At 38.9% G+C, this 288358-nt stretch overlaps 1 protein-coding gene and 1 non-coding gene across 2 annotated transcripts; both read right to left on the bottom strand.

Moving 5' to 3' along the window:
• Positions 1 to 59086: 59086 nt before the first annotated feature.
• On the bottom strand, positions 59087 to 59159 carry trnav-gac (transfer RNA valine (anticodon GAC)). Its single transcript has one exon. It is a non-coding gene; the product is annotated as a tRNA-Val (tRNA).
• Positions 59160 to 66765: 7606 nt separating this feature from the next.
• Positions 66766 to 203657, bottom strand: khdrbs3 (KH domain containing, RNA binding, signal transduction associated 3). Its single transcript, XM_061256089.1, has 9 exons — positions 203304 to 203657; positions 125762 to 125880; positions 115002 to 115118; positions 108413 to 108559; positions 107448 to 107587; positions 104273 to 104459; positions 86678 to 86760; positions 70708 to 70766; positions 66766 to 67749 (listed from the first exon to the last, which is right to left on the bottom strand). The coding sequence occupies exons 1-9, from the start codon at positions 203392 to 203394 to the stop codon at positions 67658 to 67660; spliced, it is 1035 nt and encodes a 344-aa protein (XP_061112073.1). The 5' UTR covers positions 203395 to 203657; the 3' UTR covers positions 66766 to 67657.
• Between the last annotated feature and the right edge of the window lie 84701 nt (positions 203658 to 288358).

Here is a 288358-nt window from a genome sequence, read left to right as displayed (position 1 = left end):
GAACCGGTGGTTCTGCGGCGTGCTCGTTCCTCGGTAGAGACCCTGGTACCGGCCCGGGACAGGTCCATGGGTTCGGATCCCTCCGACTGCTGCTCCTCATGTCGAGGACTTGGGCCCTGCCTGGGGTACGGGTTGCCGGGAAGGATCGGTCTCTCCGACCGGCGTTGTCTGGCGCGGTTGTCCAGGCGGATTGTGGTGCGCACGAGTTGGTCGAGCTGGGTGATGGGGTCCAGTCGCGCCAACTCGTCCTGGAGCGTCTCGCTCAGGCTGGCCAGGAAGAGATTCGCCAAAGCTGCATCGTTCCAACTAGTAGCTGCTGCGAGGGTGCGGAAGTCGATGGAGTGGTCTGCCGCGGTCTTCCGTCCCTGGCGCAGAGCAATCAGTCTCTGGGATGGCTCCTGGTCGCTGGATGCGTGTTGGAACACCTTTCGAATCTCGTCGGCGAAGGCTGGGTAACGGGGAGGGAAAGAATCCCCGGACCACACCGCCGTAGCCCAATCCAACGCCCTCCCCTTGAGTAGTCCCATCACATAGCCAATCCGACGGTCGTCACTGTTGTAGGTCTGGGGCTGTTGTCTGAATACAAACTCGCACTGGAGTAGGAACGCCTTGCACCTCTCAGGTTCTCCACCGAACCTCTCCGGGGGGGGGGGTTGTTGGGGCTCCCGGAATTGCCAGGCTCCCGAGGGGTTGACCGCCGGGGAAGTGGGTGGGTGGGTGGGTTCCTCCCGTGGTTGTGGCAGGACCGCAACGGCGAGCCTCCTCATCTCTGCACACAGTTCACGAATCTCTAGGTGAAGCTCGGAGATTCCTTGTGAATGCTGCCGGACGATGGCTCCTTGTTCCTGGAGGGCGTGGAACATGGCAGTTGAGTCAGCAGGGTCCATAGTGGCGAAATTGTTCTGAGACGGGTGCGTGGGGGTTGGACCCAAAATGCACGACTCAGAAACAATAGTAAAATAAAGTCCCGTTAGGGCTTTATTCAGGACGAGTCCCAGGAGCGTAGTCAATACAAGCAAAGTCCATACACGAAGATCCAGCCAAACAAATACAAAACAAACAAAAAGCACGGTGCCGAGGGAAGAGGCAATCTCGTAGTCGGTAGGCGTGCAGGGAGGTCCGGTAGCAGGAGAGCTGTCAGCGGGGCAGATGAACAGGCAGACGGCAGGCAGAGGCGTAGTCGTGGGCGAAGCGGGAGTCGAAACCATGAAACAATCAGCGGGGCAAAAGTACAAAAAACGGTAGGCGGAGACGTAGTCGAGAAACAAAACGAAGGTCACAAAACAGAAATCAATAGTCGATGGTCAGTAAACAGGCGTGGATCGTAACGTGTAATCAAACAGTAAATAATGCTCAAGAGTTGCGTGAAAAAACAGAGGCAGACAATTTCGCAGTGAACAGTTGCGCGACTGGGCTATAAATGCAGGTGTAGACAGGTGTAGACAATTAGCTAGAGCGTAGCAAGGAAATGGAAAACAGGTGCGATGGATGACAAGTTTAACAAGGAGATTAGTAATCGTTAGTAATAAACCTATCCTGCCCTAGCATTAGTAAATTAGTAAATGACATGCATGAGAAACGTAAGGTAACATGAACACATGATTAGTCTTGTTAGTTTCTACCCAATCCTGACCTAGCGTTAGTAGTTTTAGTAAATAGACAAACAGAAACATTAGGGGAGTGAAGGACAGAACGAGAGAGAGAGAGAGAGAGAGAGAAAAGGCGGAACGCAAGGTTTGCGGAAAAACATGTAAAAGTGTATGCATAACAACGACCAGTGAACGTAACAATAAACATACATCAAAACATGACACAACGCGAAACTAAGACGATAACCACTAAACATAACCAGGAATATAATCGTACGAAAACATAACTAGACATGACAAGAAAATAAATCGGAATGAAACATAACTAAACAACATGACGAACCTAGACTAACATAATACATGAAGACACTACGTGACTAAGACAACATGAATAAACATAAAACATGGCGAGACAGACCTGAAACGTGACATAATATTTCCCAATATGCATGATAATCTCAATGTTTTCAATCTCAATCTCAATTTTCCAGATTATAATACTTGATTGAGGTACTATAATTGTTATTTTTTAATGTTTTATTTTTTGGGGATGGGGTGTGCAAAAATGCTACAGGTAATGAAAAATGAATGTAGAAAAAAAATAAAAAGATAAAGCACAATTGCCCAGGCCCCCCCGCCTTCCAAAAGGACCATTATTTACTCAGGAGCAAAATGGAAGATGTCAGGATGAATTATTTTTAGCATATTTCATGTAATAGGAAAGGGCCATGGTGAAAAAAGTTTGTCCAGTATTATGTTTAAATATAAAGGGATCAATAACCAATCTACGAAGAAAAGGCATCAGTTTCAACATGGAGAAAGGTTATCATAAAATAGGGTGCTATAATGAAAGATCTTTCATTTCAAGGGGATTGCCCGGGGATGGAGTTCAGGGGCAAGTCTGTGTGGTTATAACTGCAAGATCAGATGGTCAAAACAAATGAGGGCAAATTCGGTGAACCCTTATCAAGAAAATCTAAATGATTTGTCTATGTTTCATTATGAAACACTATGGCAAATTAGCCTCGCAACCAGTTTTTTCACAAATTCCCATACTTATTTGTTTATGTGGCTTGTGATTAGATCACAATAAAATCACTTGCATGCACGATGCACACACACAATCCTTTCTAAATACTGTACAATATTCTGCATGGTACAAATTAGCCAAAGATTGAAATATGAATAAATATTCATACTTTAGTTGTTTTCCAGAAATATTCTCCTGTACATGCAAATTCCATAGAAGTTGGCTTCCTGGGCAGCAGATATATATATATATATATATATATATCTGACAGTACAGTAGGTGTTGAATTCTGTATGCCATATATAAACTATTTTACTTTTAATTACACGTCTAATCTCATTTTTCATTCATTCATTCATTTATTCATTCATTTATTATCCTAACCCGCTTATCCTGAACAGGGTCGTAGGGGGGCTGGAGCCTATCCCAGCATACATTGGGCGAGAGGCAGGAATTACACCCTGGACAGGTCGCTAGTCCATCGCAGGGCAATTTAGACTCTCCAATCAGCCTAACCTGCATGTCTTTGGACTGTGGGAGGAAACTGGAGTACCCAGAGGAAACCCACGCAGGCACGGGGAGAACATGCAAACTCCACACAGAGAGGCCCCTGCCGACAGGGATTCGAACCCAGGACCTCCTTGCTGTGAGGCAGTAGTGCTACCCACTGCACCATCCGTGCTGCCATTAATCTCATTTTTAAACAATACAAAGATATAATTTTGGACGACAGAACCATGATTCCCATTAAATGAAAGAAATCAAACTGAAACTAAACAAAAAATATTATTTTTATTTGGGGATATTTTCATGGGATATACGTAAATGAATGAACAAACACTATAATCTCGCACACAGAAATAGATGAAGGGAAGCAAAGATCATTAGGGCAGTGCTGGTTGAAGAAAGTAATTGAGATCTATCAGTCTGGAAAAGGTTATAAAGCCATTTCTAAAGCTTTGGGACTCCAGCAAACCACAGTGAGAGCCATTATCCACAAATGGCGAAAACATGGAACAGTGGTGAACCTTCCCAGGAGTGGCCGGCCGACCAAAATTACCCCAAGAGCGTAGCGACGACTCATCCAAGAGGTCACAAAAGACCCCACAACAACATCCAAAGAACTGCAGGATTCACTTGCCTCAGTTAAGGTCAGTGTTCATGACTCCACCATAAGAAAGAGACTGGGCAAAAATGGCCTGCATGGCAGAGTTCCAGGACGAAAACCACTGCTGAGCAAAAAGAACATTAAAGCTCGTCTCAATTTTGCCAGAAAACATCTTGATGATCCCCAAGACTTTTGGGAAAATACTCTGTGGTCTGACGAGACAAAAGTTGAACTTTTTGGAAGGTATGTGTCCCATTACATCTGGCGTAAAAGTAACACCGCATTTCAGAAAAAGAACATCATACCAACAGTAAAATACGGTGGTGGTAGTGTGATGGTCTGGGGCTGTTTTGCTGCTTCAGGACCTGGAAGACTTGCTGTGATAAATGGAACCATGAATTCTGCTGTCTACCAAAAAATCCTGATAGAGAATGTCCGGCCATCTGTTCGTGACCTCAAGCTGAAACGAACTTGGGTTCTGCAGCAGGACAATGTCCACCTCTGAATGGCTGAAGAAAAACTAAATGAAGACGTTGGAGTGGCCTAGTCAAAGTCCTGACCTGAATCCTATTGAGATGCTGTGGCTGAATTACAACAATTTTGCAAAGATGAGTGGGCCAAAATTCCTCCACAGCGCTGTAAGAGACTCATTGCAAGTTATCGCAAATGCTTGATTGCAGTTGTTGCTGCTAAGGGTGGCCCAACCAGTTATTAGGTTTAGGGGGCAATCACTTTTTCACACAGGGCCTTGTAGGTTTGGATTTTTTTTTCTCCCTTAATAATAAAAACCTTCAATTAAAAACTGCATTTTGTGTTTACTTGTGTTGTCTTTGAGTAATATTTAAATTAGTTTGATCTGAAACATTTAAGTGTGACAATCATGCAAAAAAATAAGAAAACACTTTTTCACACCACTGTATATTAAAAAAAATTTATCCATGTTAAATAAGCATGCCCTGTATAACATGCTCACTTGGCTTAAATAGATATATTTTCTCCAGTACTGAATGAAACCAAGAAGAAGGGTTTGCGTACAGCCCTTTATTAACAAAAATATAACAAAAGGTTCCTATGACAAAACAAGGCCAATTTGGAAACCCAAAGGTGAGTGTGTGTCAATGGATTAATGAGAGGCATCGATTGTAACCCGAGCATTATACACTCAGTGAGCACTTTATTTGGTATTTATTAGACTTATTGCTCATCTGCTGCTGTAGCCAATACACTTGGAGGATTGAAGCATTATGTGTTCAGACATGCTCTTCTGCAATGCACTGTTGTAATGTATGGTTATTTGCATTACTGTCACCTTCCTCTCAGCTTCGACCAGTCTGTCCCATCTCCTCTGACCTCTCTCATTAACAAGGCATTTTTGCCTGCAGAACTGCTGCTCACTGGATGTTTTTCATTTTTTGCACCATTCTCTGCAAACTCTAGAGACTGTTGTGTGAAAAAATCACAGGAGATCAGTGTCTTTGATACTCAAACTACCCTGTCTGGCACCAACAATCATTCCATGGTACTTTTTGTTTCTGCCACATGATTAGCTGCTATTTGCATTAACAAGCTGGTGTACAGGTGTACCTAATAAATTGCTCACTGAGTGCACAAATTCACATATACAGAAGCTTAAAGATGCATATAGATTCTGCAGAAAATTAATTGACTCATAATGGACTGTTAAAATACACTTTTTATGATTTTTGCAAGAGATTCACTTTAAGGTATTAAGACACAAACAATACATTGAACATATTGTAGGCATTTATGTCTACAGATTGGCCGTTTTGTGTGTCACATTGTATGCATCACTAAACACATATTATTCACTATTAAACCTTAAGTTGTCAATAAAACATAAAGACTTCCAAGTTCAAATTAAAGGTAATGTAATGATAACAAGTGTAAAATGATTATATCTAAAATCATTATTCAGATAATTGCCATGGGTATTCTTTAAATGACACATCTGTTCTCTAGGCCTCTTGTGGTTAGACTATGGGGGTAGAGACCTTCAAAAGAGAATAAAAGTAAAATAAACAATGCGAGCCATTGGGGAGAGATAAGAACAACCTACAGAAAGCCATCAATACCCCCCGGTACACTCGACTCTAACAGCAATTTCAACCAACAGAGGCACACAAAAAATATGAGCAAAATATGGCGTTCTTAACCTTCAAAAGAGTTTGTACCACTTCACTTCAATCAACACAATCATTTTAATGGATTTACTTTCTGAAAAAGATTCCTGAAACAAGCTAATTAAACCAGACAGCAGGATATACAATGGGCTCCAGAATTGATAAATATGCACAAATGCTGTAAACTGAAAAATAAAACAGTTATTGACATTATTGTCCAACATGTGTAAAACAGTGTGCTTTATTAATGATTCAATGGAATCAACCAAAGTCTTACAATTTTTAAAATAAAACAAATATTTCCCCAAATAACAGGTTCCACCACTGGTTTAATACTTTATACAAACACCTCTGGCAAAGATCACAGACATGAGCCTTTTCCAATAATTTGTGATAAGGTTAGAGAACACATTTGGAGGGATTTTTGACCATTCCTCTGTGCTGAGCTTTTCAGAATCCCCAAGACACAACCAATCTCTGCGATTCTTAAACCGCAATCCTTGATTACTTTTGGCCTCCATCACTTCCTTACCATCCATGGGGATAATATGCACTTTTGCTACCATTCAATATGTTTTACACTTTTTTTTATTATTTCCCATAAAGTGGTATGTTTAACCATTTATGGGTTTTTTTGTACCCGTTTCCCGACCTGTGATAGTCACTTACCACAATCAATTAAGTGTTTAATTCAATGCAGTAGGAAAAGGTAAGTTAAAGAGAAGGTTAAGTGCATGAATAATAACGAAGGGGAACTGCAGTATGACAATACATATATTGCTGATGCCTTAAATGGCTACTTTGTTGAGAGTTTTACCAGGGAGGAGGTTACTAATAGATTGGAAGGCATATTCAATATTCAGAATATCTTAGACGATATTGAGATAGCGGATAAAGAAATACAAGATAAATTACATGAACTAAAGACAAATAAAGCAGCAGGCCCTGACTGCATATTCCCAAGGGTACTCAAAGAGCTGGCAGCAGGTGACACAGATTCTACAGTCAGGGATCACTTTATTAGGTAGACCTGTACACCACCTCTTTAATGCAAACATTTAGCCATTATATGATATCAGCCAATCATGTGGAAGCAACAAAATTTATAAAAGCGCGCAGACATGGTCAAGAGGTTCAGCTGTTTTTCAGACAGAATTGAGATAAAATGTGATCTTTGACCTTGGAATGATTGTTGCTGCCAGATCTCCTGGGATTTTCACGCACAGCAGTCTCTAGAGTTTGCAGAGAAAAGTGTGAAAAACAAAAAACATCAGTGAGCTATAGTTCTGCATTCAGAAACACATTGTTAATGAGGGAGGTCAGTGGAAAAGGGCCAGACTATTCAAAGCTGGCAGTAATGCAACTAACCATGCATTACAACAGTGGTATGCAGAAGAACATCTCTGAACATTTAAAACCTCTAAATGGATATGCTACAGCAGCAGAAGACATAATAAGTCTAAAATAAGTCAAATGAATACCTAATAAAATGTGTATGTTCTGTCCGTATGTTCTGGATTACCAGGTTGGAAAACCCATTCCCCATTTCCAGACTAGTAGCAACCAGGATAATTATGTTTTTTCATATTAATTTGAAATGACTCTTTATGTAATGCACCCACAGTATTTTCTAAAACACCAGGGAGACCATCATGAGTAATTAAGATATGAGCGTGAATTCAATAAATCTGTTCTTTTGTATTTCAATGCGAAGTCAATTAAAAATAATTGCTTTGAAAAATAATCTTTTGGTTATTATTACATGAGGCTAAATGAAGATGGTCACATAAAAAATTGAGGCCTTTTTTTGTATTAAAAACTTTATATTTTAAATTCAATAACATTGTATATACATTTCTTCAGTAAGGAGCTGGAAAATGAGATACATGGACAGTATATTAACTATAGTTATGTATTAATTCCTATCCTTATGAAATGGAAGAAATGTTTACTGTAGTTAAATGCAGAATTTCATAGTTATGTTTACCTTCAAGCACATGCTCTGGAAAGATGAACAAGATTTCACTGTTTAAATCTCTGAATCTCTTCAAATATTTCCCAGTTTCCTCCCATAGGGCAGAGTCACTTTGTTCAGACCCATGCCTCGATTTACTGGAATGAAACACTGACCAAGAAGGGGAGTACTGGAGAGCTGCTGGCCCTGCATCAGCACAAAGGCCACGGCCTTGATGTAACCTTGACCAGAATAAACCTAATAAACTGTTCTTGGTTGTACTCTGGGGCAACTTTGTGTCAATGCAAGTCCTCTATGTCCTTTTCCATTAGAGCATACATAGGCCATTTCTGTAAAGAGGCCCCAATGGCAAAAATGAAACGTCAAATTAAAACAGGAAAACACAGCTGGGGAAAAAAACAGAGGTCATTGAAGGGCAATATTTCCTGCATGACATGCACAAAGGGAGACATGGATTAGCAGCATTTTTTTATAGCCAAATTCATCGCCACTGTGCTCCCTTAAAATACACTCTTTTTTGCATTTAGGAACATGTATTAATACCAGTGACACTGGTCAGATGAACACTATAATCCAATGGGTGGATGAAAAGAGTCTACTGCATTTTCATAATCATATTGGGTTATGGGAATGAAACAGTAATTAGAAAAAATGAAAAACACATTTGAAATATACTTTGCCACTTTAATGTCACAGATTAGACCGAACTTAGTGAAAAATACCACTTTCAATGGTGGATGACAACCTTGGCTAGATGTACAGTTTTATAAGAATCAATGAGTTGTTTAATCACAGCAGCTCACATACATTTTACTGAATTAATCTTCCTATGATAAATGTCTTGTTTAATCACATCAATAGTTATTAAATGGAGATGAAAATGGCTAAGTACATTAGATACACTCAGAGAATATATTGTTATAATACATATGCATGAATTGCATTGCCTTCGCAAATCTGAGAAAAGTGTCCTAGTTTAAAACTTACATTAGGCTCCAGAATTATTGGCACCCTTGATAATCGATCCCCGGTGGAGCCAAAATAAGATCCACACAGACGTTGGGCCCTTGAGCAAGGCCCTTAACCCTGCATTGCTCCAGGGGAGGATTGTCTCCTGCTTAGTCTACTCAACTGTATGTCGCCCTGGATAAGCGCGTCTGCCATATTCCATTAATGTAATGGAATGATAAATATCCACAAAAAATCCTGTAAACTAAAGAATACTACTTGACATATACTTTATTTTACAACATGTGTAAAGCAGTGTGCTTTTTTTAATGATTTAATTCAACCAAGTCTTCATTCATTCATTATCCTAACCCACTTATCCTGAACAGGGTTGCAGGGGGGCTGGAGCCTATCCCAGCATACATTGGGCGAAAGGCAGGAATACACCCTGGACAGGTTGCCAGTCCATCGCAGAGCACACACACCATTCACTCACACACTCATACCTATGGGCAATTTAGACTCTCCAATAAGCCTAACCTGCATGTCTTTGGACTGTGGGAGGAAACCGGAGTACCTGGAGGAAACCCACGCAGACACGGGGAGAACATGCAAACTCCGTAGAGAGGCCCTGGCCGACGGGGATTCGAACCCAGGACCTCCTTGCTGTGAGGCAGCAGTGCTACCCACTGCACCATCCGTGCTAAACTATTGACAGTCATGAGTTTCCTATAATTTGTGAAAAGGTTAGAAAACAAATTGAGGGTTTTTTTTTTTTTTAACCAGTCCTCCATGCAGAGCTATTCAGAATCATTGATATCTTTGGCATACCCCTCTTCAGTTCAAACCACATGAGACGGGTGCGTGGGGGTTGGACCCAAAATGCACGACTCAGAAGAAACAATAATGGAATAAAGTCCCATCAGGGCTTTATTTGGGACGAATCCCAGGAGCGTAGTCACAACAAGCCAAGTCCATACACGTAGATCCAGCCAAACAAACGATAAACAAAAAGCACGGTGCCGAAGGAAGAGGCAAACTCGTAGTCGGTAAACGTGGAGGGAGGTCCGGTAGCAGGAGAGCTGTCAGCGGGGCAGATGTACAGGCGGACGGCAGGCAGAGTCGTAGTCGGGGGCGATGCGGAAGTCGAAACCATAAAACAATCAGCGAGGCAAAAGTACAAAGACGGTCGGCGAGGACGTGGTCAAAAACAAAACGATGGTCAACGAAACAGAAATCAATAAACAATAGTCGGTAAACAGGCTTGGATCTAAACGTGAATCAATCAGAAAATAATGCTCAAGAGTTGCGTAGTAAAACTAGAGGCAGACAATTTCGCAGTGAACAGTAGCGTGACTGGGATATAAATGCAGGTGTAGACAATTAGTTAGAGCATAGCAAGGAAATGGAACACAGGTGCGATGGATGACAAGTTTAAAAGGCGATTAGTAATCATTAGTAATAAACCTATCCTGCCCTAGCATTAGTAAATTAGTAAATGACATGCACGAGAAACGTAAGGTAACATGAACACATGATTAGTTTGTTAGTTTCTACCCAATCCTGATCTAGCGTTAGTAGTTTTAGTAAATAGACAAATGGAAACAATTAGGGAGTGAATGACAGCGAGAGAGAGAGAGAGAGAGAAAAAAGGCGGAACGCAAGGTTTGCGGAAAGACATGTAAAAGTGTATGTTTAAACAGTAACCAGTCTACGTAACAATAAACATAAATCAAAACATAACACAAAACGAAACTAAAGACGATAACCATTCAACATAAGGTAATATAATCGTAACGAAACATAACTAGACATGACGAGAAAATAAAACTAGAAATAAACTAAACAACATGACGAACCTAGACTAACATAATACATAAGACAATACAAGACTAAGACAAAATGAATAAACATAAAACATGGTGAGACAGACCTGAAACGTGACACCACAGGTTTTTCCGACGGGTGCAAAGGGGGTTGGACCCAAAATGCACGACTCAGAAACAGGGGTGTAATAAAGTCCCATCAGGGCTTTATTCAGGGAATGTCCAGTGAGTGTAGTAAAAAAAACAAGCAATGGTCATACACGTAAAATCCAGCCAAAACCAAAGTACAGTACTGAGGGAGAAGGCAGTCTCGTAATCGGTACACCATGCAAAAAGTCCGGTAGCCAGGAAAGCTGTCAGTGGGGCAGAAGTACAGGCGGACGGTAGGCAGGCTCAGGGTCAATGACGGCGCAAGAGTCAAGACCGAAGTCTGCTCCGCGGGGCAAAAGCACAAAGTCAGCAGGCAAAGTCCTGGTACAGGCAGGCAATCGTCAACAAAACAGAAGTCAATACTCTTTGGTCAATAAACAGGCTTGGATCGTAACGGGTGGACAATGGCTTGTCAAAACCGCTAAAGCGGTGCACTGACAAACAGGGAGCAACAATTTTGCAAAGACATGATATGAAACTGAGTTTTATATGCAGGTGTAGACAGGTGTAGACAATTAGCTTGAGAGCAGCATGAGAATGGAAATCAGGTGTGGAGGATTGACAAGTTAACGAGGTAATTAGTAATAGTTTGTAATAAACCTATCCTAGGATTAGTAAGTTAGACATGCACAAGAAACGTAAGGTAACATGAACACATGGTTAGAATGTTAGTATTACCCAATCCTGATATAAAGTTAGTAGATTAGTAAGAAGACAAGGGAAATTGAAACAATTAGGGTGTGAGTGACAGAAAGGGAGAGAGAGAAAGCAGGAATGCAAGGTTTGCAGAAAGACACAAAAAAGTGTATGCTAAACAATGAACGGAACAACATAAATTGTGACATAACAAGTTTGCGAAATTAAGACAATAAACTATATAACATGACATGGCAAGACTAAAAAATAAATGGTAACAAGAACAAAACATGAAACATAACATGACAAAAAACATAAAAACGTGGTGAGACTAGACTAACATAATACGTGACATGACAATAACATAACCAAGACAATAACTAAACATGAAACATGACGTGACAAACATGAAACGTGACATTGCAGAACATGGTTGTTGGTTTCACTTAAGCATTTATGTGTGTATTTTGATGTGTGCTTGTAGTCATTGTCCTGCTGAACAATTTACCTTAGACCACGTTTCAGCTTCCTAAGAGAGGCAACCAGATTTTCTGGTACTGTGTTGAATTAATTGTGCCAATTTTTGCCAGAAATTCTGGAGCCCACTGTATGAGTAGGGATTTGAACCAACAAACTGTGGCTAGGTTCCCATGTGTATGACACTTGAAAACTTAAGGGGAAACGCGCTATGACATTTTGCAGATTTTTTTTTGTTGCTATTTTTATTCATGCACTGTGTTGTTACATCTTGCTTGAGCACAAGTAAGTGCATGCATTTTATTTTTAAATGTGCCCAACTGTGACATATTTGGTAAGGGCACCTCTACAAAAAACAACATAAGAGGTCACCATCGCATTGCATACATTATCTACTGACAAATCATAATTGAGCTACATTACCATCGAGAGTCATGTTAAGAGGAATGATTGAGAGGGGTATGTCATGAAAAGTAAGGGCATACAGCTTGGTATTATGCAAAGTTCTGAGTTAATGAGAGGTGAGCAATTCAGCTAGACAGAGATTCATATTTCATTCCACTCAAATTGTAAAAAATTCTTGAATTATAATAGATAAAATAATGACCATCAATGTCTTATAAATCCAGAGTAAAAAGAAGCAGAAAATATTGTTTTCAAAAATATAAATATTTTTGGAAAAGAAAATACAAGAAGAAACAATGTACTCAAAGACTCACAGTTAGTAAGCTTTGCACCTTTCAAAATAATAATGTCATTCGGTGACAGGCCCCACAAACATATTTTACTGTAGTGAAATATTGTGAGTAAAGAACTATTTCTGTCTATATGAAATACTATTTTGGATGACCAAATACTTCAAACAACTCTGTTGTTATTAGTAGAACAGAGGAATTTGAAATGTTAATGCTATTTACAGGGTTCAAATGTTTCATGGGAGAAAATGTTTCATCTGAATTTCAGGCATTCTTTCTGATGTCAAAAAGACCACAATACTTTTCCTGCAAGATGAAAATATGTAATGTAAAATTGGCTTATTCACTGACTTTCTGATTAATAATGCCATTCTGAGTGTAGTTTGAGTTCTGTTTTTAAGGTAAATTTTCACTTTTTATTCTGTGCTTAAGTACATGCAAAAGCAACACAGAAAATGTGTTATAGTTGACGTGGCATAAAAATATTTTGTTATACAAACTCAATGGCCATGAATACAGAATGGGCTTACACTACATTCTCCTCAGTTATTTAATACCAGCATTTACTTTAATTATGTGGGAAAAATTATTAAAGACAATTATTTTGTCACTTGCTGATTCAAAAACACATTCATGAGATAGTATTCACTGATGATACAATTACCTGGTTGAACTTCTTTTTGCAATGAAACCTCAGCATAATTAATTGATGTGGTAATTACTGTTGGTTTTCAAATGGATTATGTGTTTTTAACATTATAAAGATATATTTTGAATAACAGTGATGGCATACGATAGGAAACACAAAACACAATTACACGAAGCACACTCCTGAGACATTTAAACCTTTTTTGTTGGTTTTACACTTGCTGAAATATTAGCCTAATTGCCCTAATTATAACTCTCACTATAAATATGTTTACATAGTTATGGCCGCATACTGTAATTCCAAGTTGAAGTTCTCTGTTTTTAGAGTGTAGGTGTCATTCTTTTAGCTGACCTGGGAACAGGTTGATGTTGCCCCACAGTGATCATCCCAGGCCATTTAGATGAGGTGTGGATAATGGGAAGATTCTTTCACTGAAGGATGAATCAATGTGGCATGAAGAGGAGAATTTCCACCCCATTTCCTCTTCTGATTACCCCACCACATACAGCTTCTTAATAGCTTGTTGTGTCCCATAAATCTCTTTTTACTACTCTTGCATCACAGCCATATTACAGTATATGCCTTACATATTAAAGCAAGGGTGCTTCGTGGCCATGTGCCTAAGCTGTTTATGTGACTTCTCCTGTCACAACAGCACAACTGTATGTGTTGTTGTGCTGCCAAAGAAATGATAAGTCCCAAGGAAACTACTGGCCAAACTGCAAATGGTTCTTCAGATTGTAAAGTTTTGGTGTCCAGTGGGGATAAGGCTATTCTTTCACACATATTCAGATCTGAATACAGTAAATGTTTAAAGCTCTTAGGTCATTTTCTCTTTTTTTCCTGTCAAAAAGTCTAAATTATATAGTATTTGCAATGGAATTGTCCCAGTCCTTCCTCGTTGTGTCTGCGGTCAACAATTCCTGAAATGTCAGTGATTTTAGAAATAAATTCTATCCCGTTACTTCTAATCACAACATCCTTCAATCGACATGCGAGGTCCCTGTGTCACAGAGCAGGTTTATGGAGCTAGCTGGATAACTGCACTGGGCAAAACCCAGAACCCTCACCATTCTGGGCTGAAGTAAAAACAACAATTCCAAACAAGCAAGTTTTACTCCGCACAATTATCCAACTCAATAATCTTGAAATACCAAATACCCCACCCCCTCCTCCCCCGGCCAGATGGATTGTCTGAAAATCTCTACTGAAAGCCTACTAATGTCCACTTTGCAGTCACCCCTGTCTGATTACCTACAGTTCTCCCCTCATCAGGACTTGCTACTGTCCCAGACTTGGCTATAGGTATCCCTCTAGTAATTTGCTTCGACATTCTCCTTGAAGACTATGACTACATTTACAGCTGTTTTTGTATAATGCAAATAACAGAAACTGTACAATAAACTGGACATTTTCCCCTGTATGTGAATCCATGTTATTTTCATTGCCTTTGCGCTCAGATTATTTGGATTTAGCAGACTTTGTGTGGCATGTGCACATTAAATATTCAAACAAAGGTGCACATGATACACAGCCCAAAAAGTTTCAAATGATGTTCAAGTAAAAAAAGCATGTACACACTTTTAGGGCACTATAATTCATTCAGGACTGGGTGCTTGTATTTGCCCCAGCAGTTTTAAAATTGTAGATACAATAGCATTAATGTGACTGCTAAGTGAACCTGACATGTATTGCCATGCCTGTGAGTCTTGACTGGAGATAATAAATGTTCTGTATTAAGCTTAAGTTGGTAATTACATATATCATAATCCAGTGGACCTTTCAAGAAATAAATTGCATTTTTCAGGATAGTCAAGGCAATTTTCATGCAATGTTTTGTAGGCAATAGTGATATAGTGTCACATGTGGATTGCCGATAATACAGTGAACACCAATAAAAGCGTCATATATAGTGCATAAAATGTCTTGATTATTTTCTTAAATAAGCTCACAAGAGTGAAAATGCAGTAGTCAACTTCTAAGTAGAAGTCTAATGCTGTAAATATAAAACATAACAATGACCATGTTGAGTAGGTTTTATATTTACAGGTTCACTCACAAATTAGTAGTTAGCTGTTTGATAATGCTAAATGTTATATATTGTTTAATTTTTATCAGTTGGCCAAAATACCCTGTACCATGATACTGTGGCCGACTATGTCAGAGAGAACCGGCACCATTGTAACATTTTTCATTTCTCACGCAAGCTAGCAAATCTGATTCACTATAATGTGTAGGCTAGCGTATGCTAACACATAGTGAATATCCCCATACGGCACAATTGTAACATGTGTTACAACTGTTACGAAACTTTTTTAGATCGCCAGCTAAAACTCAGTCTCCCATAATGCTTTCCCTCTCATAGTGACGACACTGTGTTTATAGTCGTTAAATTTGGATTTCACAATATACAGTTGACGGCCCGACACTGCACCGAAACATTGTATTACTGTACAATAATTCAAGCTCATTGGTTGAAAATAGGTTCTAACTGCCGCAGCCAATGGCGTTTCAACGTCAGCATGTTTACAGAGAAGGGGGAGGGATGAACAGTGTTGTGGTTTGAAGGTGTTTGTTGCTGCCATTCCTCTCTTGACTGATAGAAGTCTGAAATTACCTATAGTATCTTTAAGTAATTCAGGTTTTTCAATTGCTCCAGTCTTGTTAGTCATGTGTGCAATGTGCATGTGCAATTTCCTGAACCAGAAATTGTAACTAGAGAGCACTAATTAATCCTGTGTCTTCCTCCAACATTCCTGCTAAAAAATCTGTGGATTGCATGGCCTTCAGGCCTGTCAGACATACCATTTAACACTACACTGTAAGACGTTTCACAGGAAATTTACTGTATTTAACTGGCAGCAGCTTCGCCAGCAAAGTACTGTTTTCACAGTTTCTTACTGTATTTTAGAATTACAGTATACTACTGAAATACTGGAAAAATTTACAGCATAATACTGGTCACAGTTTTGTCAGTAAATTACTGTATATTTACAGTATGTGACTTGTATTTGAATGTACAGTAGGTGGTATCCTGTATTTAATGATAATTAAATAATGTTACTGTAATACTACTACTACTACTATTAATAATAGTAATAATAAGGAGAATAATAATAAGAAGATCTGATGATTTTTTGAATGACAGTGCATGGAACATTTGCTAACTCACTGTGACAATTTAGTTTTTGTGAGAAAGGAACAGCAAACGAACTGCTTTTAATTAACCTGCTGCAGAACAGCTGCAGTCTAGTTTGCATGACTGTATTACAGTAAAGTGAACACAAAAACATTATGCAACTGTACAACAATGTAAAACTTGAGCATAAAACACTGGGGCTTTAGTCACTGAGAGTGAGTGAGTGAGTAAATAAGTGAATGCATGTTTGAATGAGTGTTCGAGTGAGATGGTCTGTGTGTGAGAAAGATTAGACAAAGTCCCATTTGAAGTCACTGAGCTTCTTGAAGAGTGTGCAGATGTGTATTCACTGATGTTGCCTTCTTTTTGCCCATCTTCCCGCTCTTCTTGCTTTGCACCTTCTCATGGCTCGTTTTTGTGCCCCTCTCAGGATTAATGTCAATGCAGGCTCTGAAAAACAATATAGAACGACAAAAATATAATTCTTTCAGGTGATATCAATCATGAACGTGACATATCAAGCAAAAGCCTGTACAGTACAAATTAGTGGTGCAGAATATTGAACCAGATATTATGGCATTCACAACTCTTTTTGCCCGGAAATCTCTCATCACAATCACATTCTGTGTGGTTCAAAGATATGTCATATTTAACCATAGAAAAAATTAAATATACTTTGAGAAAAGAAATAAATATACTTTCCATAGAAAGTTTTTACTTAAAATGGCAGTCTTTCCTTTCCCATTTTGCAAACCTAGTAGTAGATACCAGAGGGTGATGAGGAACTAATTTTATCCAAATTATGCTGAATTTATCATTATCCAATTATACCTTTGCGGTTTTGGCTGACTTGCATACTTTTTTGCATGTATTTTATACATTTTCATTGTTTAATGCTCTTGCCTATAAGACTTATTCAATGTCAATCTGTAAACCTACTATGAACCGATGAGATATGATACTTTTGTTTTTCTTGAAAATATGAAATGAGAATATCTGTTGCTTTTGGATCATGCATTTATACCTCCATCTCAGTAATAAAAGTACTTTTGAGAAAAAAAAGAACATTGAGCCATGTGATTTTCACATTTCACAAAGTAGGTATGCGTCAATTCACACTAATGATCATGTTAAAAAGAAGAATGTGATGGAAAGGAAATAGTATTAGCCATAACAATATTAGTCGAGGCAGCAGTAATGTTTATAGTTGCTGTTCTCGAGTCAGTTTGGCACAAACAACAAAAACAGTGAATGTAGAGCAAGGTTCTAGAAAGGTCTGAGAAAGGTCTCTTTTTGCCAATGTGGAAAACAAAAGGACGAGGTTAGACTTCCTCACTACATTAGTATAGTTACATTATCTTCCAGCAAAAGCAACAGTGTTGTTTTAATGTTAATACAGGCTAAATTGAGACAAAATGCTGATGTGCTAATTTTAACTAACTAGAACATTGCAAATATGAAGCTTTTCAGGGCTCTTTTTGCCAATGTGGAAAACACAAAGCAGTAGATTAGACTTACTACATCACTACATTAGTCAGTATAGTTAAATTATCTTCCTGCAAAAGCAACAGTGTTGTTTAAATGTTAATGTAAATTAAGACAAAATGCTGACATGCTATTTTTTTTTGCTAGCTAGAACATTGCAAATATGAAGCTTTTTGTTGTGTCTTGAATTGCATACATTATTATTTTGGGCTATGTGAGTTACCATAGTTGAGATTAAGCTAAACCTTATGGATTATCCAGTTTTGTTTTATGTCAGAGTGACGAGTGATGCCAGTCTGTAATATGCAACTTCTGAGTAAACTCCTCCATTGTTATTTAATGTATTTCTCCGCCTCTGCCTCGGTTCTTTTGGAAGTAGTAGATGTCTAAAAAGTATAGACATGACAAGAGAACTACCGACGAGGATCGACAAACTTATGCAGTGTTTTTTTTCCTGAAAGATGGTGATTAATGTCGCCGTTCTGGATGCAGTGAGGTGCGCGAGCTGTAAATAAAAAAATGAAATAAAAAGTGGCGCATTTTGGAAGAGGGGAGAGGAGTAACAACGGCAAAAGTAGAAATTATCTTTGGAATTACAAAGTTCAACCAGTTCGGGCGGAGGTTCACCTTGCTGACAGACCATCGTCCCCTGACATCCATCTTTGGTTCATATACAGGGATGCCGGCCCTGGCAGCAAGCCGAATGCAGCGCTGGGCACCACTCCTCAGTGCTCACAACTATAACATAAAATACCGGAGATCAGGGGCTCACGCCAACGCAGATGGTTTGTCACGCCTTCCACTTCCTGATCACCCTAACCTTCCTGACCTTCTACTTTGACACGGTGAAGAGCGCCCCAGGGACAGCTCATCAGGTCAGGAAGGAGACAAAGGGGGACCCTGTCCTCTCCAGGGTGTTCGACCGCGTCATGAGAGGCGATATGTCACGTGTCGCTGACGCACCACCTGATCTCCAGCCTTACCTTTCACGGGGGAAGGAGTTGACTGCGACTGCTGGATGCCTGCTCTGGGGCATACGTGTCATAATTCCACCAAAGTTGAGGGAACCAGTCCATAGAGAACTACACTTGGGCCATTGTGGCATTTTCAGGATGAAGGAGCTAGCATGTAGCTATTTCTGGTACATCCCTGGGACTGACCAGCATGTCCCTGGCAGCATGTTCATCTGGATTTTGCAGGTCCGGTTGATAGAGCTATGCTACTGGTGGCTGTGGATGCACACTCAAAGTAGCTTGAGGTGGCTGTCATGTCCACCATCACCTCTGAAAGGACTAACCATTTACTATTTCAATGTCATCAGTTTTTCCTCTCCACAGTTTGCTTGTAGTATTTTATTCATTATATTGGCACAGAATTGTCAGTTTCAAATTCAAGCTGACTCAATGGTTACCTCAGCAGTTTTCTCTGTGCTATTTCCTTTTGTTTTCTTCTTTGTTATCCTGCTCACCATCATTCTCTTTGTTGTCAATGATAACGCAAATGTATCACTCAGAGGTGCCCTTAACTGAAGTGAAAGTAAATTGTTAACTAAATACCAAGGCAATTGGATTATTAGCAATCTAGTTACATTTTCAGAAAAGAGTAGAATATGTGATTAATGTAATCTGTGTTGAATCCAGAACATTAAAGAATAGTTATTGCAGGCATAATTGGCTTGCCACACTAAGGGTGGGGGGAGGACTCAGCAAGGTGGCGTTACTGAGATCGGGCGCCTTGGAATAACAGTCGCGGGCGGGATGATGTGGCTTGGAGTTGTATATAGTTGTGTATCCCTAGCTAACACATGGGCAATTGAAATAGACGAGGTGCAATTGCCTACTAAATAGGGAGAAAACTGAAAAAATCTGCAACAAATTTTTAAAGAATATTTACTGAATAGAAAATGATGTAAGAGTTACACTAACTGCAGAAACACAAAATGCAGGATTTGATTCTGCATGATTTTTGCAACTGATTCTGCAGAATCACATTATGTAATTTTCTTATTTATTTCTTATTTTGAAAAATTTAATTCATAACAAGATCCCAGAAGTTGTGGAAGGCTGACTTGATATTATGTCAGCCTGCATTACATTACTTTAGCAGGCACTCTTTGCCATAATGACAATGAAAGAGGGCATACTGTACTGTATGTGCTTCCAGAGATATGTTTGCAAGGCCAGGCCTGGCTAAAAACATTGCCAAACTAACAAAAGTAAGTGCATCAATAAATCACTAAATGTTATCTGACATGTACTGAAACATAAATACTGTGATACTTCAGCATAACACAATATATAACGATACACCATTCACATGGTGGTCCTCCCTTGATGGTCTCCCTGAGATTGACTCTTGTCTTATTTTGGACAAGGTTGTGGTTCAAAAGACTTACTTATATTGTGCTACCTGTCAGGTTCTGTATTTTCTGTTTCCTGATTTTCTGTCTTCCCCTGCTTTTTTGCCTTTTGTTACCTCTGTGCTTTGCAGTGTTTCCTGCTCCATTCCCTCATTCATTTCCACCTGTGTTTCATTTCATGTCTCCGCCTCCCCACTCCGTATATGTACTTCCTTCCTGTCTTTTGTCATTCAGCTCACCTGCATCTCATTGTCTATCAATCCCCTGCGTATTTAAGCCTGTGTTTGCTTGTTCGTCATACCTTGTATCCTGAGTCTGTCCCTGTAATTTCCTGTCCCCAGTTCTAGCCTCCTGTAACCTGTGCCTTCACCCCTGTATTCTGTTTGGTCTGTTCTGTTTTTGGATTTGGATTTTGGTTTTCTCTCTTGACTTCGGCCTGGCTCTTCTTTGGACTCTGCCCTTGGATTGGGGACTCCGTACCTCTGCCCTGTTTTGAAATCTCGCCTGTTTGTATTATGCTCTGTCTGCCCCTTTATCTACCTTCACAATTAAACCTGCCAGTTTCGTTACCCCTGAGTGTGCACTTGGTTTATCTGTCCCCCGGACCTGACACTACCATTGAATAATACGACTGAAGACACTTCCATTGAGCTGCTGAATTGACTAATTAAATTTACAATTTAGAATGTTTATGATGTTTTAGTCATGACAGAAGAGAAACACACCATACCCATTATGCAATACAGATTATCATGAGTAGCAGTGACATTTCATCATATTGCTCAGTGCCTGTCTCTCTTTGAACAAAACATCTTACTGTGACCGAATCTGGGGTTGGAAACGCTCATCATCTCCACAAAAGTGATTAGACGAATAAAGTAGAAAGATGGGAGGTCATACAGATTAAATGGAAGTGTCAAAAACATGGCCTTGAGGTAGTCCAGCTGATGTAATATAATGACCTCCATTGAAATCAGTAGATTAGAAGTAGAACTACATATAACCAGTACCAAAACTGACAGAATGCATAGGCAACCACCATGTGACTAGATTTTATGGATGTCAATAATGTCCAAAACAATAGGTAATAATGAAATACAAAATTTAAGATTATTCAAGGATTTTGCACTGAAAGCTAAATAAAGAACAATATACATATATATTTTGCAGAAGCAAAACAACCAACTTGAAATATGGGAGAAATGTTTAAATGAAAAAAAAGGAATTAAGGGCACACTAACAGAGGAAATAGCTTGGAAAAGATGAGCTGGTACAGGTCCTTAATGCAGGTGGTGGGTTTATGGCCCTGAACTAAAGAACTGAACGCTGTCAGAATCAGACAGAGCAGTAAAAGAAGGGGAAAGTAAGATTCAAATTTTTACAAAATACTTATAGTCTGCGAATATTTGTGGAATTAGAAAGTTAAACAAAGTTAAAATATGAGTAAAATGGTCACTGGCTTTCAAGGGCATCAGTGGACTGCCTAGGGCTATGGTGTGGTCTTTTTATTCATCATTTTTATTATTTATTATGGGGCCCATTTTCAAGGGGCCTCGGAGACTCACAGACTGGCTCTGGGCATGAGGTGCAGTAGTAAAAAGCAGATTTTCTTTCTGGATATCTAGTTCAACAAGTTTTGATTTGATATTGCTTGTGAGCAATTGTAGGTGATTTAAATAGGCGTGTCCCAGTTTGTTATGTTTCACCCCATCCCAGTCTGCTCTCTCCCTCGAAGACCCCCCCTGCGACTTGGGCCTCCACGGCGTCTGAAACCCTCGAACCTCAGCTACCCCCCGCTGACCCCCTGTGAGGACTTTGCTGTCACAGGGGGACTATGGAACTGCCAGTCTGCCACTCGGAAGGCTGACTTCATCCCTGCATATGCCTCTCTCCAGTCCCTACAATTCCTTGCCCTCACGGAGACCTGGGTCACACCTGACAACACCGCCACTCCCGCTGCCCTCTCATCCTCCTTCTCCCAGTCCTTGGATATCTGACACCCTCCGTACCTCCAGGACCAGCCTCCGCGCAGCGGAGAGGAAATGGGGAAAATCCAGAGACCCTTCAGATCTCACAATTTACCAGTCTCTCCTGGCGGCATTCTGTTCTGCTGTCACAAAGCGAAATACTATCAGACACAAATTCAGAACTCCGCTTCTAACCCCCGGAAACTGTTCTCCATTTTCTCCTCTCTCCTCAACGCACCGCCTCCTCCACCTCAGTCCTCCTTCGCTGCTGATGACTTTGCTGATTTTTTTGATGAGAAGGTCACAGACATCCGCAGATCTTTTACAACCACCACCCCCCTCTCTGTGCCCTTCCCCCCCTCTAGGCCCATCCCTTCCTTTTCCACTTTCTCCCCCCTTACAGACTCTGATGTTTCTCAACTCCTGCTCTCCCACCACCCGACAACCTGTGCCCTTGACCCTATCCCCTCTTCTCTTCTCCAGACTATCACCCCAGACATTCTCCCATTTGTCACCTCCCTTGTCAACTCCTCCCTGTCTTCCGGCTGTTTTCCAGCATCCTTCAAGAGGGCCCACATCACTCCATTGCTAAAAAAGCCTACCCTGGATCCCTCCATCATCCTGAACTACCGCCCGGTATCTCTTCTTCCTTTTCTTTCTAAAACCATAGAACGAGCTGCTTCTTCTCAACTTTCTTCTTTCTTTTCAAACAACAACCTGCTAGACCCCCATCAGTCTGGCTTCAGATCGGGCCACTCGACAGAGACCGCGTTCCTCTCCGTCGCTCCATGCCGCACGAGCAGCCTCCCTCTCCTCTGTCCTCATTCTTCTAGATCTCTCTACTGCCTTCGACACTGTGGATCACTCCGTCCTCCTGTCCGCCCTGTCAGCAACGGGCATCTGAGGCACAGCCCTGGACTGGATTGAGTCCTACCTCTTTGGTCGCTCCTTCCAGGTTGCCTGGGCTGGTACGGTATTGACACCTCGGCCCCTTGCCACAGGAGTTCCCCAGGGCTCAGTCCTAGGCCCGCTTATTTTTTCTCTTTACACTCGTTCCCTTGGCCCTGTGATCACTGCACATGGGCTATCCTACCACTGCTATGCGGATGATACCCAACTCTTCATCTCGTTCCCACCATCTGATACACAGGTTTCTGCCCGTATCTCTGCTTGCCTGAGTGACATCCAGAGCTGGATGGATAACCACTATCTAAAGCTCAACCCAGGCAAGACTGAAATGATATTCATCCCTGCTAATACCTCTCCCCACCTGGATCTCTCCATTTCCCTCGGGGATACCACACTCACGCCATCACCCAGTGCAAGGAACCTCGGCGTGGTGATGGACAGCAGACTGTCCCTTTCCGAGAACATTGCAGCGGTGACCCGGTCATGCAGGTTCTTCCTATACAACATACGGAGAATCCACCCCTTTCTCACCCCCTACTCGACCCAGCTCCTGGTCTAAGCGATGGTTCTGTCCCGCCTGGACTACTGCAATTCCCTCTTGCCTGGCCTCCCAGCGTCCGCCATCAGACCCCTCCAACTTATCCAGAATGCAGCAGCTCATCTGCTCTTCAACCTTCCCAAATACTCAGACGTCACCTCCCTGCTTACTTCCCTCCACTGGCTGCCTGTCATGGCTCGCATCTTCCCCAGCTTACCTACAAAAAATCATCAGACCCTACACCCCTGCCAGACCTCTTTGTTCAGCCTCCACAGGCCGCTTGGCACCTCCCCCTCTCTGAACCTCCACCTCACGCTCACGACTACTGTCTGTTCTGGCTCCACGGTGGTGGAACAAACTCCCCGTTGAGGTCAGAACTGTACAATCTCTCCCCACCTTCAAGCGCAAACTGAAGACGCACCTCTTCAAGCAGCACCTCTCCCCATCCCTCCCTACCTCCCTGTGATCCTTAATTGTTTTCTTTGTGATTTACGTAGTGTTTCGGTATTTTTAGTTGGCTAGGTATTTGGTATTTGGATAGTTAGGTTTGGTCACTTTTGCTTTGTTGTTTGTTTATTTGTTGTTTAAAAAAAAAAAAAAAAAAAAATATATAGGCCCTGGTCCTTATTTTTGTTGTACGGGTAGCAATTGAAATTGTACTACCCTCTAGGGTCTTTCAGCGCACTTAGCCCTGGTTATGAGTATGCACTTTGTTGTACGTCGCTCTGGATAAGAGCGTCTGCCAAATGCCAATAATGTAATGTAATGTAAAGTTCAACTTCATTTTTCAAAGTGAGCTGAACACATTTGACCATAATTGGATGGGAGGATCTGTAAACACAGGTACACAATGGGGAAGCAAATAATAAAGATATGCTTGATCCAATATCAAGCCTAATTTATTGGCAGTGGTAAAACATTTAGCTAGCCTGTTGCAGTTTTTCAGCTAGCTGACTTCTATTAGTACTAGCCTTACAATTAATCATAAGCACTGGTGCAAATGATTAGCAAATGAGTCTCGGAGCAGATGAGCTGAAGCGAATGGCCAAAAAGGGTGCATCGAAGAGAAGAAGCAGAAGAGAGGAAGCAGAAGAAACAGAAGAAAGATCCCAATCCCAGCTCTTATACGGGAAAGTTCATTGCTCCCGCCATTACGGGATTGGCTGAACCAAGTTAGACGTCATTCGTGGTGGACGTCGCAGAATTTTCCTGTGGGAATGTGGAATGAGGAAACCCATATCAGGTGCCAGGGGCTTGGACAGGTAACTGGGCGCTGACCCTGTAATTCTTGAATCAGGGAGGGGTCAAGGATGTTGCGCTCAGGGACCCAACTCCGTTCCTTGGGAACAAACCAAGAATTGCTGTCGATGCCTTGAGTGCTGAATGTTCATGCAAGATCAGAAGCTCAACTGTCTCCTTGGTGGTGGGAAGTTTGGGCAATGCCACAAAGTGCACTACCTTGGAGATCTGTCCACGATAGTAAGGGCCACCATTTTCCCCTCTGAAGCAGGTAACCCTGCCACTAAGTCAAATGCGATATGTGACCAGGCACGATGAAGCATACAGGGGTTGGAGGAGACTACGCGCGCGTACATGTTACAAGCCGCAACATTGAGCTGTGTCATGCTTCATGGTGGTCCACCAGAACCGGGAGGATAGCAGGGCCAAAGTGCGGTTCATTATGGGGTGACAGGCAAGCTGGGAGGCGTGGGCCCAGGCGAGACCTTGGGGGCGCACAACTTCAGGAAAGTAGTGATGGCCCTCAGGGGTGTCGCTAGGCCCCGGGTCAGTCACTAGAGCCTCCTCCACAACCCCAGCAACACCAAGGCTGACCACAGGGAGGAAGCACCTCCCTATTCCAGGTTCCTGTGAATGCTCGAATGCCATTTTAACAGCCAACAATCTCCCAGTCTCCAATACTATAATTCTTCTCAGCAACAGAGACGGTGTGAGAAGGCACAGGGGTGCATCGTCATCCTCAGCTCTCTGCGACAATACAGCTCCCACACTGGCGGGACTGTTTACTTGGGTCACTGAGGAACAGGACAGGTGCAGCGGTGAAGCAGTACTGTGGTTCATTGAAGGCTAAGCTGGCCTCTGGGGACTGGTGAAAGAACACTTTAGTGGAGGTGAGGGTAGTGAGAGGAGCTGCCACAGAACTGTAGTTGCGAATTAAACACTTGTAGTAGTTTGCGAACCCAAGGAAGTTCTGGGGTTCTTTGCGGTGGTTGGACGCCATTCCTGGACCGCCCTCACCTTCTGTATGTCTATCTCTGTATGTCATAGTCTTCCCTTCACTATGATGAAATCCAGGAATTGCACCGGCAGCTGGCTGAATTCACACTTCTCACCTGTAAGTTAACTTGGCATACATGATGAATGCATTCTTCAGGGGTCCGGAAGAACACAAGGATGCTGTCCAGGTAAACATACACAAACTTGGATATCATATCTCAGAGCACATCATTCACCATGGCCTGGAACACAGTGCGTTAGTGAGCCCGAACGCCATTGCCAGGTACTCGTAGTAGCCGGATTGGATATTCAAGGCAGTCTTCCTTTTCCACAGTCCCCCGGATCTGGACCGAGAGATAGGCATTGTGAAGGTCAAATTTTGTGAAGATATTGCAGCCATGTAAGGTGGAGAATGTGGAAGAGATTAGCAGTAAGGGGTAGCTGTTCTTGATGGTAATGTCAATCAATCCTCAATAGTCAATACATGGACATAGTGAACCATCTTTCTTGCCCACAAAGAAGAATCCGCCTTCTGTTGGGGACGAGGATGGGTAAGATTATAATTCCCCGAATCCAGTCGATTTGGGGGTTGTGTTTGGTGAGCCATAGTACCCCTATCCACCACAGGGATTTCATGATGTAGAACGTCACAAGACAAGAATCTTCACTGGTCACCTCACAAATCTCCACCAGCGGAGCACCAGCAAGGGTGTTGATATGGAGGGGCATTGTAGATTCCTAATAGATGAATTAAGGAAGCGTAGATGAAGTTGGGGTCCGTGCCGGTGTAAAACCCCACGCTAACCCAATGACGGAATTTAGCGAGGGCCGAAGGTATCAGCATGCTTGTCCTTCTGGTGTTGCTGAAATAATATTAGTAGGGTTAAATATTAGTGGCCCCTATGTGGAGAGTCTAGATCAGCCAATAAATAAACCATGATACAAAGACAGTAGTACCACTCTGCCTTCCGCTCTTTACTGGTCCAGGCTGACCAAGAATCTCCACAATGGGGCCAATACATTCTCCTTCGTTTATGTGACTCCATTTGAATAATAATTTAGATTAGTTATCCACATTTGGTGGATGTTTTATTTATAATTTGGACTTGATCGCTACAGGAATCCTGTACCGTAACGGGCTCCCTGAACAATCTGGCGGCTGGTTCCGCCGCATGTCACATTGCGCGTTATGTGCACGTCTCACGAGCTGGCTAGGTATCTGCATTCATTCCAGAGGTCGCAGGAATAGCTACTTTTGGGTATATCTGTTTACAGTCTAGGGACCCTAGAAGACCAACAAGCTACGGCTGTTCTCGACATGAATGAACTACCACGAGGAGGCGAGTGATTAACCATCAGAGGTCTACGGGTGCTATACGCTGTGATACATAAGCATAAATTTACATCAAGTTTTTAGATCAAGTTTTAACAATTTATTTTACCAGGCAGGTTACATACGTAATTACACTCTAGTTCCAAATAAAATATACATAAAAGTATTAGAGGAAACCAAATTACGGAGTCTTAAAAGTCATACCTGGTAATAAAAGCTACATACGGGGGGGTCTGGCTACATCCTTGATTTTACCGGATCACATCCATACCAAACAGATCATCCTTATGTTTTATTATGATGTAGTTGTCACGAAAAGTCCACCATTAACCCAGGGGAGAAGTTTAGGGTATAATGACAGAAATGTCCAAAAGGGGGCACTGTGTGTCCTGAGTCTTTCCCATAGGAAGTGACCAGGTGGTGGGTCACGGAGACATTCTTTTCCCATGGTTTTTGCCCAGGGCTGAATGACCTCCTACGACCTAAAAGCCCCCAGAGCACACCCAACCACAATCCATCTTCCCCTTATCTCAGTCTTTCTAGGTGTGGACATTCTTGGGAGCCAATGGTCTGAATCCCCCAAAGGAAGTCCGAATCATAGATTTTATTGGAGATACCTGGAGAGAGATGTATTTGAGAGTTTTCGTGACAACCGTATTATGTAATAAATATGTGCTGTGCCTCTCATGGTAATATACCTTTTGGATAAACCTGATTTGGGTGAATTAAAGGAAAGAAGACAAAACCCCAGATTGCTTGGTTTCTTCTCCTTATCTCCAAAATCCAGGCCTTTGTTCTTTCATCTAGAATTTAGAACCAAAAACCCCCACCAGGCAGTGAGACCTTGGTCAGGGGGCTAAAGCAAATGGCTTCTACAGAGACAGGTTTTCCACAGTTTCCCCTCGGCTACTGTTACGAAAACTAGACCATTGCACCAGTCGCACTGGACGAATCAGAATAACACCAAACATTACTATATTCTGACCTGGGATTATCATGAAACATCTTTATGCCATCTCCAGTATTCCTGTGCTCAAAACCTGTAAGGAATGTCAGAGAAGGGGGGCTCCACAGGGGGCCCAGGAAGACTCCTCCAGGAACCCCACTGTAGTTCTCCCCTACAGGCATGGGTGCCAAAAGGTGGGGGCTAACGATGTACACTGGAATCGATGAGGACTTGGACTGGGAGTTGGACTCCTTTCCAGGTGAGCAGGGCATGTTGAGTAGGCGGGAATGTGGAGGAGGTTGGGGCCAGGGAAGTGACAATCAGGACCCCCTCTCTCACTGACTGGTGTCTGCTTTTACTGGGCAATTGGAGAGGAAGTGACATGGATACCCACAATACATACACAGGTGGCTCGTAAAACAACACTGATGCTCCTGGGGTGTAAGCCGGGCATGATCCAATTGCATCAGTTCTGGAGAAGGAAGCACCGGGAGCAAGGGAGAGTAGGGTTGATAAGGAGCAGAAGGGGGTGAGGATATTTTGTGCTGGGTCCGTCTATTCAACCGTCGTTCCCACAGGTGAGTGTCGATTCTGATGGCTAGGTCCACAAAACATTTAAGTCTGAAGGAAGATCACACATGGTTAGTTTGTTTGTATGTTCTCTGAGAGTCCATGCAGGAAGACATTGTGCAGAGCCTCCTGAATCCAGCAGGCAGGTGCAGCTAACGCCTGGAACTTTATGGATAAAGCAAGAGACGGACTGATGCTGATGGAGGCGCAGGATCTGTAGTGCTGCTAAATGACTGACCGATGCCTGGTCAAATACTTTCTTCAACTCAGCAGTAAACGACTGGAAAGGTATTGATGGCTGGATTCCCAGACTGCAAAAATGCCATTCCCCCATTCCCCAGGCATGAGCCTTCCCAATAGGAAGGGTGAGGACATTGGCAACCTTGGAGCGGTTGGTGAGGAATGAAGAGGGCTAAAGCTCGAAGACCAGAGAGCACTGGGCGAGGAAGGCACGGCAGGGTCCAGGTTCTCCAGAGTACCAGTCCGACAGGGGCAGACGTGGTTCTGGAGCTCCTCGGGGAACTGATAACGACTGGGCTTGTATCACATCAGTACTGGCGGCTTGGGCGGCAGTAGCATAATCTTGGGCCAGGAGAGTCAGAGAGGACATCTGTTCAGAGAAGGGTCTGATTGTTGTAGTGACCGCAACTCTGTTTTATGCCATCCCAAACGGGCGCACTGGTAGCAAAGAACATCAGTAGCCTGTCGTGGATCCACTGGTTCTATAGTGGCCATATCCTTCTGTCATAAAAACTGACTGGAACCACTCACAGACACAGAGATGTAATAAATGGCAGGCTTTAATCAGAGTTCCACAGAAGATGGTCAAAGCATGGCAAACAAGGCAATATACAGGCAAGGCTGTTCTGTAATCAAGTCCAAGCAATAGGTTAGAGACAGGTTCAGAAAGCTGGGGGGCTGGGCATGGATGGAGATGAGACTTGGAAACAGGAACTTGGAAGGCAGATAAAAGGAGAAGGAGGAAAAAGCACTGGACATGATTAAATACATGACTAACAAAGAGACAACAAGAAAGGGATAACACATGAGTGTAGGGGTCCTCGCACGGGGCTCCAGATTATGTAGGGTCCTCGCACGGGGCTCCAAATTATGTGGGGTCCTCGCACGGGCCGCCAAATAACGTAGGGATTTTACTCTCTACGAAACCGGGGCACCAGTTAATGTTATGTAGCAGTATAACTGCTAAAAAGTAATCAGTCTCATAAAATTACTGTTATCAGAAATATCTAACCACAAATTTAGTTTTTTAATTAATAATTAAAATGACCAATATTAATGATTAAACATACCGATAACCTGAAGGTTGGAAGTTCTTCGAAAGACTGCTTTAACTCGGCTCTCATGTCTATGTGATTCCAAAACGGACACCGGGGTTTAATAAAATATATTTATTAAACAACGTAGAAACACAGAACAGATAAACGAACGGAAATTTAGTTGGGTAAATTAGTAGGTTAAGTTAGGGCGTGTATGTGCGTGTGTGGGCGCGCGCGAGCGTTCCGCGTACACCAGTTTCCACTCGCTATAGGCCACAAAGTTACCGCGAGGTAACTGGGTGTGTCCGTAGGCCTGGTAGTGCAGCATTCAGCCTCTGTCCGAGTCTCGGAGCAGATGAGCTGAAGCGAATGGCCAAAAAGGGTGCATCGAAGAGAAGAAGCAGAAGAGAGGAAGCAGAAGAAACAGAAGAAAGATCCCAATCCCAGCTCTTATACGGGAAAGTTCATTGCTCCCGCCATTACGGGATTGGCTGAACCAAGTTAGACGTCATTTGTGGTGGACGTCGCAGAATTTTCCTGTGGGAATGTGGAATGAGGAAACCCATATCCGGTGCCAGGGGCTTGGACAGGTAACTGGGCAAAAGAGAAAGAGATGGTTGTCATTTCCAAACTCTTCTACTCAACAAGCATCAATGACATCTGATAACAAAATAATCTCTTCAATGTGAGAGCGACAGTGGACAGACGACATAGTGAATGTTGTAATGCTCTTCTGTGGTAAAAATGTTTTCTTTTCAATAGTCAGCCTTAGTGTTATGGTGTTACATTTGTATAAAATGTACTGTCATTTCTACATAGTCAAACCAAAATTACTCTTGAATAAAAGCTGAAAATGTGCACTTTAACCTCATGTGAATTGTTTGATTACAAATCTAAAATTGTTAGACTGAGTATTGTATTTAGGTTTAATTTGTATGAACATGCAATTTTAACATGGACATTCAATGTTACTAATGCAAAAAGAGCATAACTGACAGAACTGATTTATTTTTTTGTCTAAAGACATTGCAGCTTCAATATATGCTGAACAAGAGCCATCAGCATGCATAGAGTTTAAATGCAATTATCACTGAATGAAAATATCCTTACCACATCCAATGCAAGCTATTATGAAACCCAAGAGAGCATAAACGTGATTAAATTAGTAGGAGAAGGATGGGAATAATTGCTATAGCTTTTTTAAATGAATAAATGCTAATGCTGTTGAATTTCATTTTGCAGTGAGCTACTGTATGTGATTCTTTACAGGTCAATTATACCAGCCCCACTTGAAAGGATACTGTGCACTGCAAAAGAAAGATTCCTACATAAGAAAACATTGAAAATGTGTACCGTAAATTTATAAACAGTTTATAAACAGTTTCGTGGCATAGTTTAATGCCCTATATATTTAATTGAATGTTTTACTGTCCATATGTCAGATAATACAGTCACATATGAGTCATGACTATCATACAGTTTATATATTATGATAATCTGTAAACAAAATGTATTCCAAGTGCATGTGGCCAAATGTTGAAAAAGGCAAATGATACAACCTTTATGTGGACAGATCATTTGTGGACTTATGTGCTGCTTCGATGTACCTAACAAATATAGCCTGTATTCAAGCTCTCATGACTACACCCAGACAGAAATATAAGCAAATTATTATTTGTGTCCAATTAAGAAAGTGATGATTTCCAGTAAACCATCACACAGTGCTGTCACATAACCTATGGCAGACCTCTGAAAGTGACAGAATTATTTGCATTCCTTTTTAGTGGAGTGACAGTTACAGACGAATAACAGCAGTTAATGTAATATTACTGTCATTGCTCTCAAGAAATATTTTGCTGACCCAAAGCATATTTTTGCATTTCGATCAAAAGGTTATCTGCCACATTTTGACAGCCAGATTTATATGTTTTGTGTTGCCTTATCCAAGAAATAAAATGGCACAGTGGCCTAAATTTTCTGTTTTATAAAAGCTGTGTAGTCATTGAACAGACTCCGTAAATCATATAAATACTCATGTCTCCTAAAGAAAGACACTACAAAGTTGTCAGTCCATAATGGTCGTACTTCATTTGAAAATACAGTGACATAGTATCCAGTCCTCCAGCATAGTAACAGCTGTCTGGATTGAGGAAATGCTGAACACATTGTTGTTATACACCATCCTGAATTAATGGAAAATGCTGCAATGGTGTGATGTTTACTGCACTGATGAAAATAATAATTATAACTTTATTTGTAAACGGAATTACTGTGTTGAAACCCAATAATTTTTGGTTTATTAGTATACTCTTACTTTTAAAATGTGAAATTAAAATGAAGTGTTAAGCATTTACTTTAATCAAATGAGTTCTAGATATTTTTATTGAAATAAATTGGGAGCTATGATTTTGTACATTATGCTATCAGAAAACGTAACTACCAATTGAACTACCAATTGAAATACTAGCCAACGTCGCTACAACTTCACAGTCAACAAAATAAGAACTTCTGCACTTCCGTGATGCTGATTAATTTGTGACACAAACATTATAGTCTGAAACGCATCATTTGGTCAACACAACAGTTTAGCTAACTAACCGTAGATGACAGTGAAAAGCAGTGGCATCAGATCCTGTGCTAGTAAAATGACTGACCTTTACAGATCAGTTTTTAAGTGTCTGATGAAAATTGACAGTTGCTAAAGCAACTTTTATTTCAATGCTGAAAATGTTGCGAGTTGCAATCATTTTGTTTCGCTCAATGAGCCAACTTCTTTCAACCCAAAAGTGACAACATCCGGAACTGTAACGTTAGCTTTGCTGCAAGGAATACAGTGTCGGATTTTTGCAACTGAAAAGCGCATGGTGTGGCGTGTAAAAAACAACATTAGGTGTGTTTTAACAAAGTTTTTTCATATAAATCATTGAAAAATAATGATTGGTTCTGACATTGTTCATGATGACATTTGGCAGACTCCTATTGTTTTCAAGTCATTATTGACGAGTCTCAAGAAGTCTAAAGTCATTTTTGGATGCGTCCGAGTCAAGTCTAGAGTCCGTATATGTGCTGCCTACCTGGTTAATGAGAGGCATCACTATAGTTGGTAATTCTCTTCCTCCCAGCGCAAGCTCTTTGCAGTGGCTACTTGGTCAATGCCCTCACTGTTTACATCACATTATAGGCATTTGGCAGATGTACAACAAAGTGCATAGCCATAACCAGGGACAGTTTCAAGTGCTTAGAATACAGCAAATAAGGATTTGGGCCATGTAGATTAATCTAACAATGGATTACATCTATTCAACAGTTTTTATACAACACAATGCAAAAGAATGATACTCACTTTTATAGAAACAACAATAAACAGCTGAAACAGCCAAACAAAAAAAATAAATAGCAATAAAACCATCCTAGCAGTCAATTAGAGAATACATGGAGGTGATTCTTTAGTCTGCCTCTCTGTCTCTCCCTGCTTAAATTGCTGTGTTAGCATGGTGCCATGGCTTTGGTGTTGCATGGCAATGTTTTGCTGTCCCATTCTCTTATAGGTGTAACAGTATTAATCGTTCAACCATTCAGTAATCTATCATTTGGCTCCAAACGATTGTTCCCCTCACTTCTTGCAGGCATCATCTCATGACTGTTTCTATGCTACGGTCAGTTACCTTTCAATGGAATCACTTGGCACTTCAGTCGTAGGGTCCTGTGATTCAGGGCCTTATTGTTTATGTCCCTTTATGATGGAGAGTATAAAATAACACTTTTATACAAAATACATGAAATTTGTAGTTTGAGTCACCACAATTAAATGATAAGTCAATAAATCACTGAATTCAATGCAATCTCCATTAAGGATACATGGATTGAGATTTTGTAGAAAATGTGGTGGAACAGAGGTGTTGCGATGAAGTTCTGCAATTCATCAATTTTTTGAATGCATTAATGACCAATATGTCATTCTTGCAAGTCAGCTACATGCACAATTATTCATGATAGACACTGAAATCCAAATAATGGACCTCATTTATCAATATTGTAATAAATCCATGTGCAAATATATATGTGATTGGAAAAAAAACAAATAGCCTTCGCCAGAGTCATGAAAAACACGTAGACACCTTGTGTATGTTGATAAATACCACGGCTTTGTAAAAGAAAAAAGCTACTCGGAAGCAGAGATCGAAGTACTATTAATGGAAGTACAACAAGCCAAAAACATACACCGATCAGCCGTAACATTAAAATCACCTGTTTAAACCATTTTTTTCACAATTAAAAATGCTTTAAACTGTATAAACTTAATAGTGCATTTGTTATTTAAATATTCATACTGGTGTTCATAATCATTTCTATCTTAACAAGTGCTCCGGGACCTGTAAAGGTTTTCATATTTTTTTTAAATAATAAAGGCCCACCATATTTAAAAATGCATGGGATCCATGTACCATGCAATTCCAATGGGAAGGAGGGTGAAACTGCTGTACTATTAGATGCCATGCATTTTTAAATATGGCAGGGGACTTTATTTCTTATTAAATATAAAAAATGTTACAGGAGGTGTCACAAGCCTCAAACCAAGACTCGGACTTGTCCAAAAATGACTTGAGACATGACTCAGACTCGGGCAATAAGGACTTGTGAATCATAAGAGTCTACCAAATGAAAATGATGAAGTGAATAATATTTTTCAATTATTTATATGAAAGATATTCCTTAGTTAAAGCACACCTGAAGTCATTTTATGTGCCACACCGTGTGCCTTTTAGTTGCCACTACAGCAACACCCTATGCTGTATTTCTTGCATAGCTCACTAAGATTACAGTTCAGCCTGTTGTTCCGCCTTTGAGTTAAAAAAATTCACACTCATCGAGCCAAACAAAATGATTGCAACCAGCTAAATGTGGATAATTAAAATAAAAGATGCAGGAGCAACCAGTAAAATCTCAACAGACATTTGAAAACTCATATGGAAAGGTAAGTCATTTTACCAGCACCGGAGCTGATCCCACCGCTGTTCACTGTTGACTCCAAGAAGGCCGGATACTCTGAACTGATGCTTGGTGCATAAGCACAAACGACATGCAGAGCTTTCCCCCCAGCAACACGTAGTCACAAAGAGGCGACCCTCTCGTTCCCCGGGTGAAACTCCAACACAGTGGCGCTCAGCCGGTGGCTTGTGAGAATCATATGTTGGTTGTAAATTGCTCTAGAATCACACAGATTGTAGTAGTTTTGAAGGAATGATGTAAAACCACATATTAATCCATCCATCCATTATCTTAACCCGCTTATCCTGAACAGGGTTGCAGGGGGGCTGGAGCCTATCCCAGCATACATTAGGTGCAATGCAGGAACACACCCTGGACAGGTCGCCAGTCCATTGCAGGGCACACACACCATTCACTCACACACTCATACCTATGGGCAATTTAGACTCTCCAATCAGCCTAACCTGCATGTCTTTGGATTGTGGGAGGAAACCAGAGTACCCGGAGGAAACCCACGCAAACACAGGGAGAACATGGAAACTCCACACAGAATATCCAATCAGCATATTAAAATAATTCAGCCACTCTAAATAAAATAAATATTATATATATATTATATATTAATAAAATATTAATTAATGGAATAATATAATAACAAAACATGCTTTACAACAGTGCTTGCATTTCTGTGCACAATACGAACAGCAGAGACCACTTGTGAAGTTTGTTTGGCTCCTATGAATAAACTGACATCAGAAAAACATTGATAAATCCCACATTATTTGTTGTCTGTTGACAAAAGGGTTCAGAAATAGTACCAGTTTATTTTGTGTGTCAAAGACACACAGACAAATATATGTTCATTATTCTGAAAATTGACAGAATATGCTGCCACTTCCTTTATACAGGTCTCCATTTAGAATATGAACTTCCAATCACTGTATTTAGTATGTTTATCCATACTACTGTCTTAAATATTTTATCTAGAGTTGCTCTTTTATCACATGGTAATATTGCAGGATTTTTATTTTCTTCGGCCATAATTTTTAAATAGGCGAATTCAAATGTGCTATTAAGTGCATGTTAATTACTTGTGTGCCATTTATTTACTACTGAAGCTACATAGAGCTCACACTCATCTCCATAAGCCTTGCATTATTTTTTGATCTAGCTGTCACCTTGTGGCTGGCCAGCTGTGCTCCTGCCGAAACCAGCCTCCCCGCCCAACCCTCTCCCCAGAAGGCAAGCCTCTGGCACCAATTAGGAAATAGCACGGCCAACATACATGTATGATTTACTCTGGGGATCACGGCATGACACTAATGTGGGTGTACAGCTGCTGACGGGGAGGGCAGAGGGAAATGCAACCTTTGAGGCCATGCCAATAAGTGTTTTCAAAATGAATGCTGCTCTTGTCAACTTTTATAGCCAGAGCTATGGCGGCATGCTTTGAGGGTTTCACTGAGGGTCACATTTCTCTCGCTCTCTCTCTTGGACACACACACACACACACACACACACATATATATTCATGCCTGAACAGACACACCATGTGCACACATGTATACATACATGAACAGGCGTGTGTGCACACACACACACCTATGCAGACACACACTTTTTCCGCTTCTCCTTTTTTCAATGTATTCTCTGTGCTTTTACTCCGTGCTCCCCATTCCTCGCGTTCCCTGTGTTCGTGTCTCTTGTACTCTCTTTCCGTAGGCCTTTTAGTCTGTTCATTCATTATTATTGACCTGGTTCTTGTTATCTGTTCCCCAGCAATCTGACATTTTCATCATTTAGTCATTTACCTGTGTATTTAACCTGCTTGTTTCTTCTGTTCGTGGCTAGTTCGTCAGCTTTGTCATTGTCTATGCTTACTTTGTTCTGTTCTGGCATCCCATCCTGTTTATCTGTCTATTTTCTGTTCTGTTCTTTTTCGATTCGAACAAAAAAAAAAAAAACAGAAAGAATTTGCTGGATTCCGATCACTGCCTGTCATTATTAAAGCCTGTTATTTTTCACTCACTCCAGTCTGCGCTTGGTCCTTCTGTCGCCCAGTTCTAACAGTATGAACTAGCCACCATTAAAACCAGTGGACTCTAGGGCTCCTGAGTTCACCATGTCATTTCTTCCACCGCCGTTATGAGAAGAGTTTTTGATTGGTCAGCTGTGGGACACTCCGTAGCTCGTCAGCTCCACTAACCTGCGACAAGAGAACAGTTTTGTGTTTTCTTTCAGATTTTGTACTTTGGCTAAGCATTACTCACATTCATGGATGCACCATTTTGTGTTGGTTGGAAATTCCATTCAAAGTAGTACATTTTGAAACTCAATATCTCACCGTTTCAAAGCCAATCACTGTCTGTCTGTTCAAAGCAGAAAGCAAGCACTAAATGTGTGACACAGGCAGCCATAAAGAGTTGTTAACAGGTAAACAGTGTTGACTTTGTTACACATTCGTCACTGATGTACAGCTACTGCATCCATCCATCCATCCATCCATCCATTATCTTGTGAGTTTATCAGCTATGGTAGACGTGTTAGTCAAATTGCTGTGTTAGTTAGATCAGGTGTGTTGCATTTTGTTATGAGTTAGCGAATCTAGTGCGTCCAGCCGCCAGCAGTTTCGCTCGTTTCTGTTATTAGGTTAGGTGATCAGAATCAGTTAGATACTTTGGACGCGGCAATTGTTAGGGTAATTATTAGTTCGCTAGTTTGCATTGGTAATTAGCAGTTTATATAGGTGTGCTCAGACGTTAGCGTTGCTCCCTCCCACTTGGCATGGTATGGTGTGTCAGTACCCCATTACAGTCTGCTCTCTCCCGTCCACGGCGATGGAACCCCACCAACCTCAGCTACCCCTCACTTGACCCCCTGTGAGAACTTCACAGTTGCAGGAGGGCTATGGAACTGCCAATCTGCCACACGGAAGGCTGACTTCATTACTGGTTATGCCTCCCTCCTGTCTCTACAGTTCCTTGCCGTCACTGAGACCTGGATTACACCAGAGAACACCGCCACCCCCGCTGCCCTCTAATCCTCCTTCTCCTTATCACACACCCCCCGGCCATCTGGCCGTGGAGGTGGCACTGGCTTGCTGATCTCCCCCTCCTGGAAATTCTCTGTGTTTTCCCTCACTGACCTATCCCTATCCACCTTTGAATGCCACGCTGTCTCAATTACTCACCCTGTTAAACTTTATATTGTCGTTGTTTATCGTCCTCCAGGTCCCCTGGGAAGTTTCCTGGATGAGCTTGACACTCTACTCAGCTCGTTCCCCGAGGATGGCACCCCACTTATCCTCCTGGGAGATTTCAACATCCACCTGGAAACCTCCCAGTCTGCTGCCACTACTTCACTCCTTTGACCTCTCCCTGCAGTACTCTCCCCCAACTCACAAGGCTGGAAACCTTCTAGACCTGATCTTTCTGAGGAACTGCTCCTCTTCTAACCCCACTGTTACCCCTTTACACATGTCTGATCACCACTTAATTTCCTTCTCCATCCCCCTAGCTCCTCTGCCTCCTTCCCCTTCTCTCACCCCCACTGTTTCTGTCTGCTGTACCCTCTGCTCTCTATCACCCCCCTCACTTGCCCCCAGAGTCACCGCTTCTCTCCCTCCTCTTGAATCCTTCTCCAAACTACCCACCGATTCCGCATCTTCCGCCCTGCTTTCCTCTCTCTCCTCAGGCCTTGACTCTCTCTGTCCTCTTGTCTCCAGGCCTGCTCGATCCTCCCCTCCCAGCCCATGGGTTTCCAACCTTCTACGTTCCTCCAGGCCTAGCCTACGTGCAGCTGAGAGGAAGTGGAGGAAATCAAAAGACCCATTGGACCTGTCCTCCTACCAGTCTCTCCTGGCAGCATTCTCCTCCGCTATCACCACTGCCAAAATAAATTACTACCAAACAAAAATCCAGAATTCCACTTCTAACCCTCGTCAACTGTTCTCAATTTTCTCCTCTCCTCAGCACACCTCCCCCACCATCTCAGTCCTCCCTCACTGCTGATGACTTCGCAGTATTTTTTGACGAGAAGGTCGCAGATATCCGCAGCACCTTCGCGACCACCAGACTCTGTGCCTGCCTCCCTTTCTGTGCCTGCCCCCTGTTTCTCCTCTTTCTGTCCCCTTACAGATGCTGATGTGTCTTACCTCCTGCTCTCCCACCGCCCTACTACTTGTGCCCTGGACCCCATCCCCTCAAACCTCCTCCCATTTGTCACCTCCCTTGTTAACTCCTCTCTGTCCTCTGGCTGCTTTCCCTCATCATTCAAGAGGGCCTACATCACCCCACTCATCAAACCCACTCTAGACTCCTCCTGCATTCAAAACTACTGTCCGGTATCTCTCCTTCCTTTTCTATCCAAATCCATTGAACGAGCTACCTCCAACCAACTCTCTTCCTTCCTCTCACAGAATAACCTGCTGGACCCCTACCAGTCCGGCTTCAGACCAGGCCACTCGACGGAGACTGCACTCCTTGAAGAGTGTCAACCCCTCGCCCCCTTGTTACAGGAGTCCCCCAGGGCTCAGTCCTCGGACCCCTCCTCTTCTCCATTTACACGCCTATACCCTTGGCCCTGTTATCTCTGCTCATGGCATCTTATATCATTGTTATACCAATGATACCCAACTCTGATACCCTCTCCTTCCCCCATCAGACACACAGGTCTCTACCCATATCTCCGCCTGCCTGAAAGACATCCAGAGCTGGATGGGCAACCACCATCTAAAGCTCAACCCAGGTAAGAGGTAATCTTCATCCCTGCTCTAACCTCTCCCTTCTCCCCTAGTGCAAGAAACCTTGGAGTGGTGATGGACAACAGGCTGTCCTTCTCCCCGAAAACATTGCTACGGTGACCCGGGGGTGCAGATTCTTCCTGTACAACATCCGGAGAATCCAACCCTTTCTCACCACCTACTCCACTCAGCTCCTTGTCCAAGCAATGGTCCTGTCCCGTTGGACTATTGCAATTCTCTGCTGGCTGGCCTTCCAGCATCTGCCATCAGACCCCTACAACTGATCCAGAATGCTGCAGCCCATCTGGTTCCCAGACATTCACATGTCACCCTCCTGCTCAGCAACCTCCAATGGCTGCCTGTTATGGCTTGCATCAAATTTAAAACTTTGGTGCTCGCGTACCAGGCAGTTAAGGGATCAGCCCCTGTATATATTCAATCACTTATCAAGACCTACAAACCAGCAAGACCCCTCCGTTATGCCACTTCATGCCGTCTGCCTCCTCCCCCTTGCCACACCTGTACTGTACTTCTCGCTCATGACTGCTGTCTGTCCAGGTCCCATGGTGGTGGAATGACCTCCCGGTGGATGTCAGAACGGCAGAGTTTCTGACCTCTTTCAAGCGCAGACTGAAGACTCATCTCTTCAGGCTACACCTTTCCCTCCCTAACTCACCACCATGATTAGCCTTATATATGCCATAGACTGTAATGGCACTTATATAGTTGTATCGATATTGCTGTTTTTTGTATTAGCTATTGTATTGTTGTACTCAGGGTATTCTAGCTGCCAACTGTGGTATGCTAGTTTGGAAGTTGATGTATTCTTCAAGGGTTCCGATTATATCTGTATGGTTACACTAGGACTCAGAACCGTACTCTCCTCTCAGGTCCTCTTCGCACTTGTACTTGTGTTTGATCTGCACTTCATTGTACGTCGCTCTGGATTAGAGCGTCTGCCTTGTTATGTAATGTAATCCTGAACAGGATCGCAGGGGGCTGGAGCCTATCCCAGCATACATTGGGCAAAAGGCAGGAATACATCCTGGACTGGTCACCAGTCCATCGCAGGGGACACACACCATTCACTCACACACTCATACCCACGGGCAATTTAGACTTTCCAGTCAGCCTAACATGTCTTTGGACAGGAAGGAAACTAGAGTACCCGGAGGAAACCCACACGAACACTGGGAGAACATGCAAACTCCACACAGAGAGGCCCTGACCGATCGGGATTCGAACCCAGGACCTCCTTGCTGTGAGGCAGCAGTGTTTCCCACTGCACCACCTCACAGCTACTGGAGCCAATGTAAATAATAAATAAATAAAGCAGGCCAATTCGAGACCAGGTTTGACACGTTAGGTGAACTTGATTTTAGTTTTTTGAAATGTCATCTGACTTTGATGACAAGAAATTAGGAGTGTACTAGGGGACAGTAGGGGAATACTTGTTTTAGACAAGTACCTGTAACAATTTTAGACTTTTTTTCCGATCACAAGTGTATGAGTAATTGGATCATTATCCATGATCAGAGAATTGGCCTATTTATTTATTTTTACATTGGCTGAAGTAGCTGGACATCAGTAACAAATGCCTAACATAACAATGTTTTGGCCAATTCCTCTCTGGTTCCTCCCCCTTAAATTTGTACAAATTACTGCCTGCTGTAGGGGTGCAACAAATAATCGATGCAGTCAACTAAAATCGATGACCAAATTAGTTGCTAACAAATTTAATTGTCGATTAGTTGGTGACATCATTGCATGTGTTTTTCGTGCTGATTAGGAATACTCTGACTTTGGCATTACCATTTACTGGAGCGAAGTGAACAAAAGTGCGATGGCAACCCCCTGAAGTGGTTTATTTCCTTAAAACTGGAGTGGTTTATCTCGCTTATATGACAGATACTTTATTATTTTGAGAAAAGAGTATTACAGTTATATATGTGCACATCCACAGAATATAGCTAGACCCTTGCTTACTAAATGGAATTTAGCTAATAGCAATTAGCAATGTGTTTAGTGATCACTTTGTGGACAGTCTGGATAAATCATTAAAATAACGTGGTTTTAAAATGTTGCCCATTAGTTCAAAAGGAACGTAGCTATGTAACTATACACATCCACTGCTACAAATTACCCCCCCGTCACTAACTAGAGTTTAGCTGATGTTAACCATACAGTGTCCATCTTAGTTCATATTAATTTACTTAATGTTAACATCCATGTTAGCGACACTGTCCCACTGTCCAGCGTATGTGGAAACTATGACTAGATCAAATCATATTAATTTGAAACAAAACCATTTCTTTAGCTATATGGAGAAAAACAATTATTGTAAACAAGGGATACGGGAGACCGGCCATTTATATTTTTGTTCTCGTTGTGGGGGGCGAGAATTCCTTAAAAGAGAAAAATGTTCTAGTCATAGCGCTTGGTCTTGTCAAGACAGGCATTTTGACAGACGGACCACTTTTTACTGGATTGTCTGGCAGGTTATCTGTCATAATAATTATAGGATCCTTACATGCTAAAATACTTTTTAGATGGCAATATAATTGTGTTGACAAGTAACGCGTTATGTTGTTGTTGCAAGATTATGTTGACCGAATTGGTGCTAAGTTGTGAATGGAATCTTTAATAGTGTTGAATGAGCTTGCGTATTAATTTTGAACGGTGATAAGGCCACTTTCACTGCAACGACTTTATAGCCATGGATTATTACCATGCATTTACTGGGAAATAATGCACATATATATAAAATATATACCTATGTTTTGAAGAAATCATATTTTATTTTTTACGAAGGGTTCGGTGAATGCACTGATGAAGCTTGCAGGGTTCAGTACCTCCAATAAGGTTAAGAACCACTGATCTATGAAGAAGTCACCACCTGTCCCCTGTATAAACCACCCTCGGAGGCCGGCCTCTTCGATGTGGGACCTGAGACGAGGGCGTGGCTGTATGCTACTGAGCTGGACATCTGATGATGACACACGAAAGAGAAGAAGATAATGACTTATTTAGCTTTTGAATCAGCAGGAAAATTCATTAAAAGACGTATTTTTGAAGGAAGTATTAATCTTTATGGCTTTATTTTTAGTTAGCACATGCCTAAAACAGGCATGGTGCAGTGGGTAGCACCCCAGTTCGAATCCCGGTCGGCCGGGGCCTCTCTGTGTGGAGTTTGCATGTTCTCCCTGTGTTTGCGTGGGTTTCCTCCGGGTACTCCGGTTTCCTCCCACAGTCCAAAGACATGCAGGTTAGGCTGATTGGAGAGTCTAAATTGCCCATAGGTATGAATGTATGAGTGAATGGTATGTGTGCCCTGCGATGGACTGGCGACCTGTCCAGGGTGTATTTCTGCCTTTCGCCCAATGTATGCTGGGATAGGCTCCAGCCCCCCTGTGACCCTGTTCAGGATAAGCGGGTTAGGATAATGAATGAATGATGAACATGCCTAAAACAATCTCATGCTAAATGTAAAAGATGATAAAATAAAGAGCCATCTAAAAGGTAGTGTGCCGCAAATAGAAATAGCTGCCAACTGGGAAGACGCAGAGAGAACAAAAGTTGACAATTATTTGGCTGTTATTATGCACTTGTAAATATTATATAAATAAAGCGTTAAAACCTTTAAAAAAGAATCACAAATGACACAGGACAAGTCACCTGGCCAGCTGCTTGCTTTTCTGTTTGAACACGACCTTGAACAGACCATCCCAGAGGCAACAAAATTGTTGAAGCTGGTGTTGACAATACCAGCCACGACTGCATCAGTAGAGAGGACATTTTCTGCCTTAAAAAGGATGAAAATGTCCTGTTGCAATAGGACGGAGCAAGGTGCATGGACATATTCATATACAAATAAAGTAAGGCTGCATTGTTTATTTCACTGCTGATCACGTGCAATGTTAATAGAATATTATTGATGTGCTAAGACCAATTTAACTATCAGCGCCATCTACCAGCTACTGCATAAATGGAAAGGCCACATGAGTAGGACCATATGTTCCATTGCATACCTTTTTTTCTTTGTTAACATTAACTGTAGCTATCTCTCAAGATTTCTGTAAGATTTACAGTAACGTGTCATTATTATGTATTGAATGGAAACGAAGTGGCCCATTTGCATCATGCTGTTTTGAAAGTAAGCATTCTGTAAAAGGCTGAGGCTAACGTTAATGTAGCTCACGTTATTCATTGGTGGTTTTACCACGTCTCTGGCATTGAATTGGTTGGTGGTTGGTGCCTTGCATGGCAGCCAATCGCCGTTGATGTGTGAGTGTGTATGAACGGGTGAATGAGAAACAGCAATTGTACAGCGCTTTTGATAAAGGCGCTATATAAATGCCAACCATTTACCAACCATTTGAATTGGCACTTGCTTTATAATGTTATAAGTAGCCTATATTTGAAGTTGATGAGTGAAAAACATTGTAGCAATCAAAATAATCACTGTACATTTTGGCAATTCAACAAGTTATATTCATTTATTTTTCTGCTTGTTTTAATGTTGACTGATATTAACAAAAAATGTATAAATGCATGGTGATAAATAGAATATGCCGATCAGTATGATTATAATGATTATATCACAATGAATATAATCAACTTAAAGAGTGTCCAAAATGTTTTTCTGATGAGTGTCAGCCTACCCAGTCTGAGACCTCACTGCACATTACTGGAAAAACACTGCCTGCTATTCACATTCCTGAATGTCAGTAGGCAGCAGAGCCGTTATCCACCGAAGAATGGTTGGGTAGACAGAAAGGCTATGGTAACTCAGATAACCACTCCGTTCAATTGGGGTGAGCAGAAAAGCATCTCAGAATGCACAACATGTTGAACCTTGAGGCGGATGGGCTACAACAGCAGAAGACCACATCAGGTTCCACTTTTGTCAGCCAAGAGCAGAAAGCTGAGACTGCAGAAGGCACAGGCTCACCAAAACTGGACAGTTGCAGACTGGAAAAACATAGCCTGATCTGATGAATCTCAATTTTGTGATGGACTCAACTTACTCTGGAACGACCAGGCGATGAGGTTACGGAGGAACCTTAGAAAGGCCGGTAGGTTTCTCGTTACGCAGAGGCAGTAAACTTCCAGAGCTGATCGCGGATTTCAGGCAGGTTGAGTGGCAGTTGAGACTCCACCCCAGAATGATCCCCTTGACCAAATCAATCTGGGCATTGTGTAAAAGCACACCTGTACTTGAGGAGACTTCATAAAATAAAAGACCACCTTCTGTCAGTGGCCAAGGGCGCGCCATTGAGCGTGTTGGCAGCTGGGAAGTCAGGGCACATAAGTGGGGGACACGGGGCGACACGGAAGGTTCAGCCCGACATCCTCATAGGTGGGTGTCGATGCGGATAGCTAGGTCCACTAGCCCATCTAAATCCAAAGGCAGATTGCACATGGTTCGCTCGTCCTGAATGTGGTCAGAAAGTCCATGCAAAAACATGTCATAGAGAGCATCCTTGTGAGAGTATGGCAAACACGAAGCAGGGCACATAACAATTGGGCAGGGAACAGGAGGAAACAGACTATATGCACAGGTAACGAGACAATGGGATTCACATGAGGAAAAGGGTAACAGGTGCGGGGGGGGGGGGGGGGGGGGGGGCTAGAAGGCTCTGGGTAAATGTAAAAACACGAAATGGAACACAGACTCAAGAAATGCATAAGAAGAAGAAAAAAAAGAAGAATAACTGCTACGTACCTGAATGGTGTGGTTGTTACATAATTAAGAATAGCTTCTGATAAATGTCCCATTCCCATGTGTGTCCCAAGCAGACTGAGTGCCTTCAATTTTTTAATTGTTATTTGATTTGTCAATCAAAACCAAATCAAAAACGTTTTGATTTGTCAATCAAAAAGTCTTGGGAATAATACAGATTCTGGTGCATGTGGTTTGGCAATGCTGCATTCAGTCACATCTGAACTTTATGATCCTTTAGGGAAAATCAATTTTTCCTTGTGACAAATGACTAAAATAATAAAATGATAATTTTAGTTTTCCTTGTTAGACGCTGGTCTTCTTGAAAGTTCACAGGAGAATGGAGGCAAAGGTATCTCAGAGAGTTCCCCCAAGTGATTTATTAAATGTGGATCACAATGTTCCTGTAAGCGACAGATAGAAAGGCACAATAATGCTTCCCTCTGGGATCTCCGTGCACTTAGCTATGTGACAAATTAACAGGAAAAAGCACGCTGGCTCAGTCACACCGGATAGACTGCTCTCTTTAATTACTCCCTCTCTCTCTCCATTGCATCTTCTTTCATCACCACCGCAACTAATACAAATCACACTTTTGACTCTGTGCGTGCCATTATGGTATCTATTTTGTATTTTATATTCTTAAATATACTGACATCAGAATTACCGTCATATTTCTTTTTCCATAAGATCAGACCAAACTCTTGATCAGCACAGCATTTTCCTTGCTTGAATCCCAGATATAATGTAATATACAGTATAACCTCCCTTTTAGAAGTAGGGCAGTGAAAGAATGTGAAATAACATCACAGGGAAGGAGTTGAGTTAGAAATGGGATTTTTGTATCTCACACACTGTCAACAATTTACCTTTACCTTATTTAGAATATATTGGGCACGTGCTGTAACTAACACATGACTTATTGCTGATTGGCGTATTAATACATCTCCCAGTCTCTTACATACAAAATGTGCTCTGCTGTGCTACGAGCTAATTACACTGTGGCTACTAGCTGGAAACCAGCCAAGAATAAGATTATACACTTGGCATCCATAATCCCGAATTAACTTGCTCTGCATTAGACATGTCTGGTGATTGACGCGTAACTTAATTAAAAAAATGTCCACAGAGCATGGGCATAAATATCCAAATGGATTTACATTTGTATATAAAAAGTAATTATATCCATTGCATATATCTGGTAGCCTCTCTCTACCAATATGCTTCAGATATGTAATGATCTTGGAAGTGGGAACTGTAGACTGCTATTTTCAACCTTTCTCCCTGACACCCAAGAGTGCATTGCATGCCAGCTTCATTGACCTTAAGGAATTTAAATTGGGATGGATATCCATTCTAAATCCATGCAATTTATAAAATTCTTATTGAGAGAAATTTAAATGAGATTCACTTTGTCCATGTTAAAAAAGTGGACCTGGGGATTCCTCTGACACTGATGTCTTAACTTGTCCCAATTTTCTTTTCTTTTTTTGGGTGGGGGATTGTGGAGGGTAACTTTTCAAATGTCATATTGAGTATATATTTTATGTCAGTGGTAAGGTTAAGACAGTACTTCACCTGAAATGACACGGCCAACTTTTGCAGTGTGTCTGTGTAAGGAAACTTAAACAGAATACTTATTTTACAAATAGTACAATTAAGGAGGAAAGCCTTAAATTAATGTAATTAACTTTGTTGATGACAGCACCTGAATTTGTTGATTTAAACTGCTTTAGTGAAAGCATAATGTACTCCATTTACTGGTTTGCCTCAAAGAAGTGAGGAATGGGTGTGTCTCACCAAAATGCAGTGTAGAATATAGATTTTATTGTAGCTGTAACATTTGAAAGTATTTTCTTATTCAATAATTCATTAATTATCTCAGTATGTGGGAGACAGCCAGTCTGCATGAACCCTAAAAAGGAAAAATACCATTAGAGGTGCTATGGATAAAAAATAAATTACATTCGTTGAAGGCTAGGAAAATGTCCCCAGCTCCAATTCCCCGATGTGAGGGCTTTAAATGCCCTTGCTACAAAAAGTAGGGCTTGATGACAGCAAGCTTTACTTCTGTGTCATTTGAAGGCTTCATTTCTGTCTTCATTTCTGGCAAATACTTCAAGCACAAACTCTTTTCTGAACTCATAATTAGATTTCTTTCATCAGAAACACAAGCAAGTTGTTTATCTTACCTGTAGACTGACCTAGAGATCAAGAAAGACCTTATATACAGTATGTGCCATATGACTATTCTCTGGGCCCTTGTTTTCACTGTCCTTGAAATGGAAGGTGGCAGAAAGTCTTGTAAAGTTCAAACTCGATTATCAAACAGGCTATTGCAGCCTTTTATCAATACTGCTGTCAAAAGCCATCCATTGAAAAGGCCAACTGAGCTACACCGGTACAACACAAATTAATAAGCAGTCACCAAGTTTTGTGGGCTGTCCTTCTGTTTATCTTCTCACCTCTGCTAAAAGCAGAAATAATAACAAGAAATGAATTGATCAACGTGCCCATCATCATGATGTATGAAGCAGCTTCTGTAAAAGAAACAAAACAACCATGTAGAGGTGTTAATGCCATTTTGGTTCATTTATTTTATTATATATGTACAGTACTGTGCAAAGGTCCTAGGCACCTATATAACATTCTGAACAGATATGATTCTTTCAAAAATAATTCAAAGAAAGGTCCTAAATAAACATGCTATACATTTTACATTACATTTGAGTAATTTGGCAGAATAGTTAAAAACTGAATCAAGTCAATATTTTTTGTGACCACCCTTCGGCATTAAAACTGCATCACTTCTCTGAGATAGCCAACGCAGCCCTGCAGTTTTATAAGACAATCAGCAGGGAGGTTGTTCCAAGCATGTTGGAGCACTTGCCACAGTTCTTCTGCAGACTTTGGTTGGCTCCTTGCTTCTGATCTCAGTTTTTATGTAAAAAGTAGTCAATTGCTTACAGTGATATGTTACTTTTTTAAATTAAATACAGATCTTTTGGTAAATTAATATTTGGAAATGTCAAATGTGTTATTTTATACTAACCCACGCAAAAACATAAACATGTATATATATATATATATAGATATATATATATATATATATATATATATATATATATATATATATATAAAGTATAGGGTGCCTAAGACTTCTGCACAGTACTGTATGTCACAGATTCAAAAACTGGGTCAAGGCCCACTTAGGGCTCTTGCACATGTTTTCTGGTAAAAAGTATATAGGATGGGAAGAGCACTGTTGCTATCTTTAGAGTTAGTTTTGATATTGATCTTGCCCATTGAAGAACAGTATTGAGTGCAGGAAAAAGATTTTCACTACTGCTAAATGAAGGATTCAAGGTTCAGATGTTCTTTTTCTAAACGGCAGCGGATAAATGTTGTAGCCACCATCATTTGATCTTTGTTTTGGGGGTTTCTGTCTTCAGTCTCCCTGTCTGCAAGTGTTTTGCATGCTCAATAGGATTTACATCAGGTGAATGACTTGACCAGTCCAAAACTTTCCATTTTTCCCCATTGATAATTGCTTTGGTTGTATGGCAGTCATACATGCCCAAACCATGGCACACATAAGCTCTTCCATATTTCATAGATGAAGGGGGTGCTTTGGACCATGGGCTGTCCCATACTTTTGGCTTTCTACCATTTTAGTGATGGTTTATTTTCGTCTTATCAGTCCATAAAACTTTGGCTTGTTTAAATGTTTTCTTATCTGGCCTTTTGTTTCTTGCACCTTGAGAGGTGAGAGGTTTGCACCTTGCAGGATAGCCTCGGCTCTGCTGTTGAAGTCTTTTGTGCATGGTGGCTTGTGATATTTCCACCCCTGCACTCTGGAGTAAGGGAGCATTGTGCATTTAATAATCAAGGTATTCGACTAAAATCAATGACCAAATTAGTGGTCACATCATTGCATTGCTGACTCAGAATTACCGCTTACTGGAGTGAAGTGATACCTTCACAAGCAGAACCCAGGAAAAAAAAGTGTTGTCATTTTGATTTTTTGGGATAAATTAAGTGTTGGGGTGGTAAAGAACACATTTCAAAGATTTTTTTTTTTTTTTGACTTAACTTTATTAAAATGTTGCAACATGTGCACTGTACCGGACTTCCTTGACGTCGAACATTAACAAAATAAAGCGAGCTATGAAAAGCTCCACTGGAATCTTTTGGAATTGAAATTATGAAAATAAATAGCTCCACTGGAATCTTCCAGTAAAATACAAATACAATATCCGGTAACATACAAATACCTTCCAGTAAAATACAAATAAAAATAATTCCAGTAAAATACAAATGCAATCTCAAAAATGTATTAACAAAATTAACAATTAGGGTGCTCTCAAGTTTCTTCACTTATGGTATTGCATGAAGCAATGTGATTTCTTTGTGACACAAAGGAACATTTGGCACTTCACGCATCTTACATAAGTTTTACCCTTGCACCCAGGCATTCTGCATCTGGAAGGACCATTTGACCATTTCGGGCAAATGGACTGCACCATATTTCCTTATGGTCTCATCCGGCTGGGGTTCCTTTTCTTGATTTCCGCAGAGAATTCTTCATCACTTGTGTCTGACTCTGACCTCTGATCGCGTTGAGCTGTCTGTCCCTGTGTTATCAGTTCCTCAGCCAAGAGGATTTTAAACTCCAGGTACTGGGAGGTCTTCTTTGCAGGTGCACGCATTGGTGTTGCAAGTCATTGCAAGGCCTGTCTGTCTTCTCTGTATTGAAGCCATGAGTTGGTGATGGCTAAATCAGTGAAGTGTAGCATGGTACGAACAGTCCACTTCTTTGTGCGGCCGGACATTCTGTAGAAGCTGAGCATGCGATCGCACATGTCAACCCCTCCCATGTTGCTGTTGTATTCTACAACCACTGCAGGTCTTGTTACTTGGACGTGCTGCTTTTGTTTTTTCGACCATCTGGAACAACTATCCTGGGGCTCAATCCCATGGGCGGCTGATGCCATGACAACAGGCTTGTTGTCCATCCATTTGGTGACTGCAATTTCATCAGGTCTCGGTACAAACATTTCTGATGTCCCTCTTGGTTCTTTGCTCAGGACCTTGTCAGCAGTGAGGTGGCACTCTTTTGGAATACGATTCTTCTGAATTGTTCCTGTAGCAGACAGGCCCCTTTCCTTAAGAGCATCCAGAAGACTGATGGTGGTAAAATACCGGTCAAAGTAGACCAGTGTTCCTCTGGGAAATGTCTCAGTCAAGCACATGACTGAATTACCCCCTATTCCAATCTGTTGGACTTGAGCGAAGGTGTTCTTTCCCATGTAGGTTTCAAAGTCCAACACTAGGCCACCAGGACTTGCAAGAACAAACACCTTTAGTCCTGTCGGATTCTGTTTCCCAGGCACAAACTGATGAACTGGACACCGACCGGTGAATGGAACTATCTGTTCATCAATACAGACCTTTGTTGGCCTGGGTAGGTTGAGGCAACCTGGGAGGACTCTCTTCAGAACTGGTCTGACTTTCCAGAGGAGATCCTTTTTCTTTTCCTCTTCTGGCAAATCCAGATCATTGACTACTTTCAGCGAAGATCTGATCTTGTGGAATCGATCTTGTGTCATGGAGTCAGCTATGATCGGGACGCTTGTTTTAGCAGCCCAGTACATTGCAATTCTCGGATATCCAAGGCATGCCATGTACACTGACATTCCTAAAAAGGTTTTGATTTCTTCTGACATTGTGTTTATGCTGCTGCCTGAATCCAGTACCATGCTTTGGTTGGTGAAGAAGGACAGATCCTCAATTAATTTCTGGTCAATGTACTGCTGGAAGCACTGCTGTGGGCTCCAGTCTCTACGGCTCGTTAGGGTACCATCATCTGCAATTCTGTATTCTTCCAACACAGGTATGAACCTAATAAACACAATATACTCAATGAATTGAATGAATTCATAAACATGTGTTGTTTATTCATTTTAAGAACAGCTTTGATTTAAAAACCTACATTTTGGTTTTGGCCCATAGAGGACGACGTCACACTTCTGCTGGTGCAGCGTCTTGGTCAACTTCCTCTAGCTCTGCATCTTGGTCAGATTCATCTTGCTCCTCATCTGCACTACCCTTTCCTGTCTCGACCATTCTCTCTTCACTCTCATCTTCTGAAAGTTCTATGTCTGAATTTCCATCAATGATTCTGTTAAGAATCCTCTCACACTTTGTCATGGAGCTGTCTGATAAATAAATGTGAAACAAACATACAGTAAGTCCCGATGTGCACTACAGTGTACATGAAGAAATTAGTGTTTTTCCCCTGAAAATACATAAGTTCAGCTCTGAAAACTCACTCAAAATGCTCCTTAGATGTTTACTTACTAAAACAATCAAAATATAACGTTGAAAAACATTTAAAATATGAATATCATGCTTACCTTCACGTTTTCCATAAAATGTGCTTGTTGTGATGGCAGCCATTTTAAAAAGACTGGTAAAAAGCTAGTTGGCATGGTTACACCCCCACAAATGATATATCATTGGAAAGCTATGGTTGTCCTCTGTAAGAAACATCAGGACATAATAGAGTCACATGTATAGTACTAGAGGAATTCAGCAAGAACCAATGTTTACTACAGTGCACAAAAATGAATTGCTGGGTCTCAAGATACCACGGTTACTCACCAAATAAATAATTCTGCGCTTATATTAAATTCCTATTTTATTATTTTGAGGAACGAGTATCACAGTTGTATATGTGCACATGCGCACATCCGCAGAATATAGCTAGACCCCTGTTACTAAATGGGATTTAGCTAAAAAACAATTAGCAATGTGTTTAGCTATCACTATCTGCACAGTCTGGTTAAATTAAAATATAAAAAATTTAAATTTAAATTTAGGTTTTAAAATGTTGCCTATTAGTTTGAATGAAACGTAGCTATGTTTCTATACATATCCACTTATACTGCTACAACTTAACCCCCTGTTGCTAACTAGAGTTTAGTGGATGCTAACCATGCAGTGTCCATCTTAGTTAATGTTAATTTACCTAATGTTAACATCAATGTTAGCAGCACTGTCGGTCGTCTTTAATGTAGCCTATGTATGTGGAAACTATGACTAGACAACATCATATTAATTTGTTGAAACAGTTTCTATAGCGATATGAAAAAAATTGTGTTGTGGCCGAGAATTTCTTTAAAGGGAAAACATTATCCAATCATTCCACCAGACAACTTTTTACTGGACTGCCTGGCAGGTTATCTGTCATAATAATTATAGTATCCATATGCGCTAAAAAGACAAAAGGTTTTGGAGAATCCGTTCTTTTTAGTCCCAATATAATTTTGTTAACAGGTTATGTTTTTGTTGCTAGATAACATTGACTCCATTGATGTTGTTATGTTCAGTTGTTAATGGAATCTTCAATAATGTTGAATGAGCTTGTGTATTCATTTAACAGTGATACGGCCACTTTCACTGCAACTACTTCATAGCAGTGGATTATTACCGTGCATTTACTGGGAAATAATGCACACCCCTTCAGCCAATCAGAAACAAGTATTTAACCAAGCTGTGGTATAATAACCTATAATTCACAATGATCCTGTTCATTTAAAAAATAAATAAAAATTGATATTGGAATTTTTATTTATCTTTTTGTATCAGCGGAAAAAAATCATTAAAAATATTTTTGAATCAAGTATTGACCTTATTGTCTTTATTGTTAATTGGCACATGCCTAAAACAACCTCAAGCTGAATTTAAAGTAAGAGCCATTAAGTGATTGTGCGATTCATAATCAGAATAGTCAATTATTTGTTTCAATAATTGATAGATTTAATTGATAGATTATTTGACTATCAAAATAGTTGTTAGTTGCAGCCCTATTCTGGACCGTTGACGATCTCACTGACTGCTGTTTTAGGGGTTTTCTCCACAGCTCTTATATTCATCTGTCACGAATTGCAGTTGTCTTCCTTGGCCAACCTGGCCAGTGGTTTCTTTCATGATGGTATATGTCTGCTGACTGAAATTAGATTAAATCCAAGACTAGACAGTCACTGCTCATTTATTTGTGAACAGTCCATGCAAAAAGAATCACCCAAGCAAAAGTTAACACCTGTCACTTCTGCGAACTTGCTTTTGCAGAGCGGAAAACTAACACAGAAAGAGCCGTTCCTGTAAAATGGTACATATGTAAATAACATGCAATTAAAGCTGATTGACCTCAAATACAAATGGTGTAAGTCTATAGCAAAAATAACAAATTGTTACCATACTTTTGGCAGGCACTGTATATGAAGTGGTGGCTTTTGAAGAACTGATCTAATGCTCACCAGGAAATGTATTTTCAAAATACAAAATTACTTGTTGTCATGTGTAGTATTTTGTTGCACATTTTTGGCATGCCACGACTTTCTGTGGCCTATCAATATCATTATATATCTTATTTTCAGATTGTCCTAAAGGTGATACTAACACCTGCATTTGAATAGATCTCTATGGGAATTAGGGTGTGGGACTAAATTCAGCCGTAAATTATGCTGATACAGTTTGGAACATCTTTGTTGGCGAAATGGCTTTAAGTTATCAATGGTCCAAGCTATCAAATGAGCTTCAAACCACCATGCCACTGCCAGATATGCAGTCAGACAACAAAAGTCATGACATGCAAAGTATATGCAACAAAATACTAAACATGACTTCTTTCATTTACATATCATATTTGTGTCACAAACATTATTGTGCCCTGAAATGAGGGCATGTATAAACACTATTGTTTTATTTGTTTTCTTCCTGCATGGTGAAACCAACATGTATAAAAATGCTCTTTATTAAAATTTGACAATGTGCACTTTAACCACATGTGATTTTAATTACAAATCTCAAATTGTGGAGTAAAGAGGCAAAAATGTCCCAAACATTGTGGAGGGCACTTTACATTGTCAGTTCATACAATCACAATACATTTGGTTCACTAGCTAAAACTTAGGGAAGTGGTTTACCAGACTAGACAAGACCACCACAATGCATTCAGATGTACAGTGTTTTTGTGTTTCATTTGGCACTGCCCCAGGAGATCTGCCGGGTAGCAGGATATTTTCACACAACCACCGGTGGCATATGTTAGCACACTATCCACAGCGGTCTGACGTATTTGCAGGTTTTGAAACAGCTGGTTAACAGTTAGACTAGCTCCATACTCAACATGGTTTGACCAGCTCAAGTTATGTTTTGAAACAGATGGGTATCTCAAGCTGATCATAGCTGGATTTACACCAGGGACAGCTAATGTCAACTTGTTGTCCAACAAACATTTGTTTATGTCGTGTCTAGGAAACGACAGAGTCCAAATCTTCAATTTGTCGAAAAACATCTTTGCGAGGGAAAGGACGACACCAGGCAGCAAGATCTTCAGGAAAATCAGACTTTATTAGCAGACGTGCATCAAGCCGGATCAGCTCTCCAGAACTGAACCCCGACTGGCATTTGTACACCCATTTTATACACAGTTACTCCACCTACAACTCCTCCTCAAACCGCATTCTGGCAAATCACCCACACTTTTCTTATCGTAACTCCTCCCAACGCTCCTCCCACAACGTCATTGTGGCAAATTGCCAACGGTCCTTATGCTCTGCCAACTCTGTACAAAGTTCAGGGCATTCTGCCAACTACGTGTCCTCACTTCACCCCGCACCTGCTCTTGGCAAACTACCAGACCTCAGAAAGTTCTGGATGCCCTCCCTCTAACACGTCATCCATACACGTCACTCTGTATCTTTCGCTTTTATAAGACGAACTAAGCAGCAGGAATCATTGAAAATATACAGACAAACTAAACATTTCATTAATATTCACTTCTAATATACTTTTCTAATCTACAGACATACTAAACATTTGATTAAATATTTTCTTCTAAGGGAGTAAATGTACGTAGCATTCTTTGCTCTCATTTCAACAGTTTTCACTGTGGTTTCTTGCGTTTTCATAAGCTCAGCTATAATTAATGTTCTAGGTCAAATAGATACACTCCTGGCATAAAACATCGAGAGTCCTGGAGAAATCAGCTGTACAGTCATATCCGTGTCCTTGACAGTTTGGTCTACACAGTTCAAGACGGCCCCCCCCTGCCAGCTGGCTGGGCTCACTGTGTAATCCTAGCACAATTTAGCAGTTAATCAGTTTGAAACTATACAGGGTACATATCATACTTTAATACAGATATATTGATAAACTTTTAGCACACATCGTCGAGAGTTTTGGAGGAACCAGCCTGCTCACTAAGGTGGAGTCTGATTTTGACTTGTGATTGGTTATCATGCTTTTAGGAGGGAGATCTTTCGTTCTGTGAATTTACCCCTACATTTGGTTCCCTGACCGGGAATCGAACCCGGGCCGCGGCGGTGAGAGCGCCGAATCCTAACCACTAGACCACTGAGCATCAGTCAAATCAAAATCATAGAAATTATATGATATACATCAAATGAAAATAAAAGTAAGTCATAGAAAGTATAGGTAAACTGAACAGCAGTGACATCATAGAAGATATACCTTAATCATCAAAGAAATTATGGAATATATATTACTACACATCTACTCACTACAAGAAAATGGTGGCAAAATGGCCGTTTGATAAGAAAAATATGCGGAGGAGAAGGAGAGCGTAATGGCGGCGGGTAGAAACTGAAGCGAAGAGGCGACTCCACCTCCATATGACGTGTGGCCTTGGGAAGGAGGAGTGTGGAGAAGGGGGGTCAAAACAGGTGCAGAGGGACTTGGCTGGGTGATACAAAACTATTTTTTTCTTTTTATTTAATAAAACAAGAACAACACAGAAACCATACGGTTTAGCGATAAGGAGGAGCTCCACAAAATAGTAGGGCCATTATTAATTAGGGCTGCTGTACCTCGATACATTCCCTGGTCCACTCAAGACATGCAACATGTAATAACAAATCTCCCTGAGTTACAGAATGGAGTGAGCCACTGGTTCAAGGTGCTGGAGAAGGAGATGAGCGGCCGAATCTTGGCTGTCGGGGGCCTGAAGGCTCTCCTGGGGAAGGTTGTGGGGATGGAAACAGTGCTGGACATATTCGAGCAGGCTGGCGTTGTCAGAGCCCAGATGCAAACCTACAGCAGTGGACAGTGGGCCATTTAACAATGTACGTGCTGCGCAGGTGGAGGCTGATAACCGAAAGGGACGCACAAACAGATCCCATAATGCCGTAAAGCCATACGGGAGGGGATGTCACCAGGAGTGGGGTGCCGCCTCGATGAGGTGGTGGGACTGAACACCATGACACACAGGGAGTTTGTGGATCATGTGGCGCATGCTGAAGAGAGACAGCGAAAAGATGGAAAAAAGCTGGAAGATCAAGCAAAAGACATTCAAAGAAAACTACTGTGCAGCTGAAGGAGCTGGAAGCCAAAGAACCAAAGCACCCCCCACACCCGAACCATGGAGCAGCCCGATGGCGCCCCGCCAGCGGTGGTCTACAACTTCTCCGGCATCCCTCACCCAGTGGCCATGCAAGGTAATATACAAGGGTGGGAACCAAATGAAGGGAGGGCCAGGGAATGGTGGGCAAACCAATCAGTGGACAGGGCAGCAGAATCAGCGCACTTTTGATGATGCTGGTAGTGGTAGTATTTATGATAGCTGGTATTTATCTGATTCTAATTGGAGTAGATAATCAAAGTAAAAATAAAAGTAAACTTGGTGAACTTAGACAGAGTAGTAACACATAGAGCCAGACGCCTTCCTAAAGGTTCTTTGTCTCTTTTTATTTTCTTCCTCGTGTGAGCTTGTGGGTGAGGGACGTTGTCCCCGGTATTTGTATTTTGGTTTGTGTTTTTTCCTGAGCTGCGTCTCATGGTTCTTTATTTCCGTGCCTAGTGTTTTTTCTGGGTTGTATGTTGTTATTTTGGTTTTGGTTTTTTAGGGTCATTTTATTCCAGCTCACAGCTGGGAGTGCCAGAAGCACCAACAGTGCCCCAGTGGACCCAGTACGAGAATTGCAAGCCGGCTCACCAGTGGAGGGACGTGCAGACAACATCCACTGGTTGAAAGATCAAGCCGGCTCACCAGTGGAGGGACGTGCAGACCACATCCACTGGTTGGATCCAGGAGCCCACCTGTTACTTGGACTATGGCAATTCCTCGTGCTACGAATCAACATGTTAACAAAATTAAAAGAAATGTGTGATAATTTTAATAGTTGAGTCACTTAGGATAATACATACAGCTGTGATACGGCTATGGCCAGTCAAATTACGCGGGATGCACTTGTGCAGAGAGTGTTGGAGGAACCATGGAAACGCCGTTATATTGAGGAGTCTGAGGCAATTGGATGCTGCTATAGCAGCAGGGGATGTGCAGAAACCCAACTTAGTATGGTGCATTGGCCAAGGGAGATATTCGGGGCCATAGGTTTTGACCCCGAAAGGGGGGAATGTAGGGGAAAATTCACAGAACGAAAGATCTCCCTCCTAAAAGCACGATAACCAATCACAAGTCAAAATCAGACTCCACCTTAGTGAGCAGGCTGGTTCCTCCAAAACTCTCGACGATGTGTGCTAAAAGTTTATCAATATATCTGTATTAAAGTATGATATGTACCCTGTATAGTTTCAAACTGATTAACTGCTAAATTGTGCTAGGATTACACAGTGAGCCCAGCCAGCTGGCAGGGGGGGGGCCGTCTTGAACTGTGTAGACCAAACTGTCAAGGACACGGGCAGAGCAAGATATGACTATACAGCTGATTTCTCCGGGACTCTCGATGTTTTATGCCAGGAGTGTATCTATTTGACCTAGAACATTAATTATAGCTGAGCTTATGAAAACGCAAGAAACCACAGTGAAAACTGTTGAAATGAGAGCAAAGAATGCTACGTACATTTATTCCCTTAGAAGAGAATAATTAATCAAATGTTTAGTATGTCTGTATATTAGAAAAGTATATTAGAAGTGAATATTAATGAAATGTTTAGTTTGTCTGTATATTTTCAATGATTACTGCTGCTTAGTTTGTCTTATAAAAGCGAAAGATACAGAGTGACGTGTATGGATGACGTGTTAGAGGGAGGGCATCCAGAACTTTCTGCGGTCTGGTAGTTTGCCAAGAGCATGTGAGGACACATAGTTGGCAGAATGCCCTGAACTTTGTACAGAGTTGGCAGAGCATAAGGACCGTTGGCAATTTGCCACAATGACGTTGTGGGAGGAGCGTTGGGAGGAGTTATGATAAGAAAGGTGTGGGTGATTTGCCAGAATGCGGTTTGAGGAGGAGTTGTAGGTGGAGTAACTGTGTATAAAATGGGTGTACAAATGCCAGTCGGGGTTCAGTTCTGGAGAGCTGATCCGGCTTTATGCACGTGTGCTAATAAAGTCTGATTTTCCTGAAGATCTTGCTGCCTGGTGTCGTCTTTTCCCTCGCGAAGATGTTTTTCGACAAATTGAAGATTTGGACTCTGTCGTTTCCTAGACACGACATTACTTTGTACAGAGTTGGCAGAGCATAAGGACCGTTGGCAATTTGCCACAATGACGTTGTGGGAGGAGCGTTGGGAGGAGTTACGATAAGAAAAGTGTGGGTGATTTGCCAGAATGCGAGTCCAAATTGAAGATTTGGACTCTGTCGTTTCCTAGACACGACATTTGGTGTTTCCGCCCGGTCTCGAACCGGGGACCTTTCGCGTGTCAGGCGAACGTGATAACCACTACACTACGGAAACACCAAATGTCGTGTCTAGGAAACGACAGAGTCCAAATCTTCAATTTGTCGAAAAACATCTTCGCGAGGGAAAAGACGACACCAGGCAGCAAGATCTTCAGGAAAATCAGACTTTATTAGCACACGTGCATAAAGCCGGATCAGCTCTCCAGAACTGAACCCCGACTGGCATTTGTACACCCATTTTATACACAGTTACTCCACCTACAACTCCTCCTCAAACCGCATTCTGGCAAATCACCCACACTTTTCTTATCGTAACTCCTCCCAACGCTCCTCCCACAACGTCATTGTGGCAAATTGCCAACGGTCCTTATGCTCTGGGGGCTGACAATGAGGCGGTGACTAAATTAATACAGGAAACGTTGGAGGAAATTAGGGTAATGCATGTTGAAGAGGAAAGGGAGAAGGATAAGGATTACCATAATAGAGAAACTGAAATTTATGTAATGGCATCCCAAAACACATAATGTTACGTTAATGTTTGTACTGATGAGCTAATGGTAACAACATCCATATCTCTATAACACTAGTTCCAAATATATTTCAGTACAGACCAGGTTGAGCTTAGCTGTAGCCTATCAAGATAGCAAAGTATGCCTTTGAATTAAACACAAGCTTACAGGGTAGATTTATTTGGTAGAAAGGAATGAAGCAACCTAAATGTATACATTAGCTAGACAGAAAAAGCGAATGCCAGATTAGAGCATCAATTCTCCATGGCATGGATTCCACAACATGTTGAAAACATAGGTGTCGATAGTACAAGTGGGAATGCGTTTGACCACGCTATTCAGTAGGAAACTGAACGACAGAGATCGGGAAATCAAACGTTTGTATTGGTAGGCCTACTATGCAAGGTTTAAGTCTTTGATTAGCCTCTCAGTATGGAGAGAGATTAGTCTGAATATTCACAAATGTGTTTTATGTAGGATATCCACACACAACTATCTCACAACTTGTGTCTTGTGTCTTCTGAATATGAAGAGCAAAAATATGTATCACATGTTGCATCGATCCACAAATATGTCAAGCTGTCAAGATTTCTCCATGGTCCCTTTGCTCAGGTGGCTAGCACACTTAAATAAGACCTTAGTACTAGGCTTGCTATTTTAATATATGTGTGTCAATGGCAGTTTGTTAGCTGACCAGCTGGCTAGGTCTGCAAATTTGGGAATAATGTTAACTCTGCAAATTCAATCAGAAGCTCAAAGCTGAACAGGGTATGCATTTATTTTGTTCATAGCTAGCCAGCTAGTTTAGATCACTATGAACAAAATAAATGCATAGCCTACTCAGCTTTGGGCTTCAGTCATTGTGTTGAATTCTTTCCCCCACTGAATCATGTTCCCTTAATGCCCCACCTGTGTTCATTTTACTATGAATTTGTCATGAAAACTACAGATTATTTAACCTGCATCCTCTTCACTTGCACCACTGCACACTCAGCAGTTTAGAATCCTAACAGAGATAGACAACATAGGATACCTGTCCCCCGTAGTCTCTTGCCTATACATTAGTGCAGTCACAAAATGCATAATTGGATCATTGTAGGGTATACAGGCCAGAGGTTATGTCCGTGTCTACACAGAAAGTGATCGTATTGAGCCACACTATTGGCAGACATTTGCAGTTCCTTTTGTTCAACTATAAGAACAGAGGAGCACTTAAACTATATTTTGGAGTCAGATAAACAAGAAAACAATGAATTAACCCTGTTCCAGTAGCGCCTGGTGAGACTACATGTGTTTCCTTTGCCTCTGAAATACTTGATCTGCTTTTTGGTCTATTTGGTGACCTCGACGTGATACGTTTTCATCCATGTCCAATTCAAAGACAGACTTTGCCATCTCGATGCAGCCAAGCCATTTGTCATTTAAAAATGCTCTCTGTACCAGCTAAACGCTTTAGAATGTAGACTGCAGTGTGTGCACGTGAACTCAACAATATGTTTCTCACAGAAAGCATAGTTTATCCACTTTTTTACTTCACAGCAGTGGTAGCGTGTTGTTGGCCTTTACTGGTCCCCATATGAGGTTAGTGTGATGTAGCTAGCATAAGCCAATAGCACTAGACTAACCCATACCATTTGGGTAACAGTAGGCTACTTGGACAGGAGCATGATAAAAACAAAAACATTCGACTTTGATCGAAATTTATTTTGCATCATCCATAAACAGCAAAAGTCCCACAATAGTTGTTTTTAAAAGTTGTATAAGAGATACCAGTGCTAACGAGGTTAAGTGCTGTGGTGGAAGATATATCCTACACCCTCGCATTTGACACCTAGTGGTGGTTGTGTGAAACTATGGATTATGGGCAATCTTGCTACAAATGACTATGACTAATGACTAATGCAACGCGATTGCCTCTACTGTCGGAACCTGAAATTCTTACCGCAGAGGCAAGCCACCAAATGTAATGCAAAACCACAAGTGTTTCGTCTTAACCTCTAGAGAGCAAAATACTTGGATTATACTTGGATTATATTTGTTTAATCCAATTTTGGCTGTGACTGGTTGAAGAAAAAAACAATTCTGCGCTTGAAATAATTTTAATGGAGTTTCTATAATTTCCTGCATGGTATATGAAATTGTGAAATGTTTGGAAAGCTCAGGTTTGGTTACAATTATGTATAAATGATACATAATTATGGATAACAAGACCATATGTTTCATAAGTTTACTTTAGTTTGCTTACGTCCACTTGAAATATAAAAGTTAATTGCCACTAATTACCAACAGTATCCTATAATTCCATTTACCAACATACAAATTAACCTTGATGCATGACTTATACCGCTTAGATTATTGATTTCTAGACGAGATTTCAGAGAAATACTACTATGTGCATACAGTAGGCTCCAGAATTAATCGGGACCCTTACTGAAAACGGAGAAGAAAAGCTGCATATAATGAACATGTATAATGATCTATAATTTATGTTAAAACATTAAAAAAAGTATATACTTTAATTTCAATACATTTACTCTCATGCTTCAATGCACCCCTAACAAGTGTTGTAACTAAAATGTGAAAAAGTGATATTGCCAATACAATTGTACTTTATTTAATATAAGTATAAATTATAGTTATTCCATCACATTTGTCAACCAGCAGCATGGGAAAAGCTAAAGAACTATCAATTCAGAAGACACAGATTGGTTCCTTGTTTCTGTAGCCTGACAATCACAAACTTGAAGTAATTCCAATGAGTCTTTATTATCGAACTGGCAGATTAAACCAGCATTGGTCATACACTGGCAACCAGGAATGTAGAAGGAAATATAGTTCGTAGTGGATAATCCTGGCAAGGGTTCGGTAACGGGGCTAACAGTCACAGTAGAGGTAATCGTAGCAGTTGTCACAGGCAAAAGTTTGTAAACAGAAAGGCAATCAGAAATGGAAATGGTACAGAAATGAAATGACAAACCGAATGTCAAAACACAGTCCATGAACAGCAGGTCAGAATCAAACAGAAGTGTAATCCAGAAATCGGTGGTCAGAACAAAGGCAGGTCAAACAGAGAAACCACTTCAGAGAATGGCAGGAGCCATGGCAGTCTGGGCAGAATGCATCATATGTGCACCTGAACATCATGCCAAAAGGCTTGCTACATATGGCCTCAAGCATCTTGTGTTTGCCAAGCCACATTGGAATTATGACTGGACTATCTGCTATGGTCAGATGAGACCTAAATTGGCAGAAACCAGGGACCAGGGAATCTGGGCAGAAAATCTAGTTGCCTCTGTTAGGAAGTAGTCTTGGTCGTAGGCAGGACAATGATAAGCATACATCAAAAACCACACAGAAATGGTTAAGTAAAAACAACCACCATGTTCTGCAATGGCCATCTCAGTCTCCAGACTTAAATCCCATGAAAAACTTGTGATCTTAAGAGTGGGGTATCCCAAGGATAGCAATGATTCTGAAATGTTCTGCATGGAGGAATGGTCAAAAATCCCTTGAAATGTGTTCTCTAACCTTTTAACAAATTATAGGAAAAGACTCACGGCTGTCATTTTTGCGTGTTTCAACAAAGTTTTAAACCAGGGGTGCCAATAATTGTGGAATATATTTTTTTATTTGAAAAATGTAAGAATTTGATTCCATTCAATTATTAATAAAGCACACCACTTTTCAAAAAAGTAGGAAAATAAAGCATATCTCAATAACTGTATTATACAGCACATATATAATAGTCTGCCAATAATTCTGGAGCCCACTGTCACTATCAATCAATCAGGCTTTATTTATAGAGCACATTTCACACAAATTTGTAACACAATGTGCTGAACACAAAAATAAAAATAAAGAACATACAAATCAGTATGTAAGTCAGATAAGACAAAATGAAAATAAAATAATTAATTAAATAATTTAAATGGATTAAAATGATTACAAAAGAATATGGATGCACTAACTAAAAGCAATGCTTAGTATGTGCACTGTGGTGTTTTCAGTATGCAGTGTTCAAAGTTCAACTTGTAATTTTGACTGACTGTTTATAACACTGTATTTTGTAAATGATAGTCAACGGTTTTATTAAATGAACTGGACACTGAAAAGTATTAAGTTAAAAATGACATTATAGTTATTGCAGTGTATTTAAATTCTTAAGTAAAACATTTTAACTCAATGAAATTGCGGTAGGTAATTATTTTAATTCATTAATTTAATTACATTTTATATGCACAAGTATATTTCATTCTATAACAAAAGTATGTTAATGGGTGTAAGCCAACTAAGAAGCAATAAACTGAAAACAATATTGGTGGACCTTATTTCCATCACAAAAAACATTTAACATTGAAACATTTAAAAATGGAAGAGAACTGTCTTGTCCTGATAGAATGAGATTATTACAATGATACAGTATAGTAGTTATTGTGAAATCCTGTCTTTATCCTGTGTAAGTCGTCTTGATCCCAGACAGCTAAGATAAGTTTCCACTCTGACTAAATATGAGTAAGGTCATTGACTATCTTTTGCATGATGGTAGTTTGGAAACAGCATACAAACTGAGGAGAAAAAAAAAACCCATTGCCAGTTGGAGGACAAAAATATAGAACCCATCGCAATCACTTTTTAACATGTTTCTTTTGGAAATACATTTTGTGGTCCACCCTTTGAAGTAAATGGATTTTGTTGAAAGAAATCAATAAATTGTTATCTCCCGAGTAACAATGGATACCCAATTGCAACATTTCAAATGTTTTCAGCTGGCAGGTCTTGCTGTGGTTCAGATGGCTGAGCCCCTTGTTTCTCTTACAGTAAATCGCTTTAGCATGAAGGTGGCAACATCTCCACTTGGCAGAGGGACTCCGGGGACCAAGTAGACTGGAAAGAGGGAGGATTTCTACAGTGCTTCATGGAGGCACTGCCCTTCCATCTGGAGAGATATATAAAATTATAGCCTTTCTCTAATACTTCCATCTAGTTCTATATAGAAGTCTCAAATGCTTCATCAATTGATTGAAGTTCCTCTGAGCAATGTCCACCTCTTCTTGCAGCCCCCTTAATTTAAAATATATTGTTAATAATTCTCATCAATAATAATTAAGTACATGACATTCAGTGTATGTACTGAATATGTTGCTACATTGGTTACTATTTACTGATTATGTCATTTCTAATATCTAAAATCTTCTCATTGCTATCATCAGCCACTACTGATCGTGGTTCACAGTCATAAACTGTGCTTCTGCAATATATCGCTATTTATGATAACAGTGCTGTTTGATTGCAATGATTTAAATTTTGTTTGTCTTTTTTCTTTGAAACGAGGATGAGTTGAAAACTGGTCATAACCACTGTCAAACGTTATGGCCAATATCGGGAAAGGACAAATGTTGAATGAGAACTGAATTTTGATCATCACCAACCGCAACTGTGTTCTGATTAAATCGTCAAAATGGGGCAGGATCACAATTTTACGTGATGGTGATAATATAGATGAGAATGTTTACTAAATTGACATGCCTGGCTAAAGACTGGTTAAATTATTACAAATAAAAGTAGGTTCTCAATATGTCATAATATGTTTTTTTACACGCAAGACATACCTTTTATCGGTCATGGTGAGCATTGGGGCATTTCAGTTCTACAGTCAGCTCTGCAGATCCTTCAATGAAAGCAACATAATTTAATGTTAACCACAAAAGCAATAACTGCTAGTTTATCACAGCTGACAAAATAAAATTCATAAATACATTCTATTTTCTGTTTCAGCATGGTTGCGGAGACACTTGTATTAAGCCAGTACAATGTTACCAATGAAGTTACAAATATGAGAATATATACAGTACACAGCATCTATTTATGATGATTTTTACAGTTTTAAAGAATTCAACTGACACAAGCATTACCCCACTAACTCCTTTTTATGGTTCATACATATGCATTTTAGCAAACTTTTAGAAAAAAGTAAGAATTTTTAAGAAAGGGAAAGAGAACTTTAAGCTTCTTTGATTTTAATGTTTAAGAACTGGTTTATTTCAAAGTATATTAGGGGTGATTAACATGGTGACATGGTTATTTACCTTGTGGAATGGAAGCCCTCTCTAAACAGCTAGTGGCATCCTCTTTCTGGTGATGTCAACGTCATTTAGATTCTCTTTAGCAAGCACGGAAGGACTTGTTTATGGATTGGGGAAGTCTCACATGACCAAAGTGGGGAGGGGAAAAACAGAAAGAACAAAAACAACAACAAAAACCGAAACTCAATAGTACTATTGGAAAAACCCATTATTAACAAAAAATAATACAGTCGTTACAATTATTGTAATAACATATACTTGTGTATTGTGTATTTTCACAAGCAATGATTTTAGAAATACAAACACCCACGGAAATTATGTTAATAACTATGCCAAGAGTTATCTTTGCATGTCCAAATGTGAACATTATAGATGCAAATGATGCCTATCGAATAGCAATGGAAGCAAATGTGTATTGCTTTAAATGAACAGTGTAGAATAGAATCACAATAAACAATGAACATAATCCTTTTGAATCACATAAAATCTTACACATTCTACATTAGCCAATATAGTATACCATCAGCACTGTATACCAAGAGTATTGGATCAGATTCTTCACATAATACAGTCATCAACTATTGACAACATGCAAAGCTATATCAAATTTGCACTTTTGAAGCCTAAGAAAAAGTTAAGCAAGCCCTGACCATACTTCTATTTTTGAAAAAGTAAAAAAGGAGCTACAAAAAGCTTTATTATTGTATTTAATTCTGTTTTACATTGTCAGAAGATTTTACTTGCTACTTGTTCAGTAAGGTTAGCACGAGTTTCCTTTTTGTTTTGTTTTTTTGTGGGGGGTTCAAATTGGTAGAATGTTTAAGCAAGAGAATGTTTAAGCAATTTTTAAATTGTGCATTTATTTTCCTGAGAATTTAACAAAGACAATGAAAACATGTTTTCATCTTAAATGAGATGTATGTTTTCAGATTTAACATCTTGCAGGATACAACAACTGGATTTAACAATCCTAACTTTATTGGTACTTTTTGTTTGTTAGTTTAGATTATCACAAGTTTAAATATCCACAATGTACAATTATGGTATACAATTATCTCAAACACATTGATTTCTTTCATAATGTTTATTTAGCATCACCCAAGAGGAACATATTAAAGGGCTTACATAAGCGTATGATTTGAATTGTAACAATACATACTACTTCTATCATCGGATATGAACTATTTATGTACTATTTGCCTCCATTTTCCTAGAAATGGTGTAGCAGAGCAATGTGCTAAATGCCCAGTTACAAGATGTAATTACTTCAGCTTTTCAGCACTTGCTACCTTGATCTATGACTAAAATTAAAGAAGGTGAGCATAAAACTTCCATCACTTTCAGCAATCTCTTCAATGTATTTAGAGCCACAGATTACTTACTGGAATGGACATTGTGATTACACATGGATTCAGGTACTGTATATCAAAGCAAGCTCAAACTATGTCAAAGTAAAACTGTATTAAATGTTTACACAACATGCTTCTATAAGCCCTTTAATGCTAAAGAACATTGAGATACAAAAAAGAAGGATATAACAGTATCAGCATTTTCATTTTCTGTGTTTGTTTTGTTATGGTAGATTTACAAGGGACACAGTTATACCAATCACCCTTCAGAAATAGTCTATGTTACCCGACCCCTTAACCCAACAGAATTTAAAATGTGAAACTAAACATTTTAAAGAAATAAACCCCACCAGTTAAAATATCTGGCTCAGTGGTTTTAAATACTAATTCATAAAGAAAAGATAGATTACCTAGTTTACAGACTTTTGGTTCTTCTGTTACTGGTTACTGGTATCTTCCATGAATTCCACCACTATGCCAAACTCAACATTACCATATGCAGGTCTTTGTCCGATTCATCTTTTGCTTCCACTTTGCCTTTTAACTAAAACAGAGGGATTGTCCATAGAAAATCCATTACTCAGAATAACACAGAACATTTGTATAAATAGTTCAGTATCTGGAGTATGGCTGTTCCCTGTACACTCCCTTCGTTGTTCTTGCTGGTGGTGCTTTGTGACGCTTGTTAGTCCACTCTTCCTGGCCTGTTGAGAAAATAACATATGCGTGAATTAATGGAGAAAAATTATTCCTTGTCCTCAGGATTTTTCATTTTTATTTTGAAGCATATACAATAAGCATTCTAGAGAATTTTGGTGCAAGTTTCTGTGACAAAGAATATTCTTGTATGGTTCACTTCCCCCTCCTATATTCCCCCCAACCAAATTATCACAAGTTGAAGTTCAAACAGAAAGTTAACCAAGCAGCTGGGCCTTCACCTGAGAGGACACATTTATATAATTGAAATACAACATCAAACAGTTCTTGAAAAGAGACTGCTTAGTGTCTCCTGGCAAAAGGTCACAATCAGCATTAGCGAAAATCAGCGTTCATTCGACCTCATCACTGTCAATGTGCCAGCGCCTGCATTCATTGCTTCTTTTGTCTGATTGTCTGCCAGAACAGGCTCAACCCAGAAGCTGGAAATCCTAAGTGGTTTTTGGGGGGTTAAAACATCTGTTTTTCTGGACATGTTGGCTGTTGAACCAATACCTTTTTTTAATTAGACGCATCAAGCTTTCACAAACTGTCACCATAAAGAAAGGCTTGAGCAAGGTAATCTTGTGTTTGTGAAACATGGATGTACATCAATATTAATTCGACAATGGGTTGCCTTTGTTTGGAAGGCTTTCTTGACTTTCAGTCTAAAATCTTATCTTGTACTGCTTGTGGTGGTGAATAGCTTTAACGCTATTTGAAGACCCACTGTCCTCCGAAGACACAAAAACAAATGCTCAGAAACTATGTAATACTGTTTATATAGCACTAACATGTCAGTTGCCAGTCATTCAACACACGTCACTTCATGGTTGTAAAATGCTATTATATTGCTGGTTTTGTTATACAGTATGAGCATCATTCATTGGTCTCCAATAGTATTAATTAATTTTGTTTGTTTATACAATTAAACAATTGTTTGGAGTAATAATCAATTTACATTTACATATTGTTTACAGCACATACACAGTCTGTAAGTACAGTACAGTTCACAGAAAACCTGTTTCAGTTCACAGAAAACCCAGTGACAATGGGCTCCAGTTAGTTTCCACTGAAATGCATCACATACACTGATGAGCCAAAACATTGTAACCACTCACAGATGAAGTGAATAATGCTGATTATCTCGTAACAATGGCAGTATGGGATATATTAGATGGTAAGCGAACAGTTTGTTCTCATACTCGATGTGTAATTGGCAGGCGTAAAGACCTGAGCGACTTTGACAAGGGCCAAATCATTATGGCCAGACGACAGATGGGTCGGAGCATCACGGAAACGGCAAGGCTTGTGGGGTGCTCCTGATAGCAGAAGTGAGTATCTACTGACAGTAATCCAAGGAGGGACAAACCACAAACCAGTGGCAGAGTGTTGGGCGCCCAAGGCTCATTGATGCCCGAGGGCAACGGAGGCTATCCCACCTGATCTGAACCTACAGAAGGGCTACTGTGTGTAAAGGGCTGCGTAGCCGCAGACCAGTCAGAGTGCCCATGCTAATCCCTGTCCACCATCAAAAGCGCCTGCAATGGGCATGCAAATGCTGGAACTGGACCTTGGAGCAATGGTACGACGAGTCCTGTTTTATTGCGCATCATGTGGACGACCAGGTACGTATTAGCCGTTTACCTGAGGAAGCGATAACGCCAGGATGCACTCTGGGATGAAGACAAGCCAGTGGAGATGCTCTGGGCAAACCCTGGGTCTGGGCATTCATGTGGACGTCAATTTGACATGTGCCACCAACCTAAACATTGTTGTGGACCAGGCACATCCCTTCATGGCAACAGTATTCCCTGATGGCAGTGGCCTCTTTCAGCAGGATAATGCGCCCTGCCACACTTCACAAATTGTTTGGGAGTGGTTTGAGGAATGTGACAATGAGTTCAAGGTGTCTTGTACTGCTGAGTCCATGCCTCAGCGGGTTAGAGCTGGGTATGCCGGGATGCCGAGGACCAACAGCATATAAGGCATAATGTTTTGGCTCATCTGTGTATTTTACCACACACTTTACAACATTTTCCACTCACAACACTGGTTCACAGATTGAGTTTTGCTGGAATAAGCTTTTGAACATTTTTGAAACAACGTTGCAATTTAGATTTGTTGTCAGTTCTGTGGTCTTCGAATTCAGTGACAAATAGTATCAGATATTTTTACAGTTATTAGCTCAGGATTAATTCAGTCAGGTCACCATAATCATTCATAATAGAATCAATGTGTCACTGAAAAACTGCTTGAGCCTCTACATGAGTAAATTTGACTGTTTTCACAGCAACAAATCAATTATTGCTAGAAAGCAAAGACTAGCAAAAATTGAATCACTGTTTAATGTGGTCATTTTGTCTAATTTAAATTTTTGTATTTTAAGGTTTTATCTGTTTTAGCCAATGCATCCATAACCATTATTAATTCAACAATCATCCTTTTCAAGCTCCTCCTATACCTGCACATCATTTAGAAATTTGATAATATAATACATTGAACTGGAAATAAAATCCAACCAAGACGGAAAACAATAGGGCTGTTGCTACATTACTGAGTCACACCATGGAGAATGACCTTGCTGTCTAAGTCAAGAGCATAAAGGTGAAGAATTGAGGATAGAAAGGATTATATTGCCATGTGAATAAAGAGCATCCATAGATCAGAAAGTAGAAGATGGATCCGGGAGACTAAGCCCTGCAAAGACACCTTCAACATTCCCAACATTCATGAATTATTCAAATAAAACAGTGGTTAGCACGGTAAACACAATGTTACTTGTGTCAGATGACAGGGTACAGACACTGACTGCAATAGCATTATGATTTCAAAGTGACGCTAGCACTGGGCAAAGAGTGGGCAGTATGATACTGCTGAATCAAATCGTGAATCTATGTAAAACAACCTAGTGAGTCCCTTGGCAATATAAATGTATATTTGGTAAAGCTGGTCTTTGAACTCACCGTATGAATCATATGATTCTTCACTTGCGCCATGTCCGTATTCATAATAATCATTTGAGCTGTAAAGGAAAACAAGAAACATACACCATTATTTTATTTGAAATTTAAATAAGTATATTACATAAAATAAGGCTACAAATGTAATAATACATACAACTTTGGCATATGCTTAAAATATTTCTCTACAGTACGTTGACAATTTGTTTACGATAACGTATGCAGGCAGTTCAACACATGCTTTAATGCTGCACATCCATAGATAAACCTCACTTTAACTACAGTTTTACTTTTACATAATTACTTTTTTGTGAATGAAAAAAATAAATATTGTGTATAAACCGACACCCAGAATAATATAACTCCGCCAACCCCATATCCATTCAGTAAATCAGGACCACAGACAAAAGGAGAGGAAGAGGAGTATGTACAATGATTCTATAAATGACATACCATACAGTGAGTATGACAACAATACAATTCTGAGTACTCAACATTGTGCAACTTGTATTATAAATGCTAACTGATGAGCAGATATGAGGCCAGATTTCAGGGGCAATAAAGGTAGACTTGCCCACCTTAATAAAGGAGCCTTCTACACACAATAATAAAGCTGCATTTAACTGGCATTATAATCATAGTAATAAGTGTCTTCTTAATCACCATGTACACAACATTATAAAGTAGCATTTAACTGGCATTATATTAATAATAATAAAGTATCTTATAAATCACAGTATATCCACAATAGTAAAGTAGAAATTGACTTGCATTAGGCCTATAGTAAAGCAGTATTTATATGACTGTGTATCCACAATAAATAAGCCTCCTGAATACCTTCTGATAGATATTTCCTCTCCAAATATGCCAGAAAGCAGTGAGATATGAGGGATGACAGTGTTTATCAGAAACAAAAAGGGGCCTTCCCATATTTTTTGGTTCCCAGGTCTCTGGTGGTTTTCTGACAAAACAATCCAGCGCTGGCATCATTCAGCATTACTGCTATCATTCAAACCAGAGTGGTAATTTATCGTAAGGCTGTCATCAAGCCCACACAGCCTATTGCAGCTGAGACCACTTCCTTTACCTGTCAATCTTTCTTTTGACAGGAATGTGTTTTTCTCTCTCTCTCCCCCTCACTCTCTTTTTCTTTCTCAACCAGAGAAAAAGGAAATGGGCAACAGTGGCCTACAGGTGCAGATTTAGTTACTTCTCATAATGTCATCGTAATAATCAAAAGTGTGGCCGGTAATCAGTGGTCTGAAGGTCTGAATGAGAGTAAGAAAAAAAGACTAGATAAGGCACAAACAAAAAGAATTCCACGAAAAAGAAGTGTAAAAAGGTTGAAGCAAAATATTTATTTCTGACAGTGTCTTTCTCTGATAGGATATTAATCTACTTGGAAACAACAGGACAAAATAGTCCAAGTAATCAGTCAAACATTGCTTAACACCACTGGTTTCCTCTACAAACAGTGCTCTTAATTTGTACATTGACACTGATGTCATGTCCACATGGAGAAGCTGTCATTGTTATTCTGTAAGTGAAGTTTCCAATCAGTCTCACAGAGTATTTTTTCTTGCCTGTCGCTGATCCTAAGAAAGCTGTCTGTGATACGACTTCTCCATGCAGATGATAAAAGATCTGACAACTCACACACAAGATGATCTATGTGTACTTCTCCATGTCAGGGCTGACTAGATAAAACTATTACACTGGAATGCTTTCACTGCTTTTTAACCATAATAATACTAATAAATACATACATAAATTGAAAGCCATCATGAATAATACACATTTAATGTTGCATTACTATTGTGGAAATGTAGTTCTTACAGTCTGCAATTATCAGTAGTGTTGTTGTATCAATCGTCACTTGGCACCATATAATCTCTAATATTTCAGGTAATACAACTTTAATAGATTGTTGCAAGGCCCTAAACACACTTCAGAAAGATGTAATTATGTATCCTTTACTTTTAAAGGCTCACATGTCAGTTGCCTATTTACTGTCATTCTGGCTATTGTGTTCTGCATGTATTGTTCTTCTTGCTTTTCAGATAAGGATTTAATGTGTAACTAGTCATTCTTTTTACATAATTGTCTAAGATGACAAAGCATATTGTAGTGAAAATATTGTCAAAAATATTACTTATTTCCATTGAATATCCTTTGTAGTGTAGGTTTCAGCATTATAGTATATGAATATGTGGTTCTTAAGATTAAGACCAGAGACTCATATCCCCGAAAGGGGAACAAAAATAAAGTGCTGGGTCTTTGGAGGTTACCTGTGAAATAAATAATTACATAAATACATGATCTCAAAAAATAATAAGCATCAACTAATAATCAAAATAATTTACTAGAAATTACTGAGAAGGGGGGAACCAAAGCCAGATTGCAGAGAGACCTATGATTGGCACTTAAGAGAGCTCCTTATTCTTGCACAGTGTGGGAGGAAGATTTCTGACGCTGTTAGAAAGTTCTCCTTTCTGTTGTGACAGTTTGTCAATATGCCCATGTTGCTCCTCACCGCCTGCCCTCTCAGCTAAATTACCTCAGTCAGTGAATCCTTTGGAGCTTCCGGAATACCAAGGCTCCAGGTGGCATTAACCATTAAAAAATGCTCTTTAGTTTCATAAGGACACAGGGCCGCAGTTAGAATGGCTGAATAAAAAGCTACAAGTTTACGGTAAGCACAACCAATGGAAAGTTAAAGTGGCATGAGGCTTCAGATTAAAACATTTGCTTAATTAGTTACCAACATGGTGCCATTGCCTTTCCTCAACAGCTAATTATGATTCTAGAAGAATCAGTGACCAACGTGCTATTAAAAAAACACTTCCTGCTTTTGAAAATAAAATGCATATCATTATATTTATATATATTTTTATAATATATACAGTACTGTGCAAAAGTTTTAGGCAGGTGTGAAAAAATGTAAGAATGCTTTCAAAAATAGAAATGTTAATAGTTTATTTTTATCAATTAACAAAATGCGTGAGTGAAAAGAAGAAAAATCTAAATCAAATATTTGTTGTGACCACCTTTTGCCTTCAAACCAGCATCAATTCTTCTAGGTATACTTGCACAAACATTAAGTGTGTGATTAACCAATTATACCTAACAGGAACTAATGATCATTAGTTTAATATGTAGGTTGAAACACAATCATTAACTGAAACAGAAACAGTTGTGTAGGAGGGTTAAAACTGGATGAGGAACAGCCAAACTCTGCTTCCAAGGTGAGGTTGCTGAAGACAGTTTAATGTCAGAAGTCATACATCATGGCAAGACTGCAATAAGTATTGCACAGCAATAAGGCACATGGTAGTTATACTGCATTAGCAAGGTCTCTCCCAGGCAGAAATTTCAAGGCAGACAGGGATTTCCAGATGTGCTGTCCAAGCTCTGTTGAAGAAGCACGAAGAAACGGGCACCGTTGAGGACTGTAGATGCAGTGGTCGGCCAAGGAAACTTACTGCAGCAGATGAAAGACATATCATGTTTACTTCCCTTCGCAATCAGAATATGTCCAGCAGTGCCATCTGAAACCAGTGGGACCCAGGTGCACCCATCTACTGTGCAAGGAAGTCTGGTCAGAAGTGGTCTTCATGGAAGAATTGCGGTTAAAAAGCCATACCTCCGAAATGGAAACAAGGCCAAGCGACTATACATGAAAACACAACGACTGGGGTGCATAAAAATGGCAGCAAGTTCTCTGGACTGATTTGTCAAAATGTGAAATATTTGGCTGTAGCAGAAGGTGTTCACCGAAGGGCTGGAGAGCAGCACAAGAATGAGTATCTGCAGGCAACAGTGAAGCATGGTGGAGGTTCCTTGCAAGTTTGGGGCTGCATTTCTGCAAATGGAGGTGGATTTTGGTCTCCTCAATGCTGAGAAGTAGAGGCAGATACTTATCTATCATGCAATACCATCAGGGAGGCATCTGATTGGCCCCAAATTTATCCTGCAGCGTAAAGAAGAATGAGAAGTCCTGGAAGTGATGGTATGGCCACCACAGAGCCCTAATCTCAACATCATTGAGTCTGTCTGGGATTACATGAAGAGAAAGAAGCATTTGAGGCTGCCTAAATCCAGAGAAGAACTGTGGCTAGTTCTCCAAGATGTTTTGAACAACCTACCTGTCGAGTTACTTCAATAACTGTGTGCAAGTATACCTAGAAGAATTGATGCTGTTTTGAAGGCAAAGGGTGGTCACACCAAATATTGATTTGATTTCGATTTTTCTTCTTTTGTTCATGTTGTTAATTGATAAAAATAGACTATTAACATTTCTACTTTTGAAAGCATTCTTATTTGACAGCATTTTTTCACACGTGCCTAAAACTTTTGCACAGTACTGTATATTATGGGGTTCTGTGTGGGAATTAAAAGGCAAAAGGAATATTTAGATTGAAACCTGAGAATATACATTGCAAACATGAGAATACTGAATACTCTGGATAAGAGCATCTACTAAATGCCTGTAATATATTGGAAGTAGCCATTAGAAGATGAGTTCATTGGGGTCATGAAGGGATGCACAATATCAGCAACAATACTCAAATAGGCTGTGGCATTCCAGCGATGATTGATTTGCATTAACGGGCCAAAAGTGTGTCAAGAAAACATTCCCCACACCATTACATCACCGCCACCAGCCTAGACTGTTGACACAGGGCAGGTTGGGTCCATGGACTCATGCCGACAAATTCTGACCCTACCAACTGTATGTCTCAGTAGAAATCGAGATTCATCAGACCAGGCTACGTTTTTCCAGTCTTAAACTGTCTAGTTTTGGTGAGCCTGTGCCCACTGCAGCCTCAGCTTTTTTTCCATGGCTGACAGACGTGGAACCCGACGTGATCTTCTGCTGTTGTAGCCCATCCGCCTCAACACTTGTGCATTCTGAGATCCTTTTCTGCTCACCACGATTGAAGAGAGTGGTTATCTGAGCCTTACTGCCAGCTGGAACCAGTCAGGCCATTCTCCATCAACAAAGCATTTCCGTCCACAGAACTGCTACTCACTGGATGTTTTTTGTTTTCTCAACATTCTGAGTAAACTCTAGAGTCTGCTGTGCGGGAAAATCCCAGATTTAAATATATTAAATTCACAGTAAGTTAGCTTCCATTATTTCAGGACAAACACAATAAAAGGAACCTAATAACTTTGCTTACTGCCACAGATGTGCCACAGTTACTTTGCTTACTGCCACAGTTGTGTGCTAATGTGGCATGAAATGGGACAGGCAGTGCTTTTGAAATCCCAATAGAAGCATGTCACACCTGCAGAAGTGCCAAGACTTCTTAAATAGGTCAGCCCCTTGCAGGACGTTCACTACCACTGATTCCCTGTCTCCCCTGTTTCACCAAAGGCAAAGCAAACAACAATCCCTTTTAAACAATTGGCCCAGACCTCGAGAAATAAACACTAGACCCATTTAGATAACCTTGTCTCGGCAATCAGGAATCTGATTTGGAAACCCACTTCCCTAAGCATGTTAACTCTCGGAAGCATCTGTCATCGCTATGAATGGCTGGTCTTAAGTACCTTTGTTGTCGTCCCGGTACTATTAAACAGATGGCAGTGTTAAATCTGAATGATGTACTACATGTCCCTGCTGGACTTTGTTTTCTTATACTGTCATTACTCTTCAAATCCGCTGTGATAAATCTCCTGAAGCTGAGGGAACATTAAGGAAGGTTGCAGAGACTTGGGCACCTAATTTATTGTCAGCGTCCTTACCTTGCTCTATTTCTGAGTGCTGCGAGGACATATCGGCAGCAGTTTAAAGCTCTGACATAGACCCAGTGAGCACTTTATTACGTATTTATTAGACTTATTTTTTAGACTTATTAAGTCTATTGCTGCTGTAGCCTCCCCACTTAGAGGTTTGATGCTTTATGTGTTCAAAGATCCTGTTTTGCGTACACTGTTGTAATGCATGGTTATTTGCATTACTGTCCCAATCCTGACAGCTGCCACCGGTCTGGCCCTTCTCCTCTGACCTCTTATAAACAATGCGTTTCTGCCCGCAGAACTGCTGCTTCCTGGATGTTTTTTGTTTTCCGCACCATTCTCTGCAAACTCTAGAGAATGTTGTGTGTGAAAATCCCAGGAGATCAACAGTTTCTGAGGTACTCAATCTACCCTGTCTGGCATCAACGATCATTTCACGGTCAAAGTCACTTAAAAAACAGCTGAACCTCTTGACCACATCTGCATGCTTTTATGAAATTAGTTGCTGCCACATGATTGGCTGATTAAATATTTGCATTACCAAGCTGGTGTACAGGTCTACCTAATAAAGTGATCACTGAATGTATATCAGCATTACCATATTTCGTCTTATGTTGCATCTATGGGGATTTAACTTTTTACAGTATTTATTGTTTAAAGGTTATTTGTATTTGCTGCACTGAGGTGTATAACTGGGAAATAGTTGAATGTCAGGGGAAGAAAACTAACCTCTACACCTTCTGCTCAAAAATAACTGTGGAGGTGGTTTTTGCATGCCTTCTAAACTGAGGCAAAAAAGCACATGATTGGATGGGCCAGTGTATTATGATTTCACCAGGGAATTAATTCAGAGCAATGTTTTACTCTATATATTGTATATCCAGAGTATATGAGAATTCTAGGAGCGCATATCTCCAAGGATCTAACATCAAAGCTATTGATTAAGATAAATTCACACATTGTATTTTAAGGGAATTTGTGAATTTTATACTAAGTGAGATTATTTTGTGATGAATGTACAGAAATCTATTTAAATGATTTTGACTTCACAGTACAGTGAAGCAACCCTGGTGTGGCAAGTTTTAGTCCAGTGGTCTGTTATAAATATCTTCTCTACAATTTGTACAGCATAGATTTGTATAGATTTTTTGAACAAAGCCGTCACATTTATCCCCAAATCTTATCTGAATGCAATGTGCCCCTTTCTTATTTCAAAGAATATATGTGTATTTTGCCTCAGGCTCGGTGCCACAAGGGGGCAAAAGGGGGCAATACCCTCTCAGTTGTGCCCTCTCAGTTTGTATCCATATTCTGTCACATAATCTGCCCCCTCCGTCATGCTCACCCGATTTGTTGTGTCTGAGTGCTTCATTCACACAACTCTATTGCATGCATCAAAGGTAGATTAAGCTGTACACATTTTACCAGCTGAAAAATCTAATTGTGATTGGCCTTCCCAATAGAAGGACGGGTTCAATTAGACTGTTTAGGTTTACAAAGTTATGTACTGCAAAAATAAAAGAAAAAAAGTTTCACTGAGCAGCTGAATCGGATATCGAGTTAAATGTTTAGCTAGCGAGCTGATGATGGATATTAGAGAGTGGCTTCTCCAGGGCACAACTACAACAGCAGCATCTAATGTAAGCCAGCGACAGAGGCCAAGGCCGCAGAGCCAATGTTGTACATTTTCAAGCCAGTTGTGAATTGTCCATGTTTTTAAAGTGGTGCAGTAGCCTGTATTCTTGCAGCAAGACAGCTGTGCACAGCTTCAAATACATTGCATGTAATTGTACTATAGATTATTATCCCTCCTGTATTATCAACACGCGGAAAATAGTTGTGTCCCCTCAGCCATTTCTGATTCCCCATGCCTAGGTAATTCTGCCACCAGGGCTGTGTTGCATTGTAAAAAGTTAATCACTCATTTAAATTCAGAACTGATAGTTCAAAGTCAGAGGTACATTTTTAGGTTGAAATATGAGTCAGGGCAGTCTGAAGAAATTGATTGCCATCATTTGGAAACATTTGTCTTCGGGAAAAGACCACATTTTAAAATAAGAAATGCCAATAAGACTTTCAACTATTTTTTCAATAACTGACTTTTACTCCAGGTAGAATTTAATTACTCACACTATTCAATGAAAATTCAACAATATTTAAAGTTTAGTCTAAGTTAAGAAAAACTTAAATCTATATGTTTTTTATTTTTTTTATTCCAGTTTGCAAAGTAGTTTTGGAAATATGAATGTAATTTGTAACAAGATATGCTATTAAAACAAATATTCAAAGTGACAATATTGACAATGGCCACCAGTTCACAGTTCAGGAGATGTTAGTTCTTGATTTAAGCTGTTCATTAAACATTGAAAATGAGAGAATTTATATAGAATTTAAACTATATCTAACAAACAAACTATATACACAATATTGGTATACACACAATATACACAGATGAGCAAATACATTATGATCACTCATAGATGAAGCAAATAATGTTGATTATCTCGTAACAGCGGCACTCATAGATGAAGCAAATAATGTTGATTATCTTGTAACAACGGTCTGTCATATATTAGTCGGTAAGTGAATGGTTGGTTTTCGCAGTGGATGAGTTGGCTATGGGAGAAATGGGCAGGTGTAAAGACCGGAACAACTTTGACAGCCAAATTGACGGCCAAATTGTTAAGGGCAGATGACTGGGTCAGAGCATTTCCAAAACAGCAAGGCTTGTGGGGTGCTCCCGGTCAGCAGTGGTGAGTCTACTGACAGTGGTCTGAGGAGGGACAAACCATGAACCGCCAACAGGGTGTTTGGCTCATTGGTGTATACTCCTAAAATGTTCTTCTCTCCTCCATCTGCTTCCTTGACAGAGCCAACGTGGGAGACTATTTGTAGCTGGACTGCCCACATTATTGGTACACACACTTCCATGGGATCAAAAAACCAGACATCTTCAAGACATTTAGATAAAGCTGAAACAATTCTGTTTGCAAGAGTGACTGATCAACAATCAAGTAGGTTTTTACCAGTTTTACCAACAGGGATATATATATACAACTATACAGTTGAAATTGTACTTCCCTCTAGGGTCTTTCAGCGAACTTATCCCTGGTTATGGGTATGCACTTTGTTGTACGTCGCTCTGGATAAGAGCATCTGCCAAATGCCAATAATGTAATGTAATGTAATGTAATATACATAAGCGGCATTACAGGTATGCAACATTGTTTGACCTTGAAATATTCTGCATATGAAGGCACATTACAGCTGTACCTGCAACAGAGGCAAGCTGGGAACTGGTTGTCATGGAGGCAAAGAAGAAAAGGACATGGAGTGGGAGGGGCTAGGTAGGGCTGATGGTCTCATGGCTGTCAAAATGAAATAATACTCTGATCACGACACGCTGTGAGCATCAACCTATGGATGACCTCTCGTGCATCTTGCAGGAGAAAGATTCACCTGTCATCCTCGATACTCCTCCTTTGAGAATGATCTGATCTCATAATGAAAAAAGAGAGCAACTTTACATCCTCTCCAGCATACTCTCAAGTATAAATTCTGACCTCGGCCATTAGTTATATTTGGATAATCATCCGTAAGACAGTTTTTTAGTCTAACTCTTAATGAATTAGCCTGATGTTTTTTTTTTTTCATTCATAGAAAGTACCCTCAGTGAGCACTTTATTTGGTATTTATTAAACTTATTTTTTAGACTTGGTCTTCTGCTGCTGTAGCCTATCCAGTTAGAGGTGTGACGTGTTGTATGTTCAGAGATGCTTTTCTGAATACCGTTGTTGTAATGCATGGCTATTCGCGGTACGCAAACTCTAGATACTGTTGAAAATCATAGGCGATCAGAGATTGGCATCACCAATCATTCCACAGTCAACATCACTTAGATCACATTCATTCTGATATTTGGTGGAACAGCTGGACTTCTTGACCTCTTGAATTTTTGAACCACATGATTGGCTGAGTGTACAGGTCTACCAAATAAATTGCTCACTGAGTGTATATTGTTCTGGGTATGGCTCAATATTTGCAGCAGTGGGACGCAATTGCCTTCTTCTTATGAGCAATGGTGGAATGTGAGCTGGAAAAAAAGTTTGAACTTTTTAAAAGTTTAAAAAAGTTGCAGAGTTTTAAAATGGAAATTATTTTCTGTCTGTTACTGCATAGTTACATTACATTAATGACATTTGGCATACAGTTGACTAGACTAAGCAGGAGACAATCCTCCCCTGGAGCAATGCAGGTTTAAGGGCCTTGCTCAAGGGCCCAACGGCTGTGTGGATCTTATTGTAGCTACACCAGGGATCGAACCACTGACCTTGCGGGTCCCAGTCATGTACCTTAACCACTATGCTACAGGCCGCTATATTACAGTACCAGGATCATCACACAAACAATTAACTGAATAATTAGTGCCAGTAGATATAACCAACTATTCTGTATGTAATGATATCTTTTTTTTTTTTTTTTTTTTACATCACAAAACTGTGAAGCATCTGAAATCGACAAATCCGCAGATTTTAATAAACATCCAAGGAACCTTGATAATGTAAATTTAAAGCCACATGGAAACTGGTTGGAAGTACTTACTGATTTTAAGGCATGTTTGTCAGACTTACATGGTCCACCTCACCTGCAGCCTCTGCTTACAAGGGTAAGGATCCCTGAGTTAAAACTATAAACCTCCCAATAATGCACCAAGCCCCAAGCCGAGTGAGATACTAGCTGTCCTCAGGTGATGTGAGCCATGTAGCATGAAAAATAATTACTAGCTCACAGGGAAAGTGCATTGGAGGGATGTGCTCACTTCAGCTGCACTGCTACGCATGTGGCTGAAGGTGACACTGCTTTGACTCACAAGGAACAATTAGCAATTCCAAGTTGGGAAGGGCAATTATTGTGGAAGTAGACTGTTATGCTGTCGAAAATCATTTCTGTTCTTGAATTGTTTTTGCCTTTTAATACCTGGGTCTTACCCTTCCTGTCTACAGTACCATTCAACACAATTAAACTTTTTTTGATTGTGATCTCTCATTCAAGACTAAAACATATTCCGGTCATGTTCCTTATTATATGACTCTACTAATGCAAGTAATTCCATTCAGTATATGCCTGGGTTGAAAATTCTTTGGTAGTCTTTCCGTGAGACTGGATTAGTACCACAAAATAGTATATTTATTATGACAGCACCTCCATGATTCCTGTGGATGGTTCTTATTCACTATTCATCTGTATTTCCATCAAAGGTCACTGGAGGGTGTTTATTCCAGAAATTGGCATGAATGTAACATGTCATTTCACATTGCCTGGATGTTTATTTAAGTAAAAATGAAAAACAGAAATAGCTACATAGTTCACTGCTGTGTCTGCTAGCTACTTTATGTTCACTAACTTATGTTCACTCACCACCATTATCTAAATGGAAATTGCTGGATTGTGACCCATATCCTTGTCTTTTAATATATTAAGGATCCCCCTCCATTGGTAATCATGAACAAATCACGAGAGTGACTTAAAAAAAAAAAAGGTATTTCTATATTTTGCTTTTAGAATATCGTTTTCCTCATCATGTATGATAATAACTGCATAGATCATATGTTTGCTAAATTTGGTCTTTGTTCTGCCTGCTACAGATGTTATGGCATTGACTACCACTCAGCAATAAATCACAGTCATAGTATTATAAATGCATTTGTTGGTGATATCTTTGACAACAAGTTTTTAATCCTTTGTGAATACATTTATTTATTTGTTTTTTCTATAAGGTGCCCGATAGAAAACTCAGAGAAAGGCCTAGGAATCCCACTGCATTTCAACAGTCAAGTGTCTTAAAAAAACTTTCATAAGATCAAATACAAGTGGAGTCGCATCCATCTGTTTAGGGAGATGTAAGGGGTTAATAGTTTAGTTAACACGAACACGAGTCCTTAATAAATAACTTGCTCATGTTAACAAAGATATTTGTTACTGTTAATTAATTAAGCTTTATTCTAAAGTAGTAACATAAATGTGTTTTACTAAAAATAGTGAAGAGACTGTTGCATGTTTGTACATAGTATCTCTAGCCTAAAACTTGACCTGGGCTCAATGAGGTGATTCTGGTGTCAGTTTAATCTGTGCCACAGCTCATTCTGTCATTTTGTATGGCATGAAAATATTAGATTACTGACATCCTCAAGCGAAACAAATTCCACCAAATCGCACTTTACTTTAGAATCATTAAAATAGATGTACACCAGCTTGTTAATGCAAATATTTAATCAGCCAATCATGTGACAGCAACTAAATGCATAAAATCATGCAGATGCTTTTTTTTTTGTATGGAGATGCAAAGATTGTATTTATATTTACAACCATTTTTTTACAAGCAACCAGTGTCAACCAGTGGCAGATGGGTTCCCCGACTGAGTCAGGTTCTGCTCAAGGTTTCTTCCTGTTAGCCAGGGAGCTTTTCCTTGCCACTGTTGCCCTTGGAGACTGGTCCTCTGCAAATACACTCCAATATGGCACAATCCTGACTTCTTGATTAACAAAACACCACTCTCCTTCACCTCATGGAAACAAAAAGGTATCACACATCTTCAACACATCTTTCAGGATGGCACTTTCATAAACATAACACAATGGATTAATCTGCTCAAAGAACACATATCCATGGAACTAATTTCACACCATCACCAAAGCCACACATGGCAAACATTTGGGGTTCTTTCATAAATTCATTCAATTTGCCTTTGGACTAACCCCCCAACCCCACCCTAACCATATACTCACATACTCTACAAACACTATCCATGCAATGCCATATCCTAATCCAACCCATCCATAATCATGCATATTTTCCTTTTACTGTTGCTTTTTTTTTGTTTTGCTTTTTTATTTGTTAGTTTTATTTTATTTTTATTTATTTTTTGTATATATATATATTTTATTTATTTATTTATTTTGTATTTAAAAATGTGTTATTCATATTCATCATGTTCTTTTGCGGGAATAAAACTAAATAAATGAATAAAACACTTTACCCTTGGCCATGGAGGGATGCCATTTTGACCTGCTTTATTATTTTATTTTCTTTATGCAAAAAAATAAATAAAAATAACTTGTTCTGTCAGTGGATTATCACTCTGACTTCTAAAACTGTCTCAAGTTCCGCTGTTTTATCAACTGCACTTTAACGGCACAAAAGGCATACAATATTTATATTTTAGCAAACACAAAAAATATTAGACCTGCAGGATATTAGATTCCAGTCAACACTGGACAGCAGCACCCAGCATTTACAGAGCTGTTGTGAGTTGATCTATGTTCATTGCTAAAGGGAGTAATTGAAAAATGAACATTATTTTAGTTAGCCACTAACACATTTAATAACAAGATGAAAGTAAATAAATGGATGGTTCTTTTTGAAGTTGCTTCTGATGTAATTGTTTTGGATTCAAATACTTCTCTGTGGAAGACTGATCTTGCCTAGAACAATTGAGCCAGCCAAGAGGACCAGAAGGCAGGGTTGGTACTTTTTCAGAGTATTCCATCGGTTCCAATACACCAGACAAGCTTAGTAAAGCATAGAAAAGAATCCAAAACTATAACCTATTTGACTCAGGTCTGCTATATACAAAGTTGTTGTAGCTAACTTAATGTGTTGCAGTGAACTTGCAGCGAATAGGTTACTAGCTTGTAAATCCAAAAACAAATGAGAATTCAGAAGCTAATTATCTGAAGAACAGTGAGACATTCAAGTATGACACGCAATTGTTTTGTTATTCTCTCCGGCTAGCTGTGCAGATGCAGCTTCCTTGGCAGTCATGTGATTTGGCAGAATCACACACTGCCTTTTCAGGTTGTTAACTAGCATTGGTGAACCTTATGGCAAACATAAGCTTACCGCAAAAAGTTTTAATATGTTGGCAAACGTTCACCTTGTTGAATGCAGCTCTGCAGAATAGATCAATATCTGAGATTGACACCATTCCATCCACTTTCTGAAGTGTTTTTTTTTTATTTAGCAATGGGAACACAATCCGTTCTTGTGGCTTTGGCCTAAACTTTGCATAACATTATATTTTCCTTGTAAAGGAAATTAACGTGTGTCAAGATACTCTGACCATCTTTCCCCGCCAGACCTTTCTCATGAAACATTTCAGAGCATATGCTTTTTCACCAGCTATGCAACAGAACAGAGCAAATGTTACATTGACGTTTGCATCTCAACATTATGTTAATGACCAACTTCAAAGAAAACACAACTCTCAAGGGGAAAATATCCATATGCTAGTTCTTGGGTATTGCCTATTTCAGAGTAAATACTGTACAGCCAGAAATCAGTGCTAGTACATTTGCTTGCAGCACTTGTCATTCTGACAGTGCTACTAACCTGTTTTTTGCCAGTAATAAATGTCCTTAGTCTCATCTCATGTTTTAAATCTGTATAGAACCACACACACACAAACACACACACACACACACACAATCTACAAAAATATGAATGCAACTCAAAAAATATATATCAATATTTTTTTCAATGTGCTGCATCAACCATTCAAGAAGCAGCCATATTGCTCTGGCTGTCTATTCCTCTGCTGGATAACAGACCTGAAATCTTTTTTTGCCTGCGAGGCCTCTGAGCCACGGCTTTAGCATGATGGTCTCCATTTTTCTTAGGCCTTAAGCTGCTGCCATTATTCAGGATGCTGGTTATAAAACAAATAGTAGCACACTCTGGGCATGTTTTCTGCAGAAAGGCTAATGCGTCGAACAGCCTGTCTCCCCAAGACCTCCCCCTTCGGTGTCTTCCGCTGATCCTCTTTTAAAAACGGAGGGCCACAATTGCTCATTTTTGGTTTCTCTTTGGGGGGTTGAGGAGTGGTGAATGCCATCAGTTCCTGACACTGGCACAAAAGAGAATATCAACTGCCACAAAGTGCCATTTTTTGACATCTTAAGTGCAGTAATGTGACCATGACTACAATACAGAAGCAAGATTGATGAAAAAGACGTGAGCAAAAAGCTATGGCTTAACTTGAAGCAGAGGTTTTAACCTTATATGACACAAAAGGGATGATAGCTCCAGGCAAAGAATCAATAACCCGCCTTTAGCTCTGCTAAGATCTTCATTGTCATAAGACAATGTCCCACAAAGCTGGATGCACCTTTGTTTTTGCAATTATACAGTGGTGTTACAAAGCAGTATAACATTTTTACTACAGCAGACTTACTAAATACATCAAGTAAAATCAAGGATTTAAAATCAAGGATCAGTTTATATTTCATTAGAGTGAAAACCTCATCTTTAAAAAAAATTGACGATTTGGGATACATCAAAGACACAAGCCTAAATGAGCATTAAGGTACAAGGAAACAGCAAAATCTAATTTGGCTGCATAAGGATTATGTTTAATTTACAGTAGGCAATGATTCTCCCACAAAGCAAAATATGTGGGAATGACCTGAATCTTGTGGTACAACTTTTCCCCTTAAGAAGGCAACATGTTTGGAAATATTTATCTGCTTTGTGCACAAATAAATTTGATTGTTTCTGAATATCTTTCAAAATTACAACATAGCTACTGAGATGTATGTTTGTGCAGTGATGCCTGTAAGCTGGTGTGGATATGAAGAGGGTCTCCTGAAGTCCTTTTCCTGGCAGTGGTTCTATTCAAATAAGTGCTTTGTAAGTCATAAAAAACTGGTTAAAAACCAAGAGGTAGTCACACTTTTTTATATTAGATTTCTGTGAATCAGAAATTAAAACTACCCCTCAGCAGAGAAGATACCCTCATTACTTACCTTTGTTCATAACTCTATGTCTCTCAAACCTTCCAACACCTACAAACCATATTTTGAAAAAAATAATTGGAAATTTCTATAAATTAAAGCAAGACCATGACTAAACCATGCTTGGCTTACATTTTTCTTTCCCCGATGAAGGTCTCAGTTTCTTTCAAAGACATAATAATGGGTGGATCACTCAAAATAATTACAGGGCCCTTTCATCTCAGTCTACAGCTAAATATATAAGTCCTTTTGACCTGAATATCTCTCCAATTGCAAAACAAAATCTTCCTCATCTGATGCAGTCTCAATATCACTTAGCTTTCTCTGAAAAAGCACAGGTGGGAACCTACATTCTGAAGGGAGAACAGAGAGCTTCAAATGGCGTTCACATGGAGAACAAATGTATTTCCAGCTATTTGAAACTGGATAGTGTACTTACTTTTGTCCTTGACTGTTGTAGTTGGTGTCATAAGAGTTGTATCCTTGGTCATCGTACGCCGTCCCATAGCTGTCATCATATTCCTAGGAGCATGCAGATCAAACATGTTATCTATGCTTTCATATGTATTCCTGAATTTCATACTGAAATATATGAGATTCCAAAAGTATGTCTACCACTCTACCACTACCACTACTACAAAGTGTAATTCAACCGGGCAAAATGACAGTATGCAAGAAGAAACAGGAAATTGTTCTTTCACACTTGATTCCTTGCACGGTATTCTACTCTGGATCCAAATATATTTGAATAAGGTACCCCATATTGATACCCCCAATTCCACATTGAATTGCATGAGTCAGGAGATCTGTCCGACATGTTGTTTCTAATAATGAATAATGTGATTTTCTTATATTGATTTTATTTTTCATAACGGAATCGTATTTTGGCAGTACTCATAACAACAAGTAGCTCTACACTGTATTGTGTACACTCAGGGACCATTTATTAGGTTGACCTATACACCAGCTTGTTAATGCAAATATTTCATCAGCCATCATATGGTAGCAACTTAATGTATAAAAGCATGCATACGTGGTCAGGAGGTTAAGCTGTTTTTCAGACCAAGTGTCAGAATGGGGAAGAAATGTGATCTAAGTGATTTTGACAGTGTAATGATTGATGGTGCCAGTTTGTTTGTTTGGTGTGTTGTTAATGAGAGAAGTCAGAGGAGAAGGGCCAGACTGGTCGAAGCTGACAGGAAGGTGGCAGTAACGCAAATAACCACACATTTAAACAGTGGTATGCAGAAGAGCATCTATGAGTGTATAGGCTACAGCAGAAGAAGACTTAATAATTCTTAAATATAAGTCTAATAAATACCTAATAAAGTTCTCACTGAGTGTATATCTTTAATATGCAAATAGTTTTTGTTTAATTTCTGCATTCAATTACTGCAATAAGATATACTTGCATACAATTACAAGAGGCTACTTTCCCTGTACATGTACAACAGATATTAGAAATCATAACAAACTTATTCACAACAAAAACCAGTATAAATACACTCCCCGAATTTATGGTATATCTAACAAATCTATAATATCATCAAAATGGTATTCCCATAACATAAAACAAAAACACAAACTAATGCTAATGTATCTAGTCAAATTCAAAGTCTGCTCCTATGAGTTTACACAGCATAATACACTCCAAACATAGTTTTGGTCAGCAGGCGCATATCTTGATAATACCCATTTTTAAAATGATACGTTCACATCCACTATTTACATTTAATTATGTAAATAGCCCATTACAATTATTTATTATAAGTATTTATCATGCCATAAGCACTTAAATGTAGAGCAATAAGTAGCTGTCCTTCAGTTGTCTCCTTATTTGAACTCATTGCATTGCATCAATGTTCTGGCAGTGATGGTCACTAGCATACTAAAATATGTGTTCTTCTCCCCGCTCCTGTCAAACATAAACCATCGTGTGCATAAAAACATTGTTTTCTTTTCTGAAACAATTGTAGAGCAATTTGGGAAATGGTGTGAACTGGGGGGCTCCCAGGTCATTCACATCAATCTCTTTCTTTTTGCTGAATGTTAGGCAGTCCTATGGAAAGACGTTTCATGCAATGATGCGGCTTTATGGAAATATTGAACATTTTCTTGGAACATCTGCTTGCCATTCCTCATAACCCCAGTCAGACATCAAAGAGATGCTGCGCTGTGTGCTTCCTAATTTAGGAAAAATTTAACTTATGTTCCAAAAAAATACATCAAGCCCTGAAAAACATCTCTCATCTAGCATTTTTTCATCTTAATGCATTAATTCCACCATGATTTTACTCATGAAATTAATAGCTTTCAGATTTAGCAATGGAAATATTCTCTATATCTATATGCAATCATGGTTTTAATTCCTGATGAGAAATATTTTTTTCCAGATGACACCATTATTAAGTCAAGACGTTCAGTCTTTGATCTGTAGTCCTGCAAAAGCAATAACTGCCAATGAGTGCTTGCATTAAATTAACGTTTATTAAACATAAGTTTCAAACCAAGCAAATGCACGGCTGTGCCAGTTTCTTCTGCAATTATACTACTATTACTACTGCTGCTGCTACTATTGCTATTACTACTAACTACTACTACTATTGTTTGACACATTGCGATTTTAGAGGGCAAACCCTCTTTTAGTGCTGTCGAGTAACTCTCATATTTGTTTGATGGAATAGGACAATATTCCCAATCAATATATTCTTTTTGGCAAAACACCAAGCATCAAAACATTTTGCGAAATGGCATCCACCTTGTTGGGCATTTAGGTAATTATGTTTTATGTTCTAGTTTATGAGGTGGAACTGTTCCAGTTATTCCATTTATCATAGAATATAATCACAGTTTAACAGGGTGCATGGTTATGAAATGGATAAACTTATCTTTTAACCACCTTGATTGAATTCCTGCAAATAACAAAACATGCTATATCAGCAAAGTACAGTCAGGTCCAGAGTTATTGGTACCCTTGATAAATATGCACAAAATATACTGTAAACTAAAAATTAATGTAGGTATTGACATCGGCTTTATTTTCCCAGCATGTGTAAAGCAGTGAGCTTTATTGATGATTCAGTGCAATCAACGAAAGTCTTACATTTTCAAATAAAGAAAGAGACAAAAGATGACAGCCATGAGTCTTTTCCTATAATTTGTGAGGTTAGAGAACATGGGATTTTTGACCATGCAAAACTTTTTATAATCATTGATATCCTTGGGTTTGCACTGATGGATTGCCCTCTTCAGTTCAGATCACTGTAGGGACCACGAAACTACACTTCCCATGATTCCACAGGACACTACCGCAAAGTTTATTACCACCCCGGCATAATGTCTAGTTACCGTGCGGTAACTTAACGTGGCTTATAGTGACTGGAAACTGGTGTGCGCAAATCGCTACATCAGCTCACCACTAGAAACTGCAGTGAACAAACTTCCACATGGAAAAAGGACCAGCAGACATCTTTCAGTGACCGAATGGACCAGTCAACGTCACGCAGCACATGGTTACACCCCAGCTCTGCGTAACTCCCCAGGACATCTCACGCTGCGATGTTCATTGCAGAACTTGGATGTTGTTTTCACTTTCTGTTCGGATTTTTATGTATGTTTGGAGCCATTGTCCAGCTGGATATTATACCTATGACCAAGTCTCAGCTTCTTTCCAGAGACAACCATTTCTGCCAAGCGTTCCTGGTACTTTCTTGTATTAACTGTGCTATTTATCTGAAATATTGCCCCTGGACCACTGGCAGCAAAACATCTCCAAAGACAGCAGTGCCGATGCAAATTAAGCTGGCCTTCATAAGGCTCAGAAATTAATTGGTTAATTAATAACAAGAAAAAAAACAACTGGTGAACTTGATTATGTCAAAAGACCCGGTAGACCAAAGAAGACCACTGTAGTGGATGACCAGAGAATACTCTCTATGATGAAGAAAACCACCCAACAGATCAAAAACACTACTGGATGCAGGTGTAGATGTGTCAAAGTCTACCATACGTAGACTACACCAGCAGGACTACAGATGGTACACTACAAGATTCAAACCACTGATAAGCCTGAAGAACAGAAAGGCAAGATTATTTTGCTAAAAAGTGCCCCAAGTGTTGTGGAACAAAGTCTTGTGGATAGATGAGACAAGGATTAACATGTACCAGAGTGATGTAAAGAGGAATGTGTGGACAAAAAAGGAAATGTCAATGATTCAAAGCAATACCACCTCATCCAAGAAACATGGTGGAAGGGGTTTTATGGCTGTATGGCTGCCACTGGAACGGGCTCACTTGTCTTCATCGATGATGTGACTGCAGACAGAAGTAGAGCGATGCATTCTGAAGTCTCAGGAAATATTTCATCTGCTCAGATAAAACCAAATGCCTCCAATCTTATGCGAATGACGGCTTGCAGTCTGTGATGCACAGACATCACCAGATGCTGGGTATCTTCCCTGGTGATGCACCACCAGGCCTGTACTGCAGCCATCTTCCTGCTTGTTTCAGGGACTTTTTGCCTTAAGTCTGTTCTTCAGCATGTAAAATGCATGTGGATTCGGATCCGGCAAAAATCATTTTGAAAGATTGTGGCTGTTCTCTTAGGCAGTTGCAAATTCAATGTGTTCCAGCCTCTTACGATACTGTTGGCGCAGCAAAGGAAGTCAATATTACAGTGTAGTAAGATGCCAAAGGGTGGTGTAGCAGTGAGGGAGATGTCAGGAGCAGCGACCAGCGCAGCATTTCTTTTCTTTTTCCCCCTCTTTTTTCCCTTTTTCAATAGTGCATATATTTACAGTGGCATAACCACCTAGGACTAACAAATAAACAAACAAACAAAAATGTAATAGTGTACAAATATCAAACATAGGCAGGCTATGTCATTTACGACCCTGTTCCTGTGTGACACTCCTCTCCTGAGTCCGGAAGACATACTGCAAGAAAGCGTATGCTTGATTTACCCTTTAACTGAAATAAATAAATAAACTGCATTTATTTTGTGTCTTGTCGCATCCCTTTAGCAAACACGTTTGCACCTTTACCATTTGCTTATATCCTTATTAGTGAAACTATCACATTTTCACACCGTATTAGGGAGCTTAAAAGGTTCTGAGGTGAGATGGAAATTCCCTTGTTTCCCCCTCCCACAGTCAATGGCAGCACGGCTACACCGCGACATACATAAATAAATGTAATAAAAAATAAAAAAAAAATAAAATAAAAATATATATATATATATATAGAATTTGATTTGACTGCCTTTCTACAACAATACATAACCATCCATATCATCCACGAGTCCACCGAGGCATGACACAATTTGCTTTGTACTGTCAGGTATAAAAAGGGGGAGCGGTTAGGTCCCCATATTTGTGCCAATTCGCACTCCCCCCACCCCCATTTTTCCTCACCAATTTATAATTGCAAATTGTCCCTCATTGTTCTACCATACCTACAATCTTCTTTTCACTCACGTATGATCAGAGTTGGGGCATACCTCGGCCTCCAAAATGGCTGGTGCCCTTACTAATGATGACCATAGAAGGTATACAAAACAAAGGACATTTTATTATTGTTATTGATTGATTCCATATTGCTCAGAGTTTTTTTTTTTTGGAACAAGCAATACATGTGTAAAAAATGTGTATCCTATCCTTATCAGGATAAAATTAGGATTTAAATGAATTACTGATTAAAGTTTTAGCTTCCTTGTTGGGGCGATACATGATTATCATCCAAAATATCTTGGCCCTTTGTTAGTGTTTGTGGTTCCAGGAAGTAAGCTTAAGGTTTTGCGCCACCAAAAACGCAGAGGTATATTCTTTCAGATTCTAAATAGGACGTGCTTGAAGATTGTTTTCAGCCATTCAAGTCATTTTTCTAGAAATGGAGTAACAGTTTGCAAAGTTTCATGATGATAGGATGACTGAGAGAAATGGTTCCTGAGTCCTGTAATATTGTCCAAAATCAGGTTTTGAGAAAATGGACTCCAAAGATAGAAATGGTAAATAATTATACAAATTTCACCATACACATGGCATTATCATTCAAAAGGTGGTATTATCCCGAATCTTGAATAGTTGAGGGATGCTGTGCAGCAGTAAACAGAAAGATGTAAATTTAACTGAAAATTAGATTTTTTCAGTGGAACAGAACCTTTATAGAAGCCACAAGATATGTATATAAAAAAACCCATAACATAAAATATTCTCCACCATTTTTCACAGTAGGTATGGTATCCTATTCTTCTTCCAGGGCCAAACTATATAGATATTTGTGTATGGCCAACAAGCTCGATTTTGGTCTCATCTGACCCTAACACCGAGTTCCAATTGAAGACAATGATAAGATAAGGGAGGAAACCCTTTGTCCACCACTATACTGCATAAGTTTTACAGTCCTGCAGTCATTCAGTGTAATGACTGAACTAATTACCAGGTGCAGTAACTTGATATCACAAATTGTACAGGCCTAAATATATGATTGGGCATTCCAAATTAGGGAATAAAGATGGGGATATGTGATAGGAGGATAGGATAGGGGATAGGATGACATGATGATAAGTGGATTTTTAACATAGCAGAAAATGACACTAAAACATAACCAACCAACATATAAAAATGATTCCGAAATAATGGCAGCTTGTATCGCAAGTAGTCTTTTCTAATCCTTGTCTTTGTTGTGGAAATTACTTTCATAAACAGACGTGCCTATTTACAAAGCACACAAACCACCACACTGCCGTCAGCCACAATCAACACCCACCCACCCTCTGGATTTAGCAGTCAGACGGCGGGAGAACATTATTCACAGCACAAAGTAATGCACTCAGGAAGCATTAACATAAACAGAACTGCTTTCATTACTCTTTACTTAGCCTCTTATCCATGCTGACTTTCAGTGATTAAATTTCACACAAAATGAATAATTTGGGTCTGGCTGAAATTGTTCTGCTGAAGCTCAAAAACCACAACGGGAGGCTGCTGGATTGCACATCCCGTTAAGGCACTGTTCTACTGAAAGGGCTCCATGGTCTCGTGTCAAATCCTGACCGCGGCAGTACCAACTGTGGTCGGCAACTCCTCAGGGTGATGCACAATTGCTACGAGGATTTCCCAGGAATGGGGATGGGGATGGGGATGGGTTGCAGAGTATAACAGTCTTTCGTCATGCACCAGCGACCCTTGCTAGTTGATCCGATGCCTATATGTCTGCTTGTTCAGCTGCACATAACCGGTCTTCCTCTGACTCATGTCAGTGCAAGCTGCAGAGTGATAAGAAGCAGCAGCTGACATTGTATGCCCTGAAGAACAGCAGTGTTGTCTGTTCTTTCCCAAATTGATAGCGGAGATTGCAGCAGTTAGTGCTTATATATGCAATTTAGCAATCAAAATTAGGGTGAAAAAGGGGACATTTATCATGTAATGATATAGATGTAAATAACTTCAAATTGAAGCTGACAGTCTGCACCAAACTCAAATTCAGTACACTATTTCAAATTCAATGTACCGGAGTACATGTGTATCCCAAGCATTTGCATGAAACTATACAGTGCAGTCCATAAGTATTTGGACAGTGGTAACATTTCTGGATATGTACTCCAGAACATTGCATTTGAAATAAAAACCATGAATGAGGTCAACGTGCAGACTGTTCCTGTACTGTCACTGGTGCGACTTTGATAAAAAAATGCAAAGGCATAGAATCAAGACTAGATACTGAAAGCTCTCTTATACCTGCACTAAGGAATTGATTTTATACACCTGACTAATCAGAAACAGCTGAGAAGCCAGCTGTCCAATTACTTTTTGTCTTTGAAAATGGGGGGACTATGTATAAAAAGGGATGAAATTCCAACATCCCGATATGGATTAAAGGTAACAGTCTACACATTTCATTTCTAATACAATGTAATGGAGTACAGAGCCAAAAGAACAAAAATGGTACCACGGTCCATTTTTATAATTAATTATTTAATGATATACATTCATATTTTTTATTATAAAAGGAAAATTCAACATGCTTATTGTATGCTGTTTGGAGGACATTAAATAAGTAGGTTCATTCAATATTTTAAGCAAATTCCTCCCCACTCAAGGGCATATTCAGGGTCAAGAAGATGCAGTGCTGATGTAGTGTATTTTGAGTAGGCTGATGAAAGACAGGAAGTATCACAGCACAGTCTAATTACCAAGGGTGATTCCCGTCGATGCTGCATATTTAAATGGCTAATTTATTCTGATTTGTGATAGAAAAGGATTGCGAGACTAGACATATCTGATCTACATGTATGTAAATATAATTTCCGGGATTACAAAACCAATGTTACACTGTGTCACAGACTGGATGTTAATTCATGCTGATTGTATTCTAGCTTGTTTCAAATCACATTTAATTGTACATTGTGCAGGTTCCATGTTTCCAAAAAAATAATTGAAATTGAAGAGATTAGGGTGACAAATACCACTTATATGAACACTTCAAGTGGGACATAATTGAGCACCTAGAATCTTTAACTTTGATCCTGAATGTCACAATTGATCCGTTTTTTTATTAGCTTTTTCTTTGGCTCTTATGCTCTCAACAGGCCCTGTTGGGAAAATGCCCTTAGCAGTCCTGAGGGGAGGAGAGGTATACCTCCCACTCAAGGAAATGATAACAATGGGACATTTAATTTTGGCTGACGCTTTTATCCAAAGCGACTTACAGTTGATTAGACTAATCGTGACTAAGGCGACAATTCTCCGCTGGAGTAATGCAGAGTTAAGGGCCTTGTTCAAGGGCCCAACGGCAGTGCGGATCTGATTGTGGTTACACCGGGGATCAAACCAACGACCTTGCGTGTCCCAGTCATGTACCTTAACCACTACGCTACAGGCCGCCCTAACGATAACTGCCCTAATGATAACATGACATGCGAAGCCCTGGCTAGCATATGTCTACTCTACCCTGGGAGGAACTAGCCAGATAATAAAATAAAGGAGGCATGCATTCCATAATATAACCACAATATCAAACAATCTCAAACAAACCCCAGCAGCCTGTTGCACCAGAATAACGTAAGTTCAAACATAGGCTACTTTGAATGTAAATTCACAGTTATATGCCATAGCTTCATTTAATCCAGTTGCACCAACTGATTTAGCTCTGACTTTTTTAAGGGTTAAGATACAACTTAAAATGTACAGTTATTGTAATGTTATTCTTAAAACAGCCAGTGTATGCCATCAATTTGAAAGATTGGGAAATTGTTCGAGGACAAATTCAGGGCAGTATGTTTTCTCTGCAAAAGATTATCCCTTTAATTTGTATGATGAGATTGATGTACACCCATACTTTCATTTTTGGCAAACTGAGATAGGCTACAGAAAATAACCAACCTAGTACAGGAATAAATTACTCCATAAATTATAAAGTTATAATAATAATAAAAAATTGTTGGAGAGCAATAACATATCAAGGAAAAAACACAGTTAAGGCCCAGAAACTTTTTTACCCTTCCACTAAAACAAATCACCATCTAGACTAGGTGGTACAGGCTGTAAGCAGCTGTTGAGCCATCATATTACTTCACACTTGACATGAGAAGTGTCTGTATTTCTTTTAGTACATGGATTTTCAAAATGCAGAGAAGGTGAGGTCCCCCAACACTAGTTTTACCACCCACGTTACAAAATAAGGAACTGTTGTAGCTAAAGCAATGGCATCATAAACAGGTTATACAGACAGAACTGTGAGTTATAATGCTTTCAAACGGTGTATCCCGTTACCATAGTGATTGAAAATTGTGCCCTAAAAAAGTAATTAATGCAAATGAATGGGTTAAAGGATTTAGAGCTACAAAATGAGTAGCCAACTATTCATTTTGTGTGAACAAATTATGTAATGCCCTTCACTCACAAATAAACTGCAATATCTGGCTGTTTTTATTGGACTGGTTCCTCATCACAGATGTGCTGTCTTTGGAAATACTAATAAGTAGAGTTACTTTTTGTGTTTGTGTTTGGTGGGGTGGGGGGATGTGGGGTAAATAAAGTAGAAAAGCAGGGGGGTCATCAATCATATAAACATTATAAGCAATATTGTAATTCTTCATGCTATTTCAGTTTACAGTACATGCATGTTTGAAGTTCATAAAGAATACATGAACTGATTCCCCTGCATTGTTTACTATGTCACAGTATCAATAATACTGATTGTCATCAATTTTACTGGAGACTGATTTGAAGTTACTTGTAACAAACTTTCTTCCAGGGTGCACTGTCCTAATGACAATATGTCTAACCATTTTTACTGTCTTGATTTCAATACTTGAACAATAATAAAGGGACTTCTCATTTTGATGACACTAATTCATTGAAACAATTATTTAATTTTGAAACAGTTAAATATTGGCGGCACTGATGGTGCAGTGGGTAGCACTGCCGCCTCACAGCAAGGAGGTCCTGGGTTTGAATCCCCGTCGGCCGGGGCCTCTCTGTGCGGAGTTTGCATGTTCTCCCCGTGTCTGCGTGGGTTTCCTCCGGGTACTCCGGTTTCCTCCCACAGTCCAAAGACATGCACGTTAGGCTGATTGGAGAGTCTAAATTGCCCGTTGGTATGAGTGTGTGAGTGAATGGTGTGTGTGCCCTGCGATGGACTGGCGACCTGTCCAGGGTGTATTCCTGCCTTTCGCCCAATGTATGCTGGGATAGGCTGCAGCCCCCCTGCGATAAGCGGGTTAGGATAATGAATGAATGAAGTTAAACATTTTGAGAAAGGTACGCGCTTTTGGAGGTGAACCATAAAAAAGTGGTATTTGCCGTTCATTGAATGATACATTCTTGGTTAAATTGTGAGTTTTCATCCAAAGGTTTTGCTTTTCTAGCCAGCATACATAAATATGCATTATTTAAAAGTATTGATAGTGTCATTCCATTTCAATGATAATTCTGCTGTCTGAAACTCATTTCTTCAGTCAAATCTTAAGGAAACACCAACTGTATGCCATCAACACGGTATTTGCGGTAAGTTCCATCTTGCTTGTGAGATTGCACGTGTAACTTTCATGTGTAATGCTAAATATTCCATATCAGCCAGTCGGCTAGCTAGCAGGGTATAACTACTTTTAAAAGCCTAACTGTAGGCTTGTTGTGTCCATCAGGTATGGTGATTCTAGGTAGTAAAAGTCACTGGCCTTTTTAGAGTTAAATTGTTTTATACTGACCATTGAAAGTAATTCATGCAAGTGCTTGCCTCCTTTAAATTTCTGCTTTCTCGATCAACTTGAGCTGGTTAATGTATTAGTCCTTACAAAATAATGTTTAGTCATCCAAGATTTGATCAAAGTCATAATGACAGACAAGAGATCTATAGCAGTCCATAGGGAGGCTTACTCTCCAGACCCTCTGCTCAGGTTCAGGCTCAGTCCCCAGCCGTAGGAATCTCACTATGAACTGCCAATGACTTGTTCAGTGTCCCTGCCATGGTACTTACCTTTCAGTTACTCATTCTCTGCTTTCTATCTTTTGTCAAAGAAAGGCTGCTGTTGGAGTCAATATTCTATTTGTTTTGAACACTTGTGTGGGTAAACCTTTTGACTACTTATATTGAAACTCGTGCAGGACTACCTTTAAACTGTATGATCAATGTAAAAGAGCATGTATTTGTTAAAGGGCATTAGTATCCTACTGGTAGCGTATTTATCTCGTAGTGTATTTATCAACACATCATAGTAGCATCATTGTGAAACAACACTGAACTCATGTATCTGGTCTGTTTAATTGTTTGAGCTGTGGAATCCTTTTGTCCTCTCCCTGCCCACACTCACTTGTGGTAAATTCCAGTGGTATTTCGGTACCTGGCTGCTGGTTGAACTCATTTTACTTGACTTGTTTAAATGAGATACTGCACAACTCTCTGGTATTGTTGTAGGCACCATCTGTAAGCTAGCTATAACATGAAATGTGTTGATATGTGACAAGCTTCTTCAATGTTGGCAGAAGTTATATTGTTAGTCCATAGTCCATGCTGTAGTTTCACTGCAGACTATTCTTAGAGACCAGTATTTCTTTGCAGTTTTTGTTATTATGTAAGTTTTACAGTACACACATATGTACATATTATTTCACTCAACATTGTCCTGTATATTAGCGATGGGGTGACCAAATTATTTCCTACAAACTCTGTGATCAATCAGAAGAACATCAAAAGCTATTTTGCTCTTAGTAGCCATGTTTTATATAACCAAAATACAATATATAGCATATGTGATATGTCAGGCATAAAAATAAAAACACACACATATCATACCAACACATCAAAAGGCTACAGAAATGGGTATGACTCTCTCTCCAAATGCAGCATACATGCCAAGCACATGCCCAATGACAGATGATGATTAATAGTCACTGTCCTTGTTGGCTAGAGCTAACAAAATTAGAGTCAGAGACAGGGAGAAGGCACGGAGCCTAGCAGTGATGGTCACACTGAAATCCATTAGCTTTTTGAAGACACAATAGATGACACAATAAATGCCTTAGAAAAATATTTGAAAAAATCAATCTTTGCATTATATGACACAGACATTCCGCCAGTAATAAGCAGTGTCTTCCTCAGATTTGTCTTTGGGCAGATGTTGCAACACTCGCTGATGTACAGGTGCAGGTATCATGGGAGCAGTTTACAACTGTGACAATGATGGGGAACAGCTGGTCCAGAAGGCATTTGCTATGACCTCCCACCTTTGAATTGCTGCCTTCGAATAAATCTGTCAGATGTTGTTAGCTATAGGCTAACAGGTTAATCACCAGGTGAAGTAACCTTTTTTGCCCCTTGTCCATTGAATATGCAGTACTTGTGCCTGTGTCGCTTGGCATTTAACCTGAAGTAAGAATAATAATTTTTTGCCATATGCATGATGAATTCGACGATTGTTACCAAATGCACATTTGGCTATAAAATAGATCTTTATTTTGTACATAATGTCTTGCCCATTTCGTCAATGCAAATCCTCCAGGACTCCTAATAGAGCCTTTTGGCATTTTCTGTGTGCACAGCCCAAACTTGGCCGATATCAGCCAAAAGTAACACCTGCTCATTGTAGCCAACTACAGTCATTTCTAGAGTCAGACTACAACTAATAATGCATGCATATGATACAATTTGACCAATTACAGGTGTAAAAAAAATATAATTGATATTGTACATGCGTAAGTCCTATTGGCTGAAAATAAATGTATTATTATTTAATCCCAGTATTATGTGGCACGGCAGGCCACATTGGACTGAAGAAGTATTGTATGCCTGCCCCTAGATAAAATTGAGGGGCCGTGAATAAAGAACTCATTAAAAAGCGCTGAGCTGAGTGCTATAAGTAAAAAATATATATCTTTTTGAACTAAACAACATAAATCTTTTGAGTGTGGAGAAAGCTTAATGATTTAAATGTTTGTTTATTCTTCCTTTAAGATGTATGTTACTTCACAAAAATGACTTCTAACCTGAAAACAGAGCAAGCCTGCACAGGTTGTATGCTCGGGTTCAACAAAATAACCTTTTGACCTTGTCCTTTGTATGACCTCTTTTGAAGTGCTGAGATATAGAGCAGGGATGTATCACCTACATCTGAGAAGGAGGAGGGGGGTGATAGTGATCCAAGCAGACAAGGAGGGGAAATATAGAGACGGGCCTCCGTCTGAATTTCTGCTTTTGTAAATTAGAATTTGTGTTTTGATAGGCCCTGGTAAAAAAGATTGTTGGAAGAAGTACTGTGTGGACCAGAACCATTGTCGTCAAATGTGAAGCATACGTACATCAAAGGAAGAGATTGTTCTATTATTAAAACTTATGTAACATGTATACCAAATAATAAGAATGTATTAACAACAATGATTTATATTAACAAAGATTTATATTGTGGTATTAATGAATGATAAATATGTATCGCCTAACAGTAACACAAATTAATTGCTTGCCAAAGAATAAATACACCCTGCAAAGATACCTAGCAACTTATCAGCACAACTCAAGAGAACTAGAGAGAGTTGGGAGGGGCCGAGCCAGCATCTGGTGACCTTTTGAGGGGCCACTAGCATTGCGCCAACATTTTATTTATGGCCTCCGACAGAACAAGCCCTCTTCCTGTGAAAAATGTACAAAGATTGAACTGACCAGGAGAAGTTTAGCAATGTGTTAAGCTTCGTCTTGTGCATTGCTCTCCCAGACCAGAATATAATTGTTATGTTCCTGTGTTCTGTGTGTTAGTTTATCATTGTTTATTATCTTTAGTCTTGTAATTTATTATTTTTCATATTCATGTCTGGTGTTCTGTTTACATTCATTAGTCTTTGCACTCGTCTTCCCCTGTGATGTCTGAGTCTGAATATTTACTAGTCCAGTCACTCCCTTGTCTGCGTGCCCCACTATTTGGGTGTTTACGGTAGTTCAGGGGTTCAATCTTCCTTCCAATCTTGCATTCCTTACTTCCTGCTTTCTCTCCATTTCATGTGTGTACATAGCACTAATATATTAATCCCAACTAACAAAGAATTTGTACATTACTAATTATACTAACACACTAATATGTTTGTCAAACTAACAAACTAACATTCACTAGTTTTGGGTATTTGTAATTTAAATCACTTAACTAACTTACTAATGCATCTCCAGTTTCAATTCTGTTCTGTAACTCTGCCTCCCTACTCTATCACTGATTACTTGCTTAGTTTTAGCAAAGTATTCGCACCTGTCTCTCTCTATCTCTGCATCTCCTGATTCTCTGCAATTGTCTACTCTGTAGTCCGGAGCCGTTTGTATTACATGTGTGTCATTGTGAATCCAGTCCGCATTTTCGTTTCCCCCTCGTTATTGTCCTATTACCCTTTCATGTGTCTCACCTGATGTTTATTTGTTAGACCGCCCTCACTCCCATGCCCCGCCTATTTTGTCCTTTTCAGTTGCACGTGGCTTGTTTGTCTTGTCCTGTTTTGAGTCCTGAGCCCTTCATCCCTTCCCCCAGTTCTAGCCTCCTTGTTTCCTTGCCCTTGTTTCCTAGTCCTTGCCTTTGTGTATTTTTGTGGATTTCCTGTTTTGACCCCTGCCTGCTTCCCTGGACTATTCTTTGTGTGTTGTGGATTTCTGTACCTCTGCCTTATTGGATTGACCCCCCGGTTTTTGACCCTGGCCTGCTTTTTGACTACGCTCTGTCTGCCCCTTCACCTGCTAGTAAACCTGCCATTTTCCACACCCCTGTGTCTGCTTCTGGTTCCTCTGTTCCCCCCCGCCGTAACAATAATTGTAATTAAAAACGTATTATTCACCAGCCCTGGACTTTGACTCTTTTCCCGAGAACCGACCTGTCACAAATGATACTGTAGATAACACTCCAAGTGTGGGTGCTTTATTCAAACCTAAAAGGTTACCAATCTGGCTAGCTGCATTAACATGTCTACTGAGGTTTCCATCTCATCAATGCCAAAGGGAAGTATCATGTTAACTTGCTATAAAAATAGCAAGTGTTTATTTTTATATTTAATCAGCAAGCAAGCTGCACCCTCAATCTGTCATATGCACAAATTACACAGCTGACTACTTTTGAAGATAATTTAACCACTTCACCTGTAAAATCATTGGTCACAGTTTTTTGTATTTGCACAAGCTTTTACATTTTTCTTTAAAGGCATACTATTTTTTTTTTTTTTTACCCTTGCTGTGGTCCTGCGTTTACAATCAAAGACATATCCTCCTCTGTCCTCGACCGCATCCGCTCATATATTATATTTCAAATCCATTTTTCTTTATATCTCCTTAGCTGTCGCCAACGAGGAAAAACAATTACAACATTTTTGAATGCCCCTCTTTCGGCTTGTCCTTTCGCTTTACTGTACTTTTGCTTCTTCAGCTCTGCCATTGCAGTTGCTAGCAAGCTTGCTCCGCTGCTGAAACCTGTTCCCCCCCTACAGGCCCTGTATCCACACCCACAACCTCTCACAGAAACGAGCACCATGCCCAGAAACGTTCCCAACACATTTTAGAATAACAAATACAGGAAAAGGTGCCCAAGACAGAGATTGCCAATGCATCATAGTTATGCCTTCATAATATTCTCAAGGTAAAAATCCTGCATAGTATGCCTTTAACCAAGAGCCTGTAAGCTTTGCTGTCAACAAGAGCCATATGTCCTCCATTTCATGAAACTGCATGTACTGTGTGACAATATGGTGAAATGTTATGCAGGGCATTCAATAGCATGGAATCTGTGTATCAGTGGTGTTGGTATATTTAATTTTATGTGAGAGGAGTAATTTAAAGCTTTCCATTTTCCATTCAAATGAGGATGGATTTCCATGAAGCATATTCAGTGTAAGAGAATTCCACTTAATGTGTGACAGTCATTTAATGATGTTGTGAAAAGTCAAATATATTATGATATGTATTTCTGTATTTCTTTCTGTTAATTCTAGTTCTATTAAAGGAAAACTGATCTGGGAACCGATGTGTCATAAACACTTACAGAACAGTTTAGTAGGTAAACATGTGCACCAGCTTCTTAATGCAAATATCTAATCAGCCAATCATGTGGCAGCAAATAAATGCATAAAAGCATGCAGATATTGCTGTTTTTCAGGCCAAATGCCAGAATGGGGAAGAAATGTGATGTACGTGACTTTGACCGTGGATTGATTGTTGGTACCAGACAGGGTAGTTTGAATATCTCAGAAACTGCTAATCTCCTGGGAGATCTCCATCTCATGCACTACACTCTCTAGAATTAGCAGAGAATGGTGCAAAAAACAAAAAACATCCAGTGAGCAGCAGTGAGGGCAAAAATGCCTTGTTAATGAGAGAGGTCAGTGGAGAAGGACCAATACGTCAAAAAAATAAGTCTAATATATACCTGTGCTCACTGAGTGTATATGAACTGCCTGTCAAGTTTATTAGTTACTGTTTATACATGATCAAATCCTCCATAACATTGGGCAAATTCAAAAGACAGTTGAACTCAACTTTTCTATTTTCTTTTGGAAAAGATGTCCTGGAATGTTTCTAACTAACAAAAATGAATGCCTGCCAAAGGTGGCATTGTTTGCACTGGTTTAACATCAGGCTGAAGAGGGATTCAACATGTGAGCTTTATTTTAGATTCCTATTCCGTTGCTGACCTTTTATCGAAAAATAAATAAATAAATTAAGGGCTTAGGTCAAAGTGCTCTCCCTTGCACATATGGCAGCTTCACTGGGGAAATCCATTTTTTTCCACCACGGTATCTAATGTCGCTTGACAGATGCAGTCAACGTCTTTAATGCTACAGCGGTCAAGTCAAACAGTTGAGCTAAATAACATGCTTAGCCTGACAGAACAGTGACAGGGACTAGACAAGCAGCTGGACAAATGATAGGAGAGCGTGGCTTTGCAAAGTGCCTTTCCCCGTTGTATAAATGGAAGAAACACGATGTCACAGCCTCGTTTTCTACAGCGATGACAGCAGGCTGAGGTAGATGTGCAAATCATTAGCGCCCATATCATTCATACAGAATATGAGACCAAAAAATGCCCACATTGTCAGGCACACCGTCATTGGCTCCGGGTAACTTTACACTACTTACCAGCTTTATAGTTTATTTACATTTTAATCATTTAGCAACGCTTTTAATCCAAAGCAATTTACAAGTGCATAAATTTGTCAACAAGTGAAAAGCATGAAATCCATATACAGCAAAACACATATGTAGAGTAGTTGTTAGGAAAAAGCTTCTCTCAATGGAATCAAAGTTGGGACAATGCATGAACTCACCTAAGTCTACAAACAGTTACGTTGCGGTACAAAAACCTGCAACGTACTGTCCATATGGCCTGGCTTAAATACCCTCGGCCAAGCACATGTCCTTGTATCTTATTTGTGAAGTCGTAGCTTGTTCTTACAGGATGACATAGGTTTTGTTTATCAACATTATGTACATTAGGTCAACATGCTTAACTATACATACAGAACAATTGTGAACCCATCACAGTTATAAATCAAAGCAATAGTCATAGTTAGTTACGCGTACTCACATATTCTCCGTATGTGTCTTGTACTACGGGTGGTGGAGGCCGGTATCCGGTTGGAGGGGGTGCCCCACGGGCCCTCTGCGCTTGCACGCCTCTCCCCCTGGAGGTGGGAACCCGACTCGGCGGAGCCCCCCTGGGGGCTGCGCCCCGCGGAACTGCAGCCTGCGGAGGGGGCACTCCTCCCCTACTCCTAGCAACACACACATAAACGACAGGCTGCAGAAAAGAGGACACGGAACCGCCTCTTTCCATCTTTTCATTTCAATATTCAGGACTTTGAGTTTTTCGTAGCTGTCTCTGTGAAATTCTCTGTGAACACCGTGCTTGGAGATTTTACGCTGACAGGCAGTGTAATGTTTTTTCTCTAAATAACAAAAATAGGTGCCATTTGAATCTGTCAGTCAAAGTTTGAGAGAAAACAGCAAACCGCCCCCTTCATTTCAGTGTAAAAAATGGGTGAATAAGCATGGCTTGCTTGAATATACAGTATCTGCATTTATATTACATTTCCAGCTTTATGTATATAATGTATACTGGTAGCTCAACTTACAACCTTGTACAACAGGGGGAGTCCCTGCCCAGATAATGTCATCTGAGATTATTTCCCATTCGATGGCCGTGTAGATCTGCCTGGCACTTTTTCTGTTAGATGAGGACTGAATATTTGTACAGTGCTTATAATCCACAATATAAGCCATCCAGCATGACCGTGCTAAAAATTTTAGTGAGAAAAGCAAAACAGGGGGCATGGAATTCAAGATTTACATAATGCAGATGACTGTTAAATTCATTCAGCAGAGGTGATGACAGTATAACTCACAAAAAACATGTTTAACCTAGATTAGGTTTTGAAACCCTCAATGGGCACCTATACTCTATTCTCTATATTCTGTTAGGCTATGCTCCTATGTGGCCTGCTCTATCATAATCAGTCATAAGTTACGACTGCAAGTATCACATAAATGTTTATGTAAAAATGTTGTCTGTTATAGGCTTTCATCTTCATTTTGCAGAACAATGTCTTGGCTTTCATATAAAATATAGTTTTTAAGCTTTTAAATGCAAGATGTCAGTGAAAGTGAATGTAACACCGGAGTTATGCATTGTTTGGAGGCTAGCCATCTTGTCACCATTCACCAGTCACAAACAACCGCATCAGCTGCATTCGTTCTACTTGTTAATATATTTGTCAAGAGTAAAAGGTCAGAGTAAAAGTAGTAATTTGAATGGTTTATACATAAAATGACAAGTGGTAGCCCCAGGGTTTTGCTAGCCCAGTGTCTCCCAGCCTCACGTAACTCTTGTGACAAAAACTTTTTTCTCAAAAACATGGTTTGGTGGCACTGACAATGCAACAGGATGCAACTTCCTTGATATATGGAGTAGAGAGATAACTTTGGTTTCATTAGAAAGCTTCTCTTAGCAATGATGCTCTTTTGATTAGTTTCTAAAACACGAAAATAATTTTGGTTGATTTTCTAGAGCAGGTCGCACATAATATACATTATACTTTAAATTGGTAAACTATTTATGAACAAAATACTCCATGATGATGATGAACATGATGCAATGATATTTAGATTTGTTTCCCAGGAACATGTAACACCTCATGATGGCATTCTTTAACAGAAAGTGCAAGCATAGGGCCTCTCAAGTAGTAAGCCTGAGAACTGAACTGAAAGGATACATTATTGCTCATGCTGCTTATGCTTGTGAAAGTTGGAAGGTTTAAGCCCTATCCTAATAAACAAATGCAGATAAAAACAAATCTGCTCCCGTAGTCTGGCCACCTAATCAATCGCCTGTTTAATTGGCTCATTTGTTTTCTTACCGTCTGCCCAACATAAGGATGTGCTGCAGCTGAAAAGTGTCCAGTAAAAAAGTGCCACAATAGCATAATGAGCTATTAGCATTGCTGCCTTTGTAAAGGTGTTCAGTCAGGGCGCACTAAAAGGCTTACACAAACCCATGGTATGCAGGTTGTTTTTGAATCACACAGACATTATTCATGGTAAATGTGTGTTCAGTTAAAAAAATGATCTAATCACATTCAGTCTTAAAACAGTCAAAATTATAAGCTTGTGCACATCCTGATCCTGTGGTATTACATGTAGGTGTCAAGGTATTTCTTTGTATGGAAAGAACATGTGCCATGTTCCATAGTAAGACAGCGACTATGACAAGGATTATGATAATCAGAACTGATATTAAAACTCAAAAGACAAAGAAAAGAGCCAGGCTTACAACTGCCAACACATTTAGACATTATAAGTCTATTAGGAACCAATTGACATCATGATGAGCACAAAATGCATGCGCTGTACATGACGACTGCTCAACTGGCTGTTATCTAGGTATTTTTATTTATTTTATTTTTTTATTTGAATGTGTCAAAGAATAATTTTATTGTGTCAACAATATTCTGCAGTGAAATTACATTTTGTTTGACACTGTTGGTGTTTAAAAGAGACTTCACTTGGTCAGTGTGTTCCTTTTTCTTGTGAAACTATTTTAACTCATCATTTTTGAAGTCAAACGGACAAACATGGAGGTTAAAAACAATAGCATGTCTGATTAGTCAACTTAGCCTTGCAAATACAGTTCAGAGAAATATATTAATTCAGATAAAATCTCTCTTTTTTCTGAATGACAGGCAGTCCTATGGATGGATGGTTGATGAGGCGTTATGGAAATATAGAATTTTGTCGCAGAACATCTGCTTGCTATTCCTCATAACCCCAGTCAGACATCAAAGAGACACCAAGTTCTATCCTTCCTAATTCAGGATAAATGAGACTTGTTTAAAAAATACTTCAACCCTCGCCTCACGTCGCTCCTCTTGCACATCTTAACATTAATTCCATCTACCACGATTTGCCTCATGAAATAAACAGCTTTGAGATTTACCGGCAGAAAAACTCAATATCCATTTTCAATCCTGGTTTTAATTCCTGATTATAAAGTATATTTTTCCAGATGACACCATTACTAAGTGAAGAACTTCATAATTATGTCTGTCATTGGAATCCTGTAATTCTTTATTATTTTAGTCCAGTTACCGTTTATATTCAATACAGGTGTGGCTGGCTTTTTCATATATATTATATTATTATCATACACCACCCTGTTCTTCTCAAAAAAAGAAATAAAGAAATCCCGCACCACCAGCTGGCGTTACCTAGGCGGCCCAGGAGTGGGTGTTCCTCTTCCTCGTACCGCCGGCTTTCCCCTCACCACCGGCACCTTGGCCTCCTCCGAACCCCCGTTCAGATATGTCAGTTCCTGCAGCTGCGCCTGTCTGATCTCATCGTTGTAATCCTGCGGACAAGGCACACCCCCCCTTTCAATTACAACATATAAAATTACCTCCTTTATCTCAGGCGTGCAGCTAGGGGAAATCTAACTAATGCACTAACAGTATTATGACTGGTCCTCCTAAAACAATGGATATTCCTGATTCCTGCCAGGCTCATCATCACATTTACCTTCTTTTTGCTTTACAATGCAACATTCATTTAAGATGCAAAGGATGCTATAGTTTGAAATAAATTAGACTCTGAGGAAGATGCCAAGTTGAAAAGTCAGTCCAGTGCTGAGTCAGGGTAATTGTTTTTTGTAAGATACTAAATAGTTTATTGAGGAAATGATGCTATTTTACGGTTTAATTTACGTCTAAATATATATGGTTAGAAGGGAAATACATGAGTCAATTGTATGAGTGGTCTATTGTTTCAGACAAGACGGACCAGTGTTTACTGCATACAGTAATAGTAATCTGACTTCAAACACAGTTACACTTAGCCAATATCACCTTGAAAATTAAGTTGTTGCTGTACCTTAGTTCCTAAAATCTAACTATCAGTTTGAATTTTATGTAATCTTGGCTGAACACCATATTTTACAGTGCAGGCCAATACAAGACAAACTTAACAGAATGTCAGTCATTTCTGTTGCTTAGCACCTCAATGATTTTTGTTCTTTGCTTTAAGTAACACACTCATGTATTATTTTACATAACTTACTATCCTGAATTCAAGCAGTACAAAAGTGCTGAGTTCAGCAGCACAAATTCTGAAAGCATGACATTAGTTTTCTTGACAATATTGTCAATAATCTGAAAATATTGGCATTTTGGATACATACTGGGATCAGGAACTTTTTGATCTCCTCAAGTGCGTGACCCATTCTGGCATAGGCTTCGGCTGGTGGGGCGAACACTTCGATGAGAACGTGCAGGTCCTCGTTTAGATGCTGGTATTTGGCTTCTCCACTCTTCCGTAGTTCCTCTTCCTGAAACATCGAATGGCGGTTAGAACAATGCATACGGTGTTGCATTTACATTTTTAAGAAACAGCTAAAGGACTGCATGTGAAGGAGCAGTATTCTGCAACATGAAATGCATTCTACATCCAGCATAAAGAGTGGAATGACAGTCACTTCTTCAGCAAATAGAAACAGAATAATAACTCTGTTCTTTCTGTTCTCCACTTAATATCCCCAAACCAATGGACCTCATTGTGTCAAAGTGTCAGCATAACTGCCTCCCTTGAGACATCTGTTACAGGAGGTAACCTGGAGCTTTTATGGCTGCTTTTCGGCTAAAACATGGATAGGATATGAATGCAAGTATCAGGTCCATAGAACAAGAGACCTGGATGCGAGACCAAGGCGTGTATTTTATAACAGAGTCTTTATTATGAAATATGCTGATGAGACAGACGATGGTCGAGAGCCAGAAAACAGATTCGGCAGGGATAAGGCAGTTCGTAGTAGAAAGTCCAGGCAAACGGGTATATCAGGGATAATTCAAAACGTAATCGTGGTCACAGGCGAATGGTCGATAACAGGTGAGCTAAACAGACAAAAACGGAATCCAGAAACAAAAGTCGATATATAAAAACAGGTTGATACACTGCAGTTCAAAATCAAACAGACGGGAGAATCTAAACGCAGAAGTCTGGGACGAAACAGGTCGTAACGGAAGTCAATCAGGTGACCCTGGAAAGTATGGAGTTGACACATAACAATCTGACAGGGAACTAACAAAACAGACATGTACATATAGGGAGATAATGAAGGAAAATAACAATCAGGTGTGCATGAAAACCAGGAAGTGAAAACAGGTGAAATTAATGAATGGGAATGAATGGGAGACTACGGAAAGCACAGAGGGTAACACTAACACGGAAACACTAACAACAAAACGTACAACAATGAAAAACACAGAACCTGACAGCAAGACCTTTTATTGATGCCTTATGGCACTAAATGATGATGATGATGATGATTATTATTATTATTTTCTAGTAGTAGGTTCAAATATTTTTTTATTTTAATTTATTCCAAAACAGCCGACAAAAACATAAAGTAAAGTATAGTAAAAATAATAAGTAATATATCAGGCCCTGAGTTGACTGGTTCTTACTGCATCTGCATTACACAAGGCTTGTCTCATGAGCTTTAGCCTTTGACTAAGTTTCTCCTCTGTTGTATCATGGTTTTGCAAGAACATAGAGAAACCTCTTCCTGACCGGATTTTAATGAAGTGCAATGTAAAAACGAAAGCTTCATATCCACGGATGATACAGGCATTGAAATATCCAAAGTGTCAAGTTGGTGTTTGGCCAGAAAAATATTCACCAGTCCAGTGACTATCCGTATAACTGTTATTAAACCTCATTTAACGGGCCTCTAAAAATGACTCTTCATGAGAGCAATGCAAATTTGTAGTCTGTGAGTAAACCCCACTGCTTGTGGGTTCTGTAGTGCCAGATGGCAACTTGATCATATCCTCATGAGAGCTCTGTGAACCAGACCCATTGTGCATTAGCGATAAAAGACATCAATAGTCTTCATATGGCATCTGCACAGCCAATGGTAAGAGATTAGAGGTGTCTGGCCTGCCTATCTATTGGCAGGATCTACCTTTTTTATTCCTCGGGGGAAATCTGTTTATCATAGTGATTTCTTTCTTGAAAATGAAAGCCTTCTCTAAAGTAGTCTGTACTGAAAAAAATCATAATTACCTATATAGTGATATACTGCAGTAAAGGCATGGATATTCATGATGTACTTGAGAAACAATGAGAAATATGTGTCATATTTAAAAAAAAGAAAAAAAAGAAGATAAGAAACAATGAAAGCTTTTTATTTTAAAAATTCAACTGAAATAATAATTTTCAGATCCATTTGAATTAAGGTCCAATGCCATCATGTACAGTGTAGTTTACATCACATCAGCTATTTGCATGGGCTAGCAATTTATTCAGATGGTCCTTATGAAGTTAGAAGGGCTTTTGAACAGTGCAAGGGCAATGTTTCTGCTGGGACTCTAACCCTCCACCCTCAGGTCCAGTGCTTAAACATGAAAGAGTGCTGTGTTTCATTCTCAGTGGTCATGGACACTGGGCAAAAAATGTTCCCCGGGCAGAGTGGACTTCCAGATGCAATACTGCAATACTGTTTCTTCAACTCTATCATGGTAACCTGCAACTGACCCCATGTTCCCAATTTTAAGAGCCCCCTCTGGGGTCTAGTCATTCCCTTTTCTTGGTTTAGTAGAGCAAAGCTACAATACAAATAGCCTTCATTTTCTCTGCCGCCACACTCGTGACTACCCACTATCCTCAGAGTACTCATGTTGAAATCCCATACGCCGTCTGGACACACTGGCATAACAAGAAATGCATGACGAAACACAGAACACACATTTATGGAGTAAAACCACTTGTTGGTCTTGCAGGGGGGTTACATATAAATCTCTATTGCTCTCAAGACAAGTGAACTGAAATGAAGTTTTCAGTATTAATAAATCACTCTCCTGCAAATAGGCTCTGGAGCTAATACTGTCGCCACTGTGGTGCAAGAGGAATTTAAAGGGTCAGTACTGTGGCGGCCACGCAAGTCATGCGCAAAACATCAGCAAAGCCACTTGCTAAATAAATAAATAATTGCCTAGCCGATAACATGCTGAATATTTTTATTCAAAGAGGCCCCCTGAAATGTTCATCGGCATTGTTGTAGCCAAACAATATTTATTTTAAGACTATTACCTTGAAAGAAAAAAACTAAAGAAATCACCATGATTTTCTTCTCATGCACTCAGCATCTTCCAGAAAATGTGAAATGAATTCTCTACTTAAAGGTGTTTATGTATGTTTTCAGGACTTCCTGCCAGGCAACAGGTCATCGTCGGCTATAGATTGTGACCATCAAAAGGGATACAGTGTATGACACCTTTGTTCAATGAAGCAACAAATCACCAGTAAAGAACCATCAGGAGAGACAAAAGAGTGTCCCAGATGACAACTGCAAAGCAAATACATGTTCCTCCATGTTGTACTGTGGGCCTGCCACAGACAGAGGGACAGTGAGTAACACATGTGTTTACATACAGACGCACACATGAAGCAAGGCTGCATTCCACAGTTATCCTTTCAGATGTCAAGCCTACGGAGGACTCTCAATTTGATCACATGCCAAGCAAGCAGATCAAAAGGGATAAGCTTAGAATTTGTGTACATATTTTATTATGTAAAAATGTGATATCCATTTCCATCATATAAAATTTAAGTGAACTGACTTAAAGTCCCTATAATGACACTCATCCAACATAATGAATGGCCAACTTTTCATAGAAAAAGCCTTAAAGTGACTGTAAATGGATTCAGACTACATTTTATTGTTAGGGTGACCATACGTCCCGTTTTTCCTGGGACAGTCCTGTTTTTCCAACTTACTTCTAGGTGTATCCTCAAAAATCCTCCCGTATTTCCATGCCTGGTGATTTACATGGTTATTCTGAATGTGTAATAGCTGTGTTAGGGTTGTTTTAAAGCACAATATAATGAATTCAGCCTTTTAGAATAGCCTAGGTATTCAACCTGCTACAACTAACAAACGTACCAATCAGAATTTTGTCCACCTTGCTATGCCATTGCTCTAAGCACTGGACACAAAACTATTCCCTGTGCTTGTGCACCGTTTCATTCCCAGTAGCAGGAACACTCTTTGTCCGGCGAAAAAGTCAGACAACAGTTCATTGAGAAGCATTCTCTTTCATGCCAGTATTTGGATTAATAAAGAAGTTACATTAATCTGGTGTTAATATTGTGCAAATTATAGTGGCCATTGCAGTTGAATATGTTAGTATGGGATATGTATTATAGTAATATGTAATATGATCACCCTATTTATGGTGTTATGATGGTATGCATGAAGCATCAGCAAAATTGGAGAAAGAAACTGCATTGCAAACATTTCAATCTGTCAGGAACCGGGCAGAGAGAACCAAGAGCAGACTCATGGATAAGATGAAGAAGACAGGCTTTAATGACAGCGGGCAGATCCAAAACGTAATCCAATGGTCGTAATCCAGGCAGACAGGTACATGCGGGCAGGCAGACCATAATTGTAAAACAGGCAGAATTCCAAAGAGACAAACCAAACCAGCGAAAGTACCGAAACAAAATCCAAAAAACAGAGTCAAAACCAGGTAGATATCAAAAACTAGAAAAATCCAAAAACAGAGCACAAGCCAGACAGACTAACACAGGGAAGAGGTGGCTACAACTGGGGGGAAAGCAATACAAGGGCAGAACTCGGAAACAGGAAGAGAGCTATAGCCCACGGGACTCAATTTTGCAACAACAAAATTAATTTCCGCCTATTGTTCTAACATGGGTAGAGAGTTGTTTGTTAACTGTAAAAGTATTGCAGCAGGACCTAGCCAGCAAGTGCAATTTCTACTTTTCTAGATATACTGTACATATATAATCCTGAAAATATTTGATCGATTGATACATGTCACTTGCATGCATACCACACTGACTTAGTAATACAAAAAAGGCCATTTCTAAGAATATAGAATGCCAGGGGAATTCAAATGTACAGTCCCCTGCCTCCCGCTCACTGAAATACTGAAGCAAACAAGATAATGTACTTGACATTTTAGCTTTCAATGAGGGAATTTCTCTTATCATTTTAAGCCTGGGTATACTGTTGAACAGCAAGAGCAGGAAAAGCATTGACATGAATGAAGCACTGGCATGGAACCATGGACTACAGTCACTGTACAAAAGATACATCATGTATCAACAGTAACAAAAGTTCTGGAAACTTTTAAATGACAAATTAGATAACATCACGTAGCTAGTTGATAGTTCATTAGTGTTTGGATACCTAGACAACAAGCAAACCAGTTGTAAACTATATCAAGCTGTCAATACATCATTCAAGCTACATTTTAAAATTATTTTCACTGGTTCTAATGCCTGCCTGCATTCTAATTATATATTATATGTTTTAAATTAACCCTCAGGCCTCAGAGGCAAGGAAGGTGGCGACACGGCCAATCAGTCAATGTTCACGTTAATGAAATTAGCCACAGCCACAGTCCTAAGGTGGCGACTCAGGCAGTGGGTGGGGCCAGGTTGTGATGGTGGGGAGCAGCAGACAATTTAACAAACCTCTTTCAGAGTCTATGTTGGCTAACAGAAACATGTTGGCAATCTTCTCAAAAAAACAAAAAACAAACACACTTCAAGCATGCAGAAATTCACAATACAGTAAGAACAATTGCTTAAATGGCCATTAGAGTTGCCTATTTATTGGAACAACACATGTTTTGACCATTTATTGTAGGCTGTCTGAGCCTCAGTAATCCACCCCATGGACCAGTCAAGTGGTGAGCACATTTTCTCTGAAATGAAGTACAGTACCCTATTGGAAATCACTGCCCTAGAGTGTATGCTAGCATGTGTTCCAAGACCCAGACTTAGTTTTCTAAACAGCTGATCAAATGTCAGCCACTAGTTTACTCCTGTGCTGGTCCAGAGTAAAAGTGCTCACAAACCAAATTCGGCATGCAACGCATTCCATTCACTTGATGTTCGCAGTCTGCCAAGTGCTGTGTACCTTCGACGGTTCTGTATTTGTTTAAAGTGATCTGTCCATGCAAATCAATTGCGTCCAGTGCAGCTCGCCTGGCTCACAAAACTAGGATCAAACTTTCAAACTAGGTGTTGTTGATAAAAAGAATTATCAATATTCAGTAACTGTATTACTTATTTCTCACCTTAAATGTTTGCAGAAGCATATCTTGGTGGACTGTTAAAGAGGAATAAGAAATGGTCTGCCATATTGTTATGTTTTGACAAAACAAACAAACGCAGTGTTATCTAATCAGGTGTGGTAGACTACATCCCTCTTCGTATTGACCGACCTCGTTGTTATTCTAAAATATGTTAAAGACATTTCTGGGCGTGGCACGCTTTTCCGTGAAGGGATAGGCAAATGTGGCTGCAGCGAGCTGGCCAGGTACTGCAATTGCGGAGGTGAACAAGCAAAAGTACAGCAAAGGAAAACAACAAACTGAAGGGTCTCCTTCAAAAACCAGAGTCAACCTTGGAATTGTTTCCTCACTGGCAACAGCTATCAAAAAACAGAGATATAAAGATAAAAATGGTAAAAAAGGATATGGAATATGAAATTGAAGTTGAGTGGGCGGAGTTGAGGAAGAGAGTTCTTTGATTGTTTTCACATGATCACAGCAAGGCTAAGAATCCTACATAGTATGCCTTTAAGAAAGAGAAACTGAAACTGAAACAGATCAGGCTTGTCAGCTTTTGTCACTTAAAATATAATTTTGGAAAATATTTTCATGTGCATTGGCAATATGCATTTCTCATGTCAATAAAGGAAAATAATAATTCTCAATAAATAATTGTCTTACCTTATCTTTGTCTCTCATGGAACCTTTCCCAAGAATTGACATCTTTGTGAGAGTGTCTTCCTGTAGCCTCTTTAAAGAGTTCCCACGTGGACCAAGGAGTTTTCCAACAAAGTTAAACTGGAAAAAATAATAATACACTGTGTCTTATATATTATACAAAGGTATTACTTTTCTTAAAAATATATTATATACAGCTATTACAACAAATAGCCAACCACAGGGAGAAAAAAACAGACTATGGACAAACACTGAAAATGGTGTGTTTGTGTGTGTATGTGTGTCTGCGTGTGTTTAAAAAAATATATATATTTTCAGGATAAACTGAAAACAAAAGAAAATTGAGCTGGCAATGGGAAAGAAGCACTGTTCCACTGGGTCTCCCCCCTCTTACCCATGCATTATTCTGCTGTCTGGCAGCACATTCATGTTCATTAATTACAAGCACACAAACAGAGTGGGCTTTATTGTTTAAACCTCACCATGTCCTTTGCCTTTTGTTTCCTTCTCAGTCTGCTTATTACCAGTTTCCAGATCCAAGCTCTGAGCTCCTCACCATAACAAGCAGCTACTTTGCCAGTGCCAGGGAAAGGGTTGAACATTAAGGGTTTCCATAAGAAAATTGATGCTAGAAGCTATCTTTAACAAGAGCTTTTAGATTTTAGGGCTTTTAGTGGGGTGAGCATTCAAAACACCGATAACATAGTTGGAACATTCAGCCAGGAGAAACTCATTTGGCTCCTCTCATAGTATGTGCAGCCCAGAGGAAAATCAATTTTGGTTTGGAGAACGATAAGCAAAGGAAAATAATAAAATATACTACACACTGAGGATTGGATTCAGATCTAATTGCGACCGCAAATTGCCTATTTTTTTCACGTCAAGTGCAGTCTGTGTCTGTGAAACCCATAGAAACAATTCACTGTAATGTTTATAGCACTGGTGTTGGTGCGACAGTATCAAAGAGAACACCATATAAGCAACACATTTTGACCAAAGTAGTCTTTAGATTAGGTAACCAAAAGAAAAAAAAAGGAAAAGCCAAGGCAAAATGAAAATGAAGATACTGCACATAAGATAAAATGTGTAATTTAGTCAGCGAGAATAATGGGTTATTAGTCAATTATGTTTTTTTGTTTTTTTTTCAGATTTTTTCCTTTTTTCTCCCAGTTTGGTTGCCAATTGTACTGCTATCTATTCCCATTACCCATGTCTAGGATACACCGCATTTGACGCCATCCCCGGGCAGCACGAATGGACCTAATGATCCGGAGAGTGACAGGCATCTCCAACCACGACTGTGATTCCGAGGCGATTGGGGCGCTGTTACATACGTCGATCCTACTAAACCCTGCCAAGTTCCCCCCCCCCCTCGGAGTGGTGGGCCAGTTATGCCACTCCCATGAGAACCAGCAAAACTCTGCTTTTTGCCAGGACCGGGACTAAAATATTAAGTAAATAAAGTTTGACATGTATATTTCTAACCCATTATGGAATATGGCACCCTATAGAAAGCCCATAGAAAAGCAAAGGCCTATTTACTGCACACACATGCTTGAAGACATAAATTGAAGAAGAGGCTTGTACTATTTGGAAATTTGAGACAAAACTAATTTATGTCAGAGCATGTACAGACAGAGTACACAAAATATACATTAAAAAAATCCTTATGTTGTTATAGTTTAGCACGACATATTTCAATTCCCAAAGACTAAACCAGAACTACTTTATATTTCAGCACAAACTAGATTTCAACTTGTGTACAAAATTTGGTAAAGCTATCAAGAGGCATTCAAATTACACATGAGATCAGCAGTTTCTGAGATACTCAAACCACCCTGTCTGGCACCAACAATCATTCCCCGGTCAAAGTCAGTCGGTTGATGATAATATCCCCAACAATGAGCATTCTGCATTTCTTTGTCGAAGATATGTCTAGGCAGGTTTCCAAAAAGGACATTTGGAGACTCCAAAAGGACACAGGTGTAACATGGGTTGCAGTGTAAAGTACCATAGATGCATACTAAATGATAAAACATTTTTTATCCAGAAAAATGTGTTCTCACTTCCCACCTGCCTGTCACCCTTCTCTCCCTCTGTGCGCTCTCCTCATCTGGCAGTAACAGGTCCAGAAGATTGTAAAAAAACAAGTACAATTATTGCAATAATAACATGCTGTATATTAATATATTGAGTCGTCTATTTATATTTAGTCATCACAAACTATATTTTCTGTTGTAAAACATCAACCTCTTTAGGAATAAAGTGTCAAGAACTGTTTTTTCCAACAGCTACCTGTCTTAGCGTGCATACTGAAAATGAAATTAAACTGATTACGCAGTGTTGTTGTTGTTGTTTATGCAAGCCCAACAAATGTCAAAAACTATTTAATTTGCTAAAATGCTACTCAGTTGTCACTCTAATACCATACTCCTAACTGGCTGGATAATGAGCAGAGGTTATACTGTTGGTGATTGTTCACAGAGAGAGGCATTGTCTATACCATGCAACTGCATTACTGGGACTGACCACGTAGTTGCGCTGATCATGTTCAAGAGGGCTAATACAAAACATATATAACAGCATTCCTTTTAGGGGTGGGCGATACTACATGTAAACGATATAACAATAGAAATATGGGCTATATTGGATATGGATATGGATATGGATTTGGCTATATTGTAAATCAGAAAACAGTGATGGACAATAGATCCAGTCAGGAACCCTTCATAGGCAAAACATTTTACTAAAATTGCTCTTTTAGTATTTTAAGAAATAATAATATTAGCAAGCAGATTGAATTATTTAGGCTAATGCTGTTAGCTGTTGTTAGCCATGGGCTTCTTGGCAATTAAAAGTGCAAATCCTGGTTTTAAACCTTTTTCTGTGCTTTTTGCCCCACACAGCAGCTTTCTGGTATTTTGCAAATTGCTATGATTTCAATATATGACTCCATTTTGTGCTCATTTAAACGTGATCGCTTTGCTTATTTCCTATGCCACACTCTAGTAAAACAGAAATTGCACCTTGGTTGTTTTTTAAAGGTACAATATGTAAGATTTTTGTGTTAAAACATTGATACAAGACCATTGTAAATCCTATCATTGAATAAGCCCCACTGTCTGCCTGTGTTTATAGTCCTTGAATTTGGGTTTCAAAATACGCAGTTGACGGGCCAGCACTCTGTACCAACACACCATATAGTTGTACAATAATTCAAGCTCATTGGTTGAAAATTGGTTCTAATTGCCACAGCCAATGGCATTTCACGTCAGCGCGTTCACAGAGAAGGGGAGGGATAAACAGTGTTGTGGTTTGAGCGTGTTTGTTGCTGCATTCCTCACTTGACCGTTAGAAATTACCTATTGTACCTTTAAATATTAAATATTCATATTAACTATTATTTAGATATTATTAGGCTGTGAGATCTCAGGTCAGCATTTCTTTCTATTATTGACTGCATTGGATTCTCTTAATTTGTAGATCAACCCGCCTGTTGCTGCAACCATACTCTTGATCTGGAGTTAACATATGATGCTTAAATTAGCCATATAACTACTATACCAGACAACCCTGTACTTTCAGACCAATGTAGCACACCCTGGATGCTGTTGCACCCCTTAAAAGGTAGAAAATCGCACACAAAAAGTTTGCACCATGGTATAATTACCATACGTGTGCTCTCAAACAAGCTTACAATACTTAATTTATTAATTAAAAACTGTGCAGCTCCATTGATCTTATTAAACTGCATGTCCCTTCTTAAAGAGACATTAACCAATTCCCCACCACTTAATGCACAGTAAATAATACACCTAAGCAATGTAAACAGTGCACATTTGTAACAGCTAGAATTGACCAAATGATTAATATTGGCCACATTACAGTCTGTATAATTTGGCACCTACAGTCTGTATAATCTCCTGAAAAAAGGGGTTCTATTTATTTTGGCAGCTGGCCCAATGGAAATGTCAAGTCTACTTGGGGCAAGTAGAACACTGATGAAAAAATCCTTAATTTCAGCTCTGGGCCCTGTTTCACAAAGCAGGATTACTTGGCAACTGGACTGAGTAACTCCACTTAACTCAAGGGAACAGTTAGCCCTAAGCCTTGTATTCCTCTTAAAGCATCTTCTATTGAAATTAGGAGGGAAAAAAGTATATAGTGTGATATACGTTTCCCCGAATTAGCATGTTTTTGCAATTATAAACTACTCTGAATTTGGTTCACTGGCTCCTCGCTGTGAAAAGGACACGGATTTGTGGAACTTTTGTATTCCCAAAGGTGAGACCCCTCTCACTTGTTGTTAGTAGTAGTTTTAATGCTTTGAAATGGTATATGCTGTGACAATATTGATTGAAAATTGCGCAATGAACAAAGGAATGAATGCAAAAAATCACACTCCGCGACTAAAGGGCTTAACCAAACAAATTTTCTAAATTATGGACCAGAACACAGAACACTACATTTAATAATTGTTTGGGGGAGGGCATCTAATGTATTTTCATTGTTGTATGACTGTTCTAATATGCCACAGTATGTATCTTTATTGCACTTGTAAGTATGAATTGTCAGTTCAGAAAAGGATGCCGCATGGAGTTTTTGCTGAAGATGGCAGGACAGCCAGTGCAGAACACATTAGCTGAAGATGAAATGCTCGAGTCCCTGAACGATAAAGCACATTCTTAAATGAAATGATATAAGTGGCCTTCAAACACCCTAGAGCTGGCAATGATCCCCCAAGAGTCCCTAACGACACTCATCTAACATAATGAATGCCCAACTTTTCAGAGAGAAAGCCTCATTTCTTATAAGTGCTATACTCCACCTTGATTTAACTAAGAGGTTATTTTTTTATGGAATGTATCTGAAGGAAGTATATGGATATAATAAAGTGCAATGAGGGCAGTATATCTCAGTGTATCATATAAATTCTTTACATAGTGGAGACAAAGCTAAGATGTCTTTAATCAAGACCTTCTTTTTCAGGTTAAGAAGAAAGCATGTTAAGTTCATCTGCAACATACTGCAGGCACAAATAAACTCTAGCCAGTTAATTTGTCATCTTAGAACAATAACATGACAATTCATAGTTCCTGTATAAGCAAGGTCTGGATTCAGTCAATATGCATCCTCAACTTTGACAAGTAAATGTGACCAATTAAATTTGTCACTATTTTATGTGTTGGATGGAACATTTTGTTGAGACACAAAGTTAAGGCCTGGATCTGGAATCAATTAATTGTCTTGGTCAAATAAACATTACCTAGTAACTAACCTAGTACTGAACAAGGTTAGACTAGTGAGTAGGGTAAAAGAAGAGTAGAGTAAAAGAAGGTTTTTATGAATACTTGCTGGGACTCCATGCAGTGGCCAACCAAAATGATGGTGGAAAGACTTAACCCAGTCTCAAATGCACATGACTGTTGTTTCCCTTCATATTGTTTTCATGTATTCAATGTATTCATGTTTCAAATTACAGATCCTTCTACAGATACAGAAATTCTTGATAACGAGTATGTGTTACATTTAGACACAGTGGATAGTTATTTGTGGCTGCTCTGTGGTGGAGCAGTCAGAGATTAAACCCTACTGTGGGTCTTAACACACATCATTAACCAATAACATATATGCTTCCCTCAGGTTCTAGCATCACAGTCTCGACAACTTTTCTTTGGCCTTCTAAAATCTCTAATGATGGAGCACCAACATATAGTTGGCATAAAAACACCAACTTGTTCAATAACAGACAGATTCATCTGAATGCACCATTCCCTATTTCGAAAGGAACCAAAAACTGATGATTGACGAAGGATCACCCAATATGCACTGGGGCACATAAATACACTGAACATAGTATTGTTGTTTTCACATTCATGAGCGCATCATGACCTTGAAGAATATCAATAGCATGACAAACAAGGAGATTATGAATTCACTATTACTAAATAGCTTCCTGATTGACAGTGTCAATGACAAGTGTTTTGTCCATTTGTTGGCTTTTGTATTACCCAAAGCTGCCAACAAGCATCAGACAATGTATAGCATTCTCCCTATTCAAGCAGGAATCTTAAATAGGCCATTCACCAAAAACATCTGATACTTTAAGGGCAACCGAGTACTTCCACTGCTAATGGCTGTAATGTCATGGAAAGGTATATTAACAGATTCCTGAATTGCACTCATAAACACTAATATGGCACTAGTAAAGTTATGAACAAATACTTGATAAAATATAGCAATATGTTATTGAAAGCATTGTGTGCACTCTTTCTGACAATTCAGCACAATCTCATCTTTACTGCAAAAATATATTTGCTGTTTGGTACCATCCATACATCCATAGTCATTATGGCTTTTTTTTTTCTCGCAAATAGTACAATTATGGCATATTTTAAGATGCCATTTCTTTAGCGACAACAGTTCCTTACTTTATAACATGTGGGTGGCAAAACAAGCGTGATGGACCTGCCTTCTCTGCATTTTGGAAATCCATAGCCCACGTGCAATCTTATCTGACCAGCATCGGTCATCCATTTGCAGAGTAAAGACGTGATCCCCATCATTGAGAAAAACGTACAGTCTAACTTCAGATGAGCCTAGAACCAGCGACTGGTATGGTATTGAAGTAACATTTGAGAAGAATGACATTACATTTCTAACGGTGTATAGTTTTCATAAAACGGCATGCCATTTTTTTGCCTGTGTAAGTAAACCGCAGCATGCTGATGAGACTGTTCTTGAGTTTTTACAACAAATGTGTGATGCCTACATCTAAATAGATGACTTCCTGGGGATTTCCAAGGAATCTCTCATCTCTAGCCCCTTGAATATTCTCAAGTGAATACACCTGAGGAAGACAATGAAAACACCTTTGGCTCCACAATAGAAAGAATTTTCATCGACATGACCCCATTTTATAGCAGTGATCTTCTAAATATTGTACTATTATTTGGTATGCTTATAAATTCAAATGCTTATTTTTACAGTCAGGACAGGTGGGGGATGTGTTGTATACTTGTATCCAGCAGGGGGCCCTAGCCAAATTGGGGCCCGAAGTGGAATGTTGTTAAGTCTACAGTCTGCTGTCTTATGATATCCTTCTTTTATTTTACCCCTTTTTAGTTCCAATAAAATGCTATTACATTTTCAGCAGAAGCTATAGCTTGCACATATTTTTGAACAAAATTACAACATCAGCAAATGTGCAAAATTACTGCACTTGATTCAGTAAGAAAACGTGGATTTGAAAAACTGCTGAGGTTAGCATATTCCATCCATTCTCTTGAATATACTCTTTGGTTATGTCCAATTTGTCAGCAAAAGCATGCAATGTTTAAACATTTAAATGCTAATAATTACAATTACTGGAGAAGTTCTGCAGAACAGAGTAAGCACATACTTGCTTGAAGTAGTAGAGGATATAGGATTTCTGGTGGAACATAACAAGGGTCACTTTTAATGAGTCATTTTAAATAAACATATCTATATTTAAATATTTAAATATCTCTAAAGAAAACCCTTCTTAAAACATGCAATAATAGGTTTTGCCAATATTGGTCACAGAAATAAAAAAGGTTTCAACTGACATACAGTAGGAGTATGTTTAAATGGAAACACCACTTGCTTCACGTCAGATATGCAGTGCAGTCCAAAGTATTTGGACAGTACAATTTCTATTCATTTGGCTCTGTACTCCAGCACATTGGATTTGAAATTAAACAATGAGTATGACAAACAAGCTTTTGAAGCTTTCATTTTCACCTTTCATTCTAAAACTTCTTCTCAGTGACATCAGTGTGATGTTTAAACTTGTGTTATCAAATAAGCACAGGGGCCTCTATACGAAAGTATTTCTACTAAGTCAAGCAAAATCTAAGCTGGGTAAACAAATCCTACATTCATGGATAACTAGTATCACAATGCTGGTTATAAGCTTCCTCTGCAGGAGGATCCACTCAAGCTATCATTTGCACATTTAGTGCCAGATTTACGAAGGAAACAGTCACAATGCAAAAACATTTGCTCTTTGGCGATTGCTTTGCGGTCATACATACCGATATATTAATGGCCGATTTACTAAGACGATTACTAATTCCGTAATCTAATAAATGAAACACCCTTTTTCACAAATATGCAGTTGTAAACGCCCATAATGAAAATAATAATAATAATAATAATAATAATAATAATAATAATAATAATTATCATATCATAAAATGACACATTAAAAAAACACATTTAAATAATACAGGCATTAAAAAGACAACACACAAACAGCAAAAAGCATAAGAGAAAAAAAAAACCCAATGAAACAAAATCGGGTACAAATAAGAAAATAATATTAATAAAAACATTTAAAAGATAAAATAATCATAAAATATAAAATATATATATTATAAGAAATATATAATTGTATAATAAATAAGACACATAAAATATAATAACTATAATAACAGTGGTGTTAAAATAAAGAAGGTGGGATTCATTGAAAGCAAGGTGATAATAAAACGTTAAAACCATGGTATGCTTACATGTCCAGATTATAAGGCACTGAGAAATGGGTATGAAGCTACCACAAGAAAAATAAAAATTTACTGATCAGGAAATATAGCTAGTCAATGAGGTGTAGCTGCTCATGCTATGTTACAGCATATAAGAATTGAACAGCAACGGGTAATTTTTTGAGTGACATTGCAAGCAAAATTCATTCTTATAGGTATGCCTATAATACAATGAATAGTAGGCTATGGAAGTAAAGAAAAGATAGCAAGATGTTAGGCACAGTAAAAAAAACTTTATAAGGGAGGTAGTGATGCAGGTCGTGGTCCAGCTAAGGACATAATATTAATAACGGTAGAACAACAGGTGGAAAAATCCCTGTAAAATGAGAAAGTCATAGGGGTGCGGGAGTTATAGAAATGAATGAACTAGGTATGAGGTAAAACTGTATTCACAATTCATTACATACCATATTGAGCGCATATGCAGAAGTTTGAATTCAGAACTGCGTTTTTATACTAAATGCTAGCAGACTTCAACAGATGTATTGCATCCTTCCAAAGATAATTTCACATTATATCTGAAAATACATTAGAATAGAAAGGGGTTAAATGAGCATTTTTTATATGTGAATCTCCAGTAATATGTGCCATTTGTACAGGGAGCAGCCCATTAAATATTTCCATATGGATCTTGTGCAAAACGACTAGTTAGCAAGTTAGATGCTAAGCAATCTTGTCAGCAATTACTCCAATAGCTACAGTTTGAATACAGTTAATGTGTATCTTAACTCAAATTAAATTCCCAGGTTATTGTTATCATCACTAGTGTGGTTTAATTACCATGACAATTATAATACCTTTTATAATATATTAAGTTTTTGATTCTGGGCTGAGGCTGGGAGTTGTATGTTGCCAAGGATGACCGACTTATAAAGCAAAACTACTTTAGGCGACTAACAAGGACATTAGACAAACACTAAATGCAGTATGCGGCAAAATTCTTTGCTACTAATACTTCCATGGAGCAGTACTGTCAAATGTTTTTAATATAAAAATGTACTATTGCTTAAAGAATATAGTAATACAATAATAATTCATCATAATGATGATGTATTTATAGAAATTTCTGATGATATCATAATACCACCTATGATGCATCTAGAGTTCACAATTACAATGAAAGCATGGTGTCCTCCAGTGGCTGACTGAGTAGCCTTTGATTGTTTGTTTCAAAATAAAGAAACAAACACAAAAAAAAACATAAAGCACACACAGAGAAGCAGGTCCACAACAACTATCTGTCCACTAAGTAGGCAGCCATAAATTCAAATTTGTATGTAGAGCTTTCTGTAGAATTGCCTTTGTAAAACATCAACAGTAAAGTGTTGCATCCATCCATTTTACCACGGACTTGAAAGCCTTTTCAAATTGTTGGGTGAAAAGAGCGTGATGTCATCTGTTGAACAGCTCCGTTTTGTGTTTGCTCCTTTAACCACGTTCAAAGACTGCTAACTGTTAGTGCCTGGAGATTGGGGCTGAAATGGGGCTGTCGCAAACCTTTATGTCACATGTCCTTCTCAAATCATGGCAGCCCCAAGCCTAGCTGTTTTTAATGTTTTTTTAACATTTAACATTTTTAACAAGTTTTTCCTATCTGCAGAAAAATAGTGGTGTTATCAAACGCTGGCTACAGTCTGCCTATACAGACTGGGAACCAATTCAGCACTCTTAACATAATTGTAAATACTTCTATTCAAGGTGTGTTTGTTTTCAAGACAGAACTCCCATTTAAAATCATTGTTTCCTTTTAAGGCAATTAAAATTTTCCATGTACCATGAAATCATTATGACAATAATACAAGCAATGTCAAATAGAGGGGGGAAAAAAGGGCCACAGTGTTCAATAAACATCGTTTTCATCAAAGCTGGCATCTTTACTGGCCTCCATAATGGCCCGCAAATGTACAGAGATGACACACTTGAATGCTCATGCGACATTCACAATAGCTGTGTCTTCTGACAAGGTCATTGTAACCTACAAATGTGTGTGGGAGGGGACATTAATCAAACATTGGGGTGGGATTCCATGCAATTAACTACAACTTGTGTAGGAGTAACAGCCCCATTATTAAAAGCTGACATTAGCATTGAGAAAATGCCTTCCCTTCAGATTTAACTGTGCTATCCCAGTGGCTTGGGTAGATGTTTTTAAAACATACAGTAACCCTAGTTCCAATAATGCCCTTCTGCAGTACTTACTTTAGGAAATTGTTTGACTGGTATTAATATTTTCTGCCCCAGTTTCATGTTCTTGTTGATGACAACGTCAATGAACTTCTCATCTTCTTTGTCTTCATCTTTCTGAATGTTCTCAATTTCTAAAAAAAGACACATTAAAGAAAGACAATCAACCACCCCAATCCCATAATCAAAAGGTTATTTTGTCATTCCGTAGTAAATGTATGTTAACGACCTTAAATCTGTTTTGTTCCCCCAAGTGTTTTCATCTTTGTTTGCCTGGTCATTTTACTGTGAAATTGCCTCATTTGGTCATACTGTACTTAAGTTAGATATGGATATATATAATCATATTGCCCATTGGATTTTTTTTTTTTAGCAGTCTAACAAGCATATTTCTCTTTGAAAATTCTCCTGTTAAATTTTCTGGACAACAGAATGTGAATGTTGATGTGGTGCCAGTTAGTTTCTTTCTGATATAGTCCATTGATTTATTGATCTCTCATTTCAATACTTTGAGTTCTAATGAAATGTGACATTTTGAAAGACTTCCTTATGCTCGAGGGACCTCCAGATGGTTTAACTTTACGATTCTCAGATGGCTGGGTTTTTAATCACTGGTATTTAATGTTTTATATCGAATTATTAGGTAGAATTATTTATGTTGGTAGAATTATCTCGTTGAAAAAAAAATATATGATTTGAAATTAAAATTAATAACATTTTATATTTTGAATGACACTTTTTTGTTTATAGAACATGCAAATTCATGAATAAATCAACTAAAAAACACAAATGAACATATTAGTTAAAACCCATTTTCTTAGTGGATTAAGTTCATTTTTCTGTTTGTGTGTGTGGAGAGGGGGTGGGGTTTGTTTATTGAATATATATATATATATATATACAGTATATATATATATATTTTAAACCTACGTATATGCTAACAAATTCAGATTTTTGGTATTTTTCCACATAAAATGCTCCATAGAATAGAAATGAAAAAATATATATCACAAAAGCTTCTGCAAATAGCTATTTCAGTTAAGAAGTGCCATGTTAAGTTCGGTAGCTGTATCTATCAAGTTAAGTTTGGAAAAAAGAAAGGAAATACGTATTTAAGCCCTTATAGATTTTTTGGTGCCTGGTATAAAAAAATTCTATCCAAATGTACTACTTCAAGTCATTTATGATCATGATTTCATTTAGTTTATGACAGTATTTGTGGAAGCTAAATATTATAACATCTCAAAATTGACCTGTCAAGACAAAATTGCCCTTTTCATCTGTGGTGCCTACCCTTGAACAAAGCAAAGCTCCAAGAACAAAGAAAATAAACAGCATTGTTTATTTCCTAAACATAATGTCATTCTTTTAAACCTTGGTTGTATTTTGTGGCTTGTACAACAATGGGGATTTATCATCTTGTAAATAAATCCCCATAACTGACACCAAATGCAATCAGAAGCCTATAAACAAAACAAGAAACTGAACACTCTCTTATACCTGCACTCAGACAGCAATTGCACATAATCATCATTAATTGGGACAAATTAGTTTCTGTGAAGCCATTTGTCCAAAATACTATGGTGCCCTGAATTTCTTTATGTATAAAAAAGGTTGTATGTGTTTAGCGGAGTTTCTATTATGTAATGTTTCTGTATCTGTCCTGTCTGTATTATTGTTTATTCTTGTTATTTATATATTATCATGCATCCCTGGTTATTGTTTCCCATTACACCTTCACTTCACATTCGTGATCCCCTGTTATGTCTGCGTCTGAATGTTTACCAGCCCGAGTCACTCCCCTGTCTGCATGTTCCACTATTCGGGTGTTTACGGCAGTTTCCGGGATTTCAACATTCCTTCCAGTTTCAGCAAAGTGTTCGCACCTGTCTCTGACTATCACTATGTCTTCAATCTATGCAAATGTCTACTCCCTAATCCGGAGCTGTATGTTTTACATGTTTGTTAATGTGCATCCAATCCGCGTTTTTGTCTGCCCCCTGTTATGGTGTTATTACCCTATTATGTTTCCCCATCTGTTGTCTATTTGTTTAGCTCACCTTCTCCCCAGCCCTGCCTAGATTGTCATCTTCCATCATGTACTTAAATCTCAGTCTCTGCTTCATCTCTTGTCAGAACGTGATCATTTATTGTGCCGAGTTCTTTGTATGCCTATTTTTGAGATTCCTGAAAGACACACCTTTGATTTTGATTTTTTAGTTTGCCTTGCCCTCCGGTTTTGTCTGCTTTCTTGGTTTTTGCTTATTTTTTGATTATTTGCTTTGTTTTGTAACTTTGATTCTTTGCCTTAGCCCTTTTGTACTTTTGCCCTTTGATTACCTGGATTTTTTACCTTTTCCTTGTTTACCCGACTATTCTTTTGCTTTCTGTTTTTGGCTTGGTCATGGATCTATTGGCTTTTGAACTTGGAAATAAATACAACATTTTTGGATTATCCCGTGGTCTGCGTCTGGGTCCTCAGTGCCATACATAACAATCTAAATGCATAGTTTTATGCACTGCAAGTTGAGAGGTAGCACAGATGTTGAAACAAGGATTATTCAACCCAAAAAATGTTTAAAGTCAGAGATAATGTCATAATGATTGGTAAAATCATTATGACAAAAATTGTGATGTTCTCTCTTAATGTACAGTTGTCTGAAAATCATTTTTTTATGGTTGCCACCATTTGTTCAGATATACCGTATGTACTTATGTAATTTGTTAGTGATTACCTCTTTTGGTTTCTTTTACAGGGCATTAACTCCTGGTCCTCTGAAATAATCTATTTTGTTGTTGATTCAAATAGAATATTTGATTGAATCCTCAGCAGCCTGTTGTTTGAAGTAGACCACCATAGTTACAGTAGCCATAGCAGGTATTAATGCATTGTGTGTTGGAAGCCTTGTCAGTGCATAGATCAAGATAATGTTATCGGTGCTTCTGTGAATTTCCTGTCTTTTTTGGCTTTTGCCAATCATTATAACATTATCTCTCACTTTAAACATGGTTTTTTTGTTGAATACATTACCTTGCTCAATCACAAATGAATGGTAAAGAAATTTTTGAAAGGGTTTGAAATTAGCTGGTTCATATTTCCTCTTACTATATAGATTCATTTAGCCGTAAGGAAGAAAGAGAACAGCTAAGACATTATAATTTTTGGGTGAAATATGAATTTACTCTATTTAATGATAGAGAAACAACTTCAGTTTATCAATAAAGCCTACATATGTCTTATTCAAGACTAGATTTAACAGTTTAACATTTAGAAATACATGTGTATAGATAAAAAATAGCAGTACAACATCAGTAACCCGATGAACCACTGTTATTAGTAGTAGTGATATTTCTGCATGGCAAATAATTTACTTGTAGATGTAGCAGTGTAATAGAAAAACAACAGACCCAACTGTCATGACATGCATGCTGCTTGTTCTGAGTAATTAACTTGTTCATTGAAGGGGGCGTGTTCAAAATAATAGCAGTGTGGAATTTAATTACAGAATTCATTCATTCTGTGAAAAAACAGGTGTCATTAATTGTCCTTTATTAAGAAAAAAGGGAAGCATATATATTTCCTTCTGAATTGCTTAGTAAAATGGGCCGTTCCAAACATTGTTCAGAGGAACAACATCATTTGATTAAAAACTTGTTTGGAGAGAGGAAAACCTAAAATGAAGTGCAGAAAATGATTGGATGCTCAACTAAAATTATCTCAAATGCTTTAAAATGGCAACAAAAACCCAAAACAAGCGTAAGAAAAGGGGCAACTACTGTTAAAATGGATCGAAGAATAGTCAGAATGGCAAAGATTCAGCCATTTATCAGTTCCAGAAGGATGAAAGATCATCTACAATTACCTGGAAGTGCTGTTACAGTCAGAAGACGTTTGATCGAAGCTAAGCTATCAGCAAGAAGCCCCCGTAAAGCACCATTGTTGAAAAATGGCATGTGCAGAATCGGTTAAAATTTGCCAAGGAACACATCGATTGGCCCAATCAAAATAGCGTAACATTCTGTGGACTGATGAGAGTAAAATTGTTCTTTTCGGCTCTAGTGGTCATCGGCAGTACATCAGACAACCCCCGTATACCAAAGAGGAAATGCCCCTGAAATGGGTGTTTCAACATGACAATGACTGCAAACACACAAGTAAGCGAGCAACATCTTGGTTCCAGACAAAAAGGATTGGGGTAATGGAGAGGCCAGCTCAATCCCCCGACCTCAACCCCACTGAAAACTTGTGGGGTGACATTAAAAATGCAGTTTCTAAAGCAAAACCCAAAAATGTACAGGAAGTGTGGAATGTAGTTTGTCCATCCTGGGCTGAAATACCTGTTTCTAGGTGCCAGAGGTTCGCTGACTCGATGCAACACAAATGCGCGGCAGTTATCAAAAACAATGGTTATGCAACTACAGATTAGTTCAGTAATTTAAAATGAAGTTAAATCTTGAAATATTTATTCAGTTTATACAGTAATGTTTGAGTTTGAAGAGAAAAATGTCGACACTGCAATTTTTTTTTTTTTACAGATTAATATTTTTTTCTTTGCTTCCTGGAAAACAATAACGCAGACTTGATAAAATGTGCTAATGCTTTGATTTTGAATTGAATGTGTAATGTTTCCACTACATTTCAAATATGGAACTAAAAGCTATTAAAAAATAGTCGCAATTCTTTTTTTTTACGTACTGCTATTTATTTGAACACAACTGTATATTTCAAATTAAGATATGGAGATATATACTGACTGAAACAAATGGATGTTGATATTCCTCTATGACAGAAATATATATTTTTCAATAATTACTAGAAAGTAACAAGACACATAATTAGTATATTTGAAGTACTTATAGCAACAAAATACTTATTGATTTCTAGAAATTAATCAATAATCTACTTAGTTGTTGATTCAAAGAGAATATTTGATTGAATCCTCAGCAGCCTGCCTAGTGATACATGTTGTTTGAAGTAGACCACCATAGTTACAGTACCACTAGCATGTATTAATGCATTATGTGTTGGAAGCCTTGTCAGTCCATAGGTCACGATAATGTTCCTGGTGCTTCAGTGAATTTCCTGTCTTTCAGCTTTTGCCAATCATTATCTCTTCTTTAAAACATAGTTTTTGGGTTGAATTTCCTGCCTTTTTTGGCTTTTGCCAACCATTATGACATTATCTCTCACTTTAAACATAGTTTTTGTGTTGAATTCCCAGACTTTCTTTACCAGAAAGTAATGTAATCATATCTATATAAACAGTGCTTGCCCTGACCAATGATTTATTGAGTTATCATAAAGTAAACACTTCAAAATCTCCAATATTCCACTTGCGTTCTGAATAAACTCCACTAATATTGCCATAATAACTTAGTAAGTAAGTAGTTTAAGACTGTTACCTATCAAATACATAATGGCCTTTACACGTAAACTTCACAGCAGCAAGAGCTTCAGTGAAGTAGCCAACAAGCCTTGAACCCCTTCAAGCACATTCTTTTCCACCTTTTCCGGACCAAAATAGTTGAACAAAATGAAATAGTTGAAGTTACAGTAATTGTCCGGAAGCATTGCAATGGATGATTTTGCTAAACTTTCAGCTACCGTTTGGCTTGTGCCATTGCAAGACGATTTTTTAAAGTTTGTATTAAACCAACTAGTTTGCAGAATTCTGCATTACTGCGACCACTGATATAAAGATGTATGTAACCACTAAATATTGTGTGTTACATGTATTCATGATTTATATGTTGTAAACCAAATACAGATACACAAGTAGGCCCAAAAGTATTTGGACAGTAAAATGTTTGTTTTGGCTCTATACTCCAGAATTTGAAATGATACAATGACGATGAAGTTAAGATGCAGACTGTTCATTTCAATCGCTGTTGACTCCACGCGTTAAGTATATTTTTGCTAGCTAGCTACGTGACCAACCAAACATAGGAGGTAAGTTTTGGTAACTTTATTGTTCAGACCAGTTATAGCATGATCAGAGCCAGTTACTAGCTTGCACTGCCTATCTTGGTAGCTATGATAGCTATCCATGTAATTGATGTAAGGACCACATAACTACACTTCCCATGATTCCACAGGACACTTCAGCGACATCTACCCAAGCATGACGTCTAGTTACGGTTTAGCCAATACTGTAACGGCAGGAGGTGGCTCATATCCGACAAACAAATTCTGCAATTTAAGACAGGGAAGTGGGTTTATATATTTGTTTGTACATAAAACCAGCATGACTGTTAATAAGCATGGCAGCTACAATTATAATCTACTAAAGTGGGGACAGGCTAGCAACCAACAACACATGACCGGGTTTGCGGAGGACACTTTCTTTCTGGTAATACAATTTTTTTGTTGGGTTGCTATATTGGCTGGCTAGCTAGTGCCAAGTTAACTATGTAGCTTGCTAGTGAACATTAGCCACAATGTTAGGGGGATGCTGACAGCTAATGTGACCATTACATTAGCTAGCTCGACCACATCGTATAAATCATATAAATAAAACAATTGTATATAATTTTTATATTCCAATGTCGACTTTACATGTTCATACCTTGGTTAAAATGTTGTGTGGTCACACTAAGTTCTGCCATTTTGGCTCCATATGGCTCTGGCAATCTATAATTGTATGTTCCTTGTGTCCCGTGGCTTGCCGTTGCAAGTTGTCTTACATTATAGCAGTGGTCTCCAACCCTGGTCCTGGAGAGCTACAGGGTCTGCTGGTTTTCGTTGTTACTCTGCACTTAATTCATCAATCAGAGCAGTTGATTACACAGCTAACTCACCTCACCTGGTTACCTGGGTCTCGACAGGGTGCTGATTTTAAGGTGAAAACAAAAGCCAGCAGACCCAGTAGCTCTGCAGGACCAGGGTTGGTGACCTCTGCATTATAGGGTCACTGGCTAACAGGAGCTAACTGTTCATTTTCAATGGTGTCTAATTTCCGAAAATATACATTTTAATTACAACCATTTAAATGAAAACCCACTTTGTTTTAAAAGGCAGGAGTCCTTTTAGAAGTAGAACTGAGAAACTGTACAGCGCTATAAAAAGTGATAAAAAGTTTGTAGAAGTGCACAAAAAAAGTATTACACAAATGCTACAATTTTCACTCATCTTTTAAATAAAACTACAAAACATATTTTTATTACATTTTCAGGATTAATTTCAATACCGTGTTTGCCTTACCAAAATATTTCTCATGTATATTGGTGCCAGAACGTTGAAATGACTGGTGATTTTGAATGCAAGTTTGGACATTATCTAACATGTACTATTGTGCCCCTTTTAATTAATAGGCTATTTTAAAAGAAATTGATAGGACAACATTTTTACCCACACATTTAGAATATCATTGAAAAAAACTATCCACCGTCTAGGTCATAATGTGGTCACTATTAAAAAAATAAATAAATGCCGAAATCCGTAGCTAATCTCATTTTTGCAATCAATGCAAAAACTGCATTCATAGGCAACTATGTGTTGATTTTTGTAGCGGAAACTGGCTACAAAGTAGAGTGCTCACATTTGCCACGTGGTGGTGGTTGTGCAAAAAACAACCTAAGGATTATGGGGAATCATAGTACAAACTGGGAATTTCATTTAAGGCCCTACTTAAATTGCGATAACAATTATTATACCTCAAGTGGTGTGACACCGAGAAAAAAAAATAAAAAGAGCAGAACATTTTTCCTCAAATACAAATCTCCAAACCAGAGCTAAGTGTGCCTCTGCATGTGGTGAGTCACCCCGAGATGCAACACGGCTGCGCTCTACTGTCAGAACCTTGCAAGGATTTCTTCCCGCCCAGCAGCATTCTTGCCACTGAGGCAAACAGCATATGAAACATGAAACTACTGTAAACTGATACCATATGCAGATTACACCTACAGTCCACCACAGTGCCTGCATGTCAGGGATCATTCCATGGTCCTTGAGGGGAAAGATTTGCTTGTTTTCCAACCCCTGTTACCTGGGAGTCAGATGTGAATACCACTTATCACTAATTGTTCAGTTAATTACCCGGGAGAAAAGAAAACCAGGGCTTGATTCCGATTTGAGGGCCAGATTTCATGATCCCTGCTGTATGCATCATTTCAAATCATTTATGTGATTCTCATATTGTGTGTGCGCCCATTAACTGCAAAACCTGTTGCAGTTGGAGACTGTACACAGACAATATAAATATGGAAACACTAAGCCATGAGTAAGATATTGTCTATGGTCAGTTTTTTACATTTTTACATTTGCATTTTAGTCATTTGGCAGACGCTTTTAATCCAAAGCGATTTACAAGTGCATAGGTTCTACCATAAGTCAGAGCATCACATCCAGAAACTAGCAAAATACACAGGAAATGCTGTTCTAAACATAGTTGTCATCAGAAATGCATGTTTTTTTTTTTTTTGGGGGGGGGGGGGGGTTAGACAAGGATAGGGATATCAGAAAGGAGGGGCAGGGGAAATCAGGGGGGAGGACTAAGGTAGAGTTTGAAAAGGTGGGTTTTGAGTCTGCATCGAAATAGGGGGAGGGATTCTGCTGTTCTGACAGTGGTAGGAAAGTCATTCCACCACTGAGGAACCAGAACGGAAAACAGGCGTGAACGTGCAGCTCGACCGCCAGGTGTACGTAGAGAGGGAACCGTAAGGCGACCAGAGCTGGCAGACCGGAGTGGTCTAGCTGGGAAGTAGGGAGTGATCAGGGATTGTATGTAAGGTGGGGCAGTCCCCTTAGCAGCCTGAAATGCCAACACTAGGGCCTTGAAACGGATGCGTGATCAGGCGGGCTGCAGCATTGTGGACCAGCTGGAGGGGCTTGATGGCACATGCTGGGAGACCGGCTAGGAGGGATTTTTGTGAACCATTTAAAGGGAAATTTGCACTACAATACATTGCCTAGTGGGATTAATGGGCAGTGGTTTAAGTCAACCTAATGGTGGCTTGATAAAGGCTCAACTGAAAAGCTTGGCTTTGGATTCAGTGGTAACAAGGATAACAGATGTACACTTAAACTGGTATATCTGCAAAGCCTCAAACAGCCCAATGGGGAATAATTCCACAAATTCCTGAAAAACCTAGATTAATATATCTGCAGGACCACATACATAAATGTCTATTTTTGGGTCCTTCTTCTGCTTGTATACAATACCACCATCCTTTACTTCATGGTTCTGTGATGAAGCAGACAAGAAGCAAATACAAGAGGGAAAAGATATACATAATCTGAATTGATTGACTAATGTCACATTACTGAAGGACTGAACAGTGGGCAGCATGATATGACCCAATAAAGGTACCTCTGACATGAATTAAATTATGAACTGTGGATGCTTTCTGATATCTGGACACTTCACTATTCATTTCAATTTCATTTTTTCATGTGAAATCCCAGAGTATTTTCCTAGTAATATACAGTATGGAGCAAAAACAAAAATAACACCTCTCAGTGTGTCCATCATTTAAATTAGGTTGATGCAATCATGACGTACCCATTCAGTACCATATTGACATTACAAAAAGTTATCCTGTGTCAGAAAAGGCTGATAGACTTATTATTAGACTTATTGGTCTCCTGCTGCTGTAGACTATTCACGCATTGTGTGTTCAGAGATGCTCTTCTGCATACCACTGGTGTAATGTGTAGTTATTTGCATTACTGTCACCTTCCTGTCAGCTTTGACCAGTCTGGTCCTTCTCCTCTGACCTCTCACATTAACAAGCCATTTTTTTCCCACAGAACAGCTGCTCACTGGATGTTTTTTGTTTTTAGCACCATTCTCTGCAAACTCTTGCAACTGTTATGAGTGAAATTCACAGGAGATCAGCAGTTTCTGAAATACTCAAACTACCCCGTCTGGCACCAACAATCATTCCACGGTAAAAGTCACTTAGATCACATTTCTTCCCCATTCTGAAATTTGGTATAAAAACAGCTGAACCTCTTGACCATGTCTGTAAGATTGTAAGCATTTAGTTGCTGCTAACTGATTGGCTGATTAAATATTTGCATTTACAAGTTGGTGTCCAGGTCTACCTAATTATGTGGTCACAGAGCATATATTACAGGTCCACTCAATTTGCTCCTCTGATCAATCTGATATTTCACTTGTCTTTCAGCAAAGATGAAATTAGGCTCTTCTTTGAATAAAGATGTACATATCTGCCATCAAAAAGAGTTATTATTTGAAAGAGAAACACTTCAAATCGAATTCACCCACTGCTCTAATTTCTGCAATTTAATTTACATGATCAATCTATTCAAGAGGCTTCTTGATTTAAGTCATCAATTTGTATGTTTTGCTGCTATGAAGAACAGTGCTAATTAGAAATCATTTTCATGCACATTGCTAATTTAAGGTAATTAAATATTCTTATCAAGCAAACTTAAGTACAAACATAAAGCGGTATTATTATTTATTTATTTATTTATTTTGATTACATGTTTCCTTCAGGCAGATATACAGTGCAGTCCGTAAGTATTTGGACAGGGGTATAATATCTGTTCTTTTGGCTCTGTTCTGCAGTACATTGGATTTGAACTGTCGCCATTAATTTGAACTTATTTATTTTCTATTGCGGATGATCCATGTAGGAATTACATCCCTTGTTATAGGTTTTTTTTTTTTTGTGGTCCAAGTCTCAAACTTCTTTTTTCATATTTTTCAGCCTCATAATGACCTCCTTGACTTTCATGAGCCTAGAATCAAAACTAGACACTGAAAGCTTTCTTATCCATGCACTTACACAAGAAAGTGACTGCATACACCTGGTTAATCAGAAATAGCTGAGAAGCCAACTCCCCCAACCCCCCTAAAATGGGGCGAATATGTATAAAAAGGGATGTAATTCCTACATAGATCACCTGATATGGACGTACATATCCTCAAATAAAGTTGAGTGTCTGCACTTTAAATTTTATGTTCAATCCAATGTGTGGGAGTACTGAGCCAAAAGGACAGAAATTGTAGCATTGTCCAAATACTTACAGACTGCACTGTAGCTGCCAGTCTGTTATTTTAATATGCACCAGTAAGCCTTGTTGAGCCAACTGATTAACATTGGCCCTTCATTTTAATTTACATCAAGCTTGAGCTTTTGGTAATTTGCCAATAAAATGTGAATTGGCTAGTTAGCAATTACTTTATGGCCACTTGGGTATGTATTTTTAATAAATGGCTTAAAAAGTATTGTACTTTGATTTTGGCCTTGGGATATGTACCACATACATCGCTGTTGCTGTCATGTTTTAGAGAAATTAAACATAATAAAACATATACACCCATTCAGAAACCAGGCATTGCAGTCTGGGAAGGTGTGGTAATGAGGAAAACAATATGTCACTGCCTATCTTGTGTAAAATGCAACATATGACTTTCTGCAAAGAAGGCAAAATTAGGCCACAGAAAAAGACCGTTTAAATCCCATTGCTAGTGTGAAGGCAATATTGTACATTACCATGCATGCATGCACACACACTCATACACTCACTAAGCACTTTATTAGGTAGACCTGTATACCAGCTTGTTAATGCAATTTAATATTTAATCAGCCAATCAGCAACTAAATGCATACAAACATGCAGACATGGTCAAGAGTTTCAGTTGTTTTTCAGACCAAATGTCAGGATGTGTGTGAAGGAGTGGCCTTCACCAGCCACCAGAGTTGGTCAATTAATAGAATTTAATTGGTTGATTGATATACTTGAAAGCCAGTTGTGGTGGTTAAAATGGAACACAACTATTTGGCTCAGCCATTTAAGTGTCTATCAGTTTTGAAAAGGAGATGGAAAAGGCTAGCCACTATGTTCACTTGTGGGTTTGTGAAATAAATTATTACTTTTTAATCTTACTTTTTTTGTTTTTAAAAAGCCTTTCTTACTATGTGAATCTGAAAAATGTGGAAGAAATGTGATCTAAGTGACTTTGACCACGGAATAATTGTTGATAGACAGACAGGGTGGTTTGAATATCTCAGAAACTGCTGATCTTGATTTTCATGCACAACAGTCTCTAGAGTTTGCAGAGAGTGGTGAACAAAAAATATCAAGTGAGCAGCAGTTCCACAGGCAAAAACACCTTGTTAATGAGAGAGGTCAGTGGAGAAGGACCAGACTGGTCAAAGCTGACAGGAAGGTGACTGTAACACTAATAATCACACATTACGCAGTGGTATGCAGAACAGAGTCCCTGAATACACAATGCGTCAAACCTCTTAAGTGGATAGGCTACAGCATCAGAAGACCAATAAGTTCCTGTTTCACTAGAGTATGAAAATGAGGTAATAAATATGCAAAATCTCTTTTTCCTCCTTCAGCATGGGAAAAGCCAAAGAACTGTCAGAAGAAACAGTTGGTGATTGACTATCACAAGTCTGGTAATGGGTACAAAAACATATGTAAATGGTTAAACATACCAACACGTCATAATAAAAAGGCGGAAAACCAGTGGAATGGTTGCTAACTTGCCACATACAATTGCACCTCCATACCAGCAAACTCTTTGGAAGGGTGGCACCTTACTGAACACAATAAACAAAAGCAATTGCCAAGCATTACATTACATGACATTACATTACAAGGCATTTAGCAAGCCTCGTTGGAATTATGTCATTGGAGTTCTATGGTGAGATGAGACCAAAATTAGATTTTTTGGCCATACTTACCATCGATATGTTTGGTGACAAAATTGAATGCATACAAGGAGAAGTTCATAACTACTGTCAAATATGGCAGTGGGTCATTTATGTTTTGGAGATGTTTTGCTGCCAGTGGTCCACGGGCACTATTTAAGATCAATGGCACAATGAATTCAACAAAGTACCAGGAAATCTTGCTAGAAACTATTTTTTAAGATTTATCAGGGGTGCAAATAATTCTGGAGCCCACTGTATATAGCCCATTATTATTATATTTATTTGTAATATGAACCTATAAACTTCCCTATGATTAAAATAAAATGCAATGAAAATTAATTTGATGGAAAAGGAGCCTTTTATCCATTATGACCAAATTACCACAATTTCCTACTGACTTAGGACAGTACAATAAGAAGTGTCATTCCATAATTCCAAAATTGTGTTTTTCGTTTTCTGTTTGTCTAAGTGCTTCGTGTTTCCATGTATTGTTACCCTCTGTTCACACAGTAGTCTGTCTGTCAGTTCAGTCACTTCATTCATTCATTTCACCTGTGTTTCATTCCAGATTGTTTCTCCACACCTGATTGTTATTTCCCTCTTGTTATTTCCTTAACTTTTCGCCAGATTGTTAAGTGTCCCGACCATACTCTCTTATTTACTGACTGATTTCTGTTTCGACCCGTTATGTCTTCGGCCTCCGCCTCTTGCTTTTCCCGTCTGTCTTGTTTTGATCTGTAGCTTACCGACCTGGATTCTGTTTTAGTTACTGACCCTTTGCTTGTGACTTTGACTTTGTTTTGGATTATCTCTGTTTTATCTGTTTTCTGGAATACCAAACCTCTGTCTGGACACTCATTAATGAACTGCCTATTCCCTGCTGATTGCTGGTTATTGACCCTCATCTGTGTACTCTGCTGCCAAATTACAATTAAGACTCTGAACGCTACTCCTTGGTCTTGCTACTGGGTTTGTTCTGCATTTCTGACAAAAATTTGGCAATTCCAATGGAAGACCAATACCAGATATGTAATATATTATTACAAATTACAATGTACAATTTTTTAAAACAGAATTTCCTTCTTTCTAAATAACTTCTATTTCTTAGTTTATATTTCTCAACAATTCCTATTTTTCTATTATTATTTTCTATTATAAGTACAAACATGTGTAAGGCCCTCTAAATAGCAATGATTTAAATAAGGCCTTTTAGTAACCCTTTTAATAATAATATACAGTTTGAATTAATTTATTCTGTTTTGTTTATCCAAATTGACTGCAATCACCATAATGTATTGGTTTCTTTATTTGGACATGAGGTATTTTTCTTTCCTTACCACTGAAATGTGTGAAAGCATTTTTTTTGTTTTAACCAATCCTACCTACCAACAAGTTCCTGGCCAATTAGAATTTATAATGCTGGAATCTAGAATCAGAGGGTACATGGTGTGAAGGGGGAGAGGAGTTAATACGTTTTTGGGGCTACGAAGTGAAAGGACACAGAAAAGTGAGCTGAGGCAAACAAGTTCATTTTACGAGTTGGGTACATATCGGAGACTTAATGCAGCTAATTTAAGCTGCTGGCCCGGATGTTACTAATGCAGGTAACGTTATAGGTTCCAGAGAGTGTTTATTTTTGTTTGATGTTTAAAAGTGTGCTAGCAAGTTAAGTGCTAGCTTACTTTTCGCGGTTTCCCTCCCGGTATAATCCGCTTAAGGTAGCCTACTGTAACATGCTATAACTGCAGAAAGGTGTCAATTTTCTTGATTGCAATAACATATCAAACTGAGTGAACACGAACTCTGACAAAGCTAGCACAGCCACGTCTGGAAGAACCGCTTGCTCGTCGTCGCCTCGTCCACCCTGCATCACCGGTCGTGAGATGCCTGCGTGACTCTCCTGCTGCCTCAACAGCCTGTCCTTTTCCCCTGCTGCATCGTCATCCACTGGGGATGGTAGCCGCGTGAGTGAACGGTACATTTTTTTTTCAGTCGGATGTGATTTTTCATGTGCACCAACGTAACAGGCGCCACCGTTTTTTTATTTATTTGCAAGCTTGCTATTGTTTTCTTGAACTGAACCTTTTTCTGGGACTGTTTTTTTTTTTTTTTTTTTACATGTTTGTTTGAAAGGGTATTCACTGCAACCAAATCAACCTGTGGAGGGGTAGGCTATAATTTGTTGATTCCCTATGAGCTACGGGTAGAAATAGCGCCATCTGAATATTTTTTATTTACTTACAATACCTTTGTTTTTTTGTTATTCATATTGGACTAATCCAGTTTCCTCCTAAAACTGAGTCAAAGTGACAGAGTTGTTTATTTGAATTTAATTTCCCATTCTATAGCATTTATTCACACACATAGATACACACACATTTATTTTGTTTATGCACACATTACCTAAAAATAAAGGTCACCGATTTGTTACATTTCAGCTGATGTGTTGCATTGTATTTATTAGAGGTGTAAGATTTATAACTATTCTCATTTCACTTAATTTCTGAGGAATTGTGTTTAATGCCAGGGAAAATGGTACAGTGGAGGCACTGCGCGTAGTTAGTTACTAGTTATTTACTACATATTAGTTGGTTATAATTCACATACCTTACTATCTCTAAACAAAAATCTTTGCAGTTCTCAACTTGAATGATAAACAGGAAGTCCAGTAAATTCACCATCACCAGCTGGAAACCCAGGATCCTGTTTGTTATTAGTGTGCCCCCAGTGTATGATAATTAGAACACTGGTAAAAAAGGGTTACACATGCTTGCCCCAATCAGTGTTGACATTATTTTACAAACATGTATTTTCATTGAAAATTTAAAAAATGTACTTGAATGTGAAAATTAACGATAAAGAAAAATGGTGGCTGAAGCGGTAGAGTATGAATAATCCATTATGACATTACGTAATTTGACTTAAAGGCATAATGTTGTGTACTGTACTGCAGGACATACTTTGTAATGTTGATTTTCAAAGAAGCTCACAATAAATCAGGACTTCCATAAGCAAGAGGCAGCGCTGTATCGCTCAGAAGTCCAAGATAATATCAAGTACAATATATCTGACATGCCCTCAAAAGCCAAAGGTGTCACAGACCTGGCTGTTCTTAAAGATAACACACATAATACATCTGCAGTATAGAACAACCATACTGCAGTACATTTTTTGCTGTATGTTATGTCAGCAGCTTAAATATATATCGTGCCACACACTGACAAAATTAAATAACATTTTTTTTTTTCAGGTTTGAAGGCTCAATTTCGAACATACTGGGATCATAAATAACATCAAAGTTATTAAATGGAACTCTTTGCTGAGCTGCCACATTCTCTGTATAAACTTGTTGGAAAAACTCAACAGGGAATCACAGATGAAAAAGTGTTGATGATATTAAAGTCACAGACAGTAAGGGAATAAGCATTGACATGCCCTGAAGTGCCATGAAGAGAACATGTATGCTTCAATTGCACCTCCGTGGTTTGTTGACTATTTGTTAAGAAATTGAAAAAGACATGTTTACAAACCACAACATTCTATGGATAATGATTGTACCATATTTCACCAAAAACAAAAGTCATGAATAAGCATAAAAAAGACTAAGTGAAAATTATCTGGTTCCTCAGTGGTGGAATGACTTGCCTACCTTGTCAGGATAGCATAATCCCTCCCCCTATTTCGACGCAGACTAAAAACACACCTTTTCAAACTGTCTTCATTTATTCTCTCCATTTTTTAATTGTGTTTATTACAGTTAGGATGTGGAGCTACAACACTGTAGACAGGAACTGGAGATAATAAACATACTTCTCTATGGATAAATCTTTTCTGAGAAAGGTACACACTTAAAATGCATCACCATTCTTCATTCAGATAGCATTTTCTTTTAGCTAGCGTTTTACATTTATCACAGCCTGCTGGAAAGCTAGAAATATGTCTCCTAAAGGAACATCAAATTTCGCATGCAACAAAGGCAACAAAACAAAAACATAAATGAAACAACCAAGTCAAGTCAAGTTGCATGACTATTAGATCTATGAACCGTGAGCAAGACAGATTGTGAATAGGCCTTCTTCAAGTTTTGGAGAGGAAAAACATTGAGCAGTGGGGAAAAAAAAACCCAATGAACATTCATGGGGGCACTTGAAGACTGACAAAAGCCAAGCATTCAGTCACATCAGATGCTCTTTAGAACATTGTCAAATAATGCTGGGATAACATGAATTATCAGGTTTTGCACAAATTTGTGGAGTCAGCTTGAGTGCACATTGCCAGTAAAGCAAAAGGTGGACATACAAAATACTAAGAAATTCTGAAATTAATGTTTGTTGTACGTCGCTCTGGATAAGAGTGTCTGCCAAATGCCAATAATGTAATGTAATGTAATGTGTTCAACTTTTCAGTTAAATTGTTATGCTGATAATATAAGTAGTAATGAAATTAATAAATTAGAAAAGAATGCAAAATATAAGCATTTTCACAAGTGTTCTCTGACTTTTGGACCCCACTGTACAGGTGCATCTCAAAAAATTAGAATATTGTGGAAAAGTTCATTTTTTCCATAATTTAATTCAAAAAGTTAAACTTTCATATATTCTAGATTCTTTACACCTAAAGTGAAATATTTCAAGCCTTTTTTGTTTTAATCTTGATGATTATGGCTTTCAGCTCATGAAAATCAAAAATCCAGTATCTCAAAATATTAGAATATTACATAAGACCAATAAAAAAAAAAAGGATTTATAATACATAATGTTGACCTTCTGAAAAGTATGTTCATTTAGGCTCCTTTTGCATGAATTACTGCATCAAAGCCTGTGGGGTCTGGTGTCTCTCATCTTCCTCTTCCATAGAAAATCTTCAGGTCACGTGAGTTAGCTGGCCAATCAAGCAGAGTAATACCATGGTCAGCAAACCAGTTACTAGTAGTTTTGGCACTGTAGGTCAAGTGCCAAATCCTGCTGGAAAAGGAAATCAGGATCTCCATAAAGCTTGTCAGTAGACAGAAGCATGAAATGCTCTGAAATCTCCTGGTAGACGGCTGCGTTGACTCTGGACTTGATAAAACACAGTGGACCAACACCAGCAGATGACATGGCACCCCAAGTCATCACTGACTGTCGAGACTTCACACTGGACTTCAAGCGACTTGGATTCCTTGAATTTACTTTAATCTCAAAAGAGGACTTTGGACCACTGAGCAACGGTCCAGTTCTTTTTCTCCTTAGCCCAGGTAAGATGCTTCTGACGTTGTCTCTGGTTCAGGAGTGGCTTGACACTAGGAATGTAACACATTTCTCGGACATGTCTGTGCATGGTTGCTCTTGATGCACTGACTCCAGCCTCAGTCCACTCATTGACCTTCTATGGCTTACCCTCCTTGTAGAGGGTGTCAATGAGTGTCTTCTGGACAACTGTCAAGTCAGCAGTCTTCCCCATGATTGCCCAACCAAGTATTGAGTGCAAGGTTGACATTTCTGTATTATAAATCCTTTTTTTGATTGGTCTTATGTAATATTTTAATATTTTGAGATACTGGATTTTTGCCATAATCATCAAGGTTAAAACAAAAAAAGGCTTGAAATATTTAACTTTGTGTAATGAATCTAGAATATGTGATAGTTTAAATTTTTGAATTCAATTATGGAATTATTACATTTTCCACGATATAATTTTTTTTTAGATATATCCATGTATACACCTGTATATTCATGACTGAAAAATGCATGTGCTGCAGTGATGGTAACACACAGCAGGGGTCAAACCAGCTGTCTACTTTTATATTTGAAATGGAATCACTTAGCAACAGGCTGGTGGTTTAAGTCCAACCATTTAAACTGTATGAGCTCAAGAGATTTGGAGGATTATGTATGGCTTCTACATCAGACGCATGTTAAAAACAGTTGAGTTGAGGAAAATGCTTCATTTAATTCTCATTTTGCCGCATGTTTTTTTTTCCCCCCCTTAAGCTCTAAAGTGACTCTTTTATATAGGTCCAGAACAAATCTGAAACATGAGACAGAGCATTAATGCTTCAGTAAACCTCATAGAAGTGAAAGATTATTTTTGAAAATACAATAAATTCAGCTCCAGTTTTCAAGAGAGCACATCGCTTTCAGTTAGAGTTTGCACTGACCAATTCATGATTCCCCTCAAACTGTAATGTTTACAGCTTATTAAATATGGAAAAGCCTTCGACTGAACTTTACTGGATTTAATATTCATGCTTTGCTGTCTTGTTTTGGGTTGTGCGATTAAAGGTCTTGCCACAGTTTGAAATTTGAGTTGCGTTCCAGACCTTTAAGGAAAACACAATTTCAAACATTTATTACACATTCTGAATGCCTTGTCCATGGGGTCTCAGAGGGAAACTGGCAAGTGCATGGATTTGTGTATGTTTTTGTCCGTGTGACAGGATATAAAATAAGTGTGGTCCTGTGAGATATTGTTCTGGCCCTTGAATTCTCTCAAGCAATAACCGCATACCTTGGCTACTGGACATTGCTGGGTTGTGGTTAAGAGTAATGTATTTCTCTACATAGAGTCTGTGACAGATTTATTGGTCATACTGATCACGCATGTTGGATGTTGAAAAATGCTGTGTCCTTTGTTGGATAAATGTTTTTATTAGAATAAAATTGCTGATTGAATCTTTTGGTGACATCGCTAGTAGACAGAGCAAGGAAAACTATTTATCTGTGAAATTAATTAATGCATATGGTTTGACAGAGGCAGCAGCAGAGCTGTTGGATTTAACACCATCACATGTAGCACTCACCTATTTCAGTTATTACAAACACTGACCATTACAGCTTAACAGTGTATCAAACAGTTTATTTTGACACAGCCAACTCTATTAGCTGAAATTATTATGCAAGAACACACAGCTGGCCAAGAGAAAACTGAGCAGTCAATTGTCCCATTACTTTTGGTCCCAGAAAATGGGGGGATTATGTATGTAAAGGGCTGCAATTCCTACATGCTTCATCTGATATGAATGTAGACACCTGCAAATTGAAGCTGCATTAATTAATGAAATTTAAGAAGAGTGCTGATCCAAAACAACAAAATTGTGTCACTGTCCAAATACTTTACTTATGGACTATAATATCCCTTTTAAAACACCCTGTCCATCCATTATCTAACCTGTTTATTCCTTGTCATGGTCGCAGGAGGAGGAGGGTTGGAGCTTATACCAGCATGCATGTGGCGAGAGGCAGGAATACACCTTGGACAGGTCACCAATTCACAGCAGGGCACACTCACATTCACTCACACACTAAAACCTCCTGTGGGCAATGTAGAGTCTCCAATTAGCCGAACCAGCATGTCTGTGGACTGTGGGATGAAACTAGTGTACCTGGAGGAAACCCACACGAACACGGGGAGAACATGCCCAGTCCATTCCACAGCCATGGTTGGAGCCTGGGACCAACTTGCTGTGAGGCAATGGTGCTCTCCACTGCACCACCATGCTGCCAACACCAAATTTGTGATAATTCATTCTTAATGAAAAATGTACAGGAGAATATAAAAAAAACTAAATCAATCCCTTTTTGTGATAATTCTCATGTCCATTGGAGAGAGATGAGGAGAATGGGCCCCTAATGAGCAGCAGGATGTCTTGCAGACTAGCCAGCTAAAGTGACCCACTTTTGCTTCAGTATATGGCAGGTTCTGCCTTTTCTTTATATAGTATTTATTTTTGCCCTATGTAGCCTTTTTATGTCGTTGATTGTCCAGGTATTTCCATGGCAACATGATAAAAAGCACTCAAACTCTTAAAATGCTCTGGTTGCCCTTCTCCTCTGAGTACGCATTTGGGGCCAACTTAGCACAAAGCATCAAAATGGGATTTAACAAAGGACTTTTTTTTAAATGGGGGCTATGGCAGTTTGTGTGTGTGTGTGTGTGTGTGTGTGTGTGTGTGTGCGTGCCTGTTAAAAACATGATAGCAAATATCACTTTACAAAAGGGCACAATTTTGAAAACGAAGTAAACGAAGAGTAATTGAGAGGCTGGCCTTTTGATTGTTCTCACTGGAGGCTTACAGCCTTATTCATCAGGAGATGCTGTTCCATTAGCAGTAAGATTGTATAAATGAGCCACTGTCACTTATGGTCATGACCATTAAATCTGTGATCTGCAAGGAATCAGTTGCCAAGCATCATATGTAATCCATAACTGGTGGCGGTGGGGGTTGCGCTCATTAAAAGGAGGAATCACTCTCACTATCCAGTCCATTGCATTTTTACTGCACTTGAAGCAATTTTTACCGTGAATCACAGACAATGTCAGCCATTGACCTTAATGGAGACAATACAGTCTCAATAAAGCCTGGATCCTATTTATATTAGATCCTTAACTCACAATAGTTTTGCGAGTTAAGTAAAAACCCAAAATGAATGGATAGAATGTTTGCCCTCCACATTGCCCAAACAAAAATGCATGTGTATATTATAGGCTAAATTTTAAGACAAACGTAACAAAGGCCTCGCACACTGACTCTTGGAATACAAGTTTAACTCTGGCTCCCTGTCAGGGAGGCTGAGGGCAGATGGGAGACAGGAATTGTTTTTTTACTGTAATCTTTAGATTAAACTCCAGTCACCCCGGATCGTCCGTGTGCCAACCCAGCTCTCAGCTGGGGAGTAATGAACTGGTGCATGATTACAGCCGGAGATAATTCCCAGGATTAAGATTCCAAACTTCTTTGCCTGGCCTCTTGTTTCAGTGTTCGCCTGGAAGATCCCTTTGAGCAACTCTTACCCCTGTTCTCCCCCCCTCCTCAATTTGGCACATACTCACATTTATGTTACGGTATGTTTTTGCCTGGGGTTTGCAATGAAATAAGAAACTGCCATTTAATTCAGTTATGACACAAAGGATTGCATAAATACCCATCTGATGGAAGTATGTAGGTAGGGATCTGTTAATTCTACATTTTCTTTGGAATTCTCAAGGATTATATCTTCCTCCTAATAAGTGTAAAAATGCTGAGGTGCTGAGATTACAGTTCCTGAGTAATGCAAAGAATGGAGCAGATTTGTATCAGCTTATGATGGATTTGAATCTCATCAAAGAAGAACAATGAAAGCACACATCTGGGTTTGTAGTACTAATACTTTTGCCCTCCTTAAACCTCAGCTCAAGAAAGAAAATTGTGCTTTGTTGAAGGAAAACAACTTTTTAGTCCTGCCATACCACAATAACAAAAGTGTGAAGGTACAAATATCTCAAGGGAAAAGAGAATTGATGTGTGGTGTTGAAGGACTAGACTCAAATCCTAGATAGGACACTGATAGGATACCCTTGAGCACATTGTTTAACCAGAATTGCTTCGGTAAATATACCTAGCAGCGCAAACGGATAGATTGTCAGCTATGCAAGTCATCCACAATAAGATTATCTTTTTGTTGAAGTAAAAGTCATATGGTGTAAAGTGAGCATTTCAGTACATATGCACATCAGCACTCGTCTAGCCTCAGTTTTCAAGCTTATAACCTTGCTGCAACCTTGCCACCTACCCAGATTTTCATTACAAATTAACAGCAAAACAGTAAATGTAATCTTATGAAGTACTGTACATGCCAGTGAATTTGTTTCATGTTAACTAATGAGCTAGCAAGCTAGTATATTTATGTTCAGACTTGTAAAATTGAGAGAAACAAATGGTTATTGGTGAGTAACCTAATGACAATTATACTTGATCATTAATTTTGACAAATAGGGATCTTAAACATGCCATACATGCAAGGAGGCCGAATATTATTTCTGAGCTAGAGGTGTGCTATCAAGAATGGGGAAAAATTCCAAAAGCGAGAATTGAAAGACTCCTAGCTGGTTACAGGAAGAATTTACAAACTGCCCGAAGAGCAGTTACAAAGTACTAACTGACAGGATTCCAAGGCACAGGGCCTTTTTATTATTTTTTAATATTTTGTAACTGTAAAAAAGAAAAAATTAATCTTGCTTTGAAGACTTAATAAAACCAATGAATTATTTCACAGATTATCACACACTATACTGAAAATTCGAAATCCAAGCATATACAGTTGAGGCTGTGGTCAGTGTACTGTACCTCCAAAAACGCTCTTGCGTTTAGTTGGTGGTGGACATCTGGATGATGGTGGATGCATCTTTAAATGACATTTTTTTGGACAAAAATGAGTTGTATCATAAATATGTTGTTTATTGGGCACTAAATATATTATATATTGTTATATAAAGGAAATAAAAGCTGAAATTCGGTTTGGTCTTCTCATTTACATCTTTTGACCTCAAATTCAATTGTCTTCAGTGTCTATCAAAAACAAAGGAATTGACCTTCCTATTCCAATACTTTTGGAGGAGACTATGTCGTTAGTAGTGTATCACTATAGCAGTGTGATCTCCTCAGATAGCAACAGGTTGAGAAGATTGTAAAACATCAAGCTTTTTTTCAAGAACATTTTTCTGAAGCATAACCGTCTCAGCGTGCGTATTGAAAATGCTAGGTTTTCATTATGCAAGCAGAAAAATGCTGTATTGTTTTTGGAAATAGCTTAAATGCTTCTCATTTGGGTACCATACAAAGTACCATGCTTTTAAAATGTTGTTTGCTTGATGCATGCCTCCCCAGTCCCTTGTTGCTATCAATAGCATGTTGCCAGTTATTATATCCAGTTTGGGTGAATGCCTTATCCGCGTTAGCCTTGGAGCTAAATTTGGAGTTGAATTTTCAATAAGGATAACAGAAAGCTGCATCTGCTGTGAAGGAATGTTCCAGCCACGCACTACAAAAGGAACGTTTTCTCCCACAATTCTTCAGACAAACCTGTGTGGCTCCTCATCACCGAGGTCATGAGGCACTAACGGAGGCATAGGGGCATGTCCAATGCTGGCGGTGCAGCAGCTGGGCTTGGTCTCGGTGGCTACAGGCCCCTTTTCATCTGTCTCTCTGTATGTCGACGGCCTCGGCCGCATACAGCATCGGCTCAGCGACCTTGGCTGGCTTCTCCCACCCCCCGTTGGTTTGATTAGATGCTGCCGTTGTGGTTGTGCCCTGGCAAAGCCACTTTCTAATATCCATCATCAGCTCGCTAGCTAAACAGTTAACTCGATATCCGATTCAGCTGCTCAGTGAAACAAATGCATAACTTTGAAAATAAACCTAAACGGTCTAATTGAACTCGTCCTTCTATTGGGAAGGCCAATCACAATTAGATTTTTCAGCTGGTAAAATGTGTACAGCTTAATCTACCTTTGATGCGTGCAATAGAGTTGTGTGAATGAAGCACTCAGACACAACAAATCGGGTGAGCATGACGGAGGGGGCAAATTATGTGACAGAATATGGATACAAACTGAAGGGGCATTGTTCCCTTTTGCCCTCTTGTTGGCTCTTCTTGTTCCAGAGAGCCTATACAAAACGTAGATTAATAGCATTCCTATGTACAAGTACATTTGTAGAACTATGCAACAACAATGATGATAAGGAACTGTTTTCGCTAAAGCAATGGCATCTTAAAGTAGATACAAATAAAACCATGAGGTTTAATGCTTTAAAACAGTATATCTTGTTATCATAGTAATTGAAAATTGTACCGTTAATAAATGAATTAATGCACAAAAACCCGCACCGGCCCATACCTAAGGGGTTAACTAGCCTAAACATTGGGAGGAATTCCTTCAAGCATGTACAGTACCTAAACCTGCAATATAGGTTAATGGAATTCCTCATGTATAATTCAGAATAATCTGAAATGAATTATTTGGTCCAAATTTTTTTTTAATGATTAGCCATGGTGAAACACAACATCATCAAATCAGTAAAAAAAATGAAATATTTCTAAAAATATTTAAAAAATGTTGCTCATGAAATTTCATGCTCTAAATCCCACTGGATAACATTTAGTCTTTCTGTGCTGTGTTTTACAAAGTTGGCTCGTGTTGACTGTCACAAGACACAGCAGATATGTCAACTAAGACTCCCTTCTTGTAAGATTACATTACATTACATTACATTATTGGCATTTGGCGGACGCTCTTATCCAGAGCGACGTACAGGCCGCCCTGTATGTCTAACTAGTAAGGGGGGTCTTATACATACTTATAAGGATCTGTACCTGAAGTTTGATGACTGCCTCTCCTGTCTTTCTCTGCACCGGCAGATGGAGTCAAAAATGTGCCTGTTCATTTTCTGTCATTTCTGAATGATACTTGAATGCCATTAGTCTCCATCAGACCTGGGTCAAATTATCTTTTCAAATATTTCACAGCCATTAAGATTTCCATTATTTACGGAGTCAAAAAATAGGGTAGACTAAACTCTATTTCATTATTTAATTGTTCTGATACAAAATAAATGAATGTTTCTGCCTCAGCCTTCGTCATATAAGAAAATACATGAACAAATAAAATAATTGTATTGATATTATTTGTAACAAGATATGTGAAATATTTGTTATTTCATTGTATAATGGGGCGGCACGAATGGTGCAGTGGGTAGCACTGCCGCCTCACAGCAAGGAGGTCCTGGGTTCGAATTCCCGTCGCCCCCCTCTGTGCGGAGTTTGCATGTTCTCCCCGTGTTTGCGTGAGTTTCCTCTGGGTACTCCGGTTTCCTCCCACAGTCCATAGACATGCAGGTTAGGCTGATTGGAGAGTCTAAATTGCCCGTAGGTATGAGTGTATGAGTGTGTGAGTGAATCGCGACTGGCGACCTGTCCAGGGTGTATACCTGCCTTTCGCCCAATGTATGCTGGGATAGGTTCCAGCCCCCCGGCGACCCAGTTCAGGATAAGCGGGTTAGGATAATGAATGAATAAATGAATGAATTGTATAATGGAATTTCAAATACTTCCAGAAGTTCAATTACAGTAGTTTATCCCATTGTTATCCATGTGAGACTTGTATTATATTATATTGGAAAAGTATTAGTTTGGCAGCCAGGGAAGTGTATTTAGATATAGTTTAAGTATCTGTTAATGTCTGACTATAAAGACAATGAATTACCTATGGTAATTAATTTTCAGCAATCCTGTCTGTACTCAACCCTCAACTCTTAATTCCAGATACTTCGCTTTGGTCCCCCATCCAACCCAACATGAACAAAGACAAGCAAACAAGCAGATGAAATCAATCAATCAATCAATCAATCAATCAATCAATCAATCATTTTTTATTTGTATAGCGCTTTTAACATTGGAGCTTTGCCACAAAGCAGCTTTACAGAGAACCAGTCCCCAAGAGTACACCTAGGACACCAGCCCTGTTCCTCGAGATCTACCATCCTGAAGGTCCCTGGCTAACAGGAAGAAACCTTTAGCAGAACCTGACTCAGCGGGGGAACCCATCTGCCAGTGGTTGACACCGGTTTGTTGTAAAAAATGGTAGTACATATAAACATATTCCCACCCCTTTCCTCCCCTGGGCAAACTCCTGATGAGTAAAAGAAAGAGTGAATGAAATCCCAAATTAAATATGTGGTTAACTTATTAGAATATTCAACGTACACATGGAAATTAAGTGGTGTGTTAAGTATGAAGTGAGAAGTGGATAACAAGTGTTTTGGTTACTATGCAACAACCAAATATATTTCCAGTTCTGCATAACAGAAGAGTCATTACAGGGACTTCAGAAAATATTCAGACCCCTTCACCTTTCACACACTTTATTATGATGTAGATTAAAATTATAGATTTCTTTTAAAAAAGGCTTTTCTTTTTTTTTTGCCTCTACATCCTTGTGCCCTTCTGTGCTCCTCTCTTCCTTTGCATATACCAGGGGTCAGCAACCCAGGTCCTTGAGAGCCACAGGGTGTGCTGGCTTTCGTTGTTACTTGGCATTAATTGATCAATGAAAGCCGTTGATTACACAGTTAACTCACCTCACCTGGTTTCTTGGGTCTGAATCGGTTGCTTATTTTAAGGTGGAGGAAAGCCAGCACACCCTGCGGCTCTCCAGGACCAGGGTTGCCGACCCTTGGCATATACCATAGTTCAGAAAGTGCTTTGATATTGCCTCCTTGTCTATATTTGATTATTGTAGCCAATAATCACTTATTCCATGCTTCCCTTACAGATAACATGTAAACAGTGGTACAAAAAGCGTATTTTGGATACCAGTACTCTTTATAAGAATGGCATTCTCATGTCATTTGATGAAGTAAAAAGTGAGTTTGCATTACCCAAATCCCATTTATTTTGGTATTTACAGGTTAAACATTTTGTAAGTAGTCATTTTATCCAATTTCCCTCCATACCACCCAAGACTTCACTTGATTTAATTCTGGATTGTAACCTGTAGCCCTTGGAACCATATCCAAATATATGCAATCACCTCCCAGATTGATAACTATTCACTGTCAATAATAAAGGAGAGTTGGGAGCGTGAACTGGGTACAGTTTTTAATGTACTCTAATATTGGGATATTGTAATTGTGTAAAGTAAATTGTGTTTATGTTTCACAACTCATCTAATCGCTAACTAAAAATAAATAGCATTCCTCATTGGTTGGTGGACTAAACATCCATGCATATGCTCATTTGAACCAAGTGCTTTTTGTCCTGGAAAATAATGCAGATATGAATGATTTCAGCATTTTTTTTTCGTTGTTACAACTGTACCACAACTGCTACAAATGTCTTGCTCATAAATTAAAATTGTAATGACAATGTTTGTTCAGCTGAATTGTACACACATCGTTTGTGATAACCTTAAGCATACTGTGACTTATTGCAGACAAGTGTATGCTCTCTGAAGAGACATTTTGGTGTTTAATCGCATACCTTTGTGTAATTGGGTAAGATGAAATGTGTTACAATTGTCCCCAACAATAACTTTGCCATTTCACAAGTGGCTTTTGTGCTGTATGTGGTGATATGGTTTTACCCTTTATTCTGTCAATTAAATCATTGCTTTTTTTTTTTTTCTACAAATTGTCTCATGACTTCATATGCACTCCGTAAACTCCCCCCACCCTTTTTCCACACCACTCCTAAGAATAATAGTAATGCATTTACAGGCATCAGAGGTGAGTAGTGAGAACACATTGTTGATACTCTCTTTGATATAAAAAAAGCATCGTTACAGAATGATGAAGGGACAAACAAAAATTGACCCAGAATATAGGCATATACAGTTGTGCTCATAAGTTTACAGATTTTGTGATTTTTTTGCCATTTTTCAGAGAATATGAGCGATAATACAAAAACTTTTCTTTCACTCATGGTTAGTGGTTGGGTGAAGCCATTTATTATCAAACAATTGTGCTTGCACTTTTTAAACCATAATGACAACAGAAACTATCCAAATGACCCTGATCAAAAGTTTATATACCCTAGTTCTTAATACCGTGTATTGCCCCCTTTAACATCAATGACAGCTTCTTTTGTGGTAGTTGTGGATGAGGCACTTTATTTTCTCAGATGGTAAAGCTGCCCATTCTTCTTGGCAGAAAGCTTCCAGTTCCTGTAAATTCTTGGGCTGTCTTGCATGAACTGCACGTTTGAGATCTCCCCAAAGTGGCTCAATGATATTGAGGTCAGGAGACTGAGATGGCTACTCCAGAACCTTCACTTTTTTCTGCTGTAGCCAATGACAGGTCGACTTGGCCTTGTGTTTTGGATCATTGTCATGTTGGAACGTCCAAGTACAACCCATGCGAAGCTTCCAGGCTGATGAGTGCAAATTGTCCTCCAGTATTTTCTGATAACATGCTGCATTCATCTTGCCATCAATTTTGACCATGTTCCCTGTGCCTTTGTAGCTCACACATCCCCAAAACATCAGCGATCCACCTCCGCGTAGTAATGGCTTTCTTCTGGCGACTCGACCATGCAGCCCATTTTTCTTCAAGTGCCTCCTTATTGTGCATCTTGAAACAGCCACACCACTTTTTTTCAGAGAGTCCTGTATGTCAGCTGAAGTTATTTGTGGGTTTTTCTTTGCATCCCGAACAATTTTCCTGCCAGTTGTGGCTGAAATTTTTGTTGGTCTACCTGACCGTGGCTTGGTTTCAACAGAATCCCTCATTTTCCACTTCTTAATTAGAGTTTGAACACTGCTGATTGGCATTCTCAATTCCTTGGATATCTATATCCTTTTCCTGTTTTATATAGTTCAACTACCTTCTCCCGCAGATCCTTTGATAATTCTTTTGCTTTCCCCATGGCTCGGAATCCAGCAACGTCAGTGCAGCACAGGATGAAACATGCAGAGGTCTGTCAGGAGCCCAGAAACTCACTGACTTTTTATACACACACATTGATTACAAGCAAACAGATCACAGGTGAGGTTGGTTACCTTTAATAGCCATTTAAACCTGTGTGTGTCAACTTGTGTGTATGTTATCAGGCCAGGTATGTAAACTTTTGATCAGGGTCATTTGGATAGTTTCTGTTGTCATTATGATTTAAAAAGAGCAAACACAATTGTTTGATAATAAATGGCTTCACCCAACCACTAACCATGAGTGAAAGAAAAGTTTTTGTATTATCATTTATATTCTCTGAAAAATGGCCAAAAAGAAAATCACAAAATCTGCCAGGGTATGTAAACTTATGAACACAACTGTAGGTCTATATATTTAGTCAGAGTTTACATTAACATTGGGCTTGGTTGGCGGGAAGGAGGCAGGGCAATCCGAGGACCACATCAACTGGTTATGTAGACACACACCTGGGCTGCATGAGGAATTAGTCTAAATGTGTGCTCTTTCCCGCAGTAGGCATCTGAGGCCGGGGAACTGAGGAGCCAGATTCAAAAGAGCGGAGTTTGTCAGTGCTGATTGCGTAAAACTGCAGCTGACGCTGAAAAGCGGTCAGGAAGAGCTTTTCTTATTTTCCTTTCTTGTTAAGTTTGTATGTCCCCGCTCCTGGAGAGTGTTACGGGAAGAAGACATTGTGTTGGACTATAGGCTATCACCGCATCGCAGGCTGTGGATCGAGCTGTACTAATGGAGCTGCTGAGGGGAAGAACAGTGGGCCGCACCCTTACCCCTCCCCTGGCCCACATCAGGCTACAGAAGATGGGGCCAGAAGACGACCTAGAGGCGTTCATCAAACTGTTTGAGTGGACGGACGGGGCATGCAACTGGCTGGTGGAGGAATGGGCGTTGTGCCTCCTACCATTGCTTTCAGGGAAGGCGCACCTGGCGGCCCGGAACATACTGGCTGGGCCTTGGCCGACTACGCCACCCTGGAGCTGAAGCCGGAGGGCCACCTTAAGAGAGTGAGGGTACTTTTGTGGCAGAGGGTCAGCCCTTCGCCTACGTACAGCAACTCCTGGACTCCTGGACGTACAGCAACTCCTGCCGGCACTGGCTACAGCCCGAGACCCACAACCCCAAGGAAATCGTGGAGCTGGTGGAGCTGAAGCACCAACCAACCAATTGTGTGTGCGGCCATAAAACTAGCGGAGAATCACCTCTCCCAGAGTGGGCCCAAGCTCCCTGTCCACTCCCCTGCCCCTGCCCCATCCCAGGCCCATTTTAACCCTACCCCAATTCCAGGCCCCCACTTTTCTAAAGTCTCTCCCTGTCCCACCAGACCCCTAAACCCCTGAATATTAATTCAGCTTCGTCCCCATTCTCAGGTCATACGAGTGCGGCAGGAATGCCAGGGCAGGGTTGCTGGCATTGAGGCACTAAGCTGGGTAGCTGACCAAGTGATTAAGATGGGAGGCTACTCAACCAGCAGAGCGCAGTGTCATACCCCTACTTTTGTATAATTAACAACAAATGATATAAGTCAAGACCCACATACAGGGGAGGACAGCACGCACCTTTAGTGCTAAAAAGCCACTGGAAAATGGCTTTTCAGGTGGTACACAACAATTTGATGGCAGGTCATTGGTGGAAAGGTTCAATAAGACTCTGAAGTAAATGATTTGTACATTTGTTACCACCATATACAAAAGGTTCTCCAAACCTCAATAGGGTTTTCCTCCTAAATTTTTTCTAGCAGAACCACTGGCACCATGGGACATGGCCTTACGACTGCTCTGGAGTAGAGTGCTCATGTTTGCCACCTGGTGGTGCTTGTGCAAAAAAACAACCAAAGGATTATGGGTAATCTTGCTTAGTGGCTGCCCACTACTGTCGGAAACCTTGCAAGTATTTTTTCCCAGCTCGTGGGAAATCTTGCCCTTGAGGCAAAATATCAAATGAAAACAGGAAACCACTGTATACAACTGAAGCTTTCTAAACCTTTGGTGTCTAGGAGTGAACCCGCCGGAAGGACGACCATCTTATCAGCACTCCATCAATCAGGCCTTTATGGTGGAGTGGCTAGACGGAAGCCTCTCTTGAGTAAAAGGCTATGATATAGCATATGACAGCTCACTTGGAATTTACCAAACAGTATTTAAATGACTCTGGTCTGATCAGACTAATTTTACTCTTTCGGCAACTCCAAGCAGGTATGGAGAAAGAACTCTGAAGTCAGAGTTCTGAAGTCAGAGAGAGATGTGCATAACATACAGTGTATCTATTAGTAGCTGTAATTCACAAGCCAAATGTGGCTTCATGACCAAGTCACATTGAGGAAGCTACCCAACAAATTGAATGAGACAAGCACATTCTCCTCATCAGAAGAGGTGCCCTAACCAGCTCGGTTTGCAGTATTAATTATTCACAAGAATGACAGCATTGGATGTTGTCTTGACTTTAAAGCTTGTTGAGGAATGATGAGGTTGCAATGAGTAAAACAAAAAGAACCAACCTAGAAAATAAACTAGGAAGCAATCCAAGATACATGCATAAGATCACTCCAGCAGCATTGGAGTAATGTTAAAACTGTGTGCTCTGTTATATCACACGTTTTTTTTTTCTTCATCCCAGACTAATACCTAAACAATAAGTACATGTTACAGAGTGGTATATCACACTAATCCAGTGACAGTCATATCAAGGCCATACCGTTTCATTCACCGACAATGCCACAGAAAAATGTATAATTGGCCATAACATGGTCCTGAGAGTTAGAATACATTAGGCTGGCTTGTCCCTGCTGCATCATGCATGACACTTTGGTCAATCAGGTACCTGTGGTCTGCCTGCTCCAAATTCACCAGAAGTGCCCTCCTCCAATAAAATAGCTACACAGGTCAGCTGGTGGACTGCGGAGTGAAAATAAGCAGTGGTTTCCAGCACATACTTTGAAGAAAAGAGTGTGTGTTCATTCATTCTTTCAAAGTGATTTAGAACATTGTAGCCTTGAGACAGGCCCACAGTGCAAAAACTATAAATTCGAAATAGGAATTTGACTTGGTGAACAAAATTAAAGAACGTAATAATTGTCAAATTCAGACCAGGTTCTAATCAACGTTTTTGTCTTCCATCTACACAGACAATAGAAATCAAGAATAAAATAAAAATCAGGCTGGGAAGAAAGAAAGAAAGAAATGTTTTATTTATAAGAATAATGCTTACTTATTTTAACTACATTTGTTGCATCATAATTTTGAGAAAAAAGGAATCAGTTCTATTCTTTGGTGAAATGATCAAAGCTTTTTAAATAAAAATTGATTCACAGTCTACCTTCTGCTCACTTTTAAAATGCAGAGTCAGATATTATAGTACTCTCTCATTGTTAATATTTATTTGTCTCTGCATATAAAGAATTTTTCTGTGTGTGATAAATAATTAAATGCCCCTAATAGACTGAAACTCTACAACATGTGTCCAAAGCTGCAGGCTTTGGCTGTCAACCTCTCTTCCAGGACTGAATCTATTGGATTACACAGAGTGGTTTTCGTGGCATTAGGAATCCAACAAAGTGAGGCAAAATAAATCAATATCCTAATCGAAAATTGCTATTTCATGTTTTTTCCTGCTATTTTACATTAATATAGTTTCAAAGATATAGCCAGGTTCAAGCCTGGGGTTTAATTGCATACCAGCAATACTCAAATAATTTAAGAGCTTGACTTGTAACATAGGCAGTCGCAAGCTTGATTCCCAAGCAGGGCACAGTCTTTGTACCCTTGAGCAAGGTACTTAACCTGAATCGCTTGACTAAATATCCAGCGGTATAAGGGGATAATCAGTAAAAAATGTTAGGCATGTGAAGCGACCTGATTACGGGCCCAGGCAAATCAATAATAACGTGCACTTTAGCCATGTTTTTCCCATGCACTTTACACGCTGTACTGGAATAATTGCCTGTATCATGACTGCTAAGCTGCCACAGCAGCCTTGTTCCTTATAGCGACGGAGCTAACAAGCTTTGCATTCGTGATTTATGAGATGCACAGCTTAGTGATTGTGATTGGGTGGACCAGGGGTGATGAATTGTCATTGAAATGTATACCTTCCAGCCATTGTAAAGTTGCTAAACTGTACCTGACTGGAAGGTGAACTATGATTCACTGATTTTAATGAACTTGGCTGAGAGTGCTAAAGGCAGGTCTGGGGGGCTATTTATGAGAACTAAGAATGACATGAAGTAGTAATTAGCTAAGTAGCTTGCTCTCAGTATTTCATCTCTTTGATAAACAGGAATGGCATCACTGACAGTTGCAATTTTATTGTCAGGTTCTTACAAAGTGGTAATCTTGAGCTGAACTTTCACTAACAATAATCAGATCTCATTTATACTGCTATAACATACATACAGTCATGGACAAAAGTATTGGCATCCCTGCAATTCTGTCAGATAATGTTCAGTTTCTCCCAGAAAATTTTTGCAATTACAAATGTTTTGGTTTTAACATCTTTATTTGTTTGGCTTGCAATGAAAAAACACAAAAAAGAATAGACAAAAATCCAAATCAGATATAATTTTACACCTAAATCAAAAAAGGGCCGGACAAAAGTATTGGCACCCTCAACTTAATATTTGGTAGCACAGCCTTTCGAAAAAAGAACTGAAAACAATCGCTTCCTGTAACCATCAATGATTTTCCTACACCTGTGCTCCAAAATTCTTTGGTAGTCTTCAGATTTCATGATGCCATGCACACAGTGAAGGAGTCCAGTGCCAGAGGCAGCAAAGCAAACGCAAAACATCCTGGAACCTCCACCATATTTGACTGTAGGGACTGTGTTCTTTTCTTTAAAGGCCTCAGTTTGTTTTCTGTAAACATTGCGTTGATATCCTTTACCAAAAAGCTCTACTTTAGTCTCATCTGTCCACAAGACGTTCTCTCAAAAGACCCAAAGCACACTTCAAAGCACTCAGAAATGGTTTGAGGGAAAGCACTGGAGAGTTCTGAAGTGCCCAGCAATGAGTACAGAGCTGAATCCCATAGAACATCTGTGGAGAGATCTCAAAAAAGCAGTTTGGAGAAGGCACCCTTCAAATCTGAGTGACCTGGAGCAGTTGGCAAAAGACTCATTGATGGTTACAGGAAGCGATTGTTTTCAGTTCTTTTTTCTAAAAGCTGTGCTACCAAATATTAAGTTGAGGGTGCCAATACTTTTGTCCGGCCCTTTTTTGATTTAGGTGTAAAATTATATCTGATTTGGATTTTTGTCAATTCTTTTTTGTGTTTTTTCATTGCAAGCCAAACAAATAAAGATATTAAAACCAAAACATTTGTAAATGCAACAATTTTCTGGGAGAAACTGAGCATTATCTGACAGAATTACAGGGGTGCCAATACTTTTGTCCATGACTGTACGTAATATGTAGTATATACATACACATGTACACAAATACATATTTTATAGCAACTGCTATTACTATTAACCTTCCAAATTTGTTGCCCACACCTTTTTTGTTAGCGGGTCAAATTTGACCCATGATTTATCTCAGCCCAAAACACTAATGATTATTATCCAATATTGTTTTTTACCTCATAACTAACTTATTATGCATTCATAACCATACAACCATTTATCTTAAAATATACCACTTGTTTTCAGTTAAAAAAAAAAGGTTTAAATTCACTCATTATATTTCATATAGTGAAGACAACGGGTAATTATGTTATCTGACTATAATAGACTAATAGTAGAACACACTTTCTATAATAAATTGCTTGTGGGTTTTTTAGAACTTCATATTATTAACCATAGTGACCCGTATAGATCTATGTTAGAAAAAAGGTCAATATTCAAATTGAACATTGAACAGGAACAAGGTGGTGTGTGTGTGTGTGTGTGTGTGTGTGTGTGTGTTTCCCCCTGGCATCCAGGTGTAGCATGAAGCTCTCTCATGAAATTGGCAGAGGCAGGGGTTTGGGGAAGCCACTGTCCTTTTTCAATGTGGGGATTTACCAGAGCCCTCCCCTTGGGTTTCATAAGGGAGCAAGGACCATGATATATTGCCATTTTTTGACATGAAGACCTCCCGTTGAGCTTCTGTCTCATTCAGGCCAACCTCTTCATCAGATGTGTCTTCATCATGTTCAGGATCATACTCAACATCTTGTTCAGGATCATAGTCAACATCATCCTAAATTTCAACATGCTCTCTCTCCTCCATATTATTGTCATGATTAAAGATACGATCAATAGCCTCATAGACATTGAATCTCTTGCTCATGTTGAAATAGACAGATGCTGCTGCAGAATGAAACTGACAAGAACTCAAACAAGCCTTATTTATAGATACCAATGTTGTTCATGCCAGGCCCCCACTAGATGACACTGTGCTTGTCTGCGAGAAAAAAAAGGTCCTGTGTATGTAGACATAATATTATGAAGGGGAGGAGTTGTGATGACAGAGCAAGGGGTATTTTCTTTGAGTGTGTGTGGGAGATATGTAGAGTGAGAGTGAGTGTGTGTGGGAGATATGTAGAGTGAGAGTGAGTGTGTGTGGGAGATATGTAGAGTGAGAGTGAGTGTGTGTGGGAGATATGTAGAGTGAGAGTGAGTGTGTGTGGGAGATATGTAGAGTGAGAGTGAGTGTGTGTGGGAGATATGTAGAGTGAAAGTGAGAGTGAGAGCGAGGGGTGCCAAAGGGACTGCGAGAAAATAATTGTTACTGTGTGGGGAGGGGTGGCGTGTCTAGAGTCAAAGATGAATCTTGTTTGACCCAAATATTATCCACAGAGCTACTCACAACTTTTCAATGATGCATGCCATACTATCAACAGCCAATATTCTCTGCCAGGTCATATCTGTTACCCATAACACCACAGATGTAACTTTTCTTTTAAGAGACCTTCAGAATTTACTAAAATGGTGACAGTTAGTTTTGTTGTGTTTATATAGCTGTTTTTGAGGATATCATGAAGCCTTGTTCCAATGAAAAAAAAAACAAGATATGCAATAAATAAAATCTCAACTTGAAAACGGGTCAAATTTGACCCTAACACAATGTTAAATGTGATTTGACATCTTTAATCCTGGAAAGCAGAGTTACAAGTCATTTGAAAAAAATTACATTTTGCTATACTTGTCAAGGCATACATTTTAAATTTCATTTACTGTACATGTGTAAAGCTCAATTTAGTCATTTAAGGATATAATCTTTCATCTTATGTTTGAAATTCACTACCTTCTTCTTGAGGTTTTTTGATCAAGTGTAAGCTTGCAGTGCAACCATTAGGGAACCGAGTGCCGTCTAGGCTCAGGAAGGAGGAAAAAAAGATGTGAAACAAGATGTCTTGATTAAGAACAGGTCAGACATTTTGAAATGCAGCCAGGACTCTAAAAGGATTCCACTTGGGGAATAGACCACGTCGAACTCTGCATTTTCTGAAAGCTGTTAAGGAGGCCCGGAAAGAACCAGAGAAACTGCTGCCGCCACAATCTATTCTGGACACTGTGTCAAACATCTTTAGTAGATAAATGCAGGGAGAGTGGGCTGAATGAAAGATGCACAGAGGCAACTAAGGTATGAAAAGGAATCATTTAACAGGGAGAGTCACAGTGAGGCGTAAAACAAACACAGTAGCTCTTTCATGTTAGTGCTCAATTGGCCTTTGGATCTGACTTTAATCTACCTGTTGCCCTGTGACCATGGCTCCCTGTGGAAGAGCCTGAAGGAGCAGATATGAAGGGGATCATTAATCTGACTGTTCCATATGCATATCTTTCCTTGCTCTTTCATATTAATGTACATGAGTAATAATTTATTGACCGGTAATTTGCACTTGGATATATCCAGTTCTATCCCATTATATCTTTTATTTTATTTTATTGAAGACAAGGGAATTTAAATTATATTTCTTTACAGATCTTTATAAAAATGCCCACATGCACTCTTAAAGGGCAGAAGTTGTACAGCTCCAAAGTACGAAGAAATTAATATGATTCCCAAGCCTAAAAAGTATCGTCAAAATGCTCTTAAATTATTCCATGGAGATGATGAAGGGGTTATGGGGTGCTTTAAATATTTTTACAGATTGGCCATTAACAAGGTGTCAAAAGTTTAATTAAGGAAGGAGATTAAATTGGTTCCGCAATTATCAAATATTAATGCATGTAGTGTGATAATTCTTTTCAGTCTTAATATTTCTGTAAATGTAGCCTACTTTCCACTATGGGATTCATGCTGTGGCATGTCACTTTTTAAAGCAATGTGTTCAAATCAAGAGAACAAATAAAGTTTGTTTTAACAATCAAAATGAGATCAAAATATAAATAAATGAGTCAAAGTACTGCAAAACATTTTAAGTAGGATTTATCAGAATGTCTGAGAGAAAGTCGTTTTCTAGGGTTTTACTCACTTTTTTGAAAATGCACTTGTTTTTCATATTTCATACTTGACTTAATGTGACTGCAATAACCTTCAGAAGAACATCCTCTAAAAATCCAGCCACCATTTATTTTACTCTTCAGTCTATTGGTTAAGCAGAGTAATCATTGTGCCAAAGGGCTTACTCCTTACCGATACTACTTACTGCCAAGAGAAGACTGCAGGCACCAGACTGACAAAAGTGCCATTCTAAAGCATAGGATACATCACACTGCACTGAAAATGACTGCTTTCGTTGAGCATGCCTCTCAGAAGCCTAATGCACTGCTTCTTCCTTTACAAAGTCTCTCTAATTTTTCATTGGAATTAAAATAAATATAATCTGACAAATGGATCAAGAGATAAAATACTGCAGAAAACATAGCCATCGATAGACATTGAGTTACACAATATACATTAATGAACATGACAGAAAAGCAGTCAGTTCATTGAACTACAGAATAATACATCACTTAAATCAAACTTGGAGTATACTCTTCAAGCTTGGTTATGTTCATTCTGATAATGGAATTTCTATCATCAATACACACTGCATTTGCTTTTAGAGTGATTGGCAACTTTCTAACAGTAAGACATAACATTAATATAAAGTGATATATACTTGTTTGCACAATAGTCAGTTGCTTAAAATTTTATATTTTGTTGACCCTCACCCCGATCGATTTGAGAGAGTGCAGACCAGCATGTGCTTTCCCCTGAAGCATAAAATGTCAAGCACCACTTCTTATCACAAGGCAGCTCACAAGACTGGCTTGCACAAAGATGAGACCGGTGAGGACATTTCATGTGCAGCTTAACAGGTTGACTTTCAGGCCTCTGATCAACCTGGAGAATGGAGAATGCTGGTTGCTGGAGAATGATGAGACAAGGAACCCTGCTGTCTGGACCCTAACTAAGGCTTGTTACAGTACACATTTTACCCACGGAAAGTAAATGCCAGCTCAGAATCAGGACATACGCAAGCTCTTTGCTTTTACACCATATACACATTAACCTCAGCTCTATCTGAGGTTATATACTGCCAATCCATAAAGTGCCAGCCTGGGCTAATCTGGTTGGAGTGAGTAACCATGGAGTGGAAAAAGGATTCATTCTCCATTTGTAGTTGTTTGTTGAAAAGTATTTTACGTCCGGTTTACACTTAGTGGCCCCAGCAGAAATTCCTGGAACTGCGGCACATGCTTATGTTGACGAAGTTTGAATGGCACATTTTGTGCCCATTGCATTGCTCCTTGCTTCATTGTGCCTGTGTAGAGGATGTAATAGGCTTTTAAACTCTGGCTGACGGTCCTGCCAATTATGCGTCACCGTAGTCGGCACTGGCACGGTTGGGTTTGTATGCCAGACTGCGGGGTTCATTCATGCACTGGAACGAGAAGGGTGCCTTATGAACCACACAGCAGATCCCTCATTCACGGCTTAATGTAACTGTAATAAGAGACATTCATATGCATCATAAATCAGCAACTGTTGCCACAACACCACACATAAGGTAAAACAGACAAAGATGTGTTTACAAACAGAAGCCAAAGACAAAAGGTTAATAATTGATTTGACATTTAAAACACTCAGTTATAGCAGCCCCCGGATTCACTCTGCCTGTTCAGTCCTTCACCATAGCTCAGTTCTCCTACAAAGTTTAATATGTATTTAAATGTATTTCAGTCAAGTTTTCATTTTACACAAAAAGCTTTGCTTTGAAAAGATAAGAATATATTTGTGTATATATGTGTATATATATTGCAATATGCAATATGCTTAAACACTGCCATGCCACTCAGTGTCCAGTGACACCAGATACAGTACTATCCTAAGATTGAGGTTTCAGTAAGTGATATCGCTGAATGGACAAGAACCTGATACAAAGGCTCTCTAATTTCCAAGAGCAGCCCATTCAAACCAGAGCTCTCTTCTGCTTTCCGTATGACTTTCATTTTCAAGCTTGGGGACAATGGAGTTCTAAGTATAGCGGCAAGCACGGAAGTTATTTCACATCTAGGAAACTAATAAGATTGTACTGTCAACGTTGTTGAAGCAGAGCTTAATCGCTATTTCTGCATTACAGGTTCACACGTTCAGTCCAGGAGCCGGGACAGGGGACAGACACCAAAGAGTTGCAGATGAAGCTCAAACGTAGTGCAGTCTCAGCATGGGAGAGCTGTTTGCTGGCTATAAGTACAAACTCTCTCAACTACAGCAGAGTTTCAAAGATATGAACCTCAGATTCCAATCAACTGAACAGGGTTTGGACCCAGAAGGAGCCCAAGTAATTATATATTTTCAAGCTGCAAATGCATAAAAAAGAAAAGAATCACACAGAAAGGAGTCAAACTTTTTATTGATTAAAAAAAAGACAAAAAAAGCTCTCCTGCTAGAACGGCATGATCGGTCCATCTAAAATCAATGAGTTGAAAAGTTTCCAAGGGAGAAACATAATGAAGCAAAAACAATGGTACCTTCTTGCATGAAATACGTTTCAATGTGTTCCTCAAAATACAGACACATTTATTAATTAACCTTGTTTGCCGAAGTATAACTTGGAATTGCTCATCTGTCAGATGACTGATGCTGTTTTTTGGGGTTTTTTACAATACCGTGCATCCCTCACTTGCTTTGAACTTTGGTTCATGATTTTCCGTTTCTCTGTAATCAAAACACATAGACATTTACTGTATGTTTCCTTGAGAAAGTAAGACAGATATCATTTTTATGCTGACAGTTGCCATTTACAGGCAGGTTATTATTTTGCAACGCATTCTAAAATGCCATATTTTTTGGAAGACCAACAGTTAAAAATGTAATGATCTAATGAGATCAAGTTTTGATAACTGATAATAATATCTCTAGCAATAAAATAAGTGTTTGTTAAAAATAAGGCTTGGAGAATCCAAATAATGATTCCAAAAAGGATGCATATAAACATTCCAAATATCAAAACCACCCTACTCCTGAGGCTCTATTGCATTTCATTTCCCCACAGCCCACATAACATGTGCTTAGCTTCCAGACTACTTTACACAATTATTGTAAATACTACTGTATATTTGTGGATGTAAAATGTTATATTCTGGGAGATCAACTACAGTACACACATTACGAACATATACACTGACTACAAATGTTCCAGAATGCCGCGGCTCGTCTGGGACTCAACATACCCAGACACTCTCACGTCACATCTGGCACCTCCCCCTCGTCACACCTGCACTTCTCGGTCACGACTGCTGTCTGTTCTGGCCCCACGGTGGTGGAATGACCTTCCTGTGGGTGTCAGAACAGTCTTTGACCACTTTCAAGCACAGACTGAAACCTCTTCAGTCTGTGCCTGTCCCTCCCTACCTCACTGTTATAATTAGCCATGTGCATGTTATAGGTTATAATTGCACTTATGTATAACTACACTGCTCAAAAAAATTAAGGGAACACTTAAGGTCATCAGATCTTGATGAATGATTCATTAAAGTTGAAAATCTACTGATGTACATTGTATAATGTCTTGAGAACAAAATGACGTAACAACGGTCAAAGGAAACCTAAATCATCAACCCATTGAGGGCTGGATTCAAAATCACATCGAAAATCACTGGCTGATCCAACTTGTGTGAATTCTATCACGGCAATTCATAATGTGACTGTAGTGTGTATGGCCCTTGCGTGCCTGTACGGATTCCCGACAACGTCTGGGCATGCTCCTGATGAGTCGGGGGATGGTGTCCTGGGGGATCTCCTCCCAGACCTTGGATCAGGGCATCAGTGAGCTCCTGGACAGTCTGGGGCGGTACTTGGCGGCGTAGGATGCACTGATCCATAACGTCCCATAGGTGCTCAATTGGATTTAGGTCAGGAGGGCCAGTCAATGGCATCAATGCCGTCCTCATCCAGGAACTGCCTACACACTCTGGCCACATGAGGCCGGGCATTGTCCACCTGGAGGAACCCAGGGCCCACTGCACCAACGTAAGTACTGACAATCGGTCTGAGGATTTCATCCCGGTACCTAACAACAGTCAGGGTACTGTTGGCTATGACATGGAGGTCTGTGCGACCCTCCAAGGACATGCCTCTCCAAGACCACCACTGACCCACCGCCAAACTGGATGCTGGATGATGTTACAGGCAGCATAACATTCACCACAGTGTCTCCAGACTCCTTCACGCCTGTCACATGTGCTCAGTGTGAACCTGCTCTCATCTGTGAAGAGAACAGGGAGCCAATGGTGGACCTGCCAATTCTGGTGGTCTCTCACAAATGCCAATCAAGCTGCATGGTGCTGGGCTGTGAGCACAGGTCCCACTAGAGGACGTTGGGCCCTCATCTCACCCTCATGGAGTCTGTTTCTGACAGTTTGGTCAGAAACATGCACACCAGTAGCCTGCTGGAGGTCATTTTGTAGGGCTCTGGCAGTGCTCCTCCTGTTCCTTCTCGCACAAAGGAGCAGATACCAGTCCTGCTGCTGGGTTGATGGCCTTCTACGGCCCTGTCCAGCGCTCATGATTCCATGCAGGTGGGGGGAGCAGTTAATTTGTTATTCTGTCTCCTAACAGCTGAACCTCGGCGAGGCTATAGCATGTTGACCTTCATTCATAGAACAAGGGTTACCTATGCAACCCTTTGTATGGGTTGGAGTGAAGACCTACAGGTAGATATCGAAGAACAGGGTTGGGCAGCCCTTGCTTAACAAGACTAGCTTTGCAATTATGGAGTGGTTGTGACCGGCTATATGCTTCTCGATTCAAGGTGTACAGAGATATGCATCTTGACCAGTCAAAATGGGATGTACTTGTCCTGTAGTTTCCATAAACATTGAAATAGCTGTCAGTTCATCCAAGTAAATAGGCATTATTTCATAAAATATGGGTTCCATAAAGATTTGCAGAATCAAGAGTGAGATATAGAGGGAGCAACACTCAAACTACATTTCTACTAGATGAGCTAGGAGCTACTTTAGGATTACAGGATCTGTTCTCCCAAGTAACATGATATGGCATGTCTTCCCTTTTACAATATCTCAGAGTGTATTGTAGAATGCCTCTGAAGACAGCCATTTAGAGCTACACCACTTCACCTGGAGGTCTGGATTTCTGCAATACAAACTGTCCTGATGGATCCCGTTCACAGCACTGAAGGGTCTCTTCTAGTCAAATTTAATGTCATTCTTTTCATGTAAAATGGCAGACCTACCAAAACCAGTTGCATCAGGGCCAGAAATAATGCAGAAAAGATGGTCGTTAGCACAGCTGATTCAGGGTGAAGAAAGAGAATGGGTGGAAAATTTTAGCCTGTTTTTCATCTGGTTCCGGACCTCTACAGCGCACCTTATAGGTCCGCTAAGTGCTTGTAATGTAATATAAAGTTAGCACTTGTCAGTCAGCCACCTTGCAGTCAATACTCACTTGCAGTCAATACTTATATGTAATAAGCATTCACTGACCTATGATCTATGCCTTCATACTTTGTGTGAATGTTGTGCATGGCTTCTGTTCAGAGCCAAAGTAACCTCTCAGTACAGTCAGGTGCAGAATTATTGGCACCCTTGATGAAAACAAATAATACCATTACTCAGATATATTGTAATTTTCCAACATGTATATATATATGTATATATTTTACTTTATTAATGATTCAATGGAATTGACCAAAATGACACATTTTTCAAATTATAATGGTTTCACAATTACTGGCTCCCCTGTTTTTAGTACTTGGTAGGCCTCCCCTGGCAAGGATAATCGCACTGAGCCTATTTCTATACTGTTTAATAAGGTTGGAGAACACATTTGGAGGGATCTTGGACCATTCCTCCATGGAGAACCTTTCAAGATCCTTAGGTTTGCGCTTATGGACTGCCCTCTTCAATTCAGACCACATGTTTTTGATAGGGTTTAAGTCCGGAGACTGAGATGGCCATTGCAAAACATTTATTTTGTTTTCACAGAACCATTTCTGTGTTGATTTTGAAGTATGTTTGGGGGCATTATCTTGTGGGAAGCAAAACAGCCCCAAAGCATCAGTGATCCACCACCATATTTGATGGTAGGTATGAGGTGCTTTTCCTTGTATGCATCCCTTTTTTGGTGCCAAACATGCCAATGGTGTACATGGTCTCATCTGACTATAGCACTCTGTTCCAGTCATAGTTCCAATGATGTTTCGCAAACTCCAGACACTTGAATTTGTTGGTTTCTCTCCGTAAGGGCTTTCTTCATGCAACCCTTCCAAAGAGCCCAAGACGCAACTAAAGTCTGCAGTTCTTGAACTGGTCCTTGGGTTCTTCTTTTACCTCATTTGTATACCCTAGGGAAACAGGAAGTGATGGAAGGCCACAATTCAGTTCCTTAAGACTGAGATTAACTTAAATAAGTAGAATTTTACTGCAGATTGGTTTTATTTAAAATAATCTTTAATTCAATCAATCAATAATTTTGACAGCTACATTTTTCATAAAAAATATTATTACTCAATAAAAACTTAGAATAATTGTATTAGGATAAAAAAATATAGTTTTCCCATATGTTTGGACATAAAATATAGCTCATTATCTGTGTTTATTTTATACTTTTTTGCTCATTTTTCATGCAGGGTGCCAATAATTATGGACCTGACTGTATTTTGGATTATGTTAAATTCATGTCAGGTAATCTGCTATTATTTTAGCCACATCATCATTTAGCAATCAGGGCTTGAAAACAGTGGTGATCCTTACTAATTGGACTTTCCAGATTGAATAAATAAAAATGAAAGGAAATATGAATGAGTCATGGAATATTCACTTAACAGAGAGAGCACACCATTACATGTCTAATACGATGATTGAGGGTTTAGGGGAACCCTCTTTCAAGAAAAACAAAACTGTCAGGAGGATGTCAACAATGTCCATCTATCCATCACACATTAACATGTGTAAATGTGTAACAATACTGTATGGTGCTATTATGAATACACAATACATATTTGTGATAATTGTATTGTCACGTTTGTTCCAGGATCTTCCAGAACTGTCCACCTGATGGCGTAAAGACTGTGTTCTGTGTTCCCCTGTCCTGTGATTATTAGTATCAATTAATCTATTAGTCCTGTAACCTGTATCTTGTTAGGTAGTTTGGTTCTTCTGTTCAGTTGTTCAGTTCTGATCTTTTTTTCCTCTTTTTTCATGTTTCAGTGTTCAGTCTGGAGTTTCTTTTGACCACTCTTGCAAGTGCTTGTGGGGTTTTAGAATTACACTTTATTAGTTTACCTTTGTCCCTTTGTTTTCTGGCTCTATCATGTTTTTGATTTTCTCAGTAAAGTTTCATTCCTTTTGCCACCCCGTCTCTGAATCCGCCTGGTTCTCTGCACTTGGGTCCATACCTCAGCCCTTATTTAACTAAATTATCAGCTAATTAATGCTCTTTTAAGATTTAGTGACAATATCTCAATATTTGTATTTTCTTTGAAGTCAAGATTAGTATCATTATTATAGTAGTATAATATATTCTGCTTTGAATATTCAGTAATTCGTCTTAATTCCTTATATATTTTTTTGTTTATTTTAGTTTTTGTGACAGCCTCACACTGCATAAATTAGACTTGAACTCTGTAAGGACACTGTTCAAAAATAATTTGTATGTTGATACTCTTTGTGATGGCATTGGGTTATCTAGGCCAAGTAGAGAGAGAACAGCATACGCAAAATAAGCTTTTTTTTCATCATAAAATTTCTGCCTCTTGCAAAGTAAGTTAGGGAATCAGGGAATAATGACAGCAGGTCCTGACAAATCCTTAACTGTGGCTGTAATTGAATCTAACCACAATGCGTTGAGTCTTTTCCTTTTAGCAGTGGTGTGTCTTGGGTTTAGAGGTAGGTCATGTTGCCATTAACTTTCACAAATACATGTCTATGACCATGTTTATATAATTTTTATGTAAATGTAGCATATTACTGTAAGCAATTGACTACCTTTTACATAAAAACTTGATCAAGGCTATTTGAGATCAGAAGCAAAGAGCCAACCAGAGTCGGCAGAATGTTCTCCAACATGCATGGAACAACCTCCCTGCTGATTGTCTTATAGAACTGTAGGACAGCGTTGGCTAGAGAAGTGATGCAGTTTTAACACAAGGGTAGTCACTAAAATATTGATTTGATTCAGTTTTTAACAATTGCCAAATTACTAAAATGTAGTGTAAAATGTATAGTACGTTTATTTAGGACCTTTCATTCAATTAGTTTTGAAAGAATCTTATCTGTACAGAATGTGCCTATGACTTTTGCATAGTGCTGTACGTATGGCTTAATTAGCTTGCTTAAGAAACCAATGGAAGAAAATGGACAGTTATACAAAAAAAGTGTCTAACATTACCATTGTTGATTTATAATCATTGTAATTGTGGGTACATGGCCTGCCATTGGACGACACTGCAACACTGCAAGCTAATGCAACTGTTTATTTTAACTGAAATTAGTATAAACTACTTCTCTAACAACCCATTTTGCCCATAAATGTATTAGGGGTCATGATGTCAGATGAGCAGGACATTTCTCTTTATAAATAAGCTTCAAGTTATGCACAGCTAGTTACCCTTGATATTTAATGCAGAATAAATACACTATTGTGCTTGTTAAAAATGGTTGGGGCCCTATTTTCACAGTAACAGTAAAATCTTCAAATTGGACTGGTCTTTCCCTTGAATCCTATCGACCGAATATGATTAAATATGAGTCGTCGATGTCTCAAATTATTGTTGCATTTATATTCATACAAACAACCTACTGTACGACATGTTTGAGATCTTTCCATAGATTTTCAATAACATTCAAGTTTTGCCATTCCAAAACTTCCATCCATCTTTCCTGGAGGTACTTCATGGGTGATTTTGAGGTATGCATTGAACCATTGTCTTGCTGGAAAATGCAACCTCTATTCAACTTCAATGTGTGAACTGAGCTTTGAACATTAGCCTTTATAATTTATTGATAATTGTAATATTATTTCTTCCACCTATTATTTGCCCCCAGGTGCCACACAACCTCAAAGCATAGTGGATCCACCTGCATGCTTCACAGTTGGCAAGTTGTTCTTCTCAAGAAATACCTTCTTTGGTGGTGACCCAAAGGTTCAATTTTGGTTTTGGTAGTCCAAAGCACAAAAAGGCTTCAGGCTTCTCATTGTTTTCTTTTGCATACTTCGGATGCGTGATTTTGTGTTGAGGTCATGAGGTTCTGGCAACTCTGCCATGTAGGTCTTTGTTGTTTAAAGTATATTGTATTGTATTGTTGTCCAGTAAACAGCTAGACCTCTTTTTTGCAGCTCTTTTGCGGTGATGTGTGGGTTCATCTGAGCATTTCTCTCCAGGTCATGGGCCATTCTAAGTCTTCCAGACCTTGCCTTGACTTCAACTGTTCCATTTATCTTCCATTTTGTAATAATGTTTCTGACAGTGGAAATAGGATAGCCTTCTCTGTGGAAATTAACCATCTTCATTCTGAAATTCTTGGACTGTTTAGAGGAATCCATGGTTAACACCAGACAGAGTCACTGCAGTTGGATACTTGAAACTTATTGAAGTCCTAACGTATAAATCACCTGGCCCTTTTCCTTATAATATTCTTAATTTCACAATAAAAGGTCACAATAAAACGCATTCTGGGTTTAAAATGGGCAGAAAGGTAACTCTGTACCATTTAGAGTTCAGGTTTGCTTTCAGTCACATACAGATCAATTGTAACAGACATTTAAACCAGGGATGCCCAAATCTTTGTATCCCACTGTATAATTTTGACACTTTTGGCTTCATAAGTATGCATTTATTTTTATTATAAATTTGTTTCAAACTTGCTTTTTTGCTGGATGACATAGTTAAATCTGTTAGCATCTATGTGTGTTATTTTGACCCTTGTCAAAAGTTAGGAAATATTACTTTGAATTACTTATGCAAGTTGAATGAATTTCTAGAAAGTTAATGGAAAAGAAACAAAATGCGCATTTTGATTCATTGCCTGAAGTTGAGCACAAAGAACAATGCCGTCAGCATGAACATGAGTCCTCATCACAGCAGGATTCAGCTCAGTGTGATGGTTTCAGCTCTTGTACTGCCTGTGCAAATTCTCTCAATATGGAACTTTTATTTAAAGTTAAAGCTGCTAAAGGAAAGCGGTGAAAAATTAGATCTAATCTAATGTGTGGTGATATGAAATTACCCTCACAATCATCATTACTAATGACACCTGCATACTCTGAAGCCTAAAAAGTATCAGGCAGTACCTTCTTGTGGTTACCCTCCAGTCTGATTAAATCATGAATGCTTAGGTTAACTTTAAACCCACCCTGCATAAGGAGTGATAGTGTCAGTCTGGAAATACTGAGTGTGCTGAGTCACACACTGAGCTCGGATTCTATGAAAGAAGTTACAGACAAAAAGTACCAGGGAGTAATGGAGACAAGATCAACGGTGGGTGGAGGGGAAAGGCAAAAGAATATGCTTTTGTTGTTGATTCTGTGCCATTAATTGTGAAACCAGACCTAGTCATGTTTCCACTGGTCTGCAGTCATCTCAGGTGAAAAATTGCAGAGGCTATTTTTGGAGACCTCTCATTGCAGTTTGTTTAAGCTGTAATGTGAAGTCTTCTTTTCTGTGTACTTATCTTTTAGAAAAATGGTAAAATGTGATTAAGCAGAGACAAGCAAAGTGTGCCTGCTTGGTTTTATTTTAAACAACTTTAAACAAATTAAAATTTTATCTTGAAAATGCATGTTTTTTTATACTATAGTTTTTCTACTATACTAGCATTATTAGCATATTTTGTGCGTGCAAAGTCAGGAGATATGGTGGCCACCCCAAGGCAATCCTAGAACCGCCCCTGCCTATGACACTTCTCTTCTCTTCTTTTTTTTCTTACTTCTCAGCCTCAAAATGACTTCCTTGGCTGTCATTGGTACAACTATGGTCCTTATGTTGACAAATAAGGCAAATAACAGACTGAAAAGGCAATCAAAAGTCTAGAATCAAGACTAGACAGCTTTCCTATACTAGAAGCTTTCCTATACCTGCATATGTATTAGTCATTGAATACATATGACTAATCAGAAACAGCTGAGAAGCCAACTGTTCCTCCTGAATTGTATCATTTATAAAGAAGGTGAATGGTTTGTATCCTTAATCCAATTAAAACAAACCATAAAGATAAATAAATCACTGGCTATGTGTGGGTTACTTTTGTTACAAGTTCTGGCCTAATTAATATATTCCAGTTCGAAATGTATTTAAAAATGTATGCGTGTTACTATGGCCTTCCAGTTTATCATTAATTTAATCCACGTATTTTCAGACCCGAGTGATATATAATAGAATTTCATTGATACGTTTTGCCATGAATCCCACAAATTGGACTAATGAATACAGTCCTCCTTAACCTGCAGCATGTTCATTCATGCTAAATCTTACTGTATTTACTAAACCCTTGTTAGGTCATAATGCTATGTTGACTACTAATGTTGAATAATACTGTCTGCTGACAGTCCATGTTTCACCTTGTGCATTGGTACACTTTATTAAATAAATAAAACATTTTAGTAACCACATTCTTTTTGTGAAAGACAGCTGCTGTTGCTGTATAGATCACATGCAAATCTTCTCTCTGTGACATGGGATTAAACATATTGAGCATGCCAGGCAGGTTGACATTCATGAGCGTGCACTGTGAGATACATTACACTCCATTTGCCATCTTCCTTTCATCATTTCCCTGACTCCCTGAGAATGGAAAACCTGAAGACACCAGACATATCTATCATGTCCATCATCATATAGGAGCTTGCGGTGACAAAGAGCGCAACTGTGGAATCCTGACATCCACTATCCAGTGCCATTAGAGATTAACAGGAAGTGAGCTCCATTAAGTGAGGAACCACAGTCCAGTAATGAGCAACAAACAGGAAAATTCAATCAATATCCCACTCTAATTTATTATTTAACTCTGAATAAATAACATATACAGTATATATTAAAGCACAACGTAAGAAAGCAATTAAGTAGGGATGGGCATGGTTAATTGATTAACCGGTTAACCGAAATGGACATTTGACCGAAATGGCCGATGTCTTAACCGGTTAACATGATTTAACATGGAATTGTTACAGCCAGAATATACCATCTTGCAAGATCATAACGGCACAAGTTCAAAAGGAACAGACTACAGTGAAGATAAAGTTGGGAAGATAAAACCCAACCTTCTTGCTGTCTGTGATGTTACCTTCACGTTACTTGCTCATCTTAGATCTGATTAGAATCAGAAACGTCACTTGTATTTGTATTACCTTTGAGAGGAAATTAAACTAAAAACCGCATGAGATGGGTTTCAAGGGGAAAAGGACAATGAGAAATGACACTTCAAGTGTTTGACAAGTGCAGTTCGACAAGTGGTATTGCCAGCTTTCAAGCCCAAACAACTTATTGCTTAATATCTTGGTATTGATGTTTAGACTTGCCATTTTCATGCAGTCACTGATTCTGAGTGCCTTCAAAATGTTTGGAGTTTGGAAATATTACTGGTGATACACTGCAATAGACATGTTATGTTGTCTTTTGTGAAACCATAAATTAATAAGTAATTTTTGCCAATGTTGTTTCCTGAAATGAAGGCACTGTTAACATATCTAATGAATGTGCTTATACTGACTTTTATTGCTTTGGCTGTGGTCCAGCCTATTGGAGCATGCTGTGGTACAACCTATAAGGAGTTCTAAAAATACATTTTTGATCGGTTAATCGATTAAATGTTGCCAGTTAACTGAACCATGAAAATACTGAAAATGTCCATCTCTACAATTAAGAGACTGACCTATAAAGAGAAATTCTACACAGCTGTCACACTTATACGTATGTTACATACAGGTTAGTCTTAGGGTTGATAACGGCATATCATATGGCCCACTGGTCACCTCGTTTTGATGAAAAACAGGAGGCAGACACTTTCCAGCCCTTCTGTGCAAAAACCTTCAAGCAACAATCCCTGTGCCTAAATTCAATGCAGCCTTTTGTGCTTCCTTTTTACAGCAAAGAGCCAGGCTGTCAGAAAGGAAAGTATGCCTGGATTCATTTAATGCTGTTTGGGACCCGCAGAGAAAAGGACCATGTCCAGTTAATGGGCTACTTCAGGATGCAGCGGGCTGCCAACTCAGCCCCGCCGCTCGCTGCCACTGCGGGCCTTCGGCTGATATAAAAGCTTTGCACTCTGACAGCGCTACACTGGACTTTTTTGTCACAGGAACACAAATGCCTGGCCCTTTTTGGGATTAGCATAAATGCTATTTGAGAAATTAATGCACTTGCACAGCCCACGCCCGCAGTGAAAATATGGCTTTCAGAAGGTCCAGGTCAAGCAACCGAAGCTCTAGACTGGTCTAATTGCATTTTGTTGTGCGTGTCTGTTGTGCGTTGTTTGAGTGGATACATTTTTGCAATCCATATGCTTGCGATGTTCTGTTTGGGAACTGTTCTGATCAGTTTAATATAAACAGACATGGTGGGAATCAAACCACGCTGATTGACATCAAAGAAATTGAAGTGCCGTTTAAAACATGTGAAATGGATCTTGTGTCATGTTGCCATTTTTCACCAATCTTCATTGAGCTCAAGGAAATTACAGAAAAAAACTGAGATAAAAGAGTTGGAAGCGTAGGAATATTACTGGCCTGGATATTGAGATGGAATGATGCAACATGCAGCTCTGTAAAAAATAAAGAGGTCACATCAAGCTTCACAGTCTATGGGTGTGTGTCTGTGTACAATCTAATCTTTTGACATTCTATCTTGAACTATTGACCACATGTACTTTAAATTCCAAACAAAAATATTGTCATTCAGAACACCACATCAGAGTTTATTTTCTCAGACAGAAATTATTTGTATTCAATTGCGGTCCAATTTCTCTACACTGGCGAGATGGCGGTGTTCATTAGTAGGTTCCTCAGAATGCTATCTAAAGTTTATTTATTTCTGTGGAATTGGAACTGCTCAGCAGTAGAGTGCAACTTTCTGAAAATGATCCACATTGGCTGTTCAAGTTATTTTATTGTACATAAAAGGTCTGTCAGAAATAACTATTAACCCATGAAGATACATCATGTTTAAAGGATATGGTTCAGTGCATTAGTACAGTATGTTCTTAATTGTTATAGCACCATCCCAGTAAATGGTCGGAAATTGGAGAAATTGGAAGTCTGGAGATCATAATAACCTGGATTGTTGTAGGCTTTCCTAAAACTTGTATAGGTTCGAATAAATATTCCTAAACTCAAATATAAAAATGGTTATTTCTAAAAGTATTGGAATACAATATAATAAGTACAGAAATATAATTCTATATTGTTATTATCATGATTGCACCACAATAATCAATTTAAATGTATTAATCCCCAATAAACACCTGAAATATGAAAGTAATTTGCTTTGAAACATTCAGACTGCACATGGATAATACATGACTACTATTCTTTGACAAAGCTATGCAAGCTAGAGTGTCAGGTGCATATGCGCTTGTGTACAGAGATAAGTTGGTCAATCCAAAATACTGAAAAGAGGAGGACAATTTCAGCATGGATGAAAAAAAAAAAGACATATATTAGCATATCGAAATAGTATCTCATTGCTGCAACTTCAAAATAATACACGTGTCCAAAAAAACTCTGCAGTCCACAAAGCATAGATACACAGTCATTGTACCAGAGGGCAATGCTACTTACATACCCATCATATTCAGACTGTAGGTGGCCAAACATCTTGTGCAATGAGGTAGGGAGTGCCCTCGCTCCCTGGCTAATACTGTGGCCAGTAATGTTTCATTCTTTGGGGCCGCAAGCCACAGTGGGCTGTACCACGGCCAAGAATAGATTCTACACGGTGGGGTGCGTCACTACACTGAGAACAAGGTCTTGGCAGACCCTGTAAAATACATACATTTTTCAGCGCTGACCAAATTCACACCTGGGTTAAGGAAGGGAAAGACTACCTTGTGGGCAGACACATTATGGGCCTGCACATCTTGGCTATGCTATTATGACCAGGCTAAGCACATAGGATAATATGTATACTGGACCCTGGCAAAATCATTATATGCTAATATTATTAAAGCTCAATATGAATCTATTCTGCATACTTATTTATGAACATTCCGGAGGCCATGGATATTTAGCTTTTGTTGTTTTCATTCTGTATCCAGACCATAAAATCAGCTCCTGTATGATGGCTTATTTTTGCCTTCCATCCACACTAGGGGCATGGATACAGCGCTGAAGATGATTCAAGCCAGCAAGCCTGCCCACATTAGCCCAATGTGGGCTGAGAATGTGGCTACATGTGGGTGGCCCACAGTGACCCCTTTGGCATTTACACATGGTGGGCAGCACAGGACACACAATTAAGGGCCCAAGTGGGCAGCCCACACTTTGCCCACGCCTGCCTCGCACTCGCATCAGACACCACACAGCTCGCTCACACCAAACTCAAACTTAGAAGACAGCCCTACGGAACCCAGAAGGTTTGTGGCAGATATCCAGAGAGTGTGTTTATTAAAATGTATTTCAATGTTGAAAGTAAATATTTTAGTTCAGTAAATTCCATGAACATGAAACTTACTATAAGTGCTGCTAACTGGAGACTGTTCTCTTACAGTGCACACTATATTTGCTTGTCTAGTATTCCAAAAAGTATAACAGCAGTTATGCAAAATTGCTGTCAGATATCAGAAGTACTGTATATCTTAGTATCTTGATTATTTTATGAAGCAGGACCTGGACTGTCGTGATTGTCTCAGACTGACTGGAAAGTAGGTTATTGACAGATAGTCTGAGTGGACTAATATGATTCTGTGATAAGCTTTCTCTGAAATATAAAATTTAAATGAGCTCCTAATGAAATGAATCTCACTGCAATTAAATTATGCTCTTTACAACAGAAAGATGCTAAAATGCTGTTTTTACTTAACTGAAAAGCAGACTTGAAGCTAGTGAAATATGAGTTACACATATTTATTTAATCATGTTAACCACTGTAATAATTAGTACTACAGAAATAAATTCCAAGCTATTTTATAGATCTGGGATTTCAAAAGGCGTGTGTTTGTTTTTGATGATGATGTGTTAATGCCACAGACTCCAAATATAAGTAATTTAAATCACTGTATTGTGGATTATAAGGCAGTATAGTTTTGGCGCATGTCACTAGCAAGAAGAGACTGAGAGCCATACAGGAGTACAACCAGCACAGCCGGGGCATGTTGTAACGCTGTGTTCCAACATGCCCATGCCTATTATAAATGCATCAGCCACAATAGCTTTTAATGTAACGTTGTATACTCCTTGTGTAACATGCACTTATGCGGTTCTATTTGGCTCGTATCCATTTCTTCCGAGACATTCATTACATATTAATTTTTATATAGGACAATTCTCAGATGAAAAAAAGGAAACAGTAAGAAATGCTGGATTCACCAACCTTTGACTTTAACCTTTGACTTTCCCCAGAGCTGTTTAAAATTGCCCCAACAGTTTCACTCCCACTACTTTCAACTGAACTGTAATCACCAGGAATATTCTAGAACTGTACCCATGGTCTATATACATGGTACAGAAATATAGACATGTATCTTCTTTCTGGATTAAAAATATTTGCTATAATATGTGTATATATTTCATTAATGAATTAATTGAATAAAATATATGAATAGTTTAGCAATCATTTACATTATAAAAAGTGACAGCGCATTGGCGGCTTACACAATTGCAAAAGCAAACACCAATTTAATTCTGATTCAGACGAATAACAGTAATCTTAACTAAAGCAAGAGTGGGGTTGGGGGGGCACCTCAGCAGCAGCGCTGTGCTGTCACTATTGCACTGCAAGGGAAGCCCTGCTGCTTGTCTTTTCAGCAGCGCAATGACTGGGTATTTGTTTACCGGTTGAGAGTTTAGACAAATTGTCCATGCATGAATGGAAAACAATGGGAAGTGCAGCATTTCGATTAGCACAGACATCTGCATGTTGACATTGCCGGCAGCTCTTTGTTGTCTCAAACCGGCTCGCCAACAATCCCGCTGACACTCTTTTACCACGGCTGTGGATCCTCACTTTTATAATCTCTGCCTCTGGCTCCGATCCCCCTCTGGCCTCTCTTGGCTGCTCGGAAGGAGGCCGCATCTCATTAGGGGAGCCCTTTGCGGCCGCGGATAAGCAGAAACATCAGCTTGAGTCCGTGCGCCCATTTGTATAGAAACACAAGTTAATGAGCTGTGTTTCCGTCTTTGCATTAGGGCAGGGAACAGCACATAGCAGCAGTGGGGCTATTCCAGGACAGAACTTGAAGATGAATACATCACCCCACATGAAGACCCCACTTTGATGAACAAAGGAAAGCAATCATTCTTGCCCTTGTTAGTGGGACAACTGGCCAGGTAGGAAGGGTACAATTTCCATTCTTTGGGAAAAGGAAGGTAAGAATAGCTAGCTCTCTCCTGCAGTACTGTGTGTGGTTTAAAATGGAAGGGACATTGGAGGATTGTTTGGGTGACTGCTCTTGGCCAACAGGCTCAGGTAAGCTGAGAGGAAGTGGCAATCACAGATTGAGTAGAAAAGTTTCCTCTTAGCAGCTTTATCAGCCCGTTTGTAAGCAAGCATTAAAATTATGACCAGAATTCAATTGCCTTTAAAATACAATTTAAGTAAAAGGTAAAGTAAAATTCGAACTCAGTTACGTGTGTTGGGATAACAAAGTATACATTGGCAAAGGTTATGCTTTACTTGTTGAAGTTCATGTTGTGGATACACTGTTAAGGATGTATCCAAGCCTATCACCTGCATATAACAATTTGTATAAAGTTATGCAGCATGTAATCACAAGCAGAAACAGGGACACTAGGATCAACTTGAAAACACGTTTCTATAAACTCATAATATCAATGGATGGCTAGGATAATGGATATGACTCATTATGAAACATAATATTAAGGTATTATTAATGGTACATAAGACCAATACAAAAGGTGAGATCAAACTGAGATTACAGGTGACTGCACTAACTGTTGAAACTCAGATGACTCATTCAACATCAGCCAACTTTAACTGGACTCACAGTTCCTAATGATCAGTTAAAAGCCATGATATAATTGTTTCATGACCTTCACAGAACTGATGAACCTGACTTGATTTTCCATGTCTATATCTGCAGCATGAAAGGGGATAAACCTAAAAACCTAAATTTCAGTGAGGACAAGGAATCCAGGAAGGCTCTTCATACTTTACCTCCTGTCTGCCAAGCTCCCTCTAAAAACCTTAAATGCCACCTCCTGACTGGCCAGACAAGCACAGTCATGTGAAATAGAGTTCTGGTATTTACTGCAGGTTGACAGCTGACAGAATATTTGAAGGCTGTGCTGAAATAGTTTTCAAATAGAAAATGAATTGTGAGTCACCTTTATTGATTAACCCCTTTGCGCAAGCCCCCTAGTGGCCATGACTTGGGCATCATGTGACTGCTAGCCTCAGCCGTTCAGTGCTCATGCTACCACATGTTGAGAGGATATTTTTGTTCCAAATTCATTACTAAGCAGGGAAAGGGTTGAAAATACAAGTTTCCTAAGAGCCACTTCTGTCCTGTAGTTTGCCGGTCAAACTGCACCCCCTAGCCCAGTCTCATATGCAACAACAGTGACCAAATGGACAATAAAGTATATGTGGAAGCATGTATATGTGGGTTTACAAGCAAGTATTTCAACACCAAAAATGTCTATTCCATCATATCAACAAGATAAAATTTTCCTCACTAAATAGCAAAATAAACTATGAATTCTAATAAATAGCTGAATTCTTGTGTAATTATACCACATCATTCTATTGCCAATACCTACTAAATATGGAACACATATAAAATCTCACCAATGGCTTTACACATAGAGATGTCCTTTTCAAGATTTGGTGGTCATGCATGGTATTGGACAATCCGATTTGGGTGGCCACCAGCCAAGTATCCCTATCTCCTGCCTGTTGTCTCACCCTGGACAACACCTGTATAGTAGGGAGACCACCCCCTATCAAGTAGTTTTGTTCCAGCTTTATCCAGTAGGTTAACCTCTCGCACAAGCTCCAGCTTCTGCCCCATCAGTGAGGTAATGTTCCAAGTACCAAAAGTCTGTTTCCGCCATACGAATCCACTCCAATCCCACCCCTTACCTGACAGGTATTGCACATAACCCCTACCCTGAACCTTGCCCGCATGCTGATCCCACAGAAAAAATGATCCAATTTTTTGGTGAGCCCAGTCACCAGACGCTCATTTGTGGACATCACCCATGGATCCTGGTAACCCTGTTCTGGGCACCTTTTGACCATTCAATACGGATTGGTTGAAGCATCGTCCAATCAGTTTTGATGTATTTGCTTGGATCTGAGCTGACAATATGTTTCTGTATACTTCAGCATTCATCTTGCTGCTGCCGTCAGCAGTGACATCATCAATGAACACAAGTGAGCCAGTTCCAGTGGCAGCCATACATGCCCAAGCTATAACTCTACCAACACCATGTTTCACAGATGAAGCGGTGTGCTTTGGATCATGAACTGTTCCTCATGAATTCTACAGGCGTACATTTTTGCAAAGTTCTATCTTGCATCTTGTAGTGGACCGTTTGGAGAATTCTTCCACCATCCACTGCACTGGATTTCCGTGGTCTACCAGGCCATTTGCCATTGGTGGGCTTACCAGTGCTTTCTTTCTTCTTAACAATGTACCAAACAGTCCATTTTGACACCTATTTTTTGGCTATGTCTTTGATTAATTTATTCCGGAAACATATGAACCAATAGGTATTTTCAATGGGTGGAGACTGAATGAATCCCTTAATTATGAGATAATTCTTGAATTTACATTTACATTTTAGTCATTTGGCAGACGCTTTTAATCCAAAGCGATTTACAAGTGCATAGGTTCTTCCACAAGTTAAAGCACAATTTAAGAATAAACTTTTTTTGCTTCAGGCACATTTTAAATATCTTGTATCAAGTTGATGTTTTCGTTTGATTTAGCTCTAGAATACATCTAAACGCAAAAACGCAGCAGAAATAAACTGTTGGACAATTTCTGTAAATTTATTTGTCAAGAGTGGTATGATAGCCCAAGTAAGGTTTTAACTAATATATTTGCACCAATAACTAATTAATTTAGTTTTCGACTGAAAAGAATTAAAATGAAAGTAGTCTAGTCAATGTTCTGACTCAAACTCCAATGGAGTTAAAGTTAAAGTTAAACAGTGACTTTTTACAATTATTAAGTTTGCAATTATTGGTTGAAATTATTGCTGCTCAAGGTGGTGAAACCAGTTAAGTTTAAGGGGCAAATGCTTTTTCACAGGGGAGACATGGGTGTTTGATCATTAAATAAATAAAACAATAATTTCCAAAAAAATGTTTTGTGTTTCATTTGTCTAATATTACATTTGGTCTAAAGATTTGAATAAGTAATAATAAGTAATAATTAATTTTCATGGCACTGTACCTAAAAGTGGCATTGTGTTTGTTTCTAATATGAATCTATCAAAACTACACAGTAACAAAAAAACATTTGATCACAAAAAAACTACACAGTGACTATGGCCCAGCTCTGACTTTTTCTGTGATACTAGTCTGGAGGATTGTCTCAGCCTCGCCGACTGGTGGAAAGAGCTCACGCACCTGGGTTGCAACTAATCAGCTCAGGTGCTTAAAGAGTTAAAATTTTGTCAGTGTACCAAGAAAGAGAAAGCCACTGAAAAGTGGAGGTGCTCACCTGCTGAAAAGGTGGCGCTCAATTTTGCTTCCTGTTGTCTGTTATTTAGGCTACTGCTGAAAAAATATAGGAATTTATCATGCAGGAAATCTTTCAATGCAGAAATGCAGGGAAACAATGTTTAGGTATTTAGAAAACTAAATACCAAAACTTAATACTGTTTTGGATCCCTTGATTTGACCACAAGGGAACTAGAACTGTATTACATTTTGGCGTTTTTGCAGACACTTAGTTGTTTCATTGGAGATTAGGCAATCGATCAATGGTCACCATTATTTTGTAATTTAAGTGGTACCCCCTGGCAATTTGGTTTGTGTAACACAAAAAGCAAAGTGAAGAGGGTAAATTATCTTCCATTTGGCCTTCCCAACAACATTATTTAGGATGCAGACCATCTGTTCTGCTGAATTTTGACACCATTGTGTTAAAAAATGACAAAGTGCCGATTGAATTCATAGGGAGACAATTGTTTTTTCATAAATGCTTACCTTTATTCACTGTCATCGCTTGGGAAGTGTTGCTGTAATGAAACGCTGCATATATTTCCCCAAATGAGTGTTTAACATGGTACCTGGTGAACTCTTGTTCTGAATTTTGAATGGGCTGTCTAGGGTTTTTTTTTTTTGTCTCTGTCCTCCCACAAGACTGCTCTTTAACACAGGACTCCTCAATCACACTGTAAGGGACAATATAAGAATGAAGTGGGTCAGAAGATGCTTTAAATAAATATGATAATGTAGCAGACACCACACATTGCCAGGAGGATTACTTGTGTTATATTAGGAGGAACAAGTATCCGGCTGCTTCTGTACCCTGAGTTTAAATTATGCAAGAATGGGGGTGTTGATTTATGCCTCGCAGGAATTGAGTCCCATTGTGTTGAAAATTTAATTAATTAATGGAGTCATAAGTACTTTTTGAAAACAAAAGCCAAGACCAAGAAGAGTCTTGTGCATGATATTTGCTTTCATGAATGGTAGGCCTCTACGTGTTGCAATGTAATATTTTAATGCTTTTTTTTGTAGCATTGTCCTTCAGCTCCAGTGCGCAGTCTCTCCTCAGCTGGTGGGTGGGATAGCTCGTGCTGGGCAATGCTTTCATTGGCTCATGTCATTCCCTGGGCATTTACATCTATTTCATAGCTTTGCGTATTACCTTTTTGTGTGTCATCTGCCTTCCAATGAAATAGTTTTCCCATTTTTCTCCCCAAAAATGTAAAGGCCCAACCACAGTTGTACATTCAGTCCTTTTTTAACAGTTTTATGTGTACATTTACTTTTTAGAGACATTTTCACAAAATGACTTTATAGAAACAGGGAATAGGTAAAATGCAAGACTATGCAGTCTAAGAATTCAGCAAGTGAGATAAAACATCAAAACATAAGGTGTCTATTCAGGAGTCTATTCAGGAGTGCCATTAGCTGGCACTTACATCCAGCCATCACTTGTGTGTTTCACTCAAATGTCCACTAGCCGATATGCATAGTCATTGCGCTGGAGGACTAGGCTTCATGCACAGCTGACACAGGCCGAATGCAGGCATCTAATTTAAGATGGTGAAAACCCTGCTGAATAAGATCCTCCCACCCTGGACAATGCTGCATCCAAATATGCAGTACCCTGTCAAGTTTCCAACCACTGTTAACACTGGCTGGATTTTATTCCAGGCTGTGGAGAAGATCATTGCACCAGTGACAGTGATTTAGCTTGATATGCCACCCGATAGTCCTAAGGGAGCATTGTTTCCCTTTTTTTAGTAGGCGTCTGGGTCTATATGAATTTCCTAAATATCAACTAATATAACTAAATATCAGAAGCTCAAACACACTAGAAGTGGAGGTTTTTTCATAAAAAATTTTGAGTGGATAGAGATGCTTCTGGCTCTGCCTGGTGAACTTAGACACAATGTTGAATGTGATGACAATAGCACCCAAAAGTAAAAAGTATTCTGCATAGTTTTTTCAAAACTATGACAAGGTGGGTTCCAAAAGACCCTTAGAGGTGCTACAATTGTATATTAGTTATTCAGTTTACCAATCAATTGATTGAGGTCAATCGATTGAGGTTTTCATCAAAAATGTTTAATACACATTCAAAATCAGGCCTTCTCCTTGATTATAAGTATAATGAATCATAATAAATACTTTGAGAATGTATTTAGATGCTCACCTACTGTATATAAAATGGGATCAAGTCCTTTAATGAACATGCCCCCTGCTGTGGAGTCACAGCTGATTTTACTGTCCTCCTCAGATATTCAATCAGACAAGTTGGTTTGTACAAGGCCTCCAAATTCCTGTCTAGACTTTGCAAAATAAATTTTTGCTGTAAAACATCAATCTTTTTATGTATAAAGTCTCAAGAACTTTTTTGCCGGTGCGTAACATTCTGAGAGTGTATACTGAAAAAGTTATGGTTTGTTTATGCAGGAGAAACAGTGTCTGTCCTTTTATGCAAACTCGACACAGTGTCTCTTCCTTGCCAGAATATACTCGGCCATCAGCGTATTGTTCTTGTCAAACTACAACTCGAAAGCTTTGCCTATCTCTGCCGCAATGTCATCCGAATTCTGCTCTGCATGCAAGGCATTGCAAAATAAACTTATGTTGTAAAACAACAACCTTTTTAGACACGGGGCCATATATTCCGGCCGACGTCTGGTGTGTTGCGAGCTTGCGTACAGTTGATTTTGAATTTTCCGACAATCCAGGTGCCTCTGGTAATTTCAGGGAGAAGAGCCATTGCCCGGCGTGTGTCAGTTAAGTTTGAGCAGCTCATTGCTATTTTGGTTTAGCTTATTTAGATTTTCCGGTCATACAGATCCGCATTACACCCCTTGGCCACAAACCTGCTCATCCCAAGTCTAAGGCACTATGGTCTATTTCTAATTTCTGGGCTTTCAAAATTGTCGTGCAATGCTTGTGTGATCAGCCCACTCAAAAAAGTTTTCATGGATCATATGCTGTTCAGTTTGTCTTTGATATAAATCCCACAAGCAGGAAAATGTATTGGTTCCATTGTATTTTTGGTTCACTGTTCTTTTTTCTTCTTTATAATTTGAATTCCTGTATTTATTTCTGTTTTGAACTGTTTTTAATTGTTTGTTTCATAGTAGACTGTGATCCTCAGGTATGGTATTATTTTTAGTTTTTTACACCTGTCTGTAATGAGAAGAATGGCATAATGCAATTGAACAACCTTTTGATTTCAATTACGTGACAGTAGTTAAAATGATAGCTACTGTAGGGCTCAGGCTACTGGCACAAATTACGGATAGAATTACGCATTTGTAAACTATTTGACAATTACTGCGATATTTTGCAACAATTTCTCTCCTGGCATAATAAGTAATAAATAATATGAATGGATACGTGAAGATATAATTACAGGAGACCGAGGCACAAACTAACACATGGCATGTTGAAACATGGCTAGCAATTTGTGTCGTTGCATTAGCATTATAGCAATGCACTTTTCAGGACTGGCAGGACAGGCTGAAAACGTAATCTAGAGTTATCAGCAAATCTGTGTTTTAGCACTATGCAAGTAATGTTTTACCAATACCAATAACAATCGATTAACTCATTATGTGTGAATGTTGTATATTCCACATAGACCATGCAATTATTTCGTCCTATTTAGCACTCGCTCTGATCCATTTCTTCGGAGTCATTAATTATATATTAATGTTGCCATATGCAGTTATCAAATTTAAAATGTAAATGGTAAGAAATGTTGGATTTGGCAACCTCTGACTTAATGCAAGGCATTCTTCCAGTCTGTTTTCGGACATTTCGGACACTGTTTCAACATGCCCCAGAGCTGTTTCAACTTGCCGTAGTCCAGGCTTGTTATAACAGTTTCACTCTCACTACTTTTGACTGGACTTTAATAGCCGTATTCAAAAGTTTTCAGGTCATTGAACCTTGTCTAATTATCAGTGTCAGTTTTAATACTTTCAAATGGTATATTATGTATCCAGATTGATTGTCAATTTCACCATACATAAATAGAATTAATTAAAATAGACCAAATTTAAGGGGTTAAGCTTAAAGGACAAAATATCATTCTGTTATTTTATTTTTTTTTAATGCTGAAATTCATAAAAATAGATGCATGTTATTCCAGTATGGTACATAGCTTCATTCATTCAGAGATCAAATTTAATTTGTTCTCACCAGTAATCAATATGTAAGAACATTTCTAAGGTAAACCTTTTTTTAAGCCTCATTGGCTTTCAATTATGGAGATTCCATGCAGTGGCCCTATTTTGCTCTTTTAACATTAGATGTTTCTTTTCCGTTTCTCTCAGCCTGAGGCAGTGTTTTGATTGTCTATTTAATCTATTTCTGCCTGAACCATCTGCTGCAATTTCTTCTTCACTAACTGTGGATTCCTCAACGTCATTTGCCATTCTTGTCAGGTTTCAATTAGTGCAGCACCTGCCTCCAAAGTCAGAGTGTCTGACTGTGCTGGACGCAATGGCTTGAGACGCAGAGGGCTACAATTTCCCTGTCTGAAATGTGATCTGCTCCATTCCATGACTCCACAGCTTCCCCCATACTTATCATCCTTCCAAGAGAGAAGCTGTCAATACAACAGCCATGGTGGGAACAAACCCCTTCCCACCAGATCCTCCTCACCATTTCAAGCCACAGCCCCGCAACAATTAGAATAGCCCACATGTGTTAACACACATGAACCACCAATCTATAGTTTCGATTTTGTTATTTTTTTATGCTTCTGTCTCAATTCTGGTTTTATTGTGAAGACTTACTTTGTTTGGAATGCACATTGAACTCTTTGTTAAACTTACTTGAGAGTGCTAATGTGTCGCACAAATTCTTTGCTGTTGTGTAGCACTGCCAGCAGGACTTTTCAACTGAAAAATATGAAGGAGACTCATCATATTGTGTGCGATAAATGCTTATTGTAAAGGTTTCGAGCTCTCAGCAGAAAAGCGGTGAGGTGGTTACAGGAAAAGGTGCAAATGGATTGAATATGTTCTTCCTCATAGAGACAACAGCCAGCACAGAAGTGGGTTTCCTTGAAAAGGCGAGAGGATGTGCCTGTCCAAGACCTAGATCTATTTATAAGAGCATCTGGCATTTAACTTGTCAGAACACATACTCCCTGTAGAACTGTCCCATCGTCATTGTGCATTTGTTGCAAATTGTATATCAAAACCATGGGCAAGATTACACATATTCAAGGTTTACTGTATGTGCTTTGATTCTATTTCCATGACAATTATTTTAATTAAAATGCACTTTCTTCAGAATGCCAGAAGCGATTGAAAACCAATTAAGAAAATTAAGAAAAATGTTATGGAAGAAACTGTTATTATTATACTACCACATACTTTTATGTACCCTGGGCATTTTACCAAGATTTGTACTATCTGGGCATTTTGATGTGTAAAGAGGAATTATGTCGCTGCACATCTTAATATAATTGCATACATGGATTTGTCTATACTTTGGTTTGCACCTCAACATTTTCAAAAGGATTAATCAGATATCAAATACATCAAAATATTAAGTTCATCTAATATCAGAGGACTATAATGTTGCATATCTGTATCAATATCAGTTATTTAAATGGTCAAAGTCAGGAAGTCTTGTGTTAGCTAGCTACATCTGTTTCTGTATAGGCTAACAAGTCCATTAATTGTATTTTTAATTTGGTCTGCTTAGAATGAGCCATCAATATGTATTCACCTTTACCGTTAGTCTCAGTTTTTTGTCTTCCAGTGTGGATGGCCCTAAATTTATGCTTCATTTTCTCATGAGCGATTCATAGTCCACACACTGTCTCTTCCTTGCCAGAATATTCTATCCCATCAGCTTATTCTTTCTATCAAACTGCAACACTAATGCTCTGGCCATCTCTGCTGTAATGTCATCCAAAGTCTACTTTGCATGAAAATCTTTTTGGATGTACAGTTCACACAATTGTAAAATATGTGTTTGACCACCTGATACTCACTTTCTGTGCTTCTTCTTTTGCTGCTGATTATTTGCCCAATCAGGAGTCAAATCATATGCCAATTGTAAGTATCCCCCTACCCCCCAATGCCAAAAAAGTAGTAGACAGGAATTCCTGAAGAATTGCACATCGCATTACATTACATTATTGGCATTTGGGAGACGCTCTTATCCAGAGCAACGTACAGTTGATTAGACTAAGCAGGAGACAATGCTCCCCTGGAGCAATGCAGGGTTATGGGCCTTGCTCAAGGGCCCAACGGCTGTGCAGATCTTATTGTGGCTACACCGGGATTAGAACCACCAACCTTGCGTGTCCCAGCCATTTTCCTTAACCACTACGCTACAGGCTGCCCGCATTAATACATGAACTGACACACCTGATATTGCACATATTACATACACCACAGACATTACACAAATTATCATTCACTTGAAGCACAGTACAAAACAAAAAAACTCAGAAAGATGCTAATGATAAACAAATGTACTGAAATGCATTCTTGTGGGAAGTATTGTCTGTGTCTGAGTTTGAGTGTCTGACATTGCAGGACCAAATTAACAAATGCACTACATTAGCATTCTTGAGTATGTGTCTATACAGTGAGTGTCTGGCTCTACAGACAGACATGGCAACTTCACAAAAGATAACAATTAATATCCAAAGCTTTTGAGTGCTCCGTAAAATATATCAGCGTGCATGAATGTCAGCTTATGAAGCATGAAAATGGCTCATCCTGTTAAGGCCCTGTTCTAGTACATGGATCTAGTATGAAATCTGATCCTTGTCAGTGCCAGCTGTGGCCGGCTGACCCTCAGACCAATGCAAAATTTGTTTTTTCATTGCCAAGTGATGGGAGAGTTTCAGTCAGCCAGGATCACAGCTTCTCATTCCTCACTAGTGGCCCCTGCTGGTGGACTGTGTCCATGTCAGTCTTCCAAATTCATCTGCACATGTAGTGCCTCGCTGTGACTTACTAACCTGTTTTACGACATCCAGTTATTGCACAGAATATATTATCTTACCAAAATTGAGCACAAAATAATTTTTTATCACGTGGTGCAAAATGGGCAGGCATTCGATTGGTACCATAATGTTTGTGAAAAAAAATGTTCTGTTCATTTGGCTCTGTACTCCACAATTTTATATTTTTAATCAGAAAATTCCCACGTATTCAGAGATTTTATTAAAGGGTATATTTATGTAGGCGACATGGATGGTGCAGTGGGTAGCACTGCCGCCTCACCGCAAGGAGGTCTTGGGTTCGAATCCCCGTCGGCCGGGGCCTCTCTGTGCGGAGTTTGCATGTTCTCCCCGTGTCTGCGTGGGTTTCCTCCGGGTACTCCGGTTTCCTCCCACAGTCCAAAGACATGCAGGTTAGGCTGATTGGAGAGTCTAAATTTCCCATAGGTATGAGTGTGTGAGTGAATGGTGTGTGTGCCCTGCGATGGACTGGCGACCTGTCCAGGGTGTATTACTGCCTTTAGCCCAGTGTATGCTGGGATAGGCTCCAGCCCCCCTGCGACCCTGTTCAGGATAAGCGGGTTAGGAAAATGAATGAATATTTATGTACTTTTATCATGCACTTGACATGGACATGGACTCTTTTCAGGGTGAGTTTGGGGACTGTGTACACAAAGTCCTGTAATTAATATTCAGATCTCCTGATATTGATGTAAATGCCCTCAAAATTAAAAGTGACAGTCTGCAATTTAACCTCATATTCATTATTTCATTCAGCCAAAACAACAGAAAAATGTGTCACTGTCCTAATACTTATGGACTGTACTGTATGTCTTTGTCCCAAACATTTGCACCATAATGTTTTGGACACAGAAATGTTATGTAAATGAAAGTAGTCGTGTTTAGTACTTTGTTGCATATCCTTTGCATGCAATGACTGCTTGAAGTTTGCTATTCACAGAGATCACCAGTTGCTGGGTGTCTTCTCTGGTGATGCTCTGCCAGGCCTGTATTGCAGCCATCTTTAGCTTGTGCTTGTTTTGGGGGCTAGTCCCTTTAAGTTTTCTCTTCAGCAGTTTTCTCTTCCGTACTCTCTAGAGATCGATCTTTGTGTTTCTAAGGCATTTTCACATCAAAGTAGCTCACACGTCAGTGCCATATATTGCAAAACTAACTGATGTTTAAACTTCACCGCCAAATCTTAAAATCAAAATTAGCTAGCTAACAGTTAAACTTCATCATTCTGCACCATCACAGAAAATAGACAAAAAACACAGGCAAGTTTCCCAGAAATCTTTGCATATTATCAGAAAAGACTGCTTTCAAAGTAGGCTACCAAAGATAACTTCATTATTTGTGTTTTCAATATCTAGCCTGATATTTTCATGTGCATCGTTCGTATTTTGTTGTGTAAGTGAATACATTTTACCTTGAATACTTCTGTAGTTTTGGGGAGATCATGCAGTGCACCGCTTATCTTGCCCAGTTTCAATGTAAGGGCCAAACATTGTGGAGGAAAGATGAGGCTTTCTCAGATATTGGGGAGATATTAATTATCACCATGGATGGTAAGGGAGATAGTAAGGGAGGCTATAAGTAACTGAAGGATCACAGTTTAAGAATTGCAGAGATTGGTTGTGTCTTGGGGTCACCAAGTCTCAAAAAGAACCAGAAAATGGCACCGCCAAGCATATAAAATTTGCCAAACCTAATTGGAATTATGACTGGAAGTGAGTGCTATGGTCAGGTGAGAACAAAATTGAATGCTTTGGCCATACAACACTGTCGGCATGTTTGGCAGCAAAATGGAATGCATACAAGGAGAAGCACCAAATACCAACTGTTTAATATTATGGTGGGTCATTGATACTTTGGAGATGTTTTACTGCCAGTGGTCCAGGGACAAGATCAATAGCACAATGAATTCAACAAAGTACCATGAAATCTTAGTAACAAATCTGGTTTCCTCTGCTAGGAAACTGAGACTTGGTCGTAGGTAGATTGCCCAGCAGGACAATGACTCCAGACATACATCAAAATCCACACAGAAATGGTTAAGTTAAAATAACAACCATGTTCTGCAACTTAAATCCCATGAAAACCTGTGGTCTGAACTGAAGAGGGGGTATCCCAAGGATATCAATGATTCTGAAAAGTTCTGCATGGGGAAATGGCCGAAAAGTCCTCCAAATGTGTTCTCTAACCTTACCATAAATTATAGGAGAAGACACATGGATGTCATCTTTGCCCAGCCCAACATATTAAACCAGGGGTTCCAATAATTATTTTTTACCTGTTTTTTTTAGCAGATTCCAGTGAATCATTAATAAAGCACACTGCTTTACACATGTTGGAAAATAAATCTTTTAGTTAACAGCATTTTTTGTACATTTTTATCAAGCTAATAATTCTGGAGCCCACTGTGTGTATATATATATATATATATATATATATATATATATATATATATATATATATATATATATATATATCTGAATACAATTAAGTATTGCAATACATATTAAAAATAGATGCAGGTAACAAATTGAGGAACAGTGCCCGACAGGAATTGGGATCCCCTGGGATGGAAGCATCCACCTTCCCTCATACATTACTGAACATCCATCCAGAAACCTAGAAAATCCACTTCACTTTAATTTACAAATATCCAAATATCCAATTTTTATGTCAGATGTTTGACATGAAAAATGTATCACCATCATCATAAGTGGCCACTTTCTTGAGGCTTTTCATGCCAATAAAATGTAGCATAGATCCTGTCTTGCTAAAGGTTTGCTTTTTAAATGTATTAATTCCTCCTTTAAATACACAAATGTCCTAAATTCCACACACAATAATTATATGGTTTCAAACATTGAAATATGTGAGCTATGTGTGCTATATTACTCACACACACTTCGAGTGAAACATCTAATATTTAATATACATGACTATATTGGCATCTGGGTGAGAACAGACAGACACAGTTTCTGATCACAGCACAACCCTGGGTGCCACAGCCAGAGGGCTTGCATACATTACATAATCATCTCAACACAGTTAGCAGTGTACCAAAAATAAAAATAAATACATTAAAATCTAAAAATCATTACTCTGCTTCCTCTTGCCCTAGCAAAATGTTTGCTTTTCAAATCTCCTGACAGGCTGAGGTACATTGCAGTTCATTAGTTCACTTGGCTAGTTACCTGGCAATAAATTCTCATGTTGCTGTTATTAGGGTTGAATTGTGATCACTATATTTCATCCAAGGATTAAGCACACATATGTGATAAAAAATGTGGTATACAGACTTCCATGGGCCAAGCATTTGACCCCCCTCACCCACACAGAATAAAACAGATTCTGTCTAGGCCTCTCTCACTAGGAAAAGGAGATAAGGTATACATTTTCCAATATGGACTCCACTCACAGAAAGTGAAATTGACCATTGTTTTGATGACCAGGCTTCCCCTGCAAGTCAATACTTTGAGTTATTTGCCATCTGTATGATACAGAAGGATATAAAGCAGCCCTTTATTGGGAGATTATCCCTATTGTAAGGTACCTACCCAGGACCTAAGTAACCACTCACTTCTTATATGGTAAAGCTCATTATCAAAAGCTGCTTGCAACCCAACAAGGCACGGTTACTTATCTCCAGAGGTGCGGTGATGGCCAAGGAGTGGGTGGGAGGGTGGGTTTGGAGAGGTTGAGTGATAAATATAATGAAATTGTGCTGGATTACACCGAATGGATCAGATCATCCGAGAAGTCAGAAAGATCTAATCCCGTTCAATCCCTTCAGCAGCAAGGCTGTGACCACGAAAGCCAGAACGGGAACTTTGCTGCACGACCCAATCACGAGATCAGGCTGAAAGGTAACACAGGGCCCTGGCTGGAGAGAACAGGAACAAGAGTAACCCCACGCTAAACTGTTTCTGTGACAGCAACTTCCCATTAGGTGAAGTTACAGAAAGTCTGAGATAGTTAGACAGATAGATACAACAGGGAGGCACAATATAGCAGGCTGGGATAGTGTGTGCTTGAGCATAGTATTCTTGTTACGCTAGAAGTGTCAAGAGAATAATGAATTAAAAATGCAGTGTAATTTATATTAGCTTAACACAGTGGAGTCAGACCAGATTGGCCATGTTACTCACCCTTCTTTACAAAGAACTTCAAACTCCCTGCCGACACTTCAGTTTGTACTGCTATACTAGCCATGTCATGGCAAAATCTCACTGTGAATCTCTTCTGAAGCATCACAGTAATGCTGCTTTTAAGTAATTTTAACCATATTTTCTATGTATAATAAAAGTATATTGTGTTCCTTCCTAGATTATGTTAATGGAAAATAAAATACATTTCAATTACATTGTACAATGCAGTGTGTGGCGCATGTCTCAAATGTCTAAAAATGAACATTTGGCGACTGTTTTTTTTCCTTTCATGCTAAGAAACTACAGTGAAACCTGGTGACCACCCAAGGGAGTAGAAAATGGCAGTCGTGTACAGATGTGACTGCCAAGGCAGCTTTCATTGTATTTCTGTTCAACCCACCCCAATTTCCTCTGCAATTTCAAACACTTTTGCCTCAATCAACTTCTCTAATCACTTAGATTTTTTTGTCAAGTGTCAGGATAACTGGCTTACGAGTTGGCATTTTCACAGAGTAAGAATATGATTGACAACACAAATGGCCACATGCCCTTAAATGCCAATCTACCATGGTTGCCATGCAATTTAATTGGTTACTTTTCAATCTCAATTTAATTCAATTGTATTGCTAGAGCACTTTTTACAAATACATTGTTCACAAAGGTGCTTTACAGGGGAAAATTGGACAAAAACCAGGCCTGCATCCCCAAAAAGGGAGCAATTGAGGGAAAAAACTGGAACAAACAGTAGCTAGAAAAATACTCCTGAATGGTAAGGAGAAACCTCTTGTATAGTAGAGCTCCATGGGCCGGCCCAGTGTAAAAAATATATATACTGTATTTATATTAAAAAAGAAGATAGAGATGAACACCATTTGTTGAAGTATGATGGCACCGCCTTTGCCAATAAGAAATTACATTTGTAGCAAGTAAAACAAAATGTAAAAAACCCCAGCCCAAACATAAGAGGATGAGAGTAAAGCAATTTGTTGAATGAAGTCGGCTGTTACCATGTGATCATCATAAAATGCATTTGGAGAGCAACATCTGCTGACCATGTTGTGCAGGTGACCGTGATGAAAAGGTCATTCATTTATAGAGAATTTAATTAGTTTAGGACCACTTGCCTTATCAATGCGACTGTACTTAATCACCGTTAATACTCCTGGATACATTGGTCATATTTGTACTGTAAGCAAAGCTGTAAACATGTAGTTAGCTTTCTAGTGATGACTTTCATTTTTCAACTGATGGTGAGGGTCGCATATTTCAACCCAAATATACGGGACTGAAGACAGTTGCCTTGATGTCTTCTTGCCTCGCTGCCTAATTAGTCTCTGTCCTTTAAAGCCATCTTCAGAGGTGCTTAGGCAGCATGCAAATGAGACGCACTTTGAATGAGAAAGTCGTCAGAGTAAAAGTAATGTGATGATGTGATGCGTGATTACGAGCAATTTAGCTGGCTAGTACATGGAAAGCTGACATAGAACAATCATAAAATATCAAGCTTATTGTATTGTTCACTCTTTTACATTTTTTCAACAAAAATGTTGAAAATTACAGTACTGTGCAAAAGTCTTAGGCACCTGTATAACATTCTGTATAGATAAGATTCTTTCAAAAATAATACAATGAAAGGTCCTAAATAAACGTACTATACATTTTACATTACATTTTAGTAATTTGGCAGAATAGGTAAAAACTGAATTAAATCAATGTTTTTGTGACTACCCTTCGGCGTTAAATCTCTTCTCTGAGATAGCCAACACTGTCCTGCAGTTCTATAAGACAATCAGCAGGGAGGTTGTTCCAAGCATGTTGGAGAACAGTTTTTCTGCAGACTTTGGTTGGCTCTTAGCTTCTGATCTCCGACAGCCTTGATCAAGTTTTTATGTAAGAAGTAGTCAATTGCTTACAGTCATATGTTGCTTAATTACTTTAATTAAATACACAAATGTCTCTGTATAATTAAATCTTTTGGAAAATGAATATTTGGAAATTACAAATATGTTCTTTTATACCAACGCACACACAAAAAAATTAACATATATATAATAAAGTCTAGGGTGCCTAAGACTTCTGCACAGTACTGTAAGTAATCGGCAAAAGTGCATGGGCACTGTGTATGTAGACACTCTGAAGGAATCAAGATATTTAGACATTCCTTGCTGACGTCTAATAATGCACAATAATATTATGGGTATGATTTATGAATTTCTGACCATGCAGGAACTAAAGGCATAAATGTTTTAAAGTGTTACTTTTTTCATATACACGGTTATGAGAGTTAATATTGGTGATTTCTGAATTTGTAATTCTTTGTTTATAAGAAAAAAACAAGCACATTTTAAGTCAAAGTTCAAGGGAAAATGTTGATAGACTCCAGGCTGCAGTGGTATTAAGTACCTGGGGTAGGTTACAAAGTAGCCTTTGAGCACTTTGTAACCTCCATCCATCCATCCATCCATCATCTTAACCCGCTTATCCTGAACAGGAGCCTATCCCAGCATAAATTGGGTGAAAGGCAGGAATACACCCTGGACAGATCGCCAGTCCATCGCAGGGCACACACACCATTCACTCACACACTCTTACCTATGGGCAATTTAGACTCTCCAATCAGCCTAACCTGCATGTCTTTGGACTGTGGGAGGAAACCGGAGTACTCGGAGGAAACCCACGCAGACAAGGGGAGAACATGCAAACACCGCACAGAGAGGCCCCGGCTGACTGGGATTCAAACCCAGGACCTCCTTGCTGTGAGGCAACAGTGCTACCCACTGCACCATCCGTGCCGCCCTACTTTGTAACCTGTTAAGTAGAACTAATGTTGTTTAACCCAACTTAGACCCATCCTACCTCCTGATCATATAGTTTTCACCTAATGACACAAACAAAACATGGAAAAAAGGCTTAATAGAGCTCTGCTTACACACGTAGGGAATGCATTTACTGATCACTTGGGAGCAAAATACTTATTTGTGTTGTCGTGAAAACAAAAATGGCATGTTTTTGTTTAAATCTTTGAACAACAAATATTATCATTGCCTACTATACAGTTTCTTTGAAAATGCATCCTAGCAATATTGTAATTAGATGGTGCAGTGTCTCATTGGCAAACCATAGGATTGTTATTCCAATCATGAGCTTAAATGGTAACACCTAATAAGTAACAGAATGTAATGCCAAAAGGGCTTCTAAAAGAAACAGCATCCATCTACCGCACCTTAGATACAATTATCATAAAGTATAAGAGATGTCAGTCAATTTTATACAATTGTAATGGCTACCTTATATGGGCACAGCAATGTCAACCTGAGCATGAAAAAGTTAACTTCCTTAGTTACCAATTAAACTTATTAAGTCAGAAACAGTCGATTGTGACCATTTGGAAAAAATTTTGACTGACACCAGGAAAATGCTCAGAAATGTATTAGTCTGATTACTATTTAAATCAATATTATTTGGTGGCCATCTTGAAAACATTCAAAACCATTTCAGATGGTTTTCTCAATGTCAAAACTGACTTTTCAGATGACAACAAATGTGTTCTGATAAATGATTGTAAAGTAGATCGTCAAACAATGAGCATTACAGACGTGTCACATCTATAACACACTGGCGTCACATTCATAACGTTGGTATCTCCTCATAAAAATCAAGACTAAGAAATAAATATTTTCAAAATTGCAAATTTTATGTTCAGCCAAGCCTCCTGCATTACACGGATATAAAACTTTCTCCATTAGACTTTAAAATGCACAGAGTGTGTAGTCGCCCTAAATTACCTGTTTTTTGTGTCACATCCTTAACTTATTTGTCACATTTTTTCTGCCCGATACAATAGTTTTGTCTCTTCCCCTCAGCCAAGTGGGTGCTATGATAATATGCATTAACATTTCTTATCATGTAATAATTTTTTCATGTGTAATTTATTTCTATAACGCTGCAATTGCCCATATATTAAGCATTGCAAATCTGGTTGACATTGGTTTTATTTTGTTTTATCATTAACTTGGTTTCACAGAATACAAACACACACATATAATGTAACCATTGCAGGATCTCTGTTATACCTGACATCAGCTTTACACTGTGTTTTTAAAGGGCTTTACCCAGCTGCACATGAACTCAATTTGGTAGCATCTTTCAAACCTTATAAACCTTGACGTATACTACTCAGTTACAATTTTGCATTTTGGAAAACTAGGGTACATGTATGTCCAAGAGAGAGAGATAAATAAAATATAACCAAATTATTTATCCCTGGTGAACCCCATCATCAGTTTGGTCCATGACAGCTGGGCCTCGGTATCATAAAAACCAGACCCTGCCGACAGTGTCATAAAAATATGGCATCATCTTTGTATTACTGTTCGTATAAAGATTACGTATGAACAAGGCAGTAACAGTAAAATCAATGCAGCCATATTAACTAATACTGCCTGAAACAGCTTGTCATAAAAGTTTACGATTAGACATATACATATTTACTACGGCCCACAATTCATCTTCGCATCCTTTGGGGACACATCAGAGAAAATCTCTCCTCTCGATGTCATCAAACAACAGAAAATCTTGAGATCGGCGCTGTGCGAGCAGTTAAGTGGCTGAAATGCACAAGCTTGTGAGAACAGCAGTCTTTCAGCATAGTGGTGGGCTCCGTGTGATTCACGAGCATGTCCCGTGTTTACCAGACAGCAGCATTTTTAAATAGCGCATACAGCAGGAATCTACTTTCGGTCAGGATACATTTAGGACAAATATGGTATACCCTATGAGGAAGCTCAGCCAAGTTAATTTGATTCAATTACCTCTGTTAAAAACCGAGGCAGGCGATTAGCATTTTAGAGCCTCAAGTACTCATCCGCTGGCTCCTGTGCACCTGTTTGTCGCCAGAAATACAAAAATGGGGAAGAAATGTATTCCATTTTCCCTGAACCTTGAAATATATTATGCAAACAAAACATAAATCTGTTTATTTTTGTCAGTCCATCTTATGTATTGTCACTTTTCCCCTTTGTGACTTAAAGTCCACATATTGAGTTTTAACTGTAAGAAAAACATTTTCAAGAAACCCTGCTGTGGAACATCCAATTACCAGACAACAGAAAGAACAGCAACTGGCGTACACATTGGGCAACTTTGCCAAGCAAAGCAATAAATGGCGCTAATGTCATGCAATTTTAGGGCCAACTTCGCTTACACAAATAAATACATTATTCTTGTATTTCTTTTCTAGCCGACTGTTAGTCTAGTAACATACAACCAGCAGATTTATGTATCCAACATGTTCCAAAATCTTACAGTACTTACAATGTGCACAAAAAACATCTACATAGTACATAGGTACTGTTCAGCTCCTGTATTTATTTCTTTGATTAAGCAAATTAATTAACTTACAATTCCTGTCTTTATTTTCTTCTGCTACCACTAGCTACAGTATGTAATTAATGATAATGACAGTGTTTTTAATGTGTTGTTCTTTTTAAAATATATTGTTGTTTTACATAAATACTTGGTTAAACATGTTGATACTGATAGTGTGACAAACACGTTACTGATAGTGACAAACACTGTTATTTGTCACTATCAGATGAAGTACACATTGACTGTCTGTGTGTGCTGCATTACGCTTTACAATTGCAGTTTCCTCAGTTTAACATTAGAGTCTGAGTACGGCAAATTTCACTCAATCAAGTCCCAGTTGTATTTACAGTGGGTTACTCCTTTCATTTTCCACGAATAGCACAATCAAGCATACTGTAATCATGTTTTTCTTTGATCATTAAAATACCAAGAGAAATCCTGTTTGGTTTAATTATGTCCCATCTGTTTAACATACAGTGGATCTGGCATGTTCATAAGGATATAGACAAAATGTTGTGATCATAGAACTTGCTGTATTGCTGTGCACTTATTTATTGTAGATATGTTGGCTGAATGATTAAAATCCAGTGGCAACATATGGTTTTCAAAGCATTCTTTTATCTCATGTTTGATTTATTGAGCAAATCGTGACAAAATCATTATAAGGGTTCCCAGTTCATACATCATTCAAAATACATCATGCACCATATTACACTTCAGACATCTTTCCTCACAAACTAAAGGAAAACGAGTCCAGAGTTAAGTGATCATCTCAATTAGCTAATTAAATAAGACTTTGCTTCTGTTCAAGAAGTTTATTTATTTTCATGTTAAACTAAATAATGTATGGTTATGTAACTTATAAAGTTATATATGTATATATTTCGTGATAATATAAATATATATAATATATTTGATGTCAGCAGAACAAATATCTAGATAGAAGGATATCTGCATACAGCATACACATGATGTTTAACTTTATATATTAGCAAAGAATTGCAGCTATGTGTTACCAAACCAATAATAAGTCACAATCAGCTCAGTTTGTGAATGGGGAAGGTCTATAAAGGGAGTGGGATGGATGCACGCATTTGTGTATATAATGATGGTGGTTATAGAGGTAGTGGGGCATACACTTGCATGCCTTTGAAGTTTAGTTTTTCATAGCCTATCCCATATCATGATTAAGTACCTACAAGGAATTAATTGTATAATGTCAAGATGTATATCTCTCAATGGGATTAACAAAAAGTCTACATTAAGGTGAAATGTTAAGCCACTTTAAAGCATCCACTGGGAGCTTTTGCTGAACCTCTGGGTTTATATAGATCAATGATAAACATGATAATACTATAAAATTAAATTTTTTATGTTACTGTTATATCTCTATCACCAACTAAACACAACCTGACTGCTCTGAACTGAATTGCATTATGGGACTGCATAAATGAATTAGTCAACATAAGAGGCCTGTATAAGGAATTAAAATAACACCACATCCGTCTTTCATATTCTACGATGTGACTGTCAGTTCCCTCCCTACCCGGCTTATTATAATTCATTTTGTAGTATTAATTGTTTCATTTTAGCCTCCAAATGGAGACTGAGATAAAACTTTTAAGCGGTTTTGATAATGCATATACAGTAATTTAATTTACAATGAGCCTTCAAGGTTAATTTGGAACAATGGAGACTTAGGAAGGACTTCATATTTAGGGCTGTGGGGTGTTAAGGGCAATCCTTCTAAATATTAGTATGGGAGCTATGTTGATGTTTTATTTGAGATATAACAGCAATGTGATAAGTCCATCCCTTGAAATGCTGTATTGTAATCATGTTCTTTTTGTTTTTTTCTGAATCAAGGCAAACAATTTATTTGCACTTGAAAAATATATGTTGTGGTCTGCAAAATTTGAGCTAAGACCAGCAGGGGTTCTAAGCTTTACCTGGTCATTGCTGGTCTGCGGCTGGTCAAAGCTGGTTAAGCTAGTGGCAAAACTGCTGGATTAGCTGACTATAGGCACAACAAGCTAAAACAGCTTACATCTTAACACATCTTAAACAATCTTGACCAGCCTGAACTGTTTTAAGATGGAGTTTTCACCAGGGTTAACTTTTCGAGAGCAGTTGGGATGTCAAATTACTTTTAGAAAACTCAACAGCCTTAAAGCAAGTGACTGCCTCCTGGAGCAATAATAGTCAGAGATTAATCAACGTGTGATAAAATGGAAGTGTCTTCTGTCAAACTGCAGACAAGACCATTCAACTTGAATTAATCACATGAAGAAATGAATTAATTAATTAATGCTATTATTCATTACCCAGCATTATTTTTGCATACACACTATGTTGCATTGATTAGGTTTGACTGTCTAGCCTACAAAACTCAAAAATATAGCATAAAACATATAGGGACACTTACATTTTCCTTTCAAGAGGACATTTCAGTTTTTCAAATACATGCAAGTTCCCAAAATATGGAACACCCTGTTGCTGCAAGTTTTCCTTCGTATTTTAAGAAGTTGGGTAAGTGCTCGGATCTTAATTTGACCCAATTTCACCCTTCTGAGTGAAACTTGCAAAGTAAACTAGATGCTTCAGGTGTGATATGATAGATCCAGATTAAAAGTAATTCGTATTTTATTTTTGGCATTGCTGGGGAATAGTTGACTGATTTATAGTTAAATTCACTTCGACTAAGCATAAGAGATTATGTCCATAGCACCATCTAGCCCATGACAATCGCACTGAATTAAACATTGACGTTTGGAGGAACGCATGGCCCTGTATTTTAGCTGTATTTCAGGACTTTCACAAAGGCATCGAATAGCCGCAGTGTTACCTCCGTTGGCAACCTTTTTTCGTTAAATAAACATCGGCACCCAGAATTATTACATCAAAATTAGCATAACAAACTAGATGGACATACTACTGGAATTCACTACTGTCACGTTTTACTCCCAATTTATGAATATACATCAGCTATTTGTAGATTTTTCATTTGTTTTACCTTGATCCAGTAGCCGTAAAGAGTGTTGGAAAGAGGGGTCGAGTGAGTCCTTCTCTGCCATAAGCTCCGGCAAGTACTTTTCGCTATCCATATTCGCCGGTCCCTTTGGTCCACACACAGAGAAGATTAAGTCAAAATGTATTTGAATAGTACACAAATCTTCCGTTTTTATCCTGGTAGCTATTCCACCAAAAAATAACGCTCAATGATTTGTAAAATAAAAATAAAACCAGTTATATAATTCAAAACCAAAATGAAAACATAACCGCCACTGGTTTTGTTGTGTCAGAAATTAAAATTGTCCGTGCGCTTCAACAGAATTCCTTTATCCCATCCGAAGGGTGTTCACCGAACAGCGCCTTACTTACAACAGAGCAAACCTGGATATCCCTCTCTTCTGTAAACAGGCTTTGTAGCTCCTCCTGGTGTTTCTACTAGCAACGAAGAGACAGCCCAATTCCTGTTTCAATTGGTTGCTGTTCGGGCTGCATTCCATTCACTTCAAGTAATTTGAACGTCTATCATGGAAAAGAGGCGGGGTGAAAAGGGATTCGAGAGCAGCTGGAGTTGTCCATGGTGCTGCCACAAGGATACCTTGGTCCCGCCGGAGGTCTGGCAGATCTATCCACACTAAAATTTCCAAGAATTAAATGAACCAAGAGAATGAGGATACATCCAAACAGTAATATATATTTTTGTAATTTATTCTTTAATTATTTAATAACTTATTATATATGGCTGGATATAGTACAAATATAAAATGCAGTTGAAGATAATGCCATGGAAAAGGTCTACCTAATAAAACCCTTTGAAGAAGAATAGAATTTAAGCACTGACTATATAGCATATACTATAACTACTGTATATACACTCTCCTGGTGTGTGTGTTGTGTGTGTGTGTGTGTGTGTGTGTGTGTGTTTGTGTGTGTCTACACTCACCAGCCATTTTATTTGATACACTTGCTCATTAACACAAATAGCATGCTCCTCCAAACAGTGAATCATAAGACTGTAACTCAATATACAGTGTAAAGCATACAGACATGGTGATGATAATTTTTTTTTTTTTTTTTTTTTTGATCAAAAATTAGAATAGGCAAAATGCACGATCTAAGCAACTTTGACCATGTTGTGCCTGGTGGCACCAAGACACCATGCACCATATATGATGTGATAAACAAAAGAAACAACTTCCAGAGAGTGGCAGTTCTGTGGCTTAATGAAAGAGGTCAGATGAGAATTGTGCAGACTTGTTCAAGCAGGCAGAAAGGCTTAAAATTCTCAAATAACGGTCATTTACAACACTGGTGATCAGAAGAGCATCTCTGAACATGCAACATCAAATCTTGAAGAGAATAGGCAACAGCAGAAGACCACACCATGCCCTGACATGCAGATGATAGGGTTAACATTTGTTGTAGACCGCATGAATCCATGGATCCATCCTGTCTTGTGTGAACAGTGCAGGTTGGCTGTGGTGGTGTCATGGTGTGGGGGAATGATTTCTTGGCACACATTAGTTTCCTTAATAGCAATTGAGCATCCTTGGAATGCCACAGCATACCTAAGCATTGTTGCTGACCATGTGCATCTGTTTATGGCCACAATTTACAATTTTTCAAATGGATACTTCCCCCGACTACAGGGGAATGTTGAAACAGCTCGGGAGCTCTGGGGCACATCTGGGGTCTGAAATGTCATAAAACAGACTAGAAAAATGCTTTGTTTATTACAAGTCAATGGTCGGTGAATCCAACATTTCTTACTGTTTCCATTTCTGACAACATTAATATGTAATGAATGTCTCAGAAGGAAAAGAGTGAGTGCTAAAAAGGACCGAATAAGTGCATGGTACATATGTATTATACACTCAGTGACCACTTTATTAGGTTGACCTGTACACCAGCTTGTTAATGCAAATATTTAATCAGCCAATCATGTGGCAGCAACTAAATGCATAAAATAATACAGATGTAGTTCAGCTGATTTTCAGACAAAATGTCAGAATAGGGAAGAAATGTGATCTAAGTGACTTTGACCGTGAAATGTTTGTTGGCGCCTGACAGGGTGGTTTGTGTATCTCGGAAATTTCTAATCTCCTGGTATTTTCACACACAACAGTCTCTAGAGTTTGTAGAGAATGGTGCAAAAAACATAAAACATCCAGTGAGCAGCAGTTCTGCAGGCAAAAATGTGTTGTTAATGGCAGAGGTCAGAGGAGAAGGACCAGACTGGAAAATCACAGTAACACAAATAACCACGCATAACAACAGTGGTATGTAGAAGAGCATCTCTGAACATACAACACTTCAAACCTCTAAGTGAATAGCCGACAGCAGCAGAAGACTTAATAAGTCTAATAAATACCTCACTGAGTGTACAATGTTACATTAAAAGTTGTGCAAATGCAACTATGCAAAATACCCATGTTTCAACATGCCCCATGTTAGTCTGTGCCCCAGTCTCCCCTATGTAATAAATGCAATATCAATGTACATGTGAAGATAAAATTACTGTTTGTTTGAAACAAGCAATGATCATTACACCTACCATTATGTAGCCTACTGGTTACTATCAAGATCATTGAGTAATCTAATGAACTAAACTGCACAGTGTTTCCAATTTGTGCCACTACTGTCTCCAGCAAGCTGCATTAAGTGCATTAGTTATTGCCTAGCGTATCTTCCTCGCGAATATAATATGATTTGGTTGTGCTCAATATGAGAAACTCAGATAAACAACAACACATGTTGTTATTACTTTTTGTCTAGAGGGCCGGCTATGTCAATAGGTAGCCTAAAAATCAAGTTCAAGTATTTGGGTTAAGTTTAAATTCAAATAACCAAGGAGAAAATCACATACGCAACGTGTTACAGCGTATTGCAGAACCCAAACATCTGTTTTCCACTCTAAAGAAAATTGCTCAGTTCAGTTTAATAAGCCATATGATTCACGATATAGGCGGCACGGATGGTGCAGTGGGTAGCACTGCCGCCTCACAGCAAGGAGGTCCTGGGTTCGAATCCTCGTCGGCCGGGGCCTCTCTGTGCGGAGTTTGCATGTTCTCCCCGTGTCTGCGTGGGTTTCCTCCGGGTACTCCGGTTTCCTCCCACAGTCCAAAGACATGCACGTTAGGCTGATTGGAGAGTCTAAATTGCCCGTAGGTATGAGTGTGTGAGTGAATGGTGTGTGTGCCCTGAGATAGACTGGCGACCTGTCCAGGGTGTAGTCCTGCCTTTCGCCCAATGTATGCTGGGATAGGCTCCAGCCCCCCCGCGACCCTGATCAGGATAAGCGGGTTCAGATAATGGATGGATGGATGGATTCACGATATATATGTACGGCTAAATGGAATGTTTTAAAATTACTCCTCAATTGTACATCACCGTTATCTGATCTTGCCGCTAGTAGCCTACCAAAGTAAACCAAAATGAGTGATTTTAAAGGGTCCTTTGACCTTCTCAGGGATTTGGAAAGGAGTAGGAACAAAAGAAATACAACTAAGGCAACATCCTGGGATCGAAATACCAGCAAGACCACTAAACGCCGGCGAAGCAAATTATGCCCCATTAGCTAACATTAGTGCAGTGGCAGTGAGGATACATTATTGCTAGTAGCTGACGTTAGTACTGTTGCGTAGCCAGTGGAGTGGGGGTACATTACTGCTAGCTAACGTTAGCAATACCGTTGCTTAGCCAGTGTAGAGGGGATACGTTGCTTAGCAACCTATAAACTATTATTTAGCGGAAGAATACATTTACCATAAAACATAGTTCCATTAAAAATACATTAATTTAATTTAGTAAAATTTTGCAAGATAAATGTGGTAGCCATTATAAAACTGTTATGGATATATAAATATATAAAACTTGAACCTGTGGTATATCGTGGATATTGGCACAGCTAGGGTGTGTAACGTGTGTAAAGGTGTGCCTAACCACCTCACTAGCTGTACCAATATCCATGATATACCACGGGTTCCCGTTCCACAACGCTTCATTAGGAAATGTTTTACTGAAATTCTGACAGGAGGCTGGTGGCCATTTACCTGGGTGGGGCACCATACACATGCACATGCACGCACACACACACCAGTACTCACCTCTAACCTCTATAATTACAAAGAAAAGACAAAGCAGTGCCACTATTAAAATGAACATTTTTGTATATAGTTGGAGGCTTAATACTCTGTATAGAGTTAATAGAACAATGAAAAACAAGAAAATAGTAAACATGTTTTCCCAGTTAGTCTACTTGACACCTGATATTGTTAGAACATAGGCTAATACAAATGCTTCCACAAAAAACAACAACAACAAAAAAAAAAACTTAAACTTCATATGACGTCATGGTCTCCCCATGAAACATTTCAAGAGTTTCAGTTTTGGGTGTATGGGTTTCTTGGACAAAGTGAAAAGATCAATGAAATAAAATTACCCAAGATAGCAAGAGGTTTTAGAGGGCAAATATGCAGGATACTGTAATATACACAAAGGGATAAATATATTTCAAGTCAGCTTTTATAATTGCACGTTGTCATTAGTATAATTGCAGTATAATTGCATGATTATACTGTAATCTCTCTGACTGTTGTTACTGTGGTTTACTTGTTTGTAACCCATGTTGATTGTGGTGAAGCCAAAGACAATTTTCCACATTGTGGACAATAAAGTTTCTATCTATCTATCTATCTATCTGTCTGTCTGTCTGTCTGTCTATCTATCTATCTATCTATCTATCTGTAACAACACACAATATTTAAATAGTGTGATGATGGAAAGACAAGCAAAATCTTTCTTCTTTTGTTCTTTCCTTGTCTCCTACCGGGCAGGAAATATGTAGAGGGTGGGACAGGAAAGGAGGGTATAAGATGAGTGCTTGGAGTCGCTAAATTTATATATATAATTTTTATAAATTATTTTGTTCTGCACTGACAGATTGGGGGTGGCCAGCCGTCACTGTCACACCCACTGATAATTTTGTGAGCATAATCCAGCCCATTTTCCACCTGCTCCATGCACCTGGATGTCTGCGGCCCTCGCTTGACTTCGGAAAATGGCAAAATTCAATATAGCCACGGGCAGTACACCATGCACCTCAGCTGGTGACTGCACCAATGTGCCGTGCGATGTTGATTGCAAAAAATATGGCCCAAAGTCCCACTCTATCACAAGGTGATCAACGAGATTGAGGGTACAAGTTTACTTTTGACCATGAGTTGAGGCATCCAGTTTGGGATGCTCTGACACTAAATCACAATGCACTAAGACCACCAGTTGTTTAACAGTAGGCAGGGCCAAAAACATCAGATATGGTTTTTGAATGAAATGAGAAGTTTAAATGAATATTGGTTCAAAAGGAACAATGCTGCTGAATCCTAACGGGGGACACAGGCTCCCAAAGGCCGCAACATTGTTCAGCTTGATTGGAGAGTACATTACAGGAGGATTGCAAGGCCTTTATTGAAAGTTAACTCTATTTCTCTGTTAATACTGTGTTCTACTGACGAACCCATTAATGCAAAAACATTCTATTAAGTATTTTCACTGAAAACAACAGTTAAAAGTTCAATTAAATGCCACCTTATCTGAGGTCACTGTATTAGTCGTGAAAAGAAAGTACCCATATCTGAAAGCATTTTGATAGGCATCTGGCCTTTACTAAGAATAATTTCCGAAGGTGATCTCGACCTGACATTACGCTCTAATTTATTGTATCTAGATTTTAAAAGTGTAAACAGTGCAAGCTGATTGACCTAATATTTTAAAGTTATCCTAGTTGTATTGGAATCTTACACAAGAAGGTTACTTGTTTAAAAAGATATGACATTGAATCAATATTTAAAGTTGCCCTTCATGTAGTGGACTATTATGGTAAATAAAGGACCCATATGCAAAAAAAAAAACCCAAAACCCATTTCAAAAATAGAAACATACTGTAATTGCTAAACACCCAAATTATTTTATTATTCATTAGGGAAGACACACTCAACAAAAGAGTGAGTGAATGCGGAATGCATCCCATTATGGATTTGTTTTCTGTCTGATATGAGGAAATGATGCAAGACTAACTCAATTTAGATTAATATAAAGAGAAAAATATTTCATTCAGCATAAGTCTTCCTCAGCTGATGAGTGAAATTCAGCAACCTGAATTGGGGCAGCCACTGACATATAATATTTCACAATTTGTACTACGTATTAAGATATATTCTCAATAAATTATTAATGATCTATTGTTTCATTATAATTCAATATATTATAATTCAAACAAAATCATTTAGCAGTGCTGCTCTTCATTATATATTGCTTAATTTTACATAGATATATGCCATTATCACTTATTTGATTAGCAATACAAAGCTTGGTAGATTTTAGTTCAGTTTAGTGATTTGGGTAATATTGAACAGAGGAATTGCAACTGTCAGGTAAATAAGGGGTTACCTTTAGCTATGTGATTAGTAGCCAGCAAGATGTTTGTTTAATTCATTTCAATGACCATGTGCATATTAGCTTTTTGATTGTTACTGCCTTTATATTACTGTCACGTAATCTATTCCATGAACAGCATACCATATAATTCTTCATCTCATGTACACATGGATGCTGTGGTAGGCACAGATCGTATTATTAAGGATTTCTTTTTTTTTTATGATGGCAGGTTTGTGCCACTCAATCATGCTAGTACCACAATAAAACCAAGGTTATATTTAGATATGTGATGACCAAAATATCTGAAATATTAAGAAAGAAAAATCTACCAGCGATCTTTAGTAAAAATCATTATTTTGTGGGAGATGTGGAAAAAACAGTGTGTCTTGATATCTGTAAGGGATGCAAAGGTAGTAGCCCTCATGGGCACCGTGGGTTGATATGCACTGCTTATATAATTCAGATTACCAGAGGTTGGAAAGAAGAATTTTCATTTCAAGAAGAATGTGGAGTGACCAGAGGCTAAAGGCAGGAACATTTCATGTATATTTATCTATGTTTTATGGATATCTTCAACAAACTCTGGAAAGCTAACATTTATTTTTACAGTTTATATTCTGCTCTAAAATAACTGCTCGGGGCAATCAATAATAGGTTTATAAATATGAACCAGGGCTGGTATGTATAAAGCTGCTCAGAGTAAAACCTACGTCTCAAGTGCGTCAGAATTCTGAGAAAGACCCAATTTTGATGTTAATTGTAGGAGTAAGAATAAGTGCGTTGCATAAAAATTCTTATGTGTCAAAAATTTCTTAGCTCCTAAATGATTTAAGAGAGCTCGGGAGGTGTCTTAAGTAGGTTAGGAGTTGCCAGCAGATGGCTGTGGTGTGTGCACAGAGGCAGAAACCACACACCTTTACACCAAGAAAGGAAATATCTGATGAGACAAAATTGTTGAAAACGTAGCATTTTGATCGTTGAGGTATTCTGTTTGTCACAGATCTTGTAAGAGATGGTGTATATGCTCCCACTGCATGCAATAATGCTCTCTCAGCATAAATGTAAGTTATCATGACACTACACAGTAAAATGTTCTGTGTTAAATCAACACTTACAGAATAGCCTACATACTATCCCATCTGAACATTTGACTGTGTACGGGTATCTGGTGACTGAAAGTGATGACTTCGGCCCCTTACAGTCAGCCATTCGTATGTAGAGCTGTACATGCCTCTATCTAGGCGTTGAGAGCACCAAACAATGTCAGGCAGTTCACTGATCTCGAAACCATCCATCTCATTATGAATCAAAATCTTACTTTTTTCATGATGTGGAAAGTGGGCTACATAGTATCATCTCTCCTCACATTCCTCTGGAGTTTGTGCAGTAGTAGTGAAGGAGGAATTCATAGTTTGTGAGATTTCTTACCATGCATTTTTTTGTCTTCGCTAATTCATGTGGGGCTGGATTTACCCCTTATTACATTCTTATACATTTTAAAATTTGCTCCACTTGAAGTAAGATTTCTTGCTGCATCCAGTTAGATTTTCACCTTGTTGAACCCTTTATTGTCTTAACATACCACATTGTATTATATTCTGTGCTACATTATTGATATGAATGAAATTAGCAGACATTCATTTTAAAACGTTCATTTTAATTGCTAATTGTTCAAGGTTATGCAATGGGCTGTTCTTTGAAAGCTTGCTATTGGCTGATTCCTGGGTGGCATCATTGCAGTTCCTCTTATGGCAGAGTGTGCTGTGAATTAAACTGAGATCAGCACCTAATAATTCTGCTTACTCTTTGCAAAAAAATGGTCTTAGCGCTATTATTCATTGCAGTTCCTACCTTTTGGTAAGAATGTTTAACTCCTAAGTCAAAGTTTAAGACCATTCTTAGGATTTAATTTTCTGACTCTAGCACTGAAGACCTCTTTATAATATATCTCTGCTATATGGGTCACCACTGTCTCAGAGTAGGTGTTAGTATAGTATTATATAGTAAATTACACAACCAGAAAATGAAAAAGTATCAAGAATATCAAAGACACAGACCCTAACTCTTAAGCAGGGTCACTTGGTTCATTATGTGTGGATTTAAAAGTCTGTCCAACTTTTTATGCACCAAATGCACCATTTTCAAATGCATTCATACATGCATAAATACAAAATACAAAAAAATACCTACAAATCAGTATCCGAGTAACAGATTTTGCACATTGCTTGGTGGCATTTTCTTTCCTGTAATGATATTCATCAAGAAGCCTGTTCAGCCACTGGAAATAACTCTTTCCCAAAGCGGTTTCAGGAGTCATTATTTTGTGTGATGCTCCTTGAGGCGATTCATAGTTTTTGCTCTAGTCCCTGGACTCACACACATGTCGTTGTATTTATTTTAACTACTTTCAGTTAAATATTCAAATGCTTTTGTTCCACAGGCAGAACTGAAATTCTGCATATTCAGCAAATTTGGATATGAATCTCTCAAGCACATTTGAAAATTGGGAGACTTCGGCTTTCTGATGGAAAAAATGTATCACATATGCACTCCTGATTACTGTGTTGTTTGTGACAACACTGCCTCTTAGTGGTTGTATCAGCTCGACAAACAGAAAAGGATTGTATTTATTTACTTATTTATTTGTTTATTAATTTGCCCTTAGCAATGATACACATTGTAAAGCACTGTTTCTTTATAAATACAATTTTACACAAAACAGGATATTTTACAACCATGTCGTAGGTACAGCATTCCCTCAGATTGTGAAATGATAACAATCTGTGTTTTTGTTTTCATGAAATTGCCCTGCAGTTCCTTATGCCTTTAAAAAATATTAAATTAATTTTATACAGAGTTTGGATTTGTAATGAACCAATTCATATGTGGTTAAATTGCAAACTTACAGCCTTTATTAAAGCCTTTATTTTGCTTTTACCATGTAAAAATTACAGCACGTTTTATGCAAAGTACCAATTTCAAAGGGCCCACTTTAGGACACCATAATGCTCAGGACAAATGGCTTCACAAGTTTTTCTGATTAGTCAGATGTGTTCAATTGCTTCCTTAGACAAGTTACAGTATAATTTAGCCCCAGAAAGAAGCAGGAGTTGAACATGGCTGCAGTTCATGTCTGGCAGAGCATCACCAGAAAAATTATTCAGCACCATGGTCATGTCTGTGTATCACAGACTTGGAACAATCATTGCATTCAAAGGATAAGCGACAAAGTACTAAGCATATTGTGTAAAAAAAAAAAAAAAAGGACTACAATTTTTTTTACATAATATGTCCCTAAATCACAAAGAAAACTATACATTTGTGCCAAACATTATGGAGCTCATTATATATGTATACATACTTACAGTACACAAATGAAATAAAATGCCAGAGAATTATAGGGAAATTTCAGGATTGGGCAGTATGGGGTTTCCGTAGCCTGTTGCCACACCGAAAGGCCATGCCTTTGTTTTACAGGATGTCGTACACTTTGTCAGCTCCCCAAAACACTGCTGGGGTACGTCAGTGAAATTAAACACTGAAATAGCACATTCGGGGGGCAGTTGCCAAGATAGACAAAGCACACATAAGGCTAAATGCTCAAGCTCTCTGAAGGAATTTCATTAGGGACGGCCAAACAGCAATATTGGTTCGGGTTAAGATAATTCAGTCCAACTTTCATGTTTCAGGCCCTAGCATTTGCAATATGAGCCTCAAAGCCCCTGTTTTTTCCCCAGTAAAAATAGATTACTAACGTTCACACACACCGGGCGAGCTTGATGAATGAGGGGGCACATTGGACCAGCACATCAATGATGCGTACACATTTGCAAAATAGGTGTTCAATACAATGGTATTGCCAGCGATGATCCATCAGCTGCATTGATCAGACGCCCAGTTCCGACACACGAACTCACCTTTCTCCTTCTGGAAGTGTGTGTAAAAGGAGCCCTAATGAGAACCTGTCAGTGAAGCCCTGGTAAACAAATCAATGGCACTGGCAAAAAGTGCTCCCAAGGTCGACGTCTTTCACCTACCAAACCCCGTATGCTGGAACATATCCAGAGAGAGTCCTTTCCGCTCAGCTTCAGGAGAACTGAACCGAGACATAAAAAGGTTAAAACCAAAAACAAGGTTATTGCTCTCTCTGTGCTCCCATACCAGTGTGAAATGGCATCAATGCCAGCAAAAAAGCGAATCGACACTGCGTGATCATCATCCTCAGTTTACAGCTGTCAGAGGTTCATAGATAACGAGTCAGGGCTGGCGCTGGAACCTGGTGTTTATTTGCAGTCCATCTACTGCTAGGCACACAAACCTGTGATTTAATATGACAATTTTTTGTTTTGGGGTTGAACTCAAAATTGACAGCATTCCACATAAACTTACAATTTGCATCCAGTTTCCTGGCCAAGAAGGGTCCTTGGATTGTTTGTACAAAAAAATTATTTTGCGATGCCTACATCTAAATAGAGGACTTCATTTGGAGAGTTCCAATGAATCTCTCGTCTGAGTGAATATTTCTGAGGAAGACAGTGAAAACACCATTGACAACATAATATAATGCATTATCAGTCCATTTTATATCGGTAAGCATCTAAATACATTCTCACAATATTTGAGCATGCTTATAAATACGGAACCAGCCTACTTTTGAATAATAAATAGCATGTGAAATTATGGAATATGTTTTACTTGTTGATGGGGTTGGGTATTTGACAAAAAGTTCAATCAGTGGACCTATGAATTAATATTAGTATACAAGATGGTATTATTGCGATTATTGTACTTATTTTTTATGATATTTTCAACCTGTCTGAGGATAGCTGCAAGAAGAGGGAGGTAGGGTAGGGTGACAGGCAGGGGGAAGTGCAAATACTTTTTTTCAGGATAAAGTCAGCAAAATGCTGTCATGAGACCTATGATATCATTTTGTTTCCATGTGTCCTTATTATCCTTTTTAGAAAACTGCCTAGACATAGATTAGAAAAACCAATGCTGGTGATACAACTTGGCTCCATTGTATTTCTAAGCACACCAGCCACAGCTACAATAATCTGTATCCAGTCAAAAACAGAAAATCTTTTCAGTGAGAAAAGATGCTTCCACATTAACCATGTTTGAGCTTCTGTAACTTTGTTTTAGTAATATTTGGAGTACTTTTGAATACATCCCAAAGGGTTACCTTTCAGAAGAGACCAGGATTATGCCTGTAGTCAAAAGGGTTCAAGAATAGTAACCATTTTATTTTAAGTATATAATAAGTTTGTGTCAAGAAAAGGGGTGATACTTAAGGGGTTAACAGGGCCTAAATTTGATAAGACATCATAGTCATACCTAGGTTCCCACTCCCATGCTCAAGAGATACTGCTCCAGAAGGGAGAAGCTGCATGATTGGGACTGATGGCTTCTTGAATCGAACTGCAAGGGGCTACTAATTAAAATGTATGTCAGAGTTACCCATATGGTTTCAAAATTGACACTTGGCCAAGATTTCATGAGAACTGAAACACAGCAGGATGAGTCTAATAACAATAACATCTTAAACGATTGGTTTTAGTCTTGAATGCATTGATTTAGTCTTGAATGCTTGAATGTATTGTGTGATAACAAAAATGAAGACTATAATAGCTTAGAATTGAATAGGAAAACTGTATTTTTCCAGGGGGAACTTCTGACATGAAAGTGATCAACGCCATTGTTATATTATAGAATAGTTACACTGTAGCTTTTTACAGAGTATATACTCTGTTTAGTATAGCATATGCCACTTTGCTTTGCAATAGAAGGCTTTTGAGCTGAGAGTTAAGGAAAAATAAATGCACAAAGGAATATTAAGCAATCTCTTTCAATAGCTATAATCATTTCTATTTTCATTTGTGTTGTGGGTATTGTATCTGATTTCTATGTCACTCGTACTTGTATAGAATGTGCAATGCTGCATTTCAACATGATCTTGGTGTCAACATGATCTTATTTCAGTACTGACAAAAAGTATGTGTTCTACAGAATCCTGTCAAAAAAGGTTCTGTACATGTACATGTAAGTACAATTACACTCAGTGAGCACATTATTGGGTATTTATTAGACTTATTTTTTAGACTTAAGTCTTCTGCTGCTGTAGCCTACCATTTTGAGTTTTCACTCATGTGTTCAGAGATGCACTTCTGCATACCACTGTTGTAATGCATAGTTATGTTACTGTCACCTTCGACCAGTCTGGCCCTTCTCCTCTGACCTCAGTTTTTGCCCGCAGAAATGCTGCTCTCTGGATGTTTTTTAGTTTTCTCTCTGCAAACTCTAGAGACTGTTGCTCTCAAAATTTCCAGGAGATCAGCGGTTTCTGAGATACTAAAACCACCCTGTCTGGCACCAACAATTATTCCATGGTCAAAGTCACTTAGATCACATTCCCATACTGACATTTGGTCTGAAAAACAGCTGAACATTTCGACCACGACTGCATGCGTTTGTGCATTTAGATGCTGCCACATGATTGGTTGATTAAATATTGGCATTAACAAGCTGGTGTACAGGTCTACCTAATAAAGTGCTTGCTGGGTGTACATGTACATCACTCCTTTATTAATATTCTGCCTGGAATTAAAAATTATGTTAAAAAAGTATATATAGCAGACAGGAATTTGTTCATAACTGACAGGTTTCATTAGGAAAAGCATTATCCACTCACACACAGAATGGCATGCCTCCAGGCTGATTCAAAGAAGTTCTAAGCTATGCAACCATTTTAGAAGTCTCTCGTAAAAAAGTGACCACATTTGTTGTCTGATGATGCTGTCAGGGGCAACTTTTCAAACCAAGGTTATTTGAAATTGTTGTGTTTAATCCCTTGGAGAACACAATTTTCATCAGTGTGATAAAGCAGGATATGTAACACGTTAAGACATGCAGTATATCTCACACTAAAGCCGTAACTACTTATTGAGAGCACAGGTGTCATTATTCTATACATTTAGCTGCCGATCTTTGCCAATATGTCTCACGCACTCCCACTTCACAAATGTAGCAGAGATATCCTGCAGTAATAAATTGGATACATAACCTCCCTCAAAAGTGCAAAAACCATTTCCCTCTACGGGATTTAAAAGCATGACCTTCTGATGAATCCAGTGTCCCTATAACCACAGCACAGCTGCGAAGGGGCAAATTCTACAGCTTGTGTAATGTGTTATTGAGATACAGTAGATGAATCAAAGCGGGAGGGAGGGTTCTGACAACCTTACAGACTCATAATCTATTCTCTCCGAACAACCCATGTAATCCACAGTCTACTTCAGAGATCAGTGGACACATACAGTGGCTTCAGAAAGTATTCAGACCTCAGTACCATTGAGAAGGAGTGTCTCGGCATTAAATGAGCTGGATTGACTCTCCATTACTACCTCCTAGTGCCTCCATTGGATTACCCGGTGGTATCTGGCTCTCCAGGAGGGGGTGGTGTCAGCCAAGGCCAATGCACCCCGATCGCATTCTGATAGTGGGTGGCGGCTGGACTCAGCGTGCGGGAAGGAAGCAGGGAAATCCAAGGACCATGCCTACTGGTTGTAGGCACACACACCTGGACGGCATTACAGATCAGTCCAGGAGATAAAAGTGTTCTTCTTTTCTACAGCAGGTGGCTGAAACCAGAAACACATATGAGAGGGGAGAGCCGAGACCTGAGACAGCCGAGTCTTATTCCTGTTTATTATTTTTTCCCGGAACCTGTGAAAGGGAAGGGCAAAGTTGTTTGTTTATTTTTCATTTGGGTGTGCGCTCTCCCTCCCTCCAGCTTTGGCTACTTAATAATAATAAAACTCTGGTGTAATCCGAAATTTCCGCATCGCCCTGTGTCCTGCTCTTCTGTCCTCCCAGGGGTGTCTCACAGCATGATTCAGCTGCTTTACTGATAATTACAGCCAGACATGGGCATAAACACTCTACTCAGTCGTTTCAGGTGACAACCTATCGAGACACATGCTGCAACAGAAGCAGAGATTCATCCTGCCAAAGCATCGAAGCAAAAACTTTTGTTTTTTCAATGGCTGCTATAAGCATGTATTTGAGTTCATTCATTCAGCTATTAAGTGGTGGGTGTGATTGCTATTAAGTTGGAGCACTTTTTGTGGCCACAGCAACATTCTTGTTAAGAGCCACCAAAACCAGAGGTCCAGCTCTGTTGATTATATTTTTCTGTCATTAGAGGGAGGATGAACATAGGTGATATGAAGTCTGTTGTCCATTGGATGTAGTTTTCCTTTTGTGACGAGTATTTAAGGCAAAATTAGATTGTATTCAGGATTGTCATGGAAACCTCCCTTAATGTTCAAGCACAAGGAAGTGGAGTGTTTGCAATTTGTTTTGTTTTGCTATTACAAATAAATAAATTGGCTCATGCATATTCTAATTCTGCATGTCATTTGATTGATCAGGAAATGATATCCATACACCAATTAACCTAATCAATGATTTGCTTTTGTAATTAAGATTTAAAGCCAAAATAAACTGGTAATAAACCACAAAGATTCTGTTGAATGGAAGTGCTCATATTTATACAGCTGACTGTAATTCATTACACTGCCAAGTGAAAGGTTGATCTTCGACAATTGCAGAGAAATTATACATTTGATAGAGAAATTGCAATTTGTAAGAACAGTGCTATTCTATTTCTAGGAAAAATATGTCGTTTATTGTTCCACTATCGTTTGATTTGGATAAATATTTACGTACTTGGCTAGTTTGGTCATAGATCAGCGGTCTCCAACCCTGGTCCTGGAGAGCTACTGGGCCTGCTGGTTTTTGTTTTCATCTTAAAATCAGCACCCTGTTGAGACACACGTAACCAAGTGACATGAATTAACTGTGTAATCAATGGCTCTATTTGATTAATTAAATGCAGGGTAACAATTAATACCAGCAGAAGTGTCAGATAATAGTTGTGGGCTTGTTATTAAGCAAATATTTACCATAATTCGGACTGGATTATAAAACAAAATTCATATTTTCTTTGATTTCCACCATGATCTGCTCTGAACATGAAATCGAAATGGGAATTAGAATCCAGATATACAAACATATTAAAAATATGTCAAATATACTCCCCATCTACACTCCCAACGTGAAGAGAACAAAGGAGAAAGCAAAACTTGCTTTGTGTTTGTCCTTTTGGACTAAATGTAACCTGTTAGAATCATGCCTCACAAAATTACTGGCTGAATTCTGACACTCTCTGTTACCTTCCACCCAGCCAGTCTACCACTGGGACTTTAGTAATGAGCACAACACATCAATCTCCCTCATAGAGCACCGGGAGGCATCTAGCATTGTGCCAATTTATTCTAGACATTCTGTGTGTATGAAAGTGTTCCAGGAGATTGAAAAAAATAATACAAAAACAAATATATGCTTCTCTTTATTTTAAAATTGTAGTCCTCAATTTGATTTCCTATATTAGGGACCTTAGTAATATATTGTATTTACCTGCTACATTTTAAAGTACATGACTAAACTTGAACAAAGCTACAAAAATATTTTGACATAGGAAAGTGGTTTTTAAAGAGCATATATTTATTTATTCATTTTATGAAGAAATGTTAGAAATTCTTTGTCATTTTTTTCTACAGCTCAAGCAACTTCACTTACACACCAGACACATAGGAACAGTAAATAGCCAGGCAGTTACATGTGTGTGTGAGTGGGAGGGGAATTCTGTGGTGACTGCAGGAGGTGGGATTGCAATCACAAAAGGCACCCACACCCATAGTTCATATGGGATTGACAAACACACACACACACACACACACACACACACATCACAAATACTATACACATACATGTTTTTAGTCAAAAGAGTCCAAGGTTCCAGGGGCCCAGTTCTCCTCCTTTATCCTTAGTTTGGCTAACAAATGAGGTCAAACCTTTCTCCTAGGAGGAATAAGGCACCAAGTAATTATCATTTCCTTGCCAGGACAGCACTACCTGAATTATCTTGTAGGCTAAGTCTAGACATGACTTGCTACCATGACACGGTACAGTGATGAAATTAACTGGAAAATGAAGTTGAACTCTCCAAAAGCTACCAGCCATGACCTGTTACAGCTGATAGGCATTTCCATTCTCTCCTCCCTTATTTTTGTGGTTCAACATCAGAACACCCTGAAATACATGAGCATTAACTCAAAAGCACAAATTTTAGGATGCCGTTTTTCTCTAAACAGGTGCGAATCTCTGGTGTCAATAACTCAGTAACACTTTTTGTCTCATAGCATCCATAAAAGCCCCACAAAACCTTAGTAAACATGTTTTCTCCCCTCTCCCCCTGTTATTAAACACAAATATTGTGATTTGCATTAAATCCTATAGATTGACCTTACTGTATTTAGCAATCCTTCTGACTAGATTAGGAAAGTCCTCCTTTCTTTCAATTATCAAAGATCAAATACAGAGGACCCCAGTTCTGTTAATAGGAGACAATACAAATTACCTGTACAATGATCTGCATCTGGAATGCAACTAAAAAGACAAGCTGACAGTATTTCTTGCTTCAATGAATTAGCAACCAAATGATTCAAAGATGGACGATATACAATCTCATCTCCATCCATCCATCCATTATCTGAACCTGCTTATCCTGATCAGGGTCGCAGGGGGGCTGGAGCCTATCCCAGCATACATTGGGCGAAAGGCAGGAATACACCCTGGACAGGTCGCCAGTCCATCGCAGGGCACACACACCATTCACTCACACACTCATACCTACGGGCAATTTAGACTCTCCAATCAGCCTAACGTGCATGTCTTTGGACTGTGGGAGGAAACCGGAGTACCCGGAGGAAACCCACGCAGACACGGGGAGAACATGCAAACTCCGCACAGAGAGGCCCCGGCCGACGGGGATTCGAACCCAGGACCTCCTTGCTGTGAGGTGGCAGTGCTACCCACTGCACCATCCGTGCCGCCCAATCTCATCTCATGTTGATGAATAAATTGCACACTGTAAACAACCATAAACAACTTTATGTGGGAAATAACATCAATCAATTAGTCTAAGATGCTTTCTTAGTACCATTTAGCACCTAAGCACAATGATTTGCAGACAGAGCTGCACATGCAGTGCACAAGTATGTCACAGAGCTGCAAGTAATTAATGTGAGCAGCATGATCAGCAGCTGAGACAATTCTGCAGACCATTTCTGCAGGCATATCTACAGGGTGCTCAAATATACGTATATAGGGCAGGACTCCAACTTTTTGCCTGCCTCCAGAACAGCCTGCAGTCTTCGTAGCATGGATTTGACAAGGTGCTGGAAACACTCCTCCGAGATTCTGGTCCATTATAGTGTCACACAGTTTTGTTGGCTGTGCATTCATGCTGCTATGTATATTATCACACATTAAAAAAGCACTCCAGCCCAGTCAACTGCTTTGCAATTGGCAGGCAATTAGTTTTGCCCTGAGAATACAGAGGAAAGGTGCCATAAAGGAAAAAAACAAGCAGGTTTGGGAAAGATTTAAAGACTTAAAGCTGTAGCACCAAGGGTGGAATTCAGCACAAGGGAAAAAAGGATAGAAGTAGAATACCAGTACCATAGGTGTGCATAGAAAGGGATTACTTTTTATTTTAATAGTATTACACATTATTCATTGTTTTTTTTTAATGAGCAATATGATCAGGATTTGGTAAGATGTTTGTTCATCACACTTTATCATTGATTTAATATGCAACGGCAGATCCCTGTCACGGTGTTAACCCTCTTGTAAATAATAGCCTACACAAAACATGGGACTCGTTTTTTTCAAGGTCAGCCTGAGCTGGCTGAGCAGATTTTAATTCCAGATGATTGAGAAATTATTATTGTCTTTGCAAAAGGGGATTATGACCATTATGCAGGCAATACAAGTGTTAGTCAGGCTGAAAATTCTTGTAAAAAAATGCCCATAGATTCTCTAGGCAATTTTCATTGAAAAAAACTGCCAATTTGTTGACTTTGAGTGTTATATATCTCTAGCTCTGCGGCACATAATACCATTCCTTTGGAATGGCTACTGACAGAATATTGGATTGGAAGGAAGCCTATTATCTCTCAAGAAAATATGCACAAATCCATTGTATAAAACCTCCTGCTTTATTTTGCCTGTCAGCAAGAAAGCAACCAATCAGAGGAAAATGGATTGCAAACTGCAGACACTCCACTTCCTCGTTTTTGAACAATAAGAGGGGTTTCCATTACAATCCAGATCAAACTAGGTTGCCTATTCTAATAATTCCTACTGTGTGTTTGACAGTTGAACAAGTTTTAAATAAAGTGGTAATGATATCTCATCACATCTTTGACTGGACCACATGGAAAATACCTTTAAATACCTCAAAGCTGGCGGAATATGTTCCCAGAGAAAGTGCTAGGCTGAAAAATGTGTAACATTTCTCCAGGCACCATACCTCCAGGCACATCTCAGTGTTTCCTTATGAAGGACACACAGTTTGTGGGAGCCATTTTTAACTTGCCCATACTGTACTGGATGGAATTTTTCACAACAGAATTGCACTACTAGTAAAATTATATTTTCTATGTCCTCACAAGGAGAGAATGTTGAATTGTAACTGGTTATTGTACTGCAGTGTAAAGACTTCACTCCACTATTGGAATCTTTTCCACAAAGTTTTGACTTGCTCTTCCTGTTACCTTGAGATTAAACACTAAATATACGCCAAATAAGACGGCCTATAGCTGGGTTTCTTTGCAGCTCTCCCCTCCTCAAGCAGAGTGATGGGTGATCCACTAAAAAACAGGGGTGATACCATTCCCTGGTGAAAACAAGAGGAACTGACTCCCACACTCTTAAAAAACATGCATGCCAAGTGTTCTTTGCATTGGGCTGTCATGGAATATAATGGGTGCTGAATGGGATGATAATGTACACATTAAGTTAACATTTTAAGATTTATTAGCAGTGGCCTGCATTTCTCTTTTTTATATAATTCATTTTTATTGTAGTGTTTACATTCAATACATGAATACATATATTATCCGCAATACTAATTATGATTTTTTGAAACCTCTAGACCACAAAACTGCATATATGAGCACTTCCATTTTGTCTTTGTGGTTTATTAGCAGTTTATATTTGAACAGCTAATCCTTATTTCACAGATTTGGATAGCTGTTCCAGTTGTAATGCAGTTATGTGGTCTAGGGGTCTAGACCTGAGGCTTAATCTCCAGCTAAGCACTCTGCAATTGACACAGTGAGTATACTTCCAAATGGTCAAAAACAATAGTCTCTGTTCACACATTCCACCCTTGGGCAAGAATTTTAGGGGGAAAGCATGCTCTTTTGTAGTTTGTAGTTAGTGCTTGTACACAGGCAATTCACAGGAAAACAACATAAAATATGTGTCCTGCATTATCAAAACTTTTGAAGGCAATAAGCTGGCCAGGTATTAACACAGGTGACACTGCCCCACTATGTTAATCAAGTGGTCTACTATGATTAACATGTTTTTTGCATTTTCTTTTTTGCACTCGGGAAATCCGTCGCTTTCAATTACCAGTCGTAACCCTTAAAGATTGTTGCACTGTAAATAGTTAAGGCCTTAAGGGCACTGCAGCCACAAAATATATTACGTCACATGACTTAATTACAGTGGAATATGAACAATATTTATTTATTCATTTTCATAAAATGAATGCATTGTGCTGTACATGTGTCTCCTGCCCCTCTCTTGCAAATGTCAGATCAAAGACACTCCAGGGGCAATAGAGGACGTGAGGGAGGCCAGGGTCTCACCTACCCATGTGCAGTGGCTGATCTGGGGGATAAAAAGGGCTACTGCTAGCAGGCTCATCCATCTCCCTCCATGCCATTAGCACTGCCCACACTATGCCTTTGTCATGCAAGAGAACACACATCTAGCCCTCAGCTCCCCATCGAGCTCAGCAAGTGGGCTCCTGGGTTTTCCTCTGGACAAAAAAACAAAAAAAAAAATGCTGACAGGTTTGAGTGTCCTAGAAAATGGAGAGAGGGAACGAGAGAGTGAATAGGACATGACTCCGGGCGCTCTCCGCCGAGTGTGTTGAAATTTCACACATGCTGCGCAGAAGAGCTGTCCCCTCCTTTCTCCCGTCCCCAAAGAAATGAACATGTTTTATGGGAGGGAGAGCTGACAGACGGCAGCCAAGACAATGTGTTTTATTTTCTGAAATGTCAGCAAATGGCTGGAAACAGGAGGAAAAGAGAAATCCATTTCTCGTTCCGGGTGAAAATCTGACAATTTCACTATTGCTATCACTTGTTACTTTATGGTGAGCTGTAAATATAAAACATAAGCTGACTTTTAATTTGAGGTGTCCTTTGGATAGTAAAGGAAGGTCCATGTTCTTGGGAATACTGTAAAGCAGCAGATTGTCATTCACTGGAAACTGATTAAAAAGAACACTTTGTCTTGTTTTATTAAATGAAAAATGTTATTCTGTATTTCTACTACTACTACTAAGAAGATTTGATTAATATATCAATATTATTTATTTATCAAGACATAGACCCATGAGCCTTGTTTCACTGCATATGTTTGTTAGAGTATTTATCAAAGCCTCTGCCATTAAACCAGATTAGACAAATATGCTGAAAAATAACAAAACAATAACAAAGCATACAGGTATGCTATCCCCAGTTGCACACTCACGCTATGCATTCAGATTGTTGAGGATATGATGATATACTGAATATCTACTTTATTTTGTCAAGATCACAAGTTCAGAAATTATTATAATAATTGCATTGACATTTTGTGCCATTCAACCTCTCTGTCAGTGTCACCCTTTCCATTTATTACAGGAAAGCAAGGGTGGTTTGATTGGTATGTTTTCTATAATTCTTTACCTTCGTCAGATGGACTTCATGGTCAAATCTGGCCCTGAAATACAGTATATGCTCCAAAGCTATTTAAAGTGATGATATTTACACACGCTGTGCTAATGCAGGAGTTCACAGGCAGCATCCCCACCTGCTTACCCTGTAGGATTGCCTACCCTTGCTTGTGTTGTCAGACATCCAGGTCACTGATTGTCCAAGTGATGAGCATCAGCCTCAGGAAACCAGTGATGATTAGAAACAGGTATTTTCTTTTCCCTTGCTACCTGTCTGGTGAGTACAAGATAATACATACAAGTATATTCATGCATTAGCTGTCAGGGTGGCTGACTATCGATGTGTAAAGATTATATTTGCTGACTGTATTTGAAGACTGACACAGAGCAAAACCTTTGCACATATATGAATTTCCAGATGAAAGGATCATTTCTCTATGGACAAAATGAATGAAGTTCAGATACAATAACTGTCTCTGTCACAGTCTGTGATATAAGATGGCATTTAACATTTTAATTTTTTTTATCTGTACACATTTCTCTCGGCACTGGATTCACTTTTCCAAACTAAATGATTAGTTTGCTAACAAAAAGCTAACACTGCTGCCCATGTTATAATATACTGACCGAGCACTTTATTAGGTATTTATTAGACTTATTTTTTAGACATCTACTGCTGTAGCCTATCCACTTAGAGTTATGCCATTCTCCTCTGTCTCTCATTAACAAGGCATGTCGGTCTGCAGAACTGCTGCTCACTGTTTTTTTGTTGTTGTTTTTTTGCACCATTCTTTGCAAACTCTAGAGACAAGTGTGCGTGAAAATCCCCATTCTGATGGTTGATGTGAACATTAACTGAAGCTTGTGACCCGTATCTACATGACTGTATACATTGCATTGCTGCCACACAATTAGCTTATTAGATAATCTCATGAATAAGTAAATAAAGTAAAAAGGCCTTGGAGTAGGAGCCTACACAAGCATAGCATGCAGGGCACATTCTCTGTTCTATTAAGAAGTACCACGCTGAATGAAGAAGCAGATGTTTGCTCCATATTTTTTCTCCTGATTTTGAATGCTGCATGCTCCATTAATTCTGTGGGGTGTTTTTCTCAAACATATTTCCTTCTTTTTTTAACTGTGGCTTAAAATAATTAAAAGTGCTAGGTTTTCCTTCATGGTTTGACAGGTTAATTCTAAGTGATTTAAAGTTGTCTCTGAACTTATTCGCTATGTTTGTGAAGAACTCTTGACTTTGCTCAAGTCAAAATTCATCATCAACTCTATTTGTCCATAAGACTTTAATATTGTAACACCAGTATTTAGCTTAAATTCAGTGTCAAGGACAAATGTTGACTGAATCTACAAGGCAATACAATATGCTGGCAATATCCAGAAAACAGACCCCTCACCACACCTTCAAAGGTGCGGTGAGATTAATAAAATAAAAGGTGGAATGCTTTTATTCCCTATCTGAGAACAATTATTTGACCGTGTGCATATAACTCACATTTCACAGAAGCAAATTTATAGTAAAAACACATCATGAATACAGTAAAACCATTGTAACAACCCCTGGCCTTTGTTTTTTGAGGTCTACTCCCTACAAGTCAAGTATGTGGGTGAGAAGTGCCAAATGCTTAATTTAACAGGATGATTTGGAGCTTCTGCCATCAGCTTTCAGTGGATGATCTGTCCAGAGTGTCGCAAGACTTTTTTTGGACCAGGACAAAAAGCAGTATAGATTTTGAAAATGTGTTTCTTGTGTGCTTCCTAGTGGCTTAGTTAATAAAAGTTCTAGATTCAATTGCAGACTGGAACTTATTTTCTTTCATTTGTTTCAGATTTTTCCCATTTTCTCTCTTTAGTAGACAGTTGCACACTATCTATCCCAATTGCCCTTGTGTTAGCTAGGGATACACCGCCTACACCCTACCCTGTCCCGGCCTGGATGGAACAGGTGATCCTGAGAACAGCTGGCCTTCTCCAAGCCGCCTCTCCCCACCTGCGATCGAGATTCCTGGGCACCCAGGGTGCTGTTGGATGCACCGATCTCACTAATCCTCCCTGCTGAGTCCTCCCCCCACCCTCGGAGCGGCAAGGCAATTAGGCAATTGCCCTCCATGTGAGCCAGCCAAACTCAGCTTTGGCAGGACTGGGAATCGAACCCCAGTCCTCGGTGTGCAACTGCAATGAACTGATGCCCGCATCAAGGTCCGTTAGTTTAACCGATACATTTAGGATCTTGTAGTCTGAGGCTTCACATGTCATTGCCTGGGTAATTCCATTTTTCATACTGCAAGGAGTAGGGTGAGTTTCAGCTGGCCAGAGTTCCTTGGGTTACCAATATACCAGCTCCAAAAAATACTTGTACAAACAGCAGAAATTGTCATCTGTATGAGATACAACTATTTGAAGTTTGATCTTTTCTTGCATTGTGTGGCTTTATAACAATGAAAAAATAGTCACTGGCTCATGGGTAAATAAATTGTTCATAATGTCCCTTGGATTGAATGCAATCAAAATGAATTGATATTTTTTTAAACATAAGCAAAGGCTTGAGTTGCAGCATTTTTAGCAGATGCAAAAGATGATAATATTATATTGGTTTACTTGCAGGAGTCCTTCAAATAACCCAATGGAAGCATGATATGCAGACTGCTCACATTGCATTGAGCCTGAGGTAAACTGAAATAATATCACCTGGAACTGAAGAAATCCAGGAACATGGAGAAATAGTCAGTCCGCATGAATGTAAGCATGAGGCTTAGCCAAGCCTATGATCAAATGAGACTTTTTGGCAGTCAGTAGTTGGAGCTCAAGTTCCTAGTCCGGAAACCAAAAGTCTAGTTACTTAACAAATTGGTGTTGGCTGTTGGCCATTGGCTGTGGCAATTAGAACCAATTTTCAACCAATGAGCTTGAATTATTGTATAGCTATATAATGTTTTGGTACAGAGTGTCGGTCCGTCAACTGTATATTTTGTAACCCGAATTTATGGACTATAAACCCAGGCAGAGGATGAATCCTGTGCATGTGCCTGTGATCCCCTTTGGTCAACTGGGCACCCAGTCTTTCTGCGGAAGCCACATATGAATTTCCCTCTTCAGTATACCTGCAAATCCAAAAACTTCATTGTAAAATAAATACTTGATGGAAAATGTATCTGTAAATGGATACTATGGTCAGAAAATCCCGCAAATCTTTTACGTATCAATCTCCCACCCTGGAAGAATCTACTTGGCTGACACTTTGTGTGACTGTGGCAACCACACCCATTCAATTCCATATCAATGCGTAGCTGCATCAAAAAGGTGTCTTTCCAATGCAGGGCATTGCAGGTAAGATATCCAGACAACCACAATTCATGGAAATGTTCATATTGTTTTAATATGGGGTGTCATCTGGGAAATAAATATCAAAATGTGAACATATATATTGAAACCTGAGAATATACACTCACCGGGCACTTTATTAGTTATTTTTTAGACTTATACCACTGTAGCCTACCCACTTAGAGTTATGATGGGTTGTGTGTTCAGAGATGCTCTTCTGCATACCACTGTTGTAATGTGTGGTTATTTGTGTTACTGTCACCTTCTTGTCACCATTCTTCTCTTAAACCGATTTTCAACCATAGAGCTTGAATTATTGTACAGCTATACAATGTTTTGGAGTGTCGGTCCGTCAACTGTATATTTTGAAACCCAAATTTACAGACTATAAACACAGGCAAAGGGACATAAACATGTCAGTGAGACTTTTTCAATGATAGGAAGGGATTTGCAATGGTCTTGTAACAATGTTTTAACACAAAAATCTTACCTATTGTACCTTTAAGTTCCTGGGCCTGACAGTGACTGAGGAGCTGTCCTGGAGCAGCAATACTGCTTCAGTGATTGGGAAAGCTCAACAGCATCTCTTATTTCTGAGAAAACTGAAGAAAGAAAATCTACCTCAGAAGCTTCTGGTTAATTTCTACCACTGTGCTATCGAAAGTGTGACATACTGCGTGTCAGTGTGGTTCATCAGTTGCATGAAGGTGGAGCAGCAAGCTCTTCAGGGAATAGTAAAGACCGCTGGGAAAATCATCGGGGCCCTGTTACCAGACATCACCACCATCTACACCTCCCGCTGTCTGAGCTAATCTCACAGCATCATCAGAGACCAATCACATGCAGTTCATCACTTGTTTGACCTCCTGCCCTCAGGAAGAACATACAGGTCTATCCGAGCAGGGACTCCTATGATGATGGACAGTTTTTTCCCCCCAAACAGTCAGGCTGCTAAACAATACTGTCATACATCCCCCTCTCCCCCACCACCCCCTACGCAACCCCAGACAAGAACTCTGAATCATGTTTGTATTATATGTACTCTTTCTATCATTTTATTTTACTGTGTAAATAAATGTTTTGATATGCATTTATTCTAAGCATTATTTCTCCATTTTATCTCTTATTCATATTTTTTATACCATATATATTTTTTATATTTATTTTCTCCCATTGAGTATTTGTGCTTTTTTGACTTAAATGTTGAAAATAATTTATCTTGGTTGCTTCATTCTTTGTAACTAAGAATTTTTAACATAGTGCTGACCAACCCCATAGCATTTTCCAACCAACCCTGTGTTGAGGCTGGTTGGCAAATACTATGGTGTCATGTCCCTGTGCTGATCATGTTAAGTTTAATTTGCATTGTCCTGTTACCCATTCTTGGAAATTTCCACTAAAGGAGCCATTTATGTTGTGGTAATACCAGTGTTATGATATAATTTAGACCGTGTCAAATGAAGTCAAAACATTTAAATTTGTCATTAGAATGTCATTAGGAGTTATGACAGGGAAACTGAAGGTGAAGCTTTTGAGGGCATCTTTCAATTTTCTTGTCATGTGAAGTGCTTGACATTGGCATGACATTATTTCAACCAAGTCAAATAAAGTGATATCATTTTAACATGTCATTAATATGTCTTTTGGAGTTCCAAAATTCAAGGTGAAGCTTTTGGGGTATACAACTGAAAATAAAAGGGTATAATTTTCAATTGTTGCAGATACATAATACACTTCTATGGTATTTAAAGCTCTGCAATTGGAAGTGGTAGAAGACAAACAAATTTCAAATGCAAAGCAAACCTTTTATTTTTTTGTAGTAACAATAATGCTTGAGAGGTAGAAGGGGAACAGTGAGCATCAGGATGCTGGGCCTGGGACCAACTTATGAGCCCACTGAACTTAAGAGCAGACACGGACGTTTTTTTGTTAATAGACTTTTGGAATGATGGTGGTACATGGAAATAGAACAATAATGACTCTGCATTGTATGCAGAGAGTATGTTGGCAGTATGGTTTATGGAATGACATGGAGTACAAATGTAGAATGAGTGCAAAAAGGGCACATCAAGCCTTCTGGGGTAACCCTAAGTATGTAACCCTCTGGGTTCTGAGGGCAAAATGAGGAAATCTTTCAATGGATAGACTAACCAGAGATGCCGTTTTTTTGTGGTGTAAAGTAAGTTACCCATTGATCCAGGGTCAGACATAATGTTACTTCGTTAGTTTAGGAAATCAGATCCTAAAGCAGCAGGGTAACTAAAGCCTATAGTATAGATAACCTAGCTGTTGGACATTTCGCTAGCTAATTAGGACAATAACTATTAGTAAAATATTACCAAAGCTTATATGTTAGCTCTGGCTGGCTGGTTTATGTGCTGGCCAATAGCTAGCCACTGCATTAGTCCTACCTTGTTCCATAGCTAGCTAATATTTCATTAGTTAGCTCGCTAACTAGCTACTTTGCCTTGTCCACAAACTCCGAAATTCAAGAGTGTAACATTACGTTAGTTGGGGTAACACCTATATTTATTTAAGTTGACTAGCTTACTTATAGCTTTGTACAGTTGCATAGCTAGCTACAGTAGTTGTATATACTAGTAACTAACAATCTAGCTAGCTATCAATAGTTATCATGACAACGGGTGCATCCCATTAGCCGTAAAGTGCATGCTCCTTAACTCCACTACCACCTTGCCCCGGAAACCGATCTTTGTGGACTCCCTCCCTCCAGTGTCCCAGTATAAAATGGCTACAACTCTGTAAACTGCCTGCTACTCACATTCTTCGACGTCAGTGGGCAGCTGAGCCGTTAAGTTCTCTGCTGTTGTGACGTCACACTAATTTGTCATTCTGCCATTTTGGCATATGGCTCTGGCAATGTATAATTGTATGTTCTGTGTGTCGGGTGGCTTGCAGTTGCATCATGTCTTACGTTATAGTGTCACTGGCTAACAGATTACGAACAAGCTAACAATTCACTGTTCATTTTCAATGACACTTCGTTTCCGAAAATATCGATTTTACAAACAACCGTAGTAAATATAAACTTTTTGGAAAAGCCACTAGTCTGTTTAAAAAGTAGGACTTGTTCTAATTGGGTGAGAAACTTTACAATGGTGTAAATCGTCTTACTTTTCACTAATCCAATCACTACCAAACAGATTTTAATGACATTTTCAGGATTGATTTGAATAGTGTGTTTGCCTTACCAAAATATTTTTCATGTATATCGGTCCTAGAACAACGAAATGATGAGACTGGTGATTTTCGGTGGTTTTGAATGCTAATGTGTTGTGCCTCCATTAATACAATAACAATGATCTACAATGAAATAATTCAATTAATATTAGGGAGGGCAAAATGTAGCTTTAGAATGTAGTGTATGCATGTGAATGTGACAATTATGGTCAATGGCACCAAAAATTACAGTGTTGCAACATAGGTAATGGTAAACCTTTCCATGACTGGACTAGTTTAGGTACAATAGTGTGCAGTGATGATTATACACTTAACACAATGAAGATAAATCAGAAACCAAGTACTATTCAATTTCTATTTATTTCATGTAATATTGGTTCATGTAGATGAAAATAAGTAAACAGAGAGCTCCTTCCCTCGTGCCATTGTGCTCCGAGAACATTGCGGCGGTGACCCGGTCTTGCAGGTTCTTCCTATACAACATACGGAGAATCCGCCCCTTTCTCACCCCCTACTCGACCCAGCTCCTGGTCCAAGCGATGGTTCTGTCCCGCCTGGACTACTGCAATTCCCTCTTGGCTGGCCTCCCAGCGTCCGCCATCAGACCCCTCCAACTCATCCAGAATGCAGCAGCTCGTCTGGTCTTCAACCTTCCCAAATACTCACACGTCACCCCCCTGCTTACTTCCCTCCACTGGCTGCCTGTCATGGCTCGCATCAAATTCAAAACATTGGTGCTAGCCTTCCAAGCAGTTAAAGGGTCTTCCCCAGCTTATCTACAAAAAATCATCAGACCCTACACCCCTGCCAGACCTCTTCGTTCAGCCTCCACAGGCCGCTTGGCACCTCCCCCTCTCAGAACCTCCACCTCACGCTCACGACTACTGTCTGTTCTGGCTCCACGGTGGTGGAACGAACTCCCCGTTGAGGTCAGAACTATAGAATCTCTCCCCACCTTCAAGCGCAAGCTGAAGACGCACCTCTTCAAGCAGCACCTCTCCCCATCCCTCCCTACCTCCCTGTGAACCTTAATTGTTGTCTCTGTGACTTGCTTTGTGTATCGGTATTTTTAGTTGGCTAGGGAAGCAGTGTTTGGATAGTTAACTTTGGTGACTTTTGCTCTGTTTGTTTGTTTGTTCGTTCAAAAAAAAAAAAAAAAAAAAAAATAGCCCCTTGTCCGTATCTTTGTTGTACAGGTAGCAGTTGAAATTGTACTTACCTCTAGGGTCTTTCAGCGAACTTATCCCTGGTTATGGGTATGCACTTTGTTGTACGTCGCTCTGGATAAGAGCGTCTGCCAAATGCCAATAATGTAATGTAATGTAATGTAATGTAAATCGTGTTTAACACTGTGACACTGTTCAAAGTTTGTGTTACCTTAAATACTGGAACAACTGACCATCAGAAGTAATTTTGCTGAATAATGTTGCTTCAAACCAGTTTAAACTAATTGTTTAGCATCAACAATCATGGACCAGTTTAAACAAATTGTTTAGCATCAACAATCATGGAATGAGCCTTCAAACATGCATTCATGCTATGAAAAAGTAAAAAATGTAAATAATAAATTGTGACACCTTTCTATTTAAAAAAAAAAAAGATTTTTTCAGTGTTTTTTGTTCTCATTGCCTACAACAGTATTGTTCAATACATTTATACCAAAAAATTCAAAACTTTAATTTTTAAAGACAAACGTGGTGGTGTATAATCATCACTGAACACGACTGTAGATTCCAAATATACATCAAAAATGTCTCCATATAAATACAAATGTAAATGCACACTGTGACACAAACTCACTAATCAGCAACCTAAACTTTACATAGCAATGTAAAAAGATAAAAATGTGGGCAGAATTCATTTTCGCAAGTTAGCTAGCTAATTATTATGATCAATTATTATATCCCCTATTAACATTCTGTTTCACAAGAAATTAACATATAAAGAATATAAAGAATAAACTGTTTTTTCATGATGTATCAGTATTTGGCAGGCTGGCATAAAGTGCATAGCTTTGAGCTATAAATTGACAGTCGTTTTCAAATGTCATGATGAATCAGTGGTATGACACCCCTGCCATAGAGAGCCTTCTATGCAGGTTGTTATGTCAGTTGTGTCATAACACAAACTGAAGATTTTCTAATAACAATGGTATGCCATTGTTTATGAATGGACATGACACTTCATGACAGGTATTATGTCATCGTAATGACACTTTTATTTCCATGTCATGACGACCACTGTCAAATAAAGTGTTACCGAATATTCTAACACAAATTATGCCAGAGAAATACAGCAAAGAGTGAAAAGTGTGCCAACCATCCCCGGTCTCCCCTACATTTTCTTGGTACACCCCTGCCTGGAACTCAGGCGCCACTACTGCACAGCCATACACAACCTCATTACTAGAGTGGTTTATGGAGTCTGACAATGACAAGGAATGAAAGATGACTGAGACATATTTTTTCACACATTTCCAACTGTTAATTACAATCCTCCAAACCCAAATTTATTTCCCTAAATACAAAGAAGTGGTATGTTTTAAATAATTTATGAATTGCTGCTCACAAATAGTGTCGAGAATAGCTTGTTTGAGTGGCAATTCAAGCGTAGCATGATGTGTTGATTGTGTTCTATCACCTCGATTTAACTTGGTGATAATTACAGTTCATGCCAATATTTCCTTTAATTTCTCAAAAAATTGCACTATATATGGAAACATAATATGAAGTATTTGTATCTAATAATGTGGTTTCTTGGGCCCTATTATTGTCCGGGATTTTCTGAAAATTGGCCTGGACAGAAGCACTCTCTCTATGGTCCTTATTTTATGGAAGCTGGAGAAGAAAACCTAATTGGCCGAAGACTGAAAAGAAGCCTGCTCCTTTCACACTGGAGGTACCGGTGTCTGCCTCTTGCTGAGTGGCGTTTGCAGAAGTAGGAATATACATGTAATCACATGGCTGTCTTCGGGTAATTGAGGGAAAGCATCTTGGCCTCAGTGTGTGAATGACAGGGAGCCTGCTGTTTGGTTGATAAAGATCTTTGAAGATCACACATCTCTTACTAATTGTCTTGTGAGGTGCTGAAGTTCCTGCACAAAAGCCAGAGGGCCTATGCAAGGGGGGTGAAAGCAGGACAAGAAGTTTGCAAGCACTTTCACGGGTAGGTAGATGGTTATTATAATTGCAGAGAAATAGCATTAATACTTCAGTCTACAAGAAAATATGCATCAAATTCAAAACAATAATTACCAAAGGGGAAATATCACTACAATAGCAGGTTTTTATTTAGCTACACAGTTTAGTGATTCTAGCAAGGCATTGAAAGTTTTACTATTATAATTATTTATTTGATTGAATATGTATATTTTGTTGACAAAGTAGTAAAGGGACTGAGAATAACTGAAATAGTGAGGTAAAATGGTAACAATTCTAAAATACAAGACATCTGAATTGTTATCCAACAAAGATTCCGGAAATGCCTGTGGTTCATTTCCACTTAATATTGGGGGTTTTTCAGAGTGAAAATGGAAAAAGGATTAAAAACATTAGTCAGATGCAGTTGACATTAATATTTCCAACATTGAGAACCATTTAGTTCCACATTACCCTGCATACTTTCACCAGCTGTCAAGAGCAGAGGTTAGCTATTAAGCTGCATGATCAACCACAGCACTCTATTAAGTTGTCATCTCCAGTGAAAAAGCCTCAGTTTAATCACTTGAAATGCCATTTAACACAAGGAATTCTAATCCCTTCAGCCAAAAGAGGAGACAAAACAGCACAGACCCAATCATGTGAATGCATTGAAATATAGGGTGAATTTAATCTTGTATTGAATTCAGATTCTATAAATTGTTACCAGTTCGATTTTTTGGGGTTGAGTCCTGAATTAAACTATTATTCAGCAATGTTAAAATATTAAGATGTAGCCTACAAACTTTAAATGCTATTTATTAAATTATTTATTTCTCCCTTGTATTTCTGTTTTCCACACAAACCATTCTCTTCACCGTATGTGTGGGCAGGATGCAATTGTATCCTCTACCTGGAGGGTTTACCATTTACTATTTATTTAGGTTGTTTTATACTTGACCAAAAAGTTTGTAATCATCTTCTTACAAAGCACAACAGCCCTCTTGTTTCTTGTGATAATTATTTGTCATGATGGATGACATATGGATACTACTAGATGTGTTGCCTCATTTTTAGACCCCAGTGAAACAGGAAACCAAGGGAGGCCACAATACAGTTCCCTAAAATTGAGAACTTCAATTAACTTTAATTGTATATGCCCCGGCGGCACGGATGGTGCAGTGGGTAGCACTGCCGCCTCACAGCAAGGAGGTCCTGGGTTCGAATCCCCGTCGGCCGGGGCCTCTCTGTGCGGAGTTTGCATGTTCTCCCCGTGTCTGCGTGGGTTTCCTCCGGGTACTCCGGTTTCCTCCCACAGTCCAAAGACATGCATGTTAGGCTGATTGGAGAGTCTAAATTGCCCGTAGGTATGAGTGTATGAGTGTATGAGTGTATGAGTGTGTGAGTGAATGGTGTGTGTGCCCTGCGATGGACTGGCGACCTGTCCAGGGTGTATTCCTGCCTTTCGCCCAATGTATGCTGGGATAGGCTCCAGCCCCCCGGCGACCCTGTTCAGGATAAGTGGGTTCAGATAATGGATGGATGGATGGATGGATGTATATGCCCCGCACCTTCCTTCGACTCCCAAAACTCAATACCTGGCCCCTCCCACCGCACGCATATGCGGCCCAGGGGCAGAAAGCCCCTCATTCAAAGCATGCAGGTACTCACTCAGTCACTCAGGGTGTATCGTAGGCTGTTGTAAACCATGTACCCCTGTTACAGTATATGCTCTGCCTTTTCTCTGTCCTTTCATCTGACACTGACACTCAGGCCTCACTTCACATCCTGCCTGAGATTCAGATTCTTTCTATTCAACATCTGAAGAATCCACCCCTTCCTCACCACCCATTTGACATTGCTCTGATTCCTGGCCCTGGTAATCCCACACCTGGACTATTAAAATTCCATTCTGCCAGTGTCCCTGCTTGTGCCACTGAAACCCTGCAGGTAATTCAGAATGCAGCCATACAAACTTGTCGACAATTTCCTGTCACACCCCTCCTGATCTCTTTCCACAGGCTACCTGTTACAGCTTGCAGCAAGCTTAGCCTAGCATACAAGGCAAGTCAATAGAACAGCGTCTCCATGTTTCCAATCAATCTTCAAACCTTGCAGCCTCTCTCTCTTCTGCAGCCTTGAGGCGACTGGCTCCGCATTCCCAGCATGTTCCCGTCTGTCAGTCATGACGCCTGTCGGTGCATGTGGAATGGACTTAAAAGTGGTCAGGAAAACAGTATTATCTTCAGATGCAGACCACAGACCCACTTAGTATGCATGTACGTATGTCTTTTTGTTAAGTATATTATCAACAAGGCTCTATTATTAATAATAATAATCACAATTTGTTTCATATTGTTTATGTGTGCAATACATGACAATGGAGTCATTCTTTCCTTTGTCGATGATGTGTGCACTCTTTTGTTTAGCGGTCACATTTTTTATTGTCTAACTTCTATGAATGGGCAACAGAAACTGAGCTAAAAGACTATTGATATTTAGGCAAAACTGAATTGCAGAGAGCAAAATGTTTTTCATCTCCCAAGTGCTTGCAATAAGATATCTGTCTGCCATCAATAGTGTGTTTATAAAAAGAATCAACTTTCAATAAATTGCCATAAAATCCACTGGGAGGAAAAGGACACACTCTCTGAATGAATGCAATATTTTGATCATTTTTGTTACCCGGTATATCAAATAACCTTTACAAACAGTCAATGCAGAGTCTTTTTTCACATAATGCAATGTCGTTACAGTTCCATACAGCCTATTGCTGAAGTCATGGTTTCATTTAATATCCATCCCTGCCAACAGCAATTCTTCAAAAAAGAATATTGAAAGGTGCATTATGTCACTTCATTTTAACTACAAAGACCCAGGCACACTTCATCCTGGTTATCTAAAGCTTGCATCATACTGCATTATTAGGACACATAATCCACATCACAAAACAAATTTTCAAGTTTCAACAAGTTTTCCCGCACCTCCAAATTTTCAAGGTTATTCCCTGTGGCCAATGATTGCCTAGACCAGGGGTCGGCAACCCTGGTCCTGGAGAGCCGCAGGGTGTGCTGGCTTTCGTTGTTACTTGGCATTAATTGATCAATGAAAGCCGTTGATTACACAGTTAACTCACCTCACCTGGTTTCTTGGGTCAGAATCAGTTGCTTATTTTAAGGTGGAGACGAAAGCCAGCACACCCTGCGGCTCTCCAGGACCAGGGTTGCCGACCCCTGGCCTAGACCAACCATCTAGCCACATCTGATTAATGACAAGCGAAAATGGGAACCATATATGTTTAAAAACTAATTCTGTTGCTAATTCTAGTGCTGCCATTATACAGTATTACTTAATGTTAACTATTTTCAGGTTTCAAGTATTTAGGTTTTGACTGCATTTTAGATTTATTGGTCTGCTACTGCGCAGTTTACATGGTATTTTTGCTTTTTTCTTGATTTTGAAGAGCATATGGTATCATATATCCTACTTTCTTAGAGAGGTGTAACCCTCTTCAGAATAACCATTTTCCAAATGGTTATTGCATTTTTGTTAACCCATCTGGCCCTGTCTGTTTTTCTGTTTTGGGATTGGTTGTTCATTTAAGTTTGTTAGTTTCTCTTAATCATGTCTGGGTGTTTAATTAACTGTCTGGGGTTTCAGTTTTTGTTTTAAGTTGGCCGAGAAGAGAGTTGGAGAAGGGACTGGTGGTAGTGCAGACATTGCAGATGTAGAACCAGCAGGCGATATATCTGCAACGAAGGTTCTAGATTTTGGAGGAGGGAGAATCATGCTGAGATTTTCTGTAGAACTAGCGGGCAAGTTTGTAGCTGAAGCAGTTTTTTACATTTCCAGAATGGAAAGGGTTTGAGAAACTGTACAGCGAGTGAGTGCACAGCTTGAATGTCTACCATTTTTTAAGGACCAGCAAGTTTGACCGGACGGACTGTATTTGAACCTGCAGAGGAGCCGGGGCCTACGTGGGATGGACTTTTCCCACGGAAATTGTTTCATTACATTATTGGCATTTTACATTATTCGTCATTTGGCAGATGCTCTTATCCAGAGTGACGTACAGTTGATTAGACTAAGCAGGAGACAATCCTCCTGTGGAGCAATGCAAGGTTAAGGGCCTTGCTCAAGGGCCCAACGGCTGTGCGGAACTTATGGCTACACTGGGATTAGAACCACAGACCTTGCGTGTCCCAGTTATTTACCTTAACCACTACTACTACACTTTCCCTCTGCAAAATTCTCTGCAAATGTTGTGAGTGCCCTGGCCACTGGGCCACTGGGCTCCAAGGATAAGTGAAATCAGTCGATCTGGCTGCACCAGCCGCACGTGGAGCTCAGCGGGAGGACTGAGAGAAAAGAGCTGGCGACTGAAAAAAGTGCTCGTCTCCGCTCTCTGAAATTGATGGAGGGCATTGCAGCACTGGGAGAATTCGGCAAATACGATTGATTGCTCCAAATTCCAAATTTGATTTAAAAAAATGAAATGTCATCAAATATCAGTGAAGTCACAACACGATATGAAGAGGTGCATTTTAGCTAGCTAAGAGCTTTTCACCATCTACATTGATGTCCCAGGTCATGTTGCAGTCTCGATTTGTTATCCGGGCAAGAAGTACACTTAGAATTAGTTGAATCTAATTCTTTCCTCTGTTCAATCAAGACAGGTGTTACATAGGTTTAAACTTAAATAATGAATGTGGTTATTTGGAATTTTAGTTTCTAAAATACTGATATACTGGAAGGTACAATGGGTAAGATGTTTGTGTTAAAACATTGTTACAAGACCATTGTAAATAACCGTCTTATCATTGAAAAAGGCTCACTGACATGCTGACTCACCCTCTGCCTGTGTTTATAGTCCTTAAATTCGTGTTTGAAAATATGCAGTTCACGGGCCTGTACTCTATACCAAAACATTGTACAGCTGTACAATAATTCAAACTCATTGGTTGAAAATTGGTTCTAATTGCCACAGCCAATGGCGTTTCAAAATCACAGAGAAGAGGTGGGATAAACAGTGTTGTGGTTTGAGCGTGTTTGTTGCTGCAATTCCACTCTTGACCATTAGAAGTCCAAAATTACCTATTGTACCTTTATTAAAATAGTAAAATAGTAAAATAATAAAATACTTTCAATATTTACCAAAGGAACCATCGCACCATGAGACAGAGTACATGATATCAATTTATTGGATACTTATTAATACTTAAATGGGAACAGGGCTATTTTAATAGACTGTGGGTGGAGTATTGATACTTCATTGATATTCAGTACTGTTCAGTACAGTACTGACTGTCTCTTGACTGAGTGGGGCATTGATCACTATTGGCACCAGAGTTTCTTTCTTTCTCAGCAGTAATTACTGCACACTCTCATTTTTTCGAGTGATACTCAATCTTCAAGAGGCGCACCCAAGGCAACAGGATTCACACATCCCATTTCAATCAGAGGCACCACCAGGGAGCCAAGTGTTGAATCTCACCACATAACTACCATGGTTGTTAACTCCTCTTCAGGTGTTCGTTAACGAACAAGCTGCTGCCTGAACAGAAAGTTCAGTTCTTCTCCATCTCCCAACTGGACAGATTTATTGTAAATCACTACTTGCATTAGGTCCAAATTTGCATTAGGTCCAGATGGACAGAAGAGGTGAATCATGTTATTGTTGTGTTACCATTACTTCACACTTTAAGTAGGGTGAGCATTTGTATGTTACACTGACAGCTGAAACTTCATGTTTTCTATAACTGTGGGAGCCTGAGGTCATGCCATCAGTGACGCCAAGAATGTGAGAACGTGTAGAGGTGATAGATGGCTCTGCGTCATGCAAGATACTAACATTCAGATGATGCCATTCTCCTGTCCCCTTCATCCCCCCCCCCCCCCCAGCCACCTACGCACACACATCCATGACCCCTTCAACCTTCTAGACGTAGGCTTGTAGCCCTGTCCCAATAAAAGCATTGCCCCTGCACCACACACCACGTCCTCTGTCTCCACCGAGTCTGCTGGGGCCTCTTGGGTGACAGTGTTACCTGAGCCAAGCGGCTCAAAACCAGGCTTCCTCCTGACTCACTGGCTGTCTGTTTGTAACCGCCCCCCCCCCCGCTCCCCCTACTCGATTAGCATTGATTCCCTAACAGCGACATGATGTCCCAAGGAGGAGAAACGGATACACCTCATTGCCTCCAACAATCCTTCTGCCTCCTGTTGGGACAGGCCGTGGTAAATTAATAGTGTGCTTGCAGCCACTAGATATTGTTAATGTATTTGCTATTGATGGAGTGAGATAACGTGAGTACCTTCAGCCTTACTTAACACAAAACATAAATCCTCCAAGGCCAGACTGATGCATGAACCAGCTGGGCCAGCACAATCCACGACAGGCTTTTAAGCCAGTGTAAGTTTCCATACGACAGTTTATTAGCCAGATGTGCTTTCTCTCTTCACTTTCACACGCAAGAGAAATCCTCAACCTGCAAATACATTTGTAAAATTTTAATAAAGACTTAGAAAGTAGCAACTTGTCCCCTGTTGCTGATCAGGCAGTGATTTTTGTTATTTCTTTTTTTACCCTTTTTTCACTTCACTGCCTGTGCTGACTAATTGTTGAAAATTATGATTGGAAAACAGATAACGGTATTGCAGACATGGACGCAAAATGCACCTCTTCATATCGCGTTGTGACTTCACTGATATTTGTTGACATTTAATTTTTCTTTATCAAATTTGGAATTTGGGGCGGCACGGATGGTGCAGTGGGTAGCACTGCCGCCTCACAGCAAGGAGGTCCTGGGTTCGAATCCCCGTCGGCCGGGGCCTCTCTGTGCGGAGTTTGCATGTTCTCCCCGTGTCTGCGTGGGTTTCCTCCGGGTACTCCGGTTTCCTCCCACAGTCCAAAGACATGCATGTTAGGCTGATTGGAGAGTCTAAATTGCCCATAGGTATGAGTGTGTGAGTGAATGGTGTGTGTGCCCTGTGATGGACTGGCGACCCGTCCAGGGTGTATTCCTGCCTTTCGCCCAATGTATGCTGGGATAGGCTCCAGCCCCCCTGCGACCCTGTTCAGGATAAGCAGGTTCAGATAATGGATGGATGGATGGAAATTTGGAATTTGGAGCGATCAATTGTATTTGCCAAATTCTCCTAGTGCTGCAATGCCCTCCATCAATTTCAGAGAGCGGAGACAAGGGCTTTTTTCAGTCGCCAGCTCTTTTCTCTCAGTCCTCCCGCTGAGCTCCACGTGCGGCTGGTGCAGCCAGATCGACTGTATCTGCTGATGAGACAGGATCAACCTTGAAACATCACTTCTGCCCTGCGGGTGTGCCGGCCACAGTTGGCACGGGCACAGCCAGAACTCCATACCAGACCATGGACCTTGTCATTAAATTAAAACACATTTTTTTAAAGGGCGAGCCACCTGACACCCCATTTTAGGAAATTATATTAAAGCTGATTCATGACATGAGAAAGGAAACCTCAAAAAATAAAGTTTGCTTCATGACATCACTGTCTTTCAAGCTATGCTGAAAGCACATGTAGACGAGTGACTTTTGTTGGGATCTCATCCTGATTAATAAGGACAGAGACAGAGCAGCTTTTCTTTTTCAATTAGCCCCATGTGGAGCCCTAATTATCTGCCTGCTCACCTGCTTACTTAATAAAATCTAAATAATTGGCTTTACATCCTGTAGATGTTCAGCAACTGCATTATTTTCCTGCAATATACATAACATTAAATATGGAGCTTATGAAACAAGTCTATTCAGAAAATTAACAATGTTTAAAATACATCCTCACAGCCAAAATCCAAACATTTATTTTACACTAACTTCCAATACTGAAGATTAATTCAATTAATGTGCAATTAATCAAGTGTCCACATGCAAAGACATGCACAGGTCTGTGAGTGCCACAGTATTCTGCACTATTGCATGGGGAACTACATCCAACAGCTCAAGCAATGCTGGTTTTATCAAATAGCAATGAAAATTGTCTTTCTATTTTGTTGTCTTGAATGCGTACAAATCAGCCTATGTGATCATTGAAATACTGTATAATACTAAAGATAATGCTAGATCTTTTTCTGTGATATCAGTAGTGGTGAAAGATCTTTCGGCAGAATGGAGAATTTGAACATGGTGTGGTTTGAAACTTCATATTGTCCTTCAGGGTGCTTTGAAATTAACAATGGATGATAAGGGAGCAGTCAGCTAGCTCATGTACCAGACTATTATTAATCTTTTTCCATCATGGAGACTCGCTGCATTAGAATGTCTCTAATTTAATACATTCTTTTTACACCTGTAACTGTAAATCTGAGCATTTACTTGACGTGTCAGATAATTTAAGTGGGTATTAGTGCAGTCTTAGGAGCAAAGCAAGGTGGCATCTTAACAATTGTTAAGTGCAAACATTCACTTTGAGCATTGTTTTCAGATCCCGGCTGAGATGTCTTAAATGTCCTAATGGGAAACATCTTTTTTTGGGGTTAAAAATCCACCCCCTCCCTAAAATGTGTTCCTGTGGTTAAGCCATCAGAAAAATGAGAAACCGATAAATTAAGAAGGCAGTTTGAGTCTTTGAGTAATTGATGATCAGACCTTGTGTGAGCTGGTGTGTTATGAGTATTAGAATAGACATCCACACACCAGAAGTAATCAAATAAACCTCTGGCACCTATTTCCCTCTGGTGCACTTGCTGAGCTATTTAAATTATATTTGCTGCATTCTATTAATAATGATCTTTTTTGACCCGCATGATTTACAAAATCCTCTCACAAAACTCTTAAAGAAAAATGGAATACAGTATTTCTGATTTATTTCTACTGTATTGGTAGCTGCTTGTGTGTGGTTAGAGATACACTACTTTATTAAGATTTGTTACAGAATGTGACTGGGCACTTCAATTATGAATTATAATTATGCTCATTCGGAAGCCGACCTTAAAAACCTTAAAAATAATATTGCTATAGCAGTACCAGTAAATATTTGACTCCTCCTTGGGTGAATGACTACACCTGATTGGAATTTAATATTCAGCATGATCTCTCAGTGTGAAATAATGGCAGCTGTAGGTAGAGCTCAAGATGGGGATGAATAAATTGTACAAGATAAGACCGGGAAGATGGTATGTTACGCAATATAACTCCTTTATATTCCCCCCATTAGACTGAGATCATCTGATAACAATCTTCCTGCAGGACTGCTCTTGATTTTGTGGTAAAATCCAATCAGTCCTGTTTAACATTTATCTGCAAGAAAGGCATACATATAGTATATTAAGCTGGGTGCCATGTTACATCATGAATATTTTTAATGTTGAAAATCTTATTGAAAATTCCCTCGGCACATAATGCTTTATAAACATCTTAAGAAAGTAGATAAACTAGGCATCAGTTTAAAAATCAAAATGCATTCTACAACCATCGCTTCTTAAACAAAAACAAGAAGATATCAGGAAAGTATTCAGTTTCCAGTCAACAGATCTGTTCCTATTAGCCTTTGAAATGTTCATGCTATACTTTAACAACAAGCCACATTCCCTTGGTTATGAACAGTTTTGAGGAGCCGTATCTTCACTCATTGTTTTTCAGGAGACCTTGCCCAGTAATACAGGTCTGTTATCTCAAAGGCATAACATTTAATACACTCAATAGAAATAATAAAGAATATGAATTATACATTACCTTACAAACTGGAGAACAATTCCCACCTTGTTTTGATGGAGAGTGAATCTGATATATAGATAGGTTACATTATGAAGACCTAAAAAAATAGAATCTGATATCAGAAGGCATTACGTTGTTTCCTCTTCAATAATGCAGCCTTCTACACTAACTGGAGAAATCGACATTGTGGCTATTGCTGACTTTAGGTCATTTTAGATGCAGAATTCTTTTTTCAATATGTCTACGGTAATCAAAAGCTGATTTCATGCAATGATCCCAATATATTTCATATATTATTGGATCATGAAAGGGATGGCTTGTTTCATATAGTTCACTTCCAACAACGGGTTATACAAGTTGAGATGTCTGTTTACTGATACTGTATTGAGACCAGAAATGTAGTCTTAAGAAAATATACTTAAGCGAAATACTCTTGGAACATTAGCAGCTTTGAAAGCATCAATGACTTTATAGGGGTGGATAGTTTGAACAGGGCCCCTGTCAGACTCACTATATAAGGTAAATGGTAAATGGTAAATGGTTGGCATTTATATAGCGCCTTTATCCAAAGCGCTGTACAATTGATGCTTCTCATTCACCCATTCATACACACACTCACACACCGACGGTGATTGGCTGCCATGCAAGGCGCCGACCAGCTCGTCAGGAGCATTTGGGGGTTAGGTGTCTTGCTCAGGGACACTTCGACACAGCCCGGGTGGGGGATCGAACCGGCAACCCTCCGACTGCCAGACGACTGCTCTTACTGCCTGAGCCATGTCGCCCCATATAAGGTCATGTATATATTGTTCAGTGAGATAAATAAGTTGTAAATTATGCCGCCTCAGATATGGGGAAAAAATGCAATTGCTTCCCAATCATAGTCTTGTATTGTGGATTGAAACTAAGCTGAATTCAGTTGTAATGAGGGTTTTTCATAGAAATGGGTTTATATTTGAACAGTGAAGTGAACAGTGAATTGTCTGTTAATACAAATCATGAATGTATATATTTCTACATTTTGGTAGACAGGACCTTTGTGTGTACACATGTACATACTGGTTGTCACCACCTCTGGTGCATTCTTGTGAAGTTAAGTCAAAAGTTTTGCCAGGAACCAACCAAAAGTGTCAAGGCAGTAACTCATAGTGATCAAACAGTATACATTGCTGCCCCCTAAAGGATGTACAAGGTAACGTATCAATAATATTCAGTCTGTCACTAGTTAGGGAAAACAAAATATCAGTCAATGCTAAAGTAATTTTTCTGTGCTATAACTGCATCAGAATTGATGCCAGTGACAAGAATGACAAGTTATTATGCTCTGCCAGCAGACAGGTAACAAAGCGCAGGCAGTTAGAAGGAGTGGTGGCAAAAAAGTTATTTTTCTTTTTTAGATAACTTTTGTCAATCTTTCTGCTGTCACAAAACGAATTGATAATGAGTCATGACAATTCCATGGCACCTTATTATACCTAATTCCAACATTCAGCCTAGAAAAGACATGCTCTCACCAGATTCTAGGATTCCATTGTTCATTATGAGAATTGCAGGAATACTTATGATTTACATTACTTTCAATATGACAATTCTAAAATTCGTAAATACAATACAATACAGCAGGTAGCAAATACCTTTTCTGATCCCAAAGAACTCCTTGCTCTCCCCATTTTTTGTATTTCTAATTTTATTTAATTGTCTAAAAATATTTTCCATAAGAAAAATAATTGACTAACATGCCATTTATTCAAATGCAAGGCTGACATGTGTGCTCCTCTTGTGAAGATCAAACTTACCATCTTTCCACTGCAAACTGTTGTTTTGTTGCATTGTATTTAATCAGGAAATGTAATAATTTCAGGTCATTTCAGGCAAGCCTGACCAGTTAATGTTATCTTTGTGAAATGGACCCCCATGGACATCAGCCCTTCCCATCTAAAAGAAAGAAAAGAGAGACACCAGCCTTTTTGTATCTGTATATTGCCAGTAAAACACCTATCCACATATTATGGAATAATTCAAATTCTAGTCATGTTGTTTCTGAGCACACATACACAAATCTGAAGCTGTCTCTATCTGCAATTGTACTTGTATTGTGAAAACACACTGTCCTCTGTCTCTTCATGTACATATCTTATGTTATTTTAGCAAAGTCATATTGATTGTAAATAGCTTAACAGTTGTGTTCCCAGTTGAAAAATGTAATTGATTGACCTGTACAATGTCAATGTTGAGCTTAAGTATGCTGAGCATTCAATGAAATACAAAAAAAAATTGATTTCAGATGGATTTTATTTTCTCATGTTGCCAGGGGATCTCATTAATACAGCAGTGGTCTTGTTCATATTTTTTTTTTCAACAAATACTTGAGATTGAAGTCCCTGAAGGCACTTGTGAATATAATAGTCTATCATTTTAATTTTCCCTTCTAAGCGAAGGTCAAGGGTATTGTTATGAGACTGAAATAGCTAACTACATTACAGTCCTTGGTTTCATGTACAGGCAGAAAAGTAGCAGCCAATTTTGGTCAGAGGTGCACAGGTCCTGGCAATAAGAGACTTCCTCTATTATATGCACCCTATAATGACATTGGAAGAAGTGGGTGTTAAAATGAGCTATTTGCAAAAAAAAAGAAAAAGAAAACAAGATAAAGGTGATATTTCATTTCCTATACACAGACTTTTTCAAATGAGTATAACATAGGAGTATTACCTATCTAATAAAACTTGAATGGTAATACCGCCCATATGTTCATTGTGTTATTTACATTCTAGAAATGTGTACCCACCCGTACTGTTATCTATGTTTTTAGTATCTACCAAGATTTCAAAATAAAAAGTGTCCTTTCATCAAAAGATTTAAAAGATTTAGAAAACACTGAAATATTGCCCACAGGAAGGTCCAATTGATGTGGTAAAGAACAGCACACTACAAACACAAAGTGAGAGGGGGCATGAAATGAAAAACATCAAGCGTTGCTATGGAATGAAAATATGTAACAATTTCACCTCAATCTGCTGTGGATGTTGAGTGAAGTTCAATAAAGAAAGGTCAAAAAAGAAGAAAAAAATGGACTATTTGCCTTGAACGAAAAGTGAGATAACAGGCAGAACCAATCAGGTGTGATTGCCGAGAGCCACGAAGGCCAGGATCACGCGCCCCAGTCTGACTGCGCCTGTTGGGTTGTTAGCTGACCAACAGGCTGCACGATAAACATCAATCGTTGACAACTGTTGGGGGGGAAACATAATGGCATCTGGAACCAGAGATGCCTGAAAGGGAAGAATGACTCGGGTATGTTGGGCAGCACCTGACAGAAAAGAAAATTGGCGAGAGGCTTTTATTAATAGAATAGAAATTGCTCAAAAATGGCAGCGTTGAAATTCCAGCTGTGAATAATACAGGCATGGCAGCAAGTCAACATGAGTGGATGAACTAGATCCATGATTGTTTTCATGTAAGGATTTCCTGGAAAAATATTTACTTCTTTCATTTGTTGACATTCAGTCCTCATTTAGGCATTCAGATGAATGGCACATTTTTTGTTTCAGCCAGACATTTCCAGATGGCTCTTAATGCAGAGTGCTCTTACAAAGTACCATTATAGCAAGTAGCTGTGCTTCAAGTGAGTAACTAAATCCCCTGCTCTCTGCAACGTTTAACCTCTCTCCTTGAAAGATCAGTCAGAACAATCAAATGCCAAAGGAGCACAGTGGCCTCAATAATTATGAAATGTAAGTCTGGAACCACCAGGACTCTTCCAAGAGTTGGCCATCCCGGGAGGTAACCAAGAACCAAACTGTCACTCTACTAGAGCTTTGGAAGTCCTCTGGAGAGATGGGAGAACCTGCTGGAAGGAGGACCATCTCAGCAGCACTCCATCAATCAGGCAGGGTGGCTAGACTGTGACCACTCTTGTGTAAAAGGCATACAGTATGACAGCCCACAAAAACTCTATAGGCACTAAGTCTGGTGAACACCAGCGCTCATCACCTGGCTAATACCATCCCTATGTTGAAGCTTGGTGGTGGCAGCATCATGTTATGGGGGTGCTTCCCAGAAGCAGGGACAAGGAGACTGGTCCGAATTGATGGAAGGATGAATGCAGCCAAATACAGAGAGTCCTTGAAGAAAACCTACTCCGGAGTGCATGCAACCTCAGACTGATACGACCTTTCAGCACGATAATGACACAAAGCATACAGCACAGACAATGAGTGGCCCAGCCCAAGCCCCATCTGCAGAGTGACCTGAAGATGGCAATTCACTGATGTTTCCCATCCAATCTGATGGAGCTTGAGGGGATCTGTCTGGAAGAATGGGATAAATGCCCAAATCCTGGTGTTCAGAACTTGTAAAGACTTACCCAAGAAGACTCAAAGCTGTAATTGCTGCGAAAGGGGCTTCTACAAAGTGTAGAAATAAGGGTCTGAATTTCATGGGGTACTTGGGATAGGAATGAAAAATGTATCTTTACTCAACTCCTAAGTTGAAACTAAAATAGCCTTTTCTATCAATAAAACAAGTTTGTAGTAGAATTCATGGGGAAACAGTTGTTGACACATTTTTGATACACTTATGCATCTAAGGCAGGGGCGCACAGCAAAGGCCGATCGGTTTCAGGATTTTGTGGCAGCTACAGTCACAGACTGCAGGTGTATCCTAAAGATTTTAGTGATCCAGTACAGGAGTGAACCAGTGTCGTTTATAGAGCAGTCAGAAAACTAAAGGTTAAGGTAACTGGTTGAAACAAAAACCTTGGATTGGGCCTCCAGGACCGGAGCTGTGCACCCCTGATCTAAGGAATCTGTGATGCAACATCCTATTTCAATATCAAATAAAAAATGACTTATTTTTAATTCTATTACTTATCATAATGCAATTTTGACAGTGTCATATGCATTCCAGTTGTTCCCAAACCTCTCCTCGAGTACCCCAGCCAGTCAAGGTATTTGATGTGTTCCACCTCAAGGACACCAGATGCAGCACCTAATTAAGCCCTTGATAAGTTGTAACAGGTATCCTTGGCTGCGTCCAATTATCTTTCACTCCACCCTCCTTTACTCCCCTCTCCCACTAGTACTTCTCCATTCCAGCGGAAGAATGTGGAGCAAAGGAGCAAACGAGGGGGAGTGAAGAAAATCGGGACAAGCTTTTCGGCTTTGCTGTCAAAGTCGACATCCTGCAGCCCTGTCATAATTGTTATTATTATTATTGTTTTGTTTTTTTATGCTGAGACATATTCCCAGAGTAAATTACAGATCTTACACATGGTCAGTCCCTTTAAAGCTACAAAATCGCTTGTAAGTTTCAAGCACAAGTTGCATACATACCTTTCATCCACCGACTGCACTCTGCGCTATCACACTGACCGTGAGGACGTGTATATAACCTGGCTGATTAACTGACTGGATTCTTCAGTTAACATCACAGACCCTGATCGATACAGTGCCAATAAATCCTTGCAGGCAAGATGGGAAAAATGTGTACAATTGCTGGTGTACTAGCACTCTCTTGTGGACAGAATTTGAAACAGCATTTACCAAGGTTGTCATGTGCAATATATTTTGCCAGTTTTTCTTGGCAGAATTCAAATTTCCCATGTGGCCTGACAACAAAACAGCTAAACAAAATATATTTTGTCAGGGTATCTAACTGTATTTCTACATTTTGTGGACTGAAATCCAGATAAAAAATGTACAGCAATTATTAATAAGCTCAAGTATTTGTCGCAGTATGCCACCCTATTTCATGAGAAGCCTTGAAATTTGAAATGCATTCACAATTGAAACATATATATTTAAAATGCTTTTATTCTTCTACATATTTTAAGAGCAGTAGCTGTTTTTATTGTTTTAATTAACCATTTGAAGCATTTTTTTTAGAACGTTTTTCCAAGTCAGTGTACTAGAACTGAATGTTACTTTGTAGTAGTGATTGTTACATCAGCATTAGAATGTTAATTTAAGAACATTCTAATCCTTCTTACATCTTAAAGGGTAAGATTGATTTTGATTCTGGTGTATCACTGAAACATAGAGTAAGGTAAAATAGAGAAGGACTCCCATCCAAGCTAAGATGTTCTCCCTCCCCTTAATTTTCTTCCCGGTCAATAGATTATTCCAATTGACAAATGTATTATTTCATTTTTTTTGAATTTGGACATTTCACCTGGCTAATAGAATATTTGAGAGAATTATTCCAATGGAAGTTCATCTTGTGTTTGTCATTGGAAGCTGCATATGGATAGTTATTTGTTCAAAACATATGGGGGTTCATGGTTGAAAATGACTTTAGGAAATGAGGCTGCTAATCCTAATATTTCCATGCATTTTTTAAATAGTATTCAAACATTTATGATATTAATGATACGTATTATTAATATTTCATGATTATTTTCAATAAGTGCATCACAAACTGAATACTGAAACTGTTCAAAATCTACTATTGTGTTCCATTGTATGATTATGGTTTAATAATTTCAAATGAGATAACATTGTTCATTTGACATTTTGATTGATGTTATCTGGTGTTCATTGTCATTTATCAATATCGCCAATTCACAGGGTGTGTTGTGCTTTAATACAACAATTCATACACTATTGCACTGTAGATATGTTAATTTGTTATTATATTTAAGATTATTTTGTTCAGTTTAAGATTCATATTGTTACTGGCTTGTTTTAGCATATTGTTGGCAATTTTAGCAATTGTAGACATTAGTCTTCACTATGTGAATGTGTTTGGCTTTAATATATTACTAACTACCATAACTGAATGCACTATGCCATTGTAATTGCATTTATACATTATTAATATATTTTATGCAATATTAATGCATAACATTAACATCAACATTGGAACCAGAGGTGAAAGATATATAAATACAACAAATAATTGATATTAAAAATCAAACAAGGTATGTGCTGTTTCTGAATGTGAATTTCATTATGAATGGAATTACAGTAGAACAGAATGCAATTCAATGACTGTTTTACACATTAAAACATCATAACTTGGGCTATGGTTGAGATATTAATAAAGAAAAGTAAACACTTAAAGCATAAATCCATAAGTCCATGCTTTTGTTTCACAAAGATGAGTTTGGAAGGAGGGGCCATGATTTAATTCAAAATAGCATAGTGTTGTCTTGTCCTGTAAACTGTATTTAACCTAATAATAGTGTATATTATAATTCTAAATAAAGTCTACTAATCAAGACTTTTAATATTGAAAAGTCATTGTTGTCCAGTTCCTCAATAACTTGGCTATAGTGAAAAATTGGACAAAAGTGAATTGTCAATGTGAAAAGTAGTCATTCCAAGGAAGCCTTTGATGGAATTGACAGCATTTAGATGAATGCACAGGGGTTTTTTTTACAACCCAGACGATGGTCGAACGATGAAATTACCTGTGTGCCACAATTTTGCCCCGATATAATGTGGATTTTGTGAAATGAGGCACTTTATGGGTGTTTTCACATTTTTTACTGTTTATTGCAGCCTAACATTTTTTGTGCATATGTGAACAAGCCAAACAAACTCAGATCCTTGCATGCTCTTCTGCGTACCAATGTTGTAATGCGTGGTAATTTGCCTTACTGTCAGATTCCACTGGATGTTTTTAATTCTTTGCACCCATTCTCTGCAAACTGTTGTGTGTGAAAATCCCAGGAGATCAGCCGTTTCTGAGGTGCTCCCTGTCAATCATTCCACAGTCAGTCACTTAGATCACATTTCTTCCCCATTCTGACATTTGTTCTTAAAAACAAGCTGGTGTATAGGTCTACCTAATAAAGTGCTCAGTGAGTGATTTCCTATATATTTGACCATGACATATACAGTGGGCTACAGAATTACAGATAATGCAAATTGACACAAAAGGCTGCATATAATAAACAACATGGATAACGATCAATATTTCATGTTCAAACATGTGAAAACGAAATACTTCTATTTCAATACATCTACTCTCATGTTTAAATATTTCTTATTTAGTAGGGGCCACATTGGCTTAGGTGGTAAGAGCAGTCATCTGGCAGTCGGAGGGTTGCCTGTTCGATCTGTTGAGGAAATATTCTTGTTGCTGTTCCTCCTTGTCCCTTCTAAGTGGGTGAACTTGTTCACAGCAGTGATGTTGAAAAAAAAATTCAGAGTCAAGTTGCTCAAACTAAAAATCTTTAGTTTAAAATAAAACACCCTATGTGCCAACAGATTAATCCTGGGAGTGTTTGTGTCCTGTGCAAAAACTTCAACAGACCAGAGAATTCCAAAGTAACAGTAGGAAGTGTCCTAGACTTTATGCAATATAGCTAACCAATCATCTGTCATACAAACATTACATTGTCTCTCTTAACCCGCCTTAATATTTTGTGTCATTCTATGACAGCTGAGCTTAAGCCCCCATCTCTGCAATGAGTCAGGCCGCCCAGCCTGCCATCACAAAATCAAAACATTTCGCTGTGAAGACACACGGTACTTGGCCCGCAATCAGAAACATCGTCAATCAATCAATCAGCGTCATGGCCTTTTAAACACCTGATTAAATGTACTTCTTGTACTTTGATAAAATGTACTTGTACTATGCAGCTCAATATGTTTGAACATACACACAGTTTTAATCACTCATGCTGACTTATTCATTTTAACAGCAGAATTAAAATGATCCTACATTATGACTTGTTTACATTATCATTATAGTACTAAACAGCATTTAAATCAAACTTCATCATTATTCTAAAATAAAAGCATTTTGACCAAACTTCAACATTATTCTTAAACATTCATTGTTTCAATAAAAGTGTTTTGATCAAACTGCAACATGCACAGCAAAATGCAAAATGCACAGCAAAAATGCACCCAATGCACCTCCACAAAGGTTGTAGCCTACATTTAATTACATTTACTTCTCTGTAAAATTTAAAGTGTCTGTACTGCACTTTGAAGTGTCTACTTTGAAGTGTCTACTGTACTATTTTAAAGTTGAATCCTATAGGCAATTGTGGCACTAGGATGGGAATATTGAGGTGCTGTCCACCATCTGGCAGCACCAGCCCTACAGACAGGTACGGCCACAGCTGAGATTGATTGTAATCACCATAGCTGTCGCCCATTACCTAATCATACGAAGCCTGGTTTCCAGGTCTCTGTAGAGAGTGTTGAGACTTTGAGGTGATGTGAGCAGTGTTTCAAGTCCAGGTGTGATGGCACTGCTCTGGTTTCTTTTTGCTTTATTACTTTTTCTGTTGTAAGATATTTTGGTTGCCATATTGGTCTTTTTCTTTGTTGTGTTATTGCCTTGGCGACTCAAATTGAGTCTCGGTTGAATTGGCTGCAGGTTTGGGGAACCTATAGTCTGTCCCTACTTGATTGACACCCCGTCGGACCAGTCCCTGTACCGCGATCAAGCATCGTGTCCCAGGTCCTGCCCCCAGCTTCGCCTCTGACACAACCTTCAGTGCTGCACCAGGTCCAGCTTCCTATTCCGTCCCGGACCCAGCTCCCAGCTCTGCCCCAGGCCTGGCCTCCGGCTTCGTCCCAGGCCCAAGTCCTCAGCACCGTCCCTGGCTCTGTCCTCGGCTCTGTCTGACGCCCCTACCTCGACACTGTCCCAGTCTCCGGTCCCTAAGCCTCTTCTGCCCGAAGACCCGTCTCTGGCCCCTGCTCTGCTTCTGCCTGTCCCAATGTGTTGGTATGTCCCATGAGACTAGCCATCCCAGGAGAGATAACATCATGTTTATTGTTGCATTTGGTACACAAATCTGTCCATATGCTTGTAACTACGAACATTTTTAAAAAGCAATGAAAGGACCCAACACAGTGTACCCCCCCAATCGGGGCAGTGTTGCAACAATAGCTCAGCTATAATCCCCTTTTACAGAACACCCTAGAGTACTGGCTTCTGACCTTCTCTTTCTTAGCCTACACATTACATTGTAAACATGTGGTACAGGGTGGAGCAGGTCCATACTGCAATGTATTCAGAATTAGCATTATAGAGATGTGGATGTTGTTAACGTTAGCTCATCAGTACAAACATTAACTTAATGTTCAGTAAACAAATGTTTGTTAAACCTACAAGTTAGCAAGCTGATGCTAGCTGTAGATATTCATTTGCAGGATAGGAAGAAATGTTACAACTTAGAAGTGACATATTATAAAGTTAACTAACTTCATGTAGAGGGATTGAACAACACAAAACAAGATTCCAGTGCTAACACGGTTATCCTAGTGCTTTGTTGAAAGATATAGCTACAGAGCTGACATTTGCAACAAGCTTAAATTCTCCATATGTTCAATGAATGAGCATAATGTATATTTCAGGGAAGCATTTTGTTTATCTCACTTTTTTGTAAGGGCAGTGATATAACTCCATTAGGTTATCTTACTTTGCAAGCTAGGCTGTCTTGTGTAGTCTAGCTTGAGACCATCAATCTATGATTGAGATGCCTACCATAAATATAACCAGGAGTAATGTTACACTGCTTTGCTGTTACCATATCGATGTGAAATAGGCCCATTATATTAAAAACAGGGGCTACTATAAAACGGAACTATAAATCTAGCAAATCATTCTCAAAGATAAGCTACAGAGCCAACCATGTCAATGCAAATGAATAGGCTAAGTGGCATCTTTTACTTTAAAACTATTCTATAGTTTTACAGGACTGTTGCCAATCTTAAATAAAACTATGTTTAGCTAACCGCTCTAAAGTCATTAATGGACAATAAGCTGACAATGCTCGAGTTGACAGTGAACCGGTGAACCAGTGAATCTGACCAGATCATTCGGTAGGACATAAAAAGCAAGCTCACTCATTAGCTAGCTAATTGCCACAGCCAATGGTGTTTCAATATCAGCGCGTTAACAGTGTTGTGGTCTGAAGGTGTTTGTTGCTGCTATTCCTCTCTTGACCGTTAGAAGTCCGAAATTACTTATTGTACCTTTAACACAACAATCTCTTGACATGCACAAGAGAGAAGTGAGGAAAATAACAGCAGGCAGTAGTTTTACTGATCTAAGGGGGAGGAACCAGGGAGGAACAGGCCTACCACAAAACATTTGTCACTGATACAGCTACTGCAGCCAATGTAAAAAAGAAATAAGTAAAGCAGGCTAATGCAATTACCCCTACAACATTTGTAACCGGAACACAGTCAATAGTCGTTACGAGTATTCGTCTGAAACTAATGCTCCACTCACCCCTAGTGCCCAGTGCACTGTAGCATTCATTTTCCCCATAGGGGAATGGAGAAACATCATGTATCTTCTATGAAATTAAGGGTTTTACATTCATATTTGCAACCCAGTTATCTATAATGCTTATGAAAATAAAGGCATAGGAGCTGCAAAAATGCTCATATAGGATACATTAAATCATATTTAAATGTTAATTATGGCCTCCGTATTCCAACTGGTCGTTGCCTTGTTGACCTTGATGGGGATACACAACTATTTTTTATTTTTATTTAGATTTAATTATGAATAAAATATTAAATTTGTTTGTTAATCATTTAGCTGCCAGAGTGAGTTGTTACATTTATATTATCTCCAAATAAATTATTTAATTGAAAATAGTGTGGTTTCTTTATTTCTTCATTGTTTATTAAAAGATGTAGACCAGAAATTAGCTATAATTAATTGTGGTGCTTAGTTGGGCTGAATCAGGTTGACATCTAGCTGAAATGTATAGTGGGCCAGATAGTAAGCAACTCCAGGCCGGATATGAACCAGTTCCGGCTGACTTTGGGCCAGAATCTGCATGGATATGGCCTGGAGCTGTTTCCTATCTGGGTTGGCTGACTTGTGGCCATGTTAAGGTCCAGATGTGGCTACCAGATCTGGGCCACTTAAGGACAGTAATTCCAAACCAGAAATGGGCCAGTGGTGAGTCATTGGACATTTGCCCTTAGAAGTTTTGCCCCATATTTAGGAAACGGCTATATTGACTGTGATTTTAAAAAGCCCTACACACAGAACTTAAGCATTTAATCTAAATAATCTCAACTGAAACAACTGTAAGAGTGTTCCTTTAAGATGGCCCAAAATTTTGTTTGAAAATGCAATTAAATCTGTCAGTATTTTCTTTCTTTTTTTATTATCTAGTGGACATAAGCAGTATGGGTAACACGGTTAGCCGTTAACAAATTCGGATTTTTACAAAAACTGATGATTTGTCACAAATACAAAGATTACATTATTTTTACATCCAACCATTTAACCAGACATTTAGTGAATTAATTCAGCATGGATCCCTGTTAATTTAAATTGGTCATAGTGCATTTTGTCATTCTGTATTTACAATTCACTCATAGGAATAGCAAAATGTTATTGTTTCAATTCAGACCACTTCACAAAATATTCTACAGTTTTAACTACTTGATTATTATGAACACTGTTTCCAAATTCCTCCCAGTTGCCGTAAGGTAATAAAAGCAACCAGCAGGACTGACGTTTTGTTTGCACGGCTGTAAACTACTCCTTACATGATTAGAATGAGAGTGAATAATTAAAAGTGTAAAGCACCAGTCCACTGTCTCCAAATTTGTTTTCAAATATGACACTATTGGATAACGGTAACACTTTAAAATGCACGACATAAATAGTCACGCTCCAATCAGTTGTGAGAGTTCAGCCGTGCGCAGCGTCGATTGCCTTGGCTTCACGGTCTTTACAGGAGGAAGAACAAGGTTTTTTATAATGCATTGGCTATTCTACTATGATTGGTCTGTGAACTCCTCGTAAAGTCTTTAGACAAATCACATGTGTTGTGCGTTGTGCACGACGAGAAAAACAATCTGCGGAAATCATGGCTATTGGCTCTCGATTTGAGAGTGGGGCCGTTCACTTATTTAAAGCAATTGGACACTACTACGGTCGATCTAAAGAAAGAGGTGGAACTTCAGCGGTTTTCGCTTCTGAGTGGCACGTCCTTCTGACATAGGCATGCGGTAGGAGGGGTTCTGTTTCCATGACAATGACGTCAATATCAGTGTCAGGTAACTAAAGGTCAAACTAAAGACAAGGGAGACGGAAGGAAACAGGAACAGAATGGCGGAGATTTTAGTCTTAAAATGCGTTGTTAAAGCCGGAAAATTGATAGTATTATGACATACCTGGTGTGCACATGATATGGTTTGCCTGAATTATTTTGGAATATGTGATGGATCTTGCGGTAAGAATTCAACAAAGTCTTCTTGGTTAATTTGGTAGGTTTCGCTTGCTAGCCAGTGAGCTAACATTAGTTTCAAATGTGGTAAGTTGGCTAGCTAAAGCTGCAAATTAGCCCCAGGGACTTTGACGGGGCTTAGCTACTTTCTTTCACTTATCTAGCTATCCAGTATGTTTAATCAACAGTGCACCGTGTAAATTACGTTCAGTGTTTAGCTAGTCAGTTAGCATCAGTTAGATTATCAACACTACTGTGGCATTTTTATCCTCGTTGAGTAGCAACGACCTCAGCTAATTTGCGTTGTCAACATATGGTTAACATAGCCAGGTGTAAAGCTACTTTGCAAATGTTACTAAAGTTTTTTAATTATGGAAGTTAGCTAGGTCGTTTGATACACAATTGCGGAATGCAATATTGGAATTATCTCGCTAGTTTATTGGTTGACACATTGCAAAGTAAATTGAAACTAAGCTAGCTAGCTGGCGAACTAGCCATTTCAGTTTTGATTTTCAGAATCCTCGGACGTTAGCTAGCTAACATAAGACTAACTACAGCATGTTTGCACAAGATGACCTGGTGCTCAGGAAACTTGCGAGTTTAGCTAACTAGGTGACACGGCGAATAACTCAACTAACGTGAGCCTGTGTAGCTTACTAGCCGAACATTAGCTTGCTACACGAGTTGGACGTGAACCTATAGCCAAACGATAGCTACGTTAATGTTAATTCAATGTTTAATTAAAATTGCAGCCAGCTAGTGCATGCATAGCTATCTTATAAATGAGCATATTAAAATTGTCCGTTGTGTTGCTTTTCAACAAATTACTTTGTATTTCAATGACATTACCCTTTGTAGCTAGTGCTAGCTAGCTAATCATGGTAATAGGTTAGCTAGCCTAGCTAGGTTTTCTGTTTTTGAAGTTAGGTGAGTGTGCAGGTAACGCTCGGCTAATGTCCGTTTTATTTGCATCGGAACAGGGAATGTCCATTGTATTTATGAGTTGGCTAACTGCTGGTGTACTGCTAAGTAAGTTGCAGATCCGCAGAGCGATTGCAATCTGGCTTGGTAACGTTAGCTATAATAGCTAAGCTAATGTTACGTTCCAAGTACGTGCAAGGGCAATGTCACTCGCTTCAATGTCGAATGATTATTTGATTACATTCTTTGCCAAGTTTTCAAACCCTTTATCTACTCATAAGCTCACCCTTAATACAAAGAAACGATTAATAAAAATGGGAAACGGCACAGCCCACTATGAATGCAATTATGTAAGTTATAGTTTTAACTTTCTACTTAGTAAAAAGGTATATACAAATTAATTGGTGGTAAAAGTAAATTCAAGTAAATGTATTTTCCAGGGTTGCCAACTCAACGCTTTTGGCTTTAGACGCACGCTTTCAGGCTCTCACACGCTCTCATTGCACCCAAGCACATCTCACGCCAATTAAAAACCATAACTACGTACAAAGCTGCTCCCTGGTGAAGCCATAGACATGCATGTAACTCGCAAGGCAAAATATTATTTTTCAGAACAGGAGATTGGTTCATTAACATTACAGTGAGGTTGTCGATTGGCTCCGCGTGTTTGACAACAACGTTCTCTAATTTTGCACCAATCATATTTCTGCCCGCACTGGCTTGCAGGGTTACTGTGGTGATATGACAGTTTGGTATAACTTACTGATGTTATTACTGATTATCTGAGTTTTGAGTTGTCCCTGTAGGGGACTGTAGGGAAGACGACCACTTCAATAGTGAAACATATCGTTGAAGGTCATTCTCTGGACAATCATAGTTCCACTCATCACATAACAATAATAAACAATTGCAGTAGGCTCCAGAAGTATTGGCACCCTTCATAAACATGGCTGTAAATAATAAACAATATACATGTTATGTTCGAACATATGGGCAAACTAAAAAATCGATTTGCTTCATTTTTATCAAGGTAATAATTTTGGAACCCAAATGTAGTTGTGATGCATACGACATCATAAAAATCTCACTCCAGCCAGTTGACCACAGTTAGCAACCCTGCTTAAGACAAAGGAAATTTAATGGAAAATGCACTTTGCTTTTAGGTAATTCCGTGAGAAATCAAGGTGTGGGTGTTGACCACTCCAATTTTCCTCAATCTTTGTGTGAATGTTCTTTATATATTCAATAAAGATCATCCAAACTATTAGCCTCATTGGATTTGTCATTCTAGAGAAATTTGCTCCATATTTTGTACATAAGTAGGCCTTCATACCTTTTGAAGAACATAGTTTCATTTTGATTAGAAACGTACAACCTTACCATCTACTTGGTTGAATATCTAACACTTTGGTCATTTTCTGGCGCGAGCAAACATTGGCATTGTATATGTTTCAAATAAATGATCCATTGAACTTAATTTTGCTTGTCGCTGTTTTCAACAAACATATTTACTCGTATTTCAAGTTTGGGTACCTACCGTACACCAAGTGACGCTGATGTAGGAAGCCATCAAAGTGTTTTTGTGAATGTTTTATTGTGAATTAAGCTTCTCTTTGAAATTATCAAAACATGCCAAGACATAGCCTAGCAGTAACAACTCATTTTTAGGCCAATTATTATTTTTAAGTACATTTAATTTTGATAGGGAACTTTCCACCTTACCAACTACTCGGTTGAATATGCAACACTTTTTGGTCATTTTCTGGCCTGACCCAATTTTGGCTTTGTGTAGCCTAATGTTTTCAAGAAATTAAGTATTTCCCTTGTGGTTGTTTCACTTTAGTGACTTTTGGATTTTCTTTATTGAATATATAAAATTTAACACAAATTTTGTGCAATTTTGGAGTGGTGAACTCTCACCCTTTTTTTTTTTTTTTTTTTTTCTTCACAGAATGACCATTTTGTAGTTTATGCATTACCGTCATTTTGCATTGTGCGGGGACACCAGTTGGTGCAAAGCTCTTCTTTTGGACATGGGATCGAATTAATCCCCCATCTGCTTGGTGGGTGCTGCACAATTTACTTGTCAAAGAACTATGGTTTTGTTGACCTTTACTGACCTGGCTCAAGTCCTACAAAGCTACCATTGTACCTCCCACCCCACCCAAGGACAAAGACTGCAAGCACAAATGAACAGCCTCGAACATCTCTCAGTTGGGCTGGTCACTCATCCCTGTCTTAGCCTGGTTTATTAATTGAGATTATCTTTGGCTATGACTGAGCACTGTATGCCATGACCTGCAGACCCATAAAATGGCACAAAGACGGTCCTTACTGGACACAATAAACAAAACTAAGTATCTTGAGTTTTCCAAACTTCATTAGAATTATGACTGGAAGGGAGTGCTGTGGTCAGGTAAGACCAACATTGAATGTTTAGCCATAGACACCATGAACATGTTTGGTGGCAAAATAGAATGCATACAAGGAGAAGGACCTCATACCTACTGTCAAATATGGTGTTGGATCATTGATGTTTTGGAGATGTTTTGCGGCCTATGGTGTAGGGGCACTATTTAAGATTAATGGCACAATTAATTCAACAACGTATTAGGAAATCATTGCAGAAGATCTAGTTGCCTCTGCTAGGAAACTTGCTCATAAATGGACTGTCCTGCAGGACAATGACTAAAAATATATATTTTTTAATGTTTCTTTGGTTGATTCCATTGAATTCTTAAAGCACACTACGAATTTTGGAAGATAAAGCTTATGTCAATAACTGTTTTTTTGGTTTTTTTTTTTTGGTTTTTTTTAAGTTTACTGCATTTTTTGTGCATATTTATCAGGGGTGCCAATAGTTCTGGAGCCCGCTGTATTTGTCCATGTAAAGCCCACTTCTCAAAGCAAGTCTTTGTTGGAGTCAGTGTCCTTTCAACAAAATATGCAGGTGCCTGACATGAAGTGCAAAAAGAAACCATGTCCTACAGTGCTCACAGTCAAGACCAAGCACATTAACCAATGGAAAGGAGCAAGTTAAATGATTGCCAAACAGCATAATCTCACTTAATAAACATGGTTAAGACGGGGATGAATGACCAGCCCAACTGAGAGATGTTAGAGGCTGCCCATTTGTGCTTGCAGTCTTTGTCCTTGGGTGGGGTGGGGGGGTACAAGGGTAGCTTTTGAGAGGACTTGAGCCAGGTCATTAAAGGTCAACAGAAGCATAGTTCTTTGACAAGTAAATTGTGCAGCACCCACCGAGCAGATGGGGGATTAATTTGATTCCTTGTCCAAAAATGCAGAGCTTTGCACCAACTGGTGTCTCCACAATGCAAGGTGGGCCAGTGAAACGTCCCCTTGGCAAAGATCCCAAATCCTGACCTTCTGCACTAATGTGAAAGGCACATGTTATTGAAACATCAACACCAACATCAACTTCAAATAACAATATATAGTTTTCCCATATCTTTCAACTTAAACATGGATAATGATCTATATTTTATTAAGCAGTCTTTTTTCTAAATTTTTATTAAGGATGGCAATAATTTTGGAGCCATGTGCTCATAAAGACCCCATGGGGAATGTGGTGAGTTGTTTTTGCAGGACCATTTAATCATTTTGTTGAGGCTGCTTTGTTGTTGTTGCTGCTGCTACTTCTGCTACTTTCTGGTAGCTTTTCCAGAAAAACTAGACTGATGCTAACTGCATTGGCTTATTCAACATTTTCTGTTGAAAAATTGCTCTATGTGCTTTATTTCTTCTGAAAATGTATTTTCTACCATAACCAAGCCTCCAAATCATTTAGCTGATGAGTGGTGAGCGTTCTGGTGTAAAATGGCTGCCAGGCATCACCCAGCTGGGTGCTATACATTGGTGGCAGTTATTCCCCAGTGCTTTTAATACATTTGTACCCATTTTTTCTTAAATGCGCATACGACCCCTCAGCAGTTTGGAACATCCCTACTTGTCAGTCCAGCCATAGTTCCAATCATGCAACACTGTTTAACTTTGCTTGTGCATCCTATAAATGGTTGTCATTGGGGAAACTTATTTTCCCTATAGAATATCAATGGCAGTTTTTGTTTTTGGGATAACTTTGTTAAATGTGGTTGTGATTTCTTTAGCAGTGTAATGTTGCCTTGCTTGACAATATAGCTTTTTTTTCTTTGAGTGCATGTCCATGAGGTATACCTTTACTTTGTAACACTGCTGTCTGTACAGTCTTCCATAGCCTGCATAAGCCTTGCATTAATACCAGCAAATTACTGCGAGTGACTAGGACTACACTTAATTCTTAACTGTGGGATAAATTGACCAAGCTGCTAGCCCACACCCACTTTGCTGCACTATGGCTTACTGTCTTGGTTGGTGAGCTCTGTCATTGTTACATATAAACAAACTAAAGAAAACAACTGTAACCATACAAATTACCATTACTTGAAGATAATTTCAATGTATTTTAAGAGAACTGACAGTTTCCTGGAGAAAAGTGGTGCAACCATGCTTTTGTGAAAACTGCCTACTGAGGGAAAGTTGGTGAACAGGAACCAAGTGGCTTCATTCAATGTTGCCAGCTTGGCAACTTTGTCCAATTTCTCGGCTGAATAACATTCTCCCTTTTCTGTAAAAACTTCCACCTTAATTGAATCATGTCTACAAACAGTCCCCTCCAAAAGAATTTGAACAGCAAAGTCCATTCCTTTGTTTTTGCTATACACTGAAGCTTTTATTTCCTGGTATTTTTATCTAGATTTGTTGAACAAGTTCGAACATACCACCTTTTGTCCCAGACCACCCAATATTTTGGTGAGCTAAATAACTGGAACTGTTTATTTATTTCTATGAATGTACCATGACAATCACCATGAATTTAAATTATTTTTGGTTTCAATGTTGTGGCTACTTGTCGTGTTTTCAGCATTACAGTGTATCTGCAGTGTGGTATGTACATCCCATGCAACTCAAACAGAAAAATTAAAACATTCAGTCTAAATTGTTATGAACTGCCACCAGTTGTCACAAGCAGGAGGAAAGTAGTTTGGTCTTTAACTGTCTGGTACAATTCTTTAATTTTGTTTTCACCATCTGCAGGTGCCTGTTTTTAAGCATAGCATTACCTGAAATCTTTCTTAGAAAATGTCATTCCTTTACTTAAAGCTCTTTGTGTTGGTTCTCAAATTGCCAATTATAATCATTCAAGTCATTTTTTGAAATGCCAAATTATAATAGTGTTTAATTCAGAGCAGTGTAAACTGTCTGATCCCTTTGACAGGAATGGTAAACCCGGAGTTACATTTACAGTGAAAAAGGCAACCATCCACTTATCACAAATTATAAACTCAATGCAAATTGCATTTCTAATTCCAGATATAATTAACAGTTTTAAAAAGAACACTGTGGTGGTGATGAAGGAGATACAATGTAATTATCACATACGTCACTTTGGTTTATTTTCAGCTTTCCATTCATGTCAAGTGTGACCATTTTTATTCATAAATTATTTTTCAAGCTATTTTTAACAATTTAAAGATACAATAGGTAAGATTTTTGTGTTAAAACATTGTTACAAAACCATTGTAAATCCCTTCCTATCGTTGAAAAAGGCTCACTGACATGTTGACTCACCCTTTGCCTTTGTTTATAGTCCTTAAATTCAGGTTTCAAAATATTGTTGACGTGCTGGCACTCTGTACCAAAACATCTATAGCTGTGCAATAATTCAAGCTCATTGGTTGAAAATTGGTGATAATTGCCACTGGCATTTCAACTTCAGCACGTTCACAGAGAAGGGGTGGGATAAACAGTGTTGTGGTTTGAGCATATCTGTTGCTGCAGTTCCTCTCTTGACCATCAGAAGTCTGAAATTACCTATTGTACCTTTACAATCTTCTTCATTTAATCTTGTAGAAGCTATACATCTTAGTCGAAGGGAAGTACTTTACCATTACGCCAAAGTCCGCAAATGGCATTCAATTATTTCAGTAATTTACAAAGACACCTTATCCGCCCTACTGTGAGAAGTACAGGCCCCAGTTTCCTGGACTATTTGTGTCCAGCTCCTGTCAGGTTTTGGCTTTGGCGCTGAATATGTAAAAAATATTAACAAAAACGTAATGCTGAATTGGCTGTAACAGAAGGGTAGAAAGGACCTAAGGAAACTTGTGTTGGTAGGCAATTTCCCATGCCTAGTCTGCCATCTGCAGAAGTCCTAAACTGCACCCATCTCTTTCTGTGCTGTGGCACCCCCTCTGAAGGCCAGATCAAAGTGAACTCGGTGCTACACTTGGTATAGCTTTTAAGTGATTAAATAGGCCAATGTCCACTTCATTGAACTAGCTCTCAATCATTGCACAGAAAGATAGCATTGGTTTTATTAGACAAGTGCAAAAAGTATAATTTGGAGTCAATTCTGGACATTTGCTGTCTTAACGGTCATATATTTGGATTCTTCATTTCCGAGACATTTTGTTTGTCTTAAGTCTCTTGTTTTAATGTTTTAATAATTTTTTAAACGTGGCCCAGAAGTCATCCATATGGTGATGAAATTAACAATGTATCATGGCACCCATTTGCAGTTAAATGCAAAAGTATTGGAACAGCGACACAATTTATATTTTGGCTCTGCACTCCAGCACCCCGGATTTCAAATGAAATAATGAATATGAGGTTAAAGTGCATACTTTGCTTTAATTTCAGGGTATTTATATGCACACATGCACATTGTATTTATTAATTCCCCCCGCTTTATTACCTGCCATTTCCCTTTACTGCAAATGGAATTGTAGAATTATAATGAAATTTGAAAATCTAGGAATTCTCATGCGACTCGCTTGCGCAAACCATCATTATTGCCTTTGCGTCAGGTCCTTCCGAATTCATATCCGGATGACAGCCACGGACATTAACCCTTTAGCAGTTGTCTTCCGTGATCTGTTTAGCCTAAAAATTGGTCCACGGTGCTGTGCTATTGGAGTCAAAACAGCATCTACATTTTCTTTTTTCTTCATCTACTACAGTAAGTAGAAGTCAGTGTAAAAGTGCTCTCTTTCCAAGTAACTGCATTTTGTATCTCCATGCATCTCTTAGATGCAAATTTTCCTGCCATGTGCGGAAAAGGGTTGTCCGCAGCTGTAAACATCCCCGACTGGAAGCTGTGCAGTAAAATCCTAGCTTTCAGTTCGATGTTTGCTGCCGCTGGCTGCCTTCAGCTCCTTGGAAGGGGGAAAGTGCTGTCATTTCACTTAGTCTCTGGGTTTTTTCCTCTTCCTGCCAGGAGTTTATCAAATGTGGTGCACTCTTCATAGAATCATCTATAACAATTGTTTTGGTAAAATGTTTCATGAAACACAGCCATTAACTGCATGATTCCATTGCTACTTCATTTTCATGCTTATCCTTCAAAGTTTCCATATTACAAATTAGTTTGTTTTATATTGTATTCTTATTTGAACTATTATCCTTTTCATGTTACAGAAGGGTCTGAGTTTAGTTAATGTAAACATCCTACACTCAGCTATAATCTGTAAAGGCTGGGCGAAGGGTGTTTACTTTGACTGGTTTGGAGAAGCACTCTTTCAAGAAATGTCAACTTAGAAGTGAGAAGACTGTTAAACTGTAGGGTGCGCAATATGTTAATCTAAAGGTGGTACCAAAACAGGTGGCCTCCAACGAAATGCTTTTGAACTATGCCAGCTTTTTCTAACGGTTTTGTGTCACCTGTACAAAATTACTCAACTCCTTCAACTTTCCTGTAGGCCAATCACATTAATCTCAGTCAGTCTCAGAATGTTTTAATCGGGAAGCAATTTTAAGATGGTTGCAACCTAGAGCAATTTGACACTGTCCTAAAGCGTTGTAGAACAATGGGGGGTTTTTTGTTGTTTTTTTTGGACAGCAGTGGTTTCCTATGTGGTGTCCATTATCACCCTTCTTGTTCAGTGTTTTTCTGACAGTTGAGACATACAGTTTCTCTGGAGGTATTCTTCTGCTACCCTTGGGTTATTCACCTCTTTTAACATTGCCCATTGTGCTTTTGGAGTGATCTTTGCAGGGTGCCCGTTCCTAGGAAGAGTAGCAACAGCCCTGAATTCTCCATTTGTAGACGATCTGTCTTACAGTGGATTTATGAACCAGTCTTTCTTCATTTGTCTGTAACCAGGCTTTGTGTGCCTTTATTTAAAGGGTAAGGCACCTGTGCAATCCCCACTGCCAATCGCATCTCCTTAATTGAAATGCCTCCCTCCAATGGCCATTAAGAGGTACACTTACCTTTTCCAGCCTGCACTGTGAATGATTACTCAATGTGCTCAATAAAACATTGAAAAGTTCCAAGTGTTTGTGTGTTATTGCCTTTTGGTGTTCTAGGCTGTGGATTTGGACGTTTGTATAGAAGGAATGCAAAATGTAGGCTGTATGGCAATATTACAATATTTTAACAATGCGATCTTACAGGATCAAGTGTGGACCTGATGCTAGGGGGAACAAATTCTGCAAAATTAGTTGGAGGTTCTCTGAACCTGAAAATTGGTGCTACAAATGATTGCAAACCTGAGCCTTGTATGAATTGTAATTGTAAGTGCATCTCCCCTGATAATCCCTGGTTAAAATGATCTGTATTATGTACCCAGTACATGTACAATTAAACATCAAATTAATGTTATCTTGCATTTCTTTGCAATTGTTAGACATTGTTAATGTTTAACTACTGTTAATGTGATAAATGAGGTGATCTTGGCAACTCGTGCTTTGAACGCTGTGTTCTAACATGCCCCTGCCTATTATAAATGCCTGAGCCACAATAACTTTTAATGTAATGTTGTGCATGTCCCATGCACTTATTTGGTCCTAAATACCACTTGGATAGTATACCAAGTGTGGATATTATAGACAGAATACAGTACTGTGCAGATGTCTTAGGCACCCTAGACTTTATTATATATATGTTTATTTTTGTGTGTGTGTTAGTATAAAAGAACACATTTGATATTTCCAAATATTCATTTTCCAAAAGATTTAATTTTACAGACACATTTTTGTATTTAATTTAAAAATGTAAGGTATTACTGTAAGCAATTGACTACTTTTTACATAAAAACTTGATCAAGGCTGTCTGAGATCAGAAGCAAGGTGCCAACCAAAGTCTGCAGAAAAACTGTTCTCCAACATACTTGGAACAAGCGTTGGCTATCTCAGAGAAGTGATGCAGTTTTAACGCCGAAGGGTGATCACAAATAATATTGATTTGATTCAGTTTTTAACTTCTGCCAAATTACTAAAATGTAGTGTAAAATGTATAGTATGTTTATTTAGGACCTTTCATTGAATTATTTTTGAAAGAATCTTATCTGTACAGAATGTTATACAGGTGCCTAAGACTTTTGCACAGTAGTGTATATACCACTTCTCCAGGTCAATTAACAGATGAAAAATATAAATGGTAAAAAAAAAGAAATTAGTTTGAGTCCCACTACCTTCAAACTAATTCAGGCTGAAAAAATATTTGCTCGTGTATATATTTTTTCATTTAGCGAAAATCTAAAATATCGCTCTAATGGTGTAGTTCATGTTCAGTTCAACATAATACATTCTTGGCATAGTATAAAAGAGGGGAAATGACAATACAACCTGATCAACAAGCAAGATCCACAGATTTTCCATATTGCTGGGAGATTCACCTGCTTCTGTGTCTTGAGGTGAGGAATAAGGACATATCAAGTGGTCATCAGGATGCGCTCTATCCACATATTCAGTGTGCATCAATTCTTTTAAGTCTGATTTGTAGATGGAATCAAGCTGCAGGCTCAAATAACCATCATACACAAAACTACAGCTGAAATGTTGACTTGTAAATACTAACACTAATAAGTGATGGGTTTTGGTCATTATTTATCTGACTTAATTCAATAGTTTTTTTTTTTTTTTAAAGCTTGGCCAATCCTGATCTTAAACTTAGGGTGGAAGGCAATTGTAGCACTATCGAATCAGTTGTAACTGGTGGATAACAGATAACTGCTAAAGGTTTTTTTTTTTTTTTTTCTTAAAAGTAACCTTCCTATACTATAATCTTTTGATTGGCGCTATTACTTAGAATGAGGCACGGAATAGCTTCCAAATTTAAATCCTCAAATGTCTGCAGTCATACTATAGCCAATTGTAATCCCAGCCCACCCCCATTAGATGATTGTAATCCTTGCATGCTATGTGAAAGATTGAAACATTGATTTAAAAAAGCAAAAGCAGGCTACAGAAGATCTTGCAGAGAACAGATTAGACTACAGTGAAGGTGCGAAAACAGTGTGGTCAGTGTTGTTCCTGCTGTGAACAAGGTCATGGCAGGTAAAACTTCCCAACAGAATTCAATGGTTTGCATTTTGGTCGAGGCAGTCAGTACAATCTACACAAAGAGTACAACTGTTTGATTAATTGTGCCAACGCTTAAGAGGTTGTGAAACTTAATTTTAGATCCTAATTCAAAAGTTTGTTCCTCTATAACTTCTATGATTCCAGACCATTACCAATCAGCAGATGTCACTGTTGTATTAGAGTATAGCAATTTCTTCACAGTTGGTATGTTGAAACTGAAATAAAACACAAGGCAGAGAGGCATTGTACTTACCTGTCTGCAGACAGGTAAGTACAATGTTTTTTTCATCCTCATAAAATGAGCTCAACTCCGTGATAAAATTTTGCATCACTTCCTTGAGGTATTGAAATGAGGATGTGCTTTAAACCAATCCAAAGGACACTTGGACTTGGACTGACAATGTTTTCTTATTTTTCTATGTCATGAAGCATCGAATTGGTTAAAATTCTCATTCGAAGGGACATGGAGCTTTTCACTGGGTGAACATCTGCACCAAGTGTTTCAGATCAGATTTCATTTGGCAAAATAAAAATAAAAATACTTGTTTTAATATTTGTAACTATTTGCTTGCTAATAAAATTCTTATTTTCCTAAATAACCATCAAGAAAATAATTGGCCAACCAGTCACATTAGGGTAATCCAGAGGGTTGTGTTGGTCACATTCAATTAAAGTAAATTGATTATTCATAGCCTGTCAATCATGCAACTGCTAATTGTTCAATGAATGCATGGAATGCATTCATTTGATTCTTGCAGTTTTGAAAAAAATGTCTTACATTTGCATTACATTCCAGTTTTAACATTTCAGATCATTGAACCATTTTGCTGAAATTGTAATTAGGTTGTAATTCACGCAGAACAAAGTGTAACTGAACTCCTTTACCTTTAGGAAACCAAGAATCCTTCATTACAATAAATGAATAACAATTATGTAAATGTATTCAATAATAAATTCTGATTGGTAGGATCCCATGTATTATAGTATTCAAACATGTTTCAATAATTCAAGTAGCCTGCATGGAAGAGAAATAATATAACCAGGCAGAATAAATGACTTCTTACCCCCAATTTCATTTCAGATGAATTGGGGGAAGGAGGGGGGGATAAGGCTTGTGTAAGGCTTGTGCTTTGGGTCAAATTGACCCATTTTAAACTTTTAGCAAAAGAGGAATGATATTTTTGAGAGCTGTATTTCATAACTGGTGACTAACCCAGTGTAAATTTGTTTCTTTTTTTGTTTCTATTTTGTTGTTTGTCATTAGTATTTGTTTTCTGTCTTTTGCCAATATGATTTCATTGAATATGATGAGGCAGCACGGATGGTGCAGTGGGTAGCACTGCCGCCTCACAGCAAGGAGGTCCTGGGTTCGAATCCCCGTCGGCCGGGGCCTCTCTGTGTGGAGTTTGCATGTTCTCCCCGTGTTTGCGTGGGTTTCCTCTGCGTACTCCGGTTTCCTCCCACAGTCCAAAGACATGCAGGTTAGGCTGATTGGAGAGTCTAAATTGCCCATAGGTATCAGTGTGTGAGTGAATGGTGTGTGTGCCCTGCGATGGACTGGCGACCTGTCCAGGGTGTATTCCTGCCTTTCGCCCAATGTATGCTGGGATAGGCTCCAGCCCCCCTGCGACCCTGTTCAGGATAAGCGGGTTAAGATAATGAATGATGGGATGAATATGATGAGCGAAAGATGAAAAATATACACCCAGTGACAACTTTATTTGGTAAACCTATACACTCACTGATTAGACCTACTACTGTAGCCTATTCACTTAGAGTTCTGATGCGTTGTGTGTTCAGAGATGCTCTTCTGCATACCACTGTTGTAATGTGTGGTGATTTGCATTACTGTCACCTTCTTGTCAGCTTTGACAAATCTGGCCATTCTCCTCTGACGTCTCTCATTAACCAGGCGTTTCTGTCTGCAGAACTGATGCTCACTGGATTTTTTTGGATTGTTTTTTGCACCATTCTTTGCGAACTCTAGAGACTAGTGTGTGTGAAAATCGCACAAAATCAGCAGTTTCTGAGATACTGCCACCAAAAATAATTCCAAGTCACTTTGATTTTTTCCCCCCATTCTGATTAACTAAAGCTCCTGACCCGTATCTACATGATTGTATGCATTGCACTGCTGCCGTACAATTGGCTGATTAGATAAATCTAATATAAGTATGAATAAGTAGGTGTAATAAAGTAAAAGTGTTCCTAATAAAGTGCTTGGTGAGTGTACACCACACCAGTTTGTTAATGCAAAAAGGGTCAAGAGGTTCAGTTGCCAAACATCAGAATGTTGGAAAAGAAATTAGATCTAAGTGACTTTGACCATGGAATGATTGTTTGCATCTCAAACTGTTGATCTCTTGGGATTTCCCACACAAAACAGAGTTTACAGAGAATGTCTAACCATCCTAGAGGAGATAAAGTAATTGGACAAATTAAGATAATCAGAAAAATAGTCCTTATTCAGTACTGCTGGTTGCTGTTAATAAGTCTGCTTGAAGTTGAATTGTCTATATGTTGTCTATACTGACCGCATATGGCAAAATGAATATGTAATGAATGTCTTGGAAGAAATGGACATGAGTGAGTACCAAATTGAACTGAATAAGTGCATGGTACACAAGGAGTGTACAACGTTACATTAAAAGTTATTGTGGCTGATGCATTTATAATAGGCATGGGCACACAGTGTTCCAACATGCCCCGCTGTACTAGTTGTACTCCTGCATGGCTCACAGTCTCTGCTTGCTAGTGACATGCTAGCCAAAACTATGCTGCCTTATAACCCACAAGACGGTGATCCTGCTGCAAGATGAAGCACCGTTCAATGAGTTTTAAGGCATTTGGTTGGGTCTGAGCAGATGTTTCTGTATACAATTCACAAGAGCCAGTTCCATTGGCTCTGTCATACATGCTCATGCCATAACACTTTCTCGACCATGTTTCAAAGATGAGTATGTGTTTTCTTAATTTAAAGAGAGGCCTATAAACCCATGTATGGTACAACACCACTATATGGAGTGAATTTGGAGGCTCCCTGTGTCATCAAAACATTGTAACCATATGGTGTACTGTAATGATCAACAATCATTTTAGACCTAGTGCTGTCCTTTGGCATTCCGGTTATGAACCTTACTATTGCTTCCCATAGTCCTGTGTTGTCGGATCATTTCCTTATTATATTTGAAATTCAGGCAAGCACCCCATCCAGAATCTAGTAATAGCCAGTCGTTAAACCCTTATACCATCCTCAATTTTGTGAATAAGCTTGCAGGAGAAAACTGAGGGTGTATCTTCGGACCAACTGACTAAGTACCCTTGATCAAATTCCCCCTCTACTAAGAAATACTACTTCTTGTTTCTCAATACAATGTGACTCATGCCCTGAAGCAGATAACATCCAACTTATTGGCCAATTGTGAGACCACACTATTTTATTCCAACTGAAGCAGATGAGCTGACCAAATTGGTTATAACCACGAAGCCAATTGCATGCCAGCTTTGTCCAATCCCAACATAAATACCCCTGTGCCCGGGAAGCACATTCTCAAGACCATTAACCCATCTCTGTCAGTCCCTGATTATGGCTGATGCTAAGATACCACTTAAGAAACCTCATCTCTATCCTGACAATCTAAAAAATGACAGACCTATCTCTTTCCTCTGTAAAATGCTACCGAAAGCTATTGTTAAGCAACTCTGTGCCTGTCTTAGTTCAAACCGTACCCTTGAAACACTTCAGTCAGCATTTAAATCAAACCAAAATACTGAAACTCCATTTGTCAAGGTTGTAAATTATCTGATACTGTCATGAGACTGTCAAGTTCTCCCAATTAAAATCCGATTACAATACCACTTGTGAGGTTATTTGTATTACAAATTCTAAGCTCCGGTGAAAAGCTTTTAGTTGGCAGAGCAAACAAGTTCACTCATATTGTGCTGTTGAGGTAACATGGCTAATAGGTCCAAGTAAATATTTGTAGTTTTGTGAAGTGCATTGTATTACCCCATTCAAATTCAAAACCAGTTAATGTTACTAAGTACTTTACGCTGGGACAACATTAACCCCTTAAGTATCACCCCTCTTCTTAACACATGCTTGAGAATGACATACACAAAATAAAATCCAGAGAGAAGAGTTTTAATGCTTTCAAATGGTATATCCTCTATCATGGAAATTACAACATGGAAAAAAAGGACTGCCAAACGCCAATAATGTAATGTAATGTAATGGAATGAATGCAAAAAAATCCTCACCAGCACATGAGATTTAAGAGGTTAAAAGTGATAAAAAATAAACCACATAATTCACTTTTACCACTTACAGTGGGCTGGAGCCAATGCAATCAGGTGGGGCCAGCAAGGATTTGAACACGGTATATTCTGGCTGTGCAGCAACAGAGCTATTGACTGCATCACTCTGCCGCCCCATCCTGGAAAATATAATATTTAAAATGGTAAACTTGAAATGGTACTCATATTAGTAGTTATACATCATCAGTAAAAAATAAATTAATAAATATCCTTTAATATGAAGAAAATAAAAGCAATAACTTTTGTGAATACAAGAACATACAACAGGGGTGTTCAAAATAAAACACAAAACAGCTGCTACATTTGTAAAGCAAAACTGCCACCCTCAGTTTTCACCTAATCTGTGCTGTTTTCTGACTCTTCTGTGATTCTTTTCGGTTATGGCTTGATCTTTTGATGAATATGTCAATTAAGCATAATTGACCCTTATACTATTATATATTAGTATCAAATAATAATTCATGAAATGTTACTGGGTTAAACTTTTGCCATCAGGCATCATAGTGGTGCTATGAATAGCACAGTCCTCACTGAAAAGCATTTTCTTCCTTGGAAAGGCATTCTTCTGCGGCAGTTATTGTCTGCTGTAAGCTATAATGCCATCTTTCATTCATTAAATTTAACATGATATGATGATCTATCAAAATGCTTGATCTGATACTGTGGAATGTGGAACAGTTTCCCCCTTAACAAAAAATACTGTACATGTGTATAATCTCTCACCTCTAGGTGTCCCTATTTTTCTTTCTCACTGAATCAAAAACAGCCACCCCCTGCACTCAACAACCCCCCTCCCCCGCCATCACGTTTGTGATCTGAGGAAATGCAAGGTTAAAATAACAGGTTTATTCATTCTATTATCTTTCTCACTGTTTCTAATTTTCATACATTGTAATTCATTAGTTCAGTGATATTACTTTCATTGCTTTTCATCATCCTTTCCTTTTTAGGGTATGTTATAAGATCAGAACACAAAACTATGTTAATTACAGTTAAATCCTTTACACATTTAACCTGCAACTACAGAGGCAGGAAGGAAGGTTTCTGGTTTGGAGAATATTGTATGATACTCTATGATGGTATCCACTTGGGTCAGCCTATAGCCTAGTGGCTAAGGTACATTACTTGGATCCGGAGGTTGGTGGTTGAAGCCCCAGTGTAGCCACGTTAAGATTCACACACCTGTTGGGCCCTTGAGCAAGGCCCTTAACCCCACATTGTGCCAGGGGGGATGGTCCCCTGCTTAGTCTAATCAACTGTAAATTGTTTTAGATAAGAGCGTTAGGTAAATAACAAATTATTATTTATTATTTTATATGTCACTTATTATAGCTCCTTATTTAAGTCAGAAGGCTGCTCAATTAAATATGCTTAAATAATGCTTTGTTTCTTGTCTTTGACTTCAATATATGTAATATTTTCATACATTTCTTGTCATTGCCAAACTTTGAGGGGGGAAAGTAAAAAAATGTCATTATGAGCAAATGTTTATTTGAGTCAATTACCTGAATCACTTTCTTGATGAATGAATGAGACAAATCAAAAGACACGATAACATCACTGGAGATGAGACTTTCTCGACACATATTTGTACGTGTTTAAATACACATTGCAAGGATGAAATTCAAAAATGAGGATATTTTGTGCCAGTTTATTAGAGAAGGCTCTTTTCTGCAAAAATACTCATTCAATCACAAGAAAGCATTGTGTACCATCACCAAAAAATGTCCACTGTGCTAGACTGGATGTCTTTAGATGTTCCAGCATATCAAATATTGTCTGTGAGGGCTATAGCAGGAGTCAGACAGGAATTTCATTTGGATCAAAGAGTGTTATGAAAGGGCATCAACAGCTGTGCCTTGGTATTGCTCAGGGTACATCGATAAGTGAGGATCATTTTCTTGAGTCATCACCATTTTTCCTGTGTGTAGGCAGCTAGAGCACCTCAGAAGATTCATATGTTTTAGTGCAGCAACAGCCTGTGAGTGTCATAACCAATTTCAGCCAGTGCAGGAGCAAATATGTACAAATATGTACTTCTATTTAAATATACAGGCTTGTTGTATTCATAGAATTTTCTAATTATACCTGAGATATAAATATGTTCAGGAAAATGTATTTTTCAATACTATATCAAAAAGTCATTTTCTCAAATAATGTTTTGAAATAAATTCCAAATAAAAACATCTGTACCAAGATCCGGGGCCTGTTCCACAATGCCAGATAACTGCAGTAGCTGCATAACTGCAATGAGTACAAACCAGACCTCCCCCAAATGTGGAACATGGACCAAAGCAAAAAGACCTGCCCCAGGTTTTACTTTGTGCTGCTATCCAGATAACTCAGTGATTCTGCTTTGTGTAACAGGCCCCTGGTATGTCTGAAAATATAAAATAATTTTTGCAATACATTTGTCATAAATAAAGTAAGATGCTATTTTTTACGTACTGTTGCACTCTACCCATTTCTTTTTGATGACAAACATTTTTTTGTTTTAGCCCTTCCCAGTGGCACCTGATTCAATTAACATGACATGATAATACAATGAGACAATGATATGTAGAACCAGGTCTTAGTGCTGGGTTAAAACTAAAACATACACCCACACTGGCCCTTCTCAAATAAGACTGGGCATCCTGGCCTAGAACATCTGTCTGGCTGGTATAAAAGGAATGTAACTTTGTCTTGCATGTTGAGTTGAGCTAGACCTTCTTTTGGTTTGGAGTGTGGGACCTGTTTTTCAAAATAGATTTCCTGGGGTCTGTTCCTCAAAGCAGGATTACTGAGTTAGATAGTTGCAAAAAAGTAAAACCCAGAACTGCTCTTTTTACTTCAGTCCATGTTCTAGATTTGAGTGGGATCCAGGTTTTATTCAGTGCTGTTTTCACCATGGGAAACATATCTGCTCTGGTATCAAATTAATGCACAACTTGCTCACTCCCGGTAGCCTACATCACTGGGTTACAGTATATTATGACAGGTAATTTTATTTATTTATTTTACCAGGCAAAACTGTTGAGATTAAAAACCTATTTTGTGAGGGTGGTCAACCTTTTGAAAAAGAGTCCTCAATTACATGCTGCATGAGGGCTGCATGAGAATGATTAAATAAGCTATGGATAGTAGAGTAATATTATTTTTAATCTCCAGAGACCTGGACCATGTTTTGTGTGCACTCAAATATCTCCTTGCTATTTGAAATGTGTTGCTTCTGACAGTGGAAACTAATTTTTTTAAAATATCTTCATATGAGGACAATGTAAAATAAATATAAATTATATTATTTCATAACTAATACAGTTCAAATTCCCTTCTACTGAAAAACACAAGAAAGTCACCTGGTGTATTTCAATATTCAATATGCATTAAAGTACATGCAATATAGCGCCCCCATGGGGTCAGTTGGCATTATTGGACAATCTCTTTAAATCGTATCTTTCTCAACAATATCAGTTAAATGGTAAATGGTTGGCATTTATATAGCGCCTTTATCCAAAGCGCTGTACAATCGATGCTTCTTATTCACCCATTCATACACACACTTCGACACACCCAGGGCGGGATCGAACCGGCAATCCTCCGACTGCCAGACTTACCGCCTGAGCCAATGTCACCCAACTTGTTAGGGTAAACAATAAGTTGCATTGTATTATGATGTTCCCAAGAGGGAGCATTTCAGGGTACACTTCGGAGTACCTCATGGATTTGTTTTGGGTCCTTTGCTCTTTTCTCAATACATGCTCCCTCTTGGGAACATAATAAGCAGGCATGGTGTTAACTACCATTTTTATGCAGATTATGCACAGATTTGTATATCTTTAGGCCAGCTAGCCAAATTAGTGGCCTGTCCTAAAGATTCACTTGGATAACTCAAACATTTCTCTTGTAGGGAAGAATACATTTTACAGTTCAGTGTTCTTGGATGGTCATCTAACACCTCAACCTTACTCAATTATCAAGGGGGGTTAGAAACAAATCCCAGCACCATCAGGGAGGGAGTGACCAATTGGTTTTAGACAGGAGTTTATTGGTATACGAATGGTTTCCTTCCTCACATCATATACATCTAAAATGATGTATATCTGTCACCCAATCAGGGATAGGCACCTGCAGTGTGGGGTATAAAGCTTGGACCCACACAACACACAAATATTTTGTAATTGCCCTGCCGTGCTTTTACCCAGTATGTTTCATACTGTAAGACTATTGTTATTGGCCTCAATTTTGGAGTTACACATTTTACCTTACAAAGGACCAAATTCCTACACTCTTATTGAAGTCTTTGAATTTAGATGGTATCTTTGTTGCCACCAAAAAAAACTCTTATTCAGGCCACATTAATCATATACTTAGAGTAGCTTTCTTCTACCTGAGGAACATTTATAAATTAAGGAAGATATTGACCCTCTAGGATGCTGAACAAAGGGTGAATGCATTTGTTACCTCACGGCTGTAATGTTTTACTGTCTGGTTGTACTAATTCAGCCCTGAAACGTCTCCTACTTGTACAGAATGGAACTGCTCGCCAGAACTAAGAAATATGAACATATTAAATTTAGAATTGATCATAAGATTCTATTGTTAACTTGGAAAGGTGTGGCTCCAGATTATCTCAGTGAGTTACTTATTCCTTACTCTCCTACTAGATTACTTCATTCTCAAAATGCTGGCTATTTAAAAATTCCAAGTGTATCTAAAATTACAATGGGAGGAAGAGCCTTTTCTTATGCTCGTATCTCCCCAAGCATATTTGGGCTTCAAACACACTCTGGCTTTAAATGAAGGCTCAAAACTTCTGAATCTTCAGATTCTTCCCATTGGCAATTTTTTTTTTTTCTTGCCACTATTTTTACCTGTCTTTACCTCTGGTATTTCCCCCTTTTTCTACCCTTCTGTTACTCTGTAAAGTGTCTTTATCTTTGTGTTAAAAAATATAATTGAATTGAAATTGAATCTTAATCCGAATGTAAATACCCTTACTGTCCAACTGTCTGAACTTTGAGTGAAATGGTTGTGGAATTATCTGAATTTCTGTTATAAGCCACACCCACTGCATATTTTGACATAACCACAAGTAATACCAGTATATACACTCATCAAACACTTTATTATACTTGTACACCTAATTTTTCATGCGATTATCTAATGAGTGTGACAACAGTGCTAGACAGGGTGATTTGAGTATCTCAGAAACTGCTGATCTCCTGGGATTTTCACACAGTCTCTAGAGTTTGCACAGAATGGTGCAAAAAAACAAAACATCCAGTGAGCAGCAGTTCTGTGAGTAGAAACTGCTTGTTAATGAGAGAGGTCAGAGGAGAATGGCCAGACTGGTAAAAACTGACAGGAAGGTGACAGTAATGCAAATAACCATACATTACAACAGTCGTACGCAGAAGAGCATCTCTGAACACAAATACGTCAAACCTCTAGGTGGATAGGTTACAGCAGCAGAAGACTTAAGTCTAAAAAATAAGTCTAATAAATACCTAATAAAGTGCTTACTGAGTGAATACAGTAGGTTTGTGAGATGAGAAAAAATACCACATTTCTTGCCAAATGGTCAATTTATTTAATGGAAACATTTTTAGTGGTTCCAGGAAATTGGAAATGGTAGAAGATCCATATATATCTGTGACAGTTGGGGCACACACGGACTATATGACAAATTAGTTCAGGCTGTTAAATGTGTGTTCTTTCCGCAGTAGGAGACCGGAGAACCAGGGTGAGAGTCTCTTGCAAAACAGTTTCAGAAGAATCAGGCAAGTCTTTGAGATGGCAAAAGCTTTGCTATTCTATTTATGATTGCATTTATCAGTTTCAGACAATAGGAAACCATATGGTGTGGTGTGTGATTTGTACTCCATTATATGAATCTTTCAGTGATGGAAGGCAGTTTACAGCATTGTCTTGGAAAATGCTGAATGGATATCATGTATCAAGTTCTGTACTGAAAATTCAACAGTCAACCCATCTCACACCTGTTTCAGTGCTGTTTTCAACTATTGGTAGCATCTGAAACAAGTGTTAACCTTCAAAATAACGGAGTGTGCATGCATGTGTATACTGTATACATGAATATCTTTCAAATGACTGTATACCTTTCATCACTGAATTGATTCCCCTCAGATTGCCCTGAGCACTTATGTAAATAGAAATGCTTGACATGAGCTGATATAGCTGGTTATGAGTTATGTTTCAAAATATCAAATTGATTGAGGGCCAAAGCCACTTTCTGTTTAATGGTTCCCTTATATCTCATTAGTATGCATTTCTGGAGAAACTTGGGCTGTCAAGTTTCATTTGTATGTCACTGACCGCCTTCTACACTTGACTTCAGGGTGGCGATTGGTGACAAGATGTGCCGAAGTCTTGGCAGCTCCCTTTATCACTCTCCTGAAAAGACTAGCCCTTTCATAAATAAAATTTGAATTTGTTTGCTCGGTGTCATTTTCTGTCATCTCCACCTTGAAGCTGAGGCATTTCTCAGCTTTGTTGGAAAGAAAAAAATGACTTTCCCTCAGTGCCCAAGGCAGTGCTGCAAGTTCATAAAGATGGGTCAGACTGCTCCTAAATTCATGTGTACCTACTACTTAATGAATAATGCAGTGAGCCATAAGGTTCATAATAATGGGATGCGTGTGTCTAATATGAATGTTGCTCATTATGTAGCTTTTCAAATCAGTTCTAGTCGTTACGAATGCAATTTGATTCTCGTAAAAAATGTTGTCCACATATACACCGTATATTGTGCAAACTATGATTGAATGGAAAGGTGCTTTTGCAGATCTCTTCCCATCTTCATTCATTTGAGTGTGATGTATGATCATAATTAGACTATTGAGTACTGTAACACAACAGAGTTATGCCTATTGAATGCATTCCTGGTTGTTTTGTTGTTCTTTTTAAATGTATTGTATTATTTAATGTATCATCCTATATTAGCTTTAAATTGCTTTGGATAAAAGCCTCTGCCAAATACATGAAGAAATAACCATAACTTGTGGTAATGTATTTATTGACATTCAACATTAACTGCACTCAAATGACCATGCACCAAAAGAAAATTAAGAGGGAAGGTATTTCGTCCATGTGCTCAGTGTGGCAGTAGAATAATTTCAAGCTTTAAATCAAGAGCACCATAGAAAATGCAATGAAATGAAATGAAAATTCTGCTTCCAGCAGATGTACAGCTCTCAGAGTCTGGTCCAGGCTTGAGGCTGACAGTGGGAACATTATAGGAATCTGCAGGATACTGTAATACTACTAATACGTAGTAGCAGTGTAGCATTAAATGTTAATGCTGTTAAATCTCTAAACTCTATGGTTGTGAAGCTTAGCTCTTTTAACCACCATCATTACACAATCAGACATCAAGCATCTCCGTTTGATTTCACTAAGGAACCAGTAAAATGTCCAGTGTTCTTTCAACGCTAGCATACACCGATAAGCCACAACATTAAAACCACTTGCTTAAACCAGTTTTGAAACTGTATAAACTTGTCTATATATGCTTAATATTTCATTATATGATAGGTGTACTTATATAAGTAGATAATAAGTGAATTACAATCAAAGGTTTCCATGAAAATGGGAATCTTGTAAGATTATTGGGAGGGGGGGGTGCATTGTTTTGTCATTTTAATATCTACGTACTGGTGTTCTTGATCGCGTCTATCTTATCAGGTGCTCCAGGACCTGTAGAATTTTTCATATTTAAAGAAAATTAATACCACCCACCATATTTCAAAATGTATGGGATCTATTACTACATAAGTTTCACCACATGCAGTACTATGTAATTCCAATGGAGGGAAGAAGGGTGAAACTGATTCATTCGATTCAAAACTTCACAGGGTTTTATCTATTTATTTTTATTTCATTATTTATTTAGTTATTTAACAAACTCAACCACTCTCAGATTGGTCGAGTCCATTCTATTTGCAACACGTTATATTTATTTAAGTGGCACCATTGAGTTTCTGTTCTTCAATAATATAATATCATATATTTTTAGCTGTAACTGTCTCAACCACCACTAAAACCATGATTTATTGCCTTGCTTCATAGCATTTAAGGACTTGAGATCTTTGAACAATTGGTTTGATCACTGGAGGTTCTCCCCAAGGAGGGGGGAGAGGAGAGGGATGGAGGTGAAGAGGAGTTAATAAAAGGTAACAGCCTTGCTCACATACATAAATTCACACATGGCTGGATTTAAATATATAGCTGTTCTGGTGAAGATAACACTGTGCTAAAACATTAATGTGATGACCTGACTTTATCTGAATCGATCAACAGTATAAAATACAGCCAAATGTAATAAGCTTGTCCATAAAATGAATATTTTTTTATTCAAGCAACCCTTTCCTTCCTTCCCTACCGTAAAATTTAATTAACTTTTTGTTTGATTACACTGCAGTTTTTATTTTATTCATTTAATTTCAGGGCTGTCGGTATTTATATTGCATGTCCTAAATCTTTGATTCATGACACCGCATTAAAGTGAAACCCGGGTCCTGTCAATATGATAGGACACATTACATAGCCTCCGCTGCTGCCATATTTTGAAGATATTTTTAATGGGAGTACAGTTTCTGCAGACTACGCACCATGTATTTTCATATTTTTTTCCTCAAGTTTTATAATGTACTGTTTGCCTCCTAGGGTATGGCACCCTGCCATTTTTATTTTGTTCACGTTAATATTCTTTAATCTTTTTTTATTTTGGTAGTCAGTTGGTGGGGAAAGGGTGGTGCAGTACAATGTTAGTACCACTCAGTTCAAACACAACACACCAAACAATTTCCCTCTTAGTGCTGAAAACCTACAAAAGAATAAAAACACCAATACTAAGAGGAATAATTAATGCCACTTAGTGAGAGCCCATTAATGGGGGATTAATTTGATGGAGGTTCTTGCCTTTGTCTCACCTAATTTAAATTAAACTCAAATAGCTGCATATAGTGAAAGGTATACAGTAAATGTGGTCTGTTTGTCATTCATTATTCATCCTTATGGTATATATTAAGAATCAGCAACAGTAATCAGTAATGAGTGTTATCAAAAGTAATCAAAAATTTGGAGTCAATACTAAATACACTTTCTTACTGTATACCTGCAATAAGGAAGTGATTGAATACACCTGACTAATTAGAAACAGCTGAGAAGCCAACTGCCCAATTACTTTTTGAATGGAGCGACTATGTATATAAAGGGATGTAATTCCAAAATGGATCACCTGATATGGATTTAAATACACTCAAATGAAAAGTGTGAAAAGTGAAAAGTCTGCAAATTAACCTCATTTTCATGTTTAATGTAGGGTCCTTGCACGGGCTGCCAAATAACGTAGGGATTTTACTCTCTTTAATGTTATGGAGCAGTATAACTGCAAAAAGTAATCAGTCTCATAAAATTACTCTTATCAGAAATATCTAACCACAAATTTAGTATTTTAATTAATAATTAAAATCCATCCATCCATCCATCCATTATCTGAACCCGCTTATCCTGATCAGGGTCGCAGGGGGGCCGGAGCCTATCCCAGCATACATTGGGCGAAAGGCAGGAATACACCCTGGACAGGTCGCCAGTCCATCGCAGGGCACACACACCATTCACACACACACACACCATTCACACACACACACACACACACACACACACTCACACACCTACGGGCAATTTAGACTCTCCAATCAGCCTAACATGCATGTCTTTGGACTGTGGGAGGAAACCGGAGTACCCGGAGGAAACCCACGCAGACACGGGGAGAACATGCAAACTCCGCACAGAGAGGCCCCGGCCAACGGGGATTCGAACCCAGGACCTCCTTGCTGTGAGGCGAATAATTAAAATAACCAATATTAATGATTAAACATTCCGATAACCTGAAGGTTGGAAGTTCTTCGAAAGACTGCTTTAACTCGGCTCTCATGTCTATGTGACAGCAAAACAGACACCGGGTTTAATACAATATATTTGTTAAACAAACGTACAAACACGGAACAGATAAACTAATGGGAAGTTAGTAGGGTAAGTTAGTAGGATGTGTGTGTGCGTGTGTGTGCAACTATAATTTTGAGTGAGAAATATTCTGACTTTCAAAATTCTTTGCCTTTTTTACCACAAGGCTGACCTCATAACTCTACCTGTGTTGCCATGCCACGATGAATACTCTTCCAGAAGATGAATGAAATGAAGCTTCAATGCAAATTTTTTGTAATCAAATTTATTCAAGGAATTGTGAGTCCTTATTTGATCTGAACTCTGCACTTACCTGAAACACCGTCAATGATTCCAATGATATAATACATACAGGATAATGTATCTGTACAGGATTTTGTGGTTTTTAATGTGATTTCCAGCATTTGAAAGAACAGTAGAACTCATCCAGACATTTCTCTGTGATGACGCAAGGTGCTAGTTATTGCAAGAATAATCTAATTTGGGCAGAATGGGTTGTAGCCAGAGTAGCAAGATCCGTGCTGGCATCTTCCCAGCCACTGATAGGAGGGAGATACCTCTGCTGTTACTGCAGTCTGCTTTGTCACCTTTGCACTTATACATTGTGACTTCAGATGATCAGATGGCAGTGATTAGTTGATGTATTCTGCAGGAAAGGTGGTATCCCCCATGTTTTAGTATTTCTGACGGGATTTGGTCAAGGCCCAGGCTCTTGTTGGCCCATAATGGCTTAACGTACCTCTGAAAAACTGGGGAGGAGGTCCATAAGGTTGAGAGGGGGCAGGCATCGGAGGCCAGAGAGTATGTCCATTTGCCTGAAGGAGGTTATGAATACCTGGTGCACTGTTGTCAAACCAGTCTTGGTGTCTCCATCTGGTGTACCCTATAGACTCTACTGCCGCCTAGTGAAGGGCAATATGTAGGATGCTCCAGGTAGAGCTGATGTTAGGGTCTGCATTGCAATTGAAGAGTGGGAGAAAGTACCAGCAGACAGGTGCAAGAAGCGTTGTGCAAGCAAATATTAGGGAAGGGGGCCTTTAATGCTGTCCAGGTCATATTTTATGTTTCTTCTGTGAAATTACTGTGTTAAAAAGGCATAGGGTCTCATTTATCAAACATGAGCCAAATTCATTTAATCGTAAATCATTTGGAAATACATTTACAGGAATGATGTTCAGATATCAGGTCTTTAGTAGGAGCTGAACGGACTTCACGAGTGCTCTCAGCTGTTTGTATTGTGTTTGTGCTTTAATTATTCCATTCATTCATATTTTCAAAATTATTTTACTATAATTATTGATATATAAAAATGTAACTGGATTCAACATTAAAATTAGTGATGTATAATTGGGTAATCCTGATTAATTGGCGTTTAATATAAATTCCATAAAACACATAAACAAAGTTTGCTATAAATATGGCGTACAATATTTAACTTAGACCTTTGTTGCTATAGCTGAACTCTCTTCACATTAAATTAACATTTATTGCTTAGCCTACTTGGAGGGAGCACATCTTTAAAGACCAGGCCAATTTCTTTGGTAAACTGATTTATCAACATCCACATATGGATACAAAGAAAGCTGGATCTACGCATGTTAGAATAAATCTGGCAGAAATTGTTGGTTCACTTCTGATCACACATAAATTTACACAATGATTTACAAAAATAAAAAGTTATTTAGTTGAATAACGTCCTACTAAAATATTTTCACACACAGGTGGTACATTTCTTATTTCTGAAGATATCGTACATGACATACAACATTTGACCAGAACTGTAATTTATTTGTTCAAAGTGATACCGTGAGGACCATAAAAGCAATCCTTGGCTTTATTAAGATTCTTTTTTATTTGTCCATGTTAGATATCTTAATTAGACATCTTGTTATCAGTTTTGATAAATAAAAAATAGTTTACATTCAAAACAAGGTTAGGCAGGGTCAGGGTATTCTCAGGCCAGTAATTGAGTGTTAAAATAAATTAATTGAGTTTAATCTTGCTTTATTAAGTTTACAATAAATGTGTCCATGTTAGACAAATAAATTAGATGCCTCCTTATCACCTCTGATTAAAAAAAACTAGTTTACTTTCATGAAAAAATAAATGAAAAGCAAAATAAAATTAGGGTAAGGCAAGGGCAGGGCATTCTGAGCAGTATCATTAGAGCAATATATTTAAGTGGGGTGTCTCATTAAAATTAAGGTTGCACCTGACTTGGCACATTATAATATTATCAAATATGTTGTATACAGAGAGAAGAGAACAAGGTTGACAGGGTAATCTATTGATTGGGTAAGTGTGATTACTTAAGGCAGTAAACTATCCAGTTGCTTTGAGGACTTTAAAAATGAAAGGAGCAAAATAGAAAGGCTAGTTTGTTTGATTTTTTAACAATTTAGCATTTGAACTTCTCACACTGTTAAATTCCAGCAGAAATGTTGCAATGAGTGATAGGATAGGACATACTAATGGTGATTAAGAAAAGTTATAGGGTTCTTTTTACTTAATCTTATTTTTAGAATTTACTTCTGGTTAAAATCCGTAAAGCCTTAGTATGTAATACTATTGTATAAAATAATTGTTAATATTAAATTGGCCATGCTGTGTTTTAAAGGCCATTCTAGAACCGATAGCTTTATGACATGGCTTCACTTGAATCAAGCACCAGCAAAGCAGTGTGTGATAATTGGAATTAAGCCATATCGAATGGCCTTAATCTCCCTATAATCTAGAATTTACTCCCCATGAAGTTTTATCCATACAATGGAATTTTTTTACTTCACCTTTGGAGTCTGTTTTTCTGCTAACAATAATGACGTCTTGCATAAATCACCTCAAGGCCTTCCAGATGCCATAGAACCAGAATAGATTGTTAAAATACAAAATATTTGGATGACCTGAGTTGTAACTCAAACTGAAATGAAGCAGCTGATGATGGCTACAAGACATGCATGCACTACCTTTACTAATATGCTTAATATTACCCTGGTATTTAAATGGGAGGCTTATTGAGACGGGTGCGTGGGGGGGTTGGACCCAAAATGCACGACTCAGAAACAGGGGTGTAATAAAGTCCTGTCAGGGCTTTATTCAGGGAATGTCCAAAAATGTCAAAAAACAAGCAATGTTTATACACATAAAATCCAGCCAAAACCAAAAAAAAGTCCAGTAGCCAGGAAAGCTGTCAGCGGGGCAGAAGTACAGGCAGACAGTAGGCAGGCTCAGGGTCGATGACGGCGCAAGAGTCAAGACTGAAGTCAAAAGAGTGAGGGCAAAAGCACAAAGACGGCAGGCAAAGTCGTGGTACAGGCAGGCAATGGTCAACAAAACAGAAGTCAATAATCTTCGGTCAATAAACAGGCTTGGATTGTAATGGGTAGCCAATGGCTTGACAACCACCGCTAAAGCGGTGCACTGACCAACAGGCGGCAACAATTTTGCAAAGACATGACATGAAACTGAGGTTTATATGCAGGTGTAGACAGGTGTAGACAATTAGCTTGAGAGCAGCATGAGAATGGAAATCAGGTGTGGAGGATTGACAAGTTAACGAGGTAATTAGTAATCGTTAGTAATAAACCTATCCTGCCCTAGCGTTAGTAAATTAGTAAATGACATGCACAAGAAACGTAAGGTAAACATGAACACATGGTTCGAATGTTAGTATTACCCAATCCTGATCTAGCGTTAGTAGATTAGTAAGAAGACAAGGGAAATTGAAGCAATTAGGGAAGTCTGAGTGACAGAAAGAGAGAGAGAAAGCAGAAACACAAGGTTTGCGGAAAGACACAAAAAAGTGTATGCTAAACAATGAACAGAACCACATAACATGAAACAAACATAAATCGTGACATAACAAGTTTGCAACTGTGACATGAATAAACTACATAACATGACGTGACAAGAATAACAATTAAATCGTAACAACAACTAAACATGAAACATAACATGACATGAAAATTAAATGTAACAAGAAATAAAGCATAACAACATGGTGAGACTAGACTAACATAATACGTGACATGACAATAACGTAACTAAGATAAAAACTAAACATGAAACATGATGTGACAAACATGAAACATGACACTTATAGTCAATTTATACAGGTAACACATGTCTGTGTTTTCATGGAATGCAATTATATGTAATGCTCAAATGTACTTGGAGTGTAAAATATTTTTAAGATGTTCATGTTTGTTTTTATAAGGTAAGGTATCTGAACAGTTTTAAACTCTGTTTTATTGAGTAAATTGAATTGTCATTGTTTTTGACATTTTTTTCTTCTGCAGCGAGAATGCCGCTGGCCGGGAAAAATACTTGCTAGGTTCCAACAGTAGGGGGCAGCCTTGTTGCATTTCAGCCTATAATAGGCAGCGCAGCCATTTGTAGCAACATTACCCATAATCCATAGAGATTCAGGGATTTCACACAACCACCACCAGGTGGAAAATGTGAACTCTCTACTCCACAGTTGTTGTGAGTTTGAACCATGTGCTGTTTTGCAGGGTCATTTAAAAAAACTACACGGAGCTGTTTCATTCAGAGTGGTAAGTTGGAATTTTCCAGTTCCTGAATGAATCCGCCATTGTGTTGACAGTGCGTTTTGGGTCATTGTCTTGATGAATGATGATGAAGTTCCTCCAAATTAGTTTGGACACATTTTTCCATAAATCGGCAGATAGAATGTTTTTGTAGACTTCTGAATTCATTCTGCTGCTACCATCATGAGTAGAGGTTAATCTTGGTCTCATTAGTTCATAAAACGTCAAATTGTCAATTGTCAATTGTCATCAGTATATAGCGAAAACAAAGGAATTTACCTTTCTGTTCCAATACTTATGGAGGGGATTGTTGATAGCTAGCTTGCTGAAACTAGGTTTGTTTGATGAATTGTCTTTTAGCTTGCTGGCTTGGAGATTCCACAATTGGAGTGGCATTTGTGCCTCACTGATATTAAATGTACACATATGCATGTAAAGTAAAGGAAAGACAACAATCTACATGTAAGTCCTTGAGATGTGAATTATCTGATGATATGCCAAACATTGATGGAATTTGCATCACCTCAAGTGCTGTCATCAAAGACCTTGGAGTTACTTTTGGAATATCTCCAAAATTCGGAAGATACTGTCCCTAAATAATGCAGAAAAGCTAGTGCATGTTTTTGTTACTTCAAGATTAGATTACTGCAATGCTCTTTTGTCTGGATGTGCAAATTCCTCGCTGAAAGGGCTCCAGCTAATTCAAAATGCAGCAGCTCGTATTCTTACTAGAACAAGGAGATTTGAGCACAAATTGCCTGCTCATGTTCGGGGTGCAGACCCTATCACCCTATCACTTTAAAGCTAGGCAAAAAACGTATCTCTTTAGTCTGTCCTATAGTTGAGGGGCAGGAGTGGGTGGCTGGCATAAGCTATAGAGTCTCTGGTGGACTTGGCGGTCAGTGCTGTCAGTGGATCATTGTTGGTAATGCTGTGTTAAGTATAACCAGTCATGGTCTGGTGGTGACCGTCTCAAGCCTGCCCTCTGTTTCCCTTAGCTACGCTGCCATAGCCTTATTCTGCCGGGGTTCTCCTTATCGCACGCAGGTACCTCTCCCTCCTGCTGTGAATGATAAATTACCATCTGGACCCCCTAACAATGTTACTTTCCTCT

This window comes from Conger conger, chromosome 9 (assembly GCF_963514075.1).
Source record: "Conger conger chromosome 9, fConCon1.1, whole genome shotgun sequence".
Lineage (NCBI taxonomy): Eukaryota > Metazoa > Chordata > Actinopteri > Anguilliformes > Congridae > Conger > Conger conger.
The sequence above is the reverse complement of the archived record's forward strand: the minus strand, read 5'-3'. Positions and strand labels throughout refer to the sequence as shown.

Excerpts from the sequence above, each read along its gene's own strand:
- khdrbs3 (XM_061256089.1), bottom strand. The coding sequence starts at position 203,394 with ATGGATAGCGAAAAGTACTTGCCGGAGCTTATGGCAGAGAAGGACTCA. Across the intron at positions 125,881-203,303 it reads TTTACGGCTACTGGATCAAG|AAATTGAGAACATTCAGAAA; the intron begins GTAAAACAAATG and ends GTCTTTTTTTAG. Across the intron at positions 115,119-125,761 it reads CAGTCAAACAATTTCCTAAA|TTTAACTTTGTTGGAAAACT; the intron begins GTAAGTACTGCA and ends TATTTTTTCCAG.